The sequence below is a fragment of the Schistocerca americana genome, chromosome 9 (assembly GCF_021461395.2).
Source record: "Schistocerca americana isolate TAMUIC-IGC-003095 chromosome 9, iqSchAmer2.1, whole genome shotgun sequence".
Lineage (NCBI taxonomy): Eukaryota > Metazoa > Arthropoda > Insecta > Orthoptera > Acrididae > Schistocerca > Schistocerca americana.
In genome coordinates, this window is record NC_060127.1 from 58649665 (window position 1) to 58920549 (window position 270885).

The window sequence follows — 270885 nt, forward strand, 5'->3', positions numbered from 1 at the left end:
GCCACTTTACCACTGTCTGAGCTAACCACATGGCCACAAATCTTCATATCTTCTAAAGTGTTGCGTGTAACGGTGACAGCGTTTCAAACTAAGTTATCTGTTCTCATATTCAGTATCATATTATAAATTCCAGCATCCAAAAAATCACCCCCCGAAAAGAGTAAAAAGGAGTGAGTGTAATTGTGATTTTAGGTAATCCAGCATGTATAGTGCTAATCACCAGTGGGAAGTACGTGGCGCGTTGGAAAGAGACTATTATCAACATTGATTACGCCTTTTCAAATTTTGTTTATTATTCAGAGTATGGAATCTGCGTCATTTGGAAAAACGCAATCCATATGGAAGATGATGATCTCGTTAACTTCAGATTAATTCTGCTAGATGTGATTCGAATACCTGTTGTCATGCAAGTTTGGTTCCGTCTTCACCAGAGGCGCTATAGCCTCCTAGTTAACTGTGGGCTTCTTGAGTTGACATTGATTCTGATAGAGGTACCACAGAGACTTGTGTTCCCTTAAGTTCCCAGAAGAGTTGCAGATGTTAAGCTGTCTTTCATTAGTTACTCTCAATCAAGCAGATAATCGCCGTTTGGAAATACCTGTCCTCACATGCATCTCGACAACATACAATCTGTAATGTAGACAATATCATTTATTACAATTAAAACATAACACATAAGTGAAAAATACCATGCATCTGAGATAAGAGACAGTGAGGGTTAATGTCACCACCAGCTCCGTGGCAGTCGCTTAAGGAAATGTTTATTTGGCAGGTGGTCCACCACCATACCTACTCAGATTCTCAGTCCCTGCTTGCCATATCCCAATAATAATATCACCGAGGAAACTCTTTAGTTATGTTCTGCACTATTATTTTTCTAAATCGCGAACTAGGTTACAACTTATATGGCCATCGCCAGGTGACAGACGAATCTCACAGCTACAAAGAAAATAAGATGTGTGTTAGGGACATGTTAGCGGTGCATGTAACACTACCACTTCTAAAAAACAATTTGTGATCCATTAAACAGAAATTGCAGAATATAAGGTAGATTTTTTTTTTTCATTTTGATATTAGTGGCCAGTTCGGTCAAGCGCCGCCCTCCGAATGCGGAATGCGTAATACGTATTTTTATAAATAGTTTTGTGTTAAGATAGTTAATAATGATATTAACAGAAATACGCGTTGTCCTTTGACAATATGTGCCTGACCACACGTATTTCGAGGTGGTGATTACCTCGACAGGTGATATTACATTGTTTTATCTGTATGTACACTACTGGCTATTAAAATTGCTACACCACGAAGATGTGCTACAGACGTGAAAATTAACCGATAGAAGATGATGCTGTGATATGCAAATGATTAGCTTTTCAGAGCATTCGCACAAGGTTGGCGCCGGTGGCGACACCTACAACGTGCTGACATGAGGAAAGTTTCCAACCGATTTCTCATACACAAACAGCAGTTGACCGACGTTGCCTGGTGAAACGTTGTTGTGCTGCCTCGTGTAAGGAGGAGAAATGCGTACCATCACGTTTCCGACTTTGATAAAGGTCGGATTGTAGCCTATCGCGATTGCGGTTTATCGTATCGCGACATTGCTCCTCGCGTTGGTCGAGATCCAATGACTGTTAGCAGAATATGAAATCGGTGGGTTCAGGAGGGTAATACGGAACGCCGTGCCGGATCCCAACGGCCTCGTATCACTAGCAGTCGAGATGTCAGGCATCTTATCCGCATGGCTGTAACCGATCGTGCAGCCACGTCTCGATCCTAAGTCAACAGACGGGGACGTTTGCAAGACGACAACCATCTGCACGAACGGTCCCACGACGTTTGCAGCAACATGCACTATCAGCTCGGAGACCATGGCTGCGGTTACCCTCGACGCTGCATGACAGACAGGAGCGCCTGCGATGGTGTACTCAACGACTAACCTGGGTCCACGAATGGCAAAACGTCATTTTTTCGGTTGAATCCAGGTTCTTTTTAAAGTATCATGATCGTCGCATCCCTGTTTGGTGAGATCGCCGTGAACCCACATTGGAAGCGTCTATTCGTCATCGCCATACTGGCGTATCACCCGACGTGATGGTATGGGGTGCCATTGGTTACACGTCTCGGTCACCTCTTGTTCGCATTGACGGCACTTTGAACAGTGGACGTTACATTTCAGATGTGTTACGACCCGTGGCTCTACCCTTCATTCGATCCCTGCGAAACCCTACATTTCAGCAGGATAATGCACGACCGCATGTTGCAGGTCCCGTACAGGCCTTTCTGGATACAGAAAATGTTCGACTACTGCCCTGCCGAGCACATTCTCCAGATCTCACCAATTGAAAACGTCTGGCAATGGTGGCCGAGCAACTGGCTCGTCACATTACGCCAGCCACTACTCGTGATGAATTGTGATATCGTGTTGGAGCTGCATGGGCAGCTGTACCTGTACACGCCATCCAAGGTGTGTTTGACTCAATGCCCAGGCGTATGAAGGCCGTTATTACGGCCAGAGGTGGTTGTTCTGGGTACTGATTTCTCAGGATCTATGCACCCAAATTGCGTGAAAATTGTAATAGTGTAGTGTAGTGCAATATATTTGTCCAATGAATACCCGTTTATCATCTGCATTTCTTCCTGGTGTAGCAATTTTAATGGCCAGTACTGTATTTGGAACCATTAGGGTGAATGGTGGAAAGTTCATACTTGTTATATCGTCTACTCACTGATATAGGTCGAAGTGTATGAAACAGCTGTAAAGAAAAGTTGAATTACAATGAGCTGCTAAACAGGACCTTCAAGCAAAGTGCCGAATTACATACGACAGCCTCCACCGTGGCCTGTTAAATGCTCAGTCCTCTACGTACCCTCTTTCCTCAGAGACTGAACACTACATAACTGATACAGCCTCGTCAGTCCTGAGATACATTTTATGAATGACAGATTTATGTTGGTTTTCAGTGCACTGTCCTAGACCCAAATAAGACTGAAATAGTAAATTTAAAAAAATTGGCGTGATTCTCCAAAATTTTAGCAATTCTCCAAATGAATACTATTTATGTTAATAAATATCTAAATATGTGCAATATTCAGGAAACTCAATGTCAATGAGTTGAAAAGTATGAAAACGATGTTATTGGAAATCTAAAGTACAGTCGTTGCCGAATGTAGAGCCATTGCTACATCGGAAAGACACCATCGCTTCTCTGTTGTGAAGAAATAAACAGTCGTTTATTCGATAGAGTAGGGTACATCAGAGAATTACAACATATTCTAAATATATTCTACCGTATTATTTTTTCACCGTTACTAAATGTACTATCCTGATGTGTTCTTATTTTGATTAGGATCCAGTAACCCCATCACCAGGTTTGTGGTAGAGCAGAGACAGAACCGAAGTCGAAGCATTTGCAGTGAGACAGCGTCAGTTGGGAGCTGGGCGGCAAGCAGAGCCAGCTTCTCGCTAGACGCTGATCTGGGCCGTCTTGGTGATCCAGTCGAGGACTGAGGTAACCCTGGTGAAGGCGCCGGGCACCCCGGCCGCGCCGCAGATGTCCTTCGTCAGATAGCCCGCTATCCCGATCTGCTTGAACCCTCCGCCGGTCTTGAGAACCAGAGCAGTGCCACTATCTCCCTGCAATGCAGACAGTTGTTTACTTACACCTCTGCTGCAATTATGAAATAAGCTTACCAACAGTGTTACCCCTTGAACTAATGGATTGATGCATAAGTTCGTAGCAAAAGATACACATAACAGGTACTTTGGTCACCAAAAATATATTCTCCCTCACTATTTACAGCGCTGGGGTAACTTTTCCATTCGGCGACTGTAGAAAACACGTGGTTTTGACACTAACTCGTCGAGCCTGTTCGGTGCGAATTTTCATCCGGAGAGGAAGTTCCTTGATGGTTGTTCGATGTTGTTGTTGTTGTGGTCTGCAGTCCTGAGACTGGTTTGATGCAGCTCTCCATTCTGCCCTATCCTGTGCAAGCTTCTTCATCTCCCAGTACCTACTGCAACCTACATCCTTCTGAATCTGCTTAGTGTATTCATCTCTTGGTCTCCCTCTACGATTTTTACCCTCCACGCTGCCCTCCAATGCTAAATTTGGGATCCCTTGATGCCTCAGAACATGTCCTATCAACCGGTCCCTTCTTCTTGTCAAGTTGTGCCACAAACTCCTCCCCAATTCTATTCAATACCTCCTCATTAGTTATGTGATCTACCTATCTAATCTTCAGCATTCTTCTTTAGCACCACATTTCGAAAGCTTCTATTCTCTTGTTGTCCAAACTATTTATCATCTATGTTTCACTTCCATACATAGCTACACTCCATACAAATACTTTCAGAAACGGCTTCCTGACACTTAAATCTATACTCGATGTTAACAAAATCCTCTTCTTCAGAAACGCTTTCCTTGCCATTGCCAGTCTACATTTTATATCCTCTCTACTTCGACCATCATCAGTTATTGTGCTCCCCAAATAGCAAAACTCCTTTACTACTTTGCTACACGAGTATCACAGTGTGTTGCTACATAGTTACAGCAAGCAGTTCAACGAAGGTCAGCATCCGTAGTACCGATACTGCACAAATTCAAACCGAATTGACTAATGTAAAGCAACAAATCGAAGCCGAACTTATCGGATGGAAACAAGATATGGAGGAAACCATGCAATAGAAACATTCATACCTCAAGTCGAAGATTTCAACAACCTATGTTACATTTTCTGACGAAATTAGGCCGAATTTGGAAGCAACAACGTTCATAATGAGTAGCTCTGTACCGACAGCTAAAAGTGAAGTTGCGATGTCACACACATTCCCTGACAATATACCAAACAATAATGTGTACACACAGATGCACATGGAAGAGAAGCTACTAAAGCATCGACAATTTCAGACCTTTCTACCGGAGAAGCGATCGGTTAATCCAAGCATTCAAGGATCTAGACGAGTCTTGCCTAGGGCACGGTCTGATGCCCAGAAAATCAGTTTCATCGCGGGCTGCAAACAAGGCGAAGGAAACTTTTGGTGTACAGATGTAATGGAGACATGCCAGACGTATGAGGAATTTGAAAAGGCTTTTCTCAACCGGTACTGGTGTAAGGGAATCCAGGAGCGTTTGAAGAAAGAGGCGTACAATCCAAAACCCTTCATACCAGCCAACCTTCGGAGATACTTCGAGAAGTATTTCAATAAGGCCAGATATTGAACCAGAGCAGTTCCTCAGAAGGACATAGTGAAAATTATTAATGCCTGACTTTTGGTAAAGGTGCGTGAGAAGTTAATGTACGCACCAGAAACCGATGTTGAGGAATTTCTACCCGTGGTGGACACAGTTGACCTTCTCCAAGAAGATTTAAGACAAAGAAACCAAAATAGTGGTCCGTCTAATTCCTTTAATAAATATTTTGGAAATCAGAATGAACAGAACCACAATAACAGGCAAAACAATTCGGGTAGCACGAATCACGCCAACGTCAACAAATGAACAACGTTCATTGACTTAATGAAAATGCACCGAATTTTCAACCTCACTTGAAGAAAAACAGGAGGTATGACAGGCGTTTTGACCCTATGTATGCAAACAACCAGGGAAACAACACACAAAGTGGACCACAAAAACAAAGCAACTGGCAACAGCCATCAAACTCGGACTAGTCTACTGCTAGTAACAACCTCCAACCAGAGAAACAATCCGGTGATAATTACGGATTAACAGATGAATCAAGATCATCAACCAACCAACAGCTAAACTAATGCGACCGGATCGTGTCCCGGAGGAATGGTCGTCAGTGGAGAGAGGGTTGTAAGTAGGCTGTTCAGGTTTTTTTTATTGGTAACGCCACCTCTGTATAAAAATCACTGGCTGTGCTGTGTGCAGTCTGTGTCTAGTTTGCATTGTTGTCTGCCATTGTAGTGTTGGGCAGCGGCAGCTGGATGTGAACAGCGCGTAGCGTTGCGCAGTTGGAGGTGAGCCGCCAGCAGTGGTGGATGTGGGGAGAGAGATGGCGGAGTTTCGTAATTTGTCATGAACTGCTATATATATTATGACTATTAAGGTAAATACATTGTTTGTTCTCTATTAAAATCTTTCATTTGCTAACTATGCCTATCAGTAGTTAGTGCCTTCAGTAGTTTGAATCTTTTATTTAACTGGCAGTAGTGGCGCTCGCTGTATTGCAGTAGCTTGAGTAGCGAAGATTTTTGTGAGGTAAGTGATTTGTGAAAGGTATAGTTTAATGTTAGTCAGGGCCATTCTTTTGTAGGGATTATTGAAAGTCAGATTGCGTTGCGCTAACAAAATATTGTGTGTCAGTTTAAGCACAGTCTTGTATAAATTGTTCTAAGGGGACGTTTCAGGGTCTCCAATGAGAAAATGAGTATGTTCAGAATGGTCATAATTTAGAGGATAAACTGACTGAAGAAGAAAGGGGATATGCCACTAGAAGGATGGCACTTTTTACGCTGATGATTTATACGGAGATTCTGGGTAGAACGGTCAAGGTAATTTTTGACACAGGTGCCAACATTAATGCTATTTCAGCATGTTTGTTTGACAAACTGTCTCGAAATGCAAAATTACCAGTCTTTCCCGCAAGTAACTGCAAGGTAATTGGAGCTGTGTGCAGTAAGGCTCTGAATATACGTATACAGACTTTATTGGAGTTAAGATTAGGAAATGCAGCGATTTTATGCGCGTTCTTGATAATTAGTAAGTTGATGGAGGACTGTACAACAGGAATGGAGGTGATACGCAAGAAGGATATGCACTTCGACTTCTCAGTGGGATATGCAGATACTAATGTTGATGGTGAGAGAATTTGTGTGGAGTTCATACGGGAAGAGAACACAGACTGGCGGAGATATATCCCCATGACACATATTGTTACAGTTTTTACTCGATACCATGGGGGCTACGTCAACCTGTTAAAGAAGAAACTCATCAAATGATGGAGTGGAATCTCATCGAAACTTCATGCAGTCCATACTGCAGTCGATTGTTGGTCTCACCCAAGCCAGGTGGTAAAGTTCACCTAGTTCTGGATGCCCGTCAGATCAACACTATTATCGTTCCAGACAGAACGCACCCAGAAAATATTGACGAACTGATTCTAAGATTTCACGGCAAAAAGTACTTCACCACATTCGACCTTTGCACTTCGTCCTGGCAGGTCAAGCTAGTAGAAGAATCTAGGAAGCATACAGCTTTTCTCTATGCGGGTAGAAGCTACCAATTTAAAGTTCTGCCATTCGGTCTGAATGTGAGTTCAGGAGTCTTCATTCAGGCCCTAGATACAGTACTCGGACCTGAATTGCGGAGCCAGCTAACGCTCTTAGTGGACAATATTCTAATAGCAACAACATTGTGGGATGTGCACATTAATCTCTTGTCGAGAGTTCTGTCAACATTTCAACAATCTGGAATGGCTACGAATTCTTTCGCGACGTATTTCTTGAATAAAAATTTCTCGGTGTACATCCCGCGTCAATTCAGGATAAAACTCCAAACTTTCGACCACTACCTCCATGGTCGTCGTCAGGGCTAAAACTGACTGTCGTAAACTAGCGAGGCTCCCACTTTTATATGCAAAGGACGGCTTCTGACTGGCCGGAATACGTCATAGCAACAGCGATATGGCGCGTAGTGAAGTGGTGCCCTCTACTTCCATAGATGTAGTTTCTATCCCGCGTTGCTTGCAGCGCCATCCCTTGAATCAGGAGGTAAAGTGCGGGAAGTTTTCCTCTGCGATTATTCTTTATCCAGTGCACTCTTCCAGGTGTTGCTAAGTACATAGCCGCTGTCTCTGTTAAAGTTATTATCGCTAAGTCTAATTTCGACTGCTTCCCGGATCACAGAGTCCCAGTAATTCGATGCGTGGGCCATTACTTTCGTTTCTTCAAATAAAATCTTATGCTTGTTAAGGAGGCTATGTTCGGCCACCGCTGATTTTTTCCAAATACCTGTATTTCAGGTGGTGCTGGTGCTCGGTGCAGCGGTCGGCAACGGTTCTTACAGACTGGCCCACGTAATTCTTGCCGCATTCGCAAGGAAAGCTATAAATTCCCAGCACCCTTAAGCCGAGACTATCTTTGACTGGTCTCAACATTTTCTTAATTTTCCTAGGTGGTCGGAAAACTGGTTTTATTCCTTGCCTCTTCAGGACTCTGCCTATCTTGCTTGTTGTAACACCGCAAAATGGAAGCTGCGCTATGTGTTGGTCCTCTTCTTGTTTATGGACGGCATCGTGTCTTACTTTCTTGGACAATACTGATGTAATTTCACCGGCAGAATAACCATTCCTCTTGAAAACAGTCGTCAAATGGTTAATCCGGGGACCGAGGTGGTCCTTGTCGAAAATAGTCCTGGTTCTGTGTACTAAAGTATTCAGCATAGTTCTCTTCTGAGACGGATGATGGAAGCTGTGGCTATGCAGATATAAGTCTGTATGCGTTGGCTTCCTGTACAGAGAATGGAACAGTCGTCCATCCGATTTTCGCTCCACCAACACATCTAAAAAAGGTAACTTCCCTTCCTTCTCTACCTCCATTGTAAATTTTATGTTTGGATGTACACTATTCAAATGTTCGAACTGCTGCAGCGTGTCAGTGCCATGTGACCAGATTAAAAAAGTATCGTCGACGTATCTGTAGAAGCATGATGGGCGGAGGTGAGCGCTGCTCAACGCTCGTTCTTCAAAATCCTCCATGAAAAAATTCGCTATTGCTGGTGATAGTGGCGAACCCATGGCTGTTCCATCCGTCATTTCATAATAATTTCCACTGTGTAAAAAGTAAGTGGTCGTCAAAGTATGCCGGAACAACTTCAAAATTTCTGACGAAAAATGAGGAGCCAACAGTTGTAATGTGTCATCCACAGGTACTTTGGTGAACAAAGAAACCACGCCGAGGCTGACCATGATATCACTTGGGCCTATCTTCATTTGTTTTATGATATCAACAAACATTTTTGAATTCTTAATATGATGTGGGCAGTGACCAACTATAGGCACCAACAATTTAGTTAACTGTTTTGCAAGGCTGTACGTAGTAGAACCAATAGCGTTAACAATCGGTCTCAACGGGACGTTCTCCTTATGAACCTTTGGCAAACCGTACAATTTTGGTGGACTAGGTGCTCTCGGCCGTAAGTCCTTCACCAGTTCGTCGGAGAGGCCAGAGTTTTTTACTAGCTCCCTTGTCTTCCTGCTGATCGCCGATGTGAGATCCCATATGAGAATCCGATATGTGCTATCCCCCCAGTTACAAGCCAACTTCCTTGTGGTAATCTGTAGCATTGAGGATTACCGTGGCGTTCCCCTTGTCAACAGGTAAAACAACTAGATCTTCATCTTTCTGCAACAATTTCAGTCCTTGTCTCTCCTCTCTGCTGATGTTTGACTTAGGCGGCTTGGAGGTCGCTAAAGTCCGGCTAGTGGCAAGCCTTACGTCCTGCTTAAATTGGCTCGTTGTTGTGCAAGACTACAGCGATGGAGTAAATGAAAGGTATACAGTAAGAAAAAAATACTAACTCTTTGTGTAACAGACTCAGTTGAAGTCAAAATAATGCTAAAAAGTTGTTCTGCTAAAGAATTATGGGAAATTAGTTAAATATTATAAAGTATTCAAAGGAAACTGTTTAGGAGAACTGATACAGAGTCTGACAAACTGAAATTAAGTTGGTCAGAAGACAAAGCACAGAGACTAATTAGATAAACGCATGAAAACTATGGTCATTGTGGAACACAAATACGTACGCAAAACCTACAGGAAAATGTTTATTATTATAACGTAGATACAAAGGTAAGAAGAGAATTATCAAACTGTGATAAGTGTCAGTGAGTCAAGATAAGTAATAGGACACATCAAGGTGAAATGCAACACATTATTCCTGTAAAACCTTTGCACTACAGAACGTTGCCAAAATATAAATGTAGACAATATTATATTTTTGTCATGCTTGATGTTTTCTTCTAGTGTACTATATTATGAAAGCTACAAGGAAAGAAATCATTGGAAAAACTGAAAAAAGATTATTTTAAGAATGTAGGGAAAGCAAAAGTTATTTTATCAGATAATCGTTCGTAATTTGTGCCAAAAAACTGCAAGTCATTTATAGCTAAACATGTTTTCAATTCAGTTTATAAATCATTACTGAATTCAGCAGGGACATACATGCATGAAATTGGTCATGGTCTCATACGCTTTGTAGCCATAAACATCCAACATGGTATGAGCCCATAAATGCTTTTGAAGATATTACAGACACAGACACACACACACACACACACACACACACACACACACACACACACACACACACATATATATATATATATATATATATATATATATATACACTCCTGGAAATTGAAATAAGAACACCGTGAATTCATTGTCCCAGGAAGGGGAAACTTTATTGACACATTCCTCGGGTCAGGTACATCACATGATCACACTGACAGAACCACAGGCACATAGACACAGGCAACAGAGCTGGCACAATGTCGGCACTAGTACAGTGTATATCCACCTTTCGCAGCAATGCAGGCTGCTGTTCTCCCATGGAGACGATCGTAGAGATGCTGGATGTAGTCCTGTGGAACGGCTTGCCATGCCATTTCCACCTGGCGCCTCAGTTGGACCAGCGTTCGTGCTGGACGTGCAGACCGCGTGAGACGACGCTTCTTCCAGTCCCAAACATGCTCAATGGGGGACAGATCCGGAGATCTTGCTGGCCAGGGTAGTTGACTTACACCTTCTAGAGCACGTTGGGTGGCACGGGATACATGCGGACGTGCATTGTCCTGTTGGAACAGCAAGTTCCCTTGCCGGTCTAGGAATGGTAGAACGATGGGTTCGATGACGGTTTGGATGTACCGTGCACTATTCAGCGTCCCCTCGACGATCACCAGTGGTGTACGGCCAGTGTAGGAGATCGCTCCCCACACCATGATGCCGGGTGTTGGCCCTGTGTGCCTCGGTCGTATGCAGTCCTGATTGTGGCGCTCACCTGCACGGCGCCAAACACGCATACGACCATCATTGGCACCAAGGCAGAAGCGACTCTCATCGCTGAAGACGACACGTCTCCATTCGTCCCTCCATTCACGCCTGTCGCGACACCACTGGAGGCGGGCTGCACGATGTTGGGGCGTGAGCGGAAGACGGCCTAACGGTGTGCGGGACCGTAGCCCAGCTTCATGGAGACGGTTGCGAATGGTCCTCGCCGATACCCCAGGAGCAACAGTGTCCCTAATTTGCTGGGAAGTGGCGGTGCGGTCCCCTACGGCACTGCGTAGGATCCTACGGTCTTGGCGTGCATCCGTGCGTCGCTGCGGTCCGGTCCCAGGTCGACGGGCACGTGCACCTTCCGCCGACCACTGGCGACAACAACGATGTACTGTGGAGACCTCACGCCCCACGTGTTGAGCAATTCGGCGGTACGTCCACCCGGCCTCCCGCATGCCCACTATACGCCCTTGCTCAAAGTCCGTCAACTGCACATACGGTTCACGTCCACGCTGTCGCGGCATGCTACCAGTGTTAAAGACTGCGATGGAGCTCCGTATGCCACGGCAAACTGGCTGACACTGACGGCGGCGGTGCACAAATGCTGCGCAGCTAGCGCCATTCGACGGCCAACACCACGGTTCCTGGTGTGTCCGCTGTGCCGTGCATGTGATCATTGCTTGTACAGCCCTCTCGCAGTGTCCGGAGCAAGTATGGTGGGTCTGACACACAGGTGTCAAGGTGTTCTTTTTTCCATTTCCAGGAGTGTGTATATATATATGTATATAGGGTGAACATAAAGTCCAGGAACACTTTCAATTATTTATTGCACAAATACCAAACATTGTAGAGTTATCATACTTACGTCATTTTGAAGAGAAACCCTGAAAGTTTTTTTCGTGTAGTTTGGTAATTTGCCGATAGTCAGCGCTAGTCGCAAACATGGCTATTTCAGATGCGGACCGAGCATTCTCTGTGTTGGAGTTCGACAAAAACAAGTGTGCTACAGCTGTTCAGCGGACGTTTGGTATCAAGTGTGGTAAGAAGGCACCAACAAGGAAGACCATTTACCAATGGCACAACAAATTCGTTATGACATGTCGCTTGTGCCTGGCAAAGAGAAGCAGACGTCCGAGTGTGAGTGAAGTGAATGTGGAGCACGTACAAGATACATTCATAAGGAATCCAAAGAAATTGGTGTGTCGTGAATCCCTTGGCCATGTTGCAGCAATGGCTGATGCCTCAAATGCAACTGGATTCTCCATTCATCTTTCAGCAGGATGGGTCTCCACCCCATTTTCATCACGAAGTTCGTGGGTACCTGAACACAGAGCTGCCACATTGATGCATCAGCTGTGTTACAGAAGAGGACAGCTGTTTCATGGAACGGCCTCCCCAATCACCAGATCTCACTCCATGTGACTTCTTTCTTTGGGGACACATTAAAGATCTGGTGTATGTGCCACCTCTAGCACGTGATGTAGCAGAACTCCGGGAGAGAATACGGGAAGCGCCTGTCATAGACGACCCTGCCACGCTGGGACGGTTATGGCAAGAATTCAGTTACCGTACTGACGTCTGCCTGGTCATTCACGGTTCACATATCGAATGTTTGTAAAGTGACTTTCACAGTTTCTCTTCAAAATGCAATTTGTATGACATCTGTACTGTGTTTAGTCCTGGTGCAATAAATAACCGAAAGTGTTCCCCTGACTTTATGTACACCATGTATATATTGAATGGGTGCGTGTGTGTGTGTGTGTGTGTGTGTGTGTGTGTGTGCGCGCGTGTGTGTGTGTTTCTGTATATAGCCTATATAAGTGACAAATACTCAATAATTTATTTTGAGATTGTAATGAAAATTCGTTTAGTTTACAGGTATTGGAGATACAATTAAATTATTGACAAAGACCAATGGCTAATAAGACAATTTAGGAGACAAAAAATGTGAACATCATAAATATTATTCATTCAAACAGAAGAGAGATAGTATGGATAGAAAGAGATAACAATGATAGATTTAAGGATAGAGGAGGAGGATGTGGCACAGAAAATGAGGATGAAACAGCTCGAGGTACTGTGCTAGCCATGCACATCATGTATTCCTCTTAGGGGGATGAGGGAATCTTTCCTCATCACTATATACTGTTGATTTACTGCAAATAAAATAGTGAAAATAATGGTAATTATGTAGATGTCCATAGTTCTGACTAATCTCAAACGCATCCTTCAATTTTCGATTAGTACAAGAAAACATGCAATTTTTTTCCAGTGAGAGCCCTTTTCCTTTAACTTCAAATTCGAAAAGAATTTTTACCCTTCTGTTTATATGGTTTCGAAGATGTAACACTCCTAAGCCCCTGTAGTTTCCTACGTTTTGGATAAATCAAACAATTTACACTAGGATGTGCGTTTTCCGAAATTTCGAATGGAGCAATGTATATGTCGATAAACTTTTTTAGTTCTGTATTTAAAATTTTGCGCATTTTGTGTGATATGACCAGTACATAATCGTCAGCCTTAAATATTGTTATTTTTGCTTTACCATCATCATCATGTCTTCTCTTTAGTGTTTCCCCTTGTTTTCTCATAGTATCTTTGTCAGATTGCGTACATTCCTGTACATATATGTATATATATATATATATATATATATATATATATATATATATATATATATATATAACAGACACAGTCCCTTTGACTGTTCACTAAACCAGCCCAAAGATCACAACCATGCACGAGCAGGACCTGCTAGATGGAGGGCGTTCGACAGCTGATCAGTTCCACTCATTCCACCAGGAAGGAGGTACACGGTTCGTGTTGTCTGTAGTTCAACCATGCCTAGATGGTCAATACCGCGGTTCAATCGCGTCCGCAATGTTACATTGTGCCAGGAAGGGCTGTCAACAAGGGAAGCGTCCAGGAATCTCGGAGTTAACAAAACGATGTTGTTCGGACATGGAGGAAATACAGAGACACAGGAACTGTCAATGACATGCCTCAATCAGACCGCCAAAGGGCTACTACTCCAGTGGATGACAGATACCTACGGATTATGGCTCGGAGGAACCCTGACAGCAACGCCACCGTGTTGAATAACGCTTTTCGTGCAGCCACGGGACGTCGTGTTACGACTCAAACTGTGTGCAATAGGTTGCACGATGCGCAACTTAACTCCCGACATTCATGGCGAGGTCCATCTTTGCAACCACGACACCATACAGCGTGGTACAAATGGGCCCAACAACATGCCAAATGGACCGCTCAGGATTGGCATCACGTTCTCTTCACCAATGAGTGTCGCATATTTCTTCAACCAGACAATTGTCGAAGACATGTATGGAGGCAACCCAACGAGGCTGAACGTGGAAATTCCCTGCTGTTTTGGGGTGGCAGTATGTGGGGCCGACGTACGCCACTGGTGATTATGGGAGGTGCCATAACGCCTGTGCGATACGTGAATGCCATCCTCCGACTGATAGTGCAACCATATCAGCAGCATGGACGACAATTCGCGCCCCCATCGTGCACATCTTGTGAATGACTTCCTTCAGGATAACGACATCGCTCGACTAGGGTGGCCGGCACGTTCTCCAGACATGAGCCTTATCGAACATGCCAGGGATAGATTGAAAGGGCTGTTTATGGAAGATGTGATCCATCAACCACTCTGAGGGATCTACACCAAATCGCCGGTGAGGAGTGGGACAATCTTTACCAATAGTGCCTTGATGAACTTGTGAATAGTATACCACGACCAATGCAGACATGCACCAATGCAGACATGCACCAATGCAAGAGGACGTGCTACTGGGTATTAGAGGTATTAGGTATTAGGTGTACAGAAATCTGGAGTACAACCTCTGAAGGTCTGGCTGTATGGTGTTACAATTCCAATGTTCTGTACAGGTTGTGGAACTCTCGGAATTGAGGTGCTGCAGTATTTTTTTGGTGTATATATACACTCCTGGAAATGGAAAAAAGAACACATTGACACCGGTGTGTCAGACCCATCATACTTGCTCCGGACACTGCGAGAGGGCTGTACAAGCAATGATCACACGCACGGCACAGCGGATACACCAGGAACCGCGGTGTTGGCCGTCGAATGGCGCTAGCTGCGCAGCATTTGTGCACCGCCGCCGTCAGTGTCAGCCAGTTTACCGTGGCATACGGAGCTCCATCGGTCTTTAACACTGGTAGCATGCCGCGACAGCGTGGACGTGAACCGTATGTGCAGTTGACGGACTTTGAGCGAGGGCGTATAGTGGGCATGCGGGAGGCAGGGTGGACGTACCGCCGAATTGCTCAACACGTAGGGCGTGAGGTCTCCACAGTACATCGATGTTGTCGCCAGTGGTCGGCGGAAGGTGCACGTGCCCGTCGACCTGGAACCGGACCGCAGCGACGCACGGATGCACGCCAAGACCGTAGGATCCTACGCAGTGCCGTAGGGGACCGCACCGCCACTTCCCAGCAAATTAGGGACACTGTTGCTCCTGGGGTATCGGCGAGGACCATTCGCAACCGTCTCCATGAAGCTGGGCTACGGTCCCGCACACCGTTAGGCCGTCTTCCGCTCACGCCCCAACATCGTGCAGCCCGCCTCCAGTGGTGTCGCGACAGGCGTGAATGGAGGGACGAATGGAGACGTGTCGTCTTCAACGATGAGAGTCGCTTCTGCCTTGGTGCCAATGATGGTCGTATGCGTGTTTGGCGCCGTGCAGGTGAGCGCCACAATCAGGACTGCATACGACCGAGGCACACAGGGCCAACACCCGGCATCATGGTGTGGGGAGCGATCTCCTACACTGGCCGTACACCACTGGTGATCGTCGAGGGGACACTGAATAGTGCACGGTACATCCAAACCGTCATCGAACCCATCGTTCTACCATTCCTAGACCGGCAAGGGAACTTGCTGTTCCAACAGGACAATGCACGTCCGCATGTATCCCGTGCCACCCAACGTGCTCTAGAAGGTGTAAGTCAACTACCCTGGCCAGCAAGATCTCCGGATCTGTCCCCCATTGAGCATGTTTGGGACTGGATGAAGCGTCGTCTCACGCGGTCTGCACGTCCAGCACGAACGCTGGTCCAACTGAGGCGCCAGGTGGAAATGGCATGGCAAGCCGTTCCACAGGACTACATCCAGCATCTCTACGATCTTCTCCATGGGAGAATAGCAGCCTGCATTGCTGCGAAAGGTGGATATAGACTGTACTTCTGCCGACATTGTGCATGCTCTGTTACCTGTGTCTACGTGCCTGTGGTTCTGTCAGTGTGATCATGTGATGTATCTGACCCCAGGAATGTGTCAATAAAGTTTCCCCTTCCTGGGACAATGAATTCACGGTGTTCTTATTTCAATTTCCAGGAGTGTATATATATATATATATATATATATATATATATATATATATATATATATATATTAGTAATGTTTCCCTTATGTGTAAATTCACATACTCATCTTCATTTTCACATCCCCTCTTGTATACAGAGCCAAGATTCAGACAAATTTTCATGATAAAGTTTCTGATGATGCTGTTTGGGACATGACCATAGTCATCCATTCTGCCAATCTTTGTTATAATTTTATGTTCATGTCAGATGCTACCCACCTTAATTTTTGAGGCCCCCACTTTCTTATTCTTACTGTATTGCCTTGTAACTACAGCTACCCTTTCTATCTCCTGCTGTTCATAAGCAGTAGTTTGAGCTAAACTTCTGCAACAGTACCAGTTTTCTGCTTTTCCTTCCATCCAGATATTTTGAGGCACTGTGCTTCCCTAGGCTTCCCTAGTTGCAGTGTTTGAACAATACTTATCTCTTGTTCCTATTACTAGTAAGTACAGTATGTCTTCTGCAAATAATCCATTTTAAAGCTATGTTACTTTTCAAAACTATATGATATTCCTTTTGACAACTAAACTGACATCTGATGAATAACATAAAATTTGCCATTTAACAGAATCCATGTGGTAATATATTTTGTGTTAAACTGCTAAAATATATCTGAATATCTGAAATTATGTCTATTGTCCTTGTAGGAAACTTACTTTGTCATTATGAAGATGAGTTATTGTTTGTACAATGTCAGCTCACACACAGCACTTGTATTATGATAGAAGAACTAAAATCTGGTTATGAACTGAAGTTTTCGAAATCCTACTTGATACATGATGATGAGTTTGAAATTGTTGTCTTAGTAACATTATGTAAAAGATGCTATGAAAACAAGAAATCTGGTTTTTCAGAACTTACAGATGATGGTGTTGTTAATAATAGGTAATAATTGTAATACTTTCTGAATGAATAGCTGAGTCAAATATATGTATTGATATTTTTTCAGTTTATCTATGAACATATTGCTTACAAAATTATCTATTATATGAAGTTGATGGGTTTAGGAATGAGCTGAGATGATATAATGAAACACTGTCTCTGTGAGATGTGGAAGATACATTATGATGTGTTTGATGTTGTGGAGATGTTGATGAAAAGGTTTAATGCTGAATTTAAGAAACTTTATTCATTATTGTTTGACTATGGCAAAGTTCATACAAAAACAGCTTGATATGCAATTGTGTAGGTACTAAATACCACATTTTAATAATATGTCTCTGTATATGTTAGGTCAGGGCGTGGACTGTCAGAAGCTTGAACGTGGTAGGGAAACTAGAAAATCTGAAAAGGGAAATGCAAAGGCTCAATCTAGATATAGTAGGGGTCAGTGAAGTGAAGTGGAAGGAAGACAAGGATTTCTGGTCAGATGAATATCGGGTAATATCAACAGCAGCAGAAAATGGTATAACAGGTGTGGGATTCGTTATGAATAGGAAGGTAGGCCAGAGGGTGTGTTACTGTGAACAGTTCAGTGACCGGGTTGTTCTAATCAGAATCAACAGCAGACCAACACCGACAACGATAGTTCAGGTATACATGCCGACGTCGCAAGCTGAAGATGAACAGATAGAGAAAGTGTATGAGGATATTGAAAGGGTAATGCAGTATGTAAAGGGGGACGAAAATCTAATAGTCATGGGCGACTGGAATGCAGTTGTAGGGGAAGGAGTAGAAGAAAAGGTTACAGGAGAATATGGGCTTGAGACAAGGAATGAAAGAGGAGAAAGACTAATTGAGTTCTGTAACAAGTTTCAGCTAGTAATAGCGAATACCCTGTTCAAGAATCACAAGAGGAGGAGGTATACTTGGAAAAGGCCGGGAGATATGGGAAGATTTCAATTAGATTACATCATGGTCAGACAGAGATTCCGAAATCAGATACTGGATTGTAAGGCGTACCCAGGAGCAGATATAGACTCAGATCACAATATAGTAGTGATGAAGAGTAGGCTGAAGTTCAAGACATTAGTCAGGAAGAATCAATATGCAAAGAAGTGGGATACGGAAGTACTAAGGAATGACGAGATACGTTTGAAGTTCTCTAACGCTATAGATACAGCAATAAGGAATAGTGCAGTAGGCAGTACAGTTGAAGAGGAATGGACATCTCTAAAAAGGGGCATCACAGAAGTTGGGAAGGAAAACATAGGTTCAAAGAAGGTAGCTGCGAAGAAACCATGGGTAACAGAAGAAATACTACAGTTGATTGATAAAAGGAGGAAGTACAAACATGTTCCGGGAAAATCAGGAATACAGAAATACAAGTCGCTGAGGAATGAAATAAATAGGAAGTGCAGGGAAGCTAAGACGAAATGGCTGCAGGACAAATGTGAAGATATCGAAAAAGATATGATTGTTGGAAGGACAGACTCAGCACACAGGAAAGTCAAAACAACCTTTGGTGACATTAAAAGCAACGGTGGTAACATTAAGAGTGCAACGGGAATTCCACTGTTAAATGCAGAGGAGAGAGTAGATAGGTGGAAAGAATACATTGAAAGCCTCTATGAGGGTGAAGATTTGTCTGATGTGATAGAAGAAGAAACAGGAGTCGATTTAGAAGAGATAGGGGATCCAGTATTAAAATCGGAATTTAAAAGAGCTTTGGAGGACTTATGGTCAAATAAGGCAGAAGGGATAGATAACATTGCATCAGAATTTCTAAAATCATTGGGGGAAATGGCAACAAAACGACTATTCAAGTTGATGTGTAGAATACGAGGTGTGGCTAGAAAAAAACCGGACTAGTACTGGTGAAACAATAAAACGAATGCAATAAGGCTGAAAGTCGCGTGGACTGTCACGTGACTCTCGCTCCGCCTACTGCTCGAGTTTCATCTGCCTCCGGCACTCAGTCTGCCCGTGGCGTCTGTTTTAAGTAGTTGACGTTTTGTCTGTGCGTCGGAAAATGTTGAGTGTACAGAAAGAACAGCGTGTTAACATCAAATTTTGTTTCAAACTAGACAAATCTGCAAGTGAATCGTTTGTAATGTTACAACAAATGTACTGCGATGATTGTTTATCGCGAACACAAGTGTTTGAGTGGTTTAAACGATTTAAAGATGGCCGCGAAGACACCAGTGATGACACTCGCACTGGCAGACCATTGTCAGCAAAAACCGATGCAAACATTGAAAAAATCGGTAAACTTGTTCGACAAGATCGCCCTTTAACAATCAGAGCAGTGTCTGAGTTAACAGGAGTTGACAAGGATTACCGATTTACCGGAAAGGAATTCGTGGCGGGCCGCATCAAACCAGTCAGTAGACTGATGACAAAAAAAAGAAAAAAATGTTAAGTGATGATATGATTATTTTATGGACTGTATAAAGTTAAACTATTGTTGACTCTGACCTGTTCTTTTGGTCAATATGTTTTGCTTTAAGAAATTCATGTTTGACAAGTTCTTCCATATTAAGTTAATCCCAGGTATTTGGCCTTTATACCCATTTACTTATGTATAGCTGGAAATGTCACCAGAAACTAATAAGTGATACTTTCTGTAGCTGCCATCACATTCATATACGATGACAGTTATTGAACTATACGAAAAGAAAAGGTAAATTAGTTGCAAGCGTACACTTTATTCAACATGTAAACGTCACTATGGATATTAAGAGTTTGGTAATGACATGTTCCACATGCCTGCCATCCTTGACAATGTTGTGGCGCAAACGAATAACAAAATCCTGCATGACGTGCTGGAGTTTTGGAACATAGATGCTATCGATGACCTCTTGAATAGCTGTTTCCAGATCAGCAGTCGTTTTGGGGTTATCACTGTACATCTTAATATAGCCCCACAAAAAGGAGGCACATATGTTCAGATCAAGAGAATATGGCAGTCAATCGAGGCCCGTACCAGTGCTCTCTGGGTATATCAGAGCAAAAATGTGGTCCCCAGAGTGCGCCTTCAGGATACCAAACACTCTCCTGCATTGATGGAGTCGAGCTCCATGCTGCATGAGCCACATCTTGTCGAAATAAGGGTCACTTTGGATGATGGGGATGAAATTATTTTCCAAATCTTCATGTACCATTTATTAGTCACTGTGCCATCAAGGAATATCGCACTGATTATTCCGTGACTGGACATTGTCCACCGCACAGTCATCTGTTGAGGGTGAAGAGACTTCTCGATCGCGAAATGCGCCAATTTTGCTTATTGATGAACCCATCCAAACGAAAGAGTGCTTCGTCGCAAACCAATGTATACCTGTAGTACTAATTGCCATCATTCTCCACGGCCAACCATGGAGTTTGAACGTCCAAATGCAAATGGTTCAGAAGTTATGACGATTTTATTTCATATAGATCAATAATTGTCACCCTGCATAAAGGACAATCTACTGTGACAAGCAGCAAAAAGCATTCTCACTAATGTAACAGAGTATTTTACCAAAGTAAGATATGAAACAAGACTAATGTATTTGAAATAAGATAAAAATGAAATGTAAAGGACTCCAAAATGATAAAATTGAGTCAAGTGAAAGAAAACAAAAGGTTTGATGTTTGTGCCATTTTCTTGTAACGAAGTGAAGAGAGACCATAAATCAGCTGTACTAATCTGCTGCTATAAACACCAAAGAAGAAAGTGAAGAAAGTGCATATGCAGATTTGTTAAGTCTTTCGTGGCCACTTTTTGACAAACTGTCTATTGGCTTCTTGACAGAAGTCAATAGGCAGTTTGTCAAAGTACATATGGCTTTGCATGTCAAATGTAAAGAACTTCATTTTATGAAAAACTTAAGTATTAAATATAATTATGTCTAGTAGTATTTAATTAGTTAACCAATCATTTTCTAATCCTATGTGCAAAAGGTCATTTAATGTATTTGATTTAAAAAATACTTCATCATCATTAGGTCTAAATAAGTCAAACACATTTCAGTAAGGAAAGTAATTTGCTTTTCTTTGTCAAAACACGACTTTGCATGGTTTCATTATATTAGTGATATAATAATTTTTTGCATGTGCATGCTTACAAATTTCTTGGTGGGCTATTGTAACGGAACTGCTGAACACACCTCATTTTTCACGAAATATTGTATATTACGATACTATGCAGGTGAAAGTAATGAACCTCATGATACACAATACTGTTTCTTATGATTCAAAAAGATAAAACTATAATCATGATTTGGAAATATTACCATTCTTTGTAATCGCATGAATAATTCTGAAAATGTTTAACAAGGTGGTAAATTGTATTAGACTTTGTGTATGTAAAGATCGTTATATACACAAATCTATGTACTGTGACTTTATTTATCACAGCACTTGATCTGCATTTGTAACAAGCAGTAGTCAGTTTGTATCTGACCGAGCAATGAGTCAGTTGTAGTTGTGTAATGGCATACTTGATTGGGCTCTAGAATCAGGTATAGTGCAGTGAAGTTATGATGGATTGAGATAGCAATATTTTTTAAGTGTTTTCTTCGAATCATGAAAAAAATGTTGACTGATATTAAGAAGTGAAACAACAAATATTTATCAAGAAAGTGAAGTGAAATCTGTCTCTGATTCGTTATTATATTTCACCATACGTATATGAAACCAACAACCTATAAATCTTGTAGAAGAATACTATATCAATAAGACCAGAGTTAAGTAAATTTGTTTTTAACAGCGACTTGCTCATTTTTTATTATTCCGCAAATAGCCTCATTGTAATTAAATGACCATGTTTGCCATTTTAGTTGGTTGTGCTATTATTGATGCCAACAGAGCGACTAGGCCTGCTAAAGAATCAACAAAGCTATCAGTCAAAAGTCTTAGAGAGGAAATGCATATGTCAGTTTCACATCCTTCCAGTTTGTCGCACTGACATCTGCTGACAGTAAGATATTAAAAGCAATTAAAAAAACGCAAACTGGCTGTACCTGCTGGCTTAATTACAACATATTTTGAGAGGTCATCAGTGTGTACAAGTTGATTGAGTGTCTCAGTTACCAATAGGAAATTCTGTTAATTCAATGAAATAAATTGTAACAACATTAAGTAATAATTTGAGCTGCATCAAGCATTTACGTTTAAACAACAAATGCAGAGTTTGAAAAGTCGTAGAATTATCAGTCGCTCATGGTTAAATGCTCAAAATGAACTATACTTTCTACTCACACGGCATATGCCACTGTAGTCGTTTCCAGCACATAGTGTACTTTCAATAATGTAGCCTGCACTGTAGAACTCGCTGCATACTGTGTTGGGAACAACTGTCACCTCAGTCCACAGAAGATTCTGCGGGCAGCAAGGTTCTGCAACCAAAAGAATTTAATCATGTAATATGTGTGTCTCTTTACCAACATGAATATCCAGTTACAGTACACATCAGTAGAGACATTAAATAACAAATAAATAGTAATATTTCCACGTTATTCGCTGTGCAGGGTTCTCTGAATGCTGAATTGCTAAAATCACAATAATAATTTTTACAATAATTGAGGTGAACATTGTTAGATTAGTTACTAATTCTATTTGTCTAATTTGTTCCATTGTGGTAGAGATTAAATCAGTTTTCACGTCACAAACAAATCACAAGCTCGTGCACATAGTTACATACCTGCTATTTAGAGATGAATGGAAACCACAGAGAAACATACAACATTGTACTATCAGGTATATTACACATTAGTCTTCAGCAAATCATGTGATACTGTTGAGACTTATTTCAACTACACAAAACGATTAAGATGTTATCATTTTATATGTAATATAATTCATCAGTTTGGTAAAGGATGTTGTTCAAAACATGCAACTGCCGATTTAATGATAGTTGCCTTCCACAACTCTTGACATCTCCTGATATCGGGGGTGACTCTTGTAACCTCCCCACAGAAAAATGTAATAAAAATGAAAATGAAATGAACCACGTGTAAACTCCCAGCAAAAATAATAATTAAATGAATTTTTAATATTGTAAGCTCTGAACAAAATTGGCTCCCATTTACAATCTGTGTGCAAAAATGCATTCACATTTAACGTTCCCACAAAATTCTTTTCTCATTTAATGTTAAGTTCGAAACAGAAAAATTCCTAAACACCAAAATAATAAAGAAAATTCAGTAAGCTGGTAAATTTTATGACGACAGCAGCGCTGCGCCTCGGCCCTGTATTCTGAATAAAGAAAGAAGCAAAAATTCTTAGCTCAATAAAAACTGCAAATATATCTGCTCTTACATAAAAAGTTTCGGCACAGCTCCGTGCAATGCTGGCCCATGCTTTGTGATTCGTGAAAGGAATTAATTATTCATTGGATAAAATCTTCAAATTGAAATGAATGCTTTTTTTAAAAATTACTTTATATTATAAAAATTATTATTGGGGCTTTTTTTTGAAAGAAATTAAATGACAATTAACATACATTACTACATATGCGCAAGGCTGCTTCTTTACCTTCTACAACAATACTCATCCACCAGAGACCTGACCAGAGCCCCGAGCAGACCAGACAGCCGACACGCGCCGACTACCGCCGACTCACGCAGACTACTCAAGACTACTGTCGACACGCACAGACAAGCGCAGACTAGTGACATACTGCTCTCTGGTCAGAGACTCTCCTAAGTACCTCACCTCTTACAATCTGTGACGTACTCCTTCTGTACCTAATTATAGCTTTACTGAAGAATATTGAAGTAAATATTTTTAATGTGTTGGGTTTATATTTTCTTTTTCCAACCGGTGCTGGACTATTTAAAAATTTTGCTACCAGTTATACGTGGTGGTGAATTTGAGAAATGGCTGTCATACCGGCGTACACTGTCACCACTCGCTGCTCTTCTCATGCACGACATGTAAGCAGGAGGTAATAGAGAATTTTACTCAGAAAAATGGTTGTGAAAACCGCAACTTGACCAGAGTAATTACTCACCACATATTTATCTTTTAAATCAGGTGGTCGATATTAATTAAGGAGCGCACAAAACGAGCAGGTGCCATCAGTGAAGCATAGTGGGGCGCTGTTGGTTGAGAAAGGCGAGTCATCACGGCGAGAGCGAAGCCACGTTTCTGGATATGTTTAAAAATACAGCGTAGTTGCAGAAGCGTACACTTCTTATTTCGAACCAGGACCTGATAATGCAACGGACTCTAATAGTAAAATTATGGCAGATATCATTCTGCAAGGGTCTCAGTTTGAGGTACCTATGGGAAGCATTTTAATATTTAAAAAGATTAAAGGTGTTCGAGAGAACATGGCTATTGTCTGAAGTGAATGGACGTATCACGAGTTGGCTCTGAAGTTATGTCAAAATACTCTTTGTCTTCACGAATACTGGATGAATAATGCTGTTTAAAAGAAAGTCGCATAGGAAGTGGATTTGTTTGGTGATTACACGTGTTTCTACTTTTGTGACATGCTCGCGGGCTTAGGCACTGCAACACCCTGCGTAAGTAACTTGTCTTGCGTGTCGGTAGTTTCATACTGAGAAGGAAAAGTTACTTTCGCTAGTGCACAGCCATCTCTGGTCGAAGCAGTTGAGAGTTTGTACCATCGTTGTAACGAATGTAACCAAACGAAACTTGAGGACACTCAGCCTCGACAATAGATCCATATGTCACCAGCTTTGCCTGTGCTTTCCAGAATTATCATCTTCGAAATACGTGTGTACTCAGTATTCACAAGTTGATGTACAACGTGCAGTTAGCAGCCCTTTGAGTAAGACAGGTAAGTTTGACAGGTGGTTGGTGTATTTGGACTTGAAATTTGCGAGACCATAAAAGTAGTTTTCTAAGCACGTGATCCACGTAGCCCTGTTAGACTACCACGGCCTGATGAAGGCGGTTTATGAGCTGTACATTGCGGTTCACAGTTTTGATCATGGTGCTTTTCTCTCGTAGCATGTCAGTGTGTTTAATTTTGTTTGACACGAGAATCTTTATAAGTCAGAACCATGTAAAATACCAGAGGGAAGATCGGCAAGGCAACAAAGTCATTTTTATTTTTTAATACAGCTTCTAAATCGTGATGAATTAATATCAGCGTTTACTATCATTTTCCATTTCGGCTGTACTTTCTTTCCTACAGAAGATTAACGTAATAAAATCTTAGCAAACAGCACTGGTGAGGAAAAATCAAGAGATATAATTATTTCTTTCCTTGATTAACAATGCTGTAAAGTGTGCAAATTGCTGTAACAGTTTGTTCGATTTGTTAAGTATTATTTATGCTCCGTTGCAAAAATCATATCAATATATATTTCAAAAAATGTCTGACACTGTCTGTTTCGGAAACTCCATCTTGTCTGCTACAGTAATATTTGATATTATTATCCACACAGGAAGTGCAGAAAAGCCAGGAGGAACGACTGGAGGAGAAATGCCAAACTTTATAATCACGTAAGTCTATAGGAAAAATAACATGTAGGAAAATTGGAGAATCCTTTGGAAAAAGTACAAGCAGTTGTATGAATATATGAGCTCAAGTAGCAATCCAGTACTGAGCAAAGAAGAGAAGCTTGATTGGTGTGGAGGATGTAAGACTGGCAATGGAATGGGAAGAGGACATTGTGGAGCTAAGATGAGGGAAAAGAAACTGTGAGAAAAATTTGTCAACCCACTGACTATGCAACATTACTGTCACAACTTCATGTAAATTTTTATGAAATTTTAATAACTTTATTATGTATAACATCAGTTAATATGTGCCAAGAAGCATCCACAAATAGAGAAGAAAGTTTCACTCATTCAGTCCTGGAAGAAATATGATATTTACGGAGAAGTTGGAAGGCAAATCCTAAAATCAAACTGTCTTTTTAACATTTAAACAAGTGATAAGTAAAAATAAATAAGGTTTTAATTATGTTCTTATATGCAGAATTAATTTACTTAATCTTCTTATAACTGTGAAGTACATAAGGGGTTAATTTGTTAAAGAAAATGAGTTGTTTACAAGACAACCAATCAGAAAACTTCTCGTGGCGAGCAGTGGTGCAGCTAACGCCACAGGACGATCCTTTGTCATTGGCTGGCAAGTTGGGAGCAACTGGTCTGCAGTGGGCATCCGTGACCACCCTAAAAATCGACCTAGCTTATCAGAGACATTAATTACAGGATGGGCGAACATTAATATTTAGTGTGTATTACCTGCGACAGAAATATTTCTCCTCAACGTAAACCTCATGTACACATCTCTGACTGTTCATCGTTTCATAATGCACAAGTGTTCCCGTTTGTTGGGCATCACTGTAAAAATATTAACAAGTGAATGTAACAGCGGCCGCCGGCCGAAGTGGCCGTGCGGTTAAAGGCGCTGCAGTCTGGAACCGCAAGACCGCTACGGTTGCAGGTTCGAATCCTGCCTGGGGCATGGATGTTTGTGATGTCCTTAGGTTAGTTAGGTTTAACTACACTCCTGGAAATGGAAAGAAGAACACATTGACACCGGTGTGTCAGACCCACCATACTTGCTCCGGACACTGCGAGAGGGCTGTACAAGCAATGATCACACGCACGGCACAGCGGACACACCAGGAACCGCGGTGTTGGCCGTCGAATGGCGCTAGCTGCGCAGCATTTGTGCACCGCCGCCGTCAGTGTCAGCCAGTTTGCCGTGGCATACGGAGCTCCATCGCAGTCTTTAACACTGGTAGCATGCCGCGACAGCGTGGACGTGAACCGTATGTGCAGTTAACGGACTTTGAGCGAGGGCGTATAGTGGGCATGCGGGAGGCCGGGTGGACGTACCGCCGAATTGCTCAACACGTGGGGCGTGAGGTCTCCACAGTACATCGATGTTGTCGCCAGTGGTCGGCGGAAGGTGCACGTGCCCGTCGACCTGGGACCGGACCGCAGCGACGCACGGATGCACGCCAAGACCGTAGGATCCTACGCAGTGCCGTAGGGGACCGCACCGCCACTTCCCAGCAAATTAGGGACACTGTTGCTCCTGGGGTATCGGCGAGGACCATTCGCAACTGTCTCCATGAAGCTGGGCTACGGTCCCGCACACCGTTAGGCCGTCTTCCGCTCACGCCCCAACATCGTGCAGCCCGCCTCCAGTGGTGTCGCGACAGGCGTGAATGGAGGGACGAATGGAGACGTGTCGTCTTCAGCGATGAGAATCGCTTCTGCCTTGGTGCCAATGATGGTCGTATGCGTGTTTGGCGCCGTGCAGGTGAGCGCCACAATCAGGACTGCATACGACCGAGGCACACAGGGCCAGCACCCGGCATCATGGTGTGGGGAGCGACCTCCTACACTGGCCGTACACCACTGGTGATCGTCGAGGGGACACTGAATAGTGCACGGTACATCCAAACCGTCATCGAACCCATCGTTCTACCATTCCTAGACCGGCAAGGGAACTTGCTGTTCCAACAGGACAATGCACGTGCGCATGTATCCCGTGCCACCCAACGTGCTCTAGAAGGTGTAAGTCAACTACCCTGGCCAGCAAGATCTCCGGATCTGTCCCCCATTGAGCATGTTTGGGACTGGATGAAGCGTCGTCTCACGCGGTCTGCACGTCCAGCACGAACGCTGGTCCAACTGAGGCGCCAGGTGGAAATGGCATGGCAAGCCGTTCCACAGGACTACATCCAGCATCTCTACGATCGTCTCCATGGGAGAATAGCAGCCTGCATTGCTGCGAAAGGTGGATATACACTGTACTAGTGCCGACATTGTGCATGCTCTGTTACCTGTGTCTATGTGCCTGTGGTTCTGTCAGTGTGATCATGTGATGTATCTGACGCCAGGAATGTGTCAATAAAGTTTCCCCTTCCTGGGACAATGAATTCACGGTGTTCTTATTTCAATTTCCAGGAGTGTAGTTCTAAGTTCTAGGGGACTAATGACCTCAGCAGTTGAGTCCCATAGTGCTCAGAGCCATTTGAACCATTTAACAGCGGCCGCCAGAATGTACAGGAACGTTGGTTAGTTATACTCCACTGCATAATTTAATATTATTATTGTTATTCTGCCCGGTAATTATTGAATTATTAGTTTGCGTTTTCCTTCAGGGACTCACACCTAGTGAGTACGTGGCTGGCGACCACGGGGTCCCGAGCTGAGTCCTGGCATTGCTTCCACTTACTTATGCCAGGCTCCTCACTTTTATCTTTCCTGTCTGGCCACCCTCGGCCAACTCTTGTTCTTTTCCGACCCTGACGCTATTAGGTTTCGAGGGCTAGGGGTCTTCCATTTCCAACCTATACTTCTACTGAGCCGAATATCTCCCGGGATAAGGAGAATACCTTCTATCAAGTGCCAACGGCCTTCTAGGAGGGCGGATGAGCGGCTAGAAGGAAGGGCACTCTCTTGCCCTTGGGGTAGGAAACTGCTCCTAAAGGCGGAGGAGCCACAAGGTGGCCAACGGCATAGAATGGAGAAGGCAACGGGAAACTACTCCATTAAAGACCCGGGCGGGTATCCCAAGTATCAACAGCTTATGATGGAAAGCTCTTTGGTTAAATTCTCTGGAGGTAAAATAGTCCCCCATTCGGATCTCTGGGCGGGGACAACTAAAGAGATACCAAAATCCAAAAGCATTAATGTAAGAAGGATAGCAACATGGAGTGTCAACTCACTTCTTAAATGTGGTAAATTGGAAAACTTGAAAATGGAAATGAAACGAATGGATATTGATGTACTGGGAGTCTCAGAAATGAGATGGCCAAACGCTGGCGACTTTTGGTCAGGGGATTACAGAATCATACACACTGGAACAGCACAAGACAGTCCCGGGATTGCAGGAGTGGGAATTATCCTCAATAAAGAGATGGGGTTAAGAGTAAAAGGATTTGTTCAACATAGTGAGAGGATAATTTATGTCCGATTGGAAACTAAACCAAGAGACACAATCATAATCCAAGTATACATGCCAACTACGAGGCACGAGGATGATGAAATCGACATGATGTATGACCACCTTGAAGAAGTAATTGGCAGAATTAAAGGAGCTGAAAACCTTGTCATCATGGGAGATATGAATGCCTTTGTTGGGGAAGGTAAAGAAGAGGATGTGGCAGGGAATTTTGGATTAGGATTAAGAAATGAAAGAGGGGATAAACTTGTAGAATTCTGCCAAAGAAATAAACTTTGCATTACAAATACCTTCTTTGATCATCATCCAAGAAGAAGATATACTTGGAAAATGCCTGGTGACATTAACAGATACCAAATTGACTTCATATTAGTGAAGCAAAGATTTAAAAACCAAGTTAAGGACAGCAGATCATATCCAGGCTGTGATGTGGAAAGTGACCACATACTCGTTATGATCACGACTGAACTAAAATTCAAGAACATTAAAAGAAGAAGTACATGTAAATGGGATTTGACAAACCTGAAAAACGAAAACACACTGAAGCACTATCAACTAGAAACAGACAAGAAAACAACAGGGCTGCAATGACATCCAAAGCAGCTGGGAAAAAATAAAAACTGGTATTTTGGAAGCAGGAGAAGAAGTAATAGGAAAAGAAAGGACAGAGAAAAGGAAGGAATGGATCACTAATGACCTACTAAATATGATGGAAGAAAGAAGGAAATTAAGAAATTCTGTGAAGAAGGAAGACCAAGAGAAATACAAGAGTCTGAAAAACAGAATCAACAGAGAGGTAAAACAAGCAAGAGAAAAATACCTTGAAGATCTCTGTATTTCAGTTGAGGACAACATGAACAAGGGAAATATCGACAAGGCCTATAAATGTGTGAGACATTGCTTTGGAGGCAGAAGAAACAAGTGTAGGGCTGTGATGGATGAAAATGGCAATATGTTGGATGACGATGATGAAGTTGCAAGAAGATGGAAACAATATATAGGAAAACTGTACAGCGGACCAGACCTGTCTGAAAACATCATGGAAAAAGAAACAGAAGTAGATGCACACAACATAGGTGAACCTATATTAAAGGTAGAGTTTGAGCTAGCTCTGAAAAAATTGAAAAACAACAAATCGCCTGGTATAGACAATATCCCAGCCGAACTTCTGAAATCTGGAGGAGCAAAACTGAATCAGGAGTTGTATAATCTTGTTTTCAACATGTACGAGCAGGGTAAAATTCCTACAGACTTTGAGAAAAACATTATGATCCCCATTCCAAAGAAGGCAAATGCTACAAGATGTGAAAATTATAGGACACTCAGCCTAGTTACTCACGCCTCTAAAATATTAACCTCAATTATCCTAAAACGCATAGAACAAAAAGTCGAAGCTACACTCTCCGAAGACCAGTTTGGATTCCGGAAAGATAGAGGAACCAGAGAAGCAATATTTGCTCTAAAACTAATAATAGAGAAACGAATAGATAAGAACCTGAAAACATACATAGCTTTCGTAGATGTAGAGAAAGCCTTTGATAATGTTAAATGGGATAAGATGTTTGAGGTACTCAAAAAAGTAGGAATAGACCATAAAGATAGAAAAATGATATGGAACCTGTACAAAAACGAGACAGCAGTTATCAGTGGACGGACAAAACAAGAAGAGGTGTAGATACGGAAAGGTGTCCGACAAGGTTGCGCATTATCCCCTGTTATCTTTAACCTATACATTGAAGAGGCGCTGAAAAAAGTAAGGGAAAATTCACAGACAGGTGTAGTAATTCATGGCCAACGAATATATATGATAAGATATGCCGATGATATAGCTGTCCTGGCTGAAAGTGAAGAAGATCTTGTAGTCCTACTGAATAGAATGGATAAAGTTATGGGTGAAGAATATAATATGAGAATTAATAAAGCAAAAACAAAAGTAATGGCATGCGACAATGAAGATCAAGTGAAAGTCCAAGTTCATGTAGGCAATGAACTGCTTGAACAAGTTGATAAATTTACTTATCTGGGCAGTAATATTACCAGGGATGGAAGGAGCAAGGCAGAAGTGACATGCAGAATAGCTCAAGCAAAGACTGCTTTTAACAAGAAGAAAAACATATTAACATCTAACAGCATCAGCCTTGAAACCAGGAAAAGATTTTTGAAATCATATGTGTGGAGTGTGGCATGCTATGGGTGTGAAACATGGACTCTCGGGACAGAGGAACAGCAGAAGCTAAATTCTTTTGAAATGTGGTGCTATAGACGTATGCTCAAAATAAAATGGATCGACAAGGTCACAAACGAAGTGGTTTTGGAAAGAGCAGGTGAGAAGAGAAGCTTCTGGAGTTTCATTGTTAAAAGAAGAGTGCAATTTACAGGCCATCTAGTAAGACATAAAGCACTCCTGAACACAATCATAGAGGGATATGTCGAGGGAAAAAGACCAAGAGGAAGACCACGACTGAGGTACATGGATCAAATCGTGAAAGATGTGGGATGTGACACCTATAAAGAAATGAAGAGAAAAGCTGAAAGACGCACAGAATGGAGACAAGCTGCCATTGTAGCTGTTGCAAACCAATCCTTGGATTGACCACTACAGAAGAAGAAGTTTGCGTTTTTACAACAGTGAATATTTCAAAATAATTTAGTCCATGAAAGAAGCCAAAGGTTCAAAGTATGTTTTGAAAATAGGTACATATATTTGTATAAATCATGTACCTAAAATCATTAAAAACTCACCTAAGAGTATTATAACATAAAGAAAAATCTTTCTTCCTCCAGGAAAAATTCATATATGAAAGGATTAACAGTTCACAGCAGTGTTGTGTTGGTTCGTAGATAAGCTAGCATTGTTAATGGATACTTCTGATTATATGTTACGTTACACATCAAAATACCAACTGGATATATTTTGTGTATTTATTTCCGACTCCCTTAGGAAAAAAAGTAGCTGATGTTCAGTTAGCAGATTTACAACTATGATGATGAAGGTGTTACTGTATTTGGTGCAAAACTATAATGAAACACAAAGTATGGTTACATAATCTTGTGATATCATGCAAGAGATAGTTCTGTAACATTTTAACATCATATCAATCCAGCTGAGCTACAATGGGCATTTTTATGATAGTATACATGTCCGGCAGAATTGCAAAGCTGGAACCATACCGCAAAAGAATCTCAAGAGGCTGTGATCACGGTAGGACAAATGTAAGACATGAAACTTCCTGACTGATTAAACTGTATGCCAGACTGAGACTCAAACACAGGACCTTTGCCTTTTGTGGGCAAGTGCTCCAACAACTGAGCTACCCAAACGCGACTCATTATCAACAAAAGGGTGAGCTCTCGTGTTTGAATCCTAGTGTGGCACACAGTTTTAATCACCAGAAAGTTTTTTATCTGTGGATACTGCGATGAAGAGTAAAAAAGTCCATTCTTTATCTGCAAGACAGGCTATAAGACTGTAAAATCCAAACGCACTTGCATACAAACATTGGATTTTAAACCTGAATATTAATGAGAGCTGATCAGACATACGGAAAGTAACAGGGGAAGAACGACGGATATTAAAGACGCAGATACCAAAAAGAAAGACAAAGGGTGCTTCAAGAGAATAGCAATTATATGAGCGTTTGAATCTTGGGAAAAGATAATTCGAACAGGATCGGACAATAACGAGGAACTAAGTACAAAACAGAATTCAGGGGGTTGGAACCCTCAGCAATAGCTACCCTGTTACGCCAGAGCTACCTTCTGCGTTCACAGATCCATACGATTAAATGGTCTGCTACCATCGTCCTTTTCATTATCTGCTATGTGTTTCAGCCATATCGTCTGCATTCTACATCAACTACGTTATCTAATAAAACATATGTAACCCAGAATTTACCACTAGATGCAAAGAGAGGTGGGCCTGCGAGTATAGATGTTCGGTTGACAGTGGAGAAGCATGATGAGCAAGGTGACCAGCAAATTAACTAAGAACCTTCCATATTGGACTGGTCATTGTATGTCACCTCAATAACAAATCCATAAGGTATAGTTAAACCCTTCTAAAAAGCTCGAGTACAAAACTGGTCATATGACTGTGAAGTGTAAACACGAACAAGCAACCACACCTAAATCAACACCTGGTCGACCTCATGTACTGATAGAGAAGTGATGTCGAGCGTTGTAGATGTTGGTTGTAAAAAATCACACGAAAGCAGGGAAAGGAATAAATCGTGGGTTCCGAAGTACTACGAGCATTCCAGTTAGCACAACGACTGTGTGTAGAGGGGTAAAAAGAATGGGATTCAATGGTCGAGTAGGTCCTCATAAGCCACAAAATTCGCATGTTCATGTAAGCAACGCTAAGCGACGACTGCTGCGGTCTGAAGAGTGATGGCACTGGTCATTCGATAGCTGGATACGAATTATTTTCAGTGGCGAATCGTTCTATACCTTATGGCAAAAGGATGGAAGGTTTTAAATTTACCGAATGCCCGTAGAACTTCATCTGCCATCATGTGTATGAGTAATATGGAGATTCTTCAGGCACTCAAATGGGAGTCCCTGGACAGAAGGCAAAGTTCTTTTTGCGCAACACTGTCGAGAAAACTCAGATAGCCAGCATTTGGAGCTGGCTGCAGAACGATTCAACTGACGCCAACATATATTTCGCCAAGGGCCATGAAGGTAAGATACAAGGAATTGGGACCTCCATGGAGTCATACAGACAGTCATTTTTCCCTCGCTCTATTTGCAAGTGTAGGAGGAAAGGAAATGACAAGTAGTGATACAGGGCACCTCTGCCATGCACCGTATCGTGGATTGCGGAGTACGTACGTAGACGTAGCTTTAGAAGTGCCGCAGTGAAGTGTAGAGCAGATGCTACAATACACTACTGGCCATTAAAATTGCTACACCCAGAAAAAATGCAGATGATAAACGGGTATTCATTGGACAAATATAGTGTACTAGAACTGACATGTGATTACACTTTCACGCAATTTGGGTGCACAGATCCTGAGAAATCAGTACCCAGAACAACCACCTCTGGCCATAATAACGGCCTTGATACGCCTGGGCATTGAGACAAACAGAGCTTGGATGGCGTGTACAGGTACAGCTACCCATGCAGCTTCAACACGATATCACAGTTCATCAAGAGTAGTGACTGGCGTATCGTGACGAGCCACTTGCTCGGCCACCATTGACCATACGTTTTCAGTTGGTGAGATATCTGGAGAATTTGCTGGTCAGGGCAGCAGTCGAACATTTTCTGTATCCAGAAAGGCCCGTACAGGACCTGAAACATGCAGTCGTGCATTATCCTACTGAAATGTAGGGTTTCACAGGGATCGAATGAAGGGTAGAGCCACGGGTCGTAACACATCTCAAATGTAACGTCCACTGTTCAAAGTGCCGTCAATGCGAACAAGAGGTGACCGAGACGTGTAACCAGTGGCACCCCATACCATCACGCCGGGTGATACGCCAATATGGTGATGACGAATACACGCTTCCAATGTGCATTCACCGCGATATCGCCAAACACGGATGCGACCATCGATGCTGTAAACAGAACCTGGGTTCATCCGAAAAAATGACGTTTTGCCATTCGTGCACCCAGGTTCGTCGTCGAGTACAGCATCGCAGGCGCTCGTGTCTGTGATGCAGTGTCAAGGGTAACCGCAGCCATGGTCTCCGAGCTGATAGTGCATGCTGCTGCAAACGTAGTCGAACTGTTCGTGCAGATGCTTGTTGTCTTGCAGACGTCCCCATCTGTTGACTCAGGGATCGAGACGTGGCTGCACGATCCGTTACAGCCATGCGGATAAGATGGATGTCATCTCGACTGCTAGTGACACGAGGCCTTTGGGATCCATCACGGCGTTCCGTATTACCCTCCTGAACCCACCGATTCCATATTCTGCTAACAGTCATTGGATCTCGACCAGAGCGAACAGCAATGTCGCGATACGATAAACCGCAATCGCGATAGGCTACAATCCGACCTTTATCAAAGTCAGAAACGTGATGGTACGCATTTCTCCTCGTTACACGAGGCATCACAACAACGTTTCACCAGGCAACGCCGGTCAACTGCTGTTTGTGTAATAGAAATTGGTTGGAAGCTTTCCTCATGTTAGCACGTTGTACGTGTCGCCACCGGTGCCAACCTTGTGTGAATGCTCTAAAAAGCTTATCATCTGCATATCACAGAATCTTCTGCCTGTCGGTTAAATTTCGCTTCTGTAGCACGTTATCTTCCTGGTGTAGCAATTTTAATGGCTAGTAGTGTAATATATATAGTATATAGTATAATAAAAATTTGGATGCAATGATTGTTTGTATCAAGGTTATAATGCAACCTGTCATAAAGCAGCATCTAAGAGGTAATGATTTATGGATAATAACATTCCTGAAATGGCTGTAATGGCACAAATGGCTCTGAGCACTATGGGACTCAACTGCTGTGGTCATCACTCCTCTAGAACTTAGAACTACTTAAAACTAACTAACCTAAGGAGATCACACACATCCAGGCCCGAGGCAGGATTCGAACCTGCGACCGTAGCAGTATCACGGTTCCGGACTGCGCGCCTAGAACCGCGAGACCACCGCGGCCGGCTTCCTGAAATGGACTGACCTACCGGAGCCCTGGCCATAGCACAATGGAACATCTTGGGGACGAATTAGAACGTCATGGCGCGGATTCCAATATTAAGGGAGCAAATAGGGCAATGCATTTAGCTATGAGCTGTCCAGGGAAGATGGCGGAAGTGTTGGTGCAATCGGTTACTCACTGGAAAAGGTATAAGGAAGCTAAGTAGTATTTACTTAAAGCCAACCAGGATTGTGTTGAGGCAACTCTTAAGAAGTGCCGCTACTGCCAGTGCTACACAGCCGTGCCACAGCGAGTGAGAGGCCGGCATACCTAAGGGGTTGATTCTGCTGCCGCGCCACAGCTGCGCCACAATGAGTGAGAGGATCCCCACATCAAACGAGATGCCACAGCCGTGGTATAGTGAGTAAGAGACTCGCCATACCAAGGGGACCACCACCGCCGCTGTCACTGCAGCTGTGGTGCAGTGAGTGAGAGGATTGCCATACCAAAGGGTCTGCCACCACCACCGCCACCTCTGCTGCTACCGCTGCCGCCAGCGCCGATACAGTTGCCGCCACCTGCCCCACCACATCCACCACAGCGCACACTGGGAGCTGGAGTCTCATGCGATCCAGAAAGCAGACACCGAGGAGAGTAACGTAGCAGCCAGCTGGACGACAATAGCAACAGCAAGTCAGTGACTATGACTTCTCCATGTGAGGCAGGGAATGCACTCCCAGATAGCAGGGATCGAGAGTTCTTGAGTTACAATGGTGTAGGCAAATTTGTGCAAGAACAGTTTAATGGTGATCACGAGCAATTGTGTGAAATGATAAACAACTATGATTACACATATGATTTGTGGACCCTAGCTGTAAGAAAGTATTTGTAAAATTTATCACAGGACATATCACTAGGTTAGCTCATAGCCAATTAATAATTATTAAATGGCATGGATTATAATCCATTATCATACAGAATATTGGTCTGCAGTGCGAGAAATTTTAATTGAAATTTATGAGAATGAACGAATGTTACACTATTATGCTTGCACATTATTTGGCAGCAGTCAACCACCAATGGGGCTCAATGGGGAGCTGGAACAGGTGCGATGCATATTGAAAGCAGAAGATGTTTCAGGAAGTACTACACTGATCAGAAATCTTAGTCGGGCAGTTTATATTCCAGGACTCCATGATAACAGGATAAAGACGTCTATTAGAACTAAGGCTATATATTTAACGGCAGTATTGAAGAAAATGTTATGAATTCAGGTCCAGAAAACTTTAAGGGAACAGTCCACCCAAGACAAAGCTAGGGAGCAAGTACAAAGTGTTTTACATGTGCTCAGGGAGGACATTTGGCACGCGATTGAATACTACTGTATCAAATCAGGCAAATTAATTGTGCTCCAGTGCCTCCGCTGAGACAAGCTTCGAACAGACTACCGACCACAGAGATTGGCATTTGTCAGTTTAGAGGAATGGAGCCTAGACTGCAAAGCCCACCTCAAATCGGGTGCAGTCAGTGCAACATGATGGGACATACTCCCCTGTGCACAAAAGGAAAACAAGGGACATGTTTTGCATGTCCCTTTCTAGCACACTGCGCCATGGATTGTACAGAGAGCCGGTGACTGAATATGAATAAGAAGAATGGGCAGGCAAACGTCCGTAAAACGTCATGGAGCAGTCACATAACGCTGCATCTGGCTTTATATGTGCTGCAGACTGCACCAGAAAAATGATGTTATTCAATTGAAACGCCCATATTCGTGTAATTGTCAGGTAAAGTTATTAATAGATAGTGAGGCGCATATAAGTGTAATAAACGTGGAAGGATTGAAGCCTGAGAAACCCTGGGATGAAATGAAAGCTGTCAGCATTTGAAGTATTGCAAGTGAAGAGACCCGAACGGAAGAGAGAGCAAAATTAGTCTTGGACACTCCACAGGGGACAAGATGTGTACAGGGTATCCAGGTCAGTGGAGAAAGTATTGATTTACCCTTTGATGGTTTAGTGAGTAGCGACTTCCTGGATCAGCGCCTCGTAATTGTTGTCTTAAGGTATGGAACGAGTGGATCCAGTTGCAAGGGGCAGACGAATATGCAACAGTAGCCAAATTGAGAATGGCGTCAAACTGAAGTGCTGACACCAGACACGCAGTACACGAGAATACAAACGACGGAGTGGTAACTAGTGCAAAAGCACCGCTCGGTGTCACAAGACACCAGAGGAACGGAAACGGGGAATCGATAGCGCAGAAATCGGCAGCCGACCATTTAAGAATGAGAAGTTCACCCATGAATGTAAACACAAGCGGGACGAGAAATAAGGTTTCCAGACGGAGGCAGCCGAACTGGACGTTAGCCCAAGTTGCACTTGACTAACCTAAGGCCGTCAGCATTACAGAAAAAGAAGCGTCGTGGGACGGAATTTCCACAGAAAAGGGGTAAGGACTAGTAAATCGGAAGGAAGGCAGCAGCAGTGGCAACCACAGGTTATACATTGACTTGGGCTGTGTGTATTTATTCCAGACCATCTACACTACTGCTCATTAAAATTGCTACACCAAGAAGAAATGCAGATGATAAACGGGTATTCATTGGACAAATATATTATACTAGAACTGACATGTGATTACATTTTCACGCAATTTGGGTGCATAGATTCTGAAAAATCAGTATCCAGAACAACCACCTCTGGCCGTAATAATGGCCTTGATTCGCCTGGGCATTGAATCAAACAGAACTTGGATGGCGTGTACAGGTACAGCTGCCCATGCAGCTTCAACAGGCTACCACAGTTCATCGAGAGTAGTGACTGGCCTATTGTGACGGGCCAGTTGCTCGGCCACCATTGACCAGACGTTTTTAATTGGTGAGAGATCTGAAGAATGTGCTGGCCAGGGCAGCAGTCGAACATTTTCTGTATCCAGAAAGGCCCACAGGTCGTGCAAAATGCAGTCGTGTATAATCCTGCTGAAATGTAGGGTTTCGCAGGGATCGTATGAAGGGTAGAGACACGGGTCGTAACACATCTGAAATGTAACGTCCACTGTTCAAAATGCCATCAATGCGAACAAGAGGTGACCGAGACGTGTAACCAATGGCACCCCATACCATCACGCAAATGATACGCCGGTATGGCGATGATGAATACACGCTTCCAATGTGCATTCACCGCGATGTCGCCAAACATGGATGCTACCATCACGGTGCTGTAAAAAAACCGGATTCATCGGAAAAAGTGACGTTTTGCCATTCGTGCACCCAGGTTCGTCGTTGAGTACACCATCGCAGGCGCTCCTGTCTGTGATGCAGCGTCAAGGGTAACGGCAGCCATGGTCTCCGAGCTGATAGTCCATGCTGCTGCAAACGTCATCGAACTGTTCGTGCAGATGGTTGTTGTCTTGCAAACGTCCCCATCTGTTGACTCAGGGATCGATACGTGACTGCACGATCCGTTACAGCCATGCAGATAAGATGCCTGTCATCTCGACTGCTAGTGATACGAGGCCGTTGTGATCCAGCGCGGCGTTCCGTATTACTCTCCTGAACCCACCGATTCCATATTCTGCTAACAGTCATTTGATCTCGACCAACGCGAGCAGCAATGTCACGATACGATAAACCGCAATCGCGATAGGCTACAATCCGACCTTTATCAGAGTCGGAAACGTGATGCTACGCATTTCTCCTCGTTACACGAGGCATCACAACAACGTTTCACCAGGCAACGCCGGTCAACTGCTGTTTGTGTAATAGAAATTGGTTGGAAGCTTTCCTCATGTTAGCACGTTGTAGGTGTCGCCACCGGCGCCAACCTTGTGTGAATGCTCTAAAAAGCTTATCATCTGCATATCACAGAATCTTCTGCCTGTCGGTTAAATTTCGCTTCTGTAGCACGTCGTCTTCGTGGTTTAGCAATTTTAATGTCCAGTAGTTTAGTAACCGTGAAAGAGGGAACGGATATTACTGGCGTGATAATCACTCATGAGGATGACTTGAGAGTACCGGTGTCAGAGGTATTTGTAGAGCCTGTGCCTTCACCAAACCACTACGAACTCCAAGTACGAAGTGAGTTTGTTAAGTCTAGAATCGATTTTAGAACTGTTCGGCGCCTACAACGATGTGTTCCATTTGCCGGTCGATCGGTTAACGCAGACAACAGTCGTGAATCACCAGCTAGCGTTACTACCAAAAGCAGCCGGCACAATTACCAATAAACGACGTTACAGAATTCTGCACGCCCAACAAGAGGCACAGAGAAAGAGGTTGACAGGATGTTAGCAGATGGAATAATATCACCTAGTAATGGTCCTTGGAACTTCCCGTTAATCATGTCTAAGAAAGCAGATGCAAACGGCCGACAGGAGTGGAGTGTGGTAGCCAGCTACAGAAAGTTAAATATCTCTCAGTATGGTGTATCCTCTTCCCCTATAGACGATATGCTAGACAGCTTATGAAAAGAAAAAGACTCTTCAACATTGCACCTGACAAAGGAATACTGCCAAGTGCGGAAGAGACCACGAGGAAACTGCGTTTAGCACGCCCACAGGTCACTTTGAGTACAATCAGATGGTCGTGGGATTAAAGGTGGCGCCATCCCTGCTCCTAAGATTGATTGACAGTGTGTTGACAGGAATACAGGCTAACCAAGTTTTTGTGTATGTAGATTATCTAGTCATATATCTATATTATCTAGCTCGAGGAATATAACTTCCAATTGCGAGCAGTGTTCGAATGGTTAAGACAAAACACTTTTATAGCTTTAGACAGGTAAGTGAGAAGTCTTGGGAAAAGCATCCACTTTTTTGAGTCATGTGTTGATGACCAAGGGACTTCAGCCAGAACCATCCAAAGTGGAAGCCACCAGGAAATACCCGCAACCACAAACGACAACACAGCAGAAAGCGTATTTAGTCCTTGTAGGATACTACAGGCATTTTTAAGCAACTTCAGGAAGGTAGCCAAACCATTGTCTTTCTTACAGGAAAAGGGAGTTCCGTGTAGCTGGACGACTCAACAGGAAGAAGCTTTCAAACAGTTAAAAGAAAAAATAATTTGTCATCCATATTGCTGTTCCCTGACTCTGAACAAAGAGATTATAGTGACGATGGACGCGAGGCAGCACGCTATTGTTTCGGTTCTGAGTCAAGGACCAGTTGGCAAGGACCTACCAGTAGCCTTTATATCGCGGACACTCAACAAGCCTGAACAAAATTACAGCCCTGTGGAGAGAAAGCTACTCGCAATAGAGACGGCGATGAAGTACTTTAGACCTTATATGTTTGGAAGACTTGACAAGATATCTACATCTACATCTACATCTCCATGTACGTGGATACTCCGCAAATCAAATTTAAGTGCCTGGCAGAGGGTTCATCGAACCACCTTCAGAATTCTCTATTATTCTAATCTCGTATAGCGCGCGGAAAGAACGAACATCTCTGATTTCCCTTATTTTATAGTGGTGATCGTTTCTCCCTCTGTAGGTCGGCGCCAACAAAATATTTTCGCACTCGGAGGACAAAGTTGGTGATTGGAATTTCCTGAGAAGATTCCGTAGCAACGAAAAACGGTTCTCTTTTAATGATGTCCAGCCCGAATCGTGTATCATTTCAGTGACACTCTCCCCCATATTTCGCGATAATACAAAACGTGCTCCCCTTCTTTGAACTTTTTCGATGTACTCCGCGAGTCCTACCTGGTGAGGATCCCACACCACGCAACAGTATTCTAAAAGAGGACGGACAAACTTGGTGTAGGCAGTCTCCTTAGTAGGTCTGTTACATTTTCTAAGTGTCCTGCCAATAAAACGCAATCTTTGGTTAGCCTTCCGCACAACATTTTCTGTGTGTTCCTTCGAATTGAAGTTCTTCGTCATTGTAATTCCTAGGTATTTAGTTGAATTTGACAGATCACAAGCTACTCATGTGGATCGGTAGTATTTACAATCTGTCGTCCCACCTGATGAAGTTCAGGTTGAAATTAGAAGAATATCATTACCAGATTTTGTACGAAGAGTGCAAACAATGTAAGATGGCAGATACGTTGTATAGCATTCGGAATGCACATGAGGTAGGGAGTGACCCAGCCACTAGAGCAATGGAAAGCGCAGTAAGTGGAGAAGATAACGCTGTAGATACGGTTAGCCCAGCTGAGGCAGTGTCGACCTACTGATAACGCGAGGAGACAACAGTGCTCTCCGAGCTTCGGAAACACTGGCAGGAGTGCCGCCAAAGGAAACAAACGAGCTCGAATTCAATAATGAGGAGAAGTCAGCAATAATGAAGCAAATGCACGTCTCCAATTGGAGGACATCAGGGTATGGGTAGAACGTACGAGAGAATATAGCAATACTGCTGCTGGCCGGGAATGAAGGCAGACATGGAGAAGTTTATTCGCGAGTGCGAAAGTTGACAGAAAAATAAAATTACCCAGGCTAAAACTAAGCAGCCGTTAGAGTTAATGCCTACCCCTGAATTTATATACGACACATGTGATGTGGACGTAGCTGGACCGTTACCACAGACGCAGGTTTGTAACAAGTATCTTTTGACCTTCCAGGATCCACTGTCAAAATTCGTTGTGGCAGAGCCGCTGGAGAGACAGGATGCAGATACCGTCACGAGGAAGTTGGTGGAGAACATTATCTTAAAATTCGGCATACCAACCACACTGCTGAGAGACATGAGTAATAATTTCGTGAGCGACAGGATGAACGCGTATGGCGTATGCAGATCACTAGAGACTGAGAAGCTGCAAACTACGAGGCACCACCCGCAAACAAAAGTACACTGGAGCGAACGCACAGGGCGTTAGCTGAGATGCTCAGACACTACATAAACAGAGACCAGACAGACTAGGACGTGTGGGTGCTATTCGCAACATTCGATTTTAATACAACCTCCCGAAGTGCAACAGGGTGCACGTTATTTGAATTATTCTTCGGCAGAAAATGCAACCTACTGTTATGTTTACAAAGAAGCCCGTCGAATGTTATCTATAGCTCCAATGATAACGTCGCAGAGATACGAAAGAGGATTCAATTGTTACACCAAGAGGCCAGGGCCGCCACTCAAGAGAACAAGGAAGGAGTAAAATCAGTACGATAGAACCCAGAATGCAAAGACGTTTGAGGTGAGCGGCCTAGTACCACTAAAAGATGGGAGCGTAAGAAGGGGTATATGGAGGAAACTGGACAACCAATGGAGACAACCCTACCATGTAGTCCCTGTAGACGGGCCAAGTGTGACAACTGGGATAAAAGGACAGAAATGTACAGAGGTACATGCAAATAGGCTGAAAGGATTCTTTTAATTTCAGGCGGCAGCAGTACGAGACTTTTTGGGATGGCTAATCATCAGTAGTGTGGTAACCGGCATAGCAGAACCAACAGACACAGCGAGAGACACACGGTTAGAACGATTCCAATCTGCAGCTGGGATTTATTATGACGACCACGGAACAGATAGTTTACATAGTACTACTTGGCGTATAGTACGTATTTTAATTTAAGGGAATTACTCGGTATACATGGAAGAAGCCTGGAGATACTGACAGGTTTCAGATAGATTATATAATGGTAAGACAGAGATTTAGGAACCAGGTTTTAAATTGTAAGACATTTCCAGGGGCTGATGTGAACTCTGACCACAATCTACTGGTTATGAACTGTAGGTTAAAACTGAAGAAACTGCAAAAAGGTGGAAATTTAAGGACATGGAACTTGAATAAACTGACTAAAGCAGAGGTTGTACAGAGTTTCAGGGAGAGCATAAGCGAACAATTGACAGGAATGGAGGAAAGAAATACAGTAGAAGAATGGGTAGCTCTGAGGGATGAAGTAGTGAAGGCAGCAGAGGATCAAGTAGGTAACAAGACGAGGGCTAGTAGAAATCCTTGGATATAGAAGAAATACTGACTTTAATTGATGAAAGGAGAAAATTCAAATATGCAGTAAATGAAGTAGGCAAAAAGGAATACAAACGTCTGAAAAATGAGATCGACAAAAAGTGCAAAATGGCTAAGCAGGGATGGCTAGAGGACATATGTAAGGATGTAGAAGCTTATCTCACTAGGGGTAAGATAGATACTGCCTACAGGAAAACTAAAGATACCTTTGGAGAAAAGAGAACCATTTGTATAAATATCAAGAGCTGAGATGGAAACCCAGTTCTAAGCAAAGAAGGGAAAGCAGAAAGATGGTAGGAGTATATAGAGGGTTTATACAAGGGCGATGTACTTGAGGACAATATTACGGAAATGGAAGATGAAATGGGAGATACGATACTGCGTGAAGAGTTTGACAGAGCACTGAAAGACCTGTCGAAACAAGGCCCCGAGAGTAGACAACATTCCATTAGAACTACTGACGGCCTTGGGAGAGCCAGTCCTGACAAAAGTCTACCATCTGGTGAGCAAGATGTTTGAGACAGGCGAAATAGCCTCAGACTTCAAGAAGAATATAATAATTCCAATCCCAAAGAAAGCGGGTTTTGACAGATGTGAAAATTACCGAACTATCAGTTTAATAAGTCACAGCTGCAAAACACTAACGCGAATTCTTTACAGACGAATGGAAAAACTGGTAGAAGCGGACCTCGGGGAAGATCAGTTTGGATTCCGTAGAAATACTGGAACAGGTGATGCAATACTGACTCTACGACTTATCTTAGAAGCTAGATTAAGGAAAGGCAAACCTACGTTTCTAGCATTTGTAGACTTAGAGAAAGTTTTTGACAATGTTGACTGGAATATTCTCTTTCAAATTCTGAAGGTCGCAGGGGTAAAATACAGGGAGCGAAAGGCTATTTACAATTTGTACAGAAACCAGAAGGCAGTTATTAGAGTAGATGGACATGAAAGGGAAGCAGCGGTTGGGAAGGGAGTGAGACAGGGTTGTAGCCTATCCCCGATGTTATTCAATCTGTGTGTTGAGCGAGCAGTAAAGGAAACAAAAGAAAAATCTGGAGTAGGTATTAAAATCCATGGAGAATAAATAAAAACTTTGAGGTTCGCCGATGACATTATAATTCTGTCAGAGACAAGGACCTGGAAGAGCAGTTGAACGGAATGGACAGTGTCTTGAAAGGACGATATAAGACGAACATCAACAAAAGCAAAACGAGGATAATGGAATGTAGTGGAATTAACTCGGGTGATGCAGCGAGAATTAGATTAGGAAATTAGACACTTAAAGTAGTAAAGGAGTTTTGCTATTTGGGGAGCAAAATAACTGATGATGGTCGAAGTAGAGAGGATATAAAATGTAGACTGGCAATGGCATGGAAGGCGTTTGTGAAGAAGAGAAATTTGCTAACATCGAGTATAGATTTAAATGTCAGGAAGTCGTTTCTGAAAGTATTTGTATGGAGTGTAGCCATGTATTGAAGTGAAACATGGACGATAAATAGTTTGGACAAGAAGAGAATAGAAGCTTCCGAAATGTGGTTCTACAGAAGAATGCTGAAGATTAGATTGGTAGATCACGTAACTAATGAGGAGGTATTGAATAGAATTGGGGCGAAGGGGCGTTTGTGGCACGACAAGAAGAAGGGACCGGTTGGTAGGACATATTCTGAGGCATCAAGGGATCACAAATTTAGCATTGGAGGGCAGCTTGGAGGGAAAAAATCGTAGAGGGAAACCAAGAGATGAATACACTATGCAGATTCTGACGGACGTAGATTGCAGTAAGTACTGGGAGATGAAGAAGGTTGCACAGGATAGAGTAGCGTGGAGAGCTGCATCAAACCAGTCTCAGGACTGAAGACAACAACAGCAACAACACTCGGTAAGTCAGACAAAACTAGCCGAGCCACAATGCAAGCGGTGTCGGACTGCATAACGAGGTTACATACCGTCAAGTTGGCCACAGTCGAATGTGAGCACGCCCAGCAAGCCGTAATATGGCGTGTGGAAAAAAAAGTAAGTAAAACGGAAGATGTGATACGGCAGTTAGCTAGACATGAGGACGCCCGACGGCAAAGAGGAATTTTGAATGTTATAGGAGAAGCAAGTAGGAGTCTGTTTGGCATCGTTTTTCAACGCAAAGATAGATGTTCTGGAGGAACAGCAATGAGAATTACGAATGCTATCATCCAGGGACGGAGTGATAGCAGTGAAGGCCTCCCTAGCGATTTTTAATCAGGCGATCAATGTGGTTACGAAGAATGAAACGTAATTGCTGACGGAATTGAGAACTTGAGTAAATACGTGGACAACTATGAAATTATTAAGAGTAAGAAGATACAGCAGGCATTAATTCTGATAATGGTAACTGAACAGTTGGTACAATTGAAAGCAATGTTTAAATTAGAAAGAGAATATGACGTGCTAATTTCGGCCATGGTGGATGCACAGAAAGAGCTGTTAGAGCCTCTGTTAATGATCTTAATAAACCCGGTACAAGTGGTGCGGCATTTACAGTTAATTAAAGGGATATGAAGGACAAAAGGTTTGCAATAGCACTAACTGAGGACCAGGGTTACCAATTGCTGTATATTATAGATTTAGATGTATTTTTAGGCGGCCGTGCTTTGCGCTATTTTCTAAATGTACCACTAGTGAATAGCAGTGAGTACACGATCTATAAGATATGACCATACCTGCAGAAGTTGATACAACTAAGAGACTGTTTATTTATATAACCCCCACAACCGAATTTTTAATAATCGATGAAGCCAAGAGGCAGCATGCGCAGCTAACTCTTGATCCATTAAAATAACAAGCAGCAGATTGTAAACAAAGTTTTATATTCTTGTCTGCCTATGATCACGAGAGAACCGAAACACGAATGCTGTACCCAGTTCAAGATGAACCAAAAATAGCAATCTAAAGTATATAATTTTGAACGGAAGTATGTGGACGCAGATACTGGAAAATGATTGATCATTCGTAGCTTCCAAAGATGATGCACTCCGTATGTGATGAATACCCGTGCGATGTCGTAGTAGACGATACCAGAAAATTAACATTTCTAGGAAAATACAAGGGCTGTGGAGCTCAGATCAGGCTACAATTAGAGCATACAATACGCACAAGTATAAATTATGTAGATATAGTACTTGTCGTAAATATAGAAATAGACTGTTGCATTATAGGAGATGAAAAGAAGAAAATACCAGAAATACCCATATGTTACTTTTAGAGCACGTAGTTTGCCAGTTGGACTATTTTAGAGCCACTGGACGTAAGATTGATGAGTTAGAACATGAAACAGATTATAAGCAAGGAATGGCCTTTAAGGAATAGTCGATGATCCAGTATTCCATCTGGGCATACTCGGAATCCGTTATATTAACTGTATTTATAATCTTGTACTGTCTGTGTATTTATTGTGAATGTTGTAGGAATTGTGTACAAACTGTGTCAAATATCAAGTACAGATTGTTTTGCTTGAATCTGTGTAGCAAATACCGTTGTAAACGAACGTGCCCCAATGTCACATGTCAAATATACCCTAGCTCACCAAAACTAACGTAGACTGTGCGAAGAAGGAGCAAGACTCTTATGACGCAAGATTACGGAGGGCTACCAGTCCCCTGCCAAGGAGAATTAGGGAGACCGAATCCCCAGTAACAAATTCATCACAACTGTGCACCGACAAACGATAAGTCGCAGCAATGACTCGACGATGATACTTTGCTGTGTTAAGATTTTGACTTACTACATGAACTGTGTAACTATACTGTAAGTGAAGAGTGAGACCATTATTACTACACTACTGGCCATTAAAATTGCTACACCACGAAGATGACGTGCTACAGACGCGAAATTTAACCGACAGGAAGAAGATGCTGTCATAAGCAAATGATTAGCTTTTCAGAGCATTCACACTAGGTTGGCGACGGTGGCGACACCTACAACGTGCTGACATGAGAAAATTTTCCAACCGATTTCTCGTACAAAAAATAGCAGTTGACCAGCGTTGCCTGGTGAAACGTTGTTGCGATGCCTCGTGTAAGGAGGAGAAATGCGTATCACGTTACCGACGTTGATAAAGGCTGGATTGTAGCCTATCGCGATTGCGGTTTATCGTATCGGCACATTGCTGCTCGCGCTGGTCGAGATCCAATGACTGTTAGCAGAATATGGAATCGGTGGGTTTAGGAGGGTAATACGGAATACCGTGCTGGATCCCAACGGCCTCGTATCACTAGCAGTCGAGATGACAGGGATCTTATCCGCATGGCTGTAACGGATCGTGCAGCCACGTCTCGATCCCTGAGTCAACAGATGGGGACGTTTGCATGACCAACAACCATCTGCACGAACAGTTTGACGACGTTTGCAGCAGCATGGACTATCAGGTCGGATACCGTGGCTGCGATTACCTTTGACGCTGCATCACAGACAGGAGCGCCTGCGATGGTATACTCAACGGTGAACCTGGGTGCACGAATGGCAAAACGTCATTTTTTCGGATGAATCCAGGTTCTGTTGTTCGCAATGACGGCACTTTGAATAGTGGACGTTACGTTTCAGATGTCTTACAGCACGTGGCTCTACCCCTCATTCGATCCCTGCGAAACCCTGCATTTCAGCATTATAATGCACGACCGCATGTTGCAGGTCCTGTACGGGCCTTTCTGGATACAGAAAATCTTCGACTGCTGTCCTGGCCAGCACATTCTCCAGATCTCTTACCAACTGAAAACGTCTGGTCAATGGTGGCCGAGCAACTGGCTCGTCACAATACGCGAGTCACAACTCTTGATGAACTGTGGCATCGTGTTGAAGCTGCATGGGCAACTGTACCTGTACACGCCATCCAAGCTCTGTTTGACTCAATGCCCAGGCGTATCAAGGCCGTTATTACGGCCAGAGGTGGTTGTTCTGGGTACTGATTTCTCAGGATCTATGCGCCCAAATTGCGTGAAAATGTAATCACATAGCAGTTCTAGTATAATATATTTGTCCAATGAATACCCGTTTATCATCTGCATTTCTTCTTTTTGTAGCAATTTTGGTGGCCAGTAGTGTATGATGTACTAGTTTTGTCCTGTAAAGCTTTAGATACTACGTGTTAAATAGAAATGTGATATGCGCTCCAACGTGTATAAATTATTTTGTATTATGATGCATTTATTCTGGATTAATGCCACTAGGGAAAGTTAGGAAAAGCACTATAAATGAATGTGTAGTGCCTGCCACTTCGAAACAATTGACATGACGTATTCATGTAACTGGGTCACTCTGATGGTCTATGAATCCACCACATTCAGTTGGAGTCCATAATCACGTTGCACCTACTGTGGGAATCTCAGAGTAGCGAACATAGAGGACATGGGCGGAGACTGTGGATAGGTGACGCTAGGCGGGAGTGCGGAGAAAGTCCGCGCAATTGCGACATACACTGTGTCCAGGTGGTGCAGCGGTCAGCGCATCTGCCCAGTAAGCAGGAGATCCTGGATTCGAATCCAGCTCTGGCACGCATTTTCACTTGTTGCCGCTGAGCTCGCTTGGAGTCCCGATGCAGCTGACACGAAGAGTTCCTTCCCTTTCCTTTCCTTTCTTCTCCCCCAACTTCACGTGCAAGCAATATCGTCGGAAGACAGCAAAAACATGTGTGGGAGCGCTGTCTCTGGACGCGACTGTGACGTCAGAGCAGGGATGTCCAGTAACATCAAGATCCTGCCCCATACTTGGTCATTCCGACTCAAGGCTCCCAGCAGTATTACAAGGAGGAATCCGAACACTGTAGACGAATTGCAATGTTGCTTTATTTTCGTTCACGTTATAAACTTTTTGGGATGTTTGTTTTCAGAAGGGGATTGGGAACAAGAGAGGCGATTCTGGCACTGAGACTCGTTACCGAAAAGCAATTACAGAAAAATAAACCAACCTATATTGCCTTTGTAGACATGGAAAAGGCATTTGATAACGTTATCTGGCAAGAGATGTTCAGAATGCAGAGGAAAAGTGGAATGGAGTACAAAGACATCCGTGTGATATTCAGTTTCTATAAGAATGAGGTAGCAGTGATTAGAAACTTTCACCAGGAACAAGAAGCAAATATTAGAAAAGGGGTAAGGCAAGGATGTGCTCTCTCTCCTCTTATATTCAAGGCTTACATCCAGGTAGCTATAGACCAAGTTCGAGAAACTACTGAGGTGGGGATAAAATTAATGGGTCATGCAGATGATATTGCTATAGTCACGGAGACAAAAGAAGATCTAGAGGAAGTCCTCAGAAAAACGGAAAAAATTCTATGCAATCAGTATGGAATGGGAATAAACAAGAAAAAGACTAAAGTGATCGTATGCAGTATAGGAGAAGAATATGAACCTCTGAGAATGAGAATTGGAAGAGAGGAGCTGGAAGTGATAGAGGAATTTACTTACCTGGGAAGCAAAATCACAAGAGATGGTAGAAGCCGGAAAGAAATTACGACCAGAATACAGAAGGCCAAAATTGCATTCAATCGGAGAAGGAACTTACTTACCAGCAACAACATCAGTCTGAAAATAAGGAAACGTATCATGAATGGTTTCGTTTGGAGTGTGGCCCTATACGGATGTGAAACTTGGACAATTGGAAGAGAAGAGAGAAGACGGCTAGAGGTCCTGGAGATGTGGTGGTACAGAAGGATGATGCAGATCAGCTGGAGTGACAAAGTAACAAATGAAGAGGTGCTTAGAAGAGTACAGGAAACCAGATCTCTGTGGAGGCACATCCAAACAAGAAGAGACAAATTTGTAGGACACATCCTACGACACAACAACATCACTGGAACAATAGCAGAAGGAGCTATAGATGGAAGGAATCGGCGGGGGCGACGTAGGATATCATACATGCAACAGATCATGAATGACGTTGGATGTAACACATACGTCGAAATGAAGAGGAAGGCAGACAGGAGACAAGAATGGCGCTCTGCTGCAAATCAACCTCAGGGTTGAACACTACAAGAAGAAGAAGAAGAACCAAGAGTTGTACGTAAACTCTGCAGCTTACTGATATTGTCGCTGTTATCAGTCGATGTCACCAACTTAGCGCTCCATTCCTTTCCAGTTATTGAATATTCGAGTATCGCTGTTTAATTAGCTAGAGGAAACGTAATAAAAGACTATCATTGCCGGTTTTGTTTGTCTGCTGGGAAGATAATTGAAGGTAATTAGGAATGAAGCCTGAATGAGTTAAAAGTAGTGTTCAATAATACTAAGAGGCAATGTCATTCTGACTGAGTGAAGACAAAGTAAAGTAAAACAACTTAAAATAATTCTGGCAATCTCAAATGAAAGAAAAGTATAAGTTCACATGTTTCATATATGTGTTTATTGTAATAATGCAATCGTGTACTGTCATGGTTCATATTTTGGCACATAAATCTGTTGACAGACAGCAGTTGCTGATTTGATTCAGTCAGTTTTCATGGTAATTACAGCTTATTCAAAGTAAGCGGCTTGTCATGTCCAGGAGTTTGGTGCACATTAGCACATGATAACCTTACATTACATAGATTACTGTCATAACCAAAGAGTTACCCTCATTCAGTCATTTACTTTTTGAAAATGAGTTAAAATATCTTTTCCAAATTAACATAGCTGAGCTCTAACGATATCAAACAATTGCTTTCTGTAGTCATTATTATTTAGTAAAGTATTGTGTTATTAGAGACGTGTCAATCTTCTGTTGTCACATGTATAGCCGAACGGCTCTACAAGGTGGTTCATAAGAATGTTTAAAAACTGACGTGGCACATCGAACATACGACAAGGATCAGTAGTGACATAGGAACTGGGTGTCGCAAAAGCCACGAGAGGGCGCTACGGTCACGAGAGGGCGCTTCTGTGCAAAGACGGGCATAGTGCACGGAGTCCCTCAACATTCACAGCGAAGAAGCGTTAGGAGTGGCATGATTGGTTACATGTATCGCAAAATGGCTGAGATGCATTCGATTAATGGCGTGGTCAACTGCAATGGACGAGAAGCAATGCGATTGTATCGTGTGAAATATCCCGATAGGAGGCTGCCGCACCACACACTGTTCGCCACCCAAAATCACCGATTGTGTGCAACCGGCTCGTTCCATGTGCAGAACCGGATGCTGGTCGCCAGCGAACAACACTGACAGTTGCGGCGGAAGAAAGCCTTCTCGAAACGGTGCAGCTTAACGTCGTCAACAAGTACACGAGGTGTACCCCGCGCCACTTACACTACTGGCCATTAAAACTGCTACACCAAAATGAAACACAGATGATAAACGGGTATTCATTGGACAAATATATTATACTAGAACTGATATGTGATTACATTTTCACGCAATTTCGGTGCATACATCCTGAGAAATCAGTACCCAGAACAACCACGGCCTTGATACGCCTGGGCATTGAGTCAAACAGAGCTTGGAATGCGTGTACAGGTACAGCTGCCCATGCAGCTTCAACACGATACTGTTGAGTGTTACTTAAGTAAATAAATTAGTGAAATCAAAGTGAACTAGAAATTAGAATATAAATGGAAAACTTGGTTTAGTTTAGAGAGTTACATACTGGCATTCAGCGTGCAGAACAGCAGAACAGAAGAGACAATGACCGTGAAGTTAGCAGTTCCACATAAGCGGGCGCTGTCGATTCAGCCGTCAGGGCATCGCCCGACCGGCTCACGTGTTTCTCAGTTGTCGGATGTGAGCAAAGGCCCTCGCCTACATTCCAAGAGCCAATGACCGACGTCAAGAAGATTCTTCGAGAAGCTTTTCAACGTGACGGAAGAGGCAATGACCGGCTCACGTGTTTCTCAGTCGTCACATGCGATCAGAGGCCCCCGCCTACATTCCAAGAGCCAATGACTGAGGTCAAGAAGATTCTTCGAGAAGCTTTTCAACGTGACAGAAGAGGCAATGGCCGTGAAGTCGTTCACCTCCAGTAAACTGAAGTGTATAAATACGCGAGACGCGGTGGGCCCGACAGATGAAGACAGATGAAGACAGAGGAAGACAGATGAAGACGGGGACGAAGACGAAGACGGAGACGGGAACGGAGACGAAGACGAGAGACGAAGGAAGAAAAGAAGAGCAGCAGTAGTTTTCAGTCAGTTTCGGTGCTGAAGACCGTCATGCAAGAAGAGACTGCATCATGCACAGACGCACCAAGTCCGCCGCTGTAATGGAATAGCAAGCAGCAGCCGCAGCGCCAGAAGACAGAAGTTAAAAGGTATTAGAAGTCTGATTTTTACGTACCCGGGTGACTCGTGAGGACGGGAAGGAGACGGCCTCACCTCAGCAGTCACCTGTGAGCTGGGATAAAGACCTGACAGCCGAAGACTGGCAAGCGGGAGTCCGTGGTTCGAGTTCGGGACACTGGCCTTGCCCCGCCACGCCGCTCCGCTGGTCGACGCACAACACACGCGGCCGCTTAGAGAAGAGAAACACTGGGACGCCACACCCAAGGTATCATCCGATGCACGACTTCGCTCGCAATAGTTAAACCGGCCACCTCGCGCTGCGCGTCTCCGGTCAGCTGGGCGAGACTGCGACACGAGATACACACCGCTACGCGTAATCAGACGCCGCCGCCGCCGCCGCCGCCGCCACTGCCGCTGCCGCAGCAGAAGACTTCACAAACGACACAGCCGCCGCTCTCCGAACCAGAACATCCCGTAAGATACATTTGTATAAATCTTCAATAAAAGTTATCTTATGTAAAAAGGATGTTTCATTCGACCTCATACCCGAGCCAAGGAAGAACCCACCCTGCCCACATGTTGTTAAGAGAGAAAAGTTAATTTATTTAATATTTTCACCCTGACAGAATGCTTTAGAATGCTCATCCTGACAATTGACAGCATCAAAAGAGAAAACACAGTTACATTGAGTGACAGAAGTGTCACATTTAGTAACACAACTGTTACATTTGTGTCAGAAGCCGTTTTAGATGTTACAATACCACAGTTCATCAAGAGTAGTGACTGGTGTATTGTGACGAGCCAGTTGCTCGGCCACCATTGACCAGACGTTTTCAATTGATGAGAGGTCTGGAGAATGTGCTGGCCAGGGCAGCAGTCGAACATTTTCTGTATCCAGAAAGGCCCGTACAGGACCTGCAACATGCGGTCGTGCATTATCCTGCTGAAATGTAGGATTTCGCAGGGATCGAATAAAGGGTAGAGCCACGCATCGTAACACATCTGAAATGTAACGTCCACTGTTCAAAGTGCCGTCAATGCGAACAAGAGGTGACCGAGACGTGTAAACAATGGCACCCCATACCACCACGCCGGGTGATACGCCAGTATGGCGATGACGAATACACGCTTCCAATGTGAGTTCACCCCGATGACGCCAAACACGGATGCGACCATCCTGATACTGTAAACAGAACCTGGATTCTTCCGAAAAAATGCCATTCGTGCACCCAGGTTCGTCGTTGAGTACACCATCGCAGGCGCTCCTGTCTCTAATGCAGCGTCAAGGGTAACCGCTGCCGTAGTCTCCGAGCTGATAGTCCATGCTGCTGCAAACGTCGTCGAACTGTTCGTGCAGATGGTTGTTGTCTTGCAAACGTCCCGATCTGTTGACTCAGGGATGGAGTCGTGGCTGCACGATCCGTTACAGCCATGCGGATAAGATGCCTGTCATCTCGACTGCTAGTGATACGAGGCTGTTGGGATCCAGCACGACGTCCCGTATTACCCTCCTGAACCGAGCGAATCCATATTCTGCTAACAGTCATTGGATCTCGACCAACGCGAGCAGCAACGTCGTGATACGATAAACCGCAATCGCGATAGGCTACAATCCGATCTTTATCAAAGTCGGAAACGTGATGGTACGCATTTCTCCTCGTTACACGAGGCACCACAACAACGTTTCACCAGGCAACGCCGGTCAACTGCTGTTTGTGTATGAGAAATCGTTTGCAAACTTCTCTCATGTCAGCGCGTTGTAGGTGTCGCCACCGGTACCAACCATGTGTGAATGCTCTGAAAAGCTAATCATTTGCATATCACAGCATCTTCTTCCTGTCGGGAAGATGTCCTGTCGCGTCTGTAGCACGTCATCTTCGTGGTGTAGCAATTCTGATGGCGAGTAGTGTATATCGCCAACCCTCCATCTGGCGGATTCTGCAAGACGAAGGATTCCATCCGCTTCATTTACAACGCGTCCAGGCACTGCAACTAGAAGACTACAACAAGCGCATGGGACTTGAGTCGCAGTTTTTGCAGGAATCCTCTGCAGACCGAAGCTTCACAGCGAGTGTCCTCTTCAGCGATGTGGCTGTGTTCCCTCTCTAGCTGGTAGTGAACGTTCACAACCCGCATACGTGGGCGGATGTGAACCCCCATGCTACACGAACGCATGCCTCACAACGCAAATTTGCCCTTAAAGCGTGGACAGACATCGTCGGAGACTCTAATTAGGTTGTACATTGTCGCCGATCGACCTGACGGTAGCACGTATCTTGTATTCAGGTTAGAGGTTCTCCTGGACATGCTGAATGATGTTCCCATGCCTGTTCGTCGCCATATTCTACTTCAGCTCGACGCGACCCCTGCGTTTTTCAGAAGACAAGTGAGGGCACATCTACAGGCAACCTTTCCCGGCCGCTAAAGTCCGCCCCGACAGTTCCGTTTCAGCCTCGCTAGCGAGTGGAAGTTGTTTACTGCTGCGCTGCACTTCCGTGTTTACATCGCTGTGCTTGTGCTTCGCCGAGTGCTGTCCGTCCGTTAATCTCCGTATTAGTTCATATTCCTTGTGATTTGATCGCTCCTTCTGTTCGGGCGGCTACTAATTGGAATTTCGGTTGCTAACCGAAATTTCGTAGCTGGATTAACCGTGCCTACAAACATCAGGAAGAATACTCTCGTATTTGCTTTTGACAAGGAATTCCGTCCTGTTCAGCTGACATCCCTGGAAATAGATGACTGGGTTACACAGGTAACTGGTCTCAATTCTGAAACCGTCCATACCTGGCAACCAGATCAGGAAAAATAGGTTTCGATCTGTAGAGCTGAGCCGCGCGGGATTAGCCGAGCGGTCTAGGGCGATGCAGTCATGGGCTGTGCGTCTCGTCCCGGCGGAGGTTCGAGTCCTCCCTCGGGCATGGGTGTGTGCGTTTGTTCTTAGTATAATTTAGGTTAAGTAATGTGTAAGCTTAGGAACAGATGACCTTAGTAGTTAAGTCCCATAAGATTTCACACCCATTTCAACATTTTTTGTAGAGCTGACATTGATTATAAAACCGTGTCTTGAATCTTTTCATTGAAATTGAAAATGATAAGATTAAGGAAGCTCTTTCAAACTACGGAGACGTTAAATCAGTTGCAAATGAAAGATTGTCGTCTCGCTTTAAACTACAATGTTTCAACGGGGTCCGCTGTGTAGACATGAACGTTAAGACAGATATTCCGTCTCATATAACTGTTCGTGGATATAAGGCACATGTCATATATGTTGTTGTGGGTTGGCAGGAGAGCCAACACCAGGATACAAGAGGAAGCCGAAAGGCACGCGTTTTGGCTCACGCAGGCTGGCGTGAGGTCTGGAACAGGACAAGGAAATTAGAATTTAGAAAAAACGGACGTAGCTGGTGGAATACTTAACTTTAATCCATTAATGGTGAACGTCGGTCTTGCCGTTACATTGTTCACAATACTAATAGCAACTGATAATGGCGCCTTGCTAAGTCGTAGCAAATGACGTAGCTGAAGGCTATGCTAACTATCGTCTCGGCCAATGAGAGCGTATTTTGTCAGTGAACCATCGCTAGCAAAGTCGGTTTTACAACTGGGGCGAGTGCTAGGAAGTCTCTCTAGACCTGCCGTGTGGCGGCGCTCGGTCTGCAATCACTGATAGTGGCGACACGCGGGTCCGACGTATACTAACGGACCGCGGCCGATTTAAAGGCTACCACCTAGCAAGTGTGGTGTCTGGCGGTGAACCACATATGTAACGAAACCGGCCACTTCAGACAGGAATGTCCGCAGCGTACTGTTGTTCTTAAAAGTAATGTGATACAAATGGTCTATTACCAAAGAATAGCCCGGATCAGCTGGTTGAGGATGTTAATGCAGCGGGCCAAGCTGATGTCCTCCTTCACGAAAACAGCCAATTTCCCCCTTTAACGCCGGCCGGTGTGGCCAAGCGGTTCTAGGCGCGTCAGTCTGGAACCGCGCGACCGCTACGGTCGCAGGTTCGAATCCTGCCTCGGGCATGGATGTGTGTCATGTCCTTAGGTTAGTTAGGTTTAAGTAGTTCTACGTTATAGGGGACTGATGACCTCTGATGTTAAGTCCCATAGTGCTCAGAGCCATTCGAACCATTCCCCCTTTAACAACAAAGGGAAACCCTGTTACCACTACTCGTGAAACTGAAATGCAACCGAGAAAACGACCTCTGGAGACGACTGATAGTTGTTCAGTGGACGAGCTGTCCTGTACAACTCCCTCAGTCCGCAAGCAAAAACAGTGCGAGGGGGAGGCAGAGGAACCGGAAGGCAGAATACGATTGGAAACTGATGAACAGAAAGATAATAAAAATACGGTACCAGAAAATGAAGGGGGTGCAGTCAGTGTTAATTTGCAAGGAACTACAGGTGAAGTAGCTGATTGCAAAGATCAGCAGCTATCTGTTAGTAAACAAATTCAGGCAGAGGTTGCAATACTGCCGTCTCCATTTGTTTCTCTCGATCAGGAACTAAGTGATATTAATAAAGAACAAGGAAGTAATGGCCAAAATGAAATCACGGTTAACACCAAAGGGCTGGCGTCAGCAACAGAAATTGAGAAAGCGTCTGCTGGTTCCAGATGAGCCGCAAAGTAAAATAAAAACGCAGTCAAATGTGAATGTAGCTCGTAACCAAGGGAAGGAAAAACCCGGAAAGGGCGACCCAAGCCCAAAGAATGTTCGGTACGAAACGGTCCTACACGAATCACTGGAGGAAAATTCAGAAAGTTTGCAAGGAAATCTGTCTGCTACCGGTACAAGAGAAAACCTCAGAAGTAGAAAAAAATGGAACAGTAACTAATAAACTGATTGAAGTGTTATTCCATGTTCAGCCTTCCGGGAAAACTGTTAATAGTTTAACTGAACACTGAATCACAGGAAACTGAATTAGTTCATCAAAACAACTACATAGTGCCAGCGCAATGACGCAATCTTATTCTGTCACCACTATAGACATAAATAAAATAACGTCCGGTTTGAAATTATCGGCACTTAAGGAGTTTTTGTACGAATCCGCGACTGATTTTGCCCTGTTACAAGACGTTCTAATGTCGTATATAGTAATTCCCGGTTATGCCCGTTACATAAATGTGTCTCACGAAACAAGGGTTGAAACTGCTGTTTGGTGAGGGAAGGGATTCCAGTAAGTGCGGTGGAACGACTGGAATCCGGAAGGGGAACAGGACTAAATATCTATGATGTGACTATCATCAACTTGTACCCCCCTTCAGGAAACTCTCACCGAGCTGACAGGGCATCTTTCTTCAAAAATGAACTGACTCACATGTTAAAGAAAAATCCAAGACGTTATTATTTGGAGACGATTTTAATTGTGTTTTAAATCGAAAAGATCATTTACCTAACTTTAATTTCTCTAGTGAACTAAAACAACTAATTACTGGTTTAGAATTAAAGGATACATGGGAAATCAAATACCCCTCCATTGTTAAGTTCACTTATGTCACGGCAGCATCGCGTAGGAGGATTGATAGATTATACATTTCTAAAAATCTTGAAACTTCCGTGACAAACGTAGAGACCATCCCTACGTAGTTTTCAAACCATTGAAGTGTCTTAGCTTGCATAAATATAACAAGACAGCCAGTTCGCCGATTCAAGAATCAGTGGAATTTGAACATTTCCTTCTTAGTAAATCACGATTTGGAAGACCTGATTAAAGACGCATGGGCAATATGCCTGCGTGCTCGTTGTAGATATGCTACTGACATCGACTGGTTGGTTAAAATGGCGAAGCCAAAGTTGAGAAAGGTTTTTATTCAATACAGTTCTCAGAGCGCAAGAAAAATGAAATGCACTGTAGAATATTACTATTCCTTTCTGAGAGATCTGTATGATCAGGCCTCCGCAGATTCCTCACTTCGGATTTCGGATAGCAGACATAAAAAAAGGCAAAGCCAAGTTACTTAATACCAAGAGAAATCAAATGGAAGGGTTGAAAACAAAATGGAAGGCAAATCTGGTGTCAGAAGACGAAACTACTTCCCCGTATAATTCAGTGAAGTATACGAAGAACGAAAGAAGGACTTTTATTTATGAAATTCGAACAAAAAACGGTACGATTCTCAAAATCCAGCAGGATATCATGGACGAGATTTATCGCTATTACTGCGAGCTATATTCTGTAAATCAAAGTAGTGATGAGTCCTTGGAAGGATTCCTTGAGATCCTAGCCCCAAAGCGGACAGAAGATGACAACGAAAATTTTCTCGAGGTAGTCAGTGAAGACGACGAGTATGCCTATGCGCCTCACCACCAAAAAAAATCCCCAGGACCGGATGACCTGCCAGCAGAGTTTTACATTCGTTACTGGCCAATAGTGTGTGCGAAAATCACGGAAACTGTAAGTCAGGTTATTCGGGGTAAAATGATTCCTGCTGAGTTTAAGGAGAGTAAAATTGTTCTTATGCCAAAAAATAATGGAAACAAAGATTTAAATAATTTTCGTCCAATTTCATTGCTGAATTCTGATTATAAATTAATAGCTAGAATAGTAAACAAGAGAATTTCATGCCTTACAGATAAAATTACTAGCAAACATCAGAACTGCGAGCAAGGCAGCACCATTTTTCAAAATCTAGCAGAATTCAGGGATATCACTGCAATAACTTCTCTAACAAACATAAAGTGTGCTTTATGTTTTTTTTTAGATTTTTATAAAGCCTTCGATATAGTTAATCATGAATATCTTCTACAGACGTTGAAGAAACTAGGTTTCAACGACAGGGTCATGCAGTTCATAAAGAACATAGCAACTGGAATAAATGCTAAAATAGCGGTGAATTGTCAGCAATCCAGGCCGATAGAAATAAAACGAGGTGTTCCCCAAGGGAGTTCTCTCTCCACGTCGCTCTACGCCATTTCACTGGTACCTTTCCTTGGACATGTCCATGCTAGATTAAAAGGATTAACATTATCAGGAAATAAACCTGTTATAAGAGCCTATGCTGACGATATAGAGGTCATTATAGGGAATGATGAAGGGGTAACCACGCCAGCAACAGTGATTGATACGTACTGTAGAGCATCTGCAGCCAATGCAAACGAAAAAAAGTAAGGTGTTAAATCTCAAAGGTTTTGATAATATCAACGTCGAGTGAGCAAAATTAGTCCGACAACGTAGAACACTTGGGATCACCCTGACAGCATGCCCCATGAAAATGACGACTTTAAATTCGAAAGTTCCAGCAGATAAAATGCAAGGAGCCATTATAGAAAATTTAACTCGATATATGAACCAAGTTCAAAGAACGAAGTATATCAACTCATACATCATTGCTAAAGCTTATTATGCTGCCCAGCTGTTTCCAATACCGAGAACGATAGCGAGGAGAATAATATCCAAAATTACAAACTTTTTGTGGGAAAGTGAAGTGTTCAGAGTACCTGCTAAAGTAGCCACTTTAGATCCTAAAAATGGTGGACAAGGATTAACTGATATAATGGATAATGCCTCTGCACTTTTTATCAAAAGGTAAGTTAATTTAATAAGAGACTCGCGAGAAAGCATAACCAGCCAACTTTTCGAGATCATTAAACCTCGAAGCCTGCTTCCCCCGATTGACGTGCAGAATGTCAAAAGTAGTTTACAGCATGTGAGGGTTTTCTATGTTGAGTTCAGTTATGCAAGTGCCGAAATCAGACAGTCACGACACTTAATATCAAGAGTCATAATGCGGGAACGAAAGAAAAGAGAAGGAAGGAACAAAATAGGACGACAATTTCCAAACATTGATTGGATTGAGATTTCGAAAAACATTAATTCTAATGTACTTGCGTCTAATTTAAAAACTTCATGGTACAAGACAGTTAACAACATAGTTGGCACCAGTAAAAGACTGTACGCAATCGGACTCTGTGAAACAAAGTTATGTCGACAATGTCATCTAGCTGACACAATAATTCACAGATACACTTGCAACGGTCACATGAATAGTTGGAAGTTGATCCGAGAGCAAATAGCTCTGATTACAAGGACATCCCCTGAGAGTATATCGCTGTCATTGATACACAGGACTGAAGCACACTATTTCCCAGAGGCGAAAAATAATGCTATGTACTGGTTGCTGGGAAATTTTGTTGATTATGTCATTAACAAACTAGGATCTGACAGAACGATAAACCTAAAGCTACTCATGCTGTGTGAATACTACAAAATTAGAAGGTATTCGAATCACAAGAGAAAGTTCGGTAATATGTTAAAAATTATATTTGAACGAATGGACATTGGTTAATATAAAAAAGAAGACTGTGTTGACAGTGATGTATTGTAGTTACCTTAAGGAGATTATTTAAATTTTTACTGTAAATTTATTGTACGTGTTTTTTCTACTTTAGGAAGTAGTTTTTGAAATTTTATAAGCTAATGTACAGAACCTATGTGACAGTCAGATTCTGTGTCTGATAGTGTCAACATCTAAACATTACAGCTGCATTATTGGTTTATAGTATGTATATGAAAATTGACAGTTTTTATGGAAATTTATTATATTTATCGATTGGTTAAAACCATAAGAGTGTATCTGATATAATGTAATATTCAATGGCTGGCAAGTTGCTCTGTTCATTTTTTAACTGTGATGTGTAAGTCAGTTTCCCAGTGAAAGATCTATTATATAGGTCTGATCACTTCAGGTAATTAACATTCCATTAATGTCGAGAACGTGTAGTTGGAAGGCTAGTCACCTTTATAACATCTCTTTTCCGCCATTCTCAAGTATTTAAGAGATTGTCTAATATGATTATTAAATTGTTTTTATGTGCGATGGGCATAAATCTTCCATATTCTGTATAAGTTTTGGTGACTTCCATAAATTTCTGTGAAATGCTCATAGCTAGTCCGACTGAGCTGAGAAGGTAAAAGATCAGTTTCTTCTCTTAATCTGTCTCTCAAGCAGACGATTTCATTTTGTACATTAATATAGTAAAAATTATCCCAAAAGCTCGCTGATATCCTTCATAAAGTGATATTTATGCTTCAGTAAAGATTGGAGCACATGTAATTGAAAGTGCAGTTGTTTATTTATTCAGGTTTCAAGAAGTTTGAATGTCTTTAAAAAACTTTTCTTGATCTTCAATTAATTCTTTCTGGTAATTTAGTCAGTAACACAATTTCCTGTTGTATTTCTTGAACATCAGCATAACTGCAATGATCAAACTGTTTTTGTTTAAATCATTTGATGTATAACATGTGTGCATGGTTAGTACATGTACTTAGTATGTATTTGGAATGTGTAATTTTGTTCCTTAAATAAATGTTTATAAAAAAACAAAAACAAAAAGATAGCTGAGTGGTCAGCGCCGTGGCCTGTCACCCCTTAACTTGCACTATTTTCCATCTGCTGCCTTCCTGGCTCATTGCCCTGGACTAACGACAATATAGGCAATTGAGGTAAAGCTTCTACAGCTCCTTCAAATGGCTTAATTCGTCCCACTTCTATGACCTGATACGGTCCTTGGTATAGGGTCAAGACATTTCTTGTCCTCCATCGCTAAAACCCACTGTTGTAGTTACTACTGTGGTGACATGCCCAGTGCTTCCCACCATGTCTGATCGAGTTAAATCAGAAATAGAAAGATTTCATAGAATGGAAGAAATAACCCCAGTATCGTCTAGCCAGTCCTCAACTAGCCCGTGGTAGTAATTTAGTGCCCAAGGAGGTCACTTAGAATTTGTAGCGGTTTGAACTCTACCATTAACGCTGATGAAAATATCGAACTGTATCCAATTCCTAGACAAGGGGAATTGATGGAAAACAGGGCTGGGAGGAAATATTTTCCGAGATCTCACTGACGACTATTTTCAGTAGCGTGTGATGATAAAAAAGTTTCTAGTGGTTAGTACACAAATTTCAATTTTGAAAATGTGTTAGAAAACCATATAGAGAGTGCTAATATAGTGATGGGAGATTTTAATGCACAGGTAGGCAAAGACAGAAAGGGATTTGAGCAAGTATTGGGATGTTTTGGATATGGAGGCAGAAATGAAGAAGGGGAAAGACTCCTGGATTTGTGTTAGAGGAATGGAATGAAAATAGCAAACAGCTGATTTATGAAGAGAGAAAGTCATGTTATCACCAGATACAGTTGGGATGGAAGAACCAAGAGTGTAATTGATTATATTCTATTAGATAGGGAATGGGGAGAGAAAGTAACAAATGTGAAGGTAATTCCAAGTGTGAGTGCAGATGGAGACCATAGATTACTGGTGGGACAATGGAAAATGAATTTTACTAAATCGAATAAGTGAAAAGATAGAAAAGGAGCTGAGTGAAGAACAGCATGGGTTTACGAAAGGAAGAAGCATGATCGACCTGATATTTTCTATATCCGTCAACTGATGGAAAAATGTTGGGAGTATAAAAAAAGGGTGATAATGGTTCTTATAGACATAGAAAAGGCATATAACTCAGTTGACAGGGAAAGACTCTGGGAAGAAATGAAGAAGATAGATATAGAAGATGGATACATTTATGTTATAAAGACAATGTACAGAGGACACAATTTTAGAATTAGAACATCATTGGGGAACTCTGAATACTTCAAAATAAGACAAGGACTTAAGCAAGGAAGTATTCTATCTCCTGCACTTTTTAATGTTGTGATGGAGGGAATGAATAGGACAGTTAAAGATATAGTAAAAGACAAAAAGATGATTTTTGCAGATGATATGGTAATATGGGGTGATAAAGAGGTAGATGTACAGTTACAGCTTGATGCGTGGAAGGAAATAATGAAAAGGTATGGATTAAAAATAAATAAAGATAAGAGTGAAGTAATGGTATTTGGAAGAGAGAAAGGGATCAACGGAAATATTACCTTGAATGGAGAACCCCTCAAAGTGGTAGAAAGTTTCACTTATTTAGGGAGTGAAATATCTAGGGATGGAAGAATAACTAACGAAATTAATAGGAGGTTACAGAAGGGAGGCAATTTCTACCAAACAATGAAACACCTGATTTGGAATAATGAAGTTTCAGAAAGAGCAAAACTCCTTATGTATAAGAATTATTACATCCCTATTGTCACCTATGGTGGAGAAACATGGGCAATGACAGAAAGGGACTGGAGCAGACTGCAAGCAGGGGAAACGAAATTTCTCAGAGCAGTTAAGGGAAAAACAAGAATGGACAGAGTAAGGAATGTAGATATTAGAAAGGACCTTAAACAAGAAAGTATGAGAGAAGAAATTGAAAGAAAGAGATTAAGATGGTATGGGCATGTTAAGAGGATGCATGGGCAGAGACTCCCCAAAATTATGGAAGAGCTTAAGATGGATGGGAAAAGACCTACAAGGCGCCCAAGAACATGGTGGAAAATGGGAGTGAGAATATCTGGAGAAAGGAGAGGTGTGACCTGGCAGCAAGTGGAGGAAGAAAAGTGGTGGGAGGACCGAGCCAAATGGAGAGGACTCATCAGCACCCAGACCCGGCAGTAGCTGGAGCGGGATTCGGATATAGATAGATAGTACACAAATTAGCATGCGTCCTATCCTTGCCATTTGGCGTCACAATCTCTTCCACAGCACTTTAGAGAAATCTTGAGCACCTCGTCCAGGGTATGTCTTAACTGTCCACACGTTGTATAACCAGTCTGAAAAATATGTTGAAGTTAGTTGCCATAAAATTCTGTGACTGAAGAATTAACAATACATTCCACACAGCTTTAGAACAGCATACTTCATTATGTACAGCTGGTTACATTTGCAAATGCAGCACAAAACACAACATCGTGTCTAGCAACGACAAGAACTGTACGAAATGGGGAAAACTGCTCATGATGCTGTCTAGTGCGCATCCGTTTACGTGATTGTAATTACCGTACTATCTTTTACTTCGTTTAGATAGGGGTCAAAAAGTGAACTGAGGCAATAAACTTACCACTCCCATTAATATATCCCCAGCCGCTGACCTGAGCGCGTTGTCCCGCGAAGGATTCGTTGACCTCGAGAAAAGAAGGTAACGCCACCAGGTTGATGTAGCCTAAAAGACAAAATATTACGAATCATATATTTATATTTTCTAAATTTGGAATGCAGTATATTAGTACACGCACTGAATGAAATTCACACATCAAAAAAAGTTTTGCATCACCTCGGTTCCGAGAGTTCCGGAACCTGTACAGAAAATTGGAATAGAGATCAACATAAACATCGTTTCCGCCCTTTTTATTGCTCATGAAAACCACACATTACGTGTTGTACCACCACACAGCGAGACCTTCGGAGGTGGTGGTCCAGACTTCTGTACTCGGCCGTACCTCTAATAACCAGCAGCACGTCTTCTTGCATTGATGCATGACTGTATTCGTCGTGGCATAGTATTTACAAGTTCATCAAGGCACTGTTGGTCCAGGTGGTCCCATTCTTTAACGGCAATTCGGCGTAGATCCCTCAGAGTGATTGGTGAGTCACGTCGTCCATCAAAAGTCCTTTACAATCTATCCCGGGCATGTTCGATAGGGCCATGTCTGGAGAACATGATGGCCACTCTAGTCGAGCGATGTCGTATCCTGAATGAAGTCATTCACAAGATGTGCACGATGGGGCCGCGAATTGTCGTCCATGAAGACGAATGCCTCGCCAGTATGCTGCCGATATTGTTGCACTGTCGGTCGGAGGATTGCATTCACGTATCGTACAGCCGTTACGGCGCCTTCCATGGCCACCAGCGGCGTACGTCGGCCCCACATAACGCCACCCCAAAACAGCAGGGAACCTCCACCTTGCTGCACTTGCTGGATAGTGTGTCTAGGGCTTTCAGCCCGGCCGGGTTGCCTCCAAACACGTCTCCGACGATTGTCTGGTTGAAGGCGTATACGACACTCATTGGTGAAGAGAACGTGATGCCAATCATGAGCAGTCCATTTGGCAGTTTTTGGGCCCATCTGTACCGCGCTGCATGGTGTCGTGTTTGCAAAGATGGGCCTCGCCATGGACGTGGAGAGTGAAGTTACGCATCATGCAGCCTATTGCTCACAGTTTGAGTCGTAAAACGACGTCCTGTGGCTGCACGAAAAGCATTATTCAACATAGTAGCGTTGTTGTCAGGGTTTCTCCAAGTCATAATCCGTAGACAGCGGTCATCCACTGCTGTAGTAGCCCTTGGGCGGCCTGAGCTAGGCATGTCATCGACAGTTCCTGTCTCTCTGTATCTCCTCCACGTCCGAACAACATCGCTTTGTTCACTCCGAGATGCCTGGACACTTCCATTGTTGACAGCCCTTCCTGGCAAAATGTAACAATGCGGATGCGATCGAACCGCGGTATTGACCCTCTAGGCATGGTTGAACTACAGACACCACGAGCCGTGTACCTCCTTCCTGGTGGAATGACTGGAACTGATGGGCTGTCGAACCCCCTCCGTCTAATAGGCGCTGCTCATGCTTGGTTGTTTACATCTTTGGGCGGGTTTAATGACATCTGTGAACAGTCAAACGGACTGAGTCTGTGATGCAATATCCACAGTCAACATCTATCTTTAGGAATTGTGGGAGCTGGGGTAATGCAAAACTCTTTTTGATGTATGTACTTCAACTTTGCAGTCTGCTTATTAGTTGGCAAGGTGTTCTGACCTGCAATATTTTGCTATGGTAATAGATGCGGTTATCAGAATAATAGCGGACGACGAAGCTAAATGGATTCCAGTTTTTCCGTGAAAGCCTGCTCACAAAGAAACCCTTGTTATACGGTCCTGAACTCTGCAATACGGTATAGCCACCTACATATCAGACTCCTTGTCAAGTCATGTTTGACCTGACGCTCAAAGTGGTTACTTTTTTTTTATCTTCACATTCCTCTTGCTGTTTAGCGCCTCGGTAGTGAAGGAAGAAGAATAAGTACGAATGTTTGTCTTTACACGAAATAAAATCATAGTTTTTTTGCCATTTTTAATGTGAACGACGGAACCGAGGCGAGCTCTGTGTACTCTGAGACGAAACAGAGTCCAATAAAGTTACTACATTTGTAGACAGGATACAGCTCTTAATCTAAAGACAATAAATGCTACTGGTGGACTCTTCGAAACAATCACACTTAGTAGCGAATATTGTCAAGCACATGTGTCAATGTGTTACTTAAATCATATGCCAATGAACTTTCGTGAGTGTTTTATGAATGTGAATTGCTTCAAAGTAATTTAAGAATGTCGATGTCTGAAAAGCAATGTACTTTTACAAGAAATTAAAGAACTAAATTTGCTGAAAGAACAAAGCACCTGATCTTGGTGAGCTACTGAAAAGAGCGACAATGTACTTTTAAGCTGTTCTGTTATTTGGATTCAAACAAGAGAAATATTCTCAATAATTACGAACGAAAAAGTGTAACACACTTTCAGTTACTTAATTACAAGATTATTATACCAGATCAATATTTTAATGTATAGTAAATGCCTAATTCCATTTCAGTTTTGTTCTAATCCAGCACTATACATCATTGTGTGTCCGCCCCCGGTAGCTCAGTGGTCAGCGCGACAGAATGTCAATCTAAGGGCCCGGGTTCGATTCCCAGCTGGGTCGGAGATTTTCTCCGCTCAGGGTGTTGTCCTAATCATCATAATTTCACCCCCATCGACGCGCAAATCGCCGAAGTGACGCCAAATCGAAAGACTTGGACCCGGCGAACGGTCTAACCAACGGGAGGCCCTTGTCATACGACATTTACATCGTTGTAGAGTTAAGTGAATTGAAAATTCCTTTTCCATTAACGTATTTACCGCTCAGCGCACGGATCTGACAAATTAATGTCAGGTTCTCCAATCACACACGATAAGCACACGTAGAATGCTATCGAATGTGTGAATTAAGTACTGTATAGTGTGGTCGCTATGCCTGTCGTAGCCAACACAATAATAGCTGATTGCACCAACGTCAATTAAAAGTTAACCACGGTTAAGTCGGAATTTAACCCTGGTCGACGCAAAATTCGACTGCACCAATCTCGTTTAAAATAAAATGAGGGAGGTAAACGTGGCTGGAGACTCGTTCTGCTTGAGTAGATCGCGGTTAAAATGAAGTAAATACATGCCGTTTCAAGGTGGAGGCACGTTTTCATGTTTTAAATGGTACAGAATATGAAGAAATATTATATTTTGACCATGTAAATCTTTACCGCAACCGTACTGGTGTACTTTGGGAAAAGGGAAATCTTCTCGAAGATTACGTAAACAGGAAATCAGAAGAGAGAGTTAGTCTTTAAAGAAACAGTGTGTTGTTTATTAGGTCAAATCAACGTGATTTCGCAATTTCATACTTACTGGAACAACCCTGTCTCGTCTACCAACAATCTTCTGATGTCATTAAGGGCATATGCATCTGGTGCATTTCATATAGTTATTGATAACTGTGCTAACGTACATAGTACAACAGCGCAAATAATTTTTAGTAATGTATCGGGGATCATAGCAGCAATGTCTCCGCAATACAAAAAGCTTAAGTCTGCTGGATGGATTTCCTGGTGCCTTTGGTACAGTGAATTTCAATACCACATAGTTCTGATAGCATTTGTCATGGTTAAATATCAAATAACAAAATCTGTATATAGGCTCTTTGAACAGTGCGTACCAATTCAGAAACATAGCTGCATAGTTGAAACCATTGCCTAATTGGTAGCTTCGCGAGCTGCGAAAAAAGGTAGCTGGATTTTGTCCACCTCCCTTAACATATTTAAATTTTTCACCTTTTGTTTTCTAGAAGATTCTGGGTTTCTCTTCTTAATTTAATAGAAGTATTACGTGAAGTATTAGTATTTATTGTAAATAACGTTTTGGCTGCAGTTCTTGTTGCAAAGGTCAATGCCTGCGATGTGGTCCCAGTGGTAACTTAACTATCATCAGTCAATGTATGAAAGAACACACAGGCCGCACACTGATAGTTGTGTTATTATGAAATTTCGTGTAAATACATATTCCTATCTCCTGGTTTTATGGAATGCGTCATGTTTGTAAGTTCTAAGTAAATAACCTTTTCACTGATGATGAGCAGTTTTGGAAAAATCTCCAGATACTCAATTCAGCATCGGGAGTATATATATTACCCATGTGTCAACTGACATCGCACATTGTAGTTTAACTATAATATTCAACTGGAAACCGAACATTGGATGAAGATTCAATTGAGTTAACGAACAGCGTCTACTAGAAGTCCATGCACGTTGCACACCATTATTCGCTGTTCAAGCCATTGACAAGACCTGGATCTTCTTAACCTACACCTGTTTGCTTTTTTATATTCTAAAATTTTCGCACCACGCCCGAAGAGCTCTGAAAGGGCATTAGCTTCAAATTTTAAGAAATTAGGTCTCCTTTTCTTGTTCTGCATAGCGTATATACCCACATTACGATAACAAGCTGAAAGACGCGCGTAAGCACAATACCAAGACATGTGTGGATCTCCTGCTTGAGCCAGTTTGTACAAAGTTGAGTATTCGTCAATAAATGTTTGTGTCCTTGTCACTTATAGTTACCAGTGTCTCGGTATTCCACTCGTTCTCCTCTCCTAGCGTTTCCCTCAGCGCACTAGAAGTAGTTGAGGACGGCGACGAGCAAAATATCTTTCTGTGGTCGCATCAAAAGTACGATACAACAGCTGGCGCTGAGGATGGGATAGGATCTCCGCAAGCTACAGCATTAATTTTTGTTTTTGCTCTCTCGCCTACTTACTCTTGCTATTTCTTTTTACACTTCTAGTACGTTAGTATGTGGACTTTTTGACGCTACTACTGAGACGAGTGTAATATTTTGTGTGTGGCGTCCAATCCAAACTCATTATAAGCATGGTTCTCATATGTGTGTTATTTAGTTACAGAGCGACCAAATCCAGCAGTTGCTGCAAGCCATGACGCAGCTAACACCACAACAGCAGCAGAATCTACAAGCAGCTTCAGCCACAGTCGACATCAGTCATTCCACCATTCCGAAGTTCCTAGAAACAGCATAAGGACTGGTCGGAATACTTAGCTCAGTTGATGAATCATACGGAGTCACGCCAACTGCAAGGTGCGACGAGCAAAGCATTTCTTCTTTCAGTAGTGGGCACGGGAGTTTACAGGCTCACAGTGACATTGTTTCTTGACAAACAACCATAACATGGAGAGTTTGACACTTTTCTTAGCAAGTTAACCACTTACTTTGATGAAAAAACACCCGTGTCTGCTACAAGGTTCAAATAATTCTGCCTTCAGAGGGCAGCAGTTCACGCTCATAAAAACTGGATCACTGCATTACAAGATTTCACTGGGCGTCGCAAATTTTTGTGTCGTTGTGGACAATCATACAGATATGGCACTCTGTGTGACGCTATAACTCAAAATACACTACTGGCCATTAAAATTGCTACACCAAGAAGGGATGCAGATGATAAACGGGTATTCATTCGACAAATATACTATACTAGAACTGATATGTTCTATTTTCACGCAGTTTGGGTGCATGGGTGCATAGATCCTGAGAAATCAGTACCGAGAACAACCACCTCTGGCCGTAATAACGGCCTTGATACGCCTGGGCATTGAGTCAAACAGAGCTCGGATGGCGTGTACAGGTACATATACATGGATACTCCGCAAATCACATTTAAGTGCCTGGCAGAGGGTTCATCGAACCATCTTCATAATTCTCTATTATTCCAATCTCGTACAGCGCGCGGAAAGAATGAACACCTATATCTTTCCGTATGAGCTCTGATTTCCCTTATTTTTCGTGGTGATCGATTCTCCTCATTTAGGTTGGTGTCAACAAAATATTTTGGTATTCGAAGGAGAAAGTTGGTGATTGGAATTTCGTGAGAAGATTCCGTCGCAGCGAAAAACGCCTTTCTTTTAATGATGTCCAGCCCAAATCCCGTATCGCTTCTGTGATACTCTCTCCCATATTTCGATATAATACAAAACGTGCTGCCCTCCTTTGATCTTTTTCGATGTACTCCGTCAGTCCTATCTGGTAAGGATCCCACACCGCGCAGCAGTATTCTAAAAGAGGACGGACACGCGTAGTGTAGGCAGTCTCCTTAGTAGGTCTGTTACATTTTCCAGGTGTCATGTCAATAAAACGCAGTCTTTGATTAGCCTTCCCCACAACATTTTCTTTGTGTTCCTTCCAATTTAAGTTGTTAGTAATTGTAAGACCTGGGTATTTAGTTGAAATTACGGCTTTTAGATTAGACTGATTTTTCGTGTAACCGATGTTTAACGAGTTCCTTTTAGCACTCATGTGGATGACCTCCTCACACTTTTTCGTTATTTAAGGTCAACTGCCACTTTCCGCACCACTCCGATATTTCTTCTAAATCATTTTGCAGTTTGTTTTGATCCTCTGATGACTTTATTAGTTGATTAACGACAGCGTCATCTGCAAACAACCGAAGACGGCTGCTCAGATTGTGTCCCAAATCGTTTATACAGATAAGGAACAGCAAAGGGTCTATAACACTATCTTGGGGAACGCCTGAAATCGCTTCTGTTTTACTCGATGACTTTCCGTCAGTTACTACGAACTGTGACCTCTCTGACAGGAAATCACAGATCCAGTCACATTACTGAGACGATATTCCACAAGCACGCAATTTCACTAAGAGTCGCTTGTGTGGTACAGTGTCAAAAGCCTTCCGGGAATCCAGAAATACAGAATCGATCTGAAATCCCTTGTCAATAGCACTCAGCACTTCATGTGAATAAAGAGCTAGTTGTGTTTCACAAGAACGATGTTTTCTAAACCCATGTTGACTATGTGTCAATTGACCGTTTTCTTCGAGGTAATTCATAATGTTCGAATACAATATATGTTTTACAATCCTGCTGCATATCGACGTTAACGATATGGACCTGTAATTTAGTGGATTACTCCTACTACCTTTCTTGAATATTGGTGTGACCTGTGCAACTTTCCAGTCTTTGGGTACGGATCTTTCGTCGAGCGAACGGTTGTATTTGATTGTTAAAAAATGGTTCAAATGGCTCTGAGCACTATGCGACTTAACATCTGTGGTCATCAGTCCCCTAGAACTTAGCACTATTTAAACCTAACTAACCTAAGGACATCACACACATCCATGCCCGAGGCAGGATTCGAACCTGCGACCGCAGCAGTCGCGCGATTCCGGACTGAGCGCCTAGAACCACTCGGCCACCATGGCCGGCTTGATTGTTAAGTATGGAGCTAATGCATCAGCATACTCCAAATGGAACCTAATTGGTATACAGTCTGGACCAGAAGACACGCTTTTATTAAGTGATTTACGTTTCTTCACTGCTCCGAGGATATTTACTTCTACGTTACTCATGTTGGCAGCTGTTTTCGATTCGAATTCTGGAATATTTACTTCGTCTTCTTTTGTGAAGGCATTTCGGAAGGCTGTGTTTAGTAACTCTGCTTCGGCAGCACTGTCTTCGATAGTATCTCCATTGCTATCGTGCAGAGAAGGCATTGATTGTTTCCTGCCGCTAACATACTGCACATACGACCAGAATCTCTTTGGATTTTCTGCTAGGTTTCGAGACAAAGTTTCGTTGTGGAAACTGTTATAGGCATCTCTCATTGAGCTCCGCGCTAAGTTTCGAGCTTCTGTAAAGGATCGACAATCTTGGAGATTTTGCGTCTGTTTAAATTTGGCATGTTTGTTTCGTTGTTTCTGCAACAGTGTTCTAACCAGTTTTGTGTACCAAGGAGGATCAGCTCTGTCGTTTTTTAATTTATTTGCTATAAATCTTTCAATTGCTGCCGATACTATTTCTTTGAATCCAAGCTACATCTGGTCTACAATTATATTATTAATTTAAAATGAGTGGAGATTGTCTCTCAGGACGGCATCAAGTGAATTTTTATCTGCTTTTGTGAATAGGTATATTTTTCGCTTATTTTTCGAGGATTTGGGTATTACAATATTCAATCTTGCTACGACAGCCCTGTGCTCACTAATTCCTGAATCGGTTTTGATGCTCGTTATTAACTCAGGATTATTTGTTGCTAAGAGGTCAAGTGTGTTTTCACAACCGTTTACTATTCGCGTGAGCTCATGAACTAATTGCTCGAAATTATTTGCAGAGAATGCGTTTAGCACAAATTCGGATGATATTTTATGCGTACCTCCGGAATTAAACATGTATTTTCGCCAACATATCGAGGGTAAATTAAAGTCACCACCAACTATTGGCGTATGAGTCGGATACGTGTTTGAAATCAAACTCAACTTTTCTTTGAACCTTTCAGCAACTGTATCATCTGAATTGGGAGGTCGGTAAAACAATTATTATTTTATTCCGGTTGCCAACAATGAACGCTGCCCATACTAACTCACAGGAAGTATCTACTTAAATTTCGCGACAAGTTAAACTGCTTCTGACAGCAGAAAACACTCTACCGCCAACTGTGTTTAGCCTGCAAAATCTTGTTGGGTGATCAACCAAACGGTGGCATTTCAAAGACTTTTCTGCTCATCGTCATCAGGCGAAATGTTGGAATACTTTGTCATGCATATCTATGCAGTCACTGGACTGCTCCCCTGTACAAGCTGACTGATCATGCATCCTGGGAAGAGGATGTGGCATCGGTAGTGGAGGAACACAGCCTGGCCGATGGTGGGGGAACGCTGGTGATGAGGGTATGCCTCACTTTCAGTGGTGGGGTATTGCAGCACGGCCGGTGGTGGGGAAATGCGTAATGGCCATTGATGGGGGATGTGGTGCGGCCAATGGTGGAGCAGCCTGTGATGGGAGAACACAACATGTTTGGAAGTGGGAGAATGTGGCACTGCCAGTGGTGAGGGAACATGGTGCAGCCAGTGGGGGTGGGGGGACACTGCAGCCTGTGGTGAGGGAACATGGCATGTATAGCAGTGGGTGATCACACTGTGGCCAATGGTAGGGGAACACAGCACAGCCAGCAGTGGGGTAACAGAATGCAGCCAGTGGTGGGGGAACTCAGTGGGGCCAGTAGTCAGGAATGCAGCACATATGGTGCTGGAGGAATGCAGTACAGCTGCTGGTGGTAGCATGTGGTGCAGTAGATGGGGAGGATGTGGTTCAGTCAGCGATGTGGGAATGTGGGATGGCCAGTGGTGGGGGAATGGGGTGCAGCTGGTAGTGGGGAAATGTGGTGTGGTTGGTGGTGGAGGGATGTGCTGCAACCAATGGCAGGGGAATGTGGCATGGCCAGTGTTGGGGGAATGTAGTGTGGCTGGTAGAGGAGGAATGCAATATGGCCATTGGTGAGGAAAGGTGGCACAGTCCACATCTTACTGCTCCTTTCTGCTTCAGGACATTTAACTACTAAAAATGCTGACTGGATCAGCTTTTTAAATTTCCCATAGGTTTTCTCAGTTTCTTCTTTAGTTTATGTCAAGTGGTACTCATAGCATGTTAGAAATTTACTTCCAAACTCAATTAAATTTGGTGCACGTATTTCATCTGCTGCAATGCGCTGCCCAATACAAATGTCTCTTCTTCCACATATTTTCTAGTTTTATCAGCTATTATGTGGTCTGCAGTGTGACATTCTTCCAACGTTTATTCGTAGCACATGCAATATTATGCTTCTTGCACAACTCAGCCAATAGATAATCCTCTTATCACAGTGTACCAGTCGTTTTTCAAGCTTTCTTCCTGTTCTACAATAGTTATATGTAGGAATATGCAAATCCACTGGTAGATTATTGAGAAGACCATCGCTACTTCTGATGTGCTGCCTACCACACATAGTATGCTGGAGCATGGTTTGAGGTTTCCATATGCTTTCATGAGCATTCACACAAGTGCTCTGCAATGATGGGAAGCCAAGCCATTTAACTGAAGCACTGGTATCTCGATGGCTTATGATAAAATGCCCTATGAGAAAGACGCCCACTTCAGAGATTCTCTCTAATTCTTCTATGTAAAAACTCCCAGCAATTTCTTCACCTTCACTGTCCTTTGTAATGTTAGTTCTTGGGTTTGTTTGATGCATTTTGCTAATACAAATATCTCTGCTGACCGGTTTGGTAAATAAGGTTTCTCAAATGCCATCTTCTGTTATTAAATATGTATCAAGTCACCTACATTAAATTATTGTCAGCACAGATCTACCACATTTAGGAGCTCATCCATGGACATTATTTGGCTTAATTTTTATTTTATGATATTTAGTTCACTTAAACTATCTAATTATTTCTGGGAGAATATCTGCCAATTTGTGTGATCTTCAGAAATTGAAACACATCTACACTCAGTACCAATCCATTAACATGTTAAATAACTATTGTAAAATTCGCCTCCATGGCCAATTTGAATGTTGTCTGAGCAACGATTTGTATCCATCTACACCAACTGTTCAATCACCTATGCTGCTTCCTTCCTCATTTTATTGTCACTGGTTGAGTCCAGGTAGATTCGTACTATGTATCAGTAACTATTAAAATGTATTTGAAGCCTTTTGTCCTCGAGAATATTGTTTCATGTTAATGAGATCTACCTGCTGGCAAATTGTCCAAACCTCATACTATAACATGTCTAAGAGGGATTTTTTTGCACACTGGATTGTGTAGTTCTCAAACTACTGTCTCCATAATTATTTGATGAAAGATCTTTCTATAAGATTAGAAATGGCTGATATGATTTCATTCACATGAGAACTTCCTGGCAGTGGCCGATGGTGTGAGCAGTCATAGTTATCATAGTCTGTGTGTTGCAGAAATCGATTGTTCATTCTTTACACTAAATGTCAACGCCTTCATCGTTGCTGTGTTTAGCATCTAATTTCAGTTCAATAACTGTTTTGCCTTTCACACTACTTGGGCTATTTTGTCTTCCATTTGCTTCTTGTGCACATGAGGAATATATTTCAACATACATTTCTCGATCTTTTGGTACATAATTCTTGGGTGTTGAGGTTCTTGCGAATATTATGTTCAGTAAACAGGATGTTGTTTCATATCCTCTACTACCAGTATTGTTCGCTTGGTTAAATGTATAGGTTGTGTACCTGCCATATGTGGTTTTTCTCTGCTGACTCCGTATATTTTATCTATCTGAGCATCACTGTGGCTGGTAATGAAAATGGTCATCAGGACATCTGCTTAGAGAGGGATATTCAGTAGCTGGTTTAAGCATTGCTCTGAGAGTTATTATGGTCCAACTGCCCTAACCTTTAGCATAATTATTTCCACTGAACGGCCTTCCATGTGTTGATGACTTTACATTTTGTCAATAAGCTGTTGTGTATTAAACTGAATTCAGTGCAGAATGCCATGTACTGGTATATAGTCTCACAGATACACACATGTTAATGAATGGCATTTTCTCCTCATATATCCAAAACTTTTTCAGACTTGTCAACCATTCTATTTACAATACTGGTTAACCTCAGAAGATTTCTAGTGATGTCTTCGCAAGTTCTTTTTCCTTATCGTTATTTACATGAAATCTTTCTTCAATATCTCACAATTTTTTTAATTTCATGAACCTCTACAATTACCATTATCATGCCATCTACAACACTTCCCTAATTTTGTAAATGTCAAGTACGTCATTTAAAAATTTTCTTGATATTTTCAATTTCTGTTGTCCAGCTTTTAAGATTCTTGTTTATTGTTTCAATTTTCACATCCACAGTCAGATAAATGTTCTGCCCATGCACCCCACTACCCTTTACTGAAGGTTAAATAAGAAGAAGATTCAAATCGTACCACTGCCCATGTGGCATGGTAGCTGCACAAAGCCGTCTACTTTTTATGTCTCAGATACTCATGAAAACATAAACTGCACTCACACTTATCACAGTTACATACCATCAATAATTTATTTTAAGGATTGAGAACAGTTTCTTTTTATAAACTATAAGGGAGGACGAAGTTTCTTTGTGCTGCACAACTCATGGTACCCAACTCTCTCTCTCTCTCTCTCTCTCTCTCTCTCTCTCTCTCTCTCTCTCTCACACACACACACACACACACACACACACACAGAAAGTTTTTTGTTGCTAAAATACATTATGGTAAATTCAACTCTGAAATTCTTTCTAATGTACTTGATATAATTTCCCCCTAAATTCCAAAAGATAGAAAAAAAGATGATGAAATATTACTAACGAAGTAGAGGGTAAAAATAGCAGAGGGAGACCAAGAGATGGATACACTAAGCAGATTCAGAAGGCTGTAGGCTGCAATAGGCACTGGGAGATGAAGAAGCTTGCACATGATAGAGTAGCATGGAGAGCTGCATCAAACCAGTCTCAGGACTGAAGACCACAACAACAACACATTCCAATACCTGAAGCAAATGTGTGTTTGACAGACACCTGTTCTTATTAAATCCCGGTGGCAAAATTCAGCACTAGAAGAAGCCCATGTTACACTAAAAGAATTTTAGCGCATATCTTTTGCAAAAGCCGTTTTACAAAAGTACGACAGTGTAGTAGGATACATTTAGGATACATTTATTATAACTTTTGTAAAAGTCAGAGCACGGGTTTAGCTTTTATTACAGGTTTGTAAGAGAACTATGACAGTGTAATATGGGCTTAAGCAAATCCCGCATTTTAGTGGAGAAGGGTAATCAGTGATCATCACGACCCTTCCTGCCAACTCAGATCTGTAACTCCTGAGATACCAGATCAACAATAATACTAAACTTCTCTGCCTTCTCACTGACGAAACCACTAGTCGCACAACTGCTCAAGCAGAAAAATGATATCTATTGCTCTTACAAAGACTCACATTCACTCATTCCAGTCATGCGCAGCAGTTTAAATAATAGGAAAAGGATACAGGGAAGGCATTGGTGCACTGAAATCAATATAAATATTGAGAACTATGACAGTGTAATATGGGCTTAAGCAAATCCCACATTTTAGTGGAGAAGGGTAATCAGTGATCATCACGACCCTTCCTGCCAACTCAGATCTGTAACTCCTGAGATACCAGATCAACAATAATACTAAACTTCTCTGCCTTCTCACTGACGAAACCACTAGTCGCACAACTGCTCAAGCAGAAAAATGATATCTATTGCTCTTACAAAGACTCACATTCACTCATTCCAGTCATGCGCAGCAGTTTAAATAATAGGAAAAGGATACAGGGAAGGCATTGGTGCACTGAAATCAATATAAATATTGAGAGTGAAGAAGATTCATTTCATCTGAACGAGATGTATCTGATGGATCTGTCTCAGTATGGCCTCAGCACGTTGCTAAACACGTCAGTAAACATTAGAAACGAGTTGTACTTGGTCACACTTCGTTTTAGTTCAGCCTACTTAAATTGAAGGCAAAGAACAGAGAAAGCACACATTTATAATGTATATGAGAATTGGATATACATCATAAGCTCCTTCTCTCCCCTGCTTCCGTGCATCTCCTCCTACTCCCCCCCTCTCTCTGTGCATCTTCCCCCCCCCCCCCCCCCCACTAAGAGCCATAAGCACAACTTCATTTTTGCTGTATATACACTCCTGGAAATGGAAAAAGAACACATTAACACCGGTGTGTCAGACCCACCATACTTGCTCCGGACACTGCGAGAGGGCTGTACAAGCAATGATCACATGCACGGCACAGCGGACACACCAGGAACCGCGGTGTTGGCCGTCGAATGGCGCTAGCTGCGCAGCATTTGTGCACCGCCGCCGTCAGTGTCAGCCAGTTTGCCGTGGCATACGGAGCTCCATCGCAGTCTTTAACACTGGTAGCATGCCGCGACAGCGTGGACGTGAACCGTATGTGCAGTTGACGGACTTTGAGCGAGGGCGTATAGTGGGCATGCGGGAGGCCGGGTGGACGTACCGCCGAATTGCTCAACACGTGGGGCGTGAGGTCTCCACAGTACATCGATGTTGTCGCCAGTGGTCGGCGGAAGGTGCACGTGCCCGTCGACCTGGGACCGGACCGCAGCGACGCACAGATGCACGCCAAGAACGTAGGATCCTACGCAGTGCCGTAGGGGACCGCACCGCCACTTCCCAGCAAATTAGGGACACTGTTGCTCCTGGGGTATCGGCGAGGACCATTCGCAACCGTCTCCATGAAGCTGGGCTACGGTCCCGCACACCGTTAGGCCGTCTTCCGCGCACGCCCCAACATCGTGCAGCCCGCCTCCAGTGGTGTCGCGACAGGCGTGAATGGAGGGACGAATGGAGACGTGTCGTCTTCAGCGATGAGAGTCGTTTCTGCCTTGGTGCCAATGATGGTCGTATGCGTGTTTGGCGCCGTGCAGGTGAGCGGCACAATCAGGACTGCATACGACCGAGGCACACAGGGCCAACACCCGGCATCATGGTGTGGGGAGCGATCTCCTACACTGGCCGTACACCACTGGTGATCGTCGAGGGGACACTGAATAGTGCACGGTACATCCAAACCGTCATCGAACCCATCGTTCTACCATTCCTAGACCGGCAAGGGAACTTGCTGTTCCAACAGGACAATGCACGTCCGCATGTATCCCGTGCCACCCAACGTGCTGTAGAAGGTGTAAGTCAACTACCCTGGCCAGCAAGATCTCCGGATCTGTCCCCCATTGAGAATGTTTGGGACTGGATGAAGCGTCATCTCTCGCGGTCTGCACGTCCAGCACGAACGCTGGTCCAACTGAGGCGCCAGGTGGAAATGGCATGGCAAGCCGTTCCACAGGACTACATCCAGCATCTCTACGATCGTCTCCATGGGAGAATAGCAGCCTGCATTGCTGCGAAAGGTGGATATACACTGTACTAGTGCCGACATTGTGCATGCTCTGTTGTCTGTGTCTATGTGCCAGTGGTTCTGTCAGTGTGATCATGTGATGTATCTGACCTGAGGAATGTGTCGATAAAGTTTCCCCTTCCTGGGACAATGAATTCACGGTGTTCTTATTTCAATTTCCAGGAGTGTATTTGCATATCTTAAATACATATTTATATGTTACAAAGTATGTAGTCTACATGTGTCTAAAATTAGAGAACGTAATCTAAACTAAATTGGATATATATATATATATATATATATATATATATATATATATATATATATATATATATATATAGAGAGAGAGAGAGGGTGGTCCATTGAACGTGACCGGGCCAAATATCTCACGAAATAAGCGTCTAACAGAAAAACTACAAAGAACGAAACCTGTCTAGCTTGAAGGGGGAAACCAGATTGCGCTGTGGTTGGCCCGCTAGATGGTCAAACGGATATCAACTTGCGTTTATTTAAATAGGAACCCCCATTTTTATAACATATTCGTGTAGTACATAAAGAAATATGAATTTTTTAGTTGGACCACTTTTTTCGCTTTGTGATAGATGGCGCTGTAATAGTCACAAACATATGGCTCACAATTTTAGACGAACAGTTGGTAACAGGTAGATTTTTAAATTAAAACACAGTACGTAGGTACGTTTGAACAGTTTATTTCGGTTGTTTCAATGTGATACACGTACCTTTGTGAAATTATCATTTCTGAGAACGCATGCTGTTACGGTGTGATTACCTGTAAATACCACATTAATGCAATAAATGCGCAAAATAATGTTCGTCAACCTCAGTGCAATTGGCAATACGTGTAACGACATTCCTCTCAACAGCGAGTAGTTCGCATTCCGTAATGTTCGCACATGCATTGACAGTGCGCTGTCGCATGTTGTCAGTCGTTGTCGGTGGATGACGACAGCAAATATCCTTCAACTTTCGCCACATAATGAAATCCGGGCACGTCAGATCCGGTGAAGGTGCGGGCCATGGTATGGTGCTTCGACGACCAATCCACCGGTCATGAAATATGCTATTCAATACTGCTTCAACCGCACGCCAGCTGTGTGCCGGACTTCCATCATGATGGAAGTACGTCTCCATTCTGTCATGCAGTGAAACATCTTGTAGTAAGATCGGTAGAACATTACGTAGGTAATCAGCATACATTGTACCATTTAGATTGCCATCGATAAAATGGGGACCAATTATCCTTCCTTCCATAATGCCGCACCACAAATTAACCCGCCAAGGTCGCTGAAGTTCCACTTGTCGCAGCCATCGTGGATTTTCCGTTGTCTAATAGTGCATATCATGCCGGTTTACGTTACCACTGCTGGTGAATGACTTTTCGTCGCTAAATAGAACGCGTCCAAAAAATCTGTCATAGTCCCGTAATTTCTCTTGTGCCCAGTGGCAGAACTGTACACGACGTTCAAAGTCGTCGCCATGCAATTCCTGGTGCATAGAAATATGGTACGGTTGCAATCGATGTTGATGCAGTGTTCTCAACACCGACATTTTTGAGACTCTCGATTCTCGCGCAATTCGTCTGCTAGTGATGGGCGGATTAGCCGCGACAGCAGTTAAAACACCTACTTGGCCATCATCAGTTGTTGCAGGTCGTGGTTGACGTTTCACATGTGGCAGAACACTTCCTGTTTCCTTAAATAACATAACTATCCGGTGAACGGTCCGGACACTTGGATGATGTCGTCCAGGATACTGAGCAGCATACATAGCACACGCCCGTTGGGCATTTTGATCACAATAGCCATACATCAACACGATATCGACCTTTTTCGCAATTGGTAAACGGTCCATTTTAACACGGGTAATGTATCAAGAAGCAAATACGGTCCACACTGACGGAATGTTACGTGATACCACGTACTTATACTTTTGTGACTATTACAGCGCCATCTATCACAAAGCGAAAAAAGTGGTCCTACTTAAACATCCATATTTCTTTACGTACTACACGAATATGTAATAAAAAATGAGGGTTCCTATTTAAAAAAAAAACCCAGTTGATATCCGTTTGACCCATGACAGCGCCATCTAGCGGGCCAACCATAGCGCCACCTGGTTTCCCCCTTCATGCCAGACGAGTTTCGTTCTTTGTAGTTTTTTCGTTTGATGCTTATGTCGTGAGATATTTGGCCCGGTCACTCTCAATGGACCACCCTGTATATATATTGATGAGTTAAAAATATACATATCTTACAGAATTAGGTACCTAAAATAATGTATGTATCATAATTCAATGTTGTATCATAATTTCGAAGCTTTCTGACAGGGGCGATTCTAGAAGTCGGCCAAAAGGGGGGGGGAGGCTAGTGGGGGGGAGGGTGGTTGGGAGAGTGGAATATTGCTTAACAAAAGGAGAGTTGGGGTCCTGTACTGACAAATTGGTAAAATTTGGTGTTGTTTGAACTAGTTTTTGTTAACTGCTTTGGAGTTCAGGGTAAAAAATGTGTATTAATAAATAATATGACGCCTATTTTAAGTTAAATGATATTTATTGGTTTAGATAGTAAGCTATATGCCACTCTTATTCTTTTGTTAAAATGTGTTTGAAATACATTGCAATCTACGTTGCTACATAATTATAAAAGAAATGATTGAATCTGTTGGGGTAATGTATTCGCTGATCTCTGAAGTAATTTTATCCAGTGTAATGTGATACTCCAGGGGGGGGGGCCTATGGCCCTCATACACGCCCCTCCTCTGCCACCGCCACTACCGTCTGTCAAGAACTTTCGTATATTAACGGTTCTGAAGAATCTGCATTCACATTTCAATAGCGTTTCTCATTTTATTACATATGTATTACTTATATGCCAGATAGTGCTCAAGTAGATATATAAAAACATCTGAGTATTCGAATATATTGTTGTGTCAAAATTTCAAAGTAGTCTATGAAGATCTTTTGGAGGTATGATGTTTTGAGGAAATGAACATTTACATTTGTACTTATACAGAAACAGCAAATGTTACTAATCGATAATCTCTGCAAGTTTTCGACCGGTTGCTTTGAAGTTTTGACACAACATTCTATTGCTAAAGGCACATGTTTTTATTTAGCTGTTTTCGATTATTATTTATAAGTAAACTTAATAATAGAGAAACCTTGTTACAAAAAAGTCTCCTGAAGTTACACACAGAGACATATAGAAACGTGTACCTTAAAATACGTCTGTATCAGAACGTAACGCTGTGTCAAATTTTCAAAGAAATCAGTCAAGAACTTTCAGACATTAATAATTTTGAACAAACGAACATTTATATTTTTATTTACATTGACACATGTTTATAATTTACTTAGGGATCGTTTTCATGTTCATTATCATGGAAAATCGGCGGTATTTCTTCACAATCTTCCACTTACAGCAAAAACTGTTGTAATAACCTATTTCACACCATATATCTGATAACTTATTTACCGCATTTTTGTTTTTATCATAGTTATGACAAATCTAAGAAAAAAACCTTTATGATATTCTCTGTATCCTTGAAACTCACATTGTAAAACATTTTTATTCTCTAACTGCCCCTAGGCCACTGTATTGTAAAGTTCTCTGATGGTTATCAAATGTGATTACGTGTTTTGTTTCTCTCATAGTGCTGACAAAATTTACTCTTTAGTAGTAACTTAATTCTAGATACATTACTATTGTAAAATTATTTTGTCTTTGATGATGTGCTTCTCTTAGAGCATCGTTTTACGCCAAATACGCAAACCTAAATTTTCTCCTTCACTTGTGGGCCTTTCCAGTGACTTTGGCATATCTTTAATTTTTACTGCCGCCTCCCTGTAATTCCTTGGGTGGTAGACTAGCTCAACACTTTCTCTGTTGCAACATCTATTGTGCGGCTCTCACCAACAGTGGATTTTTTACTGGTCTTATCCATAAGAACAAAAAATTCTAATCTGTTTCGTTCACCCACAATGGACAAACTTTAAACAATTTTAAATAGTACTATTTATTTACATTTGTGCTGCCTATATTGCATTATTTGTTCTAAGCCACTTTGCTGCTTTTGAATACGAGATAACATGTTTCTTTCTATAATATTCCCATTTTCCTTACGATGCCACTCAATGTTTTGTATTTGCACTTGTAGCTCATTTGATGTCTCCGCACGCAAATTTTTTTTATTATCCTAATTCATATTGTACATCTGTAATTTTTTGAAATTGAATTTTGGAACATTCAGTCTTCTATGCCTTCTTCCTATGCCTTTGGTCGATTTTATAACATACTCCACTACCTGTTTTAGTGTCGTGTCTATTCCAATTATTCTTTCACCTTTCTTTGTGTAATTATTTTCAGTTTTATCTGCTCCGACAGACAAGTTTGTCAGTGTCTGTTTGTGTACCTTAAGTTTGATGTCAATGAATGTTCTCGTCTCTTCTGCAAATTGTTCGAACCTTGGTGCTATTTTTCCGATAGTTTATTTAGCTTCCCTGTTTTCCTTAGTAATTTTTCTTTGAGATTTTCTGTAAAGTTCTTCTTAATCTTCCTAATTTTTTGCTGTTCTTTTGGAGTAATTCCAGGCCTTCACCAAACTGTTTGCTACATATTTCACTACTTTGCCGATTCGCTGTTCAACCATTATCTCTACTGAATCTTGTTGTGGCGGTAGTAAGCACAGAAATTAAATCCTCTAGTGAGCTATTTACGTTTGCTAGTGTTTATGAACATTCAAGTGAATTCTTTCTTTCATTTCAATACACTATTTCCAATCCTTTGCCAAATTTGCCACTTTCTCAGGACTTCCCCTTTATTCCGTAGCCCAAATCAATGGAAACATATTCTTAGGTTTTATAATTGTCTTCTGCTTAACACACAGAAAAAACTGTCACTGGCCGCCAGTTGTTTGATCTAAAATACAACAGGATCACTTATAATTGTTTCGCTTTTACTGCTTCTGCTGCGTGCCTCTTACTTTTTATGAGCATCGTCCGTCTGCACCTTGTTCAGTGTGTATCACAGTATGGCTGTTGTGTGCCGGCCGGAGTGGCCGTGCGGTTCTAGGCGCTACAGTCTGGAACCGAGCGACCGCTACGGTCGCAGGTTCGAATCCTGCCTCGGGCATGGATGTGTGTGATGTCCTTAGGTTAGTTAGGTTTAAGTAGTTCTTAGTTCTAGGCGACTGATGACCTCAGAAGTTAAGTCGCGTAGTGCTCAGAGCCATTTTTATGGCTGTTGTGGCTGCAGTCTCCTCTGTCCACTCCTCCACATCCCGCATCACTTCCTCTTCTCTGTTCCCAAATTTGACTGTTCGTCGTGACGCCTTCTCTGTTCTTTCATGAAAAAAAAGTAAAACTCATAGTCGTAATTCCATCTTCTAGCTTTTGCTTCCCGTTGCTTTTACCAAATTTGGCACTTCTTCAGAGTTCCTTTTCATTACACGCAACACTTTGTAGTTTTATGTTCAACAGTTCCTCATTCACTGTTTATCTGATCTGCAATTGGCCATTGGTAGAGAACAGAGGTATTGAAGAAGATCCTTTGTTATATTCTCTAAAAAAGTGATTCTTTATACTGTATTAACACTGCCATTATCTATTCATTCCCTTTAATAGATGATATATCTAAAGTACTCTGTTTGTTATAATTATACTCACAACAGATGTCGTATCTAAAGTTCCTGGTATCTAGGAAGAGTGTATGTTGCCTTTATTATTTCGTAAGACACGTTCCGTGAATGACGCTTATTTACTTGTCGTCAATTGGCCGATAGACGTAACGATCGAGAAGACTGCATTGTTACGTATTTAACGCATGTTTCGATGTGGGCTGCTGACGGTGCGAGATTTCACCGATCTTACTACCTGCTGTGTGGCTTCTCTTTTCATATTCCCATAGCCTGTTGTGGTTTCAGATGGCGTACTGCACATGAATGATTTTAGTTGACAAGTGGGTACGTTAATATATGGAACATATCACTCATTTTGCAGACATTATTTTTATTCTCCATCGCATTCTGAGTTCTATGATACGCGGAATCATCATCATCCTCACACCGTAAAAACGACATACGAGATTCTTCGCCTGACTTTACTTGCTTTTAAATGATTTACTCGGTTGTGCTGAAGGCAACTTTACCTGGCAAAAGCTCTTGTCCCAGTGCAAAAGCTCCTGTTAAAAATGTTCGTGTAGGAGTGGGCTGATTCTGACAAACGGTCCTGATTTGCGTATCTAAGTTGCGGGGGTTTGATGGACCTAACTTTCAATACGTTGTTCCTGACGGAACTTTCCACTAAATCCGCCTATTCGCAACTCAGTGAGAAAAATATATTGACGAATCTGTAAGAACTGTCTTTTAGTTCCACAGTTGCGTTCCGATTTCTTCGGCAGCCGTTGTACAAGAAACTAACATACGACGGACTGTTGTGGTGGTATCTGACTGGGCACCAGATCAAACAGGCCAGAGACGGTTATTGTAACAGGAGAAAAATGTATTCGTGTAACACAAATGAATACTGACACAACACCAATTTAGACTACATTTTCCGTCTTCATATGTAAGCGCTGAAACACGCGGTCTCCTGCCCATGCTTATTGAGAGGCGTCCACGTGTAAAACAGATAATGCTTCATCTCGTCCACCTTTTCACTAACGCAATGCCTCTGTTAAACTTAGCAAATGCTTACCAAAGATAAGTGAGGAGGACAGTAAAAGGCTCGTACTTTGCAAGCCTTTTAAAATTTACTCTAGAGTAACCATAATATAAGTGTATAAAATTGTATTTAGTGTTATGTCAAAGATCGAATAACATCCTTGCGTTACCGTGTTTATCCGACTATCCCTTCTCCGTTTCCAGCATGAGAGATAGTCTGCAAAGGTATTAAAATGTGAATGGGATCCACCACGATCTTGTCTTTCGTAATTGTTACAAACTGCGTTTCATGAGTTTCCAGAACAAACTATCGCGTCCTGATGTTGCAGACGTCGAAGTTGTGTAATCTGCTGTCTGCAATACTCTTTCTATTGTGTTACTGTTCAGAGTTAGCTCCCTGAACATTATGGAAATTTTCTGACATTCTACAAGTGCCATACGTTACTTTATATTACACGCTTCGTTTTGCTAAGAGTTTGCTCTCGGCAAAAACTGCATTTGATGTTCTCGATACAAGTGGAAGCCATCGACATTGAACTACTACACTGCCGGCGCTGACGACTGGAGGAATCGTTTAAGCTGCAACCGGTGCGAGGAGGCTCACAGACTTCACTCCTTCTCAGGTGTTTTACTCGCTCGGGAAGGACTGCGCTGAGTGAAGTCTGATGGACAGCAAGAAGGGTGCCAACAAGTCACATACGTGCAGACACTTGCCTTTCCTTCAGAAGCCACTGAGCTCTTTGTTGTGTGGCTGCCTCCTTGACAATTCAGGAATTCAGCGAAGCACTTGCACAGTTACATGGGGATACTGAAGCCAACTCGGAACTGCCGCAAGATGAACAACTCAGAACAAGAAGGGAGTTCCTGAGTGACAGGACGACCACTACAACAACTGAAATTTTCCCCATGTACAAACACTGGGAGGCTGACGTGGGTCAACCGTTGAGCGTAGTTGCAATTTTGATCCAACAATAACAGCACTGATACAGTGGAAAAGTAAGGCTGTGAGCTATGTGAGTAGCCAAGGAAAATCCAGTCTAAATGGTTCAAATGGTTCTGAGCACTATGGGACTCAACGTCTGAGGTCATCAATCCCCTAGACTTAGAACTACTTAAACCTAAGGACGTCACACACATCCAAGCCAGAGGCAGGATTCGAACCTGCGACCGTAGCAGCAGCGCGGTTCCGGACTGAGCGCCTAGAACAGCTCGGCCACCGCGGCCGGCGAAGATCCAGTCTGTGACACAGCGAGAAGTCAGTCAGACATTCACGGTGTCAGGGAGACAGTGATGAAATAGCGATCGTGCGGCGAGTTTGTCTTCTGACTGGTGTCAGCTTATGGGAGACTCTGCGTTTGGACGTCGGGTCAGATCCGTACTTCCATTCGTATGCCTGTTGTCACCTTACGCGACATTTATATTCGCCCCAGACTGAACGGGCGAATTCTTGTGGTCCAGTTGTTGGGCCTTTAAATATTCAACTCCACAGTGCTCTTTCCTTGTCCGAACATCGCCTCTGAACGTAAGGATAACACTACTTCTGCTAGCACGACAGAACCACAACGGACTCCTCCATTGAACGATTCACCTGGGGAGGATCGAGGCATGCACTCAGTCAGTGCGCTAGATGGCACCATCGCTTAAGCTGCCCTGAGCTGCTGTCTAAAAACCATGGGACCCGAAAGTTGCTGGCAGTCAAATCGCCACCGCAGCGAGATGACGACCTTGCGTCTGCCGCCCACGCCTTCACGCAGAAACTGACTCCATCGAGCCGTGGGGAGGGCCATTCATTCCTTCTACTCGTCGAAGATAGATTCGTGTCTATGCCCAGTCAAATGGAAAACACACATTCCAATGTAAAAATGTATGATTTCTACTATAATGTAATGAAACGAAACTATGGTGAAAATATTAATTTATGTTGTATGGATACTGATTCTTTCATTTACTATACAGTAACCAAAGATTATATAAAGACATGAAATCTATGGGAAACGAGTTTGACGCAAGTCATTATCCATAAAGTAATATATATGAAATTCCACAATTAATCAAGAAAATTGTAGGAAAAATAAAAGAGGAAAACAATGGAAAAATTATGTTAGACATGTTACTTTACAATCGAAAATTTATGCATATAGTGTAGAAGATTAAGAATACAGAAAATCTAAAGTAGTTAAAAAATCTGTTGAGAAAAAATTACTTTTTACAGTTATAAAATTTTTTAAGTGACAGAATAAAACAATAGAGTAAAATGATTTTGATTAGATGATTTAAACACATTATATATAGCTGAATGTAATAAAATTGTATCAGACTTTGACAATGATAAATGGTTTACTGCAAAACATAGAATACTCTACCAGATGGTAAATATTAAAAACATTAATGTCTGAATAATTAAAATGAAAAATTTATTTTTAAACATAATTTTTTAATATTTTTTAATGATATGATAAATTCTGACACATTTTCAAATATTCTATATTTTACAACAAATTTTCTGTAAAAACATTCAATCTATTGATAGTAGTTATCTTTATGCTTCTGATACTCAAAACATTTTCTCCCTTCTTTTGTTTGTTTATCATAACATCATGAATTTTTACATCTTTTGTAGGAATTTCAGACGTAAATGTATTTTTATTTCAGTTTTTGATAAGTTCCTTCTTATACACTAATACAATTCATTTTTGAAGGTGTATTTTGTTTTCTTATTTTTATTTCCTTGTTAATTTCTTTTTCATGTTTACGCATTGGACAAATCGCTTTATTTGTCCTATCCATTTATAATAAAAAATTAAGTGATTTAAAAAAAAATTAAAATTTAATAAATTTTGTTTATATATAAATGGACTCATTTTTAGATTTAAAAAAACCAACGTATGCATAACAATAACGAAGCATTAATGATTACCAGTGAAAATAATAATCTGTGATTGCAAAGGAAAATATTGCCAAAATAATAGAATATAAAGATAGTGACAAGCAATTAGAAAAGTGTCCATGAAGATGACTGTAAAATATTTGAAAATTTTAAAGGTGTCTTGGAGACACTCTTAAAAAGAAATGAAAAATCTTCAATATTTATGAGTGAACCTGGAATATTTTCATTAATATTAAAGTAAAAAAATAAGAAATGAAAAAATTTAAAAAAATGGGTTAGGTATTAATTTTTACACTCAACTGAAAAACGTGGTGAATATAAATTAAAGGATAAATGAAAAGGATAAACAAAAGGGCAAAAAATCACTCTATGAAGGTCTAACAAATCATTTAAAAGATCTAAATAAAATTAAGGATATGATGAAAAATAAGATACAGGTATGGAAAATTGGAAAGAAACATGTGATTTTGCTTTAGATGTACTAAACCAAGGAAACAGAGAAACAGGTACATCATGTGGTCCATAAGCAAATGATCTGAATTTAAAATCAACTTTTGCTATTTTAAGAATATATGATTATAGTTTTAAATACAATCATTATGTTATTTGAAAACATTTTAAAAATATTCACAAGCAAATAAATATTATAAGAAAGCAACATCCACTTATGAAGAATTAATCATGTACATAATTCAGTAAACACATTTTAAGAATGAAAGAAAGATTTCATATTCCTTGTTATTGAAATTATTTAAATACTTGGGAAATTTATTTACAACAAAAATTCTATGATGATATATTTAATCTTGCAACTGATGAAACCGTTTTTAGACAGATGACTGGAAAAACCCCTCACAGACCGTTCTTAAAAAATAAAGCCATATTTAGAACTTCTTTTTTCATATTCAAATTAAAACTCACATTCATAAATATTGTTATAACGATCTAGTGAACCAAATTGATTAGTGGCATTGGTATCAATGACTTCAAATTTAAAATTCTCAAATAATGATGACATAATGTCATTCTTATTAACCTTTATTTTGATATCAAATTATACTGTATCTTCTTTAATAAAGCAATAAGTGCAATGAATATTATATTCAATACAAAACTTGTTAAGCTGTCAGTAGTGAACTCTATTTATATAAAAAAAATACTGACTGCATTGAATTAAAAATCCTGCTTAAATTCTTATGAAAATTATTAATCTCATTTTCTATTTTTGGGTCTAAAGATGACTGAAGAGTTTGGATGTCTTTAAAAATTTGTTCCTAATGACTGTAATGTTATTTTTTTTTTTCAATTCTGAATCTGGTATCGGATTTGTCTGCTTCAGCTGACAGTAATTCGTCCTTAATTTTTATTTCTACTGATTGAATATCTTTGATTCTTGTTTCTAATGACTCTAATTGCTTTTAATTTTTCTTTAATTTTTAGATCTGTTGATGACTCTATGTTATATTTTTAATTTCTGATTGAATATCTTCAGATTTTGAAGTTAATCCTTTTCCTATTTTTGGTTCTAATGACTGAATATTTTTCATTTTTGATACTAATATGCTTATCACTTATCTAAGATTATAGAATTCTTACTCAATTTTTGGTTGTAGTGACTGGATATCTTTGATTTTCTTAAATTCTCCATTGTATTTGAGATTTAACTAATTTCCAAGAATGTCCATTTATTATATCTAAAGTTCATTAATTTCATAACCTTTTAGACACAGTCCTAAGTCTGCTTCAGCTGGCGATGATAACATTTCAAAGACAAAATTATAACAAATGACTGCAAACAAATTTGTTAAGCCTTGGTATTCTTTTTTCATTAAAAGTCATATTTCCCAACAATTTACTAATTCTGTCAGCATATAACAAGAAGTGAATAAAAAACGAATTTAGTATTTTTTGAATTATAATAACAAATCCAATGTGTAACAACATGATCGGATGTATCTAAATTAAGTATTCCATTAGCTGATCTTCTTTTTTGAATAGTTCCTGTTGCATTTTCATTGCCTCTTCAATTTTTAAGTTCTTCTTTTAAATAATTCTTTACCTTTAAATTACGTCTAGCTTTTTTAACAATTTCAGCATCATATTTTGTAAACATTTATTAAGAATGAAAAACAATAATTAATTGCGTTTTTACATTTAAAGTTTAAATTCATCATTTATGTTCAACAGTTATATTTATTATTTATATTAAACATTTATGTCCAATGTTTACATTCATCATTCTTGATCAATGTTTAAAAAATTATTAATCTCTTCTCTGTTATTAATTTTTCTTTTCGTATCTACTGTAATAAAACAAATTCGTTGTTATTCCAATACAAGCTACACATTGTTTAAATCGTCATATTCAAAATCACCTAGAATGGGCTCATAACAAAATGTGAGCAAAATTTGTGTCACTGTCTCTGAATATATTTTTAAAAATTAAGATATATTAACAAAGTGTTTTGGTATTTATGAATATGTTTGAGTTAAATAAAAACAATCTATTCCTAATGTTTACCTCTAGTAAACTATTCTCTAAATATATCCTGATTTTCATGAATGAAATCTTAAAATGTAACAACTGTATTATCATCACATTCATCTAACAGAAAAATTTACTAATTTTACCTTCAAGTTTTTCACAACTTTCCATAAATTGTTGATATTTTGTATGTAATCGATGAATTGCGACGCAAAAAACGCCGTTCTTTTTGGGATTTTGCATGTTATTGATTGCATATGAAGTAATATGGGAATGTCCATTTCAAAGAAAAACATAAATTTGTGTTGTAATTAATATTTACTTACGTCTTAAAAAGTCTCAAAGTTTTTACTTTTCTGAGCCTCTGCCTACCACTCATACCCATGAAAGTCGTTTTTGATTTTCTATTGTTACTCCAGAGATACTTGTGTTGAAACACCTAAGTGGGCCAACCTGTGTGTATACATATACAAACAGCATAAAAAAGTACTGAATAAACCAATAACTGAAAGGAAAGCAGCTATATAGTGTATTAAGAAAAACTATCAGGCTGGAAACGCAGCTTTTCAAGACTTTCATCACATGACATTTGTCATTCCATCACTATGGTCTCTCTCTCTCTACGAACAAGAACGCTACGTTATTTTTGGGCCACTCACTGTTCAGAGGAGCTTCCTCGGGCAGGAATATGACAGCCACGTCGTAACTGTAATAGGATGATGTGTTGAATTCTGGGTGCACCTGGGCCCAGCTTGAGACCACGATCCAGGCGGTGGACTCGTCCTGATTCCGGTAGATGCCTCCCAGGCGGACGGTCCACTTGCTATACCTGCAACAGTAAATTTCTTGTTTCAAGTTATGAAGCAAACTATCGTTACTACTAATTTTTATGTATGACTGTTGGTAGTCAGTATTAGCGACATACAAAAACAGATGAAAAATTAACTACGCCCTGTCAATCTGTATTCGAAGTTTTTGTGTACCTACATACACACTCAAACACAATAAAACCTCAACTAATTTTTACACTTTATTCGACTGATTTTAGTAATATGTCCTGACATTTTTGTAATCAGTATTTTGGAATATTTCCCAAATGTCTTAAGAATGCTGACCGCAAGCACTTGCATAAGCAAAGAAATAAAATCGATTTCTTAAGGGCTACGCAACTGAGAAGGCTTTTTACACGATCTCTCAAAAGACATCTGATGAAGCAAATCACAACATAATTTTAATTAATTTAGAATATTAATTTCTGATTGAAGCGTGGTTCAAATCTTATGTCTGTATAAGAAGCAAATGATGAGAAAAAGAAAGAGTATTGTGTTAAGTTACCAGGCATCATAGAACTGGGAATTAATTACATATGGTGTCCCACAAGGCCCTTACTTTTATTGGATATATCAGCGACCTCTCGTCAGTTTCCAACAAACAGTTTTGAAAAAATGGCTTTTGTAATTTTCATTGTCATTAATAAATGATTCATAGACAATTCTTTCTAATTAAACTTTGATGAAACAGATTATGTGCAGCTCATAGCTTGTTAGAGGTTTCCGCCCTGTGAACTCCTAAACTTCTTGGTATTAATACTTGGTAATAAATTTAGAAGTTTCCTCCACTGAGTATTCCTAACATTCTTGGTGTTAATTATAATAAATTCATCAGACGTATGTGATATAAAAATAGAGAAACTATCATACTTCGCTTACTTTCATTCAGTATTGTCACAGCGGACCTTTCTTTCGTTTGGTTAATTCAAAGTGCCAAGCTAAAGATTTTCTGCTCCAAAAATGTGTAATATGAATCGTTTCTCGTGTGAACTGAAGAACTTTCTGCTGAGTCTATTCAAACAAGTAAGGATATTAACTACTGCCTCCCAATACATTTATTCCTTACTGAAATTTGTCATAAATAACACAATGTTTCTCAGACCAAGCGATTAGATCATGGAAATAATAATGATACAAATAATAATAATATTCACAAAGATTTAAAGTCATTATTTTGCTACAGAAAGGTGTCCATTATTCAGGAACACACGTTTTCAGTAACTTGTTATCAGCCATAAAAAGATTAACTGCTGATGAACTTCTGTTTAAGAGGGACCTAATGTTTTTTTTCGTGACGAATTTCTATGTAGAAGTGACTGATGTGTTTATTCTCTGATCAACCACATCGGACCTTCTATCGATATAAGCCCATGAAGACGATAAAAATCTAGTCAGATACACGCACAGGGCATGTAATATCAGTGAGCGTGCTGTCCGTGTACAAAATGGGAAAGGCGCGCTATCTATCTGAGTTTGGCTGAGGGCAGAATGTGATAGCCCGGAGGCTCGGCACGAGCATTTCTGAAACAGCACGACTTTTCGGGTGTTCGAGGAGCGCTGTGGTGAGTCCTTGACACATGGTGAACCCAAGGTGAAACCATGTCCAATCGTCATGTGATTGGACGGCCATCCCTCATTACGGATGTCGCACATCATAGGCTGGGCAGACTGGTAAAACAGGACAGGCGGCAAACTGTGACTGAACTAACATAGGACTTTAGTGTTAGGCCTAAGCCCATGAAGTTAGTGTCAGTATCTTGCAGACCCTTTTTGTTTTAACTTTTATATGTTTTGTACCGATAAAAATTACTTAGAATTCCTTAAAAGCAGTGAAAAGTTAAAACAGTGTATTGTTGAGTCACTATAGTGTCGTATAAACGTTTCATACAACAAAAATCTGAAAAACGTTATTAGTCTCCAGTGAAGAGTTACTCAATCACATTACTGATGGCTGAACAAGAGCGAAAAATGATTATTATCTCTTACTATTGTACATTACTGCTACCGAACCTAGTTTATGTCTTACAAGATAACACTCTGTTGTTCAAATAAGCACAATACAGAGCTATGATTTTGGATTGTGTTAATGAATTGGTAACAAGTACAATGCTACATATGATGCTCAGAACTGCAATAATTGTAGATTGAGACTAATATTCTACGAGAAATGTTCCAGTTTTAGCCAATTCGTATACCAGCTATACTGATGAGCCAAAACATTATCACCATCTGCTTAATAGCTTGTTCGTCTTTAGAGAGAGATACATCACTGATTCTGCCTGTCAGCGATCCGATTGTTTCCTTGTATGTTTGTGAGGTATGTGGCATTAGATGTCTACGCATCAGGTCATGTAATTCGTGTAAATAACGAGCCGCCGATTTGCGTACGCGGTGATGACAGCCGATAGCGACCAAGATGGCTTCCATATGATTTACATCAGGCGAATTTGGTCGCCGAGACCTGGGTTCACTATAATGCTCCTCAAACCACGGCAGCACAGTTCTGTCTCAGAGATGTGGGAAATTATACAGCTGAAAGATGAAAAAAAAATATGTGTGAAATCTTATGGGACTTAACTGCTAAGGTCATCAGTCCCTAAGCTTACACACTACTTAACCTAAATTATCCTAAGGACAAACAGACACAGTTATGCCCGAGGGAGGACTCGAACCGCCGGGACCATCCGCACAGTCCATGACTGCAGCGCCTGAGACCGTTAGGCTAATCCCACGTGGCAAGTTATTATTCCAAATAGTACGGTAATATGTAAAAATCCAAGAAGCCCACCAGCTGTATTTCGGAGGTACTACGAAAATGCGATTACAAAAGGCATTATGGACACGGTCAAGATTTTGTAGGCGGATACGGCGATTGGACGTAGTATTATTGATCGGTAAGCAAAAACCTACATGAGGAAGACTATTTCAATAATCTGGAAATGGCATAAAAAGGTTCTTTGCCCATTTACAGGCCTAGCTCAGCTTACTGTGCTTATCCGGCTCACCTAAAGATTAATGTCATTATTTCTGTGTGTCACCGCCAGACACCACACTTGCTAGGTGGTAGCCTTTAAATTGGCCGTGGTCCGTTAGTATACGTCGGACCCGCGTGTCGCCACTATCAGTGATTGCAGACCGAGCGCCGCCACACGGCAGGTCTAGAGAGACTTCCTAGGACTCGCCCAGTTGTACAACCAACTTTGCTAGCGATGGTTCACTGACAAAATACTCTCTCATTTGCCGAGACGATAGTTTAACATAGCCTTCAACTACGTCATTTGCTACGACCTAGCAAGGCGCCAGTATCAGTTGCTATTGATCTTGTGATTCATGTACCGTCAGACCGACGTTCACCATTAATGTATTAAAGTTAAGTATTCCACCAGCTACGTCCGTTTTTCTAAATTTTAGTTTCCTTGTCCTATTCCAGACCTCACGCCAGCCTGCGTGAGCTAAAACGCGTGCCTTTTGCTTTTGCTATTAATAGGATGTTGGCTCTCCTGCCAACCCACAACATTGGCGACGAGGCCAATCCGCGTTCTTATCGATATTGCCCTGATTTACTTGTGTAATGGCTTCGCCACAATCTCCAGATGTACTGTCCGAATTTTATCGCTTACAGAATGAACAGACGCAGGCCTTACTGGATGTCCTTGGACAGCTCATCCAGGGTCAACGGGCAGTGCAAAACGATGCGGCAGCCGCCGCTCCACCGCTAACGCAGCCACAACACGCTGTTGCACCAACTTTTCGACCTTTTGATGCTGCACTGGAAAGCTGGACGGAGTGGTCCCGCCAATTTGGATTCCATCTCGCCGCCTACCTCCATAGGGGTGACCACATACCGTGTGATAGTCAAATTATTTCCCCGATGCGACGAAATTTTGTCTACATTAGATGCATATTTCAAAGAATCAGTCAATGTAGTTGCGAAAAGGTATACCTTCTTTCGTACAAAACGTACGGCAGGTCAGACTAATTGGGAGTGGGTTGCAACCTTGCAAGACCTTACTAGGGATTGTGCTTTTGAGTGTCAGTGTGGACTCCCTTATTCAGATACTATGGTACGTGATGCAATTGCACAGAACGTTTCTGATGTTCGTATAAGGGAACAGATTTTGAAACTAGTCAATCCCTCCCTTCAACAAGTGATGGACATATTGGATCGGCAGGACATACTTGACTTTGCTCAGGAATCATTTGAAACTTTGCCACCCGTGTGTCAGCTTAATCGGCTCGCCGGGCGAGCTGCACGGAACAGTAAACAGCCCTCGTCCCCCGGCCGCGCCAAAACCGCCTGGCTCTCGGCCACGTGTACCGCGCCGGCAAGTAAATGCAGTGCTAAAATCACGCCCGCGGTGTGCTACTAGACATTCGCGTGAGAATTGCCCGTCACGCCAAGCTATTTGCTTTTTCTGTAATAAAAAAGGCCATGTTCAGAGTGTTTGCCAGAAAAAGCTCAGATCGGACACTCACAACCATTCCAGGCCCTTTGCTTTGCGCCGAATTCGAACCAAGGATACTTAGGCTCGTGAAACTTCGCCCATGGAAATTCATGTAGTTCATTCCACTCCGCCCAGTGCCACTCTCTCTAACAGTGACTGTGTTCGTCCCACAAATAGTGTGCGTCGACATCGCCGGAAATCCCGTCCGGTCACAAGTGATTATGTGCCAGTGTCAGTTCACGTTGCACGAGACAGTCGCACTTGTCGTCAGCAGGACAATAAACTTTTTGTAGATTTGGACATTAACGGCAAAGTGATAGCATTCCAGCTCAATACCGGAGCTGCAGTTTCACTGATCAATCAAGACATGTACAAACAGCTGGGCACACCTCTGTTGCGTGCCGCAAATGTTAACTAGCTATTCCGGTCAAGATATCCCTGTGTTAGGACAGTGCAGCCTTCTTGCAACATACAAAGGACAAACAAAACTTGTGTCATTTTACAACCTTCGTTCTTCTTCTGCAGTGAACTTGTTTGGTTTCGATTTATTTCAGTTGTTTAACTTGTCTATAGTAAATCACGTCCTATCAGTGAACCAGACTGTGCCTTCAGTGTTTCTCATCTATGTGAAGAATTTGCAGACATTTTTGCACCGGGCCTTGGTTGCGCTACGAACTATAAAGCACATTTGGAACTGAAAGTAAACGCGCAACCGAAATTTTTCAGAGCGCGCAATGTTCCCCACGCATTGCGTGATGAGGTCACAAAAACATTACACGATGTGGAATCACAAGGTGTAATTGAACGTGTGCAGGCTTCTCTCTGGGCATCACCCTTAGTAATTTTACCAAAACCTTCAGGAAAATTGAGACTTTGTGTAAACTTCAAGGCAACAGTGAATCCACAACTAGTGATTGCAACTTTTCCTTTACCCTGCCCAGAAGATTCTTTTGACGAACTGTGCCCGGGTAAATATTTTTCGAAGTTGGACCTAGCAGATGCATACTTGCAAATACTGGTGGACGAAGAATCCCAGCGCGTCTTGGTGGTTAATACGCATCTTGGTTTGTATCGATTCAAAAGACTACCATTCGGGTGTGCATCCGCCCCTGCATTGTTTCAGCACTATCTACAAACTGTTTGTGCGTCGGTCCCTACTGCAGCAAACTATCTGGACGATATTGTGATCTCCGGAAAGATGAAAGAAGAACATTTGTTTCATGATTTCTTGTATGGTCGTCACTTTACCATCATCAGAGACCACAAACCTTTGACATCGCTTTTTCATCCGAACACGCCTTTACCTCCACGTACAGCGCAGAAATTCATTCGCTGGTCTATTTTCCTCTCGCAGAACCGCTACGACATCTTGTATCGGTCCACTGCTAAGCACGGAAACGCCGATGCGTTGTCCCGTTTGCCTGTTGCTGAGGATAGGGTATTCCATCCCTCCGAACCTGCTTGCATGTTCATTGATGCGGAAACCGATGACGTGGTCGAATCGTTTCCGATTGATTTTCGTCGTGTAGCTACTGCCACAGCTGCCGAACCTGTCCTTGCTACCGTCCTGCGCTTTGTTGCTACGCAATGGCCCTTGTCAAAGTCACGGATCAGAGATCCGTTGGTTCGCCGATTTTTTGCTCACCAGGAGAGACTTTTTGTTCGACGTGGTGTTTTGCTGTTGCGCTCTGATAACGATCAGTCCAGGGTCGTGGTCCCACGTTCGTTACAGTCCTCTGTCTTACAGCTCTCTACCAAGGACATTGGGGTGTAGTGAGAACGAAACAACTTGCTCGTCAGCACTGTACTTGGTTCGGAATCGATGCCGCGATTACGAATATGTGCTCTTCTTGCAAGGTGTGTGCCGAACAACAACCCGCCCCACCGTGGAAATTTTTTGCATGGCCAAAAGCCACTTTTCCTGTGCAACGTTTACACATCGATTTTGCTGGTCCATTCTGGAATGCTCGATGGTTGGTTGTGGTAGATTCCTTAAGTAATTTTCCTTTTGTTGTCCGGATGTCTTCCACGACGTCATCTGCCACCATCCAAGCGTTATCTGCTATCTTTTGCATTGAAGGTCTTCCACAGACTATTGTTTCCGACAATCGCCCACAATTCATGTCCGCAGAATTTCAGTCATTCTGCAAGGCCAATGTTATTCAACATCTTACGTCCGCGCCGTTTTCGCCACAGTCAAACGGTGCCGCTGAAGAATTGGTCAGGACTTTCAAGTCACAGATGTTGAAGTTAAAAGAGTCGCATTCTCGGGAGGACGCGTTATTGCTCTTTATGTTCTCGTATCGCTCTCAGCCCCGAGATGGTCGCTCGACGGCTGAGTTGCTCCACGGTCGTCATCATCGAACCTTGATGTCTTTGCTACATCCGCCGCATCAGGTTCCTGTGCAGCGGCAGACACCTGCTTTTGCTCCAGGCTACGTTATCCACTATCGCCACTATCGAGGTTCACGGCATTGGCTCGAAGGGCGCATTCTTCGCAGCCTCGGATGCGCTATGTATCTGGTTTTGGGAGCCTCTGGTGAGGTGCGCCGGCATCTCAACCAGCTGCGCCTCTGTCGTCGCATGGGATCTGCCGCTCGCCGTCTGCTTTCAGCGACGGTGCCGTCCGGTCGGCGCCCTGGGAACCCATCTACTGGCTCGCCTCAGCCCCAGGTGTTACCGACGCTGCCTTCCATTTTGCCCCATGGCGACGCGCCGCCGCCACCGCCGCCGCCGCCTGTTCTCCCGCCGGCGACGCCCGCAGTGGACGCGTCGCTGGAACCGCCAGGCGCCTCCCTGGGTCACGCGCAGCCGGTCGCTTCCCGTGACCAGTTGTCCTCCGCCATGGACTTCTTGCCCACTCCGGACCATATGTCGTCTTCGCCCGTCGGGTGCCCCGGCCCGATGGAGGTCGACCCTTGGGTCCCTCCTGTCTCTCTACGGGCGCAAACACCGCATGTTGGCGTGCACCCTGGAGCATGTTTTCAGGCGTTTCCTAGCTCCCCGCGGTCCGAATGGCAGGGTGCGGGTGGCACCGCCTCGCCTGTTGTTGGGCTCTCCACCTCGTCGCATACGTCAACAAGGGGGCCTCCCCACGGCAGGCGGAAGCCTTATAACACAACCGTACGCCGATTTGCGGGGGAGGAAAGTGGTGTCACCGCCAGACACCACACTTGCTAGGTGGTAGCCTTGAAATCGGCCGCGGTCCGTTAGTATACGTGGGACCCGCGTGTCGCCACTATCAGTGATTGCAGACCGAGCGCCGCCACACGGCAGGTCTAGAGAGACTTCCTAGCACTCGCCCAGTTGTACAACCAACTTTTCTAGCGATGGTTCACTGACAAAATACTCTCTCATTTGCCAAGACTATAGTTTAACATAGCCTCCAGCTACATCATTCCCTACGACCTAGCAAGGCGCCATTACCAGTTGCTATTGATCTTGTGATTCATGTACCGTCAGACCGACGTTCACCATTAATGGATTAAAGTTAGGTATTCCACCAGCTACGTCCGTTTTTCTAAATTCTAATTTCCTTGTCCTGTTCCAGACCTCACGCCAGCCTGCGTGAGTTAAAACGCGTGCCTTTCGGCTTCCTCTATTAATAGGGTGTTGGCTCTCCTGCCAACCCACAACAATTTCCATACATCTTAACATTTGTTATATATTTTTTATTATATTATAAAGTGCCGACAAGTGACAGGCATCATACCTAGTGGGCAGAACTGTGAGTACTAGTACTGTTACAGACAACGAATATACATGTATGTTAATAATTTCTATATGTTCCATGTACTCTGATGACATCACGGAGTTGCTGACGTAACACTGAAAAAATACTAACTGAAAGAAAAAGAAAATATAAATAAATTAGAAGGAAGAAGACAACAACACCAAAAGTGGACAACTACATCTACATCCGTACTCTGCAAGCCACCTGACGGTGTGTGGCACAGGGTACCTCGAGTACCTCTATCGGTTCTCCCTTCTATTCCAGTCTAATATTGTTCGTGGAAAGAAAGATTGTCGGTATGACTCTGTGTGGGCTCTAATCTCTCTGATTTTATCCTTATGGTCTCTTCGCGAGATATACGTAGGAGGGAGCAATATACTGTTTCACTCTTCGGTGAAGGAATGTTCTCAAAACTTCAACAAAAGCCCGTACCGAGCTACTGAGCGTCTCACTTGCAGAGTCTTCCATTGGAGTGTCTATCATCTCCGTAACGCTTTTGCGATTACTAAATGATCCCGTAACGAAGCGCGCTGCTCTCTGTTGGATCTTCTCTATCTCTTCTATCAACCCTATCTGGTACGGATCCCACACCGGTGAGCAGTATTCAAACAGTGGGCGAACAGGTGTGCTGTAACCTACTTCCTTTGTTTTCGGATTGCCTTTCCTTAGGATTCTTCCAATGAATCTCAGTCTGGCGTCTGCTTTACCGACGATTAATTTTATATGCTCATTCCATTTTAAATCACTCCTAATGCTTATTCCTAGATAATTTATGGAATTAACTACTTCCAGTTGCTGACCTGCTATGTTGTAGCTAAATGATAAAGTATCTTTCTTTCTATGTATTTGCCGCACATTACACTTGTCTACATTGAGATTCAATTGCCATTCCCTACACCATGCGTTAATACGATTCAGATCCTCCTGCAGTTCAGTGCATTTTTCCATTGTTACACCCTCTCGATATATCACAGCATCATCCGCAAAAAGCCTCATTGAACTTCCGATGTTATCCACAAGGTTCTTTATATACAGGGCTATTACAAATGATTGAAGTGATTTCATAAATTCACTGTAGCTCCATTCATTGACATATGGTCACGCCACACTACGGTTACGTAGAAAAACTCATAAAGTTTTGTTCGGCTGAAGCCGCACTTCAGGTTTCTGCCACCAGAGCGCTCGAGAGCGCAGTGAGACAAAATGGCGACAGGAGCCGAGAAAGCGTATGTCGTGCTTGAAATGCACTCACATCAGACAGTCATAACAGTGCAACGACACTTCAGGACGAAGTTCAACAAAGATCCACCAACTGCTAACTCCATTCGGCGATGGTATGCGCAGTTTAAAGCTTCTGGATGCCTCTGTAAGGGGAAATCAACGGGTCGGCCTGCAGTGAGCGAAGAAACGGTTGAACGCGTGCGGGCAAGTTTCACGCGTAGCCCGCAAAGTCGACGAATAAAGCAAGCAGGGAGCTAAACGTACCACAGCCGACGGTTTGGAAAATCTTACGGAAAAGGCTAAAGCAGAAGCCTTACCGTTTACAATTGCTACAAGCCCTGACACCCGATGACTAAGTCAAACGCTTTGAATTTTCGGCGCGGTTACAACAGCTCATGGAAGAGGATGCGTTCATTGCGACTTGTTTTCAGTGATGAAGCAACATTTTTTCTTAATGGTGAAGTGAACAGACACAATGTGCGAATCTTGGCCGTAGAGAATCCTCACGCATTTGTGCAGCAAATTCGCAATTCACCAAAAGTTAACGTGTTTTGTGCAATCTCACGGTTTAAAGTTTACGGCCCCTTTCGAAAAAAACGTTACAGGACACTTGTATCTGGCTATGCTGGAAAATTGGCTCATGCCACAACTGGAGACCGACAGCGCCGACTTCGTCTTTCAACAGGATGGTGCTCCACCGCACTTCCACCATGATGTTCGGCATTTCTTAAACAGGAGATTGGAAAACCGATGGATCGGTCGTGGTGGAGATCTTGATCAGCAATTCATGTCATGGCCTCCACGCTCCCCCGACTTAACCCCATGAGATTTCTTGCTGTGGGGTTATGTGAAAGATTCAGTGTTTAAACCTCCTTTACCAAGAAACGTGCCAGAACTGCGAGCTCGCATCGAACTCATTGATGGGGACATGCTGCACCGAGTGTGGGAGGAACTTGATTATCGGCTTGATGTCTGCCGAATCACTAAAGGGGCACATATCGAACATTTGTGAACGCCTAAAAAAACTTTTTGAGTTTTTGTATGTGTGTGCAAAGCATCTCAAATAATAAAGTTATTGTAGAGCTGTGAAATCGCTTCAATCATTTGTAATAACCCTGTATATTGTGAATAGCAACAGTCCTACGACAGTCCCCTGCGGCACACCTGAAATCACTCTTACTTCGGAAGACTTCTCTCCATTGAGAATGACATGCTGCGTCCTGTTATCTAGGAACTCTTCAATCCAATCACACAATTGGTGTGATAGTCCATACGCTCTTACTTTGTTCATTAAACGACTGTGGGGAACTGTATCAAACGCCTTGCGGAAGTCAAGAAAAACGGCATCTACCTGGGAACCTCTGAGTCTCGTGGACGAAAAGCGCGAGCTGGGTTTCAGACGATCGTCTTTTTTGAAACCCATTCTGATTCCTACAGAGTAGATTTCTAGTCTTCAGAAAATTCATCATACTCGAACATAATACGTGTTCCAAAATTCTACAACTGATCGACGTTAGAGATATAGGTCTATAGTTCTGCACATTTGTTCGACGTCCCTTCTTGAAAACGGGGATGACCTGAGCCCTTTTCCAATCTTTTTGAACGCTACGCTCTTCTAGAGACCTACTGTAGCGACCTTTTTTTCTATCCCGACTTCCGTATCTTGCATGAAAGTAGGAATGTTAATTTATCTATACATTGACTGGTACTGAGGGGTTTTGTTTTATCCCGGCTAGTTCTTAAATTAACCCCAGTGAGTCACTACACGTATTGTCTTCCCAGTTCTGTAGGAAAAAGCTATAAGTAAATTAATACTAGTGTTTCCAGTAGATTCTCGTTCACTTGTTTCAGTTACTAGTCTGCAGTTTATTCTTGGTGAAAATCACGTAACCTAATTATTTATGAACCTAAATCGAAGTAAAGTTCAAGACGAATAGTCAGTTTCAAATTAACACGTTATTTTATTTGACAATAATTATTAATAAATCAGTTCATTCACACGATCGCATTCAAAGGGGTTCTTTGAATAAGTATCTAATCTGGAATCTCGTCAATATCAGAGATACTAAACAATGTTCTGTCACTTTCGATAAAAAGATTGTTCCTGTTTAATATCCATAAACTGTCACGAACTATGATTACTAGTCGCGTGAAGTAAAGCTTTTCCACTATCACAATACAAAGTCTGAATCTGTTCAAAAATCGGTAATTCCGTGAAATATTTAAATCTTCACACGAAGTGACGTTAAAGTCAGAGAGATTATTGATCACCTGCCCGTTCCTCTAATATGTAAAAGTTCTAATTCTGATCTGAAATTAATGCTTCCCAGAAAACAATGTCGTCGCGATTTATTCTCACGCCCTGGTTAAATAAAGCTCCTATTGTCGCTTCCTAAAGCTGTACGCCCTAATTGACTTCGAACAGACTAGAGGATAGAGACTGGAGTATCATAATTGCATTGTATGTCTATTTATACTTTGGTAAACGCTATCTTTGGTGTTCAAGACCTACGTTCTGTGACTATAATATTGATTTTCTCATCTATAAGAATAACTAATAATTTAACCATTTCTATCGTTTTCCCCCCTCCCATGCTTCCAAAATTTATGATTAAAATTCTTTTCTTTTCCTATTATTTTTCTACTATAGATTTTCCTCTATTTGTCTCTTATTTCTATTTCGTAAATTACTACTTGTGGAGGGGCTTGGGACATTTTCTGAATTTATATTTCGAGGGCATGGGAGCTAATTTGGGAGCTATTTTGGTTTATTAACACCGAGAGGCTTTGTAGGTGTTACACTACGGTACCCCGCTGCAAGAAGGGGGGCAAATTCCTTCGCGTTCTCTGTGTAAAATCGAACTGGTATCCCATCAAGTCCAGCGGCCTTTCCTCTTTTGAGCGATTTTAATTGTTTCTCTATCCCTCTGTCGTCTATTTCGATATCTACCATTTTGTCATCTGTGCGACAATCTAGAGAAGGAACTACAGTGCAGCCATCCTCTGTGAAACAGCTTTGAAGAAAGACATTTAGTATTTCGGCCTTTAGTCTGTCAACCTCTGTTTCAGTACCATTTTGGTCACAGAGTGTCTAAAACAGGGCTTCACAACATACGTGCTCGCGGAGCAAGCTGTGAGCAGCAAGGCGCGAGCACGGAGCAGCGCGAGCACGCTACCCCCACTACCGGACCAGAGCGGAGAGTGGGGAGAGTCACGTGGGGCACACAACAGCTGCCGCCAGTCAATGTAAATCCGCGGCAGGGATGTCACTCACGAATTATTACTGCGACAATTGAAACAAATATAGGAGAATGTACACGTGCCACATAATTTTATTAGCTTAGTGTATACCTCTACATTCGTATTAATTTGTGAACTATTACACAATAAAAGGTGTCACTGAAGTGTGAGATTCTCGGTTATCTTGTACTTTTTGCCCTTTACAATTGCATCTATGTTCGGAATAATTGTTCTTGTGCATCGTAGGCGCAGCGTGCAGTTTAAATTTTGATCAGGCAATGCGTTTCCCAGGCGCGTCTTGTTACATTTCATTGCAGAGAACAGTTGTTCACAAACATACGTGGAACCGAACATTGATATTATTGTAGCCACCAGTTTGTGCAAACGAGGAAATCTATCCTGAGGAAAGTGTCTGTAGAATTCCAAAATGTTTTTCTTGTTCTGACATTTGTCTCTGTATTCTCTGTCACACTGCAGGTCAATAATTTCTAGTTGCAGCTCAGGACGAATCTCTTCAATATTCGCTGAATATGGAGAGAACAGATCAAAATCACTGTCTAGTGCTGTCAGATCTTGAAAGCGCCGATTAACTAAACTATGTGAATAACTTTCACAGTCTTTGTGAACATCTTGCATGGATGATAATTTAGGAAAATGAGCTAGGTTTCCTGTTTCCAGCTGACTCACCCAAAGTGTCAATTTCATTTTAAAAGCTCGTATTCGATCTATGAAATGAGTAATTAGCAGATCTTTACCTTGTAGTGAAATGTTCAAAGCATTCAGATGGCTAGTTAAATCTGCTAAGAATGCGAGATCACATTTCCATGAAGGCTCTTTCAATTCAGGAACACACATGTTATTTATTTCCATGAACATATTTATCTCATCTAATAGGCAAAAAAATTGATTTAATAATTCGCCACGACTAAGACAGCGGACCTCGCTGTAAGAAGGCAGGCTGCCACACTGGCTTTCTACATCCTCAAGAAAGCTTTTAAATTGCCTGTGTTGTAGCCCATGCTTCCTTATATAATTGGTTGTACGAACAACACTCATTAAATTTTTTAGAGTGATACTCTTTGCACATAAGTTTTCCCGGTGGATCACACAGTAAACGTCCCATATTTCATTCGGCACGGTCAGGTTTTGCATTTTCTCCTTTAACAGCGCAACGAAACCTGATTTTTTCCCTGTCATCGCTGGTGCACCGTCTGTAGACACTGAAACTAAAGAATTCCACGACAATCCTATATTTTCAACACTTTCTTCAATACTACTTAAAATATCACCTCCGGTTGTAGTGTTCTTCATGGCTACGACATCGAGGAGCTCCTCCCTCACCTGAAGATCTCTATTAACACCTCTAATAAATATGGCAAGTTGCGCTGTTCCAGTGATATCAACACTTTCGTCCAGAGCTATCGAATAAGCCATAAAATCTTTACAGATATTTGCAAGTTGGCTCTGGACGTCGTCTGCCATGTCCTGTATGCGACACATAATGATCATGTTAGATAATGGCACAATCCGAAACTGATCAACTTGAGATGGACACAAATGTTCCACTGCAACTACCAAACATTCTTTTATTAAATCGCCATCAGTGAAGGGGCGCAAGGATTTTGCTAAAAGCAAACCAAATTTTGTAACTCGCTCTGAGAGCTGCCTCAGTTTATTTTTCTTCGTCGTCCAGATCTTCTTCGGATAGCTTTCTTTTAAGTTTAATAAGTTCCTGTGCACGATCTGGTCCATCACATTTTCCACTTCCGTAGTCTTTCGCGTGGTACGACATATAATGTCGCTGCAAATTAAATTTCTTAAAAAAATTCAGCGTTTTGTGACATACTAAACATTTTGCAACACCATTTTTTCTGTAAACAGATACAATTCCTCCCAACTGCGAAAGCATGGTTGGGGTTACACAACGGCGACTTGACATGATTCTTAACCAGCGAAGTTACTGTTAGAGCTGATCGTAATACTTTAAACGTTACATAGTCATCGCGATTTCAATAGGCAAGCTGCGGCTCTATTCAAACGTGCGCGCGCATTTCCCCCTCCCTCCCTACTCCGTGACCTTGCATCTGCTCGCGAGCACGTGCCCGAGCAGACGCGAGTATTCGTGCTCAAAACCGGCCAGTTGTTAAGCCCTGGTCTAAAACATTTTGTGTTGATGCACATACCGCGTACTAAAAGTACAATAGAAAGATGTACCAGTTACAACACAACAACAAGGTAGGACCGCGCAATGCATGTAGAAAATGCGTTCCTAGTAGACCTACTAGAAAATGCAAACACCTTTTTCCTAAAATCCAGAACCTAAAGCTTCAGAGGTTAACATGATTGAAATCAAGTAGAGAGAATGACATTTCTTTATCAGTACGAAAAGCCTAATGAGTGAAAAACAATTGGGATTACAATTACATACAGCTGTACAGTCGTGTACAAAACGAGCGAGACCCCTCGCCTATTCGTTATGCTGATCCACACAGCTTTAAAGTCTGCTACACAGCATAACAGCCAAGGCGACGAAGTGCTACCAACATACTACGCACAGACGTCGAATTGAAAAATATCCAAACTTTGTCAGACTATTTTCAATCATGTGTAAGACTATATTAATGCTGATTAGTGTGTTAAAAACAACACGTAAATATAACTATATATGACGGTAGTATCTGTTCCCGAAAGAACAGTTACCGTGGATGACCATGCAGCTTTGCTAGAAATGAAATGATAATTAAATAGACACCCTAGCTGCAAACAGGCGCACTACGAATGTAGTGGTGTGGACATGTTGAGAATGTGGATCTCACGGGGAGCGTGCAAGGGATAAGTCCCTGCAGACGCACTATCCTCTGTACCCGCGGTGGCTCAGATGGATAGAGCGTCTGCCATGTAAGCAGGAGATCCCGGGTTCGAGTCCCGGTCGGGGCGCACATCTTCAGCATGTCCCCAATGAAGTACATCAACGCCCGTTTGCAGCTAGGGTGTCTATTTAATTATCATTTCACGTAAATATAAGATATAAATGAAAGAAGAAACCCTAATCAGTATGAACTGTACTGATAAAAATTAATTTCAGCTTATCGAGATAACATAACTGTTTTAGTAAGGCAAAGTGCCCCAGACCGTTACGAATTAGCAAAATATTATCTGCATTTGGCCGCGAAACGGTCTGTGTCAACGTTCAGAACAGTCGTACTGGATTACCGTTGCTGACCTACCATGAAAGTGTGGAAATTTAACAATGCGTGCAGATTCATAACGAAATTCAGCTAAAAATCATTCAGTGCCACACTTAAGTCAATTCAGTTACTGACTGAAGCGGAAAAGTAGGCAGTAACAGGTATAAAATTCTACAAGAGTGTCATATTGACATCCACAGGGCGCTGGTACAGAATAAAGGTAGCAATAAAACGTATTGCCGGCGCGAGAATTTCTTAAAATTGCTTTATTGATAGTCTATCTGCCTCCATCGAGATTAGAACTGAAAACAAACCAGACCTTTTAGCGTGTAAGGATTCAACTGATGCGGTGGCTCGGCTGCTAAAAGGTATCTACACTATAGCAGCAGCGCATTGAAAAGTTTGACCGTCGTTTTCTCAGAAGTGGTCGAGTGTTTGCAGATTAGCTGAGACATGTGTTCGCTTATTTTTGTCCCCTCTTTCACTGAGCGAAGCTTCAGCAACATCGGGGTATGACACTTGGCGGGTCCTCTAGTAAGTGGCGTGAGTCGCGATTCAGTAGACAAAAGGCGTCCACTTTCCTCGACTACTGATTGCACGTTTGGAAACTTTCGTTCTAGTAGTGGCAGTTTGCAGTATGAGGTCTGGTTTTCCTGATAACGATCTACTAATGGATTTTGTTCCTAATTTACGTAACAGTGTAGTAGACCTACTGCAACGACTTGAACTGGAAATGCTTGTTTATTTGGATAGTCTGCTTCTTAGTTGCCAAATTTCCCTATAATATTTTCCTTTGTTTCAAAACGGCACGTTTAGATGACCACTACAACTTGGTGCCAGCAGTAACAATTTAAAACTTTGAAACAGTTACGTGTGGTGTACGAGGAGTGTACTCTGTTGAATGAGGAATACATTAAACACGAAAGCTGCGTACAGTAATTATAACAAACTTTCGGTTACATGACAAAACACAAGTCGAAATACTGTCTAATTATCTCAGTACCCAGTAAAACTTAAACTGGGACGAACTCTGACATACATTTGTGGGGAAGGCAAACGGAAGACTGCGTTTTATTGGCCGCACGCAAAGAATACGCAACAGGTCTAGTGAAAACACTGCTTACACTACGTTTGTCCGTCCACTGCTATAGTATTCCCGCGCGGTATGCGATCCTTGACAGACGTGATTGATGGTGCACGCCAAAAACGTCCAAGGAACGGTAGCACGATTTATAATGTCACGAAATAGGGGAGAGAGAGTCCCAGATTTGATAAGCGAGTTTCTTTGCCGCGAGATCTTGGCACGAAATTTCAGTCACGAACATGTGTTCTGAATGCCAAAACATTATTCCCTCGGGAACTTACACAGGAAGAAATGACCACAGTAATAATGTAATTCGGGGCTCGTGAGAAAAGATTTAAGTCGTCCTTTTTCCCGCACGCTGTTAAAGAGTGGGACGGTAGAGAAACAGTCCGAAGGTGGTTCGCTGATCCCTCTGCCAGGCACGTAAGTCTGGACGCAAAGAAATCCTGTAGATGTAGTCATGTAGGTGTAACAACGAAATTATGTTGTAATATGCTACATGTGAGTTACATTTGATTTGAACATCGAAGTTGTTTGCTGTTTATTTATTTTTTGTTCATTATTTTCAGCCATAGACAACACCTATGTGCGTTAAATTGATACTGAAATACAGTGTCATGCATGGACCAATAACAATAAACTAATTACTACTTGTTGCGGTACTGCCATATCTGCCAGCGCCTTTAGGAGTGGATATCGCATACGACGTTCCTAGTGCGTTTAGAAGTGTATATTGCAGACGACTTCGAACAAAATTTCAATGTAGCTTCGTAAAAGTTCCGTGCTCAAACGATCTGAGCTGCTGGCGAATACAGTTTATCCTCACTAGACAGTAAATATTATCATTATACATGAGGTGAAAAGGGCTTCGCCGGGTGCGGTGGCAGAGCGGCTATAGGCGCTTCAGTCACGAACCGCGCGGCTACTTCAGTCGCAGGTTGGAAGAGCCATTTTTTGACCTTTCGCGTAAATTTTCTTGACATAAACGGCCATATCTTTAGATTGCGTTGACATAGAAGCTCACTTTTTTACACCACCAAGAGACCGTATACTGCAGGAAGTGCGAAACATTTCGGCTTATTATGTCTACCCGTACTCGAGGTAAACGGGTTTTAAGGGTTGGGTAGACAGATAGCCGGTCAAGAAAGTGACATTAGTGGGGTTCCCTTTATACCGATTTAAGTGACGAAATCCTAACAACGAAAACAGCTACGACAAGTACTGAAGATGAGGGCCGCATAAATAATTCCCCCTACTCTTTACTGGAAATATTCTAGTTGCAGTCGATACATCAGGATATTAATCGTAGCTACGCTTTCGATGCAAATCACGTTTACAGGAATGCAAATAAAATCCATTTGCCTATACACTTGGTAATTCAGATCCCAGTATTAATGCCACCGCGTTTTAGAAGTTCGATCATTCCCATTGCTAGCTAGCTTAAGAAACATTTCGGCTAATGAACGGTTTCTGGCTGTGGCGAGTCTAATGGAGAATTCGAAACTTAGTAGAATATGTTTGGCAGCTATGTCGCTGTTTTTTCCTGGGGTGGTTCAGAATTATTCTACTAAATTTACTCGCTAATAACAGTATTTTGTTATTTCGATAAACATCCGGAATGATTGTCACGTAAGCGGCGACAAAAAGGTAGAAAATTCATGTTTTTGAGTCCAGAAAGCTCTATGCAACAGAAACTGCAGATCATTTTGCCATTTTCATTGCGAAATTACCGGCTTATTCATGCCTGGGGTAATAATAGAGGGCTGTTTGTCTGGGTTGTCTGCTAGCGTAGTGAAAGGTGTTAGCTACTGCAAGTGAGGTCTGGTTTGTTTTCGGTTTTAATCTCGATGGAGGCAGATAGACTATCAATAAAGCAATTTTAAGAAATTCTCGCGCCTCCAATACGTTTTATTGCTACCTTTATTCTGTACTGGCGCCCTGTGGATGTCAATATGAAACTCTTGTAGAATTTCAAACTTGTTACTGCCTACTTTTCCGCTTCAGTCAATAACTGAATTCACTTAAGTGTGGCACTGAATGATTTTTAGCTGAAATTCGTTATGAATCTTCACGCATTGTTAAATCTCCACACTTTCATGGTAGGTCAGCAACGGTAATCCAGTATGAGTGGTCTGAACGTTGGCACAGACCGTTTCGCGACCGAAATATTTTGCTAATTCGTGACGATCTGGGGTACTTTGCCTTACTAAAACAGTTATGTTATCTCGATAAGCTGAAATTAATTTTTATTAGTACACTTCATACTAATTAGGGTTTCTTCTTTCATTTATGTCTTATACTTACGTGTTGTGTTTAACACACTAATCCGCATTAATGTAGTCTTACACATACTGAAAACAGTCTGACAAAGTTCGGATATTTTTTCAACTCGACGTCTGTGCGTAGTATGTTGGTAGCACTTCGTCGACTTGCCTGTAATGCTGTGTAGCAGACTTTAAAGCTTTGCGGATCAGGATAACGAAAAGGCGAGGGGTCTCGCTCGTTTTGTCCACGACTGTACATGCATTCCGTAGCGGTCGAAATAGCGCGGAAGTAAAATTGAAACAGAGAAAATGTTAATTTTGTTAAGTGCAGAGGCGTAAAGATTACTGTAATGAATAGACAAAACAACCTACATCCTTCTGAATCTGCTTAGTGTATTCATCTCTTGGTCTCCCTCTACGATTTTTACCCTCCACGCTGCCCTCCAACACTAAATTGGTGATCCCTTGATGCCTCACAACATGTCCTACCAACCGATCCCTTCTTCTAGTCAAGTTGTGCCACAAACTTCTCTTCTCCCCAATCCTATTCAATACCTCATTAGTTAAGTGTTCTACCCATCTAATCTTCAGCATTCTTCTGTAGCAACACATTTCAAAAGCTTCTATTCTCTTCTCCTCCAAACTATTTATCGTCCATGTTTCACTTCCATACATGGCTACACTCCATACAAATACTTTCAAAAACGACTTCCTGACACTTAAATCTATACTCGATGTTAGCAAATTTCTCTTCTTCAGAAACGCTTTCCTTGCCATTGCCAGTCTACATTTTACATCCTCTCTACTTCGACCATCATCAGTTATTTTGTTCCCCAAATAGCAAAACTCCTTTACTACTTTAAGTGTCTCATTTCCTGATCTAATTCCCTCAGTATCACCCGAGTTAATTCGACTACAATCCATTATCCTCATTTTGCCTTTGTTGATGTTAATCTTATATAATCCTTTCAAGACACTGCCCATTCCGTTCAACTGCTCTTCCAAGTCCTTTGCTGTCTTTGACAGAATTACAATGTCATCGGTGAACCTTTAAGTTTGTATTTCTTCTCCGTGGATTTTAATACCTACTCCGAATTTTTCTTTTGTTTCCTTTACTGCTTGCTCAATATACAGATTGAATAACATTGGGGAGATGCTAAAACCCTGTCTCGCTCCCTTCCCAACCACTGCTTCCCTTTCACGTCCCTCGACTCTTATAACTGCCATCTGGTTTCTGTACAAATTGTAAATAGCGTTTCACTCCCTGTATTTTACATCTGCCACCTTCAGAATTTGAAAGAGAGTTTTCCAGTCAACATTGTCAAAAGCTTTCTCTAAGTCTACAAATGCTAGAAACGTAGGTTTGCCTTTCTTTAATGTAGCTTCTAAGATACTTCGTAGGGTCAGTATTGCTTCACGTGTTCCAATATTTCTACGGAATCGAAACTGATCTTCCCCGAGGTCAGCTTCTACCAGTTTTTCCATTCGTCTGTAAAGAATTCGCGTTAGTATTTTGCAGCCCTTACTTATTAAACTGATAGTTCGGTAATTTTCGCATCTGTCAACACCTGCTTTCTTTGGGATTGGAATTATTATATTCTTCTTGAAGTCTGAGGGTATTTCGCCTGTCTCAAACATCTTGCTTACCAGAGGGTAGAGTTTTCTCAGGAGTGGCTCTCCCAAGGCCGTCAGTAGTCCTAATGAAATGTTGTCTACTCCCGGGGCCTTGTTTCGACTCGGGTCTTTCAGTGCTCCGTCAAACTCTTCACGCAGTATCGCATCTCCCACTTCATCTTCATCTACATCCTCTTCCATTTCCATAATATTATCCTCAAGTACATCGCCCTTGTATAGACCCTCTATATACTCCTTGCATCTTTCTGCTTTCCCTTCTTTGCTTAGAACTGGGTTTCCATCTGAGCTGTTGATATTCGTACTACAAGTGGTTCTCTTTACTCCAAAAGTCTCTTTAATTTTCCTGTAGGCAGTATCTATCTTACCACTAGTGACATACGCCTCTACATCCTTACATTTGTTCTCTAGCCATTCCTGCTTTGCCATTTTGCACTTCCTGTCGATTTCATTTTTGAGACGTTTGTATTCCTTTTTCCATGCTTCATTTACAGAATTTTTATTTTTTCTCCTTTCATCAACTAATTTCAATATTTATTTTGTACCCATCAGTTGATTACTACAACGTAAATCAACTATACAAACAAAACGAATAGAGATATTTATTCCCAAGTCGCAGACTATACTGAAAGAACACTAATTTCAAGAGTATATCATTAGGTTAAGCATACGTAGTTTTAAGAAACGGAGCGCATCGATGCAAGTAAACTAGAAGGAGCGTAAAATACGCTAAATTTGTGAACTTAACATAGAGTATTGATTGTACATAGTTGGAAATAAGTATCAGAATTCAAAGTAGAAGATAATATACACAAGAAATGACCTATCCGACTATATACAACAGGATTAACACACTTTTGAAAGAAAAGTAATAACAAGTATACATAAAAGAAAATGATTACCACAGAACTTTAGAACTAAGTGACTTCCATACAGCACGCAAGTAAGCGACAATGTGAAAGGTAGAATGAAGTATACACATAGAAAAATTCGTGTGACTGAGATGTAAACTATAAAATAACACATCTTATAAGATTTTATAGAACTACAGTTCTTTATAGACAACAACAGCAGTAGTGAGCTTAATGTACAAGGAGAATACATACACACAAATCTGCTATTATAGGACTCACTTATGTTACTTGCTATTAATTAGATTGTACCTTATAGGAAAAGCATAAGCAGCAAAATGAAACTGTGAACATGGATCGTACAGCACGTGGGAGATAAGCTAAGTAAATACGAAAACAAACCAATACCCACACAACATAATTACATGAACTTTAACAAAATAACTGAGGTAAGTACTGTATGATTAAAAAGCGATATGGAGAAATAAATGAATTTCACTGCTGGATAATACTAGGAAGTAGAGAGAGTGTGAAAGATTTTAGATTCAACTGGAGGTATTAATTAGTAGTGGTGGTTGTTGGGATGTTTAAGGGGGACTAAACACATATTAATTAGTTAATCTACGTTTGTGGTGACACCATACCTGGAGTCAAAGTAGGGAGAGAGTGAAAGTGTATTTGAGTAACATGAGTTTATTTATATTTGTGGGAAGAAAGAAATATGACGGTGGTGCCAGTGTGAGAACCCCATAGGTAATATATGGGTATAAATGAAGATTTATCTGGAAGATTTTTAATGAATTATTATATGGGTATACGACGATGAATATGAAGATGAATATTACAGGGGTACCTAGGAAAGGGCCATGGTAGCGATGTAAAAAGAAATAGATTATATAATATTAAGTCTTAGAATGAATGACTGTATGAGTGTGGAAAGCGAAGTATGTTGATATATGTACGGTAAGTAATTGTGAAAACAAACATCTTGAAGAAAGAGTGAAGAGTAAAGAAGAGACATTGAAGTCTATATTAACAAAGATACACGGTACATTTAACGTACGCTCAGAACAGTAATTTGCCACACATACATCAGAATGAAAAACAACTTAGTATGAAAGCTATTTCCTTAGCGATTAACTTTTACATCTTGAGCAACCATAAGGTGGATGTAAATGAAAATATGATATACAATTCGTACCAGGGATGAGCACATAATGCAGGGAAATAATATTTTCTACACTGAGTTCCTGACACACGCAGAAGCGAAAGAAGTACATTTAGCATAAGCACCTTCTTCTTTACTGGAATGAATTATGAGTGGAATTACGTATGACAAAAATACAGTAAAATTACCAGTCACACGTTACGAAGGTAACCTCGTAATGTCGTCGCCTCAATAAGGCAGATATACAGCTAGAAATATGTGTACATGAATGTGAACTATTACGACGATTAACAAACAGTGATGAAGTTACGATTTTCAAGGGATAAAACATTCTCCATACTCGCTCACAATCGAGCACTTGTAAATATTGTACATAGTATGAAGATTTATCAAATGCCAAGGATAGAATAAGTACACTAACGACGCACTACAAGTAGCAATCCTAGAAGTAGCTTTATGTCTGAAGCAGACCCTAGCAAATCCTCTTTTTTGCATGTAGTGAGTAGTGATGGAACGTATTTTCCATGTGTAGTATGAAGGTAAAAACGCGCTGGAGGTCGGTCCTGCAAGACAAGAAAAGAAAATGGAAATATTCAGAATAAATGCAAGATTACCTCTAATTTACATATTGGTGTGTAAGACGGTGCATGTCATGTAGTCCGTATATGAAATATGAATGTGAATTTTAAATTTATTTGACAACTTTATTATTGTCAGTCCCTATGTCTGTGTAAAATTCATGTACTATTGTCAGTTTTATGTGAAATTTTATTCTTGAAGGTGAACCATTTATGTATGTATGTGACTTGCAACGCGACGGACGAGTAAAATACTCGCATCTGTTAAGTGATGCAAAAATAGTAAGGCCTGCTAATAGTGAAAAAAACGGCTGAGCTTTGATAATAGTAAACGCTACAGTCTAGCGAGGTGGATACAGTGAGTGTGATAGGTGTGATAGGTGTGTAACCACTAATTGATGTCTGAGGACCGCCGACATACAATGCACAACGGAAGACAATTCCGAGTCCTGCAGTGTGGCCCTTACCTTCAGTTTCAATGGCCGAAAACTTCGTACAGGTGCGAGATGAGGTATTGGTGTTCTTCGGGTTGAGTGTTGGAGCTGAATCCGTCGTAACCAGTGACCGGACTGGAAGGCATACAACACACCGACTTCATAAGCCTGGAGCCTGGAGCGACATTGCAGTGGAGTCGCAGGCAGTGCTGGTGCTCACGTGGCGTTTTGCGTCGCTGGGACGAGTGCGTTAAACAATGAGCTGCTGCTGGCGATATGTACAGCGAACAATGAGATAGCGTGTGTATTTGTAGGCGGATACGGCGATCGGACGTAGTATTATTAATTGGTAAGCATAAATCTACTCTCTTTCAAATTCTGAAGGTGGCAGATGTAAAATACAGGGACCGAAAGGCTATTTACAATTTGTACAGAAACCAGATGGCAGTTATAAGAGTCGAGGGACATGAAAGGGAAGCAGTGGTTGGGAAGGGAGTGAGACAGGGTTGTAGCCTGTCCACGATGTTATTCAATCCGTATATTGAGCAAGCAGTAAAGGAAACAAAAGAAAAAATCGGAGTAGGTATTAAAATCCGTGGAGAAGAAATAAAAACTTTGAGGTTCGCCGATGACATTGTAATTCTGTCAGAGACAGCAAAGGACTTGGAAGAGCAGTTGAATGGAATGGACAGTGTCTTGAAAGGAGGATATAAGATGAACATCAACAAAAGCAAAACGAGGATAATGGAATGCAGTCGAATCAAATCGGTTGATGCTGAGGGCATTAGATTAGGAAATGAGACACTTAAAGTAGTAAAGGAGTTTTGCTATTTGGGGAGCAAAATAACTGATGATGGTCGAAGTAGAGAGGATATAATATGTGGACTGGCAATGGCAAGAAAAGTGTTTCTGATGAAGAGAAATTTGTTAACATCGAGTATAGATTTAAGTGTCAGGAAGTCGTTTCTGAAAGTATTTGTATGGAGTGTAGCCATGTATGGAAGTGAAACATGGATGATAAATAGTTTGGACAAGAAGAGAATAGAAGCTTTCGAAATGTGGTGCTACAGAAGAATGCTGAAGATTAGATGGGTAGATCACATAACTAATGAGGAGGTATTGAATAGAATTGGGGAGAAGTGGAGTTTGTGGCACAACTTGACAAGAAGAAGGGACCGGTTGGTAGGACATGTTCTGAGGCATCAAGGGAGCACAAATTTAGCATTGGAGGGCAGTGTGGAGGGTAAAAATCGTAGAGGGAGACCACGAAATGAATGCACTAAGCAGATTCAGAAGGACGTAGGCTGCAGTAAGTACTGGGAGATGAAGAAGCTTGCACAGGATAGAGTAGCATGGAGAGCTGCATCAAACCAGTCTCAGGACTGAAGACCACAACAACAACAACAGCTCCCAGTAAAACTGGCTGAATAAGTTAGAATGACGGCAGTAGACCAGGGTATTCAACCTCGAGCACGAGTCCTCCCGTATTTCTTTAAAAATTCTTGCTATGTGCTCTGTCACTTCTGAGGAGAGCTGTTTTATTTTGTGGTTTGTTGTATAGCTAGAGAAAGCCAGAATGCACGCTATAAGCTCACGCAGGATGGCGTGAGGTCTGAAACAGGATACGGAATGAATGCTATAAAGAAAAGTACGTAGCTGCTGGAATACGTAACTTTAATACATCATTTGTATACATCGTTCTTGATGAGACATGCTTCATACGATAACTATCAATTGCTATGGCGCATTGCTAGGTCGTAGCAATTGACTTAGCTGAAGACTATGCCAACTATCGTCTCGGCAATTGAGAGTGTAATTCTCAGTGAACCTTTCATAGCAACGTCGGCTGTACAACTGGAGCGAGTGCTAGTAAGTCTCTCTAGACCTGCCGTGTGGTGGCGCTCGGTCTGCTATCACTGATAGTGGCGACATGCGGGTCCGTCGTATACTAGCGGACCGCGGCCAATTTAAAAGCTGAAGACTATGCTAACTATCGTCTCGGCAATTGAGAGTGTAATTCTCAGTGAACCTTTCATAGCAACGTCGGCTGTACAACTGGGGCGAGTGCTAGTAAGTCTCTCTAGACCTGCCGTGTGGTGGCGCTCGGTCTGCTATCACTGATAGTGGCGACACGCGGGTCCGTCGTATACTAGCGGACCGCGGCCAATTTAAAAGCTACCACCTAGCAAGTGTGGTGTCTGGCGGTGACACCACATGGTTAGTCACCAGTCTGGATAGACATGCTTTCCTGCTTTCCTGATGTTGCAGTTGTGTCACTTCTTCTCCAACTACCGACGTCTTCATCTTCTTATGATTGCATATACTGTGGCAGACGAGTAGTACCCTCTTGGATGTGTGCTGGGTCCGTAGAGTCTGCTGAAAGTCGGAAATTCTTGGCTAAGGCATCGACGAGGGCCTCTGCCTTGGCGTTTCGCTCTGAGATTTATAAGCGCCCCACAACCAGAGGTGTTTCTTCGGCGTAGACCTAACCAGGCGCCATGACCATCTGTCTTCCAGCGACAATGACGCTAGACTGTTGTTCCAGTAGGGACTGTGATTTTCTGCTGCGACTCCTGCAAAGTTGGAATGTGCAGACACTCTCAGTTGGTGTGATCGACAGATCACAATCAAACACCTCGCTGGTCAACTGAACGTCTCTGTTGTTAGCGCTGACTCACTCTAAGACCATTTGGTGTACTAAGGTGTGTGCCTTCTGGGTTCTTCGCTGGCTACCAGAACACCATACAGAGTAACATAGAATCATGTGTATTGGGTTCTTGCGTCTTACGTGGCTGATCGTGACAATTTTCTGTCGAACATTGCCACAGACGATGAAACATTGGTTCATCACTTCGAAATTGAAACATAACGGCAATCCATGAGATAGCGCCACACCACCTCTACATCTACATCTACATACATACTCCGCAATCCAACATCCGGTGCGTGGCGGAGGGTACCTCGTACCACAACTAGCATTTTCTCTCCCTGTTCCGCTCCCAAACAGAACGAGGGGAAAATGACTACCTATATGCCTGTATACGAGCCCTAATCTCTCTTATCTTATCTTTGTGGAATTTCCGCGAAATATAAGTTGGTGGCAGTAAAATTGTACTGCAATCAGCCTGAAATACTGATTCTCTAAATTTCCTCAGTAGTTATTCACGAAAAGAACGCCTCCTTTCCTCTACAGACTTCCACCCGAGTTCCTGAAACATTTCCGTAACACTCGTGTGATGATCAAACCTACTAGTAACAAATCCAGCAGCCCGCCTTTGAATTGCTTCTATCTCCTCCCTCAATCCGACCTGATAGGGATCCCAAACGCTCGAGCAGTACTCAAGAATAGGTCGTATTAGTGTTTTATAAGCGGTCTCCTTTACAGATGAACCACATCTTCCCAAAATTCTACCAATGAACCGAAGACGACTATCCGCCTTCCCCACAACTGCCATTACATGCTTGTCCCACTTCATATCGCTCTGCAATGTTACGCCAAAATATTTAATCGACGTGACTGTGTGAAGCACTACACTACTAATGGAGTATTCAAATATTACTGTATCCTTTTTCCTATTCATCTGCATTAATTTACATTTATCTGTATTTAGAGTTAGCCGCCATTCTTTACACCAATGACAAATCCTGTCCAAGTCATCTTGTATCGTCCTACAGTCACTCAACGACGACACCTTCCCGTACACCACAGCACCATCAGCAAACAGCCGGACATTGCTATCCACCCTCTCCTCTGAAGAAGACGTTCAGAGCTGGACCCTTAGGAAATAAAGTAATGGCGTCTGCTTTCTGCACTCTGAAGGGTTGATTTTGTTTGATATAATCCCTCCCCAACAACCAACTCTGAAGTGAACTGTCCTTTCCTCAGGAAATTGAAGAAACGATTTCACCGAAATAGCAAACGAACTTCTTCTCCATGACAGCGGCTCATAAAAGTCTGTCCACCTGAGAGGAGCTCACAAAACTTTATTGGATTGTTCTGACTGATCTCGCAGCTTCCCACTTCCATCTGCTTGGCCCAGTGAAGCATGCACTCCACAAGAAGCAGTACGTGGATGACGGGAAGGCTACTGGCTTAGCCAGGTGTTGGCTCTGACGTTGGCCAGTAGAGCTGTACCATGCAGGCGCACAGGCCGTGCCAGTACGGTGCTGTAAGCTCATCGCATTTCACAGAGACTATATTAAAGAAAAGTGCTTTTGCCAAGAGAGAGGGCAATAATATGATGTACTGAACTCTTGAACAAAACCAACCTGCTTTCAGCAAAAAATGTGTTTCATTGCTTATTGAACAGCCCTCTTAGACTGGGTGATAGACCCTCCACCACTCCACTCCTGACGGTACGCAGGTGGCCGCCGTGGTGGATGGTGTGGACGTAGTGGTTGCACCACCTGGCTGTCCCCGCCCTACCGCTGTCGGATGTGGACATCACGCTATGGGATCGTTCTTCTTTTTCTAGGCTTAGTGCAGGGTTCCACGCTATTTCTATTAAAATATTATTTTACGTACAAACACATGAAACAATAGCTATAAAGGAATAAATTGAGTCTTTTCAGTTAGTCCATTACGTTATTTTCATACTTAATTAATAATGTCGTAAACAACTATTTTTCTCCTTCATTAGAATTGACCTTTTTACTTGAAATATTATGTAATGGAAATTGCTTCGTCAACGTATGTCCTTATTTCCATACGTTCTGACAATCGCTCATTTCCGTTATTGTAAAACTTTAATAATTTTTCGCTTCTGCAATAACACTCAACCGAGAAAAACCGACGTCGTTATGGAACATAGCAATCTGCCACGAAAACAAAGCATAATAGTAAAATAAAGATTAGCAGGAGACTAACGCACAATGTCTACTACCGTAGGTCGAGTGAGTGCGGCGAAAATACACTACTGGCCATTAAAATTGCTACACCAAGCAGAAATGCAGATGATAAACGGGTATTCATTGGACAGTTATATTATACTAGATCTGACATGTGATTACATTTTCATGCAATTTGGGCGCATAGATCCTGAGAAATCAGTACCCAGAAGAACCACCTCTAGCCGTAATAACGGCTTTGATGCGCCTGGGCATTGAGTCAAACAGAGCTAGGATGGCGTGTACAGGTACAGCTGCCCATGCAGCTTCATCACGATACCACAGTTCATCAAAAGTAGTGACAGACGTATTGTGACGAGCTAGTTGCTCGGCCACCATTGACCAAACGTTTTCAATTGGTAAGAGATCTGGAGAATGTGCTGGCCAGGGCAGCAGTCGAAGATTTTCTGTATCCAGAAAGGCCCGTACAGGACCTGCAACATGCGGTCGTGAATTATCCTGCTGAAATGTAGGGTTTCGCAGGGATCGAATGAAGGGTAGAGCCACGGGTCGTAACACATTTGAAATGTAACGTCCACTGTCCAAAATGCCGTCAGTGCGAACAAGAGGTGTCCAATGGCACCCCATACCATCACGCCGGGTGATACGCCAGTATGGCGATGACGAATACGCGCTTCCAATGTGCGTTCACCGCGATGTCGCCAAACATGGATGCGACCATCATGATGCTGTAAACAGAACCTGGATTCATCCGAAAAAATGACGTTTTGCCATTCGTGCACCCAGGTTCGTCGTTGAGTACACCGTCGCAGACGCTCCTGTCTTTGATGCAGCGTCAAGGTAACCGCAGGCATGGTCTCCGAGCCGATAGGCCATGCTACTGCAAATGTCGTCGAACTGTTCGTGCAGATGCTTGTTGTCTTGCAAACGTCCCCATCTGTTGACTCAGGGATCGAGACGTGGCTGCACGATCTCTTACAGCCATGCGGATAAGATGCCTGTCATCTCGACTGCTAGTGATACGAGGCCGTTGGGATCCAGCCCGGCGTTCCGTATTACCCTCCTGAACCCACCGATTCCCTATTCTGCTAACAGTCATTGGATCTCGACCAACGCGAGCAGCAATGTAGCGATACGGTAAACCGCAATCGCGAGAGGCTACAATCCGACCTTTATCAAAGTCGGAAACGTGATGGTACGCATTTCTCGTTACACGAGGCATCACAACAACGTTTCACCAGGCAACGCCGGTCAACTGCTATTTGTGTATGAGAAATCGGTTGGAAACTTTCCTCATGTCAAAATGGTTCAAATGGCTCTGAGGACTATGCGACTTAACTTCTGAGGTCATCAGTCGCCTAGAACTTAGAACTAATAAAACCTAACTAACCTAAGGACATCACACACATCCATGCCCGAGGCAGGATTCGAAGCTGCGACCGTAGCGTTCGCTCGGCTCCAGACTGTAGCGCCTAGAGCCGCACGATCACTCCGGCCGGCCTTTCCTCATGTCAGCACGTTGTAGGTGTCGCCACCGGCGCCAACCTTGTGTGAATGCTCTGAAAAGCTAATCATTTGCATATCACAGCATCTTCTTCCTGTCGGTTAAATTTCGCTTCTGTAGCACGTCATCTTCGTGGTGTAGCAATTTTAATGGCCAGTAGTGTAGGTTGTTAGCAGACTATGATATCGTCAGTGCTTTCTTCCCGTGAAGCCTTGACGTGACGTGACATGACATGACGGCCAATGCCAACTGGCCTTAAACAGCGTCATCCCGGGATCACGTAACAAGGCTAGCTTCATTTCGACAACATGTGCGGAACAGAATGCTCACTCCAGGGATATTTCTACTCTATGGTTGTGCTAACTGCTATTTCAACTCACGTAACGACATTATGTGCTGCGGTGAGGACTGCAGTTCTGGTGATGAGCGACCCGGCGCGTATATACCGCTCGTCGGCAAGTACAAGGGCCTGGTGAGTGAACTGGCCGACCCCTGCTGGGTGGCCATCGATGATGCGGTCATGTGCCTGTTTACGTGGAGTCCACGCATCTGAAACAAGACGTGGCGCTCTGACAAATTTCTGCTGAATTCTGTACTCTTCTTTTCAAAGCTGAGATCTGTTGCAGACACTGATCTACATCTCGTCGGGGGGAGGGGGGAGGGGCGGGGGCTGGAGGGGGTAAGGGGAACCTTCTGGGAAGAACACTTGCTACTGTAGGAATGAGCAAAATTATCGATGTATCTGAATACCGACACTTCTCCAGAAACGACATCTATACAGAGTGGTCCACTGATAGTGACCAGGCCAAATACCTCACGAAATAAGCATCAAACGAAAAAACTACAAAGAACGAAACTCGTCTGGCTTGAAAGAGGAAACCAGATGGCGCCATGGTTGGCCCGCTAGGTGGCGCTGCCATAGGTCAAACGAATATGAACTGCTTTTTTTTAAAAATAGGAACCCCCATTTTTATTACGTATTCGTGTAGTACGTAAAGAAATACGTATGTTTTAGTTGGACCACATTTTTCACTTTGTGATAGATGGCGCTGTAATAGTCACAAACGTATAAGTACGTAACATTCCGCCAGTGTGGACGGTATTTACTCCGTGATACATTACCCGTTTACCAATTGCGGAAAAGGTCGATACCGTGTTGATGTATTTTGATCATAATGCCCAACAGGCGTGTGCTATGTATACTGCTCGGTATCCTGGACGACATCATCCAAGTGTCCGGACCGTTAGCCGGATAGTTACGTTAATTAAGGAAACAGGAAGTGTTCAGCCACATGTGAAACGTCAACCACGACCTGCAACAAATGATAATGCCCAAGTAGCTGTTTTAGCTGCTGTCGCGGCTAATCCGCACATCAGTAGCAGACAAACTGCGAGAGAATCGGGAATCTCAAAAACGTCGGTGTTAAGAATAGCTACATCAACATCGATTGCACCCGTACCACATTTCTATGCACCAGGAATTGCATGGCGACAACTCTGAACTTCGTGTACAGTTCTGCCACCGGGCACAAGAGAAATTACGGGACGATGACAGATTTTTTGCACGCCTTCTATTTAGCGACGAAGCGTCATTCACCAACAGCGGTAACGTAAACCGGCATAATATGCGCTACTGGGCAACGGAAAATCCACGATGGCCGCAACAAGTGGAACTTCAGCGACCTTGGCGGGTTAATCTGTGATGCGGCATTATGGGAGGATGGATAATTGGGCCTCATTTTATCGATGGAAATCTAAATGGTGCAATGTATGCTGATTTCCTACGTAATTTTCTACCGATCTTACTACAACATGTTTCACTGCATGACAGATGTCCTTCCAACAAGATGGATGTCCGCCACATAGCTCGCGTGCGGTTGAAGCGGTATTGAATAGGATATTTCATGACAGGTGGATTGGTCGTCGAAGCACCGTACCATGGCCCACACCTTCACCGGATCTAACGTCCCTGGATTTCTTTCTGTGGCGAAAGTTGAAGGATATTTGCTGTCGTGATCCACCGACAACGCCTGATTGCATGCGTCAGTGCAATTTCAATGCATGTTCGGACGTTACGGAAGGCGAACTACTCGCTGTTGAGAAGAATGTCGTTACACGTATTGCCAAATGCATTGAGGTTGACGGACATCATTTTGAGCATTTATTGCATTAATGTGGTATTTACAGGTAATCAAGCTGTAACAGCAATTGTTCTCAGAAATGCTAAGTTCACAAAGGTACATGTATCACAATGGAACAACCGAAATGAAATGTTCAAACGTACCTACGTTCTGTATTTTAATTTAAAAAACCTACCTGTTACCAACAGTTCGTTAAAATTGTGAGCCATATGTTTGCGACTATTACAGCGCCATCTATCACACAGCGAAAAAGTGGTCCAACTGAGACATTAGTATTTCTTTACGAACTACACGAATATGTATTAAAAATGGAGGTTCCTATTTAAAAAAAAACGCAGTTGATGTCCGCTTGACCTATGGCAGCTCCATCTAGCGGGCCAACCATAGCGCCATCAGGTTTCCCCCTTCAAGCTAGACAAGTTTCGTTCTGTGTAGTTTTTTCGTTTCACCCTTATTTCGTGATATATTTGGCCTGGTCATGATCAATGGACCACCCTGTATACATCCTCGATATTCAAATTAGGGATACACCGATAAACTGATATTTAATACCGACTGTCTTTTCTTGATTCATAAGCATTGTAGTTCTCCTCACCTGATTTTTTGCCTATTCCAGCTACTACCGATCTTTGCAATCTGACAGTAAATTTCCTACAACTGGGGTAATCTAATTTCATATTCAGTACTACAAATGAGCATTAGATTTGAACATGAATGTATCTGTAATGCATACTGATGAAAGCTTATTACTGCCGTGTGTCATTTCTGCCACTGCAAATGATAGGTACAAGAAGCAAAATGCACACCTTTGGTGATAGCACCAAATTTATCGTCCCCTGCTCCCTACTATGAGGCGGAATGCGCACTTCTCTTACCCCCTGACTGCTTGCATCAAGGAAAGGCAGACGCACCGTAAGGGTAGCGTACACTTGGCTCAAAAATCACACACATTACTGCACTGTCATTTAATGGAAAATGGACTCTGCTGTCTGAAATGTTTAGTCGTCATTTCACATCTGTTTTGTCAGAACACACTCAAAAGTAATTAATGTGCTAAGCGTCTTCTCTTTCGTCCGAAAGAGTTGCTTCCTTTGTAAACTTGGCTGAGCCCGTTAACAGAAGCAGACTGACCTGGGAACGTATTAAACGGGATTTCTGTTAATGTCTAGAAGAAAAATATGCGTGTCTATGTATGTAAACGTGCTCTCTCTGATAAAATATTATTTCGGAACGAGAAAAGTCTATACCTTTCGAAGATAAAAAAACTGATAATTAAAATATTTCTGTGTAGCAAATACTAAGAATTACAAAGACTATAGCCGGCCAGTGTGGCCGAGCGGTTCTAGGCGCTTCAGTCCCGAACCGCGCTCCTGCTACAGTCGCAGGTTCGAATTCTGCCTCGGGCATGGATGTGGGTGATGTCCTTAGGTTAGTTAGGTTTAGATAGTTCTGAGTCTAGGGGACTGATCACCTCAGATGTTAAGTCCCATAGTGCTTAGAGCCATTTGAACATTTTCGAACAAAGACTATATTATGTCAAGGAATTTCTGTATAATTATGGGATAAAGACTTGGATGAATAAAATGATCACACTGGTGTCAGCTCTAGAATCTATTAGACGCTTTTGTTCGAGGTTGCTTCTGAACGCACGACTTTGTTAATTGTACGTAAGTTTTTATCACAACAGATGTATAAAAAGTGTTTGTCCTTTTAATCTCATTATATACCTCTCGCTACATGTGGGTAATTAATTATCGCTAGAGCTCTATCATTGGACATCTGTCAGTCTTAGGTCTCAATGGCGCACTGGCAGCCATTACGTGAAATGCCATTAATCACCCTCAAGATAAGAAGAAAAAATATTTTAAAGATTCTGCTATCAGGAAAAGAAAATATTTTTTGGAGAAAAGTTTTCATTAAATTCACACGACGCACGCAAATATAATAAATAATATAACTCTCGGTCTTGCTTATGAGTAAATCGCTAACTGCTAAAAATCTTGTTTCCACTGCCGCAAATATTATTCAAATCATAACTAACAGAATAAAGTGTCAGTGTTTAACAAAGAATTTACGTAACATTGAGGATAATAGTGCAGCTGCGTAGGTGATTATATCGGGCCCCTCTTTGCAACAATATTTATTTACAGTTTTACGTAAACTACGGTATTTTTGAGCTATCCGTGTGTGTGTTGACAAAATACGTAAATAGTTTCAACCCGAACTAATATCTTTATTCAGAATTATTTACCTACATAGCAACATCGATGACTGTTAGCGTATATTTTAGCTGCTACCACGAGTGTGCGAAATGTACACGACGTCACGACTACAAATACTTTCATCCATAATTCCAAACGTTAACAAACCGATACTTTTCATAAAAGAGAGAGGTAGAGAGAGAGAGAGATGACAAACGATTGGCTAGTATTATTGGCTGCATTAATTAGCTTTTTGTAAATAAGTGATTTTAATATACATTGTGTGTCTTTCATCGGTTAATGTTGAGTATAATAAAGTATTTCACAATTTTTAAATGTTTGATTAACATTTCTGTGTCTTGGATCAGTTTTTTTTAATATGTGTAAGTACTGAAAATATCGACCTTTGTATCGTAATATCGCTACTGCTTTGTGGGTCATATAGATACCTCTTATGAATATAGACACAATGTACCGGGTGATCAAAAAGTCAGTATAAATTTGAAAACTTAATAAACCACGGAATAATGTAGATAGAGAGGTAAAAATTGACATACATGCTTGGAATGACATGGGGTTTTTATTAGAAAAAAAATTATTGCTAGACGCGTGACGGATCTCTTACGCGCGTCGTTTGGTGATGATCGTGTGCTCAGCCGCCACTTTCGTCATGCTTGGCCTCCCAGGTCCCCAGACCTCAGTGCGTGCGATTATTGGCTTTGGAGTTACCTGAAGTCGCTAGTGTATCGTGATCGACCGACATCTCTAGGGATGCTGAAAGACAACACCCGACGCCAATGCCTCACCATAACTGCGGAAATGCTTTACAGAGCTGTTCACAACATTATTCCTCGACTACAGCTATTGCTGAGGAATGATGGTGAACATATTGAGCATTTCCTGTGAAGAACATCATCTTTGCTTTGTCTTACTTTGTTATGCTAATTATTGCTATTCTGATCAGATGAAGCGCCATCTGTCGGACATCTTTTGAACGTTTGTATATTTTTAGTTCTAATAAAACCCTATGTCATTCCAAGCATGTGTGTCAATTTGTACCTCTCTGTCTACATTATTCCATGATTTATTCAGTTTTCAAATTTATACTGACTTTTTAATCACCTGGTATATCGATATTTTTAGAAATTTTCCCATCCCTATCTATTGGATCGAGTCCCCCGATCTGACAGTGAGGCTGAGCAGAGCAGAGCAGCGCCGCAGTGTGATTGTACGCAAATGCGTCGCACCACAGTCGCTATAGCGTGTTACTCTTTACCAGATGAGGGTGCAGTCCGTAGCTGCTTCCCCTTTGTAGCACATCACTTCATGGTTTCCAACTTTCCTTCTGGTTTCAGATACCTAATCCTTATAAATATTCTCGTTCTTTCAACAAGTGTCGTGAACCTTGGGAACGGAGACTTTGCGTTAATATTTGGTTTCTACTTCTACATCTGCATGGTTACTCTGCAATTCACCTTTAGGTTACTTCTCTACCGTTCCACTCTCGAACAGCCCACGTGAAAAATGAACACTTAGATCTTACCGTGCCAGTTCTCATTTCTCTTATTTTATTATAATAATCATTTCTCCCTATGTAGTTGGGCGCCAACGAAATATTTTCACATTCTGAGTAGAAAGTTAGCGATGAAACTTCATGAGAAGACGTTGCCGCAGCGAGAAAAGCCTTTGTCTTAATGACTGGCACTCCAGTTCGTGTATCATATCCCTGGCACTCTCTTCCTTATTTCATGGTAATACAAAACGAGCTGTTCTTCTCTGAACTTTATCAATGTCCTCCGTCAATCGGATTTGACGTGGATCCCACATCGCACAGCAATCCTCCAGAAGAGGGAGGACAAGCGTAATGTAAGAAGTCTCTTTCGTAGACCTGTTGCATTTTCTAAGAGGTCTGCCAATAAACCACAATCTTTGGTTTATTTTCCCCCACAACATTATCTATGTGCCCATTCCGATTTCAGTTATTCGTAATTGTAGTTCCTAAGTATTTAGTTGAATTTAGGGATTTTAGTTTTGTGCGATTTATCGCATAACTTAAATTTAGATGATTCTTTTTAGTGCACATGTGGATGACTTCACACTTTATGATACTAGAACGTAGACTTTTACGGCCGGAAATGTCATGTCCATTATAATTATCCGGGCTGTTATGCCGCGGTCGGTTGATGAATTTTGTCTCAATTCCCAACGTTTCGTCTCCGTCTGCGGGAGACATCTTCAAGTGGGTCTGTGGCTCGATGGAAGCTACAACACACCCGCTGGCTCGCTACTGACTGCCGCTAAATTCCGTGTCCGTGCGCTCCCGCGCCGCGGCGTGACGTCACGTGACGTCACAAAATTCATCAACCGACCACGGCATAACAGCCCGGATAATCATAATGGACTTCACACTCTACATTATTTAGTGTCAATTGCCACTTTTCGCACCATAAAGATATCTTGTCTAAATCACTTTGTAATTTGTTTTAATCATCTGATGGCTTTACTTGACAGTAAACGACAGCATCAACTGCAAACAATCTAAGAGGACTGCTCAGCTTGTCTCCTGAGTCGTTTACGTAAGTCGGGAACAAAAGAGACATAGGGCACTTCCTTGAGGAACGCCAGATAGTACTTCTGTATTACTCGATGAGTGTCCGTCAGTTACTATGAACTGTGGCAATTCTAACAGGAAATCACAAATCGAGTCACACAACCGAGACGATACTCCATAGGCAGGCAATTTAATTAGAAGTCGCTTGTGAGGAACAGTGTCAAATGCCTTCTGGAAATATAAAAATATGGAATCAAATTGGTTCAAATGGCTCTGAGCACTATGGGACTTAACATCTATGGTCATCAGTCCCCTAGAACTTAGAACTACTTAAACCTAACTAACCTAAGGACATCACACAACACCCAGTCATCACGAGGCAGAGAAAATCCCCGACCCCGCCGGGAATCGAACCCGGGAACCCGGGCGTGGGAACCGAGAACGCTACCGCACGACCACGAGCTGCGGACATATTGAATCAATCTGACGTCCTTTGTCGAAAGCACTCATTACTTTGTTAAGCATAAAGAGCTAGTTGTGTTTTACAAGAAGGATATTTTCTGAATCTGTGTTGACTATTTGTCAATTTTCTTTGTCGTTGTAAGGGTACAGTACCCTTACGTAGTATCGATTATGCACTATGCAGAGATCATACATGGTTTAAGCGAAGACTGCAGTGCAGTCAACAATGTGCGAGTGGGTAAGAAGTAGTCGAGTGTTGGAGTCCGTGGGTGACAGTCGGGTGTGGGAGGCTAGAGAGAGAGGTTGCTCGGTAGCGAGACCGGAGATGAGTGGCAGAATGGCGCACAGTGTTTGATGTTCATAAATGTTTATAAATTGAGTGATTTAATTAATAAATTCCAGCAACCATGGGATGCTGACGTCAGCGGCCAACTGATCAGCAACAAGCTACAAGGCGCGGGAGTCGCTGTTATGACGCTGTTACTACAATTCCACTAATTTGCAGAGACAACGAGTCTACAGTCCCCGGCGGCTTCGATGCCACAGCCCTATAATTCGTCGAAAGCTACGAATACGTGTGTTTTGCATCGCATCATATAGGGAAGTGAAAAAGCAGAGTAAACAGTGAAAGTGTTATTGTTATTGTGGTGGTATATCCCCGGCGACATCGATGCCACAGCCCAGTGCGTAGTGAACCAGCGTGTTTGCGTGTGATTTACGACTCAACATATAGGCAGGGACCTAAAGCAGAGTAATTAGATATGAAATGCTACGTAAAAAAAAGTGTTTTCCAAGGTGATTATTTGTTTATGGATTACTTTCGAAGGTATGTGCCTTTTGTCAATTTCTTGTATTACTAACCCTGTAAACTGTGTGCCATAAATATAACATTATCGCATTTTCAAAATAGGCTGCCACTTGGAGTGTTAATTTAGGTGGGGTAGTAATAGAATATTTTCCTGTGAATATTGTGTAGTAGTTAGAGTTGTCTGTTTATTATTTTGTTTATTGTTTGATCACATTCATTCAGTTAGGCCTATGTTTCTATTCATTCAATACAGTGACTATCTGATCATTAGTATTTAATTCATTACAAAAAAAATTCATGAACAAGCTAATAGACACTTGTTATTCGTGTATCACAGTTAGCCATACTATTTATTTGGGACGTTACAGCATTGTGTTTCATGTTGCTATGTTAATTCAATGACATTATGCAGTGAGCACAAGGATTTGTGATTAACGTGACTTATCTTGTTGCTAATTAGTGAGTGATTTAATGATATAATTTCATTAATGTACTGTGATTAAGTGATACTTGAATTTCTTAAACACCATTTTCTTTACACAAATGAGAATTATTCTTAATGACTTGAGGTTCTCCATTAATAAGGAAATAGTTTTGACTAAATAATTTAATTTTACAATTTTTTTTCTTTTTTGTCTTTCTATATACATTTCTACGTTAATATTCAAATCTAATATCACTATTACATTTTTCATATTAAAGTATTATTTTGATGAGGATATGTAAGGGTACAGTATCCTTACGTAGTATTGATTGTGCACTATGCAGAGATCTCACATGGTTTAAGCAAAGACTGCACTGCAGTCAACAATGTGCGAGTGGGTAAGCGGTAGTCGAGTGTTGGAGTCCGTGGGTGGAAGTCGGGTGTGAGAAGCTAGAGAGAGAGGTTGCTCGGTAGCGACTGTGGAGATGAGTGGCAGAATGGCACATAGTGTTTGGTGTTCATAAATGTTTATAAATTGAGGGATTTAATTAATAAATTACAGCATTTAAGAAAGGAGATGTTATCATTTAGTAGTTTTCACAATAACGGAAGTGGACAACAATGAGTCTCATGACAAGGGGGAAAGATATATATTACGTTAAAATAATTAAAATATAACTTCACCTACAGCGTATGCGAATGATATAGTTCGGTGCGAAACTGGGGGGAGGTTACAACGTGATTCATAATCTTTGAACCCAGCATATGTTTCAAAATCCTACTGCAGTTCGACGTTAGTGATATGGTCTGTAGTTCAACGGATTATTTCTCTTTCCTTTGCCGGCCGAAGTGACCGTGCGGTTAAAGGCGCTGCAGTCTGGAACCGCAAGACCACTACGGTTGCAGGTTCGAATCCCGCCTCGGGCATGGATGTTTGTGATGTCCTTAGGTTAGTTAGGTTTAACTAGTTCTAAGTTCTAGGGGACTAATGACCTCAGCAGTTGAGTCCCATAGTGCTCAGAGCCACTTGAACCATTTTCTCTTTCCTTTCTTGGGTGCTGGTATGACTTGTGTAACTTTCCAGTCATTGGGTGCAGATAAATCTACGAGCGAGCCGTAAATTTGACTGCTACGTAAGTATGGAGCTATTGTATCAGCATGCTCTCAAAGCAATCTGACTGGTATGCAGTCTGGAGCATACGACTTGCCTTCCTTAACTGTTTTAAGCTGCTACACTAAGGGTATCTGCTTCCAAATTACTCATGTTGGCAGTTGTTCTTGATCCGAATTTTGGTGTATCTGCTTCGTGTTCTTTTGTGAAGATGTTCCGGCGTAATGTCAAGCGAGGGGACGTCGGGCAAGAACGGAGGAGGAGAGAGGGCTGTGAGACGATGTCAGCTAATAGTAGGCTGACCGACCCCTCTCTAGGACGACACCGAGGCAGGAGCGCCATCTGGGCGAAGAGAACATAAGCACCGCTCCACCTGGTCCCAGCTGAGTTGAAGTCCAGGAAGTTACGAGTTGTAAATACTGAAGAAACTTCTTATTTGTCTGTCACCCATTGCTTGCGACGCCTCTTTGTAATTTCGGAACGTTAAATATTGTCATTTATCCAACTGTAATAAAAATTCATTAATACGATTTGCTTGCATTGTTGTCTAGCGATCCGACTGAGCACGTTTCCTAGGCACCCCATATGAGACGAGTGGTCAGGGCACAACAGAAGGAATTTCGGAAACCTGTGTTTAGTTACGCTGCACACCCCATTTCCATGAAAAGTAGCAAATTTTTCTTCAAACTACAACACTTTGTTTGTCCGTGATGGTGTCGGAGAGTGAAGACCACTACCAGATATAATTTGATATCTAGTCTCTATTATGCTGCACAACTTGACTTTTTTCAGCGTTTTGAGCGCTTCAATGAAATATAGCTTTCTACGTATGTCACCGCATCTGGAAGACAATCCGGGATTACGGACACATTGTACACTGATATCACAGCTGTTAATACATTTCTTCGACATTCGTACTTCCTGGGATCTCTCGCACTAGCTGTTCTTTTACACAATTCAGACAGAACTTACTGGCCATGAATCTCAGGAACCCAGAAGCAGAGTCGATGTCACACAGACAAAGCTGTGTGTTTAGTCCTTCTGTAACTGGGGTGTTCCCAGAGAAAGAAGTATCACCTGCATTACCCAGCAATATTAGGAGGCGCACCCTGTTCTTTACTTCAAATAGCCCAAGTTTATTATCATTTGAAAAGAAAAATTCCCAGCAGTCTTGATGTAGTTTGGAAATTAATATTTAGCTAACTTTCCTTCCTTTTTAGACTTTCGAAAACACCAAAGAGAGATTATATTGATGTAATGAAATCTTTTTGCAAAGACAACCACCTGTCTCTATAACAGTGACCATTGCTGAACAGATGTCTAGGAATCTCTTTAGAGTATTCTCCCGATTTGTAAAATTCATTCAAAATCCACTACACAGAAGTGAATTTTTTGGATCTCTACAGTTCAAGATATCAAAAATGTCGTTAACAAGTGCAATAAAATTATTTTAAATATATTTGTGAAAAATATACTTCAAGGTCTGAGATGTTCGTCGTGAAAAGAGGAGTGCTGCCACCCTTACGTTCTGCCTTGATGGTCCAGTTACACGTAAGTGTGCTTCGGCAAGATGGTGTGTTATTGTTAGGTCACTTTTTTGATGTTTAAGAAGATTACTGTATAGCTGGTTTTTTGACCCATTAGACAGCGTAATGTCTCTATCTATGAAATTGTTCCTCAACAAATTTAACAGAAGTGGAACATGGAAGAAAACCCATACATCCCTGTTATCGGCTGCTGGATTTACGATGGGCATATAGTTCCAAAGTTTTATATTATTTCCACCTGTATCACATATCACAGGTATAACATACTGGGTGAGTCAGGACGAAAGGTACATGATTTGAGGGGCGACACTAGTGGTGATTCTAAACAAAAACCTCCTAATGCCTTTTTCTTATACATTTCCGGACAAACCAATGAAAAAGACTAGTAACGGGAAACAAGTAGAGTCTTCCTTACTAACCGTGTCAGTACGCAGTTCACCTGAGCATGGTGCAGTTGCTTACCTCAAGTCTCAGTCAGACAGTGCCTGTCGTAGTGCACGGTACTACAGTGTTGTTATGTAAACAACGAATACACTTTTGTATAGTGAAAATGCCACGGCTCTTCACGCATGCAGAGTATGCCGACATCGGGTTTGTCTATGGTTTGTCCAATGGAAATTCCAGAGCTGCTGTGCGAGAATACCAACAACGATTTCCGAATCTCAGAGTGCCAGATAGCAGGTGTTTACCAGGGTGTTTCACGGATTGCGTGAGCGTTGTATGCTTCCCAGCGTAAATGTTGTCTCTGCACGTCCCGTACAACAAACTCTTAATGAAGCTGAGAACATTCTTAAGTTATTGTTGTGGTCTTCAGTCCAGAGACTGGTTTAATACAGTTCTCCATGCTACTCTATCCTGTGCAAGCTTCTTCATCTCCCAGTACCTACTTCTCTTCTTCAGAAACGCTTTCCTTGCCATTGCCAGTCTACATTTTATATCCTCTCTATTTCGACCATCATGAGTTATTTTGCTCCTTAAATAGCAATACTCATTTACTACTTTAAGCGTCTCATTCCCTAATCTAATTCCCTCAGCATCACCCGACTTAATTCGACTATATTCCATTATCGTCGTTTTGCTTTTGTTGATGTTCATCGTATATCCTCCTTTCAAGACAATGTCCATTCCGTTCAACTGCTCTTCCAGGTCCTTTGCTGTCTCTGACATAATTACAATGTCATCGGCGAACCTCAAAGTTTTTATTTCTTCTCCATGGATTATAATTCCTACTCCGAATTTTTCTTTTGTTTCCTTTACTGCTTGCTCAATATACAGATTGAATAACATCGGGAGAGGCTACAACCCTGTCTCACTCCCTTCCCAAGCACTGCTTCCCTTTCACGCCCCTAGATTCTTATAACTGTCATCTGGTTTCTGTACAAATTGTAAATAGCGTTTCGCTCCCTGTATATTACCCCTGCCACGTTTAGAATTTGAAAGAGAGTATTCCAGTCAACACTGACAAAAGCTTTCTCTATGTCTACAATTGCTAGAAACGTAGGTTTGTCTTTCGTTAGTCTATTGTCTAAGATAAGTCGTAGTGTCAGTATTGCCTCACGTATTCCAGCATTTCTACGGACCCAAACTGATCTTCCCCGAGGTCGGCTTCTACCAGTTTTTCCATTCGTCTGTAAAGAATTCGTGTTAGTATTTTGTAGCCGTGGCGTGGCTTATTAAACTGATAGTTCGGCAATTTTCACATCTGTCAGCACGTGCTTGCTTTAGGATTGGTATTATAATATTCTTCTTGAAGTCTGTGGGTATTTCGCCTGTCTCATACATCTTGCTCACTAGATGGTAGAGTTTTGTCAGGGCTGGCTCTCCCAAGGCTGTCAGTAGTTCTGATGGAATGTTGTCTACTCCCGGAGTCTTGTTTCGACTTGGGTGTTTCAGTGTTCTGTCAAACTGTTCATTCTTAAGTAGTGGAACGCAATCCTACCAAAACTAGACATAATTGTCTGAATAGGAATTCCGCGATCGTTCATTAATAAAATATGGCGTTTCAGTCTTCGATCGCTATACTTTATTTTCAATTACCGGTTTCGGGCTAGCTGCCCATCTTCAGATCTGTTAGACAAAGTTAAAAATGTAATTAATGAAAGAGATACAGTTAGTGATAGAAACATCTTAGTTTACAAAAAGAAATTTTGGAACGTATTAAATGCCAACATATCATATATTGTAGTTACAGAGTAACTTGTTCGTACAGAACACTCGGTTCGCTGTCATAAGTAAAGTAAATTTCAATCTGTTAAAACCTTATATCGCAGTTTTTAAGAGTAACCTCATTGGTAACAGTAAAAGTGCCCTCTACCTATAACAATTGTGCATCTGTTATTATTTCACCTATATATTAATGGCGAATATTCTTTTTAATAAAACAATTTTTTAAGGCAATAACATATGAATAATCTGTTTTGAGTGGACCATGAAACGAAAAATTTACACTAATTTAAAATTTCTTTTTAAAGAAAAATAAAATATAATTAAAATGTAGATATTGTTTCGAAAATGTGCGTTTCCTCTTCTTTGTTTTGATTGGTGGTGGAGTGGATTTCCCTACGTCAGAACGTATACACCGCCACGCCGTGTCCTCTTCCCCCGCGCCCAATTCACCTCGCCGCCACCGAGCGAGGTGGCGCAGTGGTTAGCACACTGGACTTGCATTCGGGAGGACGACGGTTCAATCCCGTCTCCGGCCATCCTGATTTAGGTTTTCCGTGATTTCCCTAAATCGTTTCAGGCAAATGTCGGGATGGTTCCTTTGAAAGGGCACGGCCGATTTCCTTCCCAATCCTTCCCTAACCCGAGCTTGCGCTCCGTCTCTAATGACCTCGTTGTCGACGGGACGTTAAACACTAACCACCACCACCTCGCCGCCAGTACGCTGAGCGCCGATCCGCTGCAGCTGTTTCTTACTTGGGCGTGCTGTTGCTTTCAAAAGTAAGCCTAAAACAGGTCTTTAAAAATCTCAGGAATCAACAACACGCACAACTCACATACATGAGCTAATTAAAATGCGCACACCACTGTGGAAACGAACAACGACGTGTCTCAGTCATCGTGTGGTGCGGTATTGTTGATGACCAACTCGTCGGTCCAGTTGCTTTAGATAACCGTCCTACTGTGACATGGTATCTTGAGTTTCTTCAAAATGTGTTACCAGAATACGTGGCAGATATCCCTTTGACAACACGAGCTCGTATGTTCTTTCAGCATGACGGAGCTCCTACACATTCCGTACGGCCAGTGATACAGTAACTCAACACAACGTATCCTGGTCGTTGGATCGGTCGGCGTGAAGTCATTGCTTGGCCACCGAGGTCACACGATCTTACTCCATTCGATTGCTGTTTGTGGGGGTGGTTGAACAGCGACGTCTATAAGCGCAGGGCGGACACAAGAGCGGAACTTCTCGTTCTGGCCATTAAAATTGCTACACCAAAATATGACGTGCTACAGACGCGAAATTTAACCGACAGGAAGAAGATGCTGTGATATGCAAATGATTAGCTTTTCAGAGCATTCAAACAAGGTTGGCGCCGGTGGCGACACATACAACGTGCTGACATGAGGAAAGTTTCCAACCGATTTCTATTACACAAACAGCAGTTGACCGGCGTTGCCTGGTGAAACGTTGTTGTGATGCCTCTTGTAAGGAGGAGAAATGCGTACCATCACGTTTCCGACTTTGATAAAGGTCGGATTGAAGCCTGTCGCGATTGCGGTTTATCGTATCGCGACATTGCTATCCGCGATGGTCGAGATCCAATGACTCTTAGCAGAATATGGAATCGGTGGGTTCAGGAGGGTAATACGGAGCGCCGTGCTGGATCCCAACGGCCTCGTATCACTAGCAGTCGAGATGACAGGCATCTTATCCGCACGGCTGTAACGGATCGTGCAGCCATGTTTCGATCCCTGAGTCAACAGATGGGGACGTTTGCAAGACAACAACCATCTGCATGAACAGTTCGGTGAAGTTTGCAGCAGCATGGACTATCAGCTGACAGACCGTGGATGCGGTTACCCTTGACGCTGCATCACAGACAGGAGCGCCTGCGATGTTGTACTCAATGACGAACCTGGGTGCACGAATGGGAAAACTTTTTTTCGGATGAATCGAGGTTCTGTTTACAGCATCATGATGGTCGCATCCGTGTTTGGCGACATCGCGATGAACGCACATTGGAAGCGTGTATTTGTCGTCGCTATACTGACGTATCACCCGGCGTGATAATATGGGGTGCCATTGGTCACACGTCTCGGTCACCTCTTGTTCGCACTGACGGCACTGTGAACAGTGGACGTTACATTTCACATGTGTTACGACCCGTGGCTCTACCCTTCATTCTATCCCTGCGAAATCCTACATTTCAACAGGATAATGCACGACCACATGTTGCAGGTCCTATACGGGCCTTTCTGGATAGAGAAAATGTTCGACTGGTGCCCTGGCCAGCACATTCTCCAGATCTCTCACCAATTGAAAACATCTGGTCAATGGTGGCCGAGCAACTAGCTCGCCACAATACGTCAGTCATTACTCTTGATAGAGTGTGGTATCGTGTTGAAGCTGCATGGGCACCTGTACCTGTACACGCCATCCTAGCTCTGTTTGACTCAATGCCCAGGCGTATCAAGGCCGTTATTACGGCCAGATGTGGTTGTTCTGGGTACTGGTTTCTCAGGATCTACGCACCCAAATTGCGTGAAAATGTAATCACATGGCAGTTCTAGTATAATATATTTGTCCAATGAATACTCTTTTATCATCTGCAGTTCTTCTTGGTGTAGCAATTTTAATGGCCAGTAGAGTATTTTACGTGCTCGTGGCCAGGTAAGTAATGTAAAACTGAGCTTCGAGCGGCGTCACAACACTTGTCTACAAGAGCAGCAACATGCATTGAAGTTGACAGTGGACTGTTTGAACATCTCCTGTGAGGAAACGTACAATATTAAACAAACCGTAACATAACAGTATCTTAGTTTACTGTCACTTGCATCTTTCCCGTTCCTAGCTGTTTTCATTGGTTTACCCGGAGACTGTTAAGAAAAGGGTATGTGTTTGTTAGAAGTTCAGAGTCATCAGTAGCATCACACGTCAAAGCATATGCCTTTCCTCCTCGCTCGCTCTGTATATTCCCGATTCCTCAACTACCTTAATAACGCTCTGAAGCAGACTAATAGTGTGGTGTGCGTACTGTAAGACCTTCGGTACACACACCATCAGATAATTTGACTTGTCGCTCTAACGAAGTAGGCGAGTGTCAGCAATATGTCTCGTGGTCTTATCGTGGTGTGTTTATCTTCTGCCGTTAGGTCAGACGATAGAAATGCCACTTGCACGCTTAGAGTAGCAGATTGAAAGTGACCAACTTTTAACAGAACTTGATTAATTTTCACACACATTTATTAAAATAATAAAAATCATAGACATTTCGCAACTTGATTCTGGATGCTGTTTACAATTGACAATCTGAAGTTCCTTTAGTCTTGGTGTGTTAATCTCATTCTCACATATCTCTGATACTTGATAAAATGTCTATTCATTTATCTTCATGGCTATGTACAGGAATATGATAATCTTACTAGGCGCAGACCTAAACTTTAGACTGGTACAGTCTAATGCAGACTGGTACAGACTAATACAGACTGACTAATCGGAGGTCTGTACACTCGCTATAATACCTCGCACGTTCTGGTATCACTGCGCGAGTGTGATCCGCGAGGAGAAAAGGTTCTACGTTAGCAGCAATCTCGTTGGCTGCGTTACATATTAATACGCGGATCGGCGGAAGCAGAATTTGGTCCGTCTCTCAGGCAGCGCGATCTCGTAGTGTGGAGACGGACGAGCGCTGCGCCTGCGCTGTTGTGCTTAGCGGGGTGCGCTCTAGTGGGAAAGTTGTGTAAGCGCTGACTACGCGGAACTATGTACACAACAAATAGTCATAACTGTGTCGAAACCATAATAAACTGGTTGCTTCCACTGCCTACAGAACCCACAAATTATGAAAACTTGAACATTGGAATATAGAGTGACTACTATAGCGAATCGTAACGAATACGACCATCAACATTCGTTTCGTCAAAAGTCAAAGCTGATAGTCTCTGTTGTGTAGTAAAAATGCTTGACTTGTCCTTTAATACAATCAGGATATCTTCGAATATACTCGGTGTGAGCTTAAACTCCTTCGTCTGTGAAACGTTGCCCTGCACGGAAAAAGTGTTTTCGCCTTTCGCTGGTAAGCATCTGCTCTGGCGATAGAACTATTAAAGTCAGTGCATGGTCAATGTCCTCTGAATTTCACTTTACCCGATTGTTTTTGTTCAACAGACACTGTATTTGTACCGGTGTAAAACCAATTGACAAAACTTTGTTGACACTTCTATTTAATTTGTTTCTTTTCTTTCGCTTCAAGAAAGAACACGGCGAAGAGCATTCGTTTTATTTCGTAAGGCTACATCACGCCTTCTTGATGCTGCTGCTTTCTGTCCATTTAGTTGTTTAAAAGTTCAATCTCGCTCCTCAGTTCCTCATTCATTATTTCACTGAGATCATGAACGGGATCGGTAGTTTGCACCTAGTCGACTTCCTTTTTTTTTCGGTGACACATTTTCTAAAGTCGTCAAAGCTCGTTTTTGCAAATATGTAGCTTCGTAGCGTTGTGCAAGGCATACAGATCTCCAAGGAATGACTTTTTTATCACTCTCCTTTGAATTATTTATTACGTATCATACAGCTACATTAATTTCATATTTTAATCACGTAGAAATAGACAAAAGCGATAAAACATCAGTGAAACAAATCACTATAACAGCGTACTTCGATAAAAATTCAAGAAGTTAACAAAATACGGGCTCACAGCCTCTGGCATCTCAGAGTGGGTGCTTACCAAGTGCAATAGACAGTCACTTTGACTAACAACGTTACTCTGAACGTCACGCGAAATGTGCAGGTACAAGAGTTCAGTCTAAAGTTGTACGATATTCTTACATTGGAATAGTTAACACACCTTAAGAATACGTAAAAATTACGGTTATTTCCATGAAGCTCTAATATCTAGGAAGCAAACGTAATGAATGTGAGCTATACAATTTATTTCCTACACAACATAGCGAGTCATTCACTATCGAAGAATAAGCCCAACACCACGTGAAAATAGCATTGAACTAGTGTTAATTAACGCACTGTAAGGTAACACCTGAACTATAATTATTCTGAGTATTATTTTTTTCACTTCGAATGATCCATCTTTGGGGCACGTCAGATCAATCACTTCTTAGATGCTTGTGCTCACTTTTTCTCCCAATAGTTCTTCATTCTATCTGATCTCTTCTTTCTTTCCTCCTCTGATGTCTGAATCGGTTTCCTGGTGTTGACCTTAACTTGGAACCTCTTAGTTTTGTGTTTGGTCACGGTCTTGGCTGTACCATTCTTTAACATTACTTCGGTAATCTGGAGTTCTCTCTAATCCTTTTCCACTTTTCCACTGCCCTTTCAAAGCAAACATCCCTGCATTTGCCTGGAGCGAATTCGGGAATTTACAGAAAACCTAAATCCAGATGGCCCAACGCGGGTTTGAACCGTTCTCCTCACGAACGTGAACCAGGGTGCTAACCACTGCGCCACCTCGCTCAGTCATTGTGTTCTCCCTAATGAAATCTTGTTTTATGATAGTATGTCTTGCTCTTGATTTATCTGCATGATACTGCTATTCGCTTATCACACGACGCTGGTTTGACCCTCCAATCAGTTCCTTCAGTTCTAGGCTTGTCACTAACACTCTCGCCCATACCATCTCTCTTGTGCGGGCTCGGACTGACGCGTATTCTGCTTCTATTGCGTTCAGTGCAATTGCAGTATATTTGACAGTCTTGCAGTTCACCGGTGAGCTTGCCAGTATTATAATATATCCGGTAAAACTTCGCCGATCATACCAAACGGCATCAGTTAATGTTTGAAGTATTTGACCGACGGGATCATACGTGAATTTGAAATGTTCTCTTTCCCTCACATATCTTAGTACCCTTCTTGTGGCATGAACAAAGCATCTGGCTTGTGTTCATGTATTAGAGTGTAATTCTGGTTTCCATGTACAATTATAGTATTTCTGGTTTTTTAATTACTTCATTGTAAATGCTGTTTAAAATATCTTGTCGTATTGAGGAAGAACCGCGCCAGATGTGTATGTTGAATCACACTTCCGCACGCAGAACAGTTACACTTGTGCTTTGTTGTTGCGTAGCTTTTATAGTTGCTGGGGACTTAATTAATTAATTGTGTTAACGGAAATTTCCTTTCATTCTTTATTGTTATTCTATGCAGTCAGATTGCGTACTAATATTACTCAGGGCCAACCGGTTACGAGACTTCGTAACCGGACATACAGCGACTAAAATATATTTTCATTAAAAAATAATTAAGCCCGCATGCACGTGGCGACCGCTACTTCGGATCGTCCCTTGGAATTCTTTTGATAGTAAAAATAGCAGACAGTAGTATTGTTGTAGTAATTTGTAGTTTAGTAATTGTAGTCTATATTGCATGTGTAGATTTGGTAATGAACATTTGTAGTTGTCTTGTCTTTCTTTTAATGGTATTTTTGCAGAATTTAATATTTGATGTCTGGTATACGGGTTTGATAATTTTGCGCAATTATGAAGATTTCAATTGTTCGTTAATCGTGTCTGTCGGGAAGCATTTCGTGTGAATTGTATTGTTGGTGATAAAGTGTCATATTGTGTGTAATTTTCGTATAGTGACGAGTTTTGTATGTTTTGTAAATGATTACGCGATCGATGAAAAAGGCAAAAATGATGGATAGTCAGAATGACGAAATTGTTAACATGGCGAACTCGCCAACACAGGAGAACAGTATGATGAATAATGAATTAGAAAATAATTTAATAAGCAGGGAAAATAGTCCGGAACAAGTTCAAAACTTTTCACAATCAAAAAATTTTCAGAATACGAGATTAACGACAGAAGATTCTGGAATAGTATCGAACACAGATAGCTTTACAGCTATGACGAAGGAAGCTGGTTTTGCGGGAGATGTTAGGGGCGAAAACAATTTCGAACCAGTTATTATGGAGCAGTTGATGAGTGCAATATTAAATTTGGGATCTGAATTAAAAGCAGTGGGATCACAAATAGGAACAATTAAAACTGATATGGGAACAATGGGAACACGATTAGACTCACGAATAGGGACATGTTTCAAAAACATGAAAGATGAATTAAAGAAAGAAATTAGAGAAGAAGTACAACCGATTTTGAATGCTCACAATAATAGATTAATTTCAATAGAAATAAGACAAAAGGAACAGGATAGAGAACAGGAAGAAAGAGATCGCGTGATAGCACAAAAATTTTCAGAGTTAAATTTACAACGTGCACACGATAAGGAAGAAATATTTGAAAGAATCGAGGTATCTGTACCAAATGACAGAATAAATAACCTAACATAACAGTATGAACAGTTAACTACTAAATGTGTTAATACTGAAACCCGAGTCGCGACACTTACGGAAGACGTAAATAAACAGAAAGAACAAATAGGTGACTTATCGGAAAGAGTTGAGATTTCAGATAAATTGACAAGTCTTAGTTTAAATGGGGACAGAGATTCAGATGATACAGCTCCATTGCCATTTGCAGAAACCGAAAAGTACCAGAACATAAATAAATATGTTGAAAATCAGGGAAAATTTAATGAACGCGTTAAAAGGGAATTTGAGGCGTTACGAAAGCAAGTCAAACAAATTGAAAGCGAAATCGTAGGAAAGGACAGTAGAAGAAATTTAGAATCACAGATAGCAGCGGGTTTTGAAGAAAATAATTTATTTCATTTACGAGATGCAACAAGAGAGCGCCAGGCGCGCGAACTTGACAATAATCGACATTCGGACTGGGACTGACGCGGTAGGTCTTTGTCGCCACGAGGCGAAAACTTTGACTATAAACACTTTTTAACTGTTCGGAAATTTAAGATCTTTTGCAATTCTAAGAATGACATACATCCATGTTCATGGTTAGATCAATTTATGTACGCACTTCCACCAAATTGGCCACTAAGTCACAAACTGGAATTTGCGTGTGGATATTTAGAAAACGAACCGGCGACGCGGATGCGCGCACTTATTAGAGATTGTAATAATTTAAATGATTTTTATCATGCATTTCTATCGGCATATTGGTCCGAAAACACGCAAGACAGAGTCAAACATAGTCTTATTATGCAGCGTAATTTTAAACAGTCGGAGTTCCGCACGCCGGCAGAATACTTTGAAGACATGATTCGAAAGAATCAATTCCTTTCCAACCCTTATAGCCCGACTGAATTAATTCGCATTTGTTTAACTAAGCTGCCACAATCGATAAGACAAATTGCTTTAGCCGGATGATGTAAAGACGACATTGAGACTTTTAAGATTTTGCTACAAGAACTTGAGTATGACAACGACAACGGGACTTCTTGTAATTTTTTCAGTAACGGTAATCACAATAGATTTTCAGAGAGAAGGGATAATGATTGGAACGGACGTTATATGGGTGATTTTGAGAATGACAGACGAAACAGACAGGACAATAGATACCAGCCTTACGACATTAACAGACGTTCTAACAGAAATTACACAGACAATTATAATCTACATCTACATCTACATCTACATCCATACTCCGCAAGCCACCTGACGGTGTGTGGCGGAGGGTACCCTGAGTACCTCTATCGGTTCTCCCTTCTATTCCAGTCTCGTACTGTTCGTGGAAAGAAGGATTGTCGGTATGCCTCTGTGTGGGCTCTAATCTCTCTGATTTTATCCTCATGGTCTCTTCGCGAGGTATACGTAGGAGGGAGCAATATACTGCTTGACTCTTCGGTGAAAGTATATTCTCGAAACTTTGAAAAAAGCCCGTACCGAGCTACTGAGCGTCTCTCCTGCAGAGTCTTCCACTGGAGTTTATCTATCATCTCCGTAACGCTTTCGCGATTACTAAATGATCCTGTAACGAAGCGCGCTGCTCTCCGTTGGATCTTCTCTATATCTTCTATCAACCCTATCTGGTACGGATCCCACACTGCTGAGCAGTATTCAAGCAGTGGGCGAACAAGCGTACTGTAACCTACTTCCTTTGTTTTCGGATTGCATTTCCTTAGGATTCTTCCAATGAATCTCAGTCTGGCATCTGCTTTACCGACGATCAACATTATATGATCATTCCATTTTAAATCACTCCTAATGCGTACTCCCAGATAATTTATGGTATTAACTGCTTCCAGTTGCTGACCTGCTATTTTGTAGCTAAATGATAAAGGATCTATCTTTCTGTGTATTCGCAGCACATTGCACTTGTCTACATTGAGATTCAATTGCCATTCCCTGCACCATGCGTCAATTCGCTGCAGATCCTCCTGCATTTCAGTACAATTTTCCATTGTTACAACCTCTCGATACACCACAGCATCATCTGCAAAAAGCCTCAGTGAACTTCCGGTGTCATCCACAAGGTCATTTATGTATATTGTGAATAGCAACGGTCCTATGACACTCCCCTGCGGCACACCTGAAATCACTCTTACTTCGGAAGACTTCTCTCCATTGAGAATGACATGCTGCGTCCTGCTATCTAGGAACTTCTCAATCCAATCACACAATTGGTCTGATAGTCCATATGCTCTTACTTTGTTCATTAAACGACTGTGGGGAACTGTATCGAACGCCTTGCGGAAGTCAAGAAACACGGCATCTACCTGTGAACCCGTGTTTAACGGAAATTCCTACCGGAATGATCAATCATACAGAAACAGTAATCGGTATCATCAAGACAGAAATTATTCATACAATAATAGAAATTCTTACCACAGAAATAACCAGGGTAATAGATCTAACAGTAATTTCGGAAGTGACAGTCGAAATTACACAAGAAGTAGACATGCAGATAGCCAGGAAAACAGAAATTTTAATAACAGACACAACCAAGAATTTACATATAACAGACAGGAGGGATCTAATTGGCATCCTCCGCGTGACAGAAATTCAGAGACAAGTGCAAATCGTAGAAATTGATCCGCGAAATAGCGCGAATAATCAAAGACGTGAGGCAAACAATCGACAATGACTTGTAGCTTCGGCTTCTGGCAGCAATATAGACGGTTCAGAAAGTAATGACACTACGACTTTACACTACGTACGCCTGGAAGACATGAGAGACATTTTGCTAGACGAAAAGGAAAATAATGTAGACGCATTTTTACATCCTGTTATTGAAGTATGTGTGGGTAAGAATAAGTTCACTGCGGTTTTAGATTCTGGGAGCCCATTGAATGTTATCAGTGAATCAGTTTTTCGTATATGTGTAAGAACTATTGCTTGTCCTGTGTTACCTGTTTCTAAAACTACAATTCGAGGAACTATTTCTGGGAAAAGTGTGGAAGTCAAACAACAGACCAACTTAAATGTAATTTGTCAAGGATACGAATTTTCTGCTAATTTTATTATTGTTCCATTACTCAGTACTCAAATTATATTAGGTATGGAGTTTCTTAACACACATAAGGCAACTTTAAACTTTAAGGAAGGAAGTGTGAACTTGACTGTTGCCGGAATGCCGAAATGTTTGAAATTTTTCGAGTGTTTAACGAAATCTGAATAAGACACAAAATGTTTTAGGTTTCTTACTTCTGATGTTTTCGTTGAGCATTATAACGAGAATGTGTTCATTCATGACAACGACAACAGATACAGAGACGCGATGGATGATATAATTAATAGTGAAGAATTAATTAATGAAAAGGTTAACAAAGCTGAAGTGCCAGATGACGTTGCAAGAGAAGAATTGCACCAAATTTTGACTTCACATGCTACAGTATTTAGCCATCACACAGGAACTATAGAAGGCTTACAATATTTATTTAAAGTAAAAGAACACACACCATTTCGGGGGAAAACGTACGCTATTCCTTTGGCTTACAGAGACAAGGTTAAGAGTGAACTTCAATACATGTTAGATCAAGGCATTATTGAGCCAGCAGTCAGTCCTTATACCAGCCCATTACACGTCGTTCTTAAAAAGGATGGGTCAATTCGTCTGCTTCTGAATGCCAGACAGATAAATAATATCGTCATTCGTGAAACTGACCGTCCAATAAATCTAGATGAACTTTTTCAACATTTCCATGGAATTAAAGTTTCATCCACGATTGATATGCGCGCAAGTTTTTGGCAAGTAGAACTCCACCCTGATTGTAGAAAATACACTGCCTTTTTAGCCTTTGGTAACTGTTATCAAGTTCGGAAATTACCGTTTGGACTTACTATATCTTCTGCAGCATTCATTCATAGTTTAAACGAAATTTTACCTGTTTATCTTCGTGACAATATTACTTCATATGTTGACGATATTCTTATTGCTAAACGTTCTTGGAGTGAGCACAACAAAATTTTGGATTCATTTTTGCAAGAGTTGGCATTACAGTGAACTTGGAAAAATCTGAATTTGGTCGTTCTGAGGTGAAATTTCTTGGTCATATTATTTCTACAGAAGGTATTCTTCCCGATCCAGAGAAACTAGACGCTATTTGTAATTATGCTGTTCCTACTACAAAACGTGATGTTCGTAGTTTCCTTGGTGTCAGTAATTTTCTTAGACACTTTGTTACATTGGACAATTTGGCCACTCCTCGTTTATGTGAACTATCTGGAAAAAATTCTAATTGGTGTTGGGATGAGGAAGCTCAATCAGAATTTGAACAACCTCGTGATGCTCTAGTTGCTGCTCCACTTCTTTCACATCCGGATTTATCTAAAGATTTTTGTTTGGCGACGGACTCATCATACAAAGGCCTAGGTGCACACTTATTTCAAGAGACAGAAGAAAACGGCGTTGTAGCACAGAAAACTATTGCATTTGAAAGTCGTGTTCTCTCTACATCAGAAAAGAATTATTCGATTGCGGAACTTGAAGCTTTGGCCGTTGTATGGGCTTTCATAAAATTTCGCATCTTTTTGTTTGGCAGACATACTAAGGTTTACACCGATCATCGAGCTCTGGAATTTCTTATGTCAACAAAATTAACACATGGAAGATTGTCACGATGGGCGCTGTATCTACAGGAATTTGATTTTAGTATTGTTTACATACAGGGTTCTTCAAATATTGTTGCCGATGCTTTATCACGTGCACCTATGGGTTTGAAACAAAGTGCTGAGGAGGACTGCAAAGAAAACAATTATTGTTTGATGTATATTCAAGGTGTTGCGTTTGAAAATTTTATTTCGTCTTCGCTCCAGGACATCGCTAAGGAGCAAAACAAGGATCCAATCTGGAAGGACATTAAGGAGAAGTGGAGGAGAAAGGAAAGCGTAGCGATTAGACAGTATTATTTAGTTCGCAATGATATTCTTTTTAAACGAAAATCGGTCGACAACTCTGTTTGGTTAGTTTGCATTCCTGATGAGTGGGTTAATAAATTGATTTGGTATACACATTTCAGTTATGCACACTTTGGTCCCAGAAAATGCTTTCATAAATTACGATAAAATTGCTACTTCAGTAATATGGAAAAACGTATTCGATCTGTTCTTGCCAAATGCAAATTATGTCAAAAGGCTAAGCCGCCAGCTGTTTCTCACAGAGCACCGTTGTTTCCTATCATTCCAGCGAAATTAAAGGACATGGCTGCAGTCGATTTGTTCGGCCCAGTGGTTCGTTCTACTAATGGTTTTGCGTACATTTTAGTAGCAGTGGAATTGACATCAAAATATGTGTGTTTTACACCTTTACGCAAAGCAACAGCTCGTTCGGTATCTAATGCTTTCATCAAACATTTTCTTAAAGAAGTGGGTCATGTTGATAAGGTTATATCAGATAATGGATCACAGTTTCGCTCTAAAATTTGGGTTCATACTCTACGGCGTCGTAAGATTCAACCAATTTTCATTTCACTTTTTCGCCCTCAATCTAACGCTTCAGAGACATGGATGAAGGAATTCAATGACTTGTGCCGTCTTTATTGTCATCAGAATCACAGAACGTGGGATCAGTATCTTCATAATTTTCAAAACATTGTGAATTAACACCCTAATGATTCAGCTTCTTTACCGCCTATATTGATATTAAAAAATAAAACACCGACAAATCGCATTTCTGAAATCGTTCCTTCTCCGCCTTCACGGAAACTGCGGCATTCTGAAGTTGTCAACCTGGCTCTACAAAATATTGCATCTGCGGCTGCTAGAAGAGAGAAATCAGCTAAACGTCCTGGTCGTTTAAAAACTTTGTCAGTTTTGTCAAAAGGTGTTAATTAAGTCTCACCGTTTGTCTCACAAAGGAAAAGGCTTGTGTCGCAAATTTTTTCTGCTTTATAACGGTCCATATAGAGTTCGCAACATTATTCATGATAACATTGTCGAAGTAGAAACTCTTAAATCTCGGTGCTCTAAGGGAATACATCATATATCGAACGTTAAAATTTTTGTGGAATGACATACTTTTGAGAAACTATCAGTTATACGTAAACATGCAGAGAATACAAGGATACCGCGCCGTGTTCCGGCGGCGGCACATACTCAAATCAACAGTCTGAGCGCCGCACAAGGCAGTCGACCGCAAACAATTACTTCCTACGTCACGCGTACCTACAGCTGATCGAGCGCTCAGTGCGAATGCACTGACAGCCGTAAACAAATACACAGTCTAATGTCTCTGATTAAATTCAGTATAAAGGTATAGTGACTTGATAAATTATGTAATTAACCTTCAGTATTTTTCAGGACACAGTTGTATAAAATATTTAAGAACTTCAGGTAAATTCTGTGTGTGTCCGACGTTAAGTGGACTTGCTATCGAGAAAATTTCAGGAAGAACGTAATTTCGAAGAAGAAACTAATAAACTAAAAAGGTAACTATTAATTGAGTTTATTTTTCAGGTAACATATTTCCACTTAGGTACGTACTTTAGACGTAATTTGCTGCTCGCGATTACGTGATTTATACTTTGTGCTAAATTTTATGTTCTACGAATTTACTTGTGAAGCGACGTGCTTGCGTACATTTGCTGATTTTGACAATGCTTTATTAATGAACAGGGTTGTTACTTGTGTATATGCATCGCTTGGCTCCTATGCTTTTTCACTGATGTCACATTTTTTTATTATGTGCCTGCTGTGCTTATTTATTTAAATTATAATTGTCACCTGATTAATTGTGCTGATATGGTTATGTATGTAGGTTATACTTTGTGATTTATCTGCTTGCGCCTTCATGTTTACTTATTAAGATTACATATGAACATTGAAGTGATGAAGTAGTGAAGGCAGCAGAGGATCAAGTAGGTAAAAAGACGAGGGCTAGTAGAAATCCTTGGGTAACAGAAGAAATATTGAATTTAATTGATGAAAGGAGAAAATATAAAAATGCGGTAAGTGAAACAGGCAAAAAGGAATACAAACGTCTCAAAAACGAGATCGACAGGAAGTGCAAAATGGCTAAACAGGGATGGCTAGAGGACAAATGTAAGGATGTAGAGGCCTATCTCACTAGGGGTAAGATAGATACCGCCTACAGGAAAATTAAAGAGACCTTTGGAGATAAGAGAACGACTTGTATGAATATCAAGAGCTCAGATGGAAACCCAGTTCTAAGCAAAGAAGGGAAAGCAGAAAGGTGGAAGGAGTATATAGAGGGTCTATACAAGGGCGATGTACTTGAGGACAATATTATGGAAATGGAAGAGGATGTAGATGAAGATGAAATGGGAGATACGATACTGCGTGAAGAGTTTGACAGAGCACTGAAAGACCTGAGTCGAAACAAGGCCCCCGGAGTAGACAATATTCCATTGGAACTACTGACGGCCGTGGGAGAGCCAGTCCTGACAAAACTCTACCATCTGGTGAGCAAGATGTATGAAACAGGCGAAATACCCTCAGACTTCAAGAAGAATATAATAATTCCAATCCCAAAGAAAGCAGGTGTTGACAGATGTGAAAATTACCGAACAATCAGTTTAATAAGCCACAGCTGCAAAATACTAACACGAATTCTTTACAGACGAATGGAAAAACTAGTAGAAGCCAACCTCGGGGAAGATCAGTTTGGATTCCGTAGAAACACTGGAACACGTGAGGCAATACTGACCTTACGACTTATCTTAGAAGAAAGATTAAGGAAAGGCAAACCTACGTTTCTAGCATTTGTAGACTTAGAGAAAGCTTTTGACAATGTTGACTGGAATACTCTCTTTCAAATTCTGAAGGTGGCAGGGGTAAAATACAGGGAGCGAAAGGCTATTTACAATTTGTACAGAAACCAGATGGCAGTTATAAGAGTCGAGGGACATGAAAGGGAAGCAGTGGTTGGGAAGGGAGTAAGACAGGGTTGTAGCCTCTCCCCGATGTTGTTCAATCTGTATATTGAGCAAGCAGTAAAGGAAACAAAAGAAAAATTCGGGGTAGGTATTAAAATTCATGGAGAAGAAATAAAAACTTTGAGGTTCGCCGATGACATTGTAATTCTGTCAGAGACAGCAAAGGACTTGGAAGAGCAGTTGAATGGAATGGACAGTGTCTTGAAAGGAGGATATAAGATGAACATCAACAAAAGCAAAACAAGGATAATGGAATGTAGTCTAATTAAGTCGGGTGATGCTGAGGGAATTAGATTAGGAAATGAGGCACTTAAAGTAGTGAAGGAGTTTTGCTATTTGGGGAGCAAAATAACTGATGATGGTCGAAGTAGAGAGGATATAAAATGTAGGCTGGCAATGGCAAGGAAAGCGTTTCTGAAGAAGAGAAATTTGTTAACATCCAGTATTGATTTAAGTGTCAGGAAGTCATTTCTGAAAGTATTTGTATGGAGTGTAGCCATGTATGGAAGTGAAACATGGACGATAAATAGTTTGGACAAGAAGAGAATAGAAGCTTTCGAAATGTGGTGCTACAGAAGAATGCTGAAGATTAGATGGGTAGATCACATAACTAATGAGGAAGTATTGAATAGGATTGGGGAGAAGAGAAGTTTGTGGCACAACTTGACCAGAAGAAGGGATCGGTTGGTAGGACATGTTCTGAGGCATCAAGGGATCACCAATTTAGTGTTGGAGGGCAGCGTGGAGGGTAAAAATCGTAGAGGGAGACCAAGAGATGAATACACTAAGCAGATTCAGAAGGATGTAGGTTGCAATAGGTACTGGGAGATGAAAAAGCTTGCACAGGATAGAGTAGCGTGGAGAGCTGCATCAAACCAGTCTCAGGACTGAAGACCACAACAACAACAACATGAACATTTATTTGCTTATGCTGGTGTGATGCTAATGACCTGTTTATTATGTAAAATATATATTTGCTGCTTTGCGTATGGATTGCATATTTACACATTTCTGTTTTCTTGTCATAACTAATCTTTAATTTGGTATATAGAAATGCTGATATACGGTGTACGAACATGTGGTTTAGGTCACACTATGGTATTAATTATAGATTGTTTGCTTGGCAGAGCCTCGTTGTAGGGATTGTGCTGCATCCACTTGTTGACATTCTGTTCTCTACTGGTATATTTACTCGCTATTGCATGTTTTGCTTACGCTCAGTGCCTTATATTTTAAGATAAGAAAATGAACTGCTATAATGCTACGAACGACGTTGGTACAAGAAACTTCATTGAAGTCACATGAGCTGGAGGTTTTATGGAAGCTGTATAAATTTATGCTAATAAAAAGGAAGCTAACGACATGAAATACCAACACTAGGTTTAGACCATTGAAAGTTATTACACTGCATTCTTCGTGAGCAATTGAAGTAGCAAATGACACTTGACACAAGAAATACTCCACATGTTTGCTTCTGTTTTGCCATGATTCTTGAAGTGGTGTACACACTTTGAAATATTCACACTCCGTACTAGTACTTACTTACTGAAAGTTATTCAAACTAAAGGCTGTTAGAGGTCATGTATGCATTTCTTTTATTTAATGATGGACAAGGTAACCAAAATGTATTTTATAGTTCATAATGAGTAGAAGATTTGGGTCAGATGGATTACACAGAGGTTGTGTGTGGGCATTGTGTCTTCGGATTGTATGGGATGATGAATTGAAGGTTTCACTAGGATTTTATCTGTACTTGTTTGAGGAGACTGACTAGAGGAAAGAGTTGTTATGAAAGTGAAATGATATTGATGATAAGGTTTATATGTATCGATTTATTGAAAAGGTATTATTGAGGTATTGAGATTGTGTGAAGTTGATGATTATTGGAGTTTTGGTGGACAAGAGGTAAGGTAAATGGAATTGATGACAAGGTTTGTATGTATCGACGTAAGAGGTATTATTGAAGTATTGAGATTATGTGATGCTGATGGTTATTGGAGTTTTGGTGGATAAGAGGTAAAGTAAGTGAGGAGCATATTTTTTTTTTTTGGTTTATATGGAACAAGGAGGATGAAGATGGCAGACTAGAACACTCAAGTAGAAGGAGGATTGTCTACTCACACACTTTGTTAAAACAATAAGCTGTATATACTTTTTTTCGGAGAGAGGAAGTATTTGAATATCTTGACACACTGACAGTTGTTCAGCAACCATACATTTGATTTGGCTTGGCAAACATTGGTCTTGACATGATGCCTATGACGTTGACTAACTATTATTGACTGTCATACACTGTTGCCACTACTACTTGATACACATATTGAACATCAAATTTTGACAGAGTTGCATTTACACAGTTAACACTATTCAATTACACAGTAGTACTTAAGTGTGGATGAAATATGAATGAGTGTGTTTTGTGTGTTTTCCTTTCCCAATCCCAAATAATTGGTACCGACCTACCTCCCAAATATCATTTTACTTGTTTGTGGTGGCTTGCACTGACACCCATAAATATTATAGGTTTACTGTTATTTGTGTATTGTAATAGTTAGTATGACAATTATTCGATATCATTTGTGTGTTTATTATAATTTGTATGTTTAGTGTAAGAGGATTGATAATAATTTTGTAAAAGCAATTGTGTGTGCCTTCAAACTGTTGTTCGTGCTTGCACCTGTTCAACATTGCTGGGTGCCACTTGGAAATGTTTAATTTCTGCTGATGAACTCTGATAAACTGTCTAATTAGTGATAGTGAATATCATGGACTGTTACCTGCACTTGTTCAACATTACTGGGTGCCACTGTTGGAACTGCTTCTATTGAAATAATGTCACTTGTTGCTGTCTGCACCTGCACAACATTACTGGGTGCCACTGATGGAACTGCTTCTACTGACATAATTTCACTTGTTGGTGTCTGCACCCATTCAACATTGCTGGGTGCCACTGACGGAACTGCTTCTACTGACATAATGTCACTTGTTGCTGTCTGCACCTGCTCAACATTGCTGGGTGCCACTGACGGAACTGCTTCTACTGACATAATGTCACTTGTTGCTGTCTACACCTGCTCAACATTGCTGGGTGCCACTGTTGGAACTGCTTCTACTGACATAATGTCACTTGTTGGTGTCTGCACCTGTTCAACGTTGGTGGGTGCCACTGATGGAACTGCTTCTAATGAAATGATGTCACTTGTTGGTGTCTGCGCCTGTTCAACATTGCTGGGTGCCACTGTTGGAGCTGTTTAATTACTGCTGATGAAATGTTATGAGACTGCTATTTGCACCTGTTGACTATTGCTGGGTGCTACTGCTGGAACTGTCAGCTACTCTGAGGAGTGCTACTTGTTTATTGAACTATTGAAAGGATTTTATGTGAATATTTGTATAAACTGATTTTTAGTGTATTTACTGTTTATGAAATGTTATGAGACTCTTACCTGCACCTATTCGTCATTGCTGACGCCATTGATTGAATTGTTTAACCACATGATACTTGTGTAAACTATTATGTAAAATCACATGTATGCAAGCATTTGTATTCCTTACTGTATTTTATATATTATGTTATTGAAGGGTCAGTGCAAAGCCAAAATTTATTCAGTTATGTGATATTTACTTATTAATATTATCTTTTATTTTTGTCTGTATTTTTTTGGACGAATTTGGTGGTATTTTCACCACCAATGCTGGCAAAAATACCATCAAATTCTAGCCCGCGGAGGAGGGGCATATGAAAGGTGGCTACACTGAGTCACAGCGCCAGAGATTGCGCCAAAGTACGCTTGTTCGTCCACTGTTTGAATACTGCTCAGCAGTGTGGGATCCGTACCAGATAGGGTTGATAGAAGAGATAGAGAAGATCCAATGGAGAACAGCGCGTTTCGTTACAGGATCATATAGTAATCGCGAAAGCGTTACGGAGATGATAGATAAACTCCAGTGGAAGACTCTGCAGGAGAGACGCTCAGTAGCTCGGTACGGGCTTTTGTTAAAGTTTCGAGAACATACCTTCACTGAAAATTCAAGCAGTATATTGCTCCCTCCTACGTATATCTCGCGAAGAGACCATGAGAATAAAATCAGAGAGATTAGAGCCCACACAGATGCATACCGACAATCCTTCTTTCCACGAACAATACGAGACTGGAATAGAAGGGAGAACCGATAGAGGTACTCAGGGTACCCTCCGCCACACACCGTCAGGTGGCTTGCGGAGTATGGATGTAGATGTAGATGTAGAAAGAGTATTATTCAGCCGCCTCCACTGGCAGTGGAAGTTCTGAGGTTGCCGTGAGCAGTGCTTGTTGAGAGGATGTCGATAGAGTACTAGTTGAGTGCATGTCGTGTGCAGTTGCTCTGTTGGAAGAAATAGCAGATGCTGTTCGAATGGGGATGTTGTAATGATCACAGTGTATTTTTCGTCAATATATATGAAGGTAACAAATTTTTTTTTATTTCAAATTTCCTAAATAACAATGCCTCTTGGTCACAGGTTCAGTCAACAAAGCATCTGGCTTGTGTTCATGTATTAGAGTGTAATTCTGGTTTCTATGTGCAATTATAGTATTTCTGGTTTTTTAATTACTTCATTGTAAATGCTGTTTAAAATATCTTGTCGTATGAGGAAGAACCGCGCCAGATGTGTACGTTGAATCACACTTCCACAGTTACACTTGTGCTTTGTTGTTTCGTAGCTTTTATAGTTGCTGGGGACTTAATTAATCAATTGTGTTCACGGAAATTTCCTTTCATTCTTTAAGGTTATTTTATGCAGTCAGATTGCGTACTAATACTACTCAGGGCCAACCGGTTACGAGACTGCGAAACCGGACAGACAGCTACTAAAACTAAAAAATATTTGCATTTTATTTAATGAAGCCCCCACGCACAGATCACTATGAAATTTGTTCTTATACTAATTCATTTATTTATTTATTTTACTTTGTGCTCTCATGTTATCGCCAATATGATTAAAATATTTGCCTTTATATCGACCTTAATATATTTAAACAAGAACAAGTTACATCTCTGAACAAAATAGGCCTATGCCGTATCTTTTTGTCAATATCTTTGTTACAAGTAACAGTTGTATAGCACATGCTGGATGCTGGCAAAGTTTCGCTGACACAGTGTAAATAAATATAGACTGTGTAAAAGTGTGTGAAGTGATGTACCAGTTAGCCATCAAAATGGAAGCAGACAGATGAACATTAACGAAAAAAGCCGCCCATACAGTCGTAGTAAGTAAAAAACTAAATTTGGATCCATATCGATAGATAAACAATAGTCATGGCAATTCATTACAGAATGTTGCATCTCCTTGTTACAGAGCCAGCACCCAGCATCATACTATAAATAACGATGTAACTCCCAGAAACCATCTGAAGATGAACCTGAAAAGGTTCGAAAACCGGTTCATGGAATAATAAATATATATTCAAAAAAGTGAGTGGCTGAAGTTTTATGTATTTACATTAAATTAACAGTCACGGTGTAAATTATACGTTATCGTGTTGTAAGTCAGTTCTGGAAGCTGGAGAGATCTGTAGAGACTGATACAGTCCCTAACGGTTCTTTCAACCGACCTGTCATCCTCTAAAGTTGGGTCCTCAGCGCAGAAGACAGCTCGTCGATCGTGGGATCTTCTTCGATGGAGATTGGTATGATTTCATCTCGAACTTGACCCTGTGTTTGTGCTTTTTCTTTGTGGAATGCCACTTGCCCAGGTTAGTATCCGTATCTACAAAGGGCGAGATCTGTAGTACTGACAATGATGGTAGGCTACACCTCTCATTAATGTAACCTGTTTGTTTATATTTTACAATATCACTTTTTCCACTGTCTTCTACAACACTCGACATAGCTTTCTTAATAGTACAGTAACTTTTCTGACAACATCCGGTATAGCGTACGACATGTCCGTCCGAAACAGAGATAGACGTCCGGCTCTGAAGACCACCCGAAACAGACAGACTAGCGCAGCCAAATTACTTCGTCTCCCAGGCGCGCCGAAGCGACCCGAAGGTGTCCGAAGCACTTCGGTTGCAATATCATTAATCTTATGTTTCTCAAAACGAGCGAAATTTAATAAACAAAAACAGCAGACTCGTAGGGTAACCACGCGAGATTGTCATACTGAAAACTGGGTTAAATACAACGAAAAGTATATAAATAATCAATAAGAGAGGTTAGGCGTTTTGGCACCTAACATCCGCCCAATCACAAGCAAGTTCAATACAATTGGCGGACTCTCCCACAGGAGTGATAGATCTGCTGCTTGTACCTCGCTCCACTTCTGTACTATATGCTACTTCACGTGTATCAAGCTGAATCAAGGCGAGCTTTTAACAAGATAAAATACTGGCGGCCACAGCCAGGAATATCGCAGCGGGTTCTAAAATATCCTAATGGATAAGCTTAATCTAATGTCCACGTTCTTCAACGTCCACACATGTAGTTCGTATCTTATTCTTTTATCTATATATGTCACATTTCCCAATTGGGCTGGAACCCACAAGAAAAAAAATTATTGCAATTACTTTTGCTCCAGACTTCGTATATAATAAGGAATAATATATGTGGGAGAAAAAATTTGTCTAGCGGTGTAAATTCCTTATTATCCTCGTTAGTACTGACTGTAAGAAAGAAAAGAAAATCACAAATTTCCACAGCACAGAGCAGCACAGCATTTTCTTTCTTGCTGCCGATCCAACAGAAAAATTGTATCGCTGTAAATAAGAAAAATATAGAAAAGTTTAAGGAAAATCAGTCAAGATCTTTTAGAGATTTGCAACAATAAAATTTTGTGTTTATATACTCATATATACATTTCTATACTACGCAATGAATAAACATGGGGCTTTTCTCCGTCTCAACGTTTAGTATAGTATTGTGTAAAAATTAGATATAAGTAGGTTAAGAACTTTTCGAGATTTTTGGTAACAACGTTTCCTCTTTATTTATAACATATCTATTTATGTATTTCATATATTTAAAAGTATAGTCTATGCCGTCTGAATAATCATCAGAGCATCGTGTAAGAGTCTGAAGTAAGTTGGTCAAATACTTTTCGAGGTTTGTGGTAACGACGACTTGTGTTTATACAGTAGTATAGGAAAATGATGTTTCTGTTGAGTTTAAATGAGCAGTTGTAGACCTCGTTCTTCTTTATCGAAAATAGCCTTTCTATTGTTTTCAGTGAGCTGTCTCTCAAATAAGAATGCATGGTCGATTTAAGTAGTGTGTTTTTACTTACAAATTATTTTCACAAACATTCATAGCCAATTACCTTCGTCCTTACTGTACCTTTCCACACGGGTTCTGTTTTTCTGTTATCAGCTAAGCTTATGATTTCGGCTAAGGTACACTCCTGGAAATGGAAAAAAGAACACATTGACACCGGTGTGTCAGACCCACCATACTTGCTCCGGACACTGCGAGAGGGCTGTACAAGCAATGATCACACGCACGGCACAGCTGACACACCAGGAACCGCGGTGTTGGCCGTCGAATGGCGCTAGCTGCGCAGCATTTGTGCACCGCCGCCGTCAGTGTCAGCCAGTTTGCCGTGGCATACGGAGCTCCATCGCAGTCTTTAACACTGGTAGCATGCCGCGACAGCGTGGACGTGAACTGTATGTGCAGTTGACGGACTTTGAGCGAGGGCGTATAGTGGGCATGCGGGAGGCCGGGTGGACGTACCGCCGAATTGCTCAACACGTGGGGCGTGAGGTCTCCACAGTACATCGATGTTGTCGCCAGTGGTCGGCGGAAGGTGCACGTGCCCGTCGACCTGGGACCGGACCGCAGCGACGCACGGATGCACGCCAAGACCGTAGGATCCTACGCAGTGCCATAGGGGACCGCACCGCCACTTCCCAGCAAATTAGGGACACTGTTGCTCCTGGGGTATCGGCGAGGACCATTCGCAACCGTCTCCATGAAGCTGGGCTACGGTCCCGCACACCGTTAGGCCGTCTTCCGCTCACGCCCCAACATCGTGCAGCCCGCCTCCAGTGGTGTCGAGACAGGCGTGAATGGAGGGACGAATGGAGACGTGTCGTCTTCAGCGATGAGAGTCGCTTCTGCCTTGGTGCCAATGATGGTCGTATGCGTGTTTGGCGCCGTGCAGGTGAGCGCCACAATCAGGACTGCATACGACCGAGCACACAGGGCCAACGCCCGGCATCATGGTGTGGGGAGCGATCTCCTACACTGGCCGTACACCACTGGTGATCGTCGAGGGGACACTGAATAGTGCACGGTACATCCAAACCGTCATCGAACCCATCGTTCTACCATTCCTAGACCGGCAAGGGAACTTGCTGTTCCAACAGGACAATGCACGTCCGCATGTATCCCGTGCCACCCAACGTGCCCTAGAAGGTGTAAGTCAACTACCCTGGCCAGCGAGATCTCCGGATCTGTCCCCCATTGAGCATGTTTGGGACTGGATGAAGCGTCGTCTCACGCGGTCTGCACGTCCAGCACGAACGCTGGTCCAACTGAGGCGCCAGGTGGAAATGGCATGGCAAGCCGTTCCACAGGACTACATCCAGCATCTCTACGATCGTCTCCATGGGAGAATAGCAGCCTGCATTGCTGCGAAAGGTGGATATACACTGTACTAGTGCCGACATTGTGCATGCTGTGTTGCCTGTGTCTATGTGCCTGTGGTTCTGTCAGTGTGATCATGTGATGTATCTGACCCCAGGAATGTGTCAATAAAGTTTCCCCTTCCTGGGACAATGAATTCACGGTGTTCTTATTTCAATTTCCAGGAGTGTATTTATATCAACAGCTGTGAAAATTTTTTTATTCGAATCCACGTGATAAGTTGCCTCGTACTCCACTGTCTAGTTATTACTGTTCAACGTAACTGTGCCACAGGCAGCACTAGTAATAGCAGGGCCATGTTTTTATGTTCGTTTTCAAATTTCCCGCTTTCAGGACAGTTTCTGGACGTGTGCTCGACTTTGTGACAATTGCAACAAACAAAATTACCTTTAATGTTGCTTCATCTTCAGTGTACCTGTTCTTTGTCAAGTTGTTCCGTAAGTGACGTTTTCTAGTATTGCTTTTAGCTTTCAAAAACATTGCAGAATATTCATATTTATCTTCGTAAAATTAATGACATCTAGCATCTTTAGCAATCAGTTGCCTCTTAACTCTGGCACACTAAAATCATTATCTGGCAAATTGCACAGTGCAGTTAATTCTCCACACCAACTGCTTGGAGGTCCACATAGGACAGCAATTGCTCTCTCTATCTTAGCTTTCATCACTAATGTTCGCTATATGTACTACGGTTCCATGTATTAGTCCTACATTATTTTCCATCGATTCACAATGCTTCATTTTTACAGGATATACACTACTGGCCATTGAAATTGCTACACCACGAAGATGACGTGCTACAGACGCGAAATTTAAACGACAGCAAGAAGATGCTGTGATATGCAAACGATTAACTTTTCAGAGCATTCACACAAGGTTGGCGCCGGTGGCGACACCTACGACGTGCTGACATGAGGAAAGTTTATAACCGATTTCTCATACACAAACAGCACTTGACTGGCGTTGCCTGGTGAAACGTTGTTGTGGTGCCTAATGTAAGGAGGACAAACGCGTACCATCACGTTTCCGACTTTGATAAAGGTCGGATTGAAGCCTATCGCGATTGCGGTTTATCGTATCGCGACATTGCTGCTCGCGTTGGTCGAGATCCAGTAACTGTTAGCAGAATATGGAATCGGTGGGTTCAGGAGGGTAATACGGAACGCCGTGCTGGATCCCAACGGTCGCGTATCACTAGCAGTCGAGATGACAGGCATCTTATCCACACGGCTGTAACGGATTGAGCAGCCACGTATCGATCCCTGAGTCAATAGATGGGGACGTTTGCAAGACAACAACCATCTGCACGAACAGTTCGACAACGTTTGCAGCAGCATGGACTATCAGCTCGGAGACCATGGCTGCCGTTACCCTTGACGCTGCATCAGAGACAGGAGCGCCTGCGATGGTGTACTCAACGACGAACCTGGGTGCACGAATGGCAAAACGTCATTTTTTCGGATGAATCGAGGTTCTGTTTACAGCATCATGACGGTCGCATCCGTGTTTGGCGACATCGCGATGAACGCACATTGGAAGCGTGTATTCGTCATCGTCATACTGGCGTATCACCCGGCGTGGTGGTATGGGGTGCCATTGGTTACACGTCTCGGTCACCTCTTGTTCGCATTGGCGGCACTTTGAACAGTGGACGTTACATTTCAGATGTGTTACGACCCGTGGCTCTACCCTTCATTCTATCCCTTCGAAATCTTACATTTCAGCAGGATAATGCATGCCCACGTGTTGCAGGTCCTGTACGGGGCTTTCTGGATACAGAAAAGTTCGACTGCTGCCCTGGCCAGCACATTCTCCAGATCTCTCACCAATTGAATACTTCTGGTCTATGGTGGCCGAGCGACTGGCTCGTTACAATATGCCAGTCACTACTCTTGATGAACTGTGGTATCGTGTTGAAGCTGCATGGGCAGCTGTACCTGTACACGCTATCCAAGCTCTGTTTGACTCAATGCCCAGGAGTATCAAGGCCATTATTACGGCCAGAGGTGGCTGTTCTGGGTACTGATTTCTCAGGATCTATGCACCCAAATTGCGTGAAAATGTAATCACATGTCAGTTCTAGTATAACTTCTCACCAGGCTGAATTATAGTCCACGAATCAGAATCTATTAGAATTATTTCTGTTTGATACTGCCAGTAAAAACAATTCATTCATTCCATATTTTATATTTATTTTTTCCTGACCTCGTTTATCACATCTGCCGATTTCTGTCCCATTCGGATAATTCCTTTGTGGTGCGTTGTTTCTTTTTTTCTTTTGTTTTTTCTTATTTCTCTCAGAGTGATATTTAATTCCAGTACTCATTTATGTTTATGGCCTGTATCTTTATTCCACTTTTTCCTCTTCGTACGTATATAGCTACTTATCATTTCCGTTTATTACGCCTGCAGTAGTTTGATTGTTACATCTTTTCGGTTTCTATTGTTTCCAAATGATGTTTCGTTAGATGTAGTAGAGTTGTAAAAATACATTTCGATTTTTCATTTACCTTTAGTTTTATGAGAAGTTCATCTTATGTATCATGAAAAAGACCAATTTCATTTCGATAACGTGTTCCACGAGCCAAAGAGTGAGGAAGTTTCCAGCGAAGTTTGCATTGTAATCTATGCCCAACTTCCTTCAGCTTACAATGTGCTTAACAATTAAACGTTTGTCAGATTTTCTGAGTAATGCAACCTGTTTATATGTACAATGTGTGCTCATTGCTAAGTACGACATCACTGGTTTGTATTGTGGTACCTATATTACATAATCCTGCTCTAATAGTAGTTTGTGTTCCGGGAGAGTTATAAAAAATTATGTACTTATTTCTTCACCCTGATTTTCTTGATACCAGTGACAAACTGGTATGTTGAGCGAATTTTAACCACCTGTGTATTCCTAGTATTCACGAAATAAAATATTTTATCTTGATTATGTTCTGATACAGTGAGACAAACTTCTCAGTATTTTGTACTGCATTGCTGTGTGTGTTATGTATCTGTCTTAAGATTTTTAGTGGTTTACTGATTCCAGTCGCCAACTTTTCTGTAATGAAGAATAACCTATCATCAATTCTGTGGCTCGAAACTATTTAACATTACTTATTATGCCCACCGGGTTTTCCAGTTTACAGAATTTTTAATTCAAAGAGAAACAATATAGCCAACTCAACGCTCTTCTTTGCATTGTATAAGACTGGAAATAAATAAGCACTCAGATATCTATAGTAACAATCCGAAACATGGGAGCGTGACTGTAAGTAGAGTCGGTCGAGAGCTTGAAGATAGAAGACGTATCACGCTGCCCCCACTTCGGTGATGGCAGATCTTAGCACACTCAAGGTCTGATTTTATTTATATGGCCAGGAGAAATTTAGATGGCTTAACTACGCTTGAAGATGGAATACAATGTAAAATTCGCAAGCACAGCCTAAGCCGCAATTACAGGGTTAGGCTCATGACTGTTAGTCCGCGTTTGCAATAATCCCATGTTTTGCTAGTCAGTTAAAGAAGCAGCCTTATCCTCCAAATAAATATCCTGTGGTTATTAAATGTTAAGGTAACTTTCAAATTGGAATCATTTGTTATCTGGTACGCAGCCATTATTTATACTTATGTCAATGTCCCCCCCCATGAACCATGGACCTTGCCGTTGGTGGGGAGGCTTGTGTGCCTCAGCGATACAGATAGCCGTACCGTAGGTGCAACCACAACGGAGGGATATCTGTTGAGAGGCCAGACAAACGTGTGGTTCCTGAAGAGGGGCAGCAGCCTTTTCAGTAGTTGCAAGGGCAACAGTCTGGATGATTGACTGATCTGGCCTTGTAACAATAACCAAAACGGCCTTGCTGTGCTGGTACTGCGAACGGCTGAAAGCAAGGGGAAACTACAGCCGTAATTTTTCCCGAGGGCATGCAGCTTTACTGTATGATTACATGATGATGGCGTCCTCTTGGGTAAAATATTCCGGAGGTAAAATAGTCCCCCATTCGGATCTCCGGGCGGGGACTACTCAAGAGGATGTCGTTATCAGGAGAAAGAAAACTGGCGTTCTACGGATCGGAGCGTGGAATGTCAGATCCCTTAATCGGGCAGGTAGGTTAGAAAATTTAAAAAGGGAAATGGATAGGTTGAAGTTAGATATAGTGGGAATTAGTGAAGTTCGGTGGCAGGAGGAACAAGACTTCTGGTCAGGTGACTACAGGGTTATAAACACAAAATCAAATAGGGGTAATGCAGGAGTAGGTTTAATAATGAATAGGAAAATAGGAATGCGGGTAAGTTACTACAAACAGCATAGTGAACGCATTATTGTGGCCAAGATAGATACGAAGCCCACACCTACTACAGTAGTACAAGTTTATATGCCAACTAGCTCTGCAGATGACGAAGAAATTGAAGAAATGTATGATGAAATAAAAGAAATTATTCAGATTGTGAAGGGAGACGAAAATTTAATAGTCATGGGTGACTGGAATTCGAGTGTAGGAAAAGGGAGAGAAGGAAACATAGTAGGTGAATATGGATTGGGGGACAGAAACGAAAGAGGAAGCCGCCTTGTAGAATTTTGCACAGAGCACAACATAATCATAACTAACACTTGGTTTAAGAATCATGAAAGAAGGTTATATACATGGAAGAACCCTGGAGATACTAAAAGGTATCAGATAGATTATATAATGGTAAGACAGAGATTTAGGAACCAGGTTTTAAATTGTAAGACATTTCCAGGGGCAGATGTGGATTCTGACCACAATCTATTGGTTATGACCTGTAGATTAAAACTGAAGAAACTGCAAAAAGGTGGGAATTTAAGGAGATGGGACCTGGATAAACTAAAAGAACCAGAGGTTGTACAGAGATTCAGGGAGAGCATAAGGGAGCAATTGACAGGAATGGGGGAAATAAATACAGTAGAAGAAGAATGGGCAGCTTTGAGGGATGGAGTAGTGAAGGCAGCAGAGGATCAAGTAGGTAAAAAGACGAGGGCTAGTAGAAATCCTTGGGTAACAGAAGAAATACTGAATTTAATTGATGAAAGGAGAAAATATAAAAATGCAGTAAGTGAAACAGGCAAAAAGGAATACAAACGTCTCAAAAATGAGATCGACAGGAAGTGCAAAATGGCTAAGCAGGGATGGCTAGAGGACAAATGTAAGGATGTAGAGGCCTATCTCACTAGGGGTAAGATAGATACCGCCTACAGGAAAATTAAAGAGACCTTTGGAGATAAGAGAACGACTTGTATGAATATCAAGAGCTCAGATGGAAACCCAGTTCTAAGCAAAGAAGGGAAAGCAGAAAGGTGGAAGGAGTATATAGAGGGTCTATACAAGGGCGATGTACTTGAGGACAACATTATGGAAATGGAAGAGGATGTAGATGAAGATGAAATGGGAGATATGATACTGCGTGAAGAGTTTGACAGAGCACTGAAAGACCTGAGTCGAAACAAGGCCCCCGGAGTAGACAATATTCCATTGGAACTACTGACGGCCGTGGGAGAGCCAGTCCTGACAAAACTCTACCATCTGGTGAGCAAGATGTATGAAACAGGCGAAATACCCTCAGACTTCAAGAAGAATATAATAATTCCAATCCCAAAGAAAGCAGGTGTTGACAGATGTGAAAATTACCGAACTATCAGCTTAATAAGTCACAGCTGCAAAATACTAACACGAATTCTTTACAGACGAATGGAAAAACTAGTAGAAGCCAACCTCGGGGAAGATCAGTTTGGATTCCGTAGAAACACTGGAACACGTGAGGCAATACTGACCTTACGACTTATCTTGGAAGAAAGATTAAGGAAAGGCAAACCTACATTTCTAGCATTTGTAGACTTAGAGAAAGCTTTTGACAATGTTGACTGGAATACTCTCTTTCAAATTCTAAAGGTGGCAGGGGTAAAATACAGGGAGCGAAAGGCTATTTACAATTTGTACAGAAACCAGATGGCAGTTATAAGAGTCGAGGGACATGAAAGGGAAGCAGTGGTTGGGAAGGGAGTAAGACAGGGTTGTAGCCTCTCCCCGATGTTGTTCAATCTGTATATTGAGCAAGCAGTGAAGGAAACAAAAGAAAAAATCGGAGTAGGTATTAAAATTCATGGAGACGAAATAAAAACTTTGAGGTTCGCCGATGACATTGTAATTCTGTCAGAGACAGCAAAGGACTTGGAAGAGCAGTTGAATGGAATGGACAGTGTCTTGAAAGGAGGATATAAGATGAACATCAACAAAAGCAAAACAAGGATAATGGAATGTAGTCTAATTAAGTCGGGTGATGCTGAGGGAATTAGATTAGGAAATGAGGCACTTAAAGTAGTAAAGGAGTTTTGCTATTTGGGGAGCAAAATAACTGATGATGGTCGAAGTAGAGAGGATATAAAATGTAGGCTGGCAATGGCAAGGAAAGCGTTTCTGAAGAAGAGGAATTTGTTAACATCCAGTATTGATTTAAGTGTCAGGAAGTCATTTCTGAAAGTATTTGTATGGAGTGTAGCCATGTATGGAAGTGAAACATGGACGATAACTAGTTTGGACAAGAAGAGAATAGAAGCTTTCGAAATGTGGTGCTACAGAAGAATGCTGAAGATTAGATGGGTAGATCACATAACTAATGAGGAAGTATTGAATAGGATTGGGGAGAAGAGAAGTTTGTGGCACAACTTGACCAGAAGAAGGGATCGGTTGGTAGGACATGTTCTGAGGCATCAAGGGATCACCAATTTAGTATTGGAGGGCAGCGTGGAGGGTAAAAATCGTAGAGGGAGACCAAGAGATGAATACACTAAGCAGATTCAGAAGGATGTAGGTTGCAGTAGGTACTGGGAGATGAAAAAGCTTGCACAGGATAGAGTAGCATGGAGAGCTGCATCAAACCAGTCTCAGGACTGAAGACCACAACAACAACAACATGTCAATGTCAGGCATTTCGCCAGTATTAATACTTGTCAAACTATTATTGGTGATGATACTTTCTGAAATTTTAAAGAGACTTAATTTATGAAATCTCTTCTTACAGGTTATTTGGTAGTTAACAGGACCCAAGCAAACTCCTTTTTATTAAATTCATTTTTAGTAACAACAAGCTTTAGCCACTGCTGCTGCATTCTGCTACGAATTGCTGTAAACCACACGGAAAAAAGCAGTCATCTAAAGTGGTGAGTGCAAAACTTACAGCCAAAACAGACACACTGACACACCACAGCGTGTCATGTACTGTAATCCATTCATTTTTGCAAGTTCATTTGTTCCTGTAGTTTTTGATATTCAAATACGCAGTCAGATAGCTTATCCAAATGTTAACTAACCTAAGGACATCATACACGTCCATACCCGAGGCAGGACTCGAACCTGCGACCGTAGCGGTCGCGCGGTTCCAGACTGAAGCGCCTAGAACTGCTCGGCCACACCGGCCGACGCAGCTGAGTGATCAGGTTTTTCTTATCAGAAACGACAGCAAACCAACATCGATAACGATAGTTCAGGTATACATGCCGATGTCCAAGCCAAAGATGAAGTGAAAGTATGTGAGGATATTGAATGGATAATTCAGTCGGTAAAGTTAGATGAGAATGTAATAGACATGGGGGATCGAAATTCGGTTTTAGGGGAAGGAAAATAAGAAAAGGGTATCGGAGGATATGGGCTTGGTATCAGAAATGAGAGAGGAGAAAGTCTAATTGCGTTCTGTCACAAATTTCACCTAGTAATAGCAAAGAATCACAAGAATCACAAGGAAGTATAGTATATCTGGCAAAGACCGGCAGATACAGTAAGATTTCAGTTAGATTACATAATGGTCAGGCAGAATTCCGAAACCAGATACTGGATTGTAACGTACCCAGGAGCAGATATCGACTGATATCACAATGTAGTAGTGATGAAGAGTAGGCTGAAGTTCAAGATACTATTCACGAAGTGTCAGTAGTACACAAAGAAGTGGGATATAGAAGTACTAAAGAATGAAAAGATACGCTTGAAGTTCTCTAAGGCTATAGATACAGCAATAAGGAATAGCTCAGTAGGCAGTACGGTCGAAGAGGAATGGGCGTCTCTTAAAAGGGCAATCAAAGAAGTGGGAAGGAGAAACATAGGTACAAAGACATTATCTGTGAAGAAACCATGGGTAACAGAAGAAATACTTCAGTTGATCGAAGAAAGAAGCGGTTCTAGGCGCTACAGTCTGGAACCGCGCGACCGCTACGGTGGCAGGTTCGAATCCTGCCTCGGGCATGGTGTGTGTGATGTCCTTCGGTCAGTTAGGATTAAGTAGTTCTATGTTCTAGGGGACATGACCTCAGAAGTTAAGTCCCATAGTGCTCAGAGCCATTTTTTGAAGAAAGAAGGAAGTACAAAAATGTTAAGGGAAATTCAGGAATACAGAAAAACAAGTCGCTGAGGAATGAAATAAACAGGAAGTGCAGGGAGCTAAGACGAAACGGCTGCATGAAAAATGTGAAGAAATCGAAACAGAAATGACTGTCAGAAGGACTGACTCAGCATATAGGAAAGTCAAAACAACCTTCGGTGAAATTAAAAGCGAGGATGGTAGCATTAAGAGTGCAATAGGAATTCCACTGTTACGTGCAGTGGAGAGAGCAGCTAAGTGAAAAGAGTACATTGAAGGCCTCTACAAATAAGAAAGAAGGGATAGATAACATTCCATCAGAATTTCTAACATCATCTGGGGAAATGGCAACAGAACGACTACTCATTTTGCTGTCTAGAATGTATGGGACTTAAGATCTGAAGTCATCAGTCTCCTAGAACCTAGAACTACTTAAACCTAACTAACCTAAGGACATCACACACATCCATGGCCGAGGCAGGATTCGAACCTGCGACCGTAGCAGTCGCGCGGTTCCGGACTGAAGCGCCTAGAACCGCATGGCCACCGCGGCCGGCTGTGAGGCAGGGATGTGGTCTTTTGCCTTTACTGTTCAATCTATACCAGGAAAAAGCAATTACAGAGATAAAGAAAGGTTCAAGAGTGGAATTTAAATTCAAGTTGAAAGGATATCAATGATGACATTGCTATCCTGAGTTAGAGTGAAGAAGAATTAAAGGACTTGGTGAATGGAACGAATAGTTCAATGAGTACAGGATATGGATTGAGAGTATGTCGAAGAAAAACGAAAGTAATGACAAGTAGCAGATGTGACAATAGCGAGAAACTTAACATGAGGATTGGTGATCAAGAAGTAGGAGAAGTTAAAAATTCGGCTACGTAGCTAGCAAACTAACCCATGACGGTCGGAACAAGAATGACATCAAAAGCAGACTATCTCTGACTAAAATGACATTCCTGGCCAAGAGAATTTTACCAGAATCAAATATAGGTCTAAATTTGAGGAAGAAACTTCTGAGAAGGTACATATGGAGCACAACACAACATCCGAGATGTGGTGCTAGAGAAGAGTGCTGAAAATTAGGTGGACCGATAAGGTAACGAATGAAAAACCAAAAAAGACTGATTTTACCTTAAGTAAAGGTAGTAAAGATAAATCCCCAGGGCGGGAGATAAAGATGTTTAAAATTACAGTTTGTCTTCAGGCCTACAGATTCGTGTTTGTAGTATATTGTCAAAACAATTTTACACGCTGACAAATCGTAGAGGAATTTTGTTCTGTTGTTTTACGTGATGGCATAAATTTCCTTAGTTTAATTACACTACTGGCCATTAAAATTGCTACACCAAGAAGAAATGCAGATGTAAACGGGTATTCATTGGACAAATATATTATACTAGAACTGACGTGTGATTACATTTTCACGCAATTTGGGTGCGTAGATCCTGAGCAATCAGTACCCAGAACAACCACCTCTGGCCGTAATAACGGCCTTCATACGCCTGGGCATCGAGTCAAACAGAGCTTGGATGGCGAGTGCAGGTACAGATGCCCATGCAGCTTCAACACGATACCACACTTCATCAAGAGTAGTGACTGGCGTATTGTGACGAGCCAGTTGCTTGGCCATCATTCACCAGACGTTTTCAATTGGTGAGAGATATTGAGAATGTGGTGGCCAGGGCAGCAGTCGAACATTTACTGTATCTAGAAAGGCCCCTACAGGACCTGCAACATGCGGTCGTGGATTATCTTGCCGAAATGTGGGGTTTCGCAGGGATCGAATGAAGGGTAGAGCAACGGGTCATATCACATCTGAAATGTATAACGTCCACTGTTCAAAGTGCCGTCAATGCGAACAAGAGGTGACCGTGACGTGTAACCAATGGCACCCCATACAATCACGCCGGGTGATACGCCAGTATGGCGATGACGAATACACGCTTCCAGTGTGCATTCACCGCGATGTCGCCAAACACGGATGCGACCATCATAATGCTGTAAACAGAACCTGGATTCATCCGAAAAATTGACGTTTTGTCATTCCTTCACCCAGGTTTGTCATTGAGTACACCGCCGGCCGCGGTGGTCTCGCGGTTAAGGCGCTCAGTCCGGAACCGCGCGACTGCTACGGTCGCAGGTTCGAATCCTGCCTCGGGCATGGATGTGTGTGATGTCCTTAGATTAGTTAGGTTTAAGTAGTTCTAAGTTCTAGGGGACTGATGACCACAGATGTTAAGTCCCATAGTGCTCAGAGCCATTTGAATCATTGAGTACACCATCGCAGGAGTTCCTGTCTGTGACGCAGCGTCAAGGGTAACCGCAGCCATTGTCTCCGAGCTGATAGTCCATGCTGCTGCAAACGTCGTCGAACTGTTCGTGCAGATTGTTGTTGTCTTGCAAACGTCCCCATCTGTTGACTCAGGGATCGAGACGTGGCTGCACGATCCGTTACAGCCATGTGGATAAGATGCCTATCATCTCGACTGCTGGTGATACGAGGTCGTTGGGATCCTGCACCATATTACCTTCCTGAACCCACCGATTCCATATTCTGCTAACAGTCATTGGATCTCGACCAACGCGAACAGCAATGTCGCGATACAATTAACCGCAATCGAGATAGGCTACAATCCGACGTTTATCAAATCCCGAAACGTGATGGTATGCATTTCTTCTCCTTACACGAAGCATCACAACAACGTTTCACCAGGCAACACCGGTCAACTGCCGTTTGTGTATGAGAAATCGGTTGAAAACCTTCCTCATTTTAGCACGTTGTAGGTGTCGCCACCGGCACCAACCTCGTGTGAATGCTCTAGAAAGCTAATCATTTGCATACCACAGCATCTTCTTTCTGTCAGTTAAATTTCGCGTCTGTAGGACGTCACCTTCGTGGTTTATCAAATTTAATGGCCAGTAGTGTAGAAGGCTATGTAGGAGAAGACAGGACAGAGAAACTGATGCCGTTTCAGGTCAGAAATCCAGCTGCAGTGTGCGTCACAGTGAAGTTCCGATACAGACACAATCACCAGTGCGTGACGTTATCAGGTGCAGGTAGGTCTGCAGCCCAGATGGTGTTGGTGCAACCAGATGCCGGCACATAGCCTGCTCGTTCCGGAAAACACCGAGGCGTCACCAGCTTAACGTCCCCATCCGATGGACTGGTCACCATGAACAGTGTCATTTGTTCTCACATAAGGAGACACTGTGGAGAAGTTTGGAAGTTAATCCAGTACTCTGGTGGAACTACTGGTGATCAGAACCTTTAGCCACCATCTCACCTGCCCCGGCCAACCAGATACTGGCAGGGATAATCTTCCACTACCAGATTTCCAACCGGCAACCCTCCCGAGTCGTGAGCTACAGGACAAGCAACCTGGGTTGCGGTGATGGATGTTTGTATTGACGTGGGAGTATGTAGAAAATAAACTGGACTTACAGGGTGAAAAGTATTTAAACCGACAAACTCTGGGAGGTTGTAGGGGACATCAAAACAAATATTTTTCCTTAATGTCATTTTTTCTCATGAGGATTATTTAAACCGGTGGAGGCCGTATTACGATCTTCAGTAGTTAGAGGGCTTATTACGCTCTTCAGTTGTAGGCAACTGCTGTCCACCAGTGTAGTAGTGCATTGTCTCTGTTTACTAATGGAGCGATACAAGTGGAGTGAGTACACTGATATGGTTGGTGTGTACTAAGTAGCGCACCACAACGGACGAGCTTCGCAGCGGATTTATCAACAATAATATCCTAATCGCCGTATCCCGCATCATACGACCTTTACTGCTGTGTACCAACGCCTGCGTGAGACCGGGTCATTTGGTAGATTCCCTGGACAGGGACGCCGTCGCACGGTAAGAACGCTGCAATTTGAGGAATCTGTCTTGCAGCATTTGGAGAGGGATACTTCAATCAGCACTCGTGCAATTGCACGTAACATGGGTACGAATCAGACGAATGTAAGAACAGTTCTTCGAGAGAAATTGTTACGTCCATTTCACTTACAGCGTGTCCACAACTTGGAAGCAGTTGATAATCCGCCCAGAGCACAGTTTTCGCAGTGGTACCTGGAACAGTGTGAAATGCATCCTACATTTCCATCCTGTGTCTTGTTTACCGATGAAGCAACGTTCGGTCGTGGCGGAGTCTTCAACATGCACAATTCGCATGTTTGGAGTGAGGATAACGCACATTCCACAGTTACTAGCGCTCATCAAGTGCGGTTCTTCGTTAATGTGTGGGTCGGTGTTGTTGGGGACTGTTTAATTGGGCCGTAGCTGCTACCTAGGCCATTAAATGGCAGACGCTATTACAATTTTCTTGCCAGAGCATTGCCAGAATTGCTGGAAGACGTCCCGCTCCCTACAAGACAATGCATGTGGTTCCAACATGACGGGGCGCCGGCACGTTTCAGTCGTCGTGTGCGTCGATTCCTGGACCGACGGTTCCCAGAAACGTTCACTGGCAAAGGTGGTCCTGTACCATGACCTGCTCGATCCCCAATAGGTCCCCTCTGGACCTTTTTTGTGTGGGGAGAGATGCTTAACCTTGTTTACGCAACTCCTGTTGCATCAGAAGAGGATCTGGTTTCCCGGATAGTAGAAGCAGCAGGAACAATTCAGCGTACTCCTGAGGTTTTTGCCCGTGTCAGACAGAACATGATCCGACGGTGTAACCTTTGTTTACGTGTCAGTGGAGGCATTTTTTTAAATCTACTGCAATTGAAATTGGGTTGTGTTAATTTGTTGTCTCTTGGTCATAAAAAAAATGGAAACGTGTTAGTTGGTTTAATTAATTTGCCACCTGAGCAATCTTCCTCTACCGGTTTAAATACTCCTCATAGGTAAAAATGACATTAGGGAAAATGTTTGTTTTAATGTCCTCAACAACCTCCCAGAGTTTGTCGGTTTAAATACTTTCCCCCCTTTATAAAGTAAGAGATATGAAAATTCTATGCAGGATCGTGAGAGACACAATATATTGAAAAATCTGACTGAAAGAAGTGGCAGGACGACAAGACACGTGGTAAGACATTAGGAAATAAATTCAGTATTACTAGAGGGAATCACTGAAAAAGTGGTAGAGGAAGACAGATTGCAATACATGTAGTTTTTTTATAGCAACACATCGTATGTACAGGGTTATTACAAATGATTGAAGCGATTTCACAGCTCTACAATAACTTTATTATTTGAGATATTTTCACAATGCTTTGCACACACATACAAAAACTCAAAAAGTTTTTTTAGGCATTCACAAATGTTCGATATGTGCCCCTTTAGTGATTCGGCAGGCATCAAGCCGATAATCAAGTTCCTCCCACACTCGGCGCAGCATGTCCCCATCAATGAGTTCGAAAGCATCGTTGATTCGAGCTCGCAGTTCTGGCACGTTTCTTGGTAGAAGAGGTTTAAACACTGAATCTTTCACATAACCCCACAGAAAGAAATCGCATGGGGTTAAGTCGGGAGCGCGTGGAGGCCATGACATGAATTGTTGATCATGATCTCCACGACGACCGATCCATCGGTTTTCTAATCTCCTGTTTAAGAAATGCTTCTGCTTTAGCCTTTTCCGTAAGATTTTCCAAACTGTCGGCTGTGGTAAGTTTAGCTCCCTGCTTGCTTTATTCGTCGAATTCCGAGGACTACGCGTGAAACTTGCTCGCACGCGTTCAACCGTTTCTTCGCTCACTGCAGGCCGACCCGTTGATTTCCCCTTACAGAGGCATCCAGAAGCTTTAAACTGCGCATACCATCGCCGAATGGAGTTAGCAGTTGGTGGATCTTTGTTGAACTTCGTCCTGAAGTGTCGTTGCACTGTTATGATTGACTGATGTGAGTGCATTTCAAGCACGACATACGCTTTCTCGGCCCCTGTCGCCATTTTGTCTCACTGCGCTCTCGAGCTCTCTGGCGGCAGAAACCTGAAGTGCGGCTTCAGCCGAACAAAACTTTATGAGTTTTTCTACGTATCTGTAGTGTGTCGTGACCATATGTCAATGAATGGAGCTACAGTGAATTTATGAAATCGCTTCAATCATTTGTAATAGCCCTGTATTATATTTCAACTACAAACTGGTCTTCGTTTGTCACGAAGTGGATTTCCTTTTGCAACAGTTTTATTGGGAACGAAAACTTTTTTCATGGTTCATTAAAATAATCTATCTGCTGTACTAATTACATACAAGTATTTAAGGATGTTGGGCGTAAATTTTACTCTGAGATGAAGGGTTGGAAGGGGAGAGGAAATCGTAGCAGTCTGTTACAAATTAATAAGGATAAAATAAGAGAAATTAAATGACGCATAGAGTAACGCCTGGCAATGGAAAAAAGCTCCAAAAATTTCTACTAAACCAACTGCCCGTTTTACACGTTTCACTGTGGAATTTAATCTTTATTATAGCGAAACTCACCCAGTTTGTTAATACTCGGCTTCGCCATAACTACCAACAGCGCGGATACCAGCAAATATAAGACGCGCACAGCCATTGCTACTGCTTAAGTGCTACTAGCAGCAGAGGATAGAACTCGGTGCCGGTAACAGCAGCTAACTTAAGCTAATTGCTTCTATCAGCCACTATCTGCCGTTATCGCTATCTGACGAAGCAGGTCGCCCCAACATGTCGTGCAGTTCCAGAAGCATTACGTCTCGATAAGGTCTGGCTATCATTTCAGAACTTTATAGCTTGGAATATGGCTGAGATAAGACAGAAAGACACAAACGAATTACAAACACTGACTGCGATTGGGCTTTGATTTAAATCAGTGGGAAAAGTTGAAAGTTGGTACCAGACCAGGATTCGAAAAAAATGGTTAAAATGGCTCTGAGTACTATGGGACTTAACATCTGTGGTCATCAGTCCCCTACAACTTAGAACTACTTAAACCTAACTAACCTAAGGACATCACACACATCCATGCCCGAGGCAGGATTCGAACCTGCGACCGTAGCAGTCGCGCGGTTCCAGACTGAAGCGCCTAGAACCGCTCGGCCACATCGGCCGGCAGCAGGATTCGAACTGCGCCATCTGGACGCAGTGGTCATAGTAACCGCACGAAATAACCTAGCAGGTGTCCCGTAAGACCTGCATTTCTCAACTTACCCACATGACACGGATATAGTGCCCCTCGTCCATTATCCTTATTCCTCGCGGTATTCCGCCGATTCCCGTAAGAGCTGGAGCCTGGAATGCATCTGCACTGAAGAGATCATTGGCCGTCCTCGCCTCAATTATATCCATGTCAAGAAGAAGAGACACTACATTATTGAAATGAGATAAGGAATCAGGGTTACTTGCGAAACGTTTAGTAACTCTCAAAGTTACGTTTCGGCGTCCTTTGTTTCAGAATTGACCTGAACTGCATGAAAATGGTGGCAGACCAGGAGAAGGCGTACTGTGTCATCTGGCGTGCCACGTACAAATCTGTGACAACGGCAGTGCGAAATCATTGATACCAGGTTGGGAGGGCATCACTGGCAGCAACAAGCCCAATGAGGCAGTTCAGAGCCTTTAAAAGGGCAGGCAGTACCAACGAACTTCATGTAAATGGACACCCCCTCCCCCCCCCCCCCCCCCCCCACATCCACCATGAGCTTGAAACAGGTGTTGACAGAGTGCAAGCTGCCATGGTGGTAGTACACGTCCAACTGGAGTCTGAACTTGTGGGAAGTGCTGCTGTATAGGATTCAGAGTAGGGTGGGTGAGCACCAGAAGGGAGGCGATCAAACAAAGTAGTTAATTAAAGAAAATTTGTGATGTATTCTGAATAACAAAGAACAAATTGGCCTTGGTCACGGGTCAGAGGTAGAGGTCGACCGCCTGTCTAAGAGTTCCTTCAATAATAATAAATGAACACGGAACGTACAAGGTAGCCGTTCAGGTTCGTGAGGCTGGTGGCCGGTCTTGGCGAACAGGGTCTGGGGCAGATGGGGGAAACCGTCAGCTCTGGCTGAAGTCTGGAACGTAAGCGAGAAGAACGACTGCACTCTGTCGTCCAAGACTCTCCAGCGACCACACACTACATCTCTGCATCGCCTGTTGATTAATTGGTGGCGTGGGTACTCCAGGTCTTCTGCAGAAATGCTGCACACTGGTGTTTTTTCTGTAATGAACTGCTTCTGTGCTGTACAGCAGACAGGCTTATCATGCAGGCACTGATGAAGCTATACTGGGAGAGTAGTTGAAATATTCAATGCAAAACAAAGATTGGAACAAAATTTTGCAAGAAATTGTAAACATCCCTTGACCGCGGTTCCACCCTGTATCCCATTCGCCCTCCCATAAGAACTGGTGCTTACAGATTTGCAATAGTGTGCCAGTCACTCCCTCGAGAAACGTCTATCTCAGTTAGTGGATGTAGAGCCTATGGAGGGCTCTGTTACAACAGACTTTCTGCAGTGTTGGAAGGCGATCACGACGATTGAGTTGGTACAAATTCTCAGAATGTTGTGGAACTGCTCCAAAGCCAAATAATCCGCCAGTGCATGTTAATAGTAACCGTTTAGCGGTAGCATAATGGGTGTTTGCATTGAAAATGCCTTCTGCCCATAAATCGCTTTAGGGTTATTGGCTTGTAGAAATTCTAAATTCACTGTTACTTGTTTATACAGAACCAAAACTTACATTCCGACTCCACCATAAAAAAAATTACTAACAAAATCGCAGTCTATTAAATATTGTGGTACCCACTAACAGAAAACATGCGACTTGTGTAAAAGGATTCAATTATTCACAATACACAAGTCATTCTATGAAGTAAGACACTTCACTGTTTACTTAGAAAGTTACATCAACATGATTCACCACTTTAGCACAAAATCTGTTCTCTAGATTTACATAATCAAATTTTTAATATTAAAATTACTTGGAAACCATCAAGCATAAAGGTAGACGTGATCTGACACCCAGGATTAGACACTGGAATCCTAATACAATGATGAAATAGCATCCTTAAATACTAATACATAATAGTATATTACTGGGTAAGTAGAAGTAATCAATTCACAATGGTAGTTCCTCAGGGCACTGACTACCCGAACATATTAAGAAATTGAGTGTGGTGGTCCAGCAATGATGGCGTGAACATATGAGACAGTGATACAATGATACTGCCGGAGGGGTTTGGCATGACAAAAGATAATAGGGTCACTGACTCAGCAAGGGAGTGAGAAATGGATAGGGGAGGGCAAAAATAAGCTGTGTAGTGTCAGAGGCCACCAGGCCCACCCAGTGGCGTCGGCAGAACAGGCGATGGTGACCTCGTCAGCTCAGCAGTACTAGAAACTGTTCCACTGAAAGTTTGTCTGACTCTCAGGCTACTGAGTTGATGAATAAGGCAGATGGCTTGACAGAAATACAGTTCGTAGATAGTAGAAGTAATCACTGAAATATTTAGTCACTATGTTGACCCCATTACCCCAGACTACTAGCAGCCATGCACACATAGAGAGGGATGCGAACAGCAGTGTTTGTCATAATTACGCAAGGCATGATCCGTATCACTTCAGGCAGGGGGATTACCTTCATAGTCTTGGATGTTATTGAATTTAGCATATGTTAAAATTCAGGATTAAGTAAGAAACATGCATTTTTTGTTTTCTCCAAAAAAATTCCTGCCCCGAGATACAGGTCTCCAAAGATGATACTGCGGAAACCATTTTGAAGTTGCAAGTTTCGGAAAAACTTTTAAAATGATGTATCTCTGTAACAGTTCTAGACATTTTGTTAGAGGGTTTTGTATTTGAAAGATAATTGCTTTATGATTACAATGGTATCCTCAGTTTGGACATATCTGTCAAAGCTCTTTTACTGTCGCCTTTCGATTTTTTTTTATAATTTAGAGAAAAAAATTATTTTCAGCAATGCCAATCCAGAAAAGTTAGATTTTTTGTTGATTAGCACCATGTAGTACTATATTCTCTGCAAAGGAGAGCTTCCACTTTTCAGTTGGACAAGTTTTATTTTAAAAGATCATTTTTTTAGCTTTTGATGATAATGTATGTCTTCACCAAAGTTGTTTTTTACTAAATTCTTTGTTACAATGTTTATTTCTATTGTCTTTGTTGCAGTTATTTCTTATATCTTTCCTTGTTGCAATTATTTATTTCCACTTGCATTGTTGCAGATATTTCTTTTACTTTGTTTTAGTTTCTTGTCGGTTTTTTTGTTGTGGTTGTTCATTGCAGGATTATGTATTCTAGTTGTTCAGTGCTAATTTGTTTACTGAAGATGTTTCTAAGAAATCTCATACCATCCAGTGAGTTCTGTGTTTATATGAGGAATTTGCCAGTTGACACAGCTGCAGTATGTTTTGTGAAAAGGACTGTTTGAAATGTCTTCTGACTGGGGCCACAGGAGAGTGAAGTGTGCTGACTATTTGCATATCCATAAAAGAGTGATATATAAGACAAACAAAAACACAGACTTTGTTCAGGTTGGGAATAAGTGTTCTCATTTGAAGACTCTGTTTCAAAAAGTGAAGATGTTTCCAGTGACGACTTTTTGTGCTATAAATGTTTTGACAGAATAACAACAGTGATAGGTAAAGCCCCCTATGGTGCAGATGATGCAGATTTTGCATCGGTAGAGGAAGAATTAAATACCCTGAAGCAGTCAACTACAGAGGTTAGTCCTGTTGAGAAACCTTGGTCAGTGAATTCGAGTTGTATGCTCTATGCATCAAGAGAGCGCAGAGAAATTACTAAAGCTATGGATGAATACACTACAAAAAAACTGACCATACTCTTCAAAGTAGAAATTCCATCTTCAGAACGAAAGGAACCAAAGCATTCTTTCACCTGTTGCCAGGAATTTTTCACAAGTATCAATTCAGCTACAGTGAACAGGTGCAAGTTTTAACTATTATTCCAGAGACATTTTCAAAGAAAACAATTTTGAACCATGTTCCATCAGTATCAATGTACATGGTAGAAAATCAAGAAATGTGAGGTCTGTAAAAGGAGTCTTTGGAAGACCAGATCCCTATTATGGTCATACTACAGAAGCAGCTCAAGTTCAAATAGTGCCGTCATTTTATCTGGAAGATAAATGGGACTGTTATTGCCATAGTTCCAACAAAAAAGACGCTATAACTGTAACAGTTGAAGGTCTAAATTTGTGAAAGTGAAGATGTACACGACTCGCTCTATTAAAGAAACATTTTCAATTTATAATAACAACTAAGCTACTTCACATATTGGAAGATCAAAATTTTATGCACTACGACCTAAGTGGGTAGTTCCACACCAACCTACAGAAGTTTGCTTATGCCTATACTTTGTAAATTTTGAATTTTTGTGTTGTAACTTTGAAGAACTTACTGGAGAATATGACATATTGCATCTTGGTTGAGAGTGTGAAGTCATTAGTAGTTTGCAACATAAAGCGAGAGACTTGTTTGTTTCAAGAACGTGGTGACTGCCCTGGAAAGGGAGGACTGTCTTTACAAATTACATATGGGACGTGGGAGAACAATAAATTAATTAAGAAAAGTGTAGCCTTTGACAGTTTCATTGATGAACTTGGTAAATGGTCAGTGAAACCAGTAACATACCGTCATCTGAAGAAATTGCAACAACACCACACTGCAGAAGTGAAAGGGTGCGTATAGGTTGAAGAACCATGTTTAGTGCTTCACGGTGATTTTGCTGAGAACTGGTCTGTAATTCTCCCACAAGCAGTACAAGGGTATCATTGGAGCAATGACCAGGTTGCAATTTTTACAAGAGTGAAATACACACACCAAAAACGTTTTGCATCACCCCAGTTCCCAGAACTCTTAAAGACAGACGTTGACTGTGGATATTGTATCACAGACACAGTCCCTTTGACTGTTCAGAGATGTCACTAAACCCGCCCAAAGATGTAAATAACCACGCGTGAGGAGCACCTATTAGACGGAGAGGGTCCGACAGCCGATCAGTTCCTGTCACTCCACCAGGAACAAGGTACAAGGCTTGTGTTGTCTGTGGTTCAACCACGCCTAGACGATCAATACCGCAGTTCTATCGCGTCCGCATTGTTACTGTGTGCCAGAAAGGGCTCTCAACAAGGGAAATGTCCAGGCGTCTCGGACTGAAACAAAGCGATGTTGTTCGGACATAGAGGAGAGACAGGAACTGTCGATGACATACCTCACTCAGGACGCCCAAGGGCTACTGCGGCAGTGGATGACTGCTACCTACGGATTATGGCTCGGAGGAACCCTGACAGCAACGCCACCACGTTGAATAATGCTTTTCGTACAGCCACAGTACGTCGTGTTACGACTCAAACTGTGGGCAATAGGCTGCAACTTCATTCCCGGCGTCCATGGCGAGGTCCATCTTTGCAACCACGACACCATGCAGCGCGGTACAACGTACCGAATGGACCGCTGATGATTGGCATCAAGTTCTCTTCACCGATGAGTGTCACATATATCTTCAAGCAGACAATCGTCGGAGACGTGTTTGGAGACAACCTGATCACGATGAATGTCTTAGACACACTGTCCAGCGAGTGCAGCAAGGTGGAGGTTCCATGATGTTTTGGGGTGGCATTATGTGGGGCCGACGTAAGCCGCTGGTGGTAATGGAAGGTGCCGTAACGGCTGTACGATACGTGAATGCCATCCTTGAATGATAGAGTAACCAAATCGACAGTATATTGCAGTATATTGGCGAGGCATTCGTCTTCATGGACGACAATTCGCGCTCCCATCGTACATTTCTTGTGAATGACTTCCTTCAGCGTAACGACATCGCTCGACTAGAGTGGCCAGCATATTCTCCAGACATGAACACTATCGAGCATGCCTGGGATAGATTGGAAAGGGCTGTTTATGGACGACTTGACCACCAATCACTCTTAGGGATCTACGCCGAATCGCCGTTGAGGAGTGGGACAATCTGGACTAACAGCCCTTGGTGAACTTGTGGATAGTATGCCACGACGAATACAGGCATGCATCTATGCAAGAGGACGTGCTACTGGGTATTAGAGGTACCGGTGTGTACAGCAGTCTTGACCAACACCTCTGAAGGTCTTGCTGCGTGGTGGTACAACATGCAATGTGTGGTTTTCATGAGGAATAAAAAGCGCGGAAATGATGTTTATATCGATCTGTATTCCAATTTCCTGTACAGCTTCCGGAACTCTCAGAATGAAGGTGATGCAAACCTTTTTTTGATGTGTGTATTTACTCAAGCCTTTAAATGAAGTGATAGAGAATATCAGGTTGATTTGGGCGTCTATTCTGAAACCAAATGCTGTGAAAGCATGCCACTCAGAACTGTTAATGGCCAATGGCGAGTCAACAAGCAGAAACATGGGTTCAGAATGAGATTTTCACTCTGCAGCGGATTGTGCGCTGAAACTTCCTGGCAGATTAAAACTGTGTGCTGGACCCAGACTCGAACTCGGGAATCTGCCAGGAAGTATCAGAAACATGGGTTTTTGCTCCACGTTCAGATATCTTACTTGCGTAATTAGCTGTACGGCCATTGTTAGCTGCCACTTCGCTTTGTCACCATAGAAAAGGTGGTGGACTGGCTAACATTACGTATGTTCAAATTTATCACTGACATATAGGTTCCAGTTTGAATCTGGAACTCATTTGCTGATATGTGATGTTGATTGCGATAATCACCTTCTTCAAAGTTTTGGCAGCTTTAGGAACCTACATATTATCAAAAACTCCCGGACACGTACTAGTGTGGACATTAATGTTGGGTGTGTCCTGCCTTTGTCTTTATGACTGACTGCTGGGGACATTTTTAATGAGGCACCTGTATGTGTGTGAAGGAATGGCATCAGTTCTTCCTCATGAGCCGAAACCAGGGAGAGTAGTGATGTAGGACGCTGGGATCTGAAGCAAAGTCGACGTTCTAACTCGTCGCAGAGGTGAGTCAAGGTCGGGACTATGGGCATGTCATTCCTTTTCGGATTAGTTACTGTCCACAAACCATTGGGACACATAAACTGCCGTGTGGCAGGGGGCATTGTCACACTGATGCAATGATCGTCTCTGAACACTTTCTACATTGTCTGCAGTACAGAAAGCTGCAAAATGTATTCCACGTTGGTGCTCCTCCGACATGTAGCGTTTTCTTAAGCGCTATAATGGAACCAAATCGTAGCTACGCAAAACACCTGCATACCATAACACAACCACCTCAATATCTCACTACACATGGTGGCACATAACATTCTCTGAGCTGTAAAGGATGGCTTGTGCCACCGAATGTATCAGGATGACCAAATGTAGCGGGAAGACACCAAATGTAGTGGGTGGGTGCCAGGAGTTGCCGTATTAAAACACAGCGAGAACTTTCCAAATGATTTATTGTTTTTTAGCTACAGTGCCCCATTCACCTCAGTCTGCATCACAGGGCCCCGCAATGCTGAGGCCACTGCCCCAGCAACCCAATGCAGCACGCTGTGTCGAGCCTGCCCTGTACTCAGAGGTGCGATTACGTCAGGATGGCTGCACCAGCAGCCTGCTCAGCTGTCTCCTTCCCCGTTGACTCAGCGCTGCCCCACTGGGACACATAGGCCAGCTCCACTGCTGCTTTTTCCTCTCTGTCGACAGCTGAGAACGCGACAGCAACGACTGCCCATGATCCGGCGTCTGAATCTGCGGCCCTCGCCTTGGGAAGTCTCCAGCGTGTGTCAGGAACCAAGACGACTGACCACGGTAGCGAGCCAAAGGGTGGCCCGCCCTGGCTGGCTGCAGAACCTACGTTTGCCTCAGAGGGTCAAACCAATGACCCGCTGTGGACTCGGACGCTGTCACCCAATCTGTTGCTGCGTGTAGCCCAGTGGTGTGACATGGCCCACCGTCCAGGAGAGCTGCCACACTTCAATGAATCTTGTTAGGAAACGGCACATATTTATACTCTGCTATGCCCCTCTGTTTCGCCAATGCGCCGCTTCACGTAACGTACGCACCACACCCCTGTTGCGCCAGTGGGCCCCTTCTGCCTGTAGCTTGCACCATGCAAACCGCTGCATTTACACTTTTCAGTGGTTCGACGGCAATGTGGCCTCCATTACACTTCGCAACCGTTGGTCAGAGTAACTTACTGCAATCCGGCCTGCACCTAGCTGTAACTTGTGCACTCTGAAATATTGCACCCTATCTTAAACTGTGGTGCCGCTACAGAGCGTTCACGAAACCCTTCTACTGTATGGACACTGGGTATAGTCTGAGTCGTCGCTCTAAATCACTCATTTCCAATCATTCACTGTCCACTGGCGTCTCTCTTTCACCTGAAGCGTCACTTAGCATTGACCACTTAAATGTTTGGCTTATGAGGGGGCTGTTCGAAAAGTTGAACCCGATCCTTTTTTTAACTTCCTGCGCTCATTCATTGTTCTAGGGGGACTACTGGTAGCGCTCTTGAACTCACAAGTGATTCCTTCTGTGATTTTATTCGTTTTTTTTTTTACAACCGTCGTCTGCAATGGTTGAAGCTCCCTGTCCGTCAGTACCCAATGTCAGCCTGATCTCGGTTTAGCTGAAGTTGTTCCTCCTCGTTTCCACTTCAGAATCACATCACTGACAGCCAACACAGATAGCTTTAGAAAGGCTTAAGTACAGCGGCGGCTGTTGTGTAAGTGCACAAGAGCACGTGAACACCCAAACTTGTGACATCTTTCAGACATATTGGTTACCTTTCTTCTCATGCTGTCAAACGCAATATAGATGCAATATAAATGCACGGAACTGAATCTACCGCGCTATGCTACATTCTACTCCTGTAGACTCCATGAAACTTGTGATTCTTCAATTTCTCCAGGCGTATTTTATGACGAAATAAATCTCGGGTGAACAGCCTGGTATGAGTGTGCATAGGACACAATATTTCGGCAATATTCTGACTCCTAAAGATGTACCCATTGCTGACATCATTAGCACAGTGGAACAAGCAGCTGCTCGACTTCCACCTGAAGCTGCTGAAGAAGTTCGTCGTGAAACCTGCAGAGCTCTAACCAAAACTAAGCTGATGAAACCGAACATTTCCTACAGGGAGAGGGCCACCATACGGGAGCTAAGAGAAGATCCAGACATAGTAATATTACCTGCAAACAAGGGCAACGCAACAGTGATCCTATCCCGACAAGATTATGCTGAGAAGATGCATACCGCAAGATTGACACCGATCCTACCAAGAGGGTCGGGAGGAAGACTCTGGCGCTTCTCAAGGATTCCGGCTTCACTGACGAGATTACCAAGAAGCTACGCCCGAGGGCTGCTGTTCCTCCTAGACTTTACGGACTGCCGAAGGTCCACGAGGAATCGATTCCGTTACGTCCCATTGTCAGCAATATTGGTGCCCCAACGTACCTTCTCGCCAAGCACCTCAAACAACTGCTTAGCCCTTATGTTGGAAGATGTACACACCATATCCGCAACACCGTGGATTTCCTGGGATGCATCAACAACCTTGCGCTTAAGGAATCTGACATACTGGTGAGCTTCGACGTGGTATCTATATTCACTACACTAAAGTTACGTTACAAGAATCCTTGGAACTCATCAGCCAGAAATTTGACGAAGAGACCACCAACCTTTTCAGACATGTTCTGACATCAACTTACTTCTTATTTGACGGTGAATACTACGAGCAGACAGAAGGAGTAGCCATGGGGAGTCCACTCTGACCCGTTGTCGCAAATATGTACATGGAACATTTCGAGGAGGAAGCTCTTGAATCAGCACATCTAAAACCCACCTGTTTCTTTAGATATGTGGATTATACCTTCGTTATCTGGCCACATGGAAGAGATAAACTGGCAGACTTCCTCACACATCTCAACTCCAGACACGAGAATATTAAGTTCACTATGGAGATCGAAACGGATGGGATGCTCCCTTTCCTAGATGTTTTGATTAGAAGACTAGCTGGCGGCACTTTGGGCCACAGCCTGTATAGGAAGAAGAACCAATTTGTGCCTACATGCGGATAGCTGCCACCACCCAGCACAAAAGAATGGGGTGCTCAAAACTCTTGAACACAGAGCTCACACCATCTCCGACAGGGAAAGTCTCCAACAAGAATTGGACCATCTGAAGCCCGTGTTACAAGGAAGGGCAAATTCGGAAGGCTCTACATCCCACACCTGCAGCACCGGTGGAGGAGGAGGAGGCGGCCTTGGCTATTATTCCGTTTTGTTGGGCCTTGTCCGGAAAAATTGGACGCATTTTACGTAAACACCAAGTGAAAACCATCTTCCGCCCTCCAAGCAAAACCAAGAGCCTATTTGATAGTGTCAAGGACAACTTTGGTCTACGTAAATCAGGGGTTTATCAGATACCTTGCCAATGCGGTAGTGTATGCATACGGCAGACCATTCGTACGATCGAGGACCGATGCCGAGAACATCAACGGCACACTAGACTGCAACAGCCCAGTAAGTCGGCAATCGCTGAGCATTGCCTGTCGGAACCCAACAGCATGGATTATGACCAAATCAAAGTCCTGACACAGACTTCCAAATACTGGGACTGAGTCATCAAAGAAGCCATAGAGATCAGAGTAAGGGAGCCACAACTAAATCGTGACAGCGGTTACATCCTTAGCAAGGAGTGGGGACCCGCGATCACCCGGACTAAGAAGAAGAAGAGTATTTCCCAGAGTGTACCGACTTCGGGGCAGGAGGGAAGAATAACGAGAGCGGTGCCGGCAGACCCTTCTGAACGAGAAGACCTGGGGTGCACCGCCCAGACGGCGGGAGAACGGACGCTGCACCTGGACCGCGTGCGGGGCGCGGACCGCACCTGATGATGGCAACGTGGTCGATTGCCGTAATATTGTGTCCTATGCACACTCATACCAGGCGGTTCACCCGAGATTTATTTCGTCCATGAAACTTCACATCAGAGTCTTGAGCACACCTTCAGTTGTGAACGTTTTAAGGAGATTTTGCGCAAGCACAACTGGCGTGACGTAATTACCTTATGGGCCAAATACACACGCATTTGATAAACAATATGCATTGTTATAGGTGTGCACATCTAGCCCTTAGCACTCAACTACAAGCTTAAGTCAGTGCCACCACGTGGTAGCACACTGGAGAAGATTCGCTTCCCATTAATACTGCTAGACGGCAGCACACTCGTCAGATATGCCAAATCACTCACTATATAGTGAAATTAGATCGGACGTCAGTATACAGTGTGTTTGAAAAAGAGTTTTAATGTGTCATAGAATATGTACAAAGTGACATACACTTTTCTTCTAGTTTGTGGTGTTTGATTCATCAACTCTCCAAGTTTTGCTACCCTGCAGTTGGCAGGTCTGCTTGACCTTGAGACGGCACCAGTGTTTTGTTTTTTTTCATGTTTTCCCTCAGTTAACTCCAGGCATGTATGCACTGCAGTGCAGACTAACTTAGCAACTATGTCTACTCTGCAACAGAAGGCGCATTTTGTTATTTGGCTTGTGAAAACTGAGGCAGAGCATCCACATGAACTTATTCAGCATCAACGTGACTCACTCAAAGTTAATGTGTGGTGCGGTTTGATGGAAGATTGTGTGATTTGTCCTTTCATTTTTGTAGAAAAAACAATAAATGTGAACGTTTACTGTGGCATGTTGACAGTGTACGTCTTTCCCCAAATGGGTGATATTGAGGTGGAAAAGGGGCTTGTGTTTTTCCAACCAGATGGAGCCGCACTTCATGTGCATGCAACTTTTGACATTCGCTTTCCAGGAAGGTGGATAGGCCACCACAAAGCCCAGACCTATCCCCACTGGATTTTTTCATCAATCACTTACGGGAAAGAATCGTCACAGCTGTTGAGACAGTTACACCTGAAATGTTGGTGAATACATGGCGAGAAGTGTAATATCGTCACGACGTGTGCAGGGCAACAAATAGATCCCACATTTAAGTCTACTAACATTAAACAAAACTTGAAGGAACTCTCTTTCATGATATGTACACATAGATGTATTTTTTCACTAATTTCCCCATTAAATTTGAACTGAAAACTAGGTATTTCTTTTTCAAGCACCCTATTTTGTGGGATTCTGTATGAGATATAGTATATTAAGTTTTGGATTTTATCGTATAGTGATCCATTTGAGGCGGTCAGAACCACAAAGCACATCTTCGTCTTTTGTGGGACTGTAGCATTTATTCATGCTTCTCACATACGTTGATCTTATGATGGGCCAGGTTGACCTATGCTGTAGGCCCACAATTTCACACTGTCATATTTATCTGAATCTAAAAACATGTGAACACCTAGAATATAGATCCACAACCTGCCACTGTTCAAATGTCCTTTATAGACTTGTTACTCACATGACATCAAAGGACAAGTCCACATTCGAGGTGACTTAGCCCATCCCAGATATCCATTCTGCTTATCTACTAACTACATAATAATCCCCATATCCTATTCAACTGGCTGATTCGCCTATTACAACACGTAGTGGTCAGTCCCACATTCCATGGGGATGTCAAGATACTTTTGATCAGTTAGCACATTTGTGTGATAGAGTGCAGAGGTGTTGCATATCGTGATGCGTACACTTGTTTGTGATAACACACAGGAGATAGATGTCCAGACATCTTCATTCTTTCTGAGAGTTTGCCACATCAAGCGTCGTATTCCATTTCCCTATAACTTGCATGGCCCTGTCCTGCATCGCACGCCTCACTCTGTCGTTCCAATGTAGCTGGGGTCTTCCTCTTTTTCTGTGTCATGGAGGTCTCCAGAGCCACATTTTAGTAGGCTATCTGTCCTCTGGCATTCGTCTAAGATGTCCATGCCGTTTATTCTCAGTTCTGTCTACAATATCTTTTGTAACTCCTATATGTTTTCTTAGCACGGCATTCCTTATTTTGTCTCTTCTTGTTACTTCAGAAATTCATCTCCAAAACTCCATTTCCATTGCCTTTAGTTTCTTCTCATTGTCCTTGGATACTTACCACAGTTCAGCACCATACAGACCAATGCTCTCGATGATGATTTCGTAGATCTTCTTTGTGTAGTTTTATTCTAAATAATGGAGTGTAAATATTTAACTGACACCTTTTCCTTTCCCATTCTGTGCCTTTTTCCGAAATAACTGTCGCTAAATATTTGTATGAATGGCTAAACTTCTCTATAGATCCATCATCCATAACAAGGCCCGTTCTATACCTCGTACAACCAAGTATTCAATTTTTGTAAAGTTAGTTTCCATGCCCCACGTCTCATACTGCTCTTCAAGCATTCTCAGCATATCAGACACATCCTCCTCTTCTTCGGCGAAGATGATCTTATCGTCGGCGAGATTTTGGGTGAACAGGATGTTATCACCTAATTTCATTCTCATGTTTTGGCACTTACTCTTCCCATTTTACAGTGTCCGGACTTTTTGCGAGAAAAGCACTTTGCGTCACAGCGTATGTAGTGGAGCTCTATGTGTTCGTCGTAGCTCTCAGGTGCACGACTCCGACAGATGCAGTGCCTGAGCACGTGTTGACAACATCGTGGCGGATGTGCGATCTTTGTGGGTAGGCGCCTGGGTAGAAGGCCGACAGAGGCTTCGGAAGTCAGTGCCAGGGCAGTATAAGTGGAACAAAGCTACGTCTTAATTCCCAGAATACCACATGAAGCTGGGCTCTGAGAGCACGAAGATGCAGTCTGCCCACCTGTTGATTGTTGTTTACTACGTCGACTATAGACCGATTAAAATTACTTGATAGTTGACATTTCATCCGTTGGAGCTGTTTTCCTCCAATCAGATCTCTCAACGTCACGCCCGAATCGTTCGGCGTCGCCAAACTGCCACAAAAGTTGGTCAGTTCACTTCCATTTCCTCGCCTGAGGTTCGTTCTTGATGTCTTTGGGTCCCGAATCGTGAGTCAGTCACTTTTATTTCGATTTCATCTCATATGATAAGGACATCACAAACAACTTAGCTACACGTAGCAATGCTAACGAAGTATACGCGTTTCATACACTGCACTAACTAAACGCTACTAGATACTTCCGCACAGAACGCGATTCAGTGTTACATATGCGGATATCCTGATCACAGAGATTGATTTTACAGTAGATAAGTTTCGCAATACACTGAGTGACACAGAGTTTTTGAAGGCTGCAATTCATAGTTGTGACTGCATGATCACATCAAAAGTTTAACAACTTTGGGCAGTGTTGTGCTTGAGCGCAATGGTTACTATATTAGCATGTTATGGTGAGGGTTGTAGGTTCGAACCTCGTCAACCATTAATTTTTTTTATTTCTATATCTATCAAAGGAGTTTGATCAACATTTTGGTCATTTAACTGGTTTAAATGTAAATTTTTATTTCTAATTTTTTGCCGCTTCATTTTAATCATCGTATTGAATTCTCTATTTGCTCTTATTTTTCTACCTATCTATTTAGTGTGTTTATCTCTTGGGCTCCCTCTACAATTTTTATCTTCCACACTGCCCTCCAATACTAAACTGATGATCCCCTGATGCCTCTGAACATCTCCTATCCCAATCGATCCATTCTTCTAGTCAAGTTGTGCCACAAATTTCTCTTCACCCCAATTTTAATCAGTACCTCCTCATTAGTTACGCGGTTTACCCATCTAATCTTCAGCATTCTTCTGTAGCAACAAATTTCGAAAGCTTGTCTTCTTGTCTAAACTAATTATCGTCCATGTTTCACTTCCATATATGGCTAAACTCCATACAAATACGTTCGAAAAAGACTTCCACATACTTAAATCTATACTCGATGTTAACAAATTTCTCTTCTTCAAAATGGCTTTCTTTGCCATTGTCAGTCTAAATTTTATATCATCTCTACTTCGACCATTATCAGTTACTTTGGTTCCGAAATAGCAAAACTTATCCACTACTTTAAGTGTCTCTTTTCATAACCTAATTGTCTCAGTATCACCTGATTTAATTAAACTACATTCCATTACCCTCGTTTTGGTTTTGTTGATGTTCATCTTATATCCTCCTTTCAAGACACTAACCATTCCGTTCAACTTCTCTTCCAGGTCCTTTGCTGTCTCTGATAGAGTTACAATGTCATCGATAAACCTTGAGGTTTTTATTTCTTCTCCATGGATTTTAATTCCTGCTCCAAATATTTCTTTTGTTCCCTTTACTGCGTGCTCGACATACAGACAGAATAACATCGTGGAGAGGCTACAACCCTGTCTCACTCCCTTCCCAACCGCTGATTCGCTATCATGCCGCTTGACTGTTGTAACTGCCAGCTGGTTTCTGTACATATTGTAAACAGCTGTATTTGATTCTTGCCACCTTCGGAATTTGAAAGAGAGTATTGTTATCAACATTGTCAAAAGCCTTCTCCAAGTCTACAAATGTTAGAAACGTAGGTTTGGCCTTCCTTAATCTATCATATAAGATACTGTATTAATTATTTCTTGGTGTTGCGATTTTGTTTCCGTCAGTGTACACTTCGCACAATGACTACAACGGGAAAGCCCGTCAAGTTAGAGTTATTTCTTCTCCATGGATTTTAATTCCTGCTCCAAATATTTCTTTTGTTCCCTTTACTGCGTGCTCGACATACAGACAGAATAACATCGGGAAGAGGCTACAACCCTGTCTCACTCCCTTCCCAACCACTGATTCGCTATCATGCCCCTCGATTGTTGTAACTGCCAGCTGGTTTCTGTACATATTGTAAACAGCTGTATTTGATTCTTGCCACCTTCGGAATTTGAAACAGAGTATTGCTATCAACATTGTCAAAAGCCTTCTCTAAGTCTACAAATGTTAGAAACGTTGGTTTGCCTTTCCTTAATCTATCTTATAAGATACTGTATTAATTATTTCTTGGTGTTGCGATTTTGTTTCAGTCAGTGTACACTTCGCACAATCACTACAACGGGAAAGCCCGTCAAGTTAGAGTTAATACGGAAGTGTATCGACGCGACATGCGCGAATGGATCGGGGAAGAAGGGGTACCAGATGTGGGGCCTAAACTGACGGCCAGCCGTGCCGTTATCGGCTCGCGGTTTTTGTCCGTCCGTATCTTGAGTGCCTCTCACCCACATTCCTGTTGCACGTCCTATCTCTCATGCCAGCAGGAAAACAGAAGGGCAGCCCATCCACTGTCCAAGTGAGATGCTTACCGGTACACGGCATGCACACGGCGGACAATAATTGTGCATTCTGTTCGAACCGTGATCCTCTTTCACTCATAATTCCTGCTTGCCTTGCCGATGACAGATTCTTTCATCATTGTTGTTGTTGTGGTCTTCAGTCCAGAGACTGGTTTCATGCAGCGCTCCATGCTACTCTATCCTGTGCAAGCTTCTTCATCTCCCACTACCTACTGCAGCCTACATCCTTCTTAATCTGCTTATTCATCTCGTGGTCTCCCTCTACGATTTGTACCCTCCACGCTGCCCTCCAATACTAAACTGGTGATCCCTTGATGCCTCAGAATATGCCCTAAGAGCCGATCCCTTCTTCTAGTGAGGTTGTGCCACAAATCTCTCTAGTTCTATTCAATGCATAACATTAGTTATGTGATCTACCCATCTAGTCTTCAGCATTCTTCTGTGGCACCACATTTCGAAAGCTTCTATTCTCTTCTTGTCTAAACTATTTATCGTCCACGTTTTACTTACATACATGGCTACGCTCCATACAAATACTTTCAGAAACGACTTCCTGACACTTAAATCTATACTCCATGTTAACAAATTTCTCTTCTTCAGAAACGCTTTCCTTACTATTGCCAGACTACGTTTTATGTCCTCTCTACTTCGACCATCATCAGTTATTTTCCTCCCCAAATAGTAAAACTCATTTACTACTTTAACCCTCTAACGGTAAGGTTGGGGTTGGATCCGACCCCAGCGTTTTGTTTATAACTCCCCACTCCCTTTTCTGAGAGCGCTGTGGTTCCAGCTACCCTACCAGCCAGTCGTCCCGAGAACGCCGAGGAGGCCACGTCAGTCTGGTGAGTGTCCTGCAGCTACCCTCTCTATCCAAAACCTACATTTCCCGCGCTCGGGTTGGATCCGACCCCACCTTACAGTTTACGTCACACTTATTAGTTTCTTTTGTGGGGAAGATTCAACCCCATATTGATGTTTATATTACATCTAAGTTTTGTTTTCTCTTCTAGCATCTTACTAAAAAGGTGCATCATCTCCTTAGAACTCCTGACGAGATATACAACGAGTTTCTCCGACAGGAGGCTGAGTCAGAGGATGGCGACAATATCGATGCAGAAAACTGTTCAGAAACCGAGGATGATGTATTATCTAATACTGATGACGAGGATGATGCATTTCATTGTGCGGCAGGAGCAGTCGAGTTTGATAATTCTCAGTCAGATGTAGATGATGACATAAATTTTGAGCTAGGTAAAGACTTAGAGACAATATGGACCAAGAAACCCATCCATTCAAAATTTTCTAGGACACCAGCGTCAAATATTATTACTCATCTGCCTGGTCCACGTGGGGAAGCAAGGGGGGTCACTAGTGAATTGGAAATAGTTTTGTTATTTATAGATTCGAAAATTATAGAAAAAATTGTTTTGTACACAAATCTTGAAATCGAGAAATCTATGCAAAAGTACAATACGGTCCAGCGGTTTCATTCACCAACAGAGACCGTTGAAATAAAAGGGTTGATGGGCCTTCTCTTCATGAGTGGTGTCCTAAAAAATTCTGTGCTTAGTGTAGATGAGATGTTCTCAGCAACCTATGGACCTCCGGTATTCCGTTGCACTATGTGCAAGAAAAGGTTTGCGTTTCTTCTAGAAAAACTGCGCTTCGATGATAAAGCCACCAGACAGGCCAGAAAAATCAACGACAAATTTGCGGCTTTCAGAGAAGTGTGGGACATGTTTGAATCTCACAGTGAAAAAAATTATAGTCCATCTGAATATGTCACAAGACGCTACTGAGTTTTCGGGGTGCCTGTCCATTCAAAACGTATATCCCATCGAAACCCGACAAATATGGGTTGAAAATAATGTCACTATGCGACGCAAGGACATTCTATTTTTTGCGTGGCATTCCATACACTGGCAAGGACAACAGAATAAAGAGGAGACCTGATATCGTCTATGCACTTCTCTGGAGAGATAAATGAAAAATCAAATAAGCCTGAAATTGTGGAGTTCTACAATCTAACTAAAGGAGGGGTCGATGTATTAGATATGCTTTGCCACAGCAGGACCACAAAAAGAGAATCGAGAAGATGGCCCATGCGGTACTTTTATGCTATTTTAGACATCGCTGCAATAAATAGTTTTATCATTTACAAAAGCAACAGCAAAATGGACACCTTTTCAAATGACGCGAGAATATCATTTCTCAAAAATCTTGCGCTCTCTTTGACAAAACCTCTTATGGAAAAGAGGTTGAATAACACACATCTTCCCTGTGAGCTCCGTTCGTCTATTGGAAAACTTTTAGAAAAAGAACCAATCGAATTAGACAAGTCTACCCAAGCACAGCCACTAAAGAAAAGAAGATATGATTTTTGTGGCAGATCAAAAGATAGGAAGGGGAATGCTTTTTGTAGTAAGTGTAATCGTTCTATATGTGGGGAGCATAAAGTTATTATATGCCCTGGCTGTAAAGAAACTGAGATGTGATAAATTGTGCCAAATATGTATTTTCAGGGCTGTATGTGATCGTTTTCAGGATAACATCATATATTTATTATTTGTTCCTATTACATTATGTGTACAAAGACATTTATTATTGAGATCTTTGTATTTCGAAACTGCCGACACTATAATTATTTTCTACAGTTAGTAAGAGATGTTTCTCGTTTAGTTCCTATCTTTAGAATTTCTAAAGCACTCAAGTTCCTAGTTGATGACTGATCTATTGATTTTTACTATGTTTACAATAATTTTATAGGGAATATTTTTACTAAGGTATTTTTTTGTAATCAAGTTACTATTTTTTTTTCCAAAGTACTTTATATTCTTACTTACTGACTATAAAAATAAAAAAAACTTGTTGTTATAACAAATATTATATGTGTTTAATTGATAATAAAACTTTTACCCATTATTCATTTTTTATTTTACCCCGAAAAATCGATATTTGGAGGGTGGGGTCTGATCCAACCCCACCTTACCGTTTATGTCAGGAAACTTCACCTTACTGTTAGAGGGTTAAACGTCTCATTTCCTAATCTAATTCCTGCAGCATCACTCGATTTAATTCGACTACATTCCATTGTCCGCGTTTTGCTTTTGTTGATGTTCATCTTATATCCTTATATCATTACATTTGATGATTCCTTGGGTGAAGTTCACTGTAATGGCCTAAAAAAGCGTTTCCTTGACTCTTTTCTTTCTTCAATTTTCCCCAAGAGAGGATGACATTTGCTAATAAATATTGTTTTAATTAACTAATTGAAAATCCCCTATGTGGTTCTCTTTGAAGTGTTTTTAATGTTGTGGTTAAATTTTGAAACACAAGGACTGAAAATCTTTGGAGTTGTGCTGCGTGCCGTTTTGAAAAATCATATTCGAAGAAAGACTCGTTTGAAGTTTTTTAATGTTATATGCAAGAAAAAAATGAAGAAAATTCCACTTTTAGAAATCTTTTAGCATTAATCTGCTATCCTTGGACAGCCTGCCGTACTGTTTACGTTGCGGTCGGAAACATTTCTATCAGATTATCAAAGATCGATGGTTTCATTTCAGCCCACTCTCCGCTGCAGAGTGAAAATTTCATTCTGGAAACACTCCCTAGGCTGTGGCTAAGCCATGTCTCCACACTATCCTTTCTTTCAGGAGCGCTAGCTCTGCAAGGTTCGCAGGAGAGTTTCTGTAAAGTTTGGAAGGTAGGAGGCGAGGTACTGGCAGAAATAAAGCTGTGAGGACGGATAGGGAGTCGTGCTTGGGTAGCTCTGTTAGCATAGTACTTGCCCGCGAAAGGCAAAGGTCCCCAGTTCGAGCCTCGGTCCGGCGCACAGTTTCAATCTTCCAGGAAGTTTCGTATCAGCGCACACTCCGCTGCAGAGTGAAAATCTCATTCTGGCAAGACCGACGGTAATATCGGTGGTGGCGATTTCATGAACGCGCCAAACTTTACAATTCCGGTTAGCCCTATTCCAAGCAGGCACATTGCTAGGACGATTCGATGTTGATTTCATATACATTTCGTAATATCTTACTACTTGGCATAACAACTTCGGGGCTGTTGGGAGAAGCAATAATTATTGTGAAGCATAAGCCTCGGCGACTTTGCTCTTGGAACATGATGTCTATAATGCGCGTTTTATATTTCACGTGGTGATAAATAACAGAGAAAACGGCAAGAAAATTTACAATCACATAGCTCAATCCGTAATTCGCATCAGACTCCTGGTCACTGACTCTCAGTTTCTTGCCAGAGTCTCTGACTCCCTCCGAACTGCTCCCGGCCTCACATCTGTTATTTGGAGGTTTTGATGACATACTGCGCCGACGCCACGTTGTACACGATGCTTTCGTGTCTTTTCTACCCGGATACACCTTCTTACCAATTGTTGTTGCTTGAAATACAAAAGGGTTTACCATGAAGACAAAAACAAACTATCAAAAGTCAGCACTGCACACAAAAATCAAGACTCGAAGCGAAAGAGCTGTCTTTTTCGTACACGCACTGACGTTTGCTGACGCCACGCTAATATATTATTGTTCCGAAATGCTTCTGGCTGTACCCAGACACTACAAGGGGGAATCGAGTTGGCGCAGGCAGTCCGCTTCCGGTCATCCTAGAGGCTATAGAAGAAACTCCGAATTCCGTAGAACAAATTTTTATTCAGGGGTTGCCTCGTATTTTAGAAGAGTTTTTAAGGCGATAAAAATAAGTTTTTGTAAATTATACAGTGCTATTACCCGTCAAGCACTATGGATTGAGTTGACGCTATTAATTCATCATATCCCTTGTGGAAAGCTAGTATTGAGCTATAGTAACGAAGTCACGCGACGGGATTCGAATACAACTTGAACTTTCACGAAAGCTTCAGTCTTGGACTACATCGCGTACTTGCCGATTACTATCCAGTATTACCTCGACACTTGATCGACAACTTCAGTACACTATTTGGCTTCCATCCGAATGCCTCCTCTGGCCGAATGCTCGCAGTAGACCACATCTGAACACTCCCGCGCGTTCGAAAACAAGTCACCGTACAGCGATACTTTTTAAAGATTGGTACATAGAGTTTTCTATGAGCGAAATGCAGACAGCGTTGGTTATAATTTCTAAGAAATGAGAATTGGTCTTCAGACGCGGAACGAGAATGGACTCTAGTTTCAGGGGTGGTAGGAGGCCGCAGGTGTTGCTCTCAACAGGGATGGCAGACTTGAAAGGCAGCTCCCAGCAGAACAGCTGTAGCGGCACACTTGCCGGCAGCCAGCTTCGCCGTCAACTGTCTGCTCACGTCACATCAACGAGTATGGTGCGAGTACTTCGCAGCGCCGGAACATTGGGACCAGTGGAAATTAGGGGATCCACCATCACCTTCGGTTTAGCTGTCCCAAGTTCGATGGAACTGTCACAGTTGCATGGGTGACTCCAGTTTCTCTTCTGACACTCACAATGACTGTTCTTAACTGGCAGGCAGGTTGCAGTAAAATCGTTAGCAAAGGGAAATTGTGATTAGCAAATACCGAACACCCCCCAGTTATCTTTGCTAACCCTTTTTTGGATTATCTCAGTTTCATCGTAATCATTGTTCAATTGTGCACCAAGTAATTTCATTTTATGTCTTTTCCAATTTTTTTGTGCATTTACACTTTTATAAAAAAAATCCAGTCTCAACATCATGCTTATGATTGTTAGGGCGTACAGTCAGCGCTGGTACACCAGTCGGTCCAGTGACAGAGAAGGGAAGGCTGTGAGGAGGAGTCAGCCAATCGCACACTGACCGACCTCCCTTCCAGGACGACAACGCAACACCAGCAGTCCCTATGTGAAGAGCACACAATCGCCGCTACCGACTTCTATGTATTTGCCAAAGTTAAGTAATGTATTTGATTAATTGTGATAAAACCCATTAATACGAGTTGTTAGATTGTTTCTCTAGCGAACCGAGTATGCAGGCTTCCTAGACACTACAAGACTGACAACGAGGCTGGACGAAAGAATGACGAACATAGTTAACTAACCCTCTATCATGATCAACGTTTTTGAAAAAAATAATTATTAACACACCAACTTCAGTTTTACTGCTGGGGACTCACAAACTTCTAAAGGATTAATTTAATCCGTTGTGCACATTTAATGCAGCGTGGTCCCTCAACCGCGAATCAGTCTTACAGATAGATACTTCAGCCATAGAATGTTTTCACAACACTGAGTTTCACACCTTTAACATAAAAAATTAATTAACTGATTTTTTACCAGTCAGTTGAATAGACGGCGCATTTTTCAGATGCTAGAACGCGTGGTGCGGTGGGTGATATTTATGGTATTTGTTCTCTAATTTATAAGTTGAAATGTGTGGTAGTGTTGTGCGATTTTTAGATACCAGACACTTTTACAATGGCCTTAAAACTATTTGTGTGAACACGCAGAAAGCGATGATGAAGGTACTGTCCATACTCTTCCTTCCACAGGACCACTTCTCAGCTCGCCTAAACTGAAGTAAAACGTCATAGCTCTCTAACAATAATGCAAAGGTGGCAGGAACCACGACGATAAATAAAAGTCTGCCCGTCGTTTAATGTTAGTGTGCGCTACGGTCAGTGTTCACAAGCAGAACGTATAAAACTTCCTGGCAGATTAAAACTGTGTGCCGGACCGAGACTCGAACTCGGGACCTTTGCCTTTCGCGGGCAAGTGCTCTACCAACTGAGCTACCCAAGCACGACTGTGTGCCGGACCGAGACTCGAACTCGGGACCTTTGCCTTTCGCGGGCAAGTGCTCTACCAACTGAGCGACCCGTCCTCACAGCTTCAATTCAGCCACTACCTTGTCTCCTAGCCTTCCTACTAGTAAGTATAAAAATCATTCAAACTTGTCGATCGTACTCAACACTCGAAACAGTTCATATACGATTTCTACTGCCCTTTTACGAAAAGTCAATTGCCCGTTTTAAAAGTGGAGAATAATCTCGCGCACTTGCCATATGGTTTTCTCTAATACAGCGGGTGGCCCAAAGAACGGAGAACAAAACACGGGTTTCTTAGAAAATTCGTAATCCAATAGGTTCACTTTTTCTCAGTTATACCAGTTTTACGTAATATATCATTCTACCGAAACGGAACAATATCAGGCATTATGAACGCCATCCGAGAATTAAGCGGACGCGAAGAGAATCACTAAAGAGCATAGCACATTCTCGTACGACTGCCAACGATCGAGTAAGTTCCCAAGTACAGACACCTCGTTCTTTATATATTCTCGGTGCAGACTACGAAGGGAACGATTACACCAAAACTGCTTCTAGCGTTGGCAGCAGTACTCAGCCACTACTCTTTATGAGTACAAAATTATTTTCTTGTTGTTAGTTGAAGAGTAACCGATGGTAGATGGTCGCCTCTGAACTGTCTCCGTTTTAACTCCGTACGACTTTAAACTTTAAAATGTTATCTTGAAACTTGCACAGCTTCATTACTACATACACTGAAGAGCCAAAGAAATTGGTACACCTGCCTGATACTGTGTAGGGTCCAACTAGAGCACGCAGAAGTGCTGCAACACGACGTGGCATGCACTCGAATAATGTCTGAAGTAGTGCTGGAGGGAACTGACACCACGAATCCCGTAAATCCGTAAGAGTACCAGGGGGTGGAGACCTCTTCTGCACAGCACTTTGCAAGGCATCCAACATATGCTCAATAATGTTCATATCTGGAGAGTTTGGTGGCCAGCGGAAGTGTTTAAACTCAGAAGAATGTTCCTGAAGCCACTCTCCAACAATTCTGGACGGTGGGGTGTCGGATTGTCCTGCTGGAATTGCCCTCGTCCGTCGGAATGCGCAATGGACATGAATGGATGCAGGTGATCAGACAGGATGCTTACGTACGTATTACCTGCCAGAATCGTATATAGAGGTATCAGGGGTGCCATATCACTCCAACTGCACACGGCCCACACCATTACAGAGCCGCCCCCTGCTTGAACAGTCCCCTGCTGACATGCATTGTCCTGGATTCATGAGGTTGCCTCCATACCTGTACATGTCCATCTGCTCGATACAATTTGCAACAAGACCCATCCGACCAGGTATCAGGTTTCTAGTCACCAACAGTCCAATATCGTTGATGACGAGCCCAGGCGAGGCGTAAATCTTTGTGTCATGCAGTCGTCAAGGGTATACGAGTGGACCTTCGATTCCGAAAGCCCATATCAATAATGTTTCACTGAATCGTTTGCACGCTGACACATATTGATGGTCCAGCATTGAAATCTGCAGCAGTTTGCGGAACGATTGCACTTCTGTCACGTTCAAAGATTATCTTCAATCGTGGTTGATCCCGTTGTTGCAGGATCTTTTCCCGACCCCAGTGATGTCGCAGTTTTGATGTTTCTCCGAATTCCTGATATTCACGGTATACTCGTGAAATATAATGATGTTATCTTGACTTTGCAAGTTGATGACAAAGGATATTTAATCTAACGCGTTTTACGAAATTTAGATACGAAAATTCGTTCTTTGTGAATACATCAAAACGAAGACCAGATATGGTTCAAAAATGGTTCAAATGGCTCTGAGCACTATCAGATTGAACTTATGAGGTCATCAGTCCCCTAGATCTTACAACAATTTAAACCTAACTAACCTAAGGACTTCACACACATCCATGCCCGAGGCAGGTTTCGAACCTGCGACCGTAGCGGTCGCGCGGTTCCAGACTGTATAGCGCCTAGAACCGCTCGGCCACCCAGGCCGGAGAAGACGCGATATCTTCATGGACATTTATACCATATGTTTTTCCGAGAGGCTGAACCTAGTTCCAGAAGCAGAACTCTGTAACTTTGATATTATACGCTTCTAATACTTCAAAACAAAAAAGTGGAATACTTCAAAAAGCAAGAGTTAGCTTCATGAAACGTTTTTATGGTAAACGCTGTCTAATTTCAAAAGTAGAGCTTTCTACCTTTGATACTGTCTACCTTTTACAATCTTATGAGAAGTGGATTTTTTAAGTAACTAATTATGTTGAATTCACAATATTTACAATATTTAATGTTTTAGTGGTCTTAGATATTCTGGTCAAGCTTTGAAACAATGTTTAAAAATTGAACTTTACGTAAGTGGATCGTGCAATCGTTTTGGTAGCGGCTGGCGGTCGGTATCTGGTGCTCTGTTGGACTGACCTTGCCTGAATGACTGGGAAACAATGTATCTACATCTACATCCAGACTCCGCAAGCCATCTCACGGTGTGTAGCGGAGGGTACCTTGAGTACCTCTATCGGTTTTCCCTTCTATTCCAGTCTCGTATTGTTCGTGGAAAGAAGGGTTGTCGGTATGCCTCTGTGTGGGTCTAACCTCTCTGATTTTATCCTCATTGTCTCTTCGCGAGATATACGTAGGAGGGAGCAATATACTGCTTGACTCCTCGGGTGAAGATATGTTCTCGAAACTTCAACAGAAGCCCGTACCGAGCTACTGAGCGTCTCTCCTGCAGAGTCTTCCATTGGAGTTTATCTACCATCTCCGTAACGCTTTCGCGATTACTAAATGATCCTGTAACGAAGCGCGCTGTTCTCCGTTGGATCTTCTCTATCTCTTCTATCAACCCTATCAGGTGCGGATCCCACACTGGTGAGCAGTATTCAAGCAGTGGGCGAACAAGTGTGCTGTAACCTACTTACTTTGTTTACGGATTGCATTTCCTTAGGATTCTTCCAACGAATCTCAGTCTGGCATCTGCTTTACCGACGATCAACTTTGTATGATCATTCCATTTTAAATCACTCCTAATGCGTACTCCCAGATAATTTATGGAATTAACTGCTTCCAGTTGCTGACATGCTATATTGTAGCTAAATGATAAGGGATCTTTCTTTCTATGTATTCGCAGCACATTACACTTGTCTACATTGAGATTCAATTGCCATTCCCTGCACCATGCGTCAATTCGCTGCAGATCCTCCTGCATTTCAGTACAATTTCCCGTTGTTACAACCTCTCGATATACCACAGCATCATCCGCAAAAAGCCTCAGTGAACTTCCGATGTCATCCACAAGGTCATTTATGTATACTGTGAATAGCAACGGTCCTATGACACTCCCCTGCGACACACCTGAAATCACTCTTATTTCGGAAGACTTCTCTCCATTGAGAATGACATGTTGCATTCTGTTATCTAGCAACTCTCCAATCCAATCACACAATCGGTCTGATAGTCCACATGCTCCTACTTTGTTCATTAAACGACTGTGGGGAACTGTATCGAACGCCTTGCGGAAGTCAAGAAACACGGCATCTGCCTGTGAACCCGTGTCTATGGCCCTCTGAGTCTCCTGGACGAATAGTGCGGGCTGGGTTTCACACGATCGTCTTTCTCGAAACCCATGCTGATTCCTAAAGAGTAGATTTCTAGTCTCCAGAAAAGTCATTATATTTGAACATAGTATGTGTTCCAAAATTCTACAACTGATCGACGTTAGAGATATAGGTCTTTAGTTCTGCACATCTGTGCGATGTCGCTTCTTGAAAACGGGGATGACCTGTGCCGTTTTCCAATCCTTTGAAACGCTACTCTCTTCTAGAGATCTACGGTACACCGTTGCAAGAAGGGGGGCAAGTTCCTTCGCTTTACTTTTCTCGCTAGAGCCGGATTGCTTCCTGACGAAAGACTCAATGAGTCTAGCTTCTTCTGATTTTACTAAAACTATTAAAAATCTGTAGGAACGAACTCTTTCTTCTTTTAATATTTAATACAGAATTGAGATTCACAAAGTTATTTATATCATAGAGGAATGTATATCTAGAAGAATAGTACATATTTTGAAAAGAAAAAGAACCCATGGCCATGTCCCTAGATTATACCTGTATTTTTATCCTGGAAATTGCTTCTGCAAAATTGCAGGAAGACTTTGCAGGAATGTAGCCAATGTACATGACTTCTGGCAACAGTAGTCACGAATATGTACTGTCGCAAGAAGACTGGCCATATGACAGTACGGAGAGGGAAGACCATTGTGTTCGGCGTATGGTTCTGGTGCATCATACTGCATCCTCAGGAAAAGTTTGAGCAGCAATTGGTACCACAGTGACACGACGAACTGTTAACAGTCTGTTACTTCAAGGACAACACCAACCTCCGAGGAGGCTCAGCACTCTTTGGTGAGTTTATGCTTGGCTACCAGGGAGCCCCGGCCGTTGTAACAAATGATTCAAATGGCTCTAAGCAATATGGAACTTAACATCTGAGGTCATCAGTCCCCTAGAACTGAGAACTACTTAAACCGAACTAAGCTAGGGATATCACACACATTCATGCCCGAGGCAGCTTTCGAACCTGCGACCGTAGCAGCAGCGCGGTTGCGGACTGAAGCGCCTGGAGCCGCTCGGCCACAGCGGCCGGCCAGCCGTTGAACTGTAGTAACCACAACCAACAGCGGCACCGTCTTGGGGTGCGGATCGGAGCCACCAGGCGGGGAAGTCGCCGGCGGTTGAGCACGCACCAGCGGGTAAACACAGGACGAGTCGAACGACAGACCAACGACAACAACCGACCACGACTGACTATGAGCGACACACCAAGGAAGAGATAAAGAAACGGAGGCTTGTGGAAACCACAACACCAAACACCAACAGTAAATCCACTCGGAACCAGAGCCAGGCAAATGTCAACAACGAGCAACGACCAGAACGCAGTACCGCCGAGATAGAAACGAAATCCAGAGCGAGTACCAAACTCACTGGACTAGGGCAGAGCGGGTCCCTATATACGAAACCGGAGGGAGCGGCTATTGGCCGCTGTCTGCACGTGGCTTAGCGGTGGCGCCCTCGCTGCGCGAGAGCTGCTGCGCGGAATAGCCGCCGCGGAATAGCTGACCTCGTCCATTTGTTCTGCCGCGTGTTCTTCCGCGGCGGAAGGTACAAGAGTAACACCTTTTCCCTTTCCGTGCTGCATATCTATCCTCCTGCTATTCCTTTTCCCTCCCTTGGGGAGCATGACATCAAAACAGCCGCTCCACTGTTTTTTCTGTCTATCTTTCTTTCTTCGTCCTCCATCTCCTATCCTTCTTCCGCTTCGGCGTTTGCGGTTCCTTTTTGTTTCTTCTTCCTCCCTGTGCACCTATGAGGGCTGTTCCACGTGCCTGACACATAACAGGTGACTGGGTAATGCGTAATTCCCTGCCCCAGGTCGACAGGTAAGGTTTGTATATACTCTTGATGCAGGCCAGACTTATGGTGGAGTGATTATCTGAGCTTTTACCTTCCTGAATTGCCAATTGGCCCCTATGTCCTGAGTTCGGGAGGTGTCACCTGAGGCGAGAACATCACCTAAGGCAGGTGAGCCCCCCTCTCGATGGGGAGTACAGTTGGAAGGAGTGCACCATCGGAGACGCTGGCAATCATGGGGGATTTTTACGCAATGAGCCAATCACCATCTCAGTCTACATCTACTAAACGTAAACGGAATGAGGCTAAAGATTCCAAGACTCTCCCAGCTGCACATCGGTTCCTCGTGGTGCTGAAGGAGGTCAGTCCTTTTCTCTAGTTAACCTGTTTATTATTCAGACAGGTGTTGATGCCATTGCAGTCTCTGTGAATTCCTGCTCTCGTTTATGTAACTGCACTTTGCTTTTGGAGAACAGTTGTGATTCTCAGGCCCAAAAACTGCTCGCAGCTTTGCTCCTCCATGGCTATCCGGTTTCTGAAGAGGCCCATTGAATGTTGAATTCTTCGTGTGGTGATATTTACACTAGGCTGCTCGACGGTCTGGCTGATGGGAAAATCCAAACTTGGCTCTCTGATCAGGGCGTCACTTCAGTCCACTGGGTAATCCACTGGGTGATGAAAACCGTTGATGCAACCTTGGTGCTTACAATCATTCTTTTTCTCATTTATAATAGGATGATGCTTACAGCGAAGATCAAAGCAGGCTACGAAATCATCATAATCCGACTGTACGTTCGAAACTAAAGGCGCTGCTACCATATTAAACGTTACAATGACTCTCGAATGTCCTTTCGAAACACGGCAAAATGTGTTACCTGTGGTAGGAATGGACATGAGGGTGATTTCCCGCCTCTTTCTCCCCACTGTGCCAATTTCAGTTGCGATCATGCTGCCTCCTCCAGAGAATGTTCCTTGTATCCCGATGAACGGCCTGTCCAGGAGGTCCAGGTGAAGGAAAAAGTGCCTTACTCTGTCGCTTGCAAGTTGTTGGCTAGTCTAAAGCCCTGTGTTTTTCCATCTTGCACTTGCAGTACCGTCCTTGCTACACCTCGCTCCGCGAACGACACGGCCACACGGACTGATGACCACAAATGCAGCACTGCGGTTGTAAAATCGCCCAGTGCCACGCTAGCATTGCCGTCTCCTTCTCCTCCTGCAACAAGCCTCCAAATATTCCTCTCCGGCGGCGAAAACACCTGCTACACAACTGCAAGACTGGAAAGAACACAAGGAATACTCCTGCGTTTTACGTCCCTCCAGCTGATCCTTCACCTGCCAACGGCAAAAGCTACAAGAAATCAAACAAAAGCAAACAATATTCTCCTTCGCCGACTCAGAAATCCTCTTCAACGGTGACGCCGCATGGTGCCCCCGCCTGGCCGACTTCTGTCTCGCTGGTGGACACTGCCAACCATTTATCTGTCCTGCAATCCGGAGGTCGACCCAATGACAATGCCGACGCCTCTGTAGACCTCATGGAACAGGATCCTCCAATCTTTTCGCCCTGTAACAGTAAGTCCCCAAAGGCTGGCACTCGGCAGCCGCCGAGGTGACAACACTTCATATTTTCCCTCTTCCCTTTTCTCCGCCATGACTCTCCTCAAATTGAACATTCACGGCATTACATCCAACAAGGAGGAATTACTGCTGCTCTTAGAATAGCAGTGTCCACTTGTTTTTTGCTCTCAGGAAACAAGACTGCATCCTCGCGACCACTTTGACCTCTCGCTTATCTTTCTGGTCCACTTTGACCTTCCCCCCTAGGATGGCGTTCCATCTTATGGGGGAGTCATGCTGTTCATTCGGGATGACGTTCATAGTCAAACCCTCTCACTGAACATCCGGCTGCAAGCTGTTGGAGTTCGCATTTCCGTTCCTTGCTTCACCTTTTCTCTTTGTAACGTCTACATCCCTCCGTCATTCGCAGTCATCAAGCAGACCTCCTCCACTTATTAGGCAACTCCCTCAACCTTTTTGCAGCTTGGTGACTTTAATGCACACCATCCCCTTTGGAGCTCTTTCAGAACCTGTCCGAGTGGTACCCTATTGGCTGACCTTATCAGTCTCATCTGCTTTAGTACTCGAGCACCCATATTCCTTTCAGACACCTGTTACTTTTGAAGTCACACGTCTGAACTGCCGTAAGTTGTTTCAATATTTGTACATATTATTACTGTGAGAGATATTTGTTGTGACCAGCAACAATGTAAACGACCCTGGAATTTATAGTATTGTTCTAATATTATACCAAAAGTGTTAGCACCTAGTGTCAAATGTAAACAAGCAGCAACACTTGTTTGTACTGGACTAGTCACGCTCCCAGTGACCCGGTCATAATATACAGAGGGGTTAAAAAAATGTATCCACTGTTTAAAAGTCCCTAACCTGCAAACTAAATTATTTATTTTTTGTTCCGTGGGACCGAATTAAGGAGAAGTCTCCATGGTCATGGAACGAGTCAATATATGAAATTATAACACGATAGTAGAAAGAGATAAAATGAAATATAAAAAAACATATTCAGGCGACAAGTCGTAAGTTTAAGTAAAGAAAATCAACAATGTAACACTGGAATTTGCTTAATTTTTTAGCTTTTCCAGGAGCTCTTCGACAGAATAGAAAGAGTGAGCCACGAACTTATTTCATGAACTACATAATTTGATACTGTTTCAATATTACCCACAAGATCCTTCACTACCAAGCTGGTGTCATTAGCAAACAGAAATATTTTTGAATCACCTGTAATACTAGAAGGGGTATCACTTATATAAATAAGAAACAGCAGTGGCCCCAGTGTATTCATTTTTCGTGGAAGTGTAGCTTAAAGTCCAACTTAAAGACATTACTGTAGGTGTTCTAAATGGTCACCATTAGCATCCACACACAAACAATGCCGCCGAACTGCAGCACGAACTACTGACTGCAACGTGTTCAGTTGGATATTTGCACATGAATGTACGATGGATTCTCGAAGTTCATCCAGTGTGCGTGGCTTTTGTCGACAAACGACGTCCTTTAGTGTTCCCCACAGATAAAAGGCCAGAGGAGTTAGGTCTAGGGAACGTGGTGGATACTCCACAGCACCTCTACGGCCTATCCATCTTCCTGGTAGATTTTCGTCGAGATACGCCCTAACACGATTTTGGTAGTGGGCTGGGGCACCATCTTGTTGAAAGTAAACTCTTCTGTCTCCATACAAGTCTCGGATGGCAGATAAAATGGATGTCTGAAGCTTCCGAAGGTACACCTCATCGGTAACTATGCTGTCAAAGAAGAATGGCCCAATCAAGTCCCGGTAAGACAATCCACACCACACATTTATTCCTGGCAAATTCACGGCTTTGTCTACGTGGACGTTCGGATTTTTGGCGGCCCAGTAGATGCAACTGTGGCGATTTACTGTACCATTGAGTTTGAACTGTGCCTCATTAGACAACACAATCATCTCTGCAAACTCCTTATCGTTGCGCACCATGTTAGTAAATCACTCGCAGTACTCCATTCTACGATCTGGGTCGTCCTCGTTCATTGCGTGTAGCAATCGTGGGATGTAGCACTTCCACTTTGATGTCTTCAAAATTCGCCGAACACTTGAGCGACTCACTCCAGTTTTACGGGCACACTGTCTCATAGACTTCTGTGGTGAACAAATGAATTGTTGTGACACACGACGGGAGTTAGCTGGACTTGTTACTGTTACGGGTCATCCAGATCGTTGTTTGTGTACATCATTAACACAGCCTTCGGCTTCAAATTTGTCTCGAATGCGACGAATCGTTAAACGTGTCGGTGGCTCTGTTTGATACTCACTTCGCCATTGACGTGGAACCTCATTTATGTTTTCGTACTCAAAATACCACTTCAAAACTTACTTTCTTTCATCAAATGTAAGCCTTGCGCCGGTCATGTTTACTCGAGTAACTAGGTGCGATAAGAACAAAACACTGACTATCTGGCGACTGTCATCTGACAAAATAAAACAACGCAATATAATGCTTGTGTGGCGATTGCCGGAACTACAAACTATTGCACTACCAAAGATCCAAAGATGAGACAACTCTGTCAATTAGTTTGCCAGTTACGGACTTTTAAACAGTGGATACAGTTTTTGGACCCTTCCTTATTAATGCAATTGCCACACTTTCAACCAGATCCCTGTTGTTTTCTGTATGCTGTCACGTAAATGGCCGTCCTGGACATACATATAAAAATTGAAGCAGAAGACTCTACAACCAAATGATGGCTTATGGGCTCAACATCAGAAGGTTATATAAAACAAATATTCTTTTGTGAAACTCGCATGTTGATCAGGAAGAAACTACTTGCAGCAGTCTGTGCAAAGCGGTTGCTAGGAACTCCACTACTCACACGTCAGTCGCCCGGGGTGGCCGAGCGGTTCTAGGCGCTACAGTTTGGAACCGCGCGACCGCTACGGTCGCAGGTTCGAATCCTGCCTCGGGCATGGACGTGTGTGATGTCCTTGGGTTAGTTAGGTTTAAGTAGTTCTAAGTTCTAGGGGACTAATGACTTCAGAAGTTCAGTTCCATAGTGCTCAGAACCATTTTTTTTATTCAAACGTCATAAAAGTAACTACTTACACAACAATGAACTTTTCAAAATGTTGTAACCTACATTTCTAATTATTGTCGACCAGTGTATTCTGTGTATTTATTAAATTTCTTGCAACCATCAGATATATTACTAATGTAATATGGTGTGTCATCAGTAATATCAAAGTTTTTTTAAAAGCCCAGTAACGTCTGTGGTAAGTCATATACGTAGGTGAAGGAGAGGAACGTTCTGATACCGACAGTGACGACTTGCTGGACGTTCTGCGATCAAGTACTCTTATGTATAAGACCGACTATTTTTTCATTCTTATTTGTGTTTGGAGTGCGTAGCGTGTAGTCAGAAATATACTTCCAGAGTATGATGATTTAAACTAGTTGTGGGAGTACATGCAGAGGACACAGCACTTGATGAAAGCTCGTAATAGTGCAAAATACATTTCTTTCCTGAAGCCCAATTTCACCACTGTTCCCATTTTTCTGTAAGCTACTCCTGTTACTGATTTTTAACAATTACCTATTAAACTGTTAGGCAATACTCCTACCTTCCATTACTTGCCACCGTTTGGTTACGCGTTTGTCACATCCCTCTTTAAATCTGAAGTTATTTCACCAGTCACATATATCCTACATAGCATACGGAACATTTTTGTCACTGCTGGTTCTCCCAAGTTTCTTAATAATACTGACGAAATGTTACACACTCCAGGGGCCTTGACTTAGGTCTATCATTGTCAAATCCTTCTAGTAGCATCACATCTCTTTGATATCATCGTAACTGTCACCCACGTCCTCTTTCCTTCCTGTAACATTGTCCTCAAAGGTCTTTCCTTGATATACCCTTGTACATTCGTTCGACATTTCAATCTTTCCTTTTCCTTACAAGGGAACCTCCCCATCGCACCCCCCTCAGATTTACTTATAAGTTGGCACAGTGGACAGGCCTTGAAAAACTGAACACAGATCAATCGAAAAAACAGGAAGAAGTTGTGTAGAACTATGAAAAAAAGAAGCAAAATATACAAACTGAGTAGTCCATGTCCAACATATGCAACATTAAGGATAGTTTGAGCACAGGAGTGCTATGGTCCCGTGGTTAGCGTGAGCAGCTGTGGGACGTAAGGTCCTAGGTTCAACTCTTCCCTCACGTGAAAAGTTTGCGTTTTTGTTTTCGCAAAGTTATGATCTGTCCGTTCGTTCATTGACATCTCTGTTCACTGTAATAAGTTTAGTGTCTGTGTTTTGCGACCGCACCGCAAAACCGTGCGATTGGTAGAGGAAAGGACGTGCCTCTCCAATGGGAACCGAAAACATTTGATCGCAAGGTCATAGGTCAACCGATTACTCCACAGGAAAACACGTCTGATATTTTCTATACGACACTGGTGACGGCATGTGCGTCACATGTCAGGAATATGTTGTCGACCCACCTAACTTGTACACTTGGCGAATGGGTAAAAAGATTCTTCTACCTTGCCCGGTTTAGGTTCTCTTGTGGATGTGATAATCACTCCCAAAAAAGTGATGAAAACATAAGAGTTTGTCACATAAACTGCAACAAATTAATGCAACAGTAACACAGTCGCACAGTTTTCCCTGTGCTCTGTCAAAACATATGTTTTTAACGTTTTTAAATTTTTCCGTGTGTAGACTGTCAAATCCTGCGTATGTCCAAGCAAATCTGAACATGTCCTGGAATTTTGGAGAGCGAAGCTGATTATATGTGAGTGCCTGAACATTGATAATTGTCTGAAAAAAAAATTGAATTTTTGAATCGAGGACCTCTTGTTCCGCAGCTGCTCACGCTAACCACGGGACCTGAGTTCACACGATCCTTGATGTTGCATATCTTGCACATGGACTACTCAGTTTGTATATTTTTCTTATTTTTTTTCATAGTTCCACACAACTTCTTCCTGTTTTCTCGATTGATATGTGTTCAGTTTTTCAAGGCCTATCTACTCTGCCAACTTATAAATAAATCTGAGGGGGGTGCGATGGGGAGATTCCCTTGTTAGTACTGGCATGCCACCTGAGCTCTTGACACCCATATCACAGATCTTCACAAGTTTCTTTAAGTTTCTTGTATGTAGTATCCATATTTCGATCTGTAATGAATAGTTCAACAGCTATGCATATCTTCCAAACCTACTGAAGCTTAGCCTTTTCTGATTTTCTGTCACTCACATTTTTTAGACATCTGTCCCTGTTCCGAATGAAGCATTCTTATATTTTCTCTTTTCAACATTTAAAGTTAATACCTCATACACTGTCTCTCATTTTTTTGAAAATAAGCAGCATGTTCTTTGTCACGATATGGCTGCCTGCCGGGATCACAACTTCTTTTCTTTATAGTGACGATCAAGCTTGGCATTGTTCAGGTGATTTCACTTGGTATTCTAACTTTTAGTGGCGCTCACATCATCCGGAGAGCGAAGTTCACATGTGCAAATGCAGGTAATCGCTAATGAGGCACTATGCCCACCTCTACCTCCCCCCCCCCCCCCCCCCAAACTGCCTGCTCTTTATGTGTCAAAGGAGGACCGAACCCACCTCGAGGACCACCTCTTCTGAATTTTTGTTGTATTACCTTGAAGGCGCTCCGAATCAAGAGCTCATCTCGATCCAGCACTTAGATTACAACCTCCGTCCGTGTGAAGATTCTAAGTGCTCCGCGAATTTCTACTGTTCCTTTCATCACGGAGTCCCAGTGGGTGGTTGCATGGGAGAGGATCTTTGAGGAAACAGAGTCGAACTCGTGCCCTACCTTCAGGCCGTACTGGGCTCTCAAGACTTCTGTACTAGATGCTCATCTTCGTTCAGTGCATCGCTCGGCTGCGTTGCGCATTGTCCGTCCTGTGTAATTTTTGCCACATTCACGTTGCACGTTATTCACACCAGGTAGGCCTACTCTCGGATCCTAGTGGTCTTTCACTGGACGCTGCAAATCCTTACTTTTCTGCAGAGCCCGGAATGCTGGTCTGACTCCATATTTACGCGATATACCCTCCATTTTGCTTCCGCAGCCCCGCAGGATTAAATGAATGCTGTGTGTCCCCTTCCGTTGGCTGGGTGGGCCGAACCCTATGTTTACATACAGCTCTAATTTGTTGTAGCTTGTGTCCGCTTTTGCTGAACACATCAAAGTTGTCCCTTAGTTTTTTGATAACAGTATTTACTGACATGTATGTCTATTATTGCATAACTACGACTGGATCAGTGAATAACCATGTTAAGATCATGGCAGTGGTCGTCACGTAAAAACTGTCGTTTGTGGGGCAAAAATTTTACTACTGTTTTTGTACCCAGAGAGGCCACCTGAATGGTGTTTAGTCCCACTACATCTGATTGCGTTTTTGTTCCTTTTTTATTGGACTAACCTCTTGCCAAATAACTTGCACTTGTTATAGTACTTTATTGATAAAGAGGAATAAGTTTACCTTTATTGAATTCTTTAAAGTCGACAGTTGAATGGAATGAGAACATTTATTGTAACGGAAAGTGACACAATCGAGCTGGCTGCGGTGGCCGAGCGGTTCTAGGCGCTACGGTCCGGAACTGCGTGACTGCTACGGTCGCAGGTTCGAATTCTGTGATGTCCTTAGGTTAGTTAGGTTTAAGTAGTTCCAAGTTCTGGTGGATGATGACCTCAGATGTTGTCCCATAGTGCTCAGAGCCATTTGAACCATTTTGACACAATCGAATTACACAAACGAGAAAAAATACCATCATTAACTCAGGATCCTTATGGGTTTTCTGACACACCATATTGCCATCAAACAAGTGGTCGAAAGAAGGAACAAGCCAGGGGAAATAAATCTAACGCACCACAAGTGAAATCAGACGGCTTCCGCTTCCTGTGTAGGGTTACAGCCAGTCAATATTTCAGAGAATTGGTTTACAATAATTTTATTTCAAAGTCCCCAGTCAAATCTTTACGTGTTTTCTCCAAGAACAACTTCCGCTATGCCTACGTGACGCAAGTTGCTTGGCTCTAAGAACCGAGGCAGTTCTGTCCAGTTAAAGCTGCTGACAAGAGACGCCTTGAGCCCTATACTGAAATTGCTAGCGAATTCACGCTATCGGTTTCAGCCAAAAGCGTGGGTGGGATACAGGTCACGTGCGTGGACGCTGGAGGATTCTGCAGCGCAGAACGCAGTTACTTCTCTCTCTTCCGATCCAGACCTCGAACAGAACAGACGTCTTTCTTGGAAGCAGAGACAACCTACAGCTGGTAACATCGTCCGTACGCGCTCTTTGTATCCCGTACACTGAAATGTATTCTCTTCCTTTGACCAGATTTCCTATTTCGTCATTTAACGTCCGGTCTGGATGCTCACTGATGAGTACTGACCGCTCGATATCCAGTACATTGCCATCATAAGCTGGGTGCAACACCTTTCTCCCCTCTCCCAGCACACGAACAGCTCTGACAGTTCCAAAAGCAGCTGCTTCGAATTCCGTCACATCAGTGTTACAGGGTTGACTAAAGCATGCAGCTAAGAGAAAACGAGCACTTCCTAATTAGTCTTTCGTGAGCATAGAGAAGGGAACTACTAAACCATGGCCCATTTTAGGAACTTAGGAAAAGAAGTTAACAAATTAGAAGAGGTTCTACGTCTACATCTACATTTATACTCCGCAATCCACCCAACGGTATGTGGCGGAGGGCACTTTACGTGCCACTGTCATTACCTCCCTTTCCTGTTCCAGTCGTGCATGCTTCGCGGGAAGAAAGACTGCCGGAAAGCCTCTCTGCGCGCTCGAATCTCTCTAATTTTACATTCGTGATCTCCTCGGGAGGTATAAGTAGGAGGAGGCAATATATTCGGTACCTCATCCACAAATGAGCCCTCTCGAAACATGGACAGCAAGCTACACCACGATGCAGAGCGCTTCTCTTGCAGAGAGAGTTTGCTAAACATCTCCGTAACGCTATCACGGTTACCAAATAACCCTGTGACGAAACGCGCCGCTCTTCTTTGGATCTTCTCTATCTCCTCCGTCAATCCGATCTGGTACGGATCCCACACTGATGAGCAATACTCAAATATAGGTCAAACGAATGTTTGTAAGCCACCTCCTTTGTTGATGGACCACGTTTTCTAAGGACTCTCCCAATGAATGTCAACCTGGCACCCGCCTTAACAACAGTTAATTTTATATGACCATTCCACTTCAAATCGTTCCATACGCATACTCCCAGATATTTTACAGAAGTAACTGTTACCAGTGTTTGTTCTGCTATCATATAATCATACAATAAAGGATCCTTCTTTCTCTGTATTCGCAATAAAGTACATTTGTCTATGTTAAGGGTCAGTTGCCACTCCCTGCACCAAGTGCCTATCCGCTGCAGATCTTCCTGCATTTCGATGCAATTTTCTAATGCTTCAACTTCTCTGTATACTGCAGCATCATCCGCGAAAAGCCGCATGGAGCTTCCGACACTATCCACTAGGTCATTTATATATACTGTGAAAAGCAATGGCCCCATAACACTCCCCTGTGGCACGCCAGAGGTTACTTTAACGTCTGTAGACGATTCTCCATTGAGAACAACATGGTGTGTTCTGTTTGCTAAAAACTCTTCAATTCAGCCACACAGCTGGTCTGATATTCTGTAGGCTCTTACTTTGTTTATCAGGCGACAGTGCGGAACTGTATCGAACGCCTTCCGGAAGTCAAGGAAAATGGCATCTACCTGGGAGCCTGTATCTAATATTTTCTGGGTCTCATGAACAAATAAAGCGAGTTGGGTCTCACATGATCGCTGTTTCCGGAATCCATGTTGATTCCTACAGCGTAGATTCTGGGTTTCCAGAAATGACATACGCGAGCAAAAGCATGTTCTAAAATTCTACAACAGATCGACGTCAGAGATATAGGTCTATAGTTTTGCGCATCTGCTCGACGACCCTTCTTGAAGACTGGGACTACCTGTGCTCTTTTCCAATCATTTGGAACCTTCCGTTCCCCTAGAGACTTGCGGTACACGCCTGTTAGAAGGGGGGCAAGTTCTTTCGCGTACTCTGTGTGGAATCGAATTGGTATCCCGTCAGGTCCAGTGGACTTTCCTTTGTTGAGTGATTTCAGTTGTTTTTCTATTCCTTGGACACTTATTTCGATGTCAGCCATTTTTTCGCTCGTTCGAGAATTTACAGAAGGAAATGCAGTGCGGTCTTCCTCTGTGAAACAGTTTCGGAAAAAGGTGTTTTGTATTTCAGGTTCGACCGAATCAGACGCGCCTCTCGACGCTGTTGCCTCAGAGTAAATTTACCTAACTGGTCGCATCACAGCGCGTGGCTAGATGTCTCTTACCATTTAAAGAATCGACGCCACGCCACAAGTCTGCTTTCTTCAGCAATCGCAAGACCTTTGCCTCGTTCCTTGATCAAACACCAAAAATTAGAATGATGCAGAACCTTTCCCCTTTCTCCCTGAGGTGAAGTTCAGCTCTCTGCCTAAGAAAACACGTGTGTTTTATTCACTGGCCGATGGCGTATCGATTGTTCCGGCAATTGGACGAAAAACTGTCTCCAGATCGAAACTTTCTGGCAGATTAAAACTGTGTGCCGGACCGAGACTCGAACTCGGGACCTTTGTCTTTCACGGGCAAGTGTTCTACCACTGAGCTACCCGTGCACGACTCGCACCCCGTCCTCACAGCTTTACTTCTGCCAGTACCTCGTCTCCTACCTTCCAAACTTTAAAGAAGCCCCCCTCCTCATTCTGTCTCCAGATCATCGCTCCTCTGCAGTAATGTTGATGATCCAGCGGTTTTAGCCAGCTTCATAGAGAAATACCCTGTAAGGCTAGACAAAGAAGAAAAATTACATGTAACAGAGATGGTACACGTTTGCATGAGTATTTGCCTCCTTTTGAAAATCCTCTTTTTGCGGTGGCACCTGCAAAGAAATTCTTCCCCTTTCCTCTATTTTAGACCGAGTGATGTCTAAAAGCCAAGTAAGGAGATCTATTTGCTCGACTCTGCCCATAAGAGCAGACCGTGTTCGCAATGAGGGTGTCGAGGTTATAGTGTCCACAGAATAACGTGGCCGGTAGGTGTGCAGAAGCACAGTCAGCAGGCTACACGTGGAGAGAGCGGTATTGGTGAGGGTCGTGGGCAGGCGCTGTAGGGGAAATGCCGAGCGCTGGAGGGGAAGTGCCGTTCTCAACTGGAGCCTACACTCTAATTTTCTGTAAATGTTAAGTGTAGCTCCTCCATGGAATGTAGTGCAATTAAGTCGGGTGATGCTGAGGGAAGTAGACTAGGAAATGAGACACTTAAAGTAGTGAAGGCCATTTTGGTATTTGGGGAGCAAAATAACTGATGACGGTCGAAGTAGAGAGGATATAAAATGTAGACTGGCAATGATAAGGAAAGCGTTCCTGAAGAAGAGAAATTTGTTAACATCGATTTTAGATTTAAATGTCAGGAAGTCGTTTCTCAAAGTATTTGTATGGAATGTAGCCATGTATGGGAGTGTGGTGTAACAAAAGAATGCTAAAGATTAGATGGGTAGATCAGATAACTAATGAGGAGGTATTGAATAGAATAGGGGAGAAGAGGAATTTCTGGCACAACTTGACAAGAAGAAGGGACCGGTTGGTAGGACATGTTCTGAGGCATCAAGGGATCAGAAATTTAGTATTCGAGGGCTGCGTGGAGGGTAAAAATCGTAGAGGGAGACCAAGAGGTGAATACACTAAGCAAATTCAGAAGGATGTAGGTTGCAGTAAGTACTGGGAGATGAAGAAGCTTGCACGGGTTAGAGTAGCATGGAGAGCTGTCTCAAACCAGTCTCAGGACTGAAGACCACAACAACAACAGCCCCTCCATGCCCACACTTGTATTGTAACCATCCGAAAAGATTTAATGTCATACCTGCTTTGTTAGTATCTAAAATGAATTCAGCTGATAACGAAACAAAATCAGCAATTTATATTCGGCTGACTTGTTAAGCGTTTATAACCTTCAGAGGAAAGTCATGAGCGACCAATTTTGATGAATACCTTGTTGCTATATTAAAATATGCTTCTTTTGTCAAATCACAGCAGAGTGTCTACTGTGTCACCTAACTAACATGTTGTGAAGACACAAATGCAGGTCAATTGTGAACCAGTGGTTTATTAAGTGAGGAACTGAACGAAGGTCAGTAGCTTATGGAAACGCACATCCATGGTACCAAAAATTAATGTGTAATGTCTTCACTTATGTTGTTCCAGAATCCATAGCATTTGTCGTTAAACCAGCTATCACTGGCCCTTAAAAGTTTGAGTCTCTCATCGAAATAGTCTGTAGTTAGCGGAATAACACAGTAGATACTCCAGTTTCGCATAATAACTCTATGGCAAAATACGCTCCTCTTTCTGTGCTATCAGTGTCCAAAATCTCGTTTTGATATCCCAAACCGTTTATGAAATCTGAGGATTGATAAGAATAATTCATTCTGGCTTTATCAGTAGCGCAGGATCGCAAATCATTGTGACATATCAGATCAATTTTCTCAAGACTGTCACCATATACAGATCCCCATCCAAGTGTAGAGAAAAATTGAATATGGTAGCCTAGTTTCATATGCCACAACATATTTCTCAAACGAAAAATAACAGTGACCCGTACTTTTCATTCAAACTTTTCCGAATTTCGTGCAGTGCTTTACTTAAATGCAAATATCACAGTAACTATGACCATTAACAAAATTAAAGGCACGTCATCATGAAGACGACAAAATGTGATTCAAATGGCTCTGAGCAGTATGGGACTTACCATCTGATGTCATCAGTCCCCCAGAACTTAGAGCTACTTAAACCTAACTAACCTAAGGACATCACACACATCCATGCCCGAGGCATGCGCGGTTCCAGGCTGAAGCGCCTAGAACCGCTCGGCCACAACGGCCGGCTGAAGATAACATTTAAAGCTATAAACAACGAAAAAATGAATTTTGTACCGAATAGCTTATGCAAAATCGTCTGAGAAAGATTGCAGTGCATTCACCTCATTTCTCTCAGTACAGCACGTCAGAAATCGGCTGAACGTCAGCAGTTAATGTCGGCCTCCTCTTGTGAACAAACGAATGAACTATCCCAGTGCTTGGCACAAAAATTGATCACTGTATCCTGCACTGATTCTGTTGTCAGACAATACACAGGCGCTTCTCATCTTCTGTAACCACGTATCAGCGATGCCAGCGGCCGAATATGTGAAGGTAGTCAAACCACCTGGGCAGAATACTTGGATTTTGTCCGTGGGCCTCTCCGTAGTTCGAACTTAGCCCTTGCACTGTCCCTGTGGATAGAAAACACACCCCAGTGGTCGGAGAGCAGTCTTAGTTGACAGATGTACTCTCCCTTCATTGGTACCTGATAAGCCATAACGCAGAGCAAGAGTGTACTGGCTTTTGCCCCTAGTGATCAAAACTACCCGTAATCTACCTCTACTATAAGAAAAGTGAAACTATGTAAAATAGGAACCTGAAATAAACGTGGTCTTATTCAGAGACAATGTGCAATTCTTTTTGCTGACTGTTATTGTGTAGCTTATTCCCTTTCTATTAAAGTGGAACCGAAATTATGCATTAAGCAGAGTTAAATGTGAATCTTAATGAAACGTCTGAGCCAGCCAGCCGTTGGTTGAACTGTTTCATGACCTCTCCCTCAGCTATAAAAATGGAGGTCTTACTGAATTGCTGTAGTATGACATGGATATATACTTACCATCTTTATTATTTTGTTTGTTGCAGTAGTCAGGTTCCCTTCATGAACCAGCCATACCGTAAGTGCAACCAGAACAGGGGGGATATCTGTGTAGAGCCCAGACAAATGTGTGGTTCCTGAAGAGGGGCAGCAGTCTTTTCAGTAGTTTCAGGGGCAATAGTCTGGATGACAGACTGATCTGGCCTTGTAACATCAACCAAGACAGTCTTGCAGTACTGATAGCTGTGAACGACTGAAAGCTAGGAGAACCTACCGCCATAAATTTTTCCCAAGGGCATGCAACTCTACTGTATTGTTAAATAATAATGGCATACTCTTCGGGAAAGTATTCCGGAAGTCGAAGAGTCCCCAATTAGGATCCCTGGGCAGGGCCTGCTCAGGAGGGTGCCATTATCGTTAGACACTAATCTGGCGTTCTATGGATCGGAGTGTGGAATGTCAGATCGCTTAACCTGGCAGGTAGGTTAGAAAATTTAAAAAGAGAAATAGATAGTTTACAGTTAGATATAGTGGGAGTTAGTGAAGTTCGGTGGCAGAAGGAACAGGACTTCAGGTGAGGTGAATACAGGGCTATAAACACGAAATCAAATAGGGGTAATGTAGGAGAAAGTTGAATAATGAATAAAAAATAGGAATGTGGATAACTTACTATGAACAGCATAGCGAACGTATTATTGTAGCCAAGATAGAGACGATGACCATAGCCACCACAGTGGTAAAAGTTTACATGCCAAAATGCACCGCAGATGATGAGGAGACTTAAGAAATGTATAATGAGATAAAAAAGTTATTAAGGGAGACGAAAATTTAATCGTGATGGGCGACTGGAATTCAATAGTAGGAAAAGAAAGAGAAGAAAAAATACTAGGTGAATACGGACTCGGGGAAAGGAATGACAGAGGAAGCCACCTGGCAGAATATTGCACAGAGCATAATTTAATGATAGCTGACACATGATATAAGAATCATAAAAGAAGGTTGCGTATGAGGAAGAGACGTGAATACACTGGAAGATTCCAGATTGATTATATAATGGTAATACAGAGAATTCGGGACCAGATTTTAATTTTAAGACATTTCCAGCGGCAGGTGTGGTCTCTGATCACAATTTATTGGTTATGAACTTTAGATTAAACGATGAAAGTGCAAAAAAGGTAGAAATTTAAGAAGATGGGACCTGAGTAAACTGAAAAATCAGAGTTGTGGAGAGTTTCACCAGGAGTATGGCTAATCAGGAATGGGTAGAGGACAAATGTAAGGATTTAGAAGCCTTTATCACATGGGTAAGGGTAGATGCGCCTACAGGAAAAGTAAAGAGACTTTTGGAGAAAAGATAGCCACCTGTATGAATATCAAAAGCTGAGATGGAAAACCAGTCTTAAGCAAAGAAGAGGAAGTTGGAAGGTGGAAGGAGCATTTAGAGGGTATATACAAGGGAGACGCATTTTAACGCAATGTTATGTAAATGGAAGAGCACCTAGATGAATATGAGATGGGAGGTACGATACTACGTTAAGAATTTGTCAGTGCACTGAAAGACCTAACTCGAAATAAGGCCCCAGGAGTAGACAGCATTCTATTAGAACTACTAATGGTGAGCAAGATGTAAGAGACAGGGGAAATAGCCACAGATTTCCAGAAGATGCTGGTAAGTGTGAAACTTACCAAACTATCAGTTTGTAAGTCACGGTTGCAAAATATACACGAATTCTAGACAGAAGCATGGAAAAACTGGCAGAGGCCAACCTTGAGGGAGATCAGCTTGGATTCTGGAGAAATATAGGAATATGTGAGGCGATACTGATGCTATGACTTCACATAGGAGATACGTTAAGGAAAGTCAAGTCCACATGTATAGCATTTGTAGAAGCTTTTGTCAATGTTGCCTGGAATATTCTCTTTCAAATTCTAAATGTGTCAGGGGTAAAATACAGGAAGCGAGAGGCTATTTACAATTTCTGCAGAAACCAGATGGCACTTATAAGAGTCGAGGGGCATGATAGCGAAGCAGTGGTTGGGAAGGGTATGAGACAGGTTTGTGGCCTATCCCCAATGTTGTTCAAGCTGTATATTGAGCAAGCAGTAAAGGAAACGAAAGAAAAATTCTGAGTGTGAATGAAAGTTCATGGATAAGATATAAAAACATAGAGGTTTGTCGATGACACTGTAATTCTGTCAGAGACAGCAAAGTATTTGGAAGAACAGTTGAACGAAATGGACAGTGTATTGAAAGGAGGATATAAGATGAACATCAACAAAAGCAAACCGAGGACAATTGAATGTAGTCGAATGTCGACGGAATTAGATCAGGAAATGAGACACTTAAAGTAGTAGATGAATTTTGCTATTTGGGTAGCAAATTAACTGATGATGGTCGAAGAAGAGAGTATATAAAAGGTAGACGCAATGGGAATAAATGCGTTTGTGAAGAAGAGGAATTTGATAACGTCGAGTAGGATTTGTTAGGAAGTCCTTTCTGAAAGTATTTGTCTTGAGTGCAGCCATGTCTGGAAGTGAAACATGGACGATAAACAGTTTGGAGAGGACGAGAATGGAAGCTTAGGATATGTGGTGCTACAGAAGGACGCTGAAGGTTAGATGGGTAGACCACATAACTAATGAGGAGGTATTGAATAGGATTGGGGAGAAGAGAAGCTTGTGGCACAACTTGACTAGAAGAAGGGATCGGTTGGTAGAATACGTTCTGAGGCATCAAAGGATCACCAACTTAGTATTGGAGGGAATTGTAGAGGGTAAAAATCGTAGAGAGCGACCAAGAGATGACTACAGTAAGCAGTTTCAGAAGGATATGGGTTGCAGTAGTTATTCAGAGATGATGAGGGTTGCACAGTATTGAGTAGCATGAGGAGCTGCATCAAACCAGTCTTCGTGCTGAAGACCGCAGGTACAGTGGTCAGGCTGAACCTGCCACCTAGTCTGGTTTGGGATTTGAAGTTGAAAGAACGTGGAACGACATTTTTTTCGTCGCTCATTTCTAAATTTTGTTTTATACACCCCACTTATAGCTAAATGTTCTGGTGCTTATGAGTAATGTACTGTTAATCAAGTATTGCACCAGAAGTAAATCACATTAATGTCTGCAGTCGCTCGTACTACGATGAGGACATCACTCATACCACGATTCACACTTTAAATACCAGGATGCAATAATCCAACTGTCTGACCCACTGACTCATAATCGCACAGCCCAAGCCACTAAGGACAGAAACTTGAAAGTCGCAGAGGATGTTAAGCTTACGTTGCAGCTACCATTCATTTAAGAATCGATTTTTTAAAATTCCGTCTCTAAGTGGATAAAATAGGGGGTGAAAGGTTTCTTGAAAATATATCGCCATTAAGGCAATTTTGAGGCTATACCAACGAAAATTGATATCTGATTTCTTGGTCAGACATAAAAAAATACATGATTCAGAATTTTTGAAAATTTAACCCCTATGGGATGGAAATAGTTAGCGAAAGCTTTTTACAAACTAATTCATTTTTAAACAGCTACAAAAGTATTTTTGAAGCCACATCTACGAAAATTGGTACACTAAGTGATCAAAAGTATCCGGACACCTCCAAAGATACGTTCATATTAAGTGCATTGTGCTGCCACCTACTGCCAGGTACGCCATATCAGCGACATCATTAGACGTCGTGAGAGAGCAGAATGGGGCGCTCTGTGGAACTCACACACTTCGAAGGTGGTCAGGTGATTGGGTGGCACTTGTGTCATACGTCTGTACGCGAGATTTCCACACTCCTATCACATCCCTAGGTCCACTGCTTCGGATGTGAGAATGAAGCGGAAACGTGGAGGGGCACGTACAGCACAAAAGCGTACAGGCCGACCTCGTCTGTTGACTGACAGAGAGCTTCAACAGTTGAAGTGGGTCGTAATGTGTAATAGGCAGACATATATCCAGACCATCACACAGGAATTCCCAACTGCATCAGGGTCCACTGCATAGGCGGGAGGTGAGAAAACGTGGATTTCGAGGTCGAGCGGCTGCTCATAAACCACACGTCACGCCGGTAAATGACAAACGACGCCTCGCTTTATGTAAGGAGCGCAATCATTGGACGGTGAGGAAAAACGTTGTGTCGAGTGACGAATCACGGTACACAATGTGGCGATCGAATGGCAGGGTGTGGGTATGGCGAATGCCTGGTCAACACCATCTGCCAGGGTGTGCAGTGCCAGCAGTAAAATTCGGAAGAGGTGGTGTTATGGTGTGGTCGGGTTTTTCATGGAGGGGGCTTGCATCCCTTGTTATTTTACGTGGCACTATCACAGCACAGGCCTACACTGATGTTTTAAGCATCTTATTGCTTCCCACTGTGGAAGAGCAATTCGGGGATGGCGATTGCATCTTTCAACGCGATCGAGTACCTGTTCATAATGCACCGCCATTTGCGGAGTGGTTACACTACAGTAACATCCCTGTAAAGGAATGGCCTGCACAGAGTCATAACCTGAATGTTACAGAACACCTTTGGGATGTTTTGGAACTTCGACTTCGTGCCAGGCCTCACCGACCGACATCGATACCTCTCCTCCTTGCAGCACTGAATGGGCTGCCATTCCCCAAGAAACCTTCCAGCACCTGATTGAACGAATGTCTGCGAAAGTGGAAGTTGTCATCAAGGCTAAGGATGGGCCAATACCATATTACCGATGGAGAGCGCCACGAACTTGTAAGTCATTTTCAGCCAGGTGTCCGGATACCTTTGATCACATAGTGTATTTGACTTCTAGGATCCAAAAAACAGACAGGTATTTCAGTGTGTCTGGATATTCAGCCCCTAAGGGGATGAAATAGGGGATGAATGTTTTATAAAAACATTTAGTTATTAAAGCACTTTTAACGCTAAATGAATTAAAATCTGAATTTGGCTTCTTGGCTATCATTAGTTAAATACGCGTTTCATTGTTTTAGGCAATTCAACCCCAAGGGGGTTTTGAAGAAAATATTTCGTTATATTAAACATAGGCTAAATCTATGAAAACTGATATCTCACTTCTCAGTTAGATATAAAGAAATATGTGTTAGGGATGAATGTTTCTATGGAAATATCACCACAAGGAGGAAAGAGGCATGACTAACAGAAGTCTCGGACTCCAAGTACCAGAATTGCAGTTTGGCCAGAAGTACTTTCTCAAAAGACCGTACTTCTATGGCCATAACTAGCGTGTAAAGAATAAAAGGAGTTGCTGTTTAAAAAAAAAGAAAGAGAAAAAAATCCATGCAGACTATACAGTGTACTTGAGCGAAGGAGCGAGCGCCAAGCTAGTCATTTCACTAAATCCTGCACCCTCGCAGACATCAAACGCATCCACTCTTTTGAGTTCATAACACTACCGCCTACTTTTAAGTTGGTAATACGAGGGGATACCCCCCCCCCCCTACCCTCCCCCAAAAAAACGGAATTATTTTTTCAAAGCCGTATATTTTCAAACTGTCTACAAAACAACTTTGTCCCCTTCAAAATAGTCTCCCAACGTTGCTGTTCGAAACAATTCTTTTTAGTCATTTTTAGCAATGGCTGACAGCTCTTCCCTCGTTTTTTTTTTTTTGATTTCTTCAATGTTGTCAAATCGGTGTCTTTTCATGCCCATTCTCATGCGTGGAAATAAGAAAAATTTGCACGGCGCCAGGTCAGCCGAGTAAGATACGTGGGACACGGAACGATCTCAATTTTAGCCAAAAACTAACAGAGATGGCTGTGTTTGCTGGTGAGTTGCGTCGTGGAAGAACCGGTCTCCTGTCTGTCACAAATAGGGCCTTTTTTGACGAACTCCGTTGCGCAGTCTTCTTTAAACTTTCAAATACGAGCGTGAGTCAAACGAAAACCTTAAGTATTTTTTAAAATATTATTTATTGTGCAGAAGTAGTACAAAGCTGAATCACTTTTCAACATAATCTCCCCCACACTCAATGCAAGTACTCCAGCGCTTACAAAGTGCATAAATTCCTTTAGAAAATAATTCTATTGGTAGTCAGCGCAACCACTCATTCACCATGTTGCGTACCTCTTCATCAGAACGGAACTTCTTTCCTCCCATTGCGTCTTTGAGTGGTCTAAGCATATAGAAATCACTTGGGGCAAGGTCTGGCGAGTATGGTGGATGAGGAAGACACTCAAAATGCAGGTCTGTGATTGTTGAAACTGTTGTAAGGGCAGTGTGGGGCCTTGCATTGTCATGTTGCAAAAGGACACCTGCTGACAGCAATCCATGTCGCTTTGATTTGATTGCAGGCTGCAGATGATGTTTTTAGGAGATGTGTGTACGATGCACTGGTGACAGTGGTCCCTCTAGACATGTAATGCTCCAAAATGACGCCTTTTTCGTCCCAAAAGAGAGTCAGGACAACCTTCCCTGCTGATGGTTCTGTTAGAAACTTCTTTGTTTTTGGTGATGAGGACTGGCGCCGTTCCTTGCTCGCTCTCTTCGTTTCCGTTTGGTGGAAGTGAACCCAGGTTTCGTCCCCAGTAATGATTCTTGCAAGGAAGCCATCACCTTCTCGTTCAAAGTGCCGAAGAAATTCGTTCTCTCATTTTAGGAGTCAGCTGCCGTGGCACCCATCTTGCAGACACTTCGTGAAACTAGAGCACATCATGCTCAATGTGGTGTGCTGACCCATGAGTAATCTGTAAAGATGCTGAAATGTCACTCGGCGGTTTTCCTCCACTATGGCTTCAACTGCTGCAATGTTCTGTGGAGTCACAACTCGTTGTGCCTGACCTGGACGAGGAGCATCTTCCACTGAAGTCACACCATTTGCGAACTTCCTACTCCATTCGTAGACTTGCAGCTGTGACAAACATGCATCGCTGTACTGAACCTTCATTCGTCGATTAATTTCAATAGGTTTCACACTACGCAAAAACCGAATAACAGAACGCTGTTCTTCCTTGGTGCAAGTCGCTAGTGGGGCGGCCATCTCTATACTGATACTGCGACGGTATGTGTGTATCTGCACTATGCTGCCACCTACAGGCCATTCTGCACGCTGTTTGTAGCACGCTTACCAACTTACAGCACAACGGCGCGAAATTTCGATTTGTTATTAGAAATTTAAGGTTTTCATTTGACTCACCCTCGTAAAATATTTGATTGATGGTCTGTTCTGAGGGAACCAATTCTGAATGAACTACACCCTTGGCATCAAAGAAGCAAGTCAGCATTGTTTTGATGTTTGTTTTGACCTTTTTTCACGGGGTGACGATGACGTTTTCCATTGGCTTGAGTGTTGCTTTGTTTCTGGGTCGCAGCCATAGCACCATGAATCATCACCGGTAATGACCTTTGACAGGAAATCTAGATCAGTTTCCAGCTGTTGTATCAAAACACGACATGTTTCAACTCAACGTTCATTTTGATTGTCAGTGAGAATTCTAGGAACAAACTTGACAGGAAAAATTTTCATTCACATCTTTTCCGTTAAAATTAGCTGAACCGAGCTTCAAGATAATTTATTAATCGCTGACACCCGATCAATTGTCCGTCGACGTTCTGCGAGCAGAAGCTCTAGATTTTTTTAAAAATTCTTTCGTCGATTCGGGCAGTAGATGGATATGCAGGACGAGGTTTATCATCAGTCGATATGTCGCCATTTTTACAGCGAGAAAACCACTCGTACACTTGAGTTTTCCTCGTAGTGTCATCTTGAGAAGCTGTTTTCAACAGCAGCATTTTTTACGGAGTGTAAAACAAAACTTCGTAGCTACACGACGTTTATTTAAACTTGCTATCATAAAAAAAGGAAAAACAAGAGCAAAACAGCGCAAGCAAAAACAATCACTGCAGATAAACGGAACAAGCCAGGTTGACAACACAGGCGGCACTGATCTGGCAATGAGTTGCGCTATACATGCCTAGCGGCAGAAATGCGTACTACTAGAGCTCCACCCACGGCAATGTTACTCCTACGAAAAGAATTAGATTTGACTGTTTCTGTGTATAATGGTTAAGGTGTCGGAGTATTTTTGTTTCTCGAAATATTAATACCGAAAGATAGCAATAGCATAGCGAACGGGGTTCGAACCAAGATTCTATTAGTTATGAGTAAACTGCAGTTATATGAAAGGAAACCGTCGCCAGTCTACTCTGGCAAAAATGTACCAAATACTAGCACTGTTCGTAAAGTAAGTTAACTATTGGGATTGAATTTACTTGACCTGAAATTCTGTTTTGCAAGTAAGATATAGGGCAGTAATTTAACAAGCAACGTGACACGGATTTGGCGTGAACAACACGTGTCGTTGTCCAGAGACTGGTTTGATGCAGCTCTTCATTCTACTATATCCTGTGCAAGCTTCTTCATCTCTCAGTACTTACTGCAACCTACATCCTTGTGAATCTGTTTAGTGCATTCATCTCTTGGCCTCCCTCTACGATTTTTACTCTCCATTCTGGCCTCCAATACTAATTTGGTGATCTCTTGATGCCTCCGAATATACCCCACCAACCGATCCCTTCATCTAGTCAAGTTAGGCCACAAATTTCTCTTCCCTCCAATTCTGTTCAACAGCTCCTCATTAGTTATGTGACCTACTCAACTAATCTTTAGCATTCTTCTGTAGCACCACATTTCGAAAGGTTTTGTTCTCTTCTTGTCTAAACTATGTATCGTCCACGTTTCACTCCCATACATGGTTACGGTCCATACAAATACTTTCAGAAACGACTTCCTCACACTTAAGTCTATACTCGAAGTTGACAAATTTCTCTTCTTCAGAAACGCTTTTCTTGCCTTTGCCAGCCTGCATTTTATATCCTTCCTAGTTCTACCATCATTCATCATTTTGCTTCCCAAATAGCAAAACTCATTTACTACTTTAAGTATCTCATTTCCTAATCTAATTCCCTCAGCATTCGGCTACATTCCATTATCCTCGTTTTGCTTTCCTTTCAAGACACTGTCCATTCCGTTCAGCTGCTCTCCCAGGTCCTTTGCTGTCTCTGACAGAATTACAATGTCAGCGGGAAACCTCAAGGTTTTTATTTCTTCTCCCTTGACTTTAATTCCTACTCCACACTTTTATTTTATTTTCTTTACTGCTTGCTCATTACACTGATTGAATAACGTTGGGGATAGACTACAACCCTGTCTCACTTTATTCTCAACCACTGCTTCCCTTTCATGCCCCTCGACCGTTATAACTGCCATCTAGTTTCTGTACAAATCATAAATAGCCTTTCGCTCCCTGTATTTTATCCCTGCCACCTTTAGAATTTCAAAGTGAAGATTCCAGTCAACATTATCAAAAGCTTTCTATAAGTCAACAAATGCTATAAACGTGGGTTTGCCTTTCTCCTACGAGAATTGATTGGGTCAGTATTGCCTCGCGTGTTCCTACATTTCTCCAGAATCAAAACTGTTCATCCCAGAGATCCGGTTCTATCAGTTTTTTATTCTTCTGTAAAGGACTCGTATTAGTATTTTGCAGCTGCCACTTATTAAACTGATAATTCGGTAATTTTCACACCTGTCAGAACCTGTTTCTTTGAAATTGGGATTATTACATTCGTCTTGAAGTCTGAGGGTATTTCGCCTGTCTCATACATCTTTCTCACCGTATGGAAGAGTTTTCTCATGGCTGGCTCTTCCAAAGCTATCAGTAGCTTTAATGGAATGTTGTCTACTCCTGGAGCATTGTTTCGACTTAAGTCTTTCAGTGCTTTGTCAAGTTCTTGTCGCAGTATCATAGTCCCTTGTCATCTTCCTCCGCATCCTCTTCCCTCTCCATAATATTGCCCTCAAGTACATCTCCTTAGTACAGACCCTGTGCTGGCGTGAGCTGTCGCCAGCACAGTGGTCGGCAAAGTGGCTGCAAGAAAATCGATAATACGTGCTGAACCAAGTGCACGTATCAGGAGAGACACCAAAGACAGGCTCGCAAGCAATGCACCGCAACGCCCTCTCGACCGCCACAATTTAGATCACCGCCGTGAACCAATGGGCCCAGTCAGTCACAGATAGTTGGCCCAGTCGTAGGCAGAGTCAGTCGCAATAGCTGTCAGCTCAGTTATTAACCCAGTCACTATTATAGTCGGCATCTGTTAGTTCACGTCCCGGCTACGAGAGTGTAGTGTGTATACCAGCAGTGAGGCTAATGTGAACAATTACGGAAGAGTATATACCACAACAACTTGCTGAACCATGTTAGTATATGTGTGCAGTTGTGTTATGGAAAGAGGATACCAGCCACCAAACGACATCCTCTCCTTGCTTCCCCTGGTACAAGACGCTACAGTGTCAACGACTACACAAAAGACCCTATGTATACTCATTCAGCCTTTCCACTTTTCCTTCCTTTTTTAGGACTGTTTTCATCTAAGCTACTGATATCCATACAGGTGGTTCTCTTTTCTCTGAAAGTCTCTTTAAATTTCCTGCAACCAGTATCTATCTTACTCCTCGTGAAATATGGACCTACAGTATTACATTTGTTCTTCTAGCCATTCCTGCTTAGCCATTTTGCACTTCCTGTAAATATTATTTTTTAGACGTTTGTATTCCATTTCACTTACTTCATTTATTGTATTTTTATATTTTCTCCTTTCATCCATTAAATTCAAAATCTCTTGAGGTACACAAGGACTTATACTAGCCCTAGTCGTTTTACCTACTTGATCCTCTGTTGCCCTTCTCCGTTTCATCTCTCAATGCTGCCCATTCTTCCACTGTATTTCTTTCCCCTATTCTTGTCAACTGTTCCCTAATGCTCTCTTGAAACTGAAACTCTCTACAACACTCTGCTTCTTTCAGTTCACCCAGGTCCCATCTCCTTAAATTCCTACCTTTTTGCAGTTTCTTCTGTTTCAGTCTGCAGCTCATAACCAATAAATTGTGGTCAGAGTCCACGTCTGCCCCTGAAAATTTCTTACAATTTAAAACCTTTTTCCTAAATCTGTCTAACCATAACATAATGAGTAGGAAACCTTCCGGCACCTCCACGACTCTTCCACGTACACAATCTTCTCTCATGACTCTTAAATCAAGTGTTAGCTATGATTAAATTATGCTCTGTACAAAATTCTACCAGGCGTCTCCCTCATTCATCCCTTTCCCCAAGTCCATATCTACTTACTACTTTTCCTCCTCTTCGTTTTCCTACTAATGTATTCCAGTCCTTCTTGACTATTAAATTTTCTGCTCCCTTAACTATCTGAATAATTTCTTTTATCTCATGATACACTTCCTCTATCTCCTCCTCATTTGCGGAGCTAGTTGGCCTATAAACTGGTATTACTGTGGTGGATGTGAGCTTCGTGTCTATCTTCGCTATAATGGTGCGTTCACCATTCCGTTCATAGTAGCTTACCCACGTTCCTGTTTTTTATTCATTATTAAACCTACTCCTGCATTACCGCTATTTGATTTTGTATTTATAACCCTGTATGTGCCTAACCAGAACTCCTGTTTCACCTGCCACCGAATTCTCTAATTCCCACGATATCTGACTTTCACCCAGCGATTTCCCTTTTTAAATTTTCTAACCCCCCCTGCACGATTAAGGGATCTGACATTCCACACTCGGATCCGTAGAACACCAATTCTTTTTCTACTGTTTATGACGTCGCTGGCCGGGATGGCCGAGCGGTTCTAGGCGCTACAGTGTGGAACCGCGCGACCGCTACGGTCGCAGGTTCGAATCCTGCGTAGCGCATGGATGTGTGTTATGTCCTTAGGTTAGTTAGGTTTAAGTAGTTCTATGTTCTAGAGGAATGATGACCTCAGATGTTAAGTTCCATAGTGCTCAGGGCCATTTGAACCATTTTTGTTAATGACGTCCTCCTGAGTAGTCCCCGCCCAGAGAGGGACTATTTCACCTCCGGAATATTTTACCCAAGACGGTGCCGTCATCATATAACCACACAGTAGAGCTGCATGCCCTCAGGTTCCAGCACAGCAAGGCCGTTTTGGTTAGTGTTACAAGGCCCCTGCAACTACTGAAAAAGTTGCTGCTCCTCTTCAGGAATTAGCGTTTGTCTGATCTCTTAATAGATACCCCTCCGTTGTGGTTACACCTGCGGTATGGCTATCTGTGTAGCTGAGCATATAAGCTACTGCACCAATGGCAAGCTCCATGGTTCCTTTATTACCTGTGATTTAGATATTAGTTCTCCATCACACAGTAACTGCACTTTGAACTTTCCATACTGATAGTACGAGGTGCGTTCAAGTTCTAAGGCCTCCGATTTTTTTTCTAATTAACTACTCACCCGAAATCGATGAAACTGGCGTTACTTCTCGACGAAATCGCCCTGCAGACCTACACATTTTTCACAACGCTGACGCCGTGATTCCATGGCAGCGGCGAAGGCTTCTTTAGGAGTCTGTTTTGACCACTGGAAAATAGCTGAGGCAATAGCAGCACGGCTGGTGAATGTGCGGCCACGGAGAGTGTCTTTCATTGTTGGAAAAAGCCAAAAGTCACTAGGAGCCAGGTCAGGTGAGTAGGGAGCACGGGGAATTACTTAAAAGTTGTTATCACGAAGAAACTGTTGCGTAACGTTAGCTCGATGTGCGGGTGCGTTGTCTTGGTGAAACAGCACATGCGCAGCCCTTCCCGGACGTTTGTGTTGCAGTGCAGGAAGGAATTTGTTCTTCAAAACATTTTCGTAGGATGCACCTGTTACCGTAGTGCCCTTTGGAACGCAATGGGTAAGGATTACGCCCTCGCCGTCCCAGAACATGGACACCATAATTTTTTCAGCACTGGCGGTTCCCCGAAATTTTTTTGGTGGCGGTGAATCTGTGTGCTTCCATTGAGCTGACTGCCGCTTTGTTTCTGGATTGAAAAATGGCATCCACATCTCATCCATTGTCACAACCGACGAAAAGAAAGTCCCATTCATGCTGTCGTTGCGCGTCAACATTGCTCGGCAACATGCCACACGGGCAGCCGTGTGGTCATCCGTCAGCATTCGTGGCACCCACCTGGATGACACTTTTCGCATTTTCAGGTCGTCATGCAGGATTGTGCGCACAGAACCCACAGAAATGCTAACTCTGGAGGCGATCTGTTCAACACTCATTCGGCGATCCCCCAAAACAATTCTCTCCACTTTCTCGATCATGTCGTCAGACCGGCTTGTGCGAGCCCGAGGTTGTTTCAGTTTGTTGTCACACGATGTTCTGCCTTCATTAAACTGTCGCACCCACGAACGCACTTTCGACACATCCATAGCTCAATCACCACATGTCTCCTTCAACTGTCGATGAATTTCAGTTGGTTTCACACCACGAAAATTCAGAAAACGAATGATTGCACGCTGCTCAAGTAAGGAAAACGTCGCCATTTTAAGTATTTAAAACAGTTCTCATTCTCGCCGCTGGCAGTAAAATTCCATCTGCCGTACGGTGCTGCCATCTCTGGGACGTATTGACAATGAATGTGGCCTCATTTTAAAACAGTGCGTATGTTTCTATCTCTTTCCAGTCCGGAGAAAAAAAATCGGAGGCCTTAGAACTTGAATGCACCTCGTAGAAGATCCACACCTGCATGTATGTGGAACACAAAAAGAAAAGACAGTAGCACAGAAAATCGAGAATGGAAAGGAGGCTACTAACAGCACGCGATCTGACTTTGTTATACTCATAACACACACAGAATGTGCATTCACTTGAGTTCTCTAATAACAACTTACATTTATCAAGAGAGAAAGTAAGTTCCCGTCGGAAAAAAAAGAAGAAAGGAAAAGAAAAGAACCAACGAAAAAAGCCTATGGTCATGACGAACTAAATGACAGACACTAAGAATAAAACCGTTAAAAAAAAATGTTCAAATGTGTGTGAAATCTTATGGGACTTAACTGCTAAGGTCATCAGTCCCTAAGCTTACACGCTAGTTAAATTATCCTAAGGACAAACACACACACCCATGCCCAAGGGAGGACTCGAACCTCCGCCAGGACCAGCAGCACAAAAACCGTTTCACCTAGAGCATTCGATTAGAGACAAGACATAATTAATGTATGCAGCGCTTGGTAGAATAGAGCTATCCAGAAATGGCGCCGAGGTAGCTGTGATGCACAACGGGCCATAGATGATAGGGATGAAAGATAGCTGCAGAGATGTGTTTAGGCTACACTAAACAGTGGGAACTACATGCTGGAAGATCAACAATATGAAGAAAAGATAGACTGCTACTTATCGTAAAAATGCAGACAGGACAACGAAAAGACGCTTACACATTAGCTTTTAGCCAAAATCTTTGTCAACCATGGAAACGGACACACGTATTCAGTTACACAAGCTAGTACACCTCACAAACACAGAGTACGCGAAAGAACTTGCCCCCCCCCCCTTCTAACAGCCGTGTACCGGAAGCCTCTAGAGGAACGGAACGTTCCAAATGATTGGAAAAGAGCACAGGTAGTCCCAGTCTTGAAGAAGGGTCGTCGAGCAGATGCGCAGAACTATAGACCTATATCTCTGACGTCGATCTGTTTTAGAATTTTAGAACATGTTTTTTGCTCGCGTATCATGTCGTTTTTGGAAACCCACAATCTACTCTGTAGTAATCAACATGGATTCCGGAAACAGCGATCGTGTGAGACCCAACTCGCTTTATTTGTTCATGAGACCCAGAAAATATTAGATACAGGCTCCCAGGTAGATTCTATTTTCCTTGACTTCCGGAAGGCGTTCGATACAGTTCCGCACTGTCGCCTGATAAACAAAGTAAGAGCCTACGGAATATCAGACCAGCTGTGTGGCTGGATTGAAGAGTTTTTAGCAAACAGAACACAGCACGTTGTTATCAATGGAGAGACGTCTACAGACGTTAAAGGAACCTCTGGCGTGCCACAGAGGAGTGTTATGGGACCATTGCTTTTCACAATATATATAAATGACCTAGTAGATAGTGTCGGAAGTTCCATGCGGCTTTTCGCGGATGATGTTGTAGTATACAGAGAAGTTGCAGCATTAGAAAATTGTAACGAAATGCAGGAAGATCTGCAGCGGATAGGCGCTTGGTGCAGGGAGTGGCAACTGACCTTTAACATAGACAAATGTAATGTATTGCGAATACATAGAAAGAAGGATCCTTTATTGTATTATTATACGATAGCGGAACAAACACTGATAGCAGTTACTTCTGTAAAATATCTCGGAGTATGCGTACGGAACGATTTGAAGTGGAATGATCATATAAAATTAATTGTTGGTAAGGCGGGTACCAGGTTGAGATTCATTGGAAGAGTCCTTAGAAGATGTAGGCCATCAACAAAGGAGGTGGCTTACAAAACACTCGTTCGACCTATACTTGAGTATTGCTAATCAGTGTGGGGTCCGTACATGGTCGGGTTGACGGAGGAGACAGAGAAAATCCAAAGAAGAGCGGCGCGTTCGTCACAGGATTATTTGGTAAGCGTGATAAAGTTACGGAGATGTTTAGCAAACTCAAGTGGCAGACTCTGCAAGAGATGCGCTCTGCATTGCGGTGTAGCTTGCTGTCCAGGTTTCGAGGGGGTGCGTTTCTGGATGAGGTATCGAATATATTGCTTCCCCCTACTTATACCTCCCGAGGAGATCACGAATGTAAAATTAGAGAGATTCGAGCGCGTACGGTGGCTTTCAGTCGTTCTTCCCGCGAACCATACGCGACTGGAACAGAAAAGGGAGGTAATGACAGTGGCACGTAAAGTGTCCTCCGCCACACATCGTTGGGTGGCTCGCGGAGTATAAATGTAGATGTAGATGTAGACCGCCATCTTCAGCAGCTCTGACCAGAATGCTTAGGTCGGAAGCTAGTGTGTGAGTGTCTTTTATTGTGCCTATCTGCAACTTAACGTGTCATTCTCGTGGTAAGTAGCAATTTATGTTTTTCTTATGTTGGTGGTGTGCTCAGGCTAGTAGACATGCGAGTGTTGAGCAACTGACTGCCCAGACAAACCAAGCAGGTACAACAGTGTCTCCTCACCTGCCATTCAGTGAAAGTTGCTGTGTATGGGCCTACACACCTGGCACCTGGATCATTCACCCATGCTGATTACTATTCATCAGCGACAAAGGCTGGCATATTCACGCCAATACCGCAACTGGACGTCCACAGACAGGTCTTATGCTCGACTGGACAGGCGGCAGTTGGTGTGTACAGCGTGAAACACCTGAGAGCTCAAATGGTTCAGATGGCTCTGAGCATTATGTGACTTAACATCTGAGGTCATCAGTCCCCTAGAACTTAGAACTACTTAAACCTAACTAACCTAAGGACGTCACACACATACGTGCCCGAGGCAGGATTCGAACCGCACGCGACCGGAGCAGTCGCGCGATTCCAGACTGAAGCGCCTAGAACCGCTGGGTCACAACGGCCGGCCAATGAACCTGAAAGCAAACACTCTGCAACATTCATCTACATCTACATCTACATCCATACTCCGCAAGCCACATGACGGTGTGTGGCGTAGTGTACCCTGAGCACCTCTATCGGTTCTCCCTTCTATTCCAGTCTCGTATTGTTCGTGGACAGAAGGATTGTCGGTATGCTTCTGTTTGGGCTCTAATCTCTCTGATTTTATCCTCATGGTCTCTTTGCGAGATATACGTAGGAGGGAGCAATATACTGCTTGACTCTTCGCTGAAGGTATGTTCTCGAAACTTTAACAAAAGCCCGTACCGAGCTACTGAGCGTCTCTCCTGCAGAGTCTTCCACTGGAGTTTATCTATCATCTCCGTAACGCTTTCGCGATTACTAAATGATCCTGTAACGAAGCGCACTGCTCTCCGTTGGATCTTCTCTATCTCTTCTGTCAACCCTATCTCGTACGGATCCCACACTGGTGAGCAGTATTCAAGCAGTGGGCGGACAAGCGTACTGTAACCTAATTCCTCTGTTTTCGGATTGCATTTCCTTAGGATTCTTCCAATGAATCTCAGTCTGGCATCTGCTTTACCGACAATCAACTTTGTATGATCATTCCATTTTAAATCACTCCTAATGCGTACTCCACGATAATTTATGGAATTAACTGCTTCCAGTTGCTGATCTGCTATTTTGTAGCTAAATGATAAGGGATCTATCTTTCTATGTATTCGAAGCACATTACACTTATCTACATTGAGATTCAATTGCCATTCCCTGCACCATGCGTCAATTCGCTGCAGATCCTCCTGCATTTCAGTACAATTTTCCGTTGTTACAACCTCTCCATACACCACAGCATCATCTGCAAAAAGCCTCAGTGAACTTCCGATGTCATCGACCAGGTCATTTATGTATATTGTGAATAGCAACGGTCCTATGACACTCCCCTGCGGCACACCTGAAATCATTCTTACTTCGGAAGTCTTCTCTCCATTGAGAATGACATGCTGCGTTCTGTTATCTAGGAACTCCTCAATCCAATCACACAATTGGTCTGATAGTCCATATGCTCTTACTTTGTTCATTAAACGACTGTGGGGAAAACTTTATCGAACGCCTTGCGGAAGTCAAGAAACACGGCATCTACCGGTGAACCCGTGTCTATGGCCCTCTGAGTCTCGTGGACGAATAGCGCGAGCTGGGTTTCACACGACCGTCTTTTTCGAAACCCATGCTGATTCCTACATAGTAGATGTCTAGTCTCCAGAAAAGTCATTATACTCGAGCATAATACGTGTTCCAAAGTTCTACAAAATTCTACAAAAGTGCCCAGCCCAGAGGAGGGAGTATTATGGTCTGGGAATGTTTTCGTCATTTTGGAAAGCACACAATTTTTCATCTGTCCCTGTGGATCCCGTCCACCCCTACATGCAGTCTGTTTTTGCCTCCGCATAATGGCATCTACCAGTAGGACAATAAAGCCCGTCTGCAGCTCGTGGTCTAGTGACTAGCGTTGCTGTCTCTGGATCATGGGATCCCAGGTTCGATTCCTGGCCAGGTTGGGGATTTTCTCTCCCTGGGGACTGGGTGTTTGTGTTGTCCTCACCATTTCATTATCATCATCATCATTCGTGAAAGTGGATAAAAATGGATTGTGTAAAAATTGGGACTTTGTGAGGCTGCTGATCACCAGGCAGTTGAGCGCCCCAAAAGGCAAACATCATCATCATCAACGCAGCTCGTCACACAGCTCTCAGTGTACGGGCGTGGTTCGAAGAGCACAATGATGATTTTACTGTACTCTCCTGGTCACCAAATTCCCAGAATTTAACTCCAGTCGTGAATCTGTGGGACAACCTGACTGGGATATTCGCGTCTTGGATCCTCAACCTAGAAATCTACACTGCTGGCCAAAACACTGGAGTCAGCCTTCCGGAACCTCACTGATTCTCTTCCTGTATACCTCGCAATGGTCTGGGCTGCAAAAGATTATTAATCACGATTTTTGCGGGTGGCCATATTGGTGTTATTGGACAATGTATAGTGTTACGACTGTGATTTCACTATTTACATCATACCCAGTCTCTAGATCTCTAGTCTTGCCCCAGTGATCCAGTCTGTTCCTCACGAAACAAATACCAGATTTGTATATCGGACTCTTCCTCGTCGTCATTGTCATTATCACCATGTTTCATCCATTCTCGCATCGAATATCTATCTTTTGATGTACAAGAAATCTCTCCAAAACTTATGTATCGTGACGCAGCTGTGCTTCCTAGTCAGTATCTAGAGGGTCTTTCATCGGCTGAATTCAGCACATTATTCCTCAAGTTTGCTGTCAACACCTCACCAACTTCTACTGGATTGCCACGATTTGGCGGCCTGTCATTCCGATCAACGCTACACCAATTACCGAGATTATATATTGGAGTCCGGTGCCTTCTCCTGGGACCGCAGTCGCGTCTTCTGTTGCTTCTGATTGGTTGGTAATGAGACTGCCAACTTCTTTTCATTTCTATGAGGTGTGATATTGGATACCTTTAGCTTCAATAGCTGTAGTTTTGCAGCCTTAATATACTAAATTTTGTTTGGTCCTGGTTGCTGATGAACAAACTTCAGCCAAAAAAGCATGTCAGAAGTTGTGCATCAATATCCTCATTGTTGTTGCGGCTTCTTGCGTTAAATGTCCACAGTCGACATTCATCCTTAACATTGGGCACCACTACATTGGTAGGGCTTCATCAAATTATTCTATCCACATTCGGGGGAGCGGTGGGGGAAGGTAGTGAGTATTACTCTTGCAACAATGAAAGAGCGCTTTCTTTTGTACAGAAATGAAGTGCTATCTCGTCCTGTCTTCATCGTAACCAGTTAATGGTTCACATGGCTCTGAGCACTATGCGACTGAACTTCTGAGGTTATCAGTCGCCTAGAACTTAGAACTAATTAAACCTAACTAACCTAAGGACATCACACACATCCATGCCCGAGGCAGGATTCGAAGGTGCAACCGTAGCGGTCGCTCGGTTCCAGACTGTAGCGCCTAGAGCCGCACGGCCACTCCGGCCGGCGTAACCAGTTAATGTTTCTGAAGAGTGCGACACAATGTTTCATGAAAACTGAGGAATTCTCCAGATTCGGCGACTTAACGTTTATAGTCCACGACACCTTAGGGCAGTCGTCACTGAAGGCAGGGCTGTCCATAAATCTGTAAGAGTACGAGGGGGTGGAGAGTAGAGGCCTGCGTGACCGAGTACGCGAGCACAAAATACGGGATGGGGCGAGCACACCCTAACTGGATAGGCTGCCCGCACTAGTTCTACTGACCGAGCATAGAAGCCGTGACCGAATACGTAGCACGTACCTTCAAACACATTACACGTATCATCCGTGTGAGACTGCAGCCAGTACGGGCTTCTCATTTGTGGTGTGTCTCTCTCTCTGTAATCATGCAGTGCGGGGAAGCCAGTGCAGTAAGACGTAAGATTGAAACCAATGTTTAGACATTGAAGAAACGGGAAAGTCTAAAAAGCCAAGTATGGAGCATATTTTTGTTGGTTGTAGACGAAAACAGTGCGTCTACTGGGTATGTATCGTGCATAAACTGCTCCACATTATTGTGTTTCCAATCGGGAACCACTCGTTTAAAGAAACACAGTTGCAAGAAACCTCACAAAGTTACAGCTCCTTCAGGAATACCGACAGTAATAAAAAATAGTATTACAGCAAAGTGTATTGCAATGTGTGCTAAAGATATGAGACCTTTTAATGCTGTTTCTGGTGAAGGTTTCAGAGAACTAGGCCAAGAATTAATACATCTAGGTGCGTATTATGGAGAAGTTAACGTGGCAGATGTCATGCCACATCCCTCTACTATAAGCAGACATGTCAAAGAACAAGCTGATGCAATACGAAACAGCATAATGCCTTCTGTTATTGCGGAAGTTATTAATAAAACATGTGCTGCGACAGTTGATATGTGGACTGCTTCGCATAATCAGGTGCACTATTTGACGCTTACAACACATTACATTAACACAGATTGGTCTCTTGTGATCAATGTTTTATTTACAACAAAATTCCCGGACGTTAGGAAGACGGGAGTAAATATTATAAAAGAAAGTGGTCTATGAATTTAGCTGTGTTACGTACCCGTTCTTGGAAACGTTACTTTTGTATTAAAAGAGAGAGAGAGAGAGAGAGAGACAGAGATAAACACATTGTGTGTGTGTGTGTGTGTGTGTGTGTGTATGAGAGAGAGAGAGAGACAGAGAGAGAGAGAGAGAGAGAGAGAGAGAGGCGTTGGATTTGCACAGTACAGTGCAGCGAGCCGGGGCGAGGCGAGGTGAGACGTCCCCGGTGACCGGTCATGCTCGGTTATCCGCGTGTCCGGAATCCGGACAACAGACATGGGGCGAGTATGTCACCGAGCCGAGTCGTGTGGCGCCGGACACTAGCGGCTCGGTCACCCCGTCAACAGGCGAGCCGCGAGCGGTCAAACATCGAGCGTTGCAGCATTCTAGTGGAGAGCTCTTCTGAACTGCACGTTGCGAGGCATGCCAGATGAACTCAATAATGTTCATGTCTATGGAGTCTGGTGGCCAGCGGAAGTGTTTAAACTCAGAAGAGTTTTTCTGGAGCCACTTCGTAGCACATTCTGGACTTGCGAGGTGTCGCACTGTCCTGCTGGAAAAGCCCAAATCCGTCGGAATGCACAATGGACATGAATGGGTGCAAGTGATCAGAAAGGATGCTTACGCACGTGTCACCTGTCAGAGTTGTATCTGGACGTGTCAGGGATCCCATATCACTCCAAGTGCACACACCTCACACCATTACAGACCCTCTACCAGCTTGAACAGTCCCCTGGTGACATGCAGGGTCAATGAATTCATGAGGTTGTCTCCATACCGTACACGTCCATCGGCTTGATTCAATTCGAAACGAGACTCGTCCCACCAGGCAACATGTTTCCAGTCATCAACAGTCCATTGTCGGTGTTGATTGGCCCAGGCGAACCGTAAAGCTTTGTGTCGTGCAGTCATCAAGGGTACATGAGTGGGCCATCGGCTCCGAAAGCCCAATTCGATGATGTTTTGTTGAATGGTTCACATGCTGACTCTTGTTGATTGCCAAACATTGAAAGCTGCAGCAATTTGCGGAAGGGTTGCACTTCTGTCACGTTGAACGCTTCTTTTCAGTCATCATTGGTCCAGTTCTTGCATGATCTTTTTGCAGCCTCAGCAATGTCGGAGTTTTGATGTTTTACTGGATTCCTGATTTTCACAGTACACTCGTGAAATGGTCGTACGGGTAAATCCGCACTTCATCGCCACCTCGGAGATGCTGTGTCCCATCGCTCGTGCAACGACTATAACACCACGTTCATATTCACTTAAATCTTGCTAACCAGCCACTGTAGCAGCAACTACGCCAGACACTGGATGTCTTACATAGGCGTTTTCGATCGCAGCGCCGTATTCTGCCTGAATACATATCTCTCTATTTCAATACGCATGCCTATACCAGTTTTTTTGGGCATCAGTGTAGAAAGTGATTGTTAAAACTTCTCGCAACTTGTGAATATTAGCAGTCACAACATGATCATTTTGTTTAATTCGTGCTTATCGTATATTGTACACTGATGCCTCTCCTGTCCATTTGACAATATCCCAAGTTCTATTAATGTTATTATCAGCCTAAATACTCTATATCTTAATGTGCATACTTCTGAACTTGTTAATGGCTTTCCTTAAGATATTACAGTACTTGTTGTAGAATGTTAGTAACGTCGGATATTGATTTATTCTGACGTCTACTTAAATTTCCCTGTTCTTATATCAGACTTCAGTTCCTTTAGTTATCGATGACTTTCTGTTTTTAATAGATTTTCTCGATAACTGTTTAGGAAAGTTACGTTCAAATATTAACACCAATTTACTATGGAATATAATGGTGATTCATGTGGGAAGATTCTCGAGCTGCTTCTGGGCGAACGACAGGAATTAACAAACTTTGAACACGGAATGGGATATTCCATTTAGGGAATAGTTGGGGAATTCAATATTCTGACATCCACATTGAAAGGAGAGCGCCAGGAATACCAAATTGCAAGTCTTACCTCTCACCACAGACAACACAGTGGCTGACAGCTTTCACTGAACAACCGAGAAAAGTGGCGTTTGTGTAGAGTTAGTTATCGACGCTAACAGACAAGTAACACTGCGTGAAGTAACATCAGAAATAAACATGGGACGTACGACGAACGTTTCCCTGAGCACAGTGTAGCTAAATCTGACGTTAATGGGCTACTCCAGGAGAGTAACAACAACACATCGCCAGCAGCGCCTCTCGTAGCTCGTGATCATACCGGTTGGACCCTAGACGACTGGAAAACTCTGGTCAGGTCAGTCTCGATTCCAGCTGGTAAAAACTGATGGCAGTGTTCGAGTGAGGCGTAGATCACACGAAGCCATGGATCCGAGTTGGCAATAAGGCACTGTACAAGCTGGTGGCAGCTTCATAATGGTGTGGTTTGTGTTTACATGGAATGAACTGGGTCGTATGGCCCAATTCAATCGAACACTGATCGGAAATCGCTACGTTTGGGTACCTGGAGACCATCTGCAGCCATTCATGGACTTAATGTTCCCGAATAACGATGTCTTGTCACTGGGCCACAATTGTTGGCGGTTGGTTTGAAGAACAATCTGGACAATTGGAACTAACCATTTGGTCACCCAGATTGTCCCGCATCAATCCTATCGAATATTTAGGAGACATAATCAAGAGGGAGGGGGGGGGGTGGGTTCCTGCACCGGCCACATTTTCGCAATTATTGGGGGGCTATAGGGGCAGCATGGCTCAATATTTCTTCAGGGATCTTCTGTTGAGCCCATGACACACAGAGCTGCTGGACTACGCTAGACAGTAGGGGGTAGACACTATATTAGGAAGTTAGAATTTTATATTAATACCTTCAGCTGCTGACGGGCGTTGATATATCAACGGGGACAGGTGGAAATGTGTGCCCCCACCAGGACTCGAACCCGGGAACTTCTATATACTTGGCAGACGCTCTATCCATCTGATCCACCGAGGGCACAGAGGACAGTGCGACAGCAGGGACTATCTCGCGCACGCCTCCCGCGAGACCCACATTCTCACCTTATATGGCCACACACTACATTCGTAGTGTCCATACCCAACACACTCATTACTCGTGGAAGACATTCTTACCAAGTCCCGTAAGAGTTCGGGACAGAAGAGGAAGGTCATGGCCGGTATTGCGAGAAGTATATACTTATATGGATATGATGTCTGTTCTTTCAGACATGTCCGATAGAGCTTCTGCCATGTAAGTAGGAGATCCCGGGTTCGAGTCCCGGTCGGGGCATACATTTTCACCTGTCCCGGTTGATATATCAACGCCCGTCAGCAGCTGAAGATATTTTAATATATAATTCTAATTTCGTTCTAGACGGCTGCAGGTCATAAATGGTGTCAGTTCTTCCGGACATGTCCGAAAAGACAGACACTATATCCATATAAGTATATGAAGAAGTATCCCATGAGGCTTGTCTCTTCAGTTTATGTTCTTTTTTCCAGACATGGCTTCTTATCCTTAATCGTCATTGTGAAATCTTCATGGATACTTTTGCTTCCTAAGATATAAGTAATGAGTTTCCAGTTTTACTCCTCCATCTTGTCGTTTAACTTTCCTAGATCTTCTTGCTTTGCTAGTTTCTCAGATTGTTGTAACATGAGATTTTGAATCGCTATCGGGGCAATACAGGCGCAGCCACACCCTGCACAGTTGCTGAGCTTACGGGATCAGAAACCGCGTCTCTTACCTGCCTGGGTTCGAAGCGGGTGTTGGTGGCAGACAAACAACTTCCTCTAGAGACGGTAAGCGTGGCTTTTTCTGACTAGCAAGTCTAAAATGGAACTGCAATTGACATCGCACGGTTCAACAATTCCACCTCACTGAACGAAAATTTTTCTCCCTCGCTTTCACTACGAGCATCGTTCATATGGGCAATTAATTTGTGAACGTGTAGCCTAACACATGTCGACATCGAAGCTTCCAGATAAGTACATAACTGAAGTGCCTTAATAAGTTTTTGAACCAGAATTGACAGCTAACCGACACACGTAAATTGTTGATTTACCCCAGGTGCGCAGATGAAACTTCTAAAATTTCACATACAAAAAACAAAAAAATACTCAAAGGAATACTTCATCACAGAGCATAGAGATTCATTCAAGGCAGAAAGACGATAAAAAACTCTTTTGAAGCTGAAAGAAAGTTGTTACACGTCTTATTTCAGATAAAACCTTCACGCCTTCTATCTAATCTGACTGCTTATCAGAATGTTCCACGATATCGGATATCCTTGTAGGCGCCGCCAGTTAAAAGCTGTCACTTTCCGATAATAATATTTACTGAGACGGATGTATATTATTTCGTAAATGCGATTGAATCAGAAGATAAGCACGTTAAGATCGTGACAGTAGTCGCAACGTAAGACCTCTGGAGACATAGATTATTATTGTTTTTGCCAAATGCCTCGAACTGTACTGATAAATAGGAAAACGTTAATCCGACGTGATTGCTTTCATAAGTCGTCAGTTGAATGTAACCAGCATACTGTTATAACGCAAAGTTGCACAATCGAATTGTACACAATAACATGTGATTGGTACACGAACAAGGAAAAATATTATTATTAACTCAGGATCGTTGTGGAGTCACTGAAGCAATATATTATCATCCCTCGAGTTGTCGTAAGAAGGAGCGAGCTAGGGCTAACAAATCGCATTCACCACTTGTGGTAGAGGCAGTCAGACGGATTTTGTATTCTGTCAGTTCCAAAAGACAGCTGCTTCGATATTCCTCATATTAATGTTACAGAATGGTCAAAACATGCAGCTAAGAGAGAAAACCAGCACATCCCGATCGGTATTTCGTGGGCAGCTCTCACAAAGTAAAAGTAGGGACGGGAACGACTAACGCATGGTCCATTTTACGAAATTAGGAAAAGAATTTAACGAATTACGGTGGTTAAAACGATTGCGACATGCGTCTTCAGATTGTTGCCTCCGTTTTAATTTGCCTAACTCATCTCATCACAGCACGTTGCTAGGCGTTTCTTGCCATCTCAAAAATCGACGACACATCTCAGGTATTCTTCCTTCATCGATCAAGTTCGGCTACCTGAAATCTTTTGCGTCCTTCCTCGATCAAGACAAAAAACTAGAATGACCCTGAATCTTTCCCTTTACTCCCTTAGCTTAACTTCGGCTCTCTGCGCAAGGAAATGCATATGTTTGTTCACTGAGCAATGACCTACCGTAAACAAATTGTACCACCAACTGGACGACAGTCTGTTTTCAGATCATCGCCACTTTGCGATAACTTTAGGTGGCTCACCCAGCAGGACCGATAGAAGGTTACTTGCCGATTTGCCCTCCTGGTCAACATCACCGGATCAATAAGGGAAACTAGGTAAAAGCTGGTACCTTAAGTTTAATTCATATACACTCATGCTCATTAATTAAGGATAGATGCAGAATGTGGTGCCACACAGCGTGGCACTACACAAAACTGGCGCTAATAGCATAGGCACATAGGGAACACACACGACACAGATCTGTAAGTCCACAGTATTGGTGATAACTTGAGAAAACAGTCCCGAAACACATGTGCTACAAAACGCCACTGTTTCCTGCGCATGTACCCCGACATCAATATGGGATATGATCACCATGCACACGTACGCTGGACGCACAACGTGTTGGCACACTCTGGATCAGATGGTCGAGCAGCTACTGGGGGTATAGCCTCCCATTCTTGCACCAGTGCCTGTCGGAGCTCCTGAAGCGTCGTAGGGGTTTGAAGACGTGCAGAGATACGTCGACCGAGAGCATACCAGACTTGCTCGATGGGGTTAAGGTCTGGAGAACAGGCAGTCCACTACATTCACCTGATATCTTCTGTTTCAAGGTACTCCTTCACAATGGCAGCTCAGTGGGGCCGTGCGTTATCATCCATCAGGAGGAAGGTGGGACCCACTGCACCCCTGAAAAGGTGGACATACTGGTGCAAAATGACGTCCCGATACACCTGACCTGTTGCAGTTCCTCTGTCAAAGACATGCCGGGGTGTACTTGTACCAGTCATAATGCCACCCCACACCATCAAACCACGACCTCCATACAGGTCCCTTTCAAGGACATTAAGGGGCTGGTATCTGGTTCCTGGTTCACGCAAGATGAAAACCCGGCGAGAATCACTGTTCAGACCACACCTGGACTCGTCCGTGAACATAACCTGGGTCCACTGTTCCAGTGACCGTGTACTGTGTTCTTGACACCACGCTTTACGGGCTCTCCTGTGACCAGGGGTCAGTGGAATGTACCTTGTAGGTCTCTTGGTGAATAAACCATGTCTGTTCATTCGTCTGTAGACTGTGTCTGGAGACAACTGTTCCAGTGGCTGCAGTAAGGTCCCGAACAAGACTACCTGCAGTCACCAGTGGCCGTCTGTGGGCACTGATGGTGAGATATCGGTCTTCTTGTGGTGTTGTACACTGTGGACGTCCCGTACTGTAGCGCCTGGACACGTTTCCTGTTTGCTGGAATCGTTGCCAGAATCTTTGTGGCACACGGAAGTCCCGTGCTACGACCTGCTGTGTTTGACCAGCCCCCAGTCGCCCTCGAATTCTACCCCTCATAACGTCATCAATATGTGTTCTTTGAGCCATTTTCAACACACAGTCAGCATTAGCACGTCTGAAAACGTCTGCACACTTACTCGCTGCACCGTACTCTGACATGCACCATCTGCGTATGTTGACTGCTGCCAGCGCCACCGTGCGCCACGAACGCTGGTCAAATGCACCACGTGGTCACACCCCGAGGTGATTTAAACCCGCAAACCGCCCACCAGAGCGTTGTTTCACCATGTATAAGCATTATCCTTAATTTATGAGCATGAGTGTAGGTCATTTTAAATGACCCTTAAGTTTGCAGACTAAGGTTATTCATATTTCTTATACACTGACGGGAAAAAATCGCAACACAGAAAAGGAACTGTGCCACATAAACTAAAGTTGGTGGAGGTATTTCTACATCTGAAAGATGACGTCTGTTCAAATTTCGCGCCAGTCGCATAAGAGTGCCGCTACTAGCGCCGCTATGGCGATGATAATAAGAGTTCACTTTAAGTACATGCGATAACATGAGTTTTAATTGCCTTTGAGACTGGACTTGGTGCCTTGATGTTAGTCAAGAATGCCTTTAAGACGACAAAAACGCCATTATCAACACCTCACTGCGTTTGAATGAAGTCTTGTAATACGGCTACGAGAAGCTGGCTATTCCTTCTGCGGTAGTGCGGAAAGGCTTCGCAGGAATGTAGCCACTGTACATGATTGCTTTCAGCGGTGGTCACGAGAGAGTACGGTCATAAGAAGAGCGGGCTCCAGACGGCGGCGTGGCTCTACCGAGGGGGAAGACCACCGTGTTCGGCGTATGCATCTGGCGCATCGTACTGCATCTGCAGCAGCAATCTGAGAAGCAGTCTTCAATGACAGCTCCGAGCCAGACATGTAGCGTGCATCCTACTGACCCCAACCCACCGCCGTTTGACCCTTCAGTGGTGTAAAGCGAGAACTCATTGGAGGGCAGAATGGAGGTCTGTTGTGTTTTCTGATGAAATCTGGTTCTGCCTCAGTGCCAGTGATGGCCGTGTGTTGGTTACCCAGAGGCTAGTTGAAGGCCTGCAACCAACATGTCTGGTCCTAGACACACAAGGCCTTCACCTGGAGTTATGGTCTGGGGTGCGATTTCGTATGACGGTAGGAGCACTCTCGTGATTATCCAATGCATCCTGATTGGAAATCTATACGCCAATCTCGTCAATCCGCCTGTTGTACTGCATTGATGAACAGCGTTCCAGGTGGCGTTTTCCAACAGGATAACGCTCGTTCACATTCCGCTGTCGTAACCCAGCTTGCTCTACAGAGTGTCGACATGTTTCCTTGGCCTGCTCGATCACCAGATCTGTCCCGAATCGAGCGCGTATGGGACATCATCGGATAACAGCCCCAGCTTCATCCACAAACAGCACTAACCGTCCCTGTATTGGCCGACCAAGTGCTACACGCGTGGAACTGCATCCCAGCAACTGACATCCGGAAGCTGTATAACATAATGCATGCTCGTCTGCATGCTAGCATTCAACATTCATGCGGTTACACCGGTTTTAACTCTACCATCATTTCACATTCGCGTTGGCTTATCTCGAGCTTGCATTAACCTATGGTCTTGCAATCTTAATTACTTAAATATGTTACGTAGGCAAATATATTCCTGACATTTCATTACTTTGCATTGATTATGTTTTGGTGTTGCGATTTTTTTCCGTCGGCGTACAAAAATGGTTCAAATGGCTCTGAGCACTATGGGACTTAACTTCTGAGGTCATCACTCCCGTAGAATCTAGAACTACTTAAACCTAACTAACCTAATGACATCACACACATCCATGCCCGAGGCAGGATTCGAACCTGCGACCGTAGCGGTCGCGCGGTTCCAGACTGTAGCGCCTAGAACCGCTCGCCCACCCCGGCCGGCGTCGGCGTACATCTCAATTTGTTAACTATTAAGGTAGGAGAAGAGTCATTCACAAAAGTGGAGCCACACAGAGGACTTTTTGCAGGTAACGAGTAAGGGTAACATTGCTGGTTGTTGGGTTTTAAGACGATATACCTCAATCCACTGGTTAAAAATTTCATAAATATACCGTCCGGAGTGCGACCATCTTATTTTATCGTGACAACTAGGCAAGATCGCTGTTATATATTAAACAGACCACACAAACAATATCTGAAAATTTGTCGTTGTCCAATCCGCTGTTTACTGTGCACTGTCGCGGCGCGTATCATATCGACTAGACACTGGATTGACACCACAGTATTAGGCAAGTATGCGCCACTCAAATCTGCATAAGGTTTCGCGGAATCAAAGTAGTACAGCTCCCCTTTTTTTCTGTTTCGTCCAGATTCTGAAGCGAGTTGGCCCACTCTGCACCGCAGCGTTGGCGAATTTAATGTCCCTCTGCAAATTGTCCGTCGTTAGATTGGCACCGGCACCTAGAAAGAAGTTCTTCTCGTTTCCATCATTTCAGCCCGAGTGGCTTCCGAGAGCCTAGTAAGGGGACACGTTTGCTCGACTCCGCCCACGCTAGGCGCCATAAAGAGTTGGAAGCAAATAGTCGTCAGATCCTGATTGAGTCTCTGTTCTCTTTTACAGAAAATACTGTAGAGAACTGGCCCCTTACCTAGTTTGCACTTATCGTGAATCTCTCTCCCACTGCAAAGTTCCAAGCGACGAGACTGGATTGACACCGCAGTATTAGCAGCGCAAAAACCGCTGATGACTCCTGTATATAAGAAGGGTAAAATAACGCGCCATACACCAATATCTTTAACATTGGTGTGATGCAGAGCCATTGAACATATTCTCAGTTCGAATATAATAAATTTCCTTGATAGGGAAAAACTTCTGTCGAAAAGTCAGAGCGGTTTGGGAATCCATCGCCCATGTGGAACTCAGCTTGGCCTCCTTTTCTCACGTGAGTTGCTGCGAACCATGGATGAAGGGCTACAGGAGGGGGGGGGGGGTTCCCTATTTGCTAGATTTCCATAAAGCTTTTCTTACAGTGCTAGACTGTCGACTGCTGACGGAGGTAGAAGCATACAGAACAGCTTCCCAGGTATGAGAGAGGCTCGAAGACTTCTTGAGTAACAGACCCCAGAGTACTGGCCTCGACCGCGAGTGTTCATCAGAGAAGGCGATATCGGCCCGGCAGGAGTGCCTCAGGGAAGTGTGATAGAGTCGCTGTAATTTTCTATATTCATGAATGATCTGGCGGACAGGGTACTCAGCAGTCTGTGGCTGCCTGCTGACGACTCTGTGGTGTATGGGAAGGTGACGTCGCTGAGTGTCTGTAGGAGGATGCAGGATGAATTGGATAAGATTTCTAGTTGATATGAACGGCAGCCAGCTCTAAATATAGACTAGTGGGGAAAAATTTGACACCGTCAAATTGTTTAAATATCTGGGCTTAATTTTGCAAAGCAGTACGAAATGAAATGAGCATATGTGGATTGTAGTAGGGAAAGGGAGAATTTTAGGAAAGTGTGGGTCATATACGAAGGAGACCGCATAAAGGTCACCAGTGCGGCCCAGTGTTGAATACCGCTAGAGTGTTTGGGCTTATGCACCAGGTGGGATTACAGAAAGACATCGTAGAAATTCAGAGGAGTGCTGTCACATCTGTAGCGGCCTCTTACACTTTGTGTACACGATAGTATCTCCATCTGTACATGTGCATTTCGCTATTCCATGACTTTTGTCACCTCATCGTATTGTGATTGTAACCGATTGTAATTGAGCAGGCACTCAACAGTCCGATTATTCCATGAACAGCGACTGTTAGGTCCGAAAGTAGCCTTCAGAGCACTGTAATGAACTGCTGCAGGCACTGCTCTGAATTACGTGACTGCTGGTTCGTAACTGTCTGATTTATCATGCACAAATTGTAACGTACCCCTCGTTTCTGACAAGGCGTCGGGGCACCTTCCTTCTGGAAATCTGTCTCGATACAAACGTACCGCGCCACGGCTATTGCTCCGTGCTAATCCATACATCAAATGGGCATCTGCCAACTCCGCATTTGTAAACATTGCACTGACTGCAAAACCACGTTCGTGATGAACACTAACCTGTTGATGCTACGTACTGATGTGCTTGATGCTAGTACTGTAGAGCAATGAGTCGCATGTCAACACAACAACCGAAGTCAACATTACCTTCCTTCAATTGGGCCAACTGGCGGTGAATCGAGGAAGTACAGTACATACTGACGAAACTAAAATGAGCGCTAACATGGAAAGTAAGGGTTTCCGGACACATGTCCACACAACGTCTTTTCTTTATTTGTGTGTGAGGAATGTTTCCTGGAAGTTTGGCCGTACCTTTTTTTAACACCCTGTAGAAGTCAAGTCAATGGCTACAAAGTTTTAAGCAATCCACTGGTGCTGACTAATAATTAATTACTGGATGTGTTCTCCGGTTTCCATATTCTGTGGTGACAAGTCCATGCCTGTTTACCCTTAGTTACTGGTCATCTGTGGTTTCCAATTTGTTATTGGATAACTCGTTTCAGTTCACGGATATCTGGATGCACGACTCTAAATTCATAGTAGACGCCAAATATTAAGCTCCGTACAGTGAGTAATGGAGGGTGCATGTTGTTCCAATGTCAGTTTCCCCTTTCTTTTTCCATTCGAAGATGATATGTGTGAACAAATATTGTAGCTCACTTTCTATGTAAGCTCGAAGTTCCTCGGTTTTAGCGTCGCGGTCATTAAGCAAGATTTATGTTTGTTGATTCACTATGGAACTGCACCTAGTCCTCTTCACCGATTCCGTCCAGACTTAACGGTACATCCACTGCTTCGCCAGAAATGAAAGTGACAGAATTAGGGGCTACAGATGAGCAAGCGCTTAGGAAAGGATAGCATTTTTGGAGCGGGTCGGGCGAAACATAAGCCGTTTATGTTAGTTTCCAGTTTAAGGGCTCATCTGCAATGAAAAGGGATAATATTACTTTTTCGCGCTGTCAAAGACATGATATGAAGCGCTATCGATAAACAATACGTAGTTGCAGTGAAAAAAGCAGCAAATGCTTTAATATTGTACTTCAGCTCTGACTCTTCTCGCGCTACCTGTTCCTCTACGGACGCATTTTGTGATTGCTCCGTAACTCCAGACATTTTGTTAAATACTGAACACGGCAGTCTTAAAGAGGCGCACCGACGTACCCAATTATATTAATATACTGCCAAGCAACAATTATTATGTATAAGAGTTTTAATAATGATGTAAGCGGCTGCGACATGTGCAATCTGATGGACGTTTATAAAGTCCAAACATAAAAGAACCATAAGTCAATCTTCACGGCAAATTTACTGCGAGAAGTCCAATATTTTGTTATGGGAACTTGCAAGGTATACAGCAATGCAAAAAATACTTAGCAAACGCACGACCTCATCCACCAATGCCATCGTTCGCACGCCAGACAATGTGTGAGGAATCAATATTGTTTAATCTTTGAAATATTATTAGTTATCTGATCTCTATTCTCATCCTCACACGCAGAAGCGTATTATTTATATTATTTGTATCGGCGACTGCGCGATAGGGCTTTGTTACATGTATTATACCTTCTGATCTCTTTTCCATGACAATTAACAACAACCGGAGGAACAATTACCAGCCAGCCGGGGTGGCCAAGCGGTTCTAGGCGCTACAGTCTGGAACCGCGCGACCGCTACGATCGCAGGTTCGAATCCTGCCTCGGGCATGGATGTGTGTGATGTCCTTAGGTTAGTAAGGTTTAGGTGGTTCTAAGTGTAAGGGGACTGATGATCTCTGATGTTAAGTCCCATAGTGCTCAGAGCCATTTGAACCATTTGAACAATTACCAACCATTATTTGGAAAACAATCAAGAAATCCCGGACACGACCTGACAGAATTTGCAATCAGCGGATTCAAATTGCAGATTACAGTAAGACGCAGCATATGCGAATTGGCATTTAGTTTACAGTGTGCACAATCAGTCTTTAGATTCAGTGTTAAATTCATTCAAAATTCAGTCGTTTCATTTTATTTCATTTTCTGACAATTTGCGAGTGAATCGAAATTACGACAATAGTTATCAGCTTAAACAAGAGGTTCTTTTCAATACACAAAATGGCCGTATTCAAGTTCATTTCATATAACATGGCGGTAAGCCAGCAAGATTGAAATTTTGTACGTGATGATTTGGTTTGATTTATTTATATTAACAGGATCAGTGACTTTATTATACGGATTACACACACATTTAACACACTTACGAATGTAATTACTTTTTTTCGCATTTTTATTAGGGTCAAAACCAGAAAGCAATCCAACATAGAACAACAATTAGATAACGTGAATACTGATAGACACGTCAACGCCGACATATACGACAACACCACGAATAACCAAATACAAAATCAGATTGTGACAGAAAATAATTTCATTTCTTTGCCGTTAATTTCCGAAAGATCGAATTCCGAACCAAACTTGCACTTGCACGCTTCAGCTAATAACGCAGTGGGGCAGCGTCATTGTCTAACACGAATTTTATCGCAATGTTGAACAAAATCAGGAAAATTATTTCCAGCCTAAATGAAAAACAGACAAAGAACGACGGACGCATTTCGCAATTTGTGAAAGACAATGCAAGCCATCTATCAAAGACCGAAAAAAGGCTGACGCAATTACTTGACAACGTTAACACTCGTTTGACAGAGGAAGTCAACGACTTGCCGGAGACATTCTCAGAGCTTACTTTGCAGCACGATCAGACATTGTCAGATGTCAATGCAGGGAAACATCAGATAAAAGACCTAGCCACAGTCTGTGAAAATACGGTTACTCAGATTAAGACGAATACTCGTACAAACGAAGAAATACACACCAGAGTGAAGGATTTTTAATTTAAACTCAATGAAGTACATTCACATATACACTACACTGTACAGTAAGAGACTGAGACACATTTTGCAAACTTCAGTGAGCAATTTCGGACCTGGACAGCACGGAAGAATAGGGATTTCGATACATGTTTGAATGAAAAATGGTCAACCATAGTGCAAGACACAGTGATTGATTATATGTCGAAACACAAACAGGTGATCGCCTACACAGTACAATACACCACATCTGAACAGAATCTTGCAGCCTATCTATGAATCTTTTGCATCTCGTCTAGTAACACGCCTTGGCAGTTAATAGACCAATGAACAGTACTCAAGTACACTCCTGGAAATTGAAATAAGAACACCGTGAATTCATTGTCCCAGGAAGGGGAAACTTTATTGACACATTCCTGGGCTCAGATACATCACATGGTCACACTGACAGAACCACAGGCACATAGACACAGGCAACAGAGCATGCACAATGTCGGCACTAGTACAGTGTATATCCACCTTTCGCAGCAATGCAGGCTGCTATTCTCCCATGGAGACGATCGTAGAGATGCTGGATGTAGTCCTGTGGAACGGCTTGCCATGCCATTTCCACCTGGCGCCTCAGTTGGACCAGCGTTCGTGCTGGACGTGCAGACCGCGTGAGACGACGCTTCATCCAGTCCCAAACATGCTCAATGGGGGACAGATCCGGAGATCTTGCTGGCCAGGGTAGTTGACTTACACCTTCTAGAGCACGTTGGGTGGCACGGATACATGCGGACGTGCATTGTCCTGTTGGAACAGCAAGTTCCCTTGCCGGTCTAGGAATGGTAGAACGATGGGTTCGATGACGGTTTGGATGTACCGTGAACTATTCAGTGTCCCCTCGACGATCACCAGTGGTGTACGGCCAGTGTAGGAGATCGCTCCCCACACCATGATGCCGGGTGTTGGCCCTGTGTGCCTCGGTCGTATGCAGTCCTGATTGTGGCGCTCACCTGCACGGCGCCAAACACGCATACGACCATCATTGGCACCAAGGCAGAAGCGACTCTCATCGCTGAAGACGACACGTCTCCATTCGTCCCTCCATTCACGCCTGTCGCGACACCACTGGAGGCGGGCTGCACGATGTTGGGGCGTGAGCGGAAGACGGCCTAACGGTGTGCGGGACCGTAACCCAGCTTCATGGAGACGGTTGCGAATGGTCCTCGCCGATACCCCAGGAGCAACAGTGTCCCTAATTTGCTGGGAAGTGGCGGTGCGGTCCCCTACGGCACTGCGTAGGATCCTACGGTCTTGGCGTGCATCCGTGCGTCGCTGCGGTCCGGTCCCAGGTCGACGGGCACGTGCACCTTCCGCCGACCACTGGCGACAACATCGATGTACTGTGGAGACCTCACGCCCCACGTGTTGAGCAATTCGGCGGTACGTCCACCCGGCCTCCCGCATGCCCACTATACGCCCTCGCTCAAAGTCCGTCAACTGCACATACGGTTCACGTCCACGCTGTCGCGGCATGCTACCAGTGTTGAAGACTGCGATGGAGCTCCGTATGCCACGGCAAACTGGCTGACACTGACGGCGGCGGTGCACAAATGCTGCGCAGCTAGCGCCATTCGACGGCCAACACCGCGGTTCCTGGTGTGTCCGCTGTGCCGTGCGTGTGATCATTGCTTGTACAGCCCTCTCGCAGTGTCCGGAGCAAGTATGGTGGGTCTGACACACCGGTGTCAATGTGTTCTTTTTTCCATTTCCAGGAGTGTAGGTGCTTCCTTAGATCGGTAGTTACACAGGGTTGATTTTGCGAGGTAGGGAAAGACTGCGGGAAACAATCCCTGTCGGCCGCTGTGGCCGAGCGGTTCCAGGCACTACAGACCGGAACCGCGCTACTGCTACGGTCGCGGGTTAGAATCCTGCCTCAGGCATGGCTGTGTGTGATGTCCTTGGGTTACTTGGGTTTACGCAGTTCTAAGTCTAGGGGACTGATGACTTCAGATGTTAAGTCCCATAGTGCTTAGAGCCATTTGAACCATCTGAAACAATCCCTGAGACGATAAGGAACAGCCGGTTGGTGTGGCCGAGCGGTTCTAGGCTCTTCAGCCTGGAATAGCGCGACCGCTGCGGTCGCAGGTTCGAATCCTGCCTCGGGCATGGATGTGTGCGATGTCCTTAGGTTAGTTAGGTTTAAGTAGTTCTAAGTTCTAGGGGACTGATGACCTCAGATGTTAAGTCCCATAATGCTCAGAGCCATTCGGACGATAAGGAACAAAAGAAGACATACGGACGTACAGAAATACGTATGGCCGAAAATACAGTCCAAGGAAGGTAGACCCTCTTGAATGTGGAGATGAAAGTTCTGTGACAGTAGCGCTGTTAACAGTGCCGGGCCAGTGCCCTGCTGCTGTCCACATCACTTACAATGTGAGCAGGTCTTGTCACTTATGGCTCTGTGCCGATAATGTTCCAGCAATTTATCATACAGGCTGCCATGTTACTAGGGTTTCTATCATCCATTCTACTGAGATATGAGGCTACCTTTACAAGAGCCGGTATCCTGAACTTTCACAGCACCCATGTGTGGGCTACAGAAAGCAAAGTTGTTGAGGTCTGCTGAACTGACGCCGAACTGGCGTTACACTACTGGCCTTAAAACTGCTACACCAAGAAGAAATGCCGATGATAAATGGGTATTCATTGGACAAATACATTATACTAGAACTGACATGTGATTACATTTTCACGCAATTTGGGTGCATAGATCCTGAGAAATCAGTACCCAGAACAATCACCTTTGGCCGTAACAACGGCCTTGATGCGCCTGGGCATTGACTCAGAGTTTGGATGGCGTGTATAGGTACAGCTGCCCACGCAGCTTCAACACGATAAGTAGTTCAAAAATGGCTCTGAGCACTATGGGACTCAACTGCTGTGGTCATCAGTCCCCTAGAACTTAGAACTACTTAAACCTAACTAACCTAAGGACATCACACACATCCATGCCCGAGGCAGGATTCGAACCTGCGACCGCAGCAGCGCACGGTTCCGGACTGCGCGCCTAGAACCGCGAGGCCACCGCGGCCGGCCGATAAGTAGTGACTGGCATATTGTGACGAGCCAGTTGCTCGGCCACCGTTGACCAGACGTTTTCAATTGATGAGAGATCAGGAGAATGTGCTGGCTAGGGCAGCAGTCGAACATTTTCTGTATCTAGAAAGGCCCGTACAGGACCTGCAACACGCGGTCGTGCATTATTCTGCTGAAATCTAGGGTTTCGCAGAGATCGAATGAAGGGTAGAGCCACGGGTCGTAACACATCTGAAATGTAACGTCCACTGTTCAAAGTGCCGTCAATGCGAACAAGAGGTGACCAAGACGTGTAACCAATGGCACCCCATACCACCACTCCTGGTGATACGCCAGTATGGCGATGACGAATACACGCTTCCAATGTGCGTTCACCGCGATGTCACCAAACACGGATGCGACCATCATGATGCTGTAAACAGAATCTGGATTTATCCGAAGAAATGACGTTTTGCCATTCGTGCACCCAGGTTCGTCATTGAGTACACCATCGCAGGCGCTCCTGTCCGTGATGCAGCGTCAAGGGTAACCGCAGCCATGGTCTCCGAACTGATAGTCCATGCTGCTAGAAACCTCGTCAAACTGTTCGTACAGATGGTTGTTGTCTTGCAAACGTACATCAAACGACACAAAAATTCTCCCTTACCAAAAAGTAATACATGTTTTACATAGCTCTGTTTTGCAGTTAATTATACAGAATTACCCCTTTCAACAGTTCGTGTGGACCATCAAACACATAATTGTTGCTGGTTATTTTCCTGTGTTAAAGCACAAAATCATTTGTTTAACTATCTCAGCTACTCCTTTGGTATGCCATACTTTCAGTAGGGCTTTTGCTCTCCATACTATTATCACTATTTCATTTCACCTCTGACACTACACGTGAAAGGACTACAGAAAGTCCTTCATATTAATGGCTATTCCATTCTTATCTTTAAACGAAGTATAGGCATGAAACATAATTGAAAACATAATTTCAATATAACAGATATTGCAAATAATTGACAATGATTTAATTTCTATTAAGTCCCTGACATAAAAATCTCTAACTGCTGTGGTTGTCCAGAAGTAAGTTTAGGAAGGAGTGGGTACTCATTCTGTCACTGATCATGTTTCTCTATTTTAACAGTTGTTATCAATGTTGCAGATAAGATACTACATACTTTTTATCAACTGACATACACAGTTCAACATTTGAAACATCAGTACACATTACTACTGATGCTGTGCCAGCACTCGATTTTTTATATATTTTTTTGAAACTCAATACAAAAATTGTGAATTACCAACCTCAACAGGTAATTAGATCATCAAATCATTATTGCTTTGCTTATCATGATTGACCCTCTGTTTTTCATCACCATTCGTTTCTCATCATCACTTACAATACATATGAATACAAGTAGGACAACTTGTCTGAAAACAAATGCCAGTGGTCAACCATCAGCTCTTTAAATGTTTTGTATACCTCTCGATTCACACAAATCTCCGTTACATACATCTGAAAAACTCAATATCATTCTTCCTTCAAATACATATTCGTTCAACATGTATTAACTTTCTTAATCACGTCAGTGAATACAGGAAAATGCTTCCATTCTCCATAACTTCTACACATCCTTTCTCTCATTATACAAAACATTTCTACATGTCCTATTATTCATATAATCAATTAACTTCCCGTCTGTATGTAATTTTACACTTTTTGCCTATTTGTCACAAGCATCAGCTGTTCTCTTATTCCATTTCCCTACTATCCCTCTGCTCTTTCCTGACTTAGGAAAAAATTACATTGCTTACACAGAATTCTGTATTGGTGCGAAACAGCTTTTCTCAAGTTTTGATAGATGTTTCCTTCAGATTTAGCATTTACATCTATTCTTTCTGGCACTACTGTGAATATAGTCTGATCTTTAACCATTACACAAATTATGGACTCTTTCATATCTCAGTTACTACCTTAACACTGACTTCGTAAAAGTACAATGAATGATCCACAGGTTTTACTAAACTATTACTAAATGAAATATTTGAATGACTGATACTTAATGTACTTCATAATTTCTACAATATTCTTAAACCTAAGGATAGGAGAGGTGGAAGAAGAGTGAGACACGAAACAGAAATAATGTCTCACCCAGCTGGGAGTGTACTAGTCGCCACATGGTAAACGAGGAAAAGAGTAGCTGGTTTCCTATCTCCTCTTCGATTGTAGTCTTACTCTTACAAATATTAAAGAAATTGCAATGTAGTACGTCTTTTAGTGTTGCATCATCATAAATCTTGGACCAGCATTTCTTCACAAATTCACATCCAGATTGATTGTCATCATTAATCTCTTCTTTCTTCATATCTTACTGGGCAAAAACTTTGACTTGCGTTCTGTACATTGCAAACTGAACCTTAGCTACTTTTTAAGGAGCACAGTGAAAATTCCTTTCAACGATTTGGTAACCATGATTGAGTGCAATAACCCTTCAGTTTATTCTTCCGTCCTGTATTAGCCTGTACGTACTTCCTATCATGATATGTCATCGTAATGACTTTATCTTCCCTTACAATCAAAGTTTCATTGTCAGTCTTCCCATCAGGCTCTTTACTTTTACTCTCCTGTACTTGTGTACCTTCTAGACCTTCCATTTCATTTGCTGATCATCATCCTGTCTCTGCATTTCTATTTCTTCCTTTAAATTCACAGCTAGTTCAAGTTCCTCAGTTACTAGTTTTGCAATAGTGACATTGCACTTTTGTGGCTTCCTTATTGTATTTTTAATCTGTTGATCATAATATGTCTCGACTTTTTGAATCTCCACTTGTATTTTAGTCTTAGGTTCCACAACATCTTCCTAGATTTTCCTTCTATCCGCAGTCTGATCCTACAAATATCTTTATGGTGATGGTCCAAGTTCTGTTGGGTGTTGCTATTTCTTTCGTTTAAGCTCCTCTTAATTTCATCCTTAAATTCCTATAATCCTGTCTTCAGATCTCCTTGTTCTTGTAATATTTTCTCATTGATTTCTTTATTCTCCTGTGCCCTGCTGTCTTCACTTTCTCATAATATGTTCTCCATGTTTCCTTTGTTTTCTTGTATTCTCTTTTCTTCTTTTCCTTCTGATGTCCTTGCATTTTCTTGTAATATCCTTGTATTGTCTTGAGGAAACTGGATCACAAAGCTCTTCAATATTGATTGGAGCTTTTCTCCATTCAGATCTGCCATAGCCATTGCTTGTTTCTATGTATCTGGTTGAATGACCTACTTTTGCGTCACTGACAATCCATGACTGCTAATCCCTGAATCATCTCCTCCTCCCTGCACTATTTCCATTTTATTGGATACAACATACCCAACCTCTTGCTCTGTCTCTGATGGCATAGCGATTAATTATAACCCACTGGCAGTTACTATGAAGGAAACAATTACTCTTTCACTGTTCCACTCCAATAAACTGAAGCTGATAAAACAACTGTCACCATTAAATACAACAAGAAGCACAAGCCTACCAAAATAAAACACTAAACATTCCCAATTCTGCGTACAACGCTGAAACTTCATAGCTCAATAAACATATGAACCTTTAATTTTCAATTATTGCTATAATACATAAAAACTGCAGTTGGTAGCTGTCACTCTATTCCTCACACCAACATACCATATTTCAGAACAAAATTTTGAAAAATAATGTAAACTTTTTTACAGTTATTTGTATTAATGCAAAATGTAATATAACGTTACACATATGCTATGAAGGTAGCTTAATGTAGCTTAGTATGGGGCCAGCAGATCATCTTCATTCACTCAGTGTCACTAGCACAATTCGTGATGTTTGAAATTTGGTGCGCTTTGTTTACAACTCACCAATCGCGCTGCCACGTGGCGTAGCTAAATATGTTCGGGGTTTTGCCACTAGATGTCGAGATTGAAGCCATCGTTCTGTAATCTATTCTTCACCAAAAATCACTTTTGACAGTGAGCCAACATGAAATATTCTCGTGCTGATTTGTTACTGTTCATATGCCGATTGAAGCTGTCGTTTCACACGTGATGAAACACGGTAACTACACTGAAGAGCCAAAGAAACTGCTACACCTACCTCATATCGCGTAGGGCCCCCGTCAGCACGCAGAAGTGCCGGAAAACGACGTGCCTTGGACTCGACTAATGTCTGAAGCAGTGCAGGAGGGAACTAACACCACGAATCCCGCATCACTGTCCATAAATGCGTAGGAGTACGAGGGGGTGGAGATCTCTTTTGAACAGCACGTTGCAAGGCATCCCAGATACGCTCAACAATTTTCATGTTGGGGAGTTTGGTGGTCGGTGGAAGTGTTTCAACTCACAAGAGTTGGAGTAACTCTGTAGCAATTCTGGACGTGTGGGCTGTCGCATTGCCCTGGAATTGTCGAAGTCCGTCGGAATGCACAACGGACATGAATGGATGCAGGTGATCAGACAGGATGCTTATGTGCATGTCACCTGTCGGAGGCATATCTAGACGTATCAGGCTCCCATGCCACTTCAACTGCACACACCCGACACCATAACAGAGCCTCCACCAGCTTCAACACGCCCCTGCTGACAAGCAGGATCCATGGGATTCATTAGGGTGTCTCCATACCCGTACACGTTCATCCGCTCGATGCAATCTGAAACGAGACTCGTCCGACTAGGCAACATGTTTCCAGTCATCAACAATCCAATGTCGGTGTTGACTGGCCCAGGTGAGGCATAAAGCTTTGTGTCGGGCAGTCATCAAGGGTACACGAGTGGGCCTTCGGCTCCGATAGCACATATCGATGATGTTTCGTTGAATGGTTCGCAAGCTGACGCTTGTTGATGGCCCATCTAGAGCAATTTGCGAAGAGTTGAACTTCTTTCACGTTGAACGATATTCTTCAGTCGTCGTTGGTTCCGTTCTTGCAGGATATTTTTCCGGCCGCAGCGATGTCGGAGACTGATTTTTACCGGATTTCTGATATTCACTGTACACTTGTAAAATGATCGTACGGGAAAATCCACACTTTATCGCTACCTCGGTGATGCTGTGTCCCATCGCTCGTGCGCCAATTATAGCACCACGTTCAAACTCACTTAAATCTTGATAACCTGTCACTGTAGCAGCAGTAACCGATCTAACAACTGTGCCAGACACTTGTTGTCTTATATAGGCGTTGTCGACCGCAGCGCCGTATTCTGCCTGTTTACATATATCTGTATTTGATACGCATGCCTATACTAGTTTGTTTTGCGCTTCAGTGTACGGAAAGTACTATATTCTGTTGCCGGTTCTTCACCAAATATTGCAATAGTCTTTTCACAGTAAGCCAAGATGAAACACTCCGAGTTAATATGACATCGACTGTTATTAACCAAAACAGCCCTGCAGTCTATTCAGAATGAGGCTTTTCAAAAACGTTAACACAATAATAAAGGGTTTTAGAATAACCAGTGCCAAAATGTTTTACACTATTTGACTTGCTGTATATAAGGCAGAAACTACTTTCGTCTGACACTTCTAATTACGGTTCATATCATCATACATAAGAATTTTTAAGTATTACGTCGTGCGCCGTAGGAATGGTCACTACACACACAATACTCAGTGCAGTCCGAGATGCCGCCAGCTGAGTTGACGCGAACGCAAATGTATGGCACACTGAATACATTTGCAAACCTTTTGTCAGGAATATTGTATCGTAGTAATTTATAATATTTTGCTGAGGGTCAACCCATGGCGGTGGGGACTCGCTCAGTGGATACAACACAATGTGTAGCTCACTCCTCCATCCGGACTCAGTGGATTCCTAGACTCGACTAATTAACACTTCATTCACTACCTGTTAGCGCTAGTAGCGCCTTACAGTCGATTTTGTCTACCACCGACCCGTGTGAGGCAAATTGTATTTATCGTTGGGTAAGGCATCACGGATCCCTTACATGGTAATCTGAAAGAAGAATCACAGCAAAACTATCAACTAAGTCCATTGGTTTTGATGGAAATACAGTCTCATGTATGTGCTGTATCTGTTGCTACGACTGGTAGATGGGGCTGTGGCCGATTCTAAGGGAGATTACAAGCACGCAAGGCAGTTTCCTGATCTTACTGGAGTCAGAGGGGTCCACATTTCTTAGGTTAGACTCAGCTTTACGGCAATCACTGTTAAAAGAAATTACAACAGAATGTATGTAACAGTGTATGTAGAATTAGTTTGTTTCATCCAATATCAAGGTGCTGAATAACAAGACAGATGAGCTTCTTGTGTGTCTGGAAGATATGGAAAATTCTGAAGTAATTGATGTTCTGTGCCTGTCTGAAAACCATATAACCTGTAGGGAAGAGAAGAAAAAGATAAGGAATTAGAGACCAGCATCATTTTCGTGTAGAGTGAACATCGAAAAAGGAGGAGTTACAAAGTATGTAAAAGTAGGACGTAAAGTCAAAACTATCGACAAATGTATTTTCTTTTAGTAAGTGCTTGTGAGTTGTTATTCCAAAATACTTCTCTCGTAACTGTAACAGTCTATGGACCCCCCGCCCCCCCCCCCCCCAGCAAACTTTCATCTATTAATGAGAAATCTACAAGCATTGTTGAACTACCTGCCAGACCAGAAGAGGTTGTTAGTAATTTTTGGAGATTTAAATGTAGAGTTCTTCAAAATTACTGACAGGAAAAATGAAATGATATCATTATTTGCTGACTCGTTCAAATGGCTCTGAGCACTATGGGACTTAACTGCTTAGGTCATCAGTCCCCTAGAACTTAGAACGACTTAAACCTAACTAACCTAAGGACATCACACACATCTATGCCCGAGGCAGGATTCGAACCTGCGACCGTAGCGGTCACGCGGTTCCAGACTGTAGCGCCTAGAACCGCTCGGCCACTCCGGCTGGCCATCGTTACTTGCCTGTTTCATTGTGATTTCACCAGTCAATTTTCCAATTTGTGTGCAGCAAGATAGGTAACGTTTTTATAGACATTGTTCATGCTGAAAATTAATGTGCGCCCAATTTTAATAGACTATATTATCGTGATCCTGAATTAATTTTTAACAAACAATGCGTCACTTTACAGGTATGAGACGGATTCACACAAAGCAGTGAGTCTTATTAATGATAACATGATACAATGTTTTAAGAGTAAGTTAAAAGATGTTGTATGGGGTGAGTTATATATAGGAAGAGACGATAATGTGAAATTCATTATATCCCACAGTAAATTTGTGTCTATATCTGAAAGAAGCTTTCTTACAAAGTTCTCCAGAAAATTCATTAAAAAAGAAAGACATGGATAGATAAAGGAACTAAAATCTAAAGTAACAACAAGCAAATTTATATTACGGCCAGAATACGTCAAGAGCTGATGTTAAGGAAAGTCATTAAAGTGTGCAGAAGTATCCATATCCTATATCCTGACAGAAATTAGTCATGCAGGAAATAAGATTTAAACAATATGGGATATTGTGAAATGGGAGACAGGGCAAGTAGTAAGCGTATAAGGTATCATAACAATTAAACTAAATGACAATGTTGTGACTGATAATTCACAAGTTGCGAGAATTTTTAACAATAATCTTCTAAATTAGTAGCAAAAGTAAGACAAACTGGTTTAGTTGAAGAAACAAGGGAATGTATTAAAAACATCATTCCTCATAATTTTAAACAGTTAGAATTAGTACCAATATTTTTCACTGAAGTTAACACAATTTTAAAAATTATGAAAAAAACAAAAGCAAATATGGTGTTGATGCAGTTCCCAATATAATTCGTAAAAATTTCCTATCTTAGTAAGTAATGTCTTTCACAATGTATGTAGTGCATCACACACAAAGAATTTTACCACACAGGTAAAGTACACAGTTATCGAAGCTCTTTGTAAAATAAATGGCAGTAGGGAATTAAATGATTATCGTCCATGTTCCTTACTGTCTTCTTTTTCCAAAAGATTTGAAAAAGTTGTGTACTCAAGGGTAGTCTCACATTAAAGCAGTGAAAATTCATTTAGCACACCACAGTTTGTATTCCAAAGGGGTTGCTCGACTGAGAACACTATTTATACACTCATTCACCAACTGTCACAACCCTTAAATAGTAAAATATTACCAGTTTGTATTTTTTGAGATCTCTCCAAAGCATTTGATTCCGTAAAAAAACATTTATTTTTCGGAACTGACGGCTTCACACACAACTGATTTGAATGGTACTTAACAAACAGAATGGAAACAGGTGTGTTGCATAATTCAAACGATGTTGGAAGGAGAGGAAATGTTAGTGACTCACGATTAATGACAAAAGAAGTCCCATAGTATTCTATTTATGATTAGGTCGTATTGCTTATATATGTCAATGACCTTCCACTTAAAATTCAATGGGCTGAATTGATGTTTTTGCAGATGACACAAGTGTTGCATGAAATCTCATTAGACATAAACCAATACAAAAGACTTTAATGACGTTTTTAAAAGAATTATTGAATGTTTCTCTGAAACGTTTCACCCCATAATTTTGAGAAAACGGTCTATACAACAAATATAGTCATAGGAACAACTGATGCAGAACATGAACAGAAGTCGATAGACAAGGCTGTAGTATTGTAACTTATCGATACCGTCAGTGCCGGCAAGTCGATGAAGGTTCCTGTGAGCGCCGCGAGCGGAGCTTTGAACATCACCACCAACATGATGGCCTGACGAATGAAGAACTTTCAGGCCGCCAACCAATGAAGAACATTGTTGTTGTTGTTGTGGTCTGTAGTCCTAAGACTGGTTTCATGCAGCTCTCCATGCTCTCCTGTGCAAGCTTCTTCATCTCCCAGTACTTACTGCAACCCACATCCTTCGGAATATGCTTAGTGTATTCATCTCTTGGTCTCCCTCTACGATTTTTACCCTCCACGCTGCTCTCCAATGCTAAATTTGTGATCCCTTGATGCCTCATAACATGTCCTACTAACCGGTCCCTTCGTTTTGTCAAGTTGTGCCCCATACTCCTCTTCTCCCCAATTCTATTCAATACTTCATCATTAGTTATGTGATCTACCCATCTAATCTTTAGCATTCTTTTGTTACACCACATTTCGAAAGCTTCTATTCTCTTCTTGTCCAAACTATCTATCGTCCATGTTTAACTTCCATACATGGCTACATTCCATACAAATACTTTCAGAAACGACTTCCTGACACTTAAATCTATACTCGGTGTTAACAAATTTCTCTTCTTCAGAAACGCTTTCCTTGCCATTGCCAGTCTACATTTTATATCCTCTCTACTTCAACCATCATCAGTTATTTTGCTCCCCGAATAGCAAAACTCCTTTACTACTTTAAGTGTCTCATTTCCTAATCTAATTCCCTCAGCATCACCCGACTTAATTCGACTACATTCCATTATCATCGTTTTGCTTTTGTTGATGTTCATCTTATATCCTCCTTTCAAGACACTGTCCATTCCGTTCAACTGCTCTTCCAAGTCCTTTGCTCTCTCTGACAGAATTACAATGTCATCGGCGAACCTCAAAGTTTTTATTTCTTCTCCATGGATTTTAATACCTACTCCGAATTTTTCTTTTGTTTCCTTTACTGCTTGCTCAATATACAGATTGAATAACTTCGGGGAGAGGCTACAACCCTGTCTCACTCCCTTCCCAACCACTGCTTCCCTTTTATGCCCCTCGACTCTTATAACTGCCATCTGGTTTCTGTACAAATTGTAAATAGCCTTTCGCTCCCTGTATTTTACCCCTGCCACCTTTCGATGTTGAAAGAGAGTATTCCAGTCAACATTGTCAAAAGCTTTCTCTAAGTCTACCAATGCTAGAAACGTAGGTTTGCCTTTCCTTAATCTTTCCTCTAAGAAGTCGTAAGGTCAGTATTGCCTCACGTGTTCCAATATTTCTACGGAATCCAAACCTATCTTCCCCGAGGTCGGCTTCTACCAGTTTTTCCATTCCTCTGATAAGAATTCGTGTTAGTATTTTGCAGCTGTGACTTATTAAACTGATAGTTCGGTAATTTTCACATCTGTCAACACCTACTTTCTTTGGGATTGGAATTATTATATTCTTCTTGAAGTCTGAGGGTATTTCGCCTGTCTCATACATCTTGCTCACCAGATGGTAGAGTTTTGTCAGGACTGGCTCTCCCAAGGCCATCAGTAGTTCTAATGGAATGTTGTCTACTCCCGGGGCCTTGTTTCGACTCAGGTCTTTCCGTAGGTCTGTCCTCAAGTACATCGCCCTTGTATAGACCCTCTAATACTCCTTCCACCTTTCTGCTTTCCCTTCTTTGCTTAGAACTGGGTTTCCATCTGAGCTCTTGATATTCATACAAGTGGCTCTCTTTTCTCCAAAGGTATCTTTAATTTTCCTGTAGGCAGTATCTATCTTACACCTAGTGAGATATGCCTCTACATCCTTACATTTGTCCTCTAGCCATCCCTGCTTAGCCATTTTGCACTTCCTGTCAATCTCATTTTTGAGACGTCTGTATTCCTTTTTGGCTGCTTCATTTACTGCATTTTTACATTTTCTCCTTTCGTCAATTAGGTTCAATATTTCTTCTGTTACCCAAGGAGTTCTACTAGCCCTCGTCTTTTTACATACTTGATCCTCTGCTGCCTTCACTACTTCATCCCTCAGGGCTACCCATTCTTCTTCTACTGTACTTCTTTCCTCCATTCCTGTCAATTGTTCCCTTATGCTCTCCCTGAAACTCTGTACAACCTCTGGTTCTTTCAGTTTATCCAGGTCCCATCTTCTCAAATTCCCACCTTTTTGCAGTTTCTTCAGTTTTAATCTACAGTTCATAACCAATAGATTGTGGTCAGAGTCCACATCTGCCCCTGGAAATGACTTACAATTTAAAACCTGGTTCCTAAATCTGTGTCTTACCATTATATAATCTGATACCTTCTAGTATCTCCAGGATTCTTCCATGTATACAACCTTCTTTTATGATTCTTGAACCAAGTATTAGCTATGATTAAGTTATGCTCTGTGCAAAACTCTACCAGGCGGCTTCCTCTTTCATTTCTTAGCCCCAATCCATATTCACCTACTATGTTTCCTTCTCTCCCTTTTCCTACTCTCGAATTCCCGTCACCCATGACTATTAAATTTTCGTCTCCCTTCACTACCTGAATAATTTCTTTTATCTCATCATACATTTCTTCAATTTCTTCGTCATCTGCAGATCTAGTTGGCATATAAACTTGTACTACTGTAGTAGGCGTGGGCTTCGTGTCAGTCTTGGCCACAATAATGCGTTCACTATGCTGTTTGTAGTAGCTTACCCGCACTCCAATTTTTTATTCATTATTAAACCTACTCCTGCATTACCCCTATTTGATTTTGTGTTTATAACCCTGTATTTACCTGGCCAAAAGTCTTGTTCCTCCTGCCACCGAACTTCACTAATTCCCACTATATCTAAATTTAACCTATCCATTTCCCTTTTTAAATTTTCTAATCTACCTGCCCGGTTAAGGGATCTGACATTCCACGCTCCGATCCGTGGAACGCCAGTTTTCTTTCTCCTGATAACGACGTCCTCTTGAGTAGTCCCCGCCCGGAGATCCGAATGGGAGACCATTTTACCTCCGGAATATTTTACCCAAGAGGACGCCATCATCATTTAACCATACAGTAAAACTGTATGCCCTCGGGAAAAATTACGGCCGTAGTTTCCCCTTGCTTTCAGCCGTTCGCAGTACCAGCACAGCAAGGCTGTTTTGGTTAGTGTTGCAAGGGCAGGTCAGTCAATCATCCAGACTGTTGCCCCTGCAACTACTGAAAAGGCTGCTGCCCCTCTTCAGGAACCACATGTTTGTCTGGCCTCTCAACAGATACCCCTCCGTTGTGGTTGCACCTACGGTACGGCCATCTGCATCGCTGAGGCACGCAAGCCTCCCCACCAACGGCAAGGTCCATTAGCGCGGTGTTTTAAGCAGCGGTCACCTTTTTGTAGTTCGAGATTAGTTCTGTGGTACTAGTTGGTGCCGAATGTAACACCGAGGTGCTGATAATTGCTCTATTGCAAACATTTAGTGTACATAGACTCACGCCCGTGTTGTGTTTCTGCTTATAATTAGCCATCGCTACCGCAAGTTTTCAACAGTGTAGCAGTTCTTCAGCAACAAGTTGAGTGAAATACAGGGTGAACATTAACAGAACCTTCAAACGGCAGGAACTGGAAATGGAGGAAAGATGGTGCTACTTCGGTCGTTACGTTGCCATGAGAACGGCGTTACTTTCTATACACGCTTCTATGAACTCATGGCGGTCACCTTGGCCTTTACGTTGCCTAGATAACGGCGTCGTTTTGAATTCTTACCAGAGAGCACTGCCTAGTAAATATACAACGACGTGTATATATTTTAATGGTTGTATCTTTTAATGTAATTTTAGTTGCTATTATCTCTGTTAAAAGAAAAGAAAAAAATCTTTGACGTCTATATTTATGTACTGCTCCATGACTCTGCTGTCAATATCGTTATTCTTGGATTGTGTGTAACTTCTGTGTTTTTTTTTCTTACAGTAAATGTGTTTTTTTTCGTATCCAGTGTGTAATTACAAAGCTAATAAAATGTTTTCTTGCCTTTAAATAATATTTTTCATCAGGTTATGGGCCCAGTACACGTGTAAAGGCAAACAACACAGTTTAATTAAAACAATATTTGAAATGAGCGTATGTCTGTAAAGAAACATGACTGCTAGCGGCGATTATAAGGTAAGCATTGATAAGCTTGAAGGACCTGACGACTGGGCCAAATGGAAATGGCATATTTCTATGGTGCTACGTTCATATGGACTAGAAGATATTATTAAGGTACACGTGAACGTGTAGAGTTGCCGCAAGATGCGACAAGTGAACAAAAAGAAGCGTATGCGGAATGGCTCAAGGACGACGCAAAGGCAGCAAGTCTTATAGCAAGTGCGCTAAGTAAACCTGTTGCAGAACTCGTCTTAACGTGCAAGAATGCTAAAGACATCTGGGACAAATTACGCGCCCGATTTGAACGTAGCAGTACTCAGCGTTTGAATATGTTGATTGAAACATTTTTCCGTGTTAAACGTGATGAATCGGAAGATATTAGTGCACATGTGGCCAAACTGCAAAAGTTATTTGTGGACCTGAACGATGAATTATCAAAACATGAAGAAAATACGCTATCTGAAAGAATCTTAAATGGTCGAATTTTGTCTACACTGGGAAAAGACTACGACAATTTTAAGGATCTCTGGGATACGATACCGACAGAAAAGCAAAGCTTGAACTTATTGATTGAAAAACTCTGTACTATTGAACTGCGTGAACAAGACGTTAATGGAAGTGCAGCTTTTGTCGTTTCTAAAACAAGAAAACGGCAAACAAGTAATCAGCAAGTAAAGATGACGAAGTCACAATTAAAACAGAAGTTTCCGTGTAATAAATGCAAACAATTAGGTCACTGGGCAGCAGAGTGTCCACAGAACACTCGTGAAAGCAATAAAAGAAAAGAGAAGAAGCGAGACAGTGAACACGCTGCATTTACTTCATACGTTATGGGTGTGTGTACCAGTAATCACAGTGACCCAAATAAGTGGTATTGCGACAGTGGCGCTACAAATCATATCACTACCAACAAACAGTATTTTGTTTCGTATAGTGAATTTGATGTTCCTCAAGTAATTTCATCGGGAAAACAAAATGTGAAAATGTGTGCGTACGGTCAAGGAACAGTTTACATCCAAATCCGACGAAACAATAAATGGTACAATGCTAGAATGGACAATGTTTTATACGTCCCTGATGCAAGTGCTAATCTGTTCTCTGTGAGAGCCATTGCCTGCCGAGGTTACAGTACTAATTTTAGTTAAAATAATGTCTGTGTTCGAAAACAAGTCAGTGGCAATATTGTTATGACAGGTTATGTAAAAAATGGACTTTATGTGTTGAACATGCGTGTTGTTAGAAATGCAAAAATGAATCGTATGAGCTTGATGACTTCATCCGAAACATTGCAAGTGTACCATGAAAGGTTTGGTCATCAGAATAAACAACATGTGAAGAATATTTTAAAAGGAATGAACATTAATGTGGAAGATGCCAAGAGTGAATTTTGTGACGGCTGTGCGGTTGGAAAGATGCATAGGCTGCCATTCAAAACACGAACAATACGCGCTACCAGTACTGGTGAATTAATCCACGCGGATGTAAATGGACCAATGAGCACGAAATCTTTTGGAGGCAAGCATTATTATGTATGTTTCAAAGACGATTTTAGTAAATTTCGTCGAATTTTCTTTTTAAGACACAAAAGTGAAGTGTGTACTGTGCTTAAGCAGTTTTTAAATGAAGCACGAACTAATGGACATGTTGTCAAACAATTTAGATGTGATGGTGGCAAAGAATTTAACAATAAAAATGTCAGTGAACTGCTTGCAGACAGGGGAATAGAGCTACTGATTCCTCCTCCTTACACTCCTGAACAAAATGGTGTGGCTGAACGGGAAAATAGGACCATTGTTGAAGCTGCCCGGTCAGTGCTAAATCCGAGTAAATTACCTAAAGGGTTGTGGGCAGAGGCATGTAACACAGCAGTCTACCTAATAAATCGTACTGGAAAATCTTGTTGAAAATAAAACCCCTTATGAACTATGGTTTAATCGACCAGTAGGACGACTTGATCATCTCAGAATTTTTAGTACAGGCTGCTATGTTCACATTAACAAACAATTCCGTTCCAAGTTTGATGATAAGGCAGTTTTTGGACGACTTGTCGGATATGTTTATGACAAAGATGGGTTCACAGTTTGGATTCCATCTAAAAGAAAAGTGGTGTTGACTCACGATGTAAAATTTAAACCAGAAATTGTTTGTGATTTACATAGTGATCATGTTGAATTTGAAGTCCCTCGGGAAGAATTTAATGATCCGAATTCATCTAAAGATGACCAATGTAAATCTCCTAGGCTGTACACTTCTGAAGGAAGCCAAACTCAAGAAAAAATTGGCACTCTCGATTCTAGAGAAAGTCAAGAGTCGAGTGAATCTGAAGAAAATAAAGAATTAACAAAATTTCTAAAAGCAGAAGCTGCTGAATCTTCTAATGAAGAGAAACAGAAGAATAAAAGACAACGAAGAAAACCAACCTGGATGGAAAGTGGTGAATTTTGTATGGCAACAAAAGTTGATGCACTTGGATACAAAGATCCAAACTGTTTTTCAGAAATATTGCAGTCAAACGAGAAGGAAGAATGGATGCAAGCTATTAGTGAAGAACTTCAATCACTTAAGGAAAACAATACCTGGGTGCTGGTTGACCGTCCGAAGAATGCCAAAGTATTGCAAAACCGCTGGGTTCTACGGCGAAAGGTCGCAGTCAATGGAGGTACTCGCTTTAAAGCCAGATTGGTTGCAAAAGGCTGTATTCAGAAAGCAGGAATTGATTATGACGACGCCTTTAGCCCTGTGGCACGTTATGACACCATACGAACTCTGTTGGCTGTAGCTGCTTCAAAGAAAATGCTGCTAGAACAATTCGATGTAAAGACAGCTTTTTTGAATGGAATACTTGAAGATGAAGTATATATGGAACAACCAGAAGGTTTCGAAGATGGTACAGGCCGAGTATGTTCCTTAAAAAAAGGTCTTTATGGGTTGAAGCAAGCGCCACGTTGCTGGAACAAACGTTTTGTTGAGTTCATGAAGAAAGCTGGTTTTTCAAACAGTGATGCAGACCCATGCCTATTTTATCGTAGACAAAATGGAAATAGCCTTTATGTGGCAATCTACGTTGATGATGGCCTGATTGTCGGCAGTAACAAGAAAGAAATTGCTGTTTTTATGGATGTTTTACAACATGAATTCGAAATAACAACTGGCAGTCTTGACAATTTTCTTGGCATAAAAATAAAGCAATATGAAGATGGAGCAATAATGATAAGTCAAGAGAAATACACAGAAGAAATTCTGCAAAGATTTCGAATGGCAGAATGCAATAC

General features: G+C 42.5%; 1 protein-coding gene and 1 non-coding gene across 2 annotated transcripts; one reads left to right on the forward strand and one right to left on the reverse strand.

Moving 5' to 3' along the window:
- Positions 1-3212: 3212 nt before the first annotated feature.
- Positions 3213-188625, reverse strand: LOC124550627 (venom serine protease Bi-VSP-like). Its single transcript, XM_047125349.1, has 6 exons — positions 188451-188625; positions 123081-123249; positions 92340-92509; positions 64871-64972; positions 22556-22692; positions 3213-3637 (listed from the first exon to the last, which is right to left on the reverse strand). The coding sequence occupies exons 1-6, from the start codon at positions 188623-188625 to the stop codon at positions 3467-3469; spliced, it is 924 nt and encodes a 307-aa protein (XP_046981305.1). The 3' UTR covers positions 3213-3466.
- Trnat-ugu lies at positions 108012-108086 on the forward strand. Its single transcript has one exon. It is a non-coding gene; the product is annotated as a tRNA-Thr (tRNA).
- Positions 188626-270885: the final 82260 nt, after the last annotated feature.

Bases quoted from the DNA above. Each gene is read 5' to 3' on its own strand.
- LOC124550627 (XM_047125349.1), bottom strand. From the start codon at position 188,625: ATGAGAATGAAATTAGGTGATAACATCCTGTTCACCCAAAATCTCGCC. The intron at 123,250-188,450 runs GTATAGAACGGG...GTCTTGTTTCAG, and splicing joins TGAATACTTGGTTGTACGAG to ATGCGTGGACTCCACGTAAA. The intron at 3,638-22,555 runs GTGAGTAGAAAG...TCTGCATTGCAG, and splicing joins ACTACAGTGGCATATGCCGT to GGAGATAGTGGCACTGCTCT.